The sequence below is a fragment of the Xenopus tropicalis genome, chromosome 6, assembly GCF_000004195.4.
Source record: "Xenopus tropicalis strain Nigerian chromosome 6, UCB_Xtro_10.0, whole genome shotgun sequence".
NCBI lineage: Eukaryota > Metazoa > Chordata > Amphibia > Anura > Pipidae > Xenopus > Xenopus tropicalis.
The window spans coordinates 112470792-112689761 of NC_030682.2; the positions used below are offsets into that span (position 1 = coordinate 112470792).

The window sequence follows — 218970 nt, forward strand, 5'->3', positions numbered from 1 at the left end:
CAACAGTATACTTGCCTCCACCATTGGCCTATTTGCACCCCATCAGCCTAAGCGTACTCGGGTTCAAAACCCATGCCCGTGGCTGAATGTGCACACCAAATTCTTACGCTCCTGTACGAGGTCTGCGGGACGTATGTGGAGGAAATCCCATACGCAAGCAGACTTTATCCATTATAAATTCCTATTGGCCTGCCTCAATTCTGCCCTGTCGAAGGCTAAACAGGAATACTATAACACCCTCATAAACCACAATAAATCCAACCCGCGACGCCTGTTTTCTATTTTCAATACCCTTCTGCGTCCCTCACAGACTCCATTACCTCACCTTATGCTCTCTCCCCAGGACTTTGCTGAGTTCTTCATGAACAAAGTGGAGTCCATCCGCAATCAGATTCCTCCCTCTACTAATACAAACCAGCTCCTCCTTCCTCAGCCCCCTGCTGTATGTCTTAACTCTTTTGGTCCCGTAACTGTCTCAGAGGTCTCCCACCTTCTTTTGTCTGTTCCCCTCACCACTTGCTCTCTTGACCCTATGCCTTCCTCTCTGCTCAAACACTGCATTCCTGAACTTACTCCAGCTCTTACTCACATCTTTAACTCTTCTCTGACCTCTGGAAGCTTCCCCTCTTCCTTCAAACAGGCCTGTGTCAAGCCCATCCTAAAAAAGGCCACGCTGGACCAGTCCTGTCTCACTTCTACCGCTTGCCTCCAAAATCTTAGAGCGTATTGTCTTCTCCCGTATTACTAACTTTCTCAATGACCATTATTTATTAGACCCTCTGCAATCTGGTTTTCGGCCTGCGCACTCTACTGAGACAGCGTTGTGCAGAGTTACAAAACGATCTTCAGGTTGCCAAAGCCAAAGGTCACTTTTCCATACTAATCCTCCTAGATCTATCGGCTGCGTTTGATACGGTTGACCACTCCCTCCTGATGCAAATTTCTGCATTCGATTGGTCTCCGCAGTCAGGCTGCATCCTGGATCTCTTCTTATCTCTCTAACCGTTCATTCACTGTCTCCTATGCTAATAAAACCTCATCTCCAGTTTCTCTTAATGTTGGGGGTACCTCAAGGCTCTGTACTTGGGCCGTTGTTGTTCTCCCTCTACATGCTGTCTTTGGGAGATCTTATCCATTCATTTGGCTTCAAATACCATCTGTATGCTGATGATATCCAAATTTATCTGTCGACCCCTTCATTAACAGCTGAAACTGAGACTCAAATCTCTAACTGCCTCCTGGCTATCTCTAACTGGACGAACCAACGCCACCTCAAACTCAACCTAACAAAAACTGAACTAATGATCTATCCGCCTAGGCCTGGTCCTACCCCCCCCCTTTTCTATCTCTATTGATGGCACCCTCATCAACCCCGTCGATTCGGCATGTTGTTTGGGGGTGATCTTTGACTCCAGTCTCTCCTTTTCTAACCACATTAACACCACTGTCACTTTTTCTTACGCAATATTGCCAAAATCCATCCCTTTCTTTCTACTGTAACAGCTAAGCTGCTCATGCATGCTCTCATCCTGTCACGACTGGACTACTGTAACCTGCTATTAACCGGCCTCCCTAACTCCCATCTTTCCCCCCTACAGTCTATATAAAACTCTGCTGCCAGAATTCTCCTCCTCTCATCCAGGAGAGTTCAGGCCCTTCCCCTGCTAAAGGCCTTATCGTGGCTTCCTATCAAACAAAGAATATCTTACAAACTTCTTCTCCTAACCTTCAAAGCCCTCCATTCCTCTGCTCCTCACTACATCTCGTCCCTTGTGTCTCCGTATGTTCCCGGCCGACTCCTTTGTTCCTCGCAGAGCAATCGTTTGGTGGCGCCCCCCGCTACTACTGCGGTTTCCCGCCTTAAACCTTTCTGTCTGGCTGCCCCCTACATTTGGAATGCCCTCCCTGATTTCCTCCGGAGAGAATCCTCCCCCAGTCTTTTTAAAACTAAGGTTAAAGACTACCTTTTGGAGCATTCACCCAGCACCTGATCTGGGAACTGGCACTTATATTGAAGTGTCACCCACTGTGACCTACAACACTTATATTTGCCTATTTGTGTCTGTTAGTTACCCTCCCATATAGATTGTAAGCTCTACGGGGCAGGGACCTCCTTCCTCTTGTGTCCTCGACTCTAAACTTATTGCTGCTGTATTTATCTGTATTTATTATTATACTTTGTATTTATCTATTATCTTATTAACACCCTGTTTGTATTAATGTATTCTACTGTACAGCGCTGCGTACATAAGTAGCGCTTTATAAATAAAGATATACATACATACATACTATACACCCCCAGGGCACACCAGTACCAAATACATACCATTTTATGGAGGTTTCCGACAAACAAAAACACACACAAGGCAACACACTCAAAATTAGCTTTTTTTTTTAAATCAAAACACTGTTGGGTTAAAGTCTGTTTTAAAAGCTTATCACATTGTTATATTGCTAATGAATTATGCTTCAGTTTATAATATTGATTTGTGTTTTCCAGACATCTAAATGTTAATGGTGTACCTTTAAGTAATGCTCATACACTGGGGAGTGGTCTAGCCACAAGGCATTAAGATTTTAGAGGCTACTAGGGAATTAGTGTTTTGTAAGCAGATAGTTTTATTGTGTGTTTTGTGTTGATTAGAAATAAGCCTTTGGTTGTATATTTAAATTCCAGCTGAACATCAGTCAAAACTTGTTCAGAAATGCATTGTGCAAGTGAGTATATTGGTGGGGGAATGATCTCCCAAGATACATAATACAAAAATCAACCGCTGCTGCTATTGGACCGTGCCCATGGGTTTCAACCAAATACAGTAAATAATTAACAATTTTATTTTAGGGAGCTGTTAGAATATAACTCTGGCATATGCTTCTAACACCCTAAGTTAATAAAAAATCTACCCCTCATATCAAAATATGTATACAGTATGTATAATAGGTGTTTTAGGCCCTTCTAGTTCATCTTTACACACACAATTGTGTGTCCTGAAGACGGCTAAGCCGAAACTTGAATTAAACACCCCCCCCTCCTTTTTTTTTTTTGCTTCATACAAGTCCTGTAAGTGCGGTTTTGTTTGTGCTTATCAATTAAGTTTTATATGTGTGTGTGTGTGTGTGTGTGTGTACCATTGCTTAAACAGAGCAAATAAAAGGAAAATAAGGCTGATGAAGTCACACATTTTAAATCATTCCAAGTGCCCAAGTTAATTCCTGTTTTTAAAGTAGCCAGCTTTATCATAAATTTGAACTCCCAGATATTTTTCTTTCCTTCAGGTGGCCATACACGGGCAGATTTATACTATTTGGTCCATTCAGTCTGAGTGGGAAGTTTATCTGCCTGTGTATGTGTATGGGGATGCCTGATATCTGTATGAAAATAGGCCAGGTGTTGATAGGACGGGTTTAAAAATTATTGATCGGCTTATTGATGTGGTCCTTCTCTGACGGCCTGTACCCGATGTTGTGATCCGACTGTTTGTCTCTCGGGTGGATCTATATATGTATGCCAAGCTTAAGTGTCCTCTTTCTCTTACACCTGTGGGACACTTTGCTGCACAGCATCGTGTATACAACATTGGATGTGGCAGAGGTGAAGGTACTTGGACATTTGTACTGGTATATGTTCATAAGATGAACCACCATGTCCCACATCTCTCTTCCTCTCAGGGAATTGTGCCAGTTGTAACAAACAGAGAACTTCTGCCAACTATTTTTTCTCATTTTGTGCACTGTCTGCAGGAGAGGAATGTTAGTTCAGGGAAAATGTCAGGCAACTGTCACATTTATGCCACACCTGTTTTGATTTTGTTTGACTTTTTTATACTTTATAAAAATAAGTTATATAGTGCTTTTCTTCCAATGTGAACTCAAAGCATTGTAGAATTTATAAAAAACAAAATAAAAAGTGTAGGGAATAAGTAAGTCTTTTAAATAACTTGACTCTTGCTGGTGAAGATTTATATGTAACTACTGGCTAACACGGTAGAATACTTATTTTGGAACTGTCCCCAAGACATTGAAAGCTTGTAAAATTTAGTAATGTTAAAATAAAACTAGCCATGCATGGGAAAAAAGCAAACCCCATGAGTTAGTAGCTTGTATAAGTACATGTAACAGCAATAAGTTCAAGTGCTGACATTTGGTTTGACCAGATTTTTTTGAGTAGGAAAAGAAGAGACATGGGGTCTTCACCTTTTTAATATTATCCATTGGTGTAAAATCATGCTATAGGCCAGTGATCCCCAACCAGTGGCTCAGGAGTGACATGTTGCTCTCTAACCCCTTGGATGTTGCTCCCGGTGGCCTCAAAGCAGGGGCTTATTTTTAAATTCTTGGCTTGAAAGAAAGTTTTGTTTGCATAAAAACCAGGTGTACTGAGAGATTTCTGTAGGTTGCCAGTCCACCTAGGGGCTACCAAATAGCCAATAATGGTTCTTATTTGGTACCCCCAGAAACATGTTTCATGCTTGTGCTGCTCCCAAAGTCTTTTCACATTTAAATGTGGCTCACAGGTAAAAAAAAAAGGTTGGGGATCCCAGCTACAGAGGGATTACTTTTATATGTCTTCAAAATGGCTTTTTATTTGATACAACAGCAGTAAGGCTATACGTTTTGTTGCATTAAAATTAGTTTCAAGTGAATGCTTTTTCTTGAGAGAACAAACTTCAGTGTATGCAGATTCCCCCGTACAGCCCTCCTTACATGGATGGATTCTCAGGCTAGCCTTGGTTACTGCTACCATGGCCTTTATTTGTTCTGGGTTCTCACCCTTGGTTTGCTCAGAATGCACAGGGCCTGTATCAAATAAACACTCTTCAAGTGGTCACTGGTAAGTGAATTTTCCCAATAGTTACTTCACATGAGAATAGCATGTTCTTAAAGGAACAGTAACACCAAAAAATAAAAGTGTATAAAAGTAATTACAATATAATGTACTGTTGCCCTGCATTGCTACAAGTGGTGTGTTTGCCTCAGAAAGACTACTATAGTTTATATAAATAAGCTGCTGTGTAGCCATGGGGGCAGCCATTCAAAGGAGAAAAGGCACAGGTTACTTAGCAGATAACCAATAAATCCCCAATATATGGGGCTTATCTACTAGTTATCTGCTATGTAACCTGTGCCTTTTCTCCTTTTTTCCAGCTTGACTGGCTGCCCCCATGGCTACACAGCAGCTTATTTATAAAGTAGCTTTTCTTTAGCAAAAACACCATTTTTTTGCAGAGCAACAGTACATTATATTTTAATTACTTTAAAACACTTTAATTTTTTGATGTTACTGTTCCTTTAACTATAGGACTTGCCGATGAGTAGATGATTGTTAGCAACATGCTGGTATCTACAAGGACAGGTCTAAACAAAGTTGTACTTTATTTTTTTGCTTGAACTAACATAAAAAGCACAAATTTCTGTAATGTACAGTAAATCTAAATATCATTTTATATAAACAGAAATGCAGGGGATTTTGAAAAAAATAAAACTTGTTCAACAATTATTTTTTTTATGAGTTTCGCGAATCTTTTGAAAGATTTGCAAATTTTATGGTGAAGCAAAACTGGGACAGATTCGCTCATCATTAACGGTCATTTAAATTTCACACGTTTCTCGAATTTTTCTGCTCGAAAAAATTGTGATTTTCGAACAATATACTCAATATTTTCGTTCGTACCAACATTATTGTGACATTTAATAAATGCTAGAATGATTGTTTTATTAAAAAAAATACCAAGTTGCGTTTATACAAGTTTCAAGGCCAGAAAAATTCTAGTTTTAGTAAATCTGCCCCTTAATGTGTTAAGGAATATCTTATTTCTTGCAATTTTGCAAACAGTCTTTATTTTTTTAATTTTTTTTAATTTGTCTTCCTGTCCAACATCTTTCTGGCTATCAAATCGGGGTCACTGACCCTGGCAGCTAATCTGTGAGGCTACAATTTTACTATTGGTTCTTTTTATTCCATATCTTTCTATTTAGTCCCCCTCCTATTTATGTTTCAGTGTCTTATTCAAACCACTGCCTAGTTGCTAAGGTAAACAAGACCCTAGTAACCAGATAGCTGCTGAAATTCCAAATTGGAGAGCTGCTGAACAAAAAGCAATACGTAACTGAAAAACCACAATTAATACAAAATGAAAACTGCTCTGGTGGTGTCTACTTTAACTTGGGGTCTAAGGGCACTGCCTTAAGAAGTAATGGTGAATCCTTTATCAGCAGGGGTGCTATAGCACTTATCAATAGGGGGAAGATTTACTAATAACAGCTGTCTCTATATGGAGAGAAACAAAATTCATGTACATCTGGAACTAGCTGATTCTGAAATGATTGATACAATGGATAGAGCTTGAGGATCCTTTCAGGGTTCGGGGGAGCTGAGTGAAGGGCCCAGATGGGGCCCGTTTAGTAATCCCTACGTTCCTCTCAGCATGCTGCTGTACAGCGGTACATATGCAACTACAGTGCATCGGTTTTATTTCCTTTTGTTCAGTCTATTCTGCAATCTGCAAAAAGCGGCCCATTACCTTTCCTGGGATCTTTTTTTTTCATTTGAGTCCATACTATTAAAGGTAACCGCAATGACTGGTTAATATGGACATTTTTTTCTATGAGCTTTTAGACCTTATACTAAAACCTGCTGCCTTTTATAGTTGCTACTAAACAGTCAGAAACTGTTATTAAGGAGGTTACTCATCCTGAATATGAGGCTTTATTTAATGCTTTAAGGTTTGCAAAGTATCAATAAATTCTAACAAGATTCTCTTCAACTATTCGGATACAGCGTTCAAGTCAATTTATCTCATTAATATTTTACTTGTGGGAAAGCTTAAAAGCATTCAGTTTAATTAAGACGTATTCTCATGCCATAGATGGACTGGAAAGCCCCCAGGAGAGAACAGAACGTATGAAGGACAAATCTATGCAGTGAAATATGATTTCCTCTCTCAGATATGTTCTTATAGAAAGGTAAGTTCTGTTACCTGCAGTCCAACTCCTGGCAGATCTCGCTGTGTAGAGCAAGACAAAGGGGCACATTTACTAACCCACGAACGGCCCGAATGCGTCCGATTGCGTTTTTTTCGTAATGATCGGTATTTTGCGATTTTTCGGAAAATTGTTGCGCCTTTTTCGTAGCCATTCCGAAAGTTGCGCAAAATGTTGCGATTTTTCCGTAGCGTTAAAACTTGCGCGAAAAGTCGCGCCTTTTTCGCAGCTTACGCGCCGAGTACGAAACATTTGGATTTATTCAAGCTTCAGTATGGGGACTTTTCTTGGGCCAGGTTGGAGCTGCAGGGTGCCATTGAGTCCTATGGGAGGCTTCCAAAATCATGCTAAGTCTGAAAGTTTCGCCCGCCGCTTAAGAGCGCTCAATACGAAAAAGTCGCGACAAGATACGAGCGAATCGTAATGGCTACGAAAAACTCTTGTTTTTTCGCGCAAGTCATAATGGCTACGAAAAACTCGAGTTTTTTTCGCGCAAATCGTATTGGTAACGAAAAAGTCGCGTCAATTTCCGAAAAGACGTAAAGGCGCCGAAAAAATCGCAAAAAATACGAAAAAGTCGCAAAATGTTCGTTTTCCAATCGGAATTTTTCCGATTCGGATTTGTGGGTTAATAAATGTGCCCCAAAGGCTCACACCCGTTTATTTAGCTTAGCAGCTGCTGTTTCAAGGTAAATAGCCTTGTGTTGTACATGGGAAGGTTGCCAGGTGTGGCCTAATGCTCAGACAGGAAGCAGCTGCCACGCCAAGGCCAGTCCTAACTGCCTGTTAGCAGCCGTTCCCTTTGGAGAAGCACCAGCAAACATAAGTGTTCCTTGTATGTTTAAATCCTGGAATGTATACAAATTGTCAGAAAAACTTGCTCATTAGTGTACGCTCTTACTGTGAAATAGTCATTTAAGAAAATATTCCTGTAATGTATACATTTTATATGAAGGCACTCAACTGACTTTATTGCAACAATTATATCATAATAATAAAAAACTGCAAAAACTAGTGCACAAGGCTGAAGCTATACTGAAGAAATGCCTTTTTTTAAAAAAAAAATATTGCGTTCTAAAAATATTGAGAACTAAAGCCTAACTACAGAAGTAGGACAGAAAATGTTGTATGTTATGTTTTGGGCTTCTGTACCAGCCCCAGGCACCCACAGCCCTTTAGCAGGGAAGATCTGTGCCCCCAAAGATGCCCCAGTAGCTCCCCATCTTATTTTCTGCTGATTCACATGCTCTGTGCTGCTGTCACTCACTGAGCTTAGGGAGATTTATTACTGTATGGCAGCTCTAACACTAGTCCAATTAGCATCAGAAACTAATAATCAGCCCTGTAGCATCAGTTTATATGACGGACAAACCTCATTTTCTGCTTGATAATTTGTGACGACCCCTAAGCTTAGCTTCTCTACAGCTGCTCAGAGCCCACTGAGTCCTGGATCATTGCTGCTATTGAGATGCTGTAACTTTAGGCTGGTGCAGTACGGTATATAAAGTATGTCATTTTTAGCCATATTCATTTTTAGCATTTAATTCTCCTTTTAGTGCCAACATATTCAGCAACCCAGTACAATAGGACACCATCAAATATACAAATTACATATCTTAAGAATAGATTTAAAACTATATATAGGTTCAGAATACATAGCTATATCTTAAGTGGCCCTTGCATTCCCCTACTTTTTCTCCTCCATCCACAAAAACATAAAAATTTATGAATGGCTTTATGTTTTATTGATTAATGTGTCAGAAAGGTTGGAAGAGTTAATGCAGCTCACTCATGATTCATATTAATGTTATTTTTTACTATATAAAGCAGTTGCTGCTGAGTACAGGTATTGGATCTATTATCCAGAATGCTTGGGACCTGAGATTTTCTGAATAAGGGATCTTTCCATAATTAGGATCACCCATCTGCTAAAAATTAAATAAACCCAAAAGGATTGTTTTGCCTCCAATTAGGATTAATTATATCTTAGTTGGGATCAAGTTCAAAGTACTTTTTGATTATTATAGAGAAGAAGGAAATCATTTTTAAAAATTAGAATTATTTGCTTAAAAATAAATATGTATATAGGAGATAAACTCCCCATAATTTGGAGCTTTCTGGATAAAGGAAACCCAGATAACAAATCCCATATCTCTTTTATAATCATTGGATTGAAAGTTTAGATGTATGTATCTCCGTGTACCTACAGACTGGATTAGATGGAGTGAGAGGTGCATGGAATTGCTCTGTGTATAAAGTCATTCAAATTAATTCATACTCTATACAGACTGGGAAGCACAAAGGCAGGGTTGGACTGGGCCAGAGGGACCCCGTGAAAAAACCTGATGTGCCCCAGCCTCTGTCTGACCCAAAACCAATCACTGCCTTCCTCCCTTGATCAAGGCAAAAGTAGGTATACTGGCATCAGGGGTCCCTATGGCCTCACACACTCCAGTCCGACCCTTCACAAAGGAATATCTATACTCTAGCAGATCATTCTTGATCAAAACGGACCAAGCTAAAATCCAAATATCAGAAAGCATTATTTTGTAAGATGGATTCATATTTGATAAATAAATACCGGTATGTTTGTATCAAAAGACTGGGCGATAGGTTTAAGGGCAAGGCTACAATATACTGATTTATATTATGGTTTGATCTCTCTTTGCTTTATTATTGCTATTGTTTGTAAACATTTTTTCAGTGTTAATTACCAGTGTGTTAGTATGTACATGCAAAGCTCCCTAATAAATCACTGGGTTGCATTATTTGTAGTATTTCCACCAAAGGAATAAACATCTAGGAGAGGAAAACATGTTAACAAACCAAATCTTCTGACCAGAGTACTGTAATTGTACCCCTGAAACCTTCTCTTTATAATTCACCTTTCAGCCCTTTCTTTTCTTTCTGCGTGTCAGTTGGGAGTTCATATGAGCTGGCTGCGCTCTGTCAGTCTGACAATGTATTGGCCCTGTCATAATCGTGAGCAGAGGATCCTTTTCAAAGTAAAGTGTTCCGGATGAGCAGAAATATTTCACTGGCCTTTATGGTAGAAAACATCAGATAATTAATCTCTTCCTTTTTAAATGAATATTACATGAAGCAAATGGCATTAAAGTGAATAAGGCCATAGGTTTTGGTGGGGTGATGTAATATGAAGGTCTGCTTTAATGCCAGTAGAGCGCACACAAATACTGCGGAATGCATTTTTCCAGTGATAGTATAATAAATTAACTTTCATCTTTAACAGGGAAATTTTCCCAACAAACGAATAATCTCCAATTCCTGCATCACATCTGCATCTTTATGTGCTTTTTCTTATCTCTTTGGCATTAAAGGGGTTTCCCTAGCCTGAATTTAGGAACAGTGGGAGAGACCAGGGCAGTCTCTTAACTTTTATACATATTCTGTTTTTTGATCTTTTTCATTTTGCTTCTCCCTATTGAAGCCAACACTATAATCTTTTTCATGCTGCTTAATACTTTGCTGTGATACCTCTACTCCCCCATGCTCTCCCTTTATTGCCTCATCTTTCCTCACCTTTCCTCACCTTTAATGTATCTCTATTTTAATATCTAATTTTTCTTGGCCATACCATTATTTCTTTATTTCCCTACCAACCCATGTTTTTTCATAGGAGCTTTAGTATCTGGCCCTTTATAGACTTTATAGAACTCCTCACCATCAGCACCTGGAATGAAACAGGCTGATAACTTACTACAAGTTTAAACAATTATAGTACAGGTATGGGACCCATTATCCAGAGTGCTTGGGACCTGGGGTTTTCCGGATAAGGGAGCTTTCCATTTGGGACCTTTTCCATTTTTTAAATTTGGATCTCCATACATTTAACTCTACTAAAAATTATTTAAACATCAAATAAACCACCAATATGGATTCATAGTTACAGAGAAAAAGGAAATCATTTTTACAATTTGTAATTATTTGATTTGATTAAAATGGAGTCTGTGGGAGATGACCTTCCTGTAATTTGGGGCTTTCTGGTTAATGGGTTTCAGGATAATGGATCCCATACCTGTATAGTGGAATTTTTTTGTTGAATGCATATTTGGGGCTTTGTTACTTCATTCCTTCCCAGCAAGTAGCTGCTATGGTGAGATTATTTGCAGAAACATGGCTCTCATGTTTGCTATGTGGGGGCAGCTGCTGTTAGTATATTTTTCATAGTGGAACTTCTTAAGATGAATCCCTTTGAACCCATTAGGTGGAGGAACTTCACATATAAGTTGCAGGTTTTCCTGTCTCAGTAACTTATATGGCTGAGGATTCCTAGATTTGCAGCAGGTATTCACCCTGGGTGTTTTGATGTGGAGTTCTGTATGTTATATAAGCTTTTTCATTCAAAACCTTACTAGCACAAGTGGAGATAATATTCCATTATTTTTTCCCAGCGCAACATGCAGTTCTCAACTTGTACCACAAGGTGGTGCAAAGAATTTCCAGAGACCATCATTTGATATATTAATTTGCTGTGAATTTCTTTACATTCACTTTTCAACACACAGAACATATGAATCAAATACAAGAAAATTATTTTTATGAGCTGTAACTGTCCATCTTTTGGCCCTTCAGCTGTTCATAAACTGCAACTCCCCGCTTCAGGAAAAACAGAGGGGCGTGTGTCATATTAACCTTATTATATTTATTGCCCTCTGTTCTTCCTATGTGTGCAGCTGATGGTTTGCAGGGTCCCAGATATATACCGTATATACCTTCTTAAAGATAGCTCTGAAAGGGCTGCCTCCTCCTGCTTTTAGCCTCTGATCCACAAAAAATTCACCCTGAACTATCTATTCTCCCTTTGACATCACTGCATAAATGGCAACCATATTGCCCTGGTAAAGTGGATGCCAAACCTATAAGTACCAGTGGGCTGGGGTGGATTGTACAAGTGGAGGATTTTAGAAGAATAAAAGTTTATCTCTTCTTTAGCTTCTCAGTAACACTGACCAGGCCCTCCCAATGTCATAGATATGCATCAGATTTATCATTTCAAAATCTGGCGGAATACCAAACCAAATCCAAACCAATTTTTGTATGATCAATTTTAAAATAAAAATAAAATTGCATCATTTGAAAATAATACTTCTCAACTTCAGTTGCATGGCTTTTTAGGTGTATTTTAGGGTTAGAGGGGATGTAAAGTCATTTTAGTGCATGTACAGATGCTTAGCAATAAATTAAACAACTTTGCAGTATATGTAATGAAAACTTTTGTACAGGTATGGGGGATCCCTTCCCGGAAACCTGTCATCCAGAAAGTTCCGAATTACAGAAAGTCTATCTCCCATAGACTCCATTATAAGCAAATCATTTTAATTTTATAAAATTATTTCTTTTTTCTCTGTAATAATAAAACAGTACCTTGTACTTGATCCCAACTAAGATATAATTAATCCTTATTGGAAGCAAAACAAGCATATTGGGTTTATTTAATGTTTAATTTTTTTGCAGACTTAAGGTATGGAGATCCAAATTACGGAAAGATCCCTTATGCGGAAAACCCCAGTTCCCGAGCATTTTGGATAACGGATCCTATACCTGTACCTGCTTTGAGATACAGGCAATCGTTTCTGCAGCTTTCTCTCCTCTCCCTTGATCGTGATGCCCATTTTAGCAGTGGCTGGTTGTCCATCTGGTTGTCCGGCTCTTTTATGGGGTGCCCCTTCCATGCCTAACTGCTGATAAACATACTGATAGGGGTCACATATATACATAGTTGTTATGCATTTTGGTAGAAATAATATAAATGCGAACTACCTACTGAATGGTAGTGTGTTGGGGGTTTCCTTAATGGAGAAGGATCTAGGGGTTTTTGTAGATCACAAGTTGTCTAATTCCAGGCAGTGTCATTCTGTGGCTACTAAAGCAAATAAAGTGCTGTCTTGTATAAAAAAGGGCATTGACTCAAGGGATGAGAACATAATTTTGCCCCTTTATAGGTCCCTGGTAAGGCCTCGCCTTGAGTATGCAGTGCAGTTTTGGGCTCCAGTCCTTAAGAAGGATATTAATGAGCTGGAGAGTGTGCAGAGACGTGCAACTAAACTGGTAAAGGGGATGGAAGATTTAAGCTATGAGGTGAGACTGTCGAGGTTGGGGTTGTTTTCCCTGGAAAAGAGGCGCTTGCGAGGGGACATGATTACTCTGTACAAGTACATTAGAGGGGATTATAGGCAGATGGGGGGGGGGGTCTTTTTCCCATAAAAACAATCAACGCACCAGAGGCCCCCCCTTTAGATTAGAGGAACAGAGCTTCCATTTGAAGCAGCGTAGGGGGGTTCCTCATGGTGAGGTTGGGTAATGCCCTTCCTAGTGATGTGGTAATGGCAGATTCTGTTAATGCCTTTAAGAGGGGCCTGGATGAGTTCTTAATCAATCAGAATATCCAAGGCTATTGTGATACTAATATCTACAGTTAGTATTAGTGGTTGTATTTATAGTTTATGTATGTGAGTGTATAGATTGGTAGGTGTGGGTTAGGTGTGCTGGGTTTACTTGGATGGGTTGAACTTGATGGACTCTTTTTTCAACCCTATGTAACTATGTAACTATGATTGAGGGCGATTGAGATCAAGAGAAAGGAGAGAAAGCTACACAAATGATTGTTTGTATCTTAAAGCAGGTACAAAAGTTTTCATTACATATATTTCAAATTTGTTAAATTTAGTGCTAAGAATCTATATAGCACTTTTAAAGGGGTTGTTTACCTTTTAACTTTTAGTATGATGTAGACAATGATATTTTGAATTTGCAAACAAATAAAAAAAAATGTTTATATTATTTGCGGTGTTAAAGTTATTTAGCTTTCTGTTTCAGCATCTTTTTGCTAGGGTCTTGTTTGTGGTTTGAATTAGAGGGGGCCTGAATGTAAGGATATGGATTAAAAAGATGGAAAAATGTAGACAAGAAAGGCAAATAACTAAAAACAAAAACTAATGAAGACCAACTGCAAAGTTGCTAGGAATAGGACATTCTGTGACATATTAAAACTTATATAGAAGTTGATCCACCCCTTTAAGGTTTGGTTTGGCTGAACCCTAACCGCTGGGATTTCTTACTAATAGAGATGCGCCAATTCCAGGATTTGGTTATTGCCATAGGGGGAAAGAATTCAGTATTCTGCAGCCAGAAGGGTTTTGTTGGAGATGTAGGAAAAGTGTTGCAGGCTGAAGCTGCATTGTCAGCATACTGAGCATGGAGCGCGTGGGAGAGCGTTTCCTCGTGTCACTGGATGGAGTGGGAAAGCTGCTCACATATCATTCTGAGCTTGTGATGTTTCATTTGGTAGGGGGTTCCCCCGGTGCCCTGCCGGCCCAGTCCTACCCTGAGAGAATGAAAATATCCTTCAGAATAACCTGCTAGAAATAATTGCGGATTTCACTCTGAGTGTGTGGGAATATGTGGTGAGTATCAGGTGAGTGAATGACTGATATTATCAGTATTAATACCCACTGTAATACTCAAACTGCTGTAACTTGCCTTTCATTGTGCATCTAGGGTTGCCACCTGGTTGGTATTTGGCAGGCTCAGCCAGTAAATCACCAGCTAGGGCTGGCACTGGTATTAGAAATTCACCAGTAATGTATTTACTGATAAATTTGTAATGGCCTATAAATCCCTCCCTTCTCTGATTCTCTCTGCTGCTGATCACCCTTTATAACTATGGGCCCCTCTGCTCTGTCTATAACCCCATCCAGTCTGCCCATTTGCCATCTCCGTCCACCTTTTCCCCCCGCCCAGCCTTCTCCTTTCCCCACCTTTTACATCATAGCTCCACTCCCTACCTGAAGGTCGGCATTAGTTACATAAAAAAGGCGGCAACCCTACCCACATCTCCTTATTTGGCTACACACCCACTATCTTCTACAGAGTTAACCTTATACATTCATTGGTGGTTTGTCCATTATTGTAGTTTAAAATAACATTTCAAAAGGAGTTGAAGTGAAGTGAAGTGAAGTGTGCATGATTTTGGAAGCCTCCCATAGGAATCAATGGCACTCTGCAGCTCCAACCTGGCCCAAGGAAAGTCTCCCATAGGGCTCAATGGCACTCTGCAGCTCCAACCTGGCCCAAGGAAAGTCTCCCATAGGGCTCAATGGCACTCTGCAGCTCCAACCTGGCCCAAGGAAAGTCTCCCATAGGGCTCAATGGCACTCTGCAGCTCCAACCTGGCCCAAGGAAAGTCTCCCATAGGGCTCAATGGCACTCTGCAGCTCCAACCCAAGGAAAGTCTCCCATAGGGCTCAATGGCACTCTGCAGCTCCAACCTGGCCCAAGGAAAGTCTCCCATAGGGCTCAATGGCACTCTGCAGCTCCAACCCGGCCCAAGGAAAGTCTCCCATAGGGCCTCAATGGCACTCTGCAGCTCCAACCCGGCCCAAGGAAAGTCTCCCATAGGGCTCATGGCACTCTGCAGCTCCAACCCGGCCCAAGGAAAGTCTCCATAGGGACTCAATGGCACTCTGCAGCTCCAACCCGGCCCAAGGAAAGTCTCCCATAGGGCTCAATGGCACTCTGCAGCTCCAACCCGGCCCAAGGAAAGTCTCCCATAGGGCTCAATGGCACTCTGCAGCTCCAACCCGGCCCAAGGAAAGTCTCCCATAGGGCTCAATGGCACTCTGCAGCTCCAACCCGGCCCAAGGAAAGTCTCCCATAGGGCTCAATGGCACTCTGCAGCTCCAACCCGGCCCAAGGAAAGTCTCCCATAGGGCTCAATGGCACTCTGCAGCTCCAACCCGGCCCAAGGAAAGTCTCCCATAGGGCTCAATGGCACTCTGCAGCTCCAAACCCCGGCCCAAGGAAAGTCTCCCATAGGGACTCAATGGCACTCTGCAGCTCCAACCCGGCCCAAGGAAAGTCTCCCATAGGGCTCAATGGCACTCTGCAGCTCCAACCTGGCCCAAGGAAAGTCTCCCATAGGACTCAATGGCACTCTGCAGCTCCAACCCGGCCCAAGGAAAGTCTCCCATAGGGCTCAATGGCACTCTGCAGCTCCAACCCGGCCCAAGGAAAGTCTCCCATAGGACTCAATGGCACTCTGCAGCTCCAACCCGGCCCAAGGAAAGTCTCCCATAGGGCCTCAATGGCACTCTGCAGCTCCAACCCGGCCCAAGGAAAGTCTCCCATAGGGCTCAATGGCACTCTGCAGCTCCAACCCGGCCCAAGGAAAGTCTCCCATAGGACTCAATGCACTCTGCAGCTCCAACCCGGCCCAAGAAAGTCTCCCATAGGGCTCAATGGCACTCTGCAGCTCCAACCCGGCCCAAGGAAAGTCTCCCATAGGGCTCAATGGCACTCTGCAGCCCCAACTCGGCCAAGGAAAGTCTCCCATAGGACTCAATGGCACTCTGCAGCTCCAACCCGGCCCAAGGAAAGTCTCCCATAGGGCTCAATGGCACTCTGCAGCTCCAACCCGGCCCAAGGAAAGTCTCCCATAGGACTCAATGGCACTCTGCAGCTCCAACCCGGCCCAAGAAAAGTCTCCCATAGGGCTCAATGGCACTCTGCAGCTCCAACCTGGCCCAAGGAAAGTCTCCCATAGGACTCAATGGCACTCTGCAGCTCCAACCCGGCCCAAGGAAAGTCTCCCATAGGACTCAATGGCACTCTGCAGCTCCAACCCGGCCCAAGGAAAGTCTCCCATAGGGCTCAATGGCACTCTGCAGCTCCAACCCGGCCCAAGGAAAGTCTCCCATAGGGCTCAATGGCACTCTGCAGCTCCAACCCGGCCAAGGAAAGTCTCCCATAGGACTCAATGGCACTCTGCAGCTCCAACCCGGCCCAAGGAAAGTCTCCCATAGGGCTCAATGGCACTCTGCAGCCCCAACTCGGCCAAGGAAAGTCTCCCATAGGACTCAATGGCACTCTGCAGCTCCAACCCGGCCCAAGGAAAGTCTCCCATAGGGCTCAATGGCACTCTGCAGCTCCAACCTGGCCCAAGGAAAGTCTCCCATAGGGCTCAATGGCACTCTGCAGCTCCAACCTGGCCCAAGGAAAGTCTCCCATAGGGCTCAATGGCACTCTGCAGCTCCAACCTGGCCCAAGGAAAGTCACGATAGCAAAGCTTGAATGAATCCGAAAGTTTTGTACTCGTTGCAACAAATACGATTTTGTCACACAAATTGTCGCAAAGTACGGAAAAGACGTGCAAATTAACGAAAATATTGTAGAAAATACGCACAGTTCTAAAAGTTTGAAAAAATAAAAAATTTTAGTATTCGGACTCAATCGTACATTGATGAATGGGCCCCTAAGAGTTACCTTAAAGGTAATTCAGGGGCGGCATGCCTCCCAGCTGCATCTACATTGGTTCTGGAGCACTACGGGAATTAGCACATTAGCGCATGCACACACATGGAGGGGAGGGGGTGACATCAGAGACAGAGGCCCAGGGGCCCCCAATATGCAAATCTGGGCCTGTGTAAGTACAGTGAGCTGGGTGCATTTTAAAGTGCAATTGGCATGTTTTTTTTTCCCCTACAGTGTACAGTTTTTTTTCACAGAATTCCAGCCTTGATGCAATGTCAGTACCGACGCTCCCTATACGCAGAGTACGCACTCTGCGTAGGGCACCCAGACAGTACCGTACACAGAGTGCGCACTCTGCGCAACAACATACTAAGTCTTCGCCAGCGCCTCCTTCTCTCTTATGCCGCGGCAACAGGCCCTTTTATAAGGTTGCGCCCGTGCGTATGACGTCACACGTCAGCGACGAGGCGCAACCTTATAGTAGTGCCTGTTGCTGCGGCATAAGAGAGAAGGAGGCGCAGACGATAACTGGTCTGTTGGGGGTACATTCTGTGGGGCAATTGGGGGCACTGTGCGGGCTGGCTACTGTCTATGGGGGGTACTGTGTATGAGGCAATTGGGGGCACTGTTTATGGGGGCAATTGGGGGTACTTTGTATGGGGGCACTGTGTGTGGGGGCTACTGTCTATGGGGGGTACTGTGTATGAGGCAATTGGGGGCACTTTGTGTGGGGGCTACTGTCTATGGTGGGTACTGTTTATGGGGGCAATTGGGGGTACTTTCTATGGGGGCAATTGGGGGTACTTTCTATGGGGGCAATTGGGGGTACTTTCTACGGGGGCAATTGGGGGTATTTTCTATGGGGGCAATTGGGGGCACTGTGAATGGGGGCTACTGTCTATGCGGGGTACTGTGTATGAGGCAATTGGGGGCACTGTGTGTGGGGGCTACTGTCTATGGAGGGGTACTGTATATGGGGGCAATTGGGGGTACTTTCTATGGGGGCACTCTGTGTGGGGTCTACTGTCTATGGGGGGTACTGTGTATGAGGCAATTGGGGGCACTTTGTGTGGGGGCTACTGTCTATGGGGGTACTGTTTATGGGGGCAATTGGTTCTATTTTGGCCCCTATAGTAGGTGTTTTTTTTTTTATTATTTCATTTTTTTTACATCCGTAATATTTGGGGGAGGGGGCACCAAAGTAAATTTCTGCTTAGGGCACCCATTTGGCCAGCAGCGGCCCTGTGCAATGTGATCATTGATCAATGTGATTTGCAATTGTGCCAAAAAGCATTACCCCCTTGTGACCGCATTGTGGGGGGAAAAGGCAATTAGCCAGAATAACACAACTGCAGGTGCATTTCATTGCTAATTAGATACAGTTGCGCACAAGTCCACCAGACAACAGTTCCGCTTTTCAAGTGACCTGCCCGGTGTGCAAGTGGCGCGTGCCCAATGCTTTAGGTTCAGGTATATATATATATATATATATATATATGTAGCCCAATCTGTTATCTGTGCTGCTACTAGCTGTGCTGTTGGCGCTAACAGGAGCCCTGAGCCCCCACTTACCAGGGGGAACAGGTGTTACGGAACTTAGTGGCATGCCTCCACCCAGGGTAGGGATAGGTGTAACTATAACTCCCCTCCCTGGGAACTTGATACTGTACTTCTTTCTTAGGGACTCCCAGCTCTCCCGGTACCTTGCCTTTGGGGTAACTGCTTACCGGCAGGGGATCCTCTCAGCATGAAGAGACAGCACTCTGGTATTATGATGAACCAGATGACTGAGTTTATTGCAGACAGACAGACAGGCAGGCAGGCAGGCTTCACAGGAGTACATTAGTAAGTCAGGTGACACTCAATTCCCTTTGGGTATCCCCTCTCCTGAGGGCTACTTGCGGTACTCCCTGCCCTTCCTTGGGAGTTCCCCCTGGTACTGATGCCAGGAGACCCTCTCTAGGGCTCCCCCGGTGCTCCCGCCAGGCAGACACTCCCCTGAGGCCTCACCCCGGTACTCACGCCTGAGCACCCACCAGTTTGGGATCCTCCTGACTTTAACACTGGTTTCCCTGACTCCAGCTAAGAGTGCTGGGGGATCTTAATACCTCTATCTCATGTAGGGGCGATGTCTGCCCATTAACTAACCTGTCTCCCACTCCTAGAGTGGTCTAACACTTTTACAGATCTACTATCTACCACAGGCACGTTGTAAGCCTCTGTCCAGAGGGAGGTCCTGGGCTGGAAAACCTCACAGCACATGGCTGCATCCCTTTTTATAACTTTACACACCACCCTGTGGCTGTAACCCGAATTGCAGGGATACTCCCTGTTAACTAATGACATCCCAGACCATATCAAGTGTCCCATTAGCCAGTACCACCCTGGGGCCTGTCCTAGGGGTGTCCATCCTATGAGGCCCATTTTGTCAAACCCCTACATATATATAGGTGCCCATTCATGCTGGGGGCAAAGGGAACCCTGGAACTTCCACCTGGTCAAGTGATAGCGCCAGGGATCCCCTGCATCCCCGCTGAACAGAAGGCAGGAGTCGCTCATGACTGTGGGGGAAATTGACAGTAAAAAATGAAAACGAGAAAAAAAAGTTAATGTATCTTGCAAAAGTGCTTAGAAGAGTACTGTGAGCAATGTAACATTACTTGGTTTTGAGGGTTGACATTTCCTTTAAAATGAGATCTAGTTTTCTTCAGCAGGAAATGTAATAAAGTATTAAAGGACAAACAGGACAAAATAAATGTGGTGTTAGCATTGTTTTATTATCTGGCAGTGTGAATATCTGCATCCTCGGATGTTTGTGATAATCTGCTCCCTGTCCCGTAGAGCTTACAATCTAATCCTGCACCAATCCTGAGTCACATGCCTTCTGCAGTTGGCTTATGCTATAAAGTTTAGCAAAAAGAAGGAAACAGCCTGGATATATAGTCAGCCAGATGATAAATCTTCAATTCCTGGACCAGTAATAAAAACACAGGGACCAGATGCAGAGACAGGCCAAGCTGTCCAGACACCCGGGGCAACCCAGCTGCCAACCTTACCCTCCCCGGAGTGCACAATGAGGACAAGAGAGCTCTGACTAGGGATAAGCAGATAAAGGACATGCCCAGCGCCCCTCCAACCACCATTGTGCCCTAGGCAAATGCCTCCTCTGCCTTCCCCTAGCTCCGGCCCTGACCCAGTGCCATCATTAACAGTACATAGGTTTTTGCTAAAAAGCCCTTTTTCACCATAATTACTTTTTTTGTGCTTTTACCTGAGCCATGAAATGAATGGGAGAAACCAAGTTATTTTTTAGTCAATGTCAAGATGGCAGGTACGCTCTGTTCTACTAGGTTCTGTTCTTCATTGTACACTGGAGAGCAACGCAGGTAGGGAAACACTTTATGTACAGGAGCTCTCATGCACATCATTGAAGAAAAGGCTATTTATTATTATTTATAAAGTAAATCAGTAATGCCATTAATCTTCTATGCACTAGATTTATCAAAGCTGCTTGACAGTTAGTGGCTATGCTGCAATAGTAAATGAGCAGGTAACCTAACTCTTTGTGTCCCCTACACTTTTCTGTGGGGGGAGACAAAGTCAATAGAATCTTTTCAATTAAATATTCCTTTCCTAGATTTAGCCTGTAAATGACAAGTAGGTGCTGAGTCTGAGAAATACTTTGTAGGAAATGAATTGTTGGAAATGTTCCTATATGGGGTTGCATTATAGGTAACAGTCCTGTTATCCATGGGGGTTCAATAGTGCAATAATTAGGCAGCTATTAATACATTACCCCATTACTATAATAGAGGTATATGGTGTAGTAAATTTCACCTATAGAGATGTATAAAATCAGCAGAACAAACTATACCTAATTATACAGATGGCAGCAGAACTTGCCAGTGGAGTTTTCAGTCAGCAGGAATCACACCATTTCCAAGCATGAAAAAACAATTTAATCCCCATTGGCAGTTTTACACTGTGCAAACGCAGTAAAAGATTAAATATATGGCACCCTTGAAAGAAAAATACACAAGTATATCTCAATAAGTCTCTACTGGAGACATATTCTATATCTAATATACAAAATATAGGGGCTGGCCACGCACTGGAATATAGCTTAATATAATTAATGAACATAAATACAGCATCTCCCAGCTATGAAAATGTCAATATCTAATATAATTTTAAAATAAAAAAAGTATAATCTGAGTCCTTTATGTAGCTATCACAGCTGGAAGTTTTATGGTGCCCACTGTATGGGTACAAACCTGTCAACCCTCATGTATCTGGCCCTCACCCTAACCCTAAAAGCTCTATTCCATCTCAATACTTTGTGGTGGTTAAATAAAAGCCAAATAACAGCGTAGGGTTAGGGTGGATAATGGAGGAGGGCTGACCATGAAGAAGTACAGAATCTTGTTAACTAATGGAGAATAGAGGGGCAAAATATGATCTGTGCAGAAGGCTTGTGAGATGCCCCAGTAAAACATGCATGTAAGACAAAGAAATCTGCAGAAGATGTAATTATGGGTATATTGTTATTAAGGGAACTTTAGACACTTTTTGAGGGGAGAACTTCAACAGGGGGCAACCGCCCGCCCCCCCCCCCCCCTTGTATCTAAAACTGACAAATATCAAACACACTCAAACTCTATTGAGTGTATACTTACCGCCATATGTAATAAAAGGCACTAAGTTTGCCCTTGTGCAGTAACTCATTTGCTTTTAATAGGTGAGCAGTAACTGGTACTTGCTGATTGGTTGCTATGGGTTATGGGTCAGCGCCATCTGTCCTGCCTTGCTGCTGAATTGTGTGCAAGTACGTCAGTTGTCACTGGGGAGCCTATAGACACCCCCGCCCGGAACGTGCTTGTAATTCCAAGGTTCCTACTGTGGGTTGTGTCAGTAGGTAGAATCACACAAGAATCTCACACTAAAGCCATTTGCAAATGCACGTGTGCAGTCAATTTCATTTTCATGCTTTGGGTGCTGCAATTGCACCTTGCAAAATTAAAGCGTGGCCACAAGTAATCTAGAATTCAATGGAAAATGCTGAATTATATGTGTGTTTCTGTGTCCAAATATTGCACTTGCAGACTGCACTGGCAGATATAGAAACATTATCCACAGTTACAACATACAACAATAATATTTGTCATTGTGTCCTAACTATATTTGTACTTTTTTCATGTAAAAGACACTTTAGAAACATATTGCCCTATCAAGGTGTCATTATCCAGAAACCCATTATCCAAAAAGCTCTAAATTACAGGAAGTCCATCTCCCATGGACTCCTTTTAAAATCAAACAATTCCACATATTAGAAATGATTCCCTTTTTCTCTGTAATAATAAAACAGTACCTGTACTTGATCCCAACTAAGATATAATTACCCCTTATTGGGGGCAGAACAGCCCTATTGGGTTTATTTAATGGTTAAATGATTCCCTTTTCTCTGTAATAATAAAACAGTACCTGTACTTGATCCCAACTAAGATATAATTACCCCTTATTGGGGGCAGAACAGCCCTATTGGGTTTATTTAATGGTTAAATGATTCCCTTTTCTCTGTAATAATAAAACAGTACCTGTACTTGATCCCAACTAAGATATAATTCATTCTTACTGGAGACAAAACAATCTTACTCAGTTAATTAAATGTTTACATGATCTTTTTAGTAGACCTAAAGTATAGAGATCCATATTATGATAAGACCCATTATACAGAAACCCTAGGTCTCAAACAATCTGCATACCAGGTCCTATACCTGCGCTGCTTTCTCTGATAGAATAAATGTAAAGCCTTATTTAAAAGAAATCAAGGTAATCAAGAGTTTTTCTTGTGTTCAACCCAGAGATTGATAAGGAACATGATTGCTTTTATTGATCCCATAATGAATGAATGTACATTAACTTGCATTCCTGCTCCTGAATATATGTTGAGCCTTTCTCAAATCATTGAGGTTGGGAAAATACCTTAATCTTACTCTTGTTCTTAGAAGTTACCATAAGAGCTGCTTATTTAGCACAGAAGAAAAATATGTATTGTAGCAAAATATGAACCTTCATAAAGGATTGTGTAATTTGTTTGTGCCATAAATACATGCTGTTTGTATTATTATTGATATATTCTGCGGTGCTTTACAGAGAATTTTTGTCATTTCCATCCGTATCATGAAACTCTGGACTCCAGTGCTGCAAGACAGCAACCATTGCACCGCCCACATAGATTTATCTAACAAACCCAAACCTTCTACTGGAACAGTAACACTAACAAATGAAAGTGTTTTAATGTATTTCAAATACAGCGTACTGTTGCCCTGCCCTGGTAAAAGTTGTGTGTTTGCTTTAGAAATCCTAATATAGTTTATATAAACATAGCTGATGTGTAGCCATGGGGCAGGCATTCAAAACTGTTATGGGGATACATGGCACAGGATGCATAGCAGATAACAGATAAGCTCTGTAAAACGCCATTGTATTTTACAGAGCTTATCCATTATCTGCTATGTAACCGGTGGCTTTTCTCCTTTTTTCAGCTTTAATAGCTACCCCTTTGGCTACATAGCAGTTTATTTATATAAACTATAGAAGTCTTTCTGAAGCAAATGCACCAGTTTTACCAGTGCAGGGGAACAGCATTTCTTGCATTAAATCAAAATCCATAATAGGTGGGTATAAGCCATTTATGGCAATACAGGCTGCTTGGTATGCAATAGATTCTTCCACGGCTGATTTATTATACATTTTATATCTTTTTTTTTTTTTTTTTTACGCTACTTGTGTAAATTGCAGCAAAAAAATTGCAACCGCAGTTTTTCTCAACTGTTATTTCTAAGGGAAATTGTAACAAATAAAAATTTAAAATTGCACCACATAAACTCTGGCTTGATGGAGAAGTTTTAGAAGCCCAAGGGGAAAAAACTTGATTAAAAAAGAAAAAGTAAACAGTCAAAAAGTGACCTATAAAAAAGGTCTACTGGTTTTGCAGTGATGCACATGAATTATGTCAAAACACAAAATGAAAAATCAGTAAATCAGCTCCTTAGTGTCAGTTAAAGACTTATATGGGGATATATATTTATTCACATGTGGATAAGATTTTTTTAATCGATAATAATGAGCAATTTGTTCATGTGCATTGTTAGGCCAAGCCATTTGGTCAAAGTCCAATACCCAATGTAGCCAAGTCTAGAGTCTTATTGTATTTGTGAAGGATTTCCAACAGTTCAGCACGATCTCCTGTAATTTATTGTGTGAAATTCAGCCCCATGTCACTATGGTTCAGCTCTAAAAACGCTTTTAACTCTTCTTCTGAACCTGTCCAAATCAGAATAAGGTCAGTACTGCATGTAAATAGCATGGCCAATAGGTCTTATATAATCCTAAACATTGATTAGTAACGAGCTGTTTATGACAGGAATAGGGGTCTGTGTATAAGGTAATCTATTTTTCTGTGCATATTATAGAGTAAATAATGCACGATAGATGAGGAAATTAGACTTTTCACATAACTTGTCAGCTGTCAACTCTGCAGTGGTTATAAGGTTTATATTTGTGCATATGTAGATATATGTGCTTGTGTATATATAGATAGGGCAGGCTTTCAGCTCAACACAGTGCAGTGCAACGTGATGCATCTCTTATCTATTGGAGGTGATGATTATGCTCCAGAATGTGTTCTCTATATTGCACCATTCTTCCAAATGTCTCTTATACAGTTTCTCATTACATTCTACTCGTAGAAAGTGCTGAAAGTGTATCATTATTTCTCTATTACTTCATTGTTGTTAGTCAGAAAAATTGAACACTTATGATAAAAAAACTGATTTAAAGTATTGGGAAAAAAAAGAACATATCAATATATGTCAGAATCCCAGTTGCACACTCAGCAGCCACTGGGTCTGCTCTATTTTGTTGTGCACAAAATCAAACCATTGTTTGGAAGAAGGGACAATAAGGGATTTGGCTGTGTGTGTATTCACAGACCAGTGGATCTCAGTCTCTATTTCACCCAGATTTTATATGATGATTATTGGATTGGGATGTATTACCTACACCTACACAACTAAATATTTTTGGAATTGCTCTCTGAAAAAAGAATTCTTTGAATTACCTAAACTTTCCTGTATCTGTAAATTACCTGGGCTGTCCAACTGGTGACCCGGGGGACAAATGTGGCCCTCCAAGGTTAGACTTTTTACTCCAAATGTTTTCCTAAAATCCTTCATTCTATTTTTGCAAATCTAATATTGTATTCCATTATTTTCCCTTTCTTACCAGTGTGTGACTATTATAATTCTCCATGAACAGCCCTAATCTTCTGTTTGTAATCCTCCCCAGGCATTCTGTCGCAGCAAGGGGGTCTATTCACTTAAGGTGGATCAAGTATGAAATGAATTAATAGAAGTGCTTCAGTCACTAATTTCCTTTACATATCATTAGTGTTTGTGCTTCTCAAACAAGAAGTATTCTGTAGTTGGTCATTTTACATTATCACATAATGAACTTAATAATCACAGATTATATACAAAAAAAAACCCCAGAAAGAAGCATGACTTTTTCTGCTTTGCATCTGTAACACTTGTTTGGCTAGGATATGGCAAAACCCAGGCTAGTGATAGGTATAGAGCATGTGTTACATGCGACCTTAATACACAGGAGTGGGCCCCCGCTATATGGGAGGTATTAATGGAGCTGAGGGTGTAGTTGAACTACAACTAGGTAGAGCTTGTGTGGTGCAGATGGAATAATGGACGCCAGAAAGGTTCTTGCTCATGAACTATAGTACAATTTATTTGGACGAAGGCACAACTTGATAGTGCAGCAGGGTATACTCACAGACACAGCAGTATAGACTACTCTCACCACTTCTAGAGGGTGCTATAAGTAAACCTGTCTGTGCTGGCTAGTTCTCATTCACGGGGCCCTGTCCCCGACTTATAAACTGGCAGTTCTCTTTACTGAGACCGTGTGTCTCAGGCCCGATGACATGCAGCCTGAGAGAACAGCAGCCAAAGAGGAAGACACTTCCTTGTACCAGACACTATATAGTCTGCACAAGGGGAGTGGTCAACCTGGCTAAACCTATAGGGGGTAGCCTAATACTGAAATCTGAGTGTAGAGGGCTCTGCCCTATTACAACACAGATAACATAAAGATAGGGGATAACACCATAGGGAGCTTAACCCTATGGGTCCCTACACATCCATTCACAAATCTTCATTGGTTGTACCTTCAGGTTATTCATTAGCATGTTTTGATTTGTGGCCCGTGGTTAAACCTCAGTTACTCCCCGAAATGCCTTCCCACCAGCAAGTGAAAGTGAATCGCTGGTGGGAAGACATATGCAACGCTTCATTTTATGAAGTCGCCCAAAGTTTACTGCAAAGGAGACTTTCCCTGGGCCTTAAGATGGCCATGTAGGGGCAGATTTAGTCAGGCAGTATGGTCTTTTAATTATACTGCCCAACCAGCTTGCCATTTATGTCCAACTCGAGAGATGTTTTCATCAGCCAAAGTACCACATTTGGGGGTGCTGCCACAGACGAAGTGAAGAGGGACCCTACCTGCTCCTCACTTTCTTTGGTTGTCATTCTTTTGAGCCATCAGCCCAAAAAAATAGGATAGAATGTGGCCATCCATGTGTGTGGCTAACTCTAGAATACCAATATTGTAAAAAGAACATATGCTTATAGTTATATAGTGAATTAGCAATGAGCAAATTTTTTGCCAGGCATGGATTTGCAGCAAAATTACACTTTTGTTTTGCGAAACTAATGTGAAATTTCACAGCGGAAATTCACAATTGCATCCAAAAAGGGCACGCGTCAAAAACAGTAAAAAAAAAGTTGCGCAACTCCCACGTTTCGCAATTTTTGCCATTTGCTTATTTTTCTGTAGTTTCACAAATTTTTTCGCTGAAGAGAAAGTGAATAAAAAAATAAAAGGATATTGTAAGACACCAAGGACTTCCGTGACATATACAGGACTCTGAGGCGACTTCTAATATCCTTATATTTAATAACGGGGGTACATTATTTATGATAATACACAAGTTTCATTGAGTCATGTGACAAATGACATCACTAAACACCAATTATAACTAATGACACCACTAAGCACTGTTTATAAGGCTATCATTTACAGAGTATTCATGGCTGCTGTGTATTATACACCTTATTTTGACCTTATTTTTAACAACCAAGCAGGTGTCATATTTTTTCCCCTCTCAAAAAACTTTTTCTCACACGTTTTTTTTTTTTACACATAAATCAATTTATTTATCCAAACAAACCAGAGGAAATGTCAGCCCTCAATCTTTGAGTTTCATTTAAATTTGTGAACATTGGTCCACAACGTAAAGATGTTTTGTGTAATAATGTACAATATATTAAAAATATTCATAATTCAATAGCTTTTTCACATTATATTTCACAAACAGTATCACAAAAGTTTCTTTTTTTTAAGTAAGCAACAGTAACCCTAGAAACACTCAAAGGAAAAGCATAGCAATGCCCACAGTTACATTAAAAAGTGCACATTACCTAGTCACAATCACAGTCAGTCTATAGAAAACAGGTATGTTTATGTACAAAATATCACTGATGCCTTAAACTCATTGTCAAAAACCCAATTACATTTTTACATGAAATAAGGCAAATTCAGGAATGCACAAGGGACATGATATTCAACAAAAGCTAAACAACTAAACATATTATACTTGTGCCATGAACAAAAAAAGTACTTCTCTACTGCAAAAGTGATAATGATCAGTGCACAAAAATAAACACCATTATTATTATGTGTCGTTACTAATGGAAATAAAGAGCGGTTGGAGTTTATGATCAATATACAGTTTTTGTACAACTTTCTGTCTGGTGGGCGTGTCCAGTTCACACACTTTTTTTTTTTTTTGTGAAATTTGCTTTATTTAACCCTTCCTACAACCAGCATAGGTAGTGAAGGGTTCAGCTAACCAATCTGATGGAGAAAGGGTTAATCACCCCTTGGTACCTAAGTGGTTAAAGCCACAGTAGTAAAATAAAAAATAAATTAGAAATAAATAAGTAAAATCGCACCAGAGTGCAAATTATCAGATTGTCACTTGCAGCCTCTTAAATATCATCAGTCTCCAACCACACAGAGAAGGATTTGCATGGAACAGCAGCAGGGTTAATGATAGAGCTCAGCCAAACCATAGTTACCCGCCTGGGTTCTGTCATAGAGAGGGGTACGAGCTACGGGTGTATCCCAAGAATGGCTAATGTAATACAGTGAGGGGATATCCTGCTAAAGGGGCAGCTCCATGACGCTGGAAGAAATACATGACCTTAAAGTTTATGATTTCCATCAACTGAAGAATCTGTCATGTTGGCTTTAGGGCGAGAAAGAGAATGCATTTGACCCTTATCCCTGCTTGTTTAAAAAAGGTATAAATTATATTGTGCGATTATTATTGTATTGGGGTGTTTGCCCCTTGGTCATCTCACCAACAACCTTCAGGTGTTAAGGTAAGGCTGGAAGTGGTAGATCAACCATAACATTTCTAAAGCAAAAATTGTGACATCCTAGCTGGCTTTACTTGATCTACCCAGTTCACTCCTAGTATTCACCCTAACTCCAACTTCTTCCCTGTGAGTCTTGTTTCTTTTCAGTATTATGATTTAGGACCGCCTTGTGAAAGTGGGACATTGGGGAGGTATAGATTAAAGAGATGAAGGGATGCAGGTTGGTCTCGCAGAGATTCGTTTCCCTTAGGAGCTACGTCTACCTGCAGATGGAGCACATATTATTTTCTCACCTTTTATTCCAAGAAGGGGGAAGCAGAAGGCAAAGTGAAGTCTAGTCACTCATTGCCTGGGGACCCTCCTCTCTAGATCTGGTCCGAGGCCTGTCTGCTACATAACCTTAATAGCAGCGCTAATAAATATATATATATATATTATGTGGTGCACTGGACATATTAAACTAAACTACAAAATAAATGTTGTGGACATTAGATCCTGCAAGCAGAAGTGCTTTGCACAATCACCATAATATAAAGGGGAAATATATCAGTACATTTGAGGCTGCTATCACAGCGCTAAACACTTGCCTACTAGCCAACAAAACCAACAGTGTAACTGCACTACAAGACATTGGCAAGTGTGTTTCAATGTTGTTGGACAGCCAAACTCTCCATTATCTCATCCCATTTTTAAAATATATATATGGTGAATACCAAGTTATTCCAACACATAACCTAGTGCCTACAGCCCTACTCCCAGCACTGAAAGGACAAAGGAACAATTGGAAAGAAAAGGAACTTTTTCATATAGCTTGCCTGGAGCGTTCCTAGCACTAAGGATTTAATTAAATAAGCCTGCAACTAAAACAGTAGCTAACAATTTGCCTGGGGTTCAAGAAAAGGGGGATTCAAAAATATTTCATCAGCGACCTTTAGGGAATGTGGAAAGATCATCGAAATATAAATAAAATGTCTGCATGAAAAAAGTACCATATAAAAAATCCTATTATTTAAAAAATATGCAATCCTTCATTGAAATTTCTAGCATGAGTGTATCTTGGCATTGTCCTGCCGTACCATGGAGCTTTCCTTGCAGAGAGTCAGTGGCACATTCCACTAATATTGCACTTGGAAATTGAACTAAATGACCATCTCAGTGTTCTCCATCTGCTTCATTGGTTTGCATGACTTAATGAGCAACAGCCACATATGCAATATTTAAACTGACACACCGAGAACAAAAAGCTGGACACATCAAAGACCCCCATAATGTCAAAGGTCTTAAGTGCACCCGCAGCACCTTTACATCACTTCATGGATCAAAAACAGTGTGGCATTATGGTAATTAACTCCTCTACACATCAGTGCTGTAACAAGATGGGCCCACTCTGGCACATGAGAATGTCATTTGTGGATTCCCAGGGCTAAACCAGACCAGGGAAGAGGTTGTATGATTCAGTTCTGCTGTAAAATGAGGTTTTCCAGTTCATCTGCTGAACGCAACAAAAATGCTGCAGATTCTCGGTAACCTGCAACCAGCTGTCTCACTGCGTTAATTTCAGTAGGGTTTAGCTGGGTTCTGTTGCTTGTGTTGCTGGGGCTTGTAGAGCTGGTTGCTAGTGGCCTCTTCATGCTCAGATCAGTGGGACCTGCAAAAGACAAAGAATCAGGATTTAGCCATCATTAATTCAATGTCTCCACTCTCAGACAACACAAACAACTGAGGTCATCTATATTCTGTCCGCTACATTGGAAGGTTTAGCTATTACCTTCTAACCACAAGTACTTTTCATAGCAAATATGTTTAGTAATAAAAAGTGTATATATCTATGTGCAACTATATAGGCCCAAAATGACTGCCTGGTTGCTAGAAACTGACAGAGACCCATTCTAACTAAAGACTGATACTGCCTGCCGACTTGTCCACTCTTGGCACATGCATAGGTTCTAATAATAGCACTACCAGCTAATATATCCATGGAGTTTGGCAGATTATTGATTGAGCTGAATGGAAAACTGTTGGACAAGGACTGATTTAGGCCATGGGGATGGTCATCTCCAGATAGGTCTGTTTGGCCCATAAGGATGAAGGAGTGGCCCTGAAGCATAGCCTGAATGATATGATACACCAACCAAAGTGAATGAGAATGTAATAATTTGCTATACCCAGGGGCATAAATGTGGATTATGTTTGTATATCGGTTTGATACCCACAGGCAGTAAATGAAGGGCTGGAGTAGGAATAAAAAGAAAAAGAGACAGACAGATCACTAATAAGACTACAGGAATAAGAGGAGTATTTATTGGCTGTATCTCTCTTGTCTTGTATCCCAGGCAAGAGAGATCTACAGCAAATGAACTGCAGCACAAAGGATGTGATGGGTATTTGTTTAGTTATTGATGTTACACAAAAGTCAATTGCAATACTGTGGTGGGCAAAATAAAAGGGTACCTTAAGCCCTGAAAGGTTGTATACAATGTATAAAGTATTAAGTATTCTGAGTCTTTGGCATAAGAGCAAATCTGCACCACATTATATCCGCAGTACATAAACTTGAAAGCATACCCAGGTCAAAAGAATACGTTGGGTTTTGCTGAAGACCACATTGCATAAACATGCTGTACACTAAAAAGCATACATTTAGCTGTGTGAATAGCAAATATCCACATAGAGCCTAATGTCCCTTGCATTTGCAGGATAAGGATTTGTTATTAGCACAGGTACGCCAACACCCGCTCTGGCCACGTACAAAAGTGTTAAGATGTTCTATACTAAGGATCTGGAAGCTGTGAGTAGCTGTGGGGCTATACTACTTGTTTTGCATGGCTGCTGTATGAATGAAAGCAAGCAGCAGTTCTGTAGCTTATGCCATGGCTTTAGCTATAAAAACAGCTCATTTCCTCCTCAGGATTCATTACATTAAATTTAGAATTCTGTGACAGAATTGCCACTTTCAAATAAGACAGTAATATACACCATTCACATCTGTGAATCAGAATATTTTGCCATATCTACATTTATGCAAAAGCAATGCGCTGTTTGCTCATCGTCTGTACTTTCTGGGCATGTTTGTATAATTAACCAGAAACAAAGACTGTACCTAATTAATGTTCATAACGCTTTGTGGCAGTGCTTAATCATTTTGTGCTACCCTTCTACACCATTCCAGTCTCTTCTATTTTGATTCCACCTCAAATTGTATTAGAAACATCTTCCAGCGGGAATAAGAGCTGTGATTATGATAACTCCCTAGAATGAGTCACAGAGACCTTACTTTTAATCCCCAAACAATAGATCATCATTTTACTGTAATTTGGGAGTGGATTATCCTTTGTTGTAGCCTTAAGAGCCTCTTGAAGCAAAGTTTTTTCCTCCATGTATATAATAAAGCGCAGTTTCCCCGAACGGCGTGTGAGTTTGTTTCTCTAACACAACAACACCGTGCCTACAGGCTGGAGAGACAGGTCTAAAAATCTCCACTTATACTCTACAATCAGTTAAAGAGAATTATTGGCATGTTGTATTCTTACTGGCCAGGGGGTACAATGATTATGCATGATGTCTGGAGTTATACATATTAGATCCTGTTTATAAATAATAATGTGAATCTTTACAAAGATTAACCCTGTCCCCTGAAGTCACACTCACCAAAACATCACCCAGCATACCCTGATGTCATCCTTCCACCTCCAATGTAATTGGTCCTGTCCCCTGCCCTGGCCCCAAAGTTCAAAAAGGTGCCAACCTTATTTAAAAAGCTTCTGTGTCCGAGGGCTAGCTGTGCTGGCAAGTACAAGGCTGCTCTGTCCTTGTTGCCTGCTATACGTTAGGTGGTAAGTACAGAGCTCCTTCGCCTGCAGCCATTGGTGCTTCCTAACTTATTGCCAAATGCAGGCACCACAGTATTGATGGGGTGCAGACAGGTCTTTTTACTCCATTTTGGAGGGCTGAGACCTGCGTCATTTCAGAAACCTGCAGGGCAGGGTGCAAGTGTACTACCAGGCAGTGGTTTGAATGAGAGACTGGAATATATAAGGGGGAATAAATAAAAATATAAGGAATACAAAGTAATAATGCTAATAAAATTGTAGCCTGACAAAGCAATAGGTTTGGGCTTCCAGGTCAGTGACCCACATTTGAATGATGAATGAATATTGTAACTTAATATTATTAACCAAGTAATAGTTGAAAACAGGTAATTCAATGTCCTTGACATTAATGGGGTTTTTTTATTCGGCAAGTGCACATTATATACACACACAGCCTCCATTTCTTTAGAAATCATAAAATTAAACCTTTGTATCAAACTGCTTGCATTCTACTGGTTCTCAAAGGCCTCTGTATAAAAACACCTTATTTATACACTGTATTTAGTATTTGTTTTCTGTTGCATGTCAATGGTCTTTCTAAAGCCCAGGGGGCTCATTTACTGTAGGGTATTGCCAAAAATTGCCACATGTTTTAACCCTAGCAGCATTATTTCACAGCATTCCACTTGACATTTCAGTCCTCATACAAAAATTGCCCCCTGTTTTATGAAATGGCACAAGTTGCAGCAGAGGTGCTGGGGAGGTAACAGGTAACAAAGGTTGTTGGGGTACCTGTTGGCATTATTGGCTCAGCACTGAGACATCTACTAAACACTATTCCCACCCTTGGTTTATTTTGGGAACATAGCTGAACTTTACATCTGATACTCTACAGATGATTTGCATTCATAACGCCATGGAGTGGACGGCCATCTTTCATTTTTATGCAGGTATTCAGCTATTGAGGAGGCAGAGCAGGACAAGCAGCTTTGGTACAAAAAAAAGGTAGGAAAATAGAAGCTGAAAAGTTTACAGCATCCTATTTTGTGGGTGAGTTAATGCTTTCCATATTCTACAGTGATCTTATTAGCATCTGCCTTTTGCTCATTTTCTAAAATTATCCTCCTGGCATGTCTAGGATTAATGCGCTCATAATCCATTTCTGCAGGAATCTTACTATGTCTGGGGTTAATATGCTAATAAGCCATTTTCTGCAATGATCTTGCTGGCATTTGTGGGGTTAATGTGTTCATAATAAATTTTATGCAGTTATCTTACTGGCATGTATGGGTTAATGTGCTCAATATCTATTTCTGCAGTGATCTTACTGGTATGTCTAGGGTTAATGTGCTAATAAACCATTTTCTGTCAGTGATCTTACTTGTAATTGTATTGTTAACTGGTGTGTTTTACTATAAATGTATAACAGAAAAAAACACTATGCTTATTGTGTTAAAGGAACAGTAACACCAAAAAAATAAACATGTTTTAAAGTAATTAAAATATACAGTAAGTTCTGTTGCCCTGCTCTGGTAACATTGGTGTTTTTGCCTCAGAAACTATACGATACTTTATATAAATACCCTGCTATTTAGCCAGGGGGCAGCCATTCAAATGAGAAAAGGCACAGGTTACTAAGCAGATAACAGATAACTCCTGTAGAATACAATGGTATTTTATCTGTTACCTGCTATGTAACCTGTGCCTTTTTTAATTTTTTCCAGCTTCAATGGTTGCCCCCAGGGCTACACAGACGCTTATTTATATAAACTATAGTAGGGTTTTTAAAGCAAAAACACAACTTTTACCAGTGCAGGGCAACAGTACTAATTACTTTGATTAATTTTCATGTCTTGGTTTTACTGTTCCTTTAATGTGGAGCAAGTCAGACCATATATATATATATATATATCACTGGCAACTTAACAGTTAACCTGTTAGGAATTCTTCCTGTACTATCACTCTGCAAGCCCCAATTTGTGCACTGAAGGGATATAATGATTAAACATCTACAATGAAGATGGTCTAGATCTAGAAATTCATAGGAATTATTATACTGATTAGATAAACAGTTTAGATACCAACAAAACTAACTTTTTGAGTTCTTCAAAAAAGGACTTGCCCCCCTTCAATGAGTGACGGTAACTTCTCACCCGGTCCCCCCTAACAAGAGTGCATGTTTTCTGGGCAGCCACATAGCAGAACCGGTGAATAAGCTGATAAAGAAGACTTTCTAGCAGATATTGTTTATTAATCAGTGCTGCTGGGGGTAGTTTATAGATTTGTGGTTGAACAACAGCTGAAATTAAAGGTAGATTCATTTCTTGAACCTAAAAATGCTGCTTTCAAACCCAAATCATATAAACCGAGCTTCAAAGAAAACAAGTCACAGTTGAACTCACCACTGTTAGAGGTATCAGATAGATTTAGAAGCCCTCCCCCTAGCCCTCTGTAAGTATGGTAACTGTAGGTACCATTCCCATTGATGTATAACACGTCTTGTGTGCTTGAAACAGCGGATGTTGAATAAGTGACCTGTGCTGTGTCTTGTTTATGGGATTTGTCAGCCGGGGGAGTTTCATCCTGAAAAAAGAAAAACATATTATTATTAAGGTGACCACTATTAACTCATAGTAACCAATCAGATGTCTGTTTCCAAACAGGTGACCAATATATAACCTAGTCATTGGCAGGTTTTTAGACCAGTAGTGACATACATAATAACATGTTCTAGCTTTTACAAATTCAGTTGAAAAACATACCAAAATATATACAGTTATGGGACCTGTTATACTAAATGCTTGGGACCAGGGTTTTATTGATAAGGAGTCTTTCCGCAATTTGGATCTCAATACCGTGTCTACTAATAAATAATTTAAACATTAAATAAACCCAATAGGATTGTTTTGCCTCCAATAAGGATTAATTATATCTTAGTTGGGATCAAGTACAAAGTACAGTTTTATTATTAAAGTGAAAAAAGAAAATAATTTTCAAAAATGATTATTATTTGCTTATAATTGAGTTTAGGGAGATGGGCTTCCTGTAATGCAGAACCTTCTGGATAACATGTTTCTGGTAACGGATCCCATATCTTATCTGTATACTGGATTCTGAACACTGAATTTGCTGTTTGCTGAAGAGGAAGTTATTAGGCGCCACATAGTAGGTAGCTGGGCTACAAAGTTTTGTTTCTGGTGTTTAAAAATGATAAAAGAAGGGAAATGGACCTTATACAGAGAATGTAAAAAAATAGTTGTGATTTGTCTTCTTTAAATGCTAAGTACCATCAGGATTCCCTTTTTTAGCAACAGTTCAGTAACCATAATATCTGCCTTGATTTATAACCCCGGAAGGCAATGGGAAAAGACAGGACCTGTTTACAGAATGCTTGTCCAGATATGTGTGAAGCAACACTTACTACAGATCCCAAGAGGCCAAGCCTGGCTTGCTGAGCTATAAATCAAGGAGCTCCAAGACCTGTCAGGATGTTGCTGAGATGGGAACTTAGGTGCAAGCTCACTGTTTTACTTAACAATAGCAGAATCTGCAATACATTTTGCCTTTTCATGATACGTCCCCTATTGGAGAAGCCACTGTTTTTATTAAGATAAGATGCAGAATACTATCCAGCACTAGATATCATGTTGCATGGTGCTTGCTTCCCTAGATGTCTGGCTCAGCATCAGTCCAAATCAATGTTGTGCAATAAGGGGCCACACACTAAAGGCACAAAAAAGTGCTTAACCCATTTATTAACAGCCACAGAAAGTGACACAAAGTCAAGGTTTCAGGGGACATCATACAGGTGTGGGAACTATATCTAAACAACCTATTATGCAGGAAGAGGAATACCATCTCCCATGGAGTCAAACACAATTCTTGTTTTTTTGAATTATCTCTGTATTAATAATATTTAAATATTTTTCAGTACAGTAAAAGAGGGATCCAGTTTATGGAAACAACCCAGGTGCCAAATGGTTACAAAACCAGTGTTTTTCCTTATGGAACTGCCTGTGAAACTGTGGCAGGGTCTCTGCCTGCCCCTGGTAGGCTTTTCTTGTATGTTCTACCCAACTAATAACAACCTGATAGGGAAATAAAAGGTCAACTAATTTTAAGTTCAGTTTCAAATAACTGCATGCATGCCAGTTTGCACATTCTATAGTAACATTGTATCCCCTCTTATATGCCTTCAGCTTCCATTCTGTATAGTTATAATACAGGACCTTTCCATGCCCCAGTTCTAAAACCCAGATAAGATCGTTGGCTAATGCATTTGTAACCAATCATCATATGCTTATTATCTTTACATATGAGTGAGGCGGGATGTACTTGTTCCCTAGTTACGCCAGCTGTCATGCATTGCTCTTTGGTTGGCTGTGTTCAGCGCTCAAGGTTTAATCAGCCGGACCTCTCATTTGTTAACAAGATCATGTTTGGATTGTTTTCCTGAGCAGCATCCTCTCGTTACCAGGTAACCAAGCAAGTAAGTAGTGCTCCAGTCTCGCCTCAGGTAAATCATTAGCATAATTTACAAATCTACATGTATTCACCGTATTTGTAAAATGATATCTGAGTGCCATAACAGCGACTTCTATTAGGTAGCAGCGTGGGGGCACTTTATTAGCATCACAACGTGTAACATTAGGAAAGTGCTTTTATTTGCAACTAGTGGAAATCTGCGCATCAAACTGTTCTGGGCAGATGGCTGCTATGACAACTGTCCGGAGGCAAATGTCAGGTCAGCTTGCAGCGTATGCATCCAGGCAATAATTGCTTTGTCAGAGACCTAATAGCTGTCTTCATCTTCCCCTAGAGTCCTACAGAGCTAAAAGCAATACTTCTTGCAGTTCTTAATGATGAGAATTATTTACTCCACTTGTTTAAAACTGTGTTCATTTCTTGTGTATATTTTTAGAATTATTCCTAGACACCTTCAACTTTTTTTTTTTATTCTCAGTTCATTTTTATTGGAGATTTCGTTTTAATACTGTATATAGATCGTGCAGATCTGTAACTTATTATACCACTTTAATTTATAGTACATTTCTTGGCAGATTTCCTTGTTATGGCATCTTTTTTTATTCAGTAGGTGTGCCTGGAAATGTGCCTGGAAATAAAAAGCATCAGCACAAAAAAGTGTATTTTCTCTATGGGACATTTCTTGTTCAGGTTAACCACCTTGTTTCTAAAGCTATGTACTGTATAAGGACAATTTAGAATTAAAATTATAGGGTTTACTATTATGTTAATACTGCATTACTAAACCTAAAAAACCCACATGGATTATTTATTGTTTTGTACTTAAAGGAACAGTAACATCAAAAAATAAAGTGTTTTAAAGTAATTAAAATACAATGTGCGGTTGCTCTGCAAAAAAATGGTGTTTTTGCTACAGAAAAGCTACTATATAAATAAGCTGCTGTGTAGCCATGGGGGCAGCCATTCAAGGTGGAAAAAAGGAAAAAAGGCACAGGTTACATAGCAGATAACTAGTAGATAAGCCCCATATAATGGGGGTTTATCTGTTATCTGCTAAGTAACCTGTGCCTTTTCTCCTTTGAATGGCTGCCCCCATGGCTACACAGCAGCTTACTTATATAAACTATAGTAGTCTTTCTGAGGCAAACACACCAGTTGTACCAGTGCAGGGCAACATTACATAATATTGTTATTACTTTTATACACTTTCATTTTTTGGTGTTACTGTTCCTTTAAGATGGCCATACACGTATGGTGGATTGACAAGGCGACCAATATCGCAAAAGACTTGGATATCAGATGTCTCGTCAATCGGGTGGGACAGAATATTTAAATCCAGCATGCGTTTAGGGCTGAATCATCAGACAGGGGTAGAATTCCTTCCTCCATATATGACGATTCAGCCCTAAATATTAGTGGAGGGTAGGAGCAATCTTAACTGTAACATGTATGTATGTATGGTCACCTTTACACACTCCTAACCTTACTCTCTGTCAGGGAACCTAACCAATCTTTGGTTTTCTAGCTCATCAAACAAAATGAATTTGATCAGTAATCACTCAACAGTAATAGTAACAGTAAATGGCAAATTCAATGGGTTTCTGTAAACCATCTCTAGGGGGTAGGTCTTTTGAGACTCCCAGTGGAGGAAGGGTACTGGGAAAAGAGACCATCCTGTCTCACTCAAACTGGGAAGTTACTGTGACATTACTCCTATCCTCGTTTGGAATCCAGAGCCGAAGCAATGGTTGGGCCACTAACTAAACTGATTCCAAACTCTGAAACCTGTCAGATCTGGAGTGAAGAAATGGCATTGCTGGTTTCCACAGAAACTCTGCTCTAGCTGCCTGCTCCTATTTATTTCTCCTAACCTCCTCTTCTGAGTTTAGCTTAATTGTTAAGCTGCAAATCCAAGCAGGACTTTGGTGTTGGCGCTGCGGTACTTTTGTGCCAGTGCCAGAGATTCTATTGTGGGCAGCAGTAAGGGGTTAAACTGTGCATCAGTTCTGTTTCAGTCATATAGCTTTTATCCAATATACTGAATTGGATAAATATATAACTTGTGTATGCACCTTACAAAAAGTTCAACATATTTTGGACAAATGTCAAGCATCAGCCCTGATGATTTCGATGGACTGCATATTGTCAGTCTAGTTGGTCAGATAACACTCCCATCCTTATTTTCCTGTTGCTTTGGCTCATTCCCAATATTGCAATTCATTCTGTTCGAAATAGGCTTCATTCATCATAGACCATAAAGGATAAGCACGCTAAGGGCTTGGTGGTCCTCTATGGTGAGCACTGCATACCGTAGATGTAAGTTTGCTTTATACTGTACATATATTTAAATATCTTTAATATTCCTGGCATTTTTTTCCAACATGTCAAAACTAACTGACAACTGACAGTATAGACTGTATTTACAAATATACATTTCTTCCTAATGATTCCCAAAGGTGTAGTATAAGGCATTACCTGTCTATCCAGTCTCATCCTCTTGGCAGCATTCCTGCTCTCACTCTCACAGGCTGAGGCCAAGATAGTTTCTGCTACAGCCGAGGTAAGGTGTGAGGGGATAGGCCGTGACTAGAAAAGAAATATACACATATTAGCCATAATTAATTGATTGATTAAAAAAATAGGGTATTGTGGATCAGTGAGGAGTTTTATGAGCACACACTGAAATGCCATGTCAAATGCACATATACACATAAACCAAAAAAGGGAAATGGATACTGCAAGGATGATAAATGAGGACTAGTAAAGGTTAATCGCCCAGCAGATACATGAAAATCACATGTGGCATTTCCTCACATTTCTCTCTTTTATCTGCCGTACTAGAATAAATAATAATGAGCTTATTGTTCTTGATCCAGAAGCATTGTGGTTACTGAGATTTTGCTAAGAGCCCCAAGAACCTTAGCTAGCTATATCCACAAATATCCTATTCTGGTGATAGAGTCTTTCCAGCCTCTGTAACAAACCCAAAAGATAAAATATACAATTGAACGCTATGGCCTTTGTTGTAACAGACCCTACATTAGAAAGAAGGTAGTTGGTCCACAAGTGTCACTCCATCTTTAAAATGACATGGCAGCAGCTAGTAGGATGAGTAATACACACATTTGTGTTCTTTCAAACATTAAAAAACAACTTTTCTAATTCATGGGCTATATCATATACAGTATGATTTACCGTTGAGTGCCATAGTGTGCCTAAAACCTTTAGGGTAATGTAATAAAAGGTGCAAAGTTACCACCAATAAGCAGGTAGCATTTTTTGGTTACTATATTTACTAGATAAAATATTACACCTTAAGTATATACACTGTCTTCTTACTACAACCTCCTCTGGTATTTATTCATTTGCCAGCTCCAGTCCCTGTGTAATTTGCTTAGCTTGGAGGAGAATCCAATGAATTCATTTTAAAGAAAAAAAAATGTTGCCTCCAGTTGTCCACAGCTTCAAAGTCACATTAGGGCTCAGATTTGGTTCTGCTGAACAAACAGAATTCGGTCAAATGTGAATACATTAAGCGATATATTATATAGTTCTCTCCTGCACAGGTGAAAGTTTTTCCTTTGAAGGGTAATTCCTGTCTCTTATTGACATTAATGGAAACCACCAGCCATCGCTTGGGCCTCCTCTTTCTGGAGGATTCAGTATTCGGGGGTAACCAAAACTGATGCTATAAACTATTATTGTATTAGCAGTTTCCATTGAGTATTGATTGATGTGTTTAAGTTAGCACAAAGCATCATCATTATTTCTTTTTGCACTTTTGCCCAATTTTTCAATATACCATTAAGCAAATATAAGGAAGAAAGCTGCACACAGCCTCCTGGGGGACACTGACTGAACCTGCAACCAGTATTGAGCATGTATAGAGGAAAAACATAATTGCAAGGCTTTTGTAAATAAAAGTGTCAAAGATTTATTCAAAAGTTTTTTTTACTTAATTTTTCAAGAATGCTACTAGGTAAAGGTCTGGCCCAGAATCCATCTTTGCACAAAAGCCTATCCCATCAACTAGCAATGTGTATACATGGGATCCCATACTCATTTCTTCTGTCCCATCTCTGCATAAAACAAAGGCATCAATCTGAAGCTGTGACATTTCAGTATGAAGTATATGTTACATGTTATGGCTACCGGCAAATAAAAATCTATATAATAAGCACAAAACCATTCAAAGGAAGTTGCAATTTTCCAGGGAGTGAAGAAACCAAGAGAAAGTATCCAGCGGCTGGCCCAGCAGCAGTTCTTTGCTTAGCGGCACATGAAAGAGGAATCACGATAGTGTCTAACAGCAGCAAAGATGCGCGCTACTAATTTACTTTGTGACTCTGTAGTGTTACAGACAAAGTACCAGGCATCTATATGAGTCACTGACTGTGAGGTGCAGAACACCCAGGAAGCCGCTATATTATGCATCTTATTGCTAACTGAAGGGGATCGGAAAGGAATTGTGTCTTCAACCTTCAGATTGGCTTAAAATTCTTATGACCTCAACAGTTTTTGTTCTCTTCAAATGACTTATTGATGACTTACAGAATTCATGCCTCCCGTAAACCCCGAGTCTCATTTGCCATTTTCCTTTAGTTGAAACATTTTTTACTTCTTTCCAGGCTAGGTACATAGCTTCCAGCGCTCTTCCTTCAGCCCATTATTTTTTTTTATACTTTTTCTTCCAGAACCTTTCACTCTTTTAAATGAGTCAGAGTCAACTGCTTTTCATCTGCTCTCCACTTCATGTCTCCCCAATTGTTCCATTGTACTAATTCCCTATCACTCCATTAACTCTGCCCTCGCTCCCATCCACATTCAAGAGGTTCCTTGTGCTCTCCCAGCTTCCATCAAATTTTAATGAGAGCTATCATTATATTTGTTATACTCCTGTTTTCTGTTTAAACACAGGTTAAAATAAAATGACTTAAAAATGTTCTTCATTTGTTTATTTAACAGAGCGATTTTATCTACTGTTACCAGGGTTCTTAAGAACAAAAGCATATCAAAAGGCAAAGCTGGCATGTAGGCAGCCGTTCTTTAAGCGGCAGTCTGGTAAAGTTGCAGTATTTTATTAGGATGAGTGATCTATTTATTCATTTGATAGTCATGTATATAATAAATACATTGCTCTGCTAAACAATAGAAAAGGGCATATTTAGCAAAGGGGGATAAGAATCTTTGATAACTTTAATGTAAAAATGTACCCCTAAAGCTGGTGAAGATCTTCTCATTGGTGACCTTGCCAAACAAGCAGATCTTTCCCTCAAGATGCCCACCTAAAATGAGGGTGATATTGGCCTAATCTGATAATTTGGCTTTAGGGTTAAATGATTGGATTACAATATCTGGAATATGAGCAGTCAGAGTGAGGATCACATCAGTGAGCCAATACGGAAACCAAACCTACCCGATTGAGATCTGGAAAATTTTAAGCCAGATTTTGGACAGGTTGGCTCGTCGGAGGGCCCCATACACGAGCAGATAAGCTGCTGAATCAGTCTGAAGGGCCCAAATCAGCATCTTAAATCTGCCCATGTATGGCCACCTTAACTTGCCTTTTAAGGAGATTAATCAATCGGAAAAAAACAGAAAAATGAGAATAAAACAATTCCGCAAGAAAAACCTGGCAAGCTTCTATAGAAATGAAAGGGAGGTGTATTTTAAACATTAAAGCTATTTTATTTTTTAGTTTTTTTTAAACAGTCATATTTTTAAGAATGAATGGAACAATGCATAAATATACTAATCATCAAGAAAAAAAAGTACAACATCATTCTTTTTCATGGTCAAATTTAGAATGAAACCTTCAGCATGAAAATTAACAAATCTGCCTCCTCTTATTCTCCCTTCACAGAGTCTCTCTGAAAACCATGTGAGCTGATATATGTCAGGTACACGCTACAGGCCATGCTCCCTTATGCGCACCCCATTGTTTCCTCTGAAAGTCCAGCTGATCTCTGGTAAAGATTTTTAGTCAAATCAAACTCACACAAGGACATTAATAGCAAGGAATAGGTTCCTGTCACCCAAACATAACTGAAATAGATTTAATAATGGTCACATTCTGACCACATTGAATTGTATTTTCTTCTGTTCTCTTACTTGCCGGTCCAGGATTGCTGAAAAAGCATATTCTCATGGGGTCAGACAGTTCCACGTTGATAAAAAAAAAAGGAATATTGTACAGTAAGGGGTTAAAAGACTCATGGCATAAATAATATATAACCAGGGGACAGAGATAGGATTGATCTGAATGAACACAGAAGGGATCTGCATCCCTTTCACTTTCAGATGTTCCAATGCCTCAGAAACTTTTAGAGAAAAGGCATCAGCAGATGAGCCCATCAGCCACCACTGACTGCCATCTGATGAGTTCACAGAGCAAAGTGACCCAAATTCCCTCTTATTAAAAAAATGTTTTCTGAAGGTTTTATCCTGTGCTCTTTGGCCATTTGACTATGTATACACTCCGCTAATAGTAATTACGCCAAATGCCCTCTGAACAGGCTGTATCTGCACCAACAGTACAAAGTGAAGGCATATGTTAGTCCAACTGCCTGACAATATTATTTCATGTACAGCATCCCTCCACCTAGAGTGTATGTGCTCTGAAAGATGGGGAATCAGTATCAGCAGGAGAATCAGAATTAGTCGTTTCTTTATTATGTTTCTATTAAAGAAATCTTGTTGCTTTTGACAGAATTGATCTGACTTTAGATTATCACACATGGCCCAAAAGACTTCATTTGTGGGACAGATCTGGCCAAAGATTTCTGCCTCTTTACTCTATACTAAAGCCTAAACGTCAACGAACACTACACTTCTAACAGTCACTTTTACAAAGAAGCATAAACACCTCTCATTTATCTCTCCCTCACGTTAATACACGGGCATCTATTTATCTTACCCATCCACCATCTACTTTCCTATTAAAGCCAAATGTTTTCTTTACTCCCTTAATTTTCCTTGCATCTGTCTAACCAACTCACCCCATCCACCTACAATCTACTCACTCCCTTTGGTCATTTTATATTTATTTGCACCAGAATCAAGTAATGTGTCCAGCTTTATCGACAGGAAACTGTACCCCAAAATATCATGTAATTTACTGCATTTTATTCCTATACACAGGAGCCTGGTCGGCAGAAAAGTAATAATACTAAGAGATAACACCAACGCGAATGACTGCCAAGAAACAAACAAAGATCCTATCCCTTTGCCAAGTATTTATTGTTTTCTCTCACTCAGCTGCTGCTGTTAGTATTGCGTTGGATTATCTTTTCACAACTCAGTTGTTTATCTATGTAGCATTAACTCTGTACAAAAACATTGCATTTTGTGCTATATATATATATATATGGTTGCAACTGCTCATTGTATATTTGATTTATATGCTTCCAAGGATATTCTATGGAGCTCTGCAATACAGCGGAGAGCACCAATGTTCTTGGCCAGTGTCCTCTTATGAATGGCATACATGATTTTTTTACCCTAAAATTATGTTTTTTAGAAAGCTGATGGATAAAAAAAGCAAACAAGGCAATAAATATGAGCCCCAAGTGTTCATACGCTACACACTTGTGATTAGATCGTTTTTAAATTCTTTAAGACAATAGATTTTTGCATTCTGCAGACATTGTAGAGCACATGAATCTTCTGAAAATTAAAGCTGAATAGAACATACCAATCTATATTCAAACCAACAGTAATCCAAGGTTCTCTACAAAAAAACATTTTCACCAAAATTCTAGATAAAGCATTTCAGACTTGGGATCCTCCAGCGATTGTGAACCATCAGTTTCCATCATCCTTACCCAAGCAACAGACTGCCGGGGAAACAGGGACATGTGGCTCACAACAATTGCAGGGCCAAATATGACTTTTATTTTCCAGACTATGAAACCATAATTTGGTGCTGAGGCATTTTCTTCTTTTAGCAATACCCAATATGCCTATACACATGATAACCTACTAATGAAACTCTGTTACTCTATATATTCTGCTGAGAGTAGGGGGAATTTCAGGGATGATGAGAGGATAAAAAAATGTTTTGACCTGACAATAATTTGAAATAAAAAAAATACACTAAGATGAAAACAAAATAGTGCCATGGAGTTACATATAGGGGTTTTTGATGGGCTTGGTTTTAAGTTAAAACTCACCATCTCAAAACCACTTCTTTTCATCCGCCTGCAGGACTTGAGGTAAGTGCGTATACGTTTTCTGGCACGTTCTTGATATTCAGGGAATTGACGCCTGCATGAGTCAATGATAGCCTGGATCTTTTCTTTGGGCTGCTTAGATATAGGGACCATTCGGTCCAAGTTTTCATCTACAAACAGCCTGACAAACATCTGTTGGCAAGAGGGAGACAGAGGAGAAGGGATTGGAGGGCTGCTCTCTTTCTAACTTTGATTACTGACTGGAAAAGCACTTTTCCTTGGAAGAAGGTTAGACGGTTTGCAGATTAAGGCATGTTCCTCTTCTAGATAAATTTCCTGCTCAGGGTTATTTGATAGGACATGCCAGAAGGCAAATGGTTTATGTTGATTTCATTCTAATGACATCTACCAGAATTAATCATAACAGAAATAAATTCAGGCCCTTGGCTTAGATAAATCAAAGAATGGTTTGCTTAACATGCACATAAACAGGAAACAATATATTGTGTTTAATTGTGTAAACAGTAACAAGAAACACTTTCTACACAGTGGCTACCACATACAACGCAACAGCACAACTCGTTGTATAGGCTGAGTGTTCTTGGCCATGTCTAGACCTTTTTTTCAGACATTACAAGCCTATTATTAAAAATGGACATGTCTGGTCACAATCACCCTTCTATATGTTTTATTGTTGTAGGTTACTAAGTATAACCATTAGCCAATAGTAAAGAGGGAATACGCAGTAACAAAAAGACAAAACAAAAAAAAAAAAAAAAACAGTTGTGTGATTGTTTTAGTTTGCAGGTTGACAAGGCTTATTAAGTGCTTCAGATATCAAAGATCTGTTTAATTATAACAAATTTTACATCAATTGATATTAAAAGAACAAAACAAATACATAAATAGTACCCAAAAAAGGTACAACAATACATGCAATGAACCCAACCTAACCATGCTCTACATCAACCACATTATCAAAGCAGAACACCATATGATCCTTGTAAACCTCACGTGATAATGTTCTCTAGAGCAAACCAATGCACAAAGAAAGGAAAATCCAATAGCAACAATACCCTTTACACAAATTCCATGAGGACAGCATGCAGGGCATGATTTACTAACACTGGTGCTAAAGTGCACCTATGCAGTTACTAAAGAAAGGCTATACTTTATGTGGTTATAGACTGTAGAGTATAGGGATGAAATATATTGTTTGTTAGTTACATTTTCAAGATGCATTAAAAGGTGTCATTGTCAATGTTTGACAACCATTTATTTTTATATATAGGGGATTAAGAAACTTAAAAAAAAAACTGCAAACAACTAATGTGTTTTTGTGTTGTTTTATAGTGTCTCACTAGTAAGTTACAATACACATGAACAATAAAAGAACTTACATTAAAAGCTTTAAGGCGTTCTGCTTCTACTCCGTCTGATTCAGCTGCCTTTTCAGCATCTTCATGGTCATCATGGTCATCTTCATCTTCATCTCCCCGGGTCATGGAGAGATCTTCCCCACAGCCCCCTACACTTTCATTCTTCCCAGAATCATAGCTGGAGTAGCTGTGTGCTGGAGACTGGGAAAAAATAGGTGCATTAGCTTGGTTATTATTTCTGTATTCACTTGTTACATTCTGCAGAAATTTGGTAGGAGGAAATCTATAAATTGAATTAAGATTTGTTGTTGTGGCAAATAAGACCTATTTTGCCACATGTATAACACACCAAGCTAAATACAGGGCCATTGCAGACTAGTGCTTCATTCTAATACTAAGCATATCTTCATCTACTATACTATACAGGGCAATGCGAGTGTATTTGTTTTGGCCTCCTGAAAAAAGTATGTCCCTGTATCAGGACTGACCGGCTACAAGTAGATGGGCTGGAGACCATGGGCTGGATAATGCCAGTAACTGGGGCCATAAGCAGTTTCCTAAAGTGGCAAGTAATAGTAGCCACTCATGGTTGTCGCAGTTGCCCCCTAGCTATTGTTGAATTACAAATTGTTGGAATGTTTGGAATCCAACAACAGAGGGATGCTGACTGGACATGTGTGTAGTATATACTGACCTGGGGCCCCAGCCAGTCTGCACAGTGAGGGCCCATCTTTTTTTTTTTAATTTGGTCCTTGCTCAGTAAAGCTACACAAACAAATTCTCTACACGAGTCTAATACTATTTATGGATGGTAACATTAAAATAATTGTTCTTAAGGGAATGTGCTTTATACAGTTCCTTGCCCATGACTGATATAAGGAACTTTATTTTGAAATAGCAATTAAGTACAAATTACACATAATAATCCCAGGAGATAAATAAAAGAAGATTGAGAAAATACTAACATATTCATTTCTGTAGTCTTATTTCTTTAATATGTTATAAAGAAATAATGGAATGGCTGAAAATATCAAAATATGACTTGAGAATGACACAGTCATATGGCTAGAGGCGTGATTGGCCAGTTTTAAATGATTTTTAGCTTAATCACAGGAAATTGCCTTCTTTTCCATTTTTCCATGAAGCCAGATCACTGTGACTAATGTGTTTTACATCCGTAGGTGAAGGGAAAAGCATATTCGAGAGATATGTTACCTGCGGCCAGGACCCTTAAGGTATCTATCTTTTGATTAAACCTCACAAGGTGCAGTCTCTCCACCGGGGCAGTTTTCTCCTGCCATTAGATATTATCTGGCCCCTGCACTTCCCTATATACAGTAGGTTGCTTACAGCTGGGACTTGGAAAATTCTAGGGAGAAGTCCCCTAGGGGTCAACCTTAACTAATCATAGCCTTAACTATAGATATTGAAATGACATTTAATTTACATCCTGTAGTGTACTAGTTTAATTTTAACCAGGCTCCAGGGATGTCCTGAAAGCCAGTGATAATGGCTGTTCCTACTGTTCAATGTTTAGTAATATCTGGGATAGACTTTACAAGTATATAAGGGTGTGTTCACTTTTGGAGGAATAAAGTTGGTTGTGGAAGGGTATTTGATGGGCAGGAAGTAGAAGGGGGTGGCCATTCTGGCAGTGTGAGAGATAGGGGATGGGGTTTATCATGAGGGGGAGCTAAGGTATGGAGACCAGACCTAATCAGTAGCTGGCAGTCAGGTGAACTGCTTGAAGTCCCTGTGATATTGTTGAAGTGCTGAGCAAACAGATTTGGTTAAGAATGTGCTTGTGGTATAACCTTTTTACTTTTACAAGCATATGTAGGTTCTATATAAAGAATGAAAACAATGGGAAATTTTATAAAGAATATAGAGATTTTAGGGATGGATTCAGTAGATGTGTCGGTGAAGTCCTTTACGCTAAGAGCACCGTGGTTTAGTGTATAGAACAGATCCCATGTAGCAGAGGGTAAAAATCAATACCAATCGGAAGAACAAGACACATCTTTAGTTTGTCCACTGTAGTATATTCCAGAATAAAAGAAATGATTGCACTTCTGTATATAGATTTTTGTGAAAAAAAATATTGCTGCTGATTCTCCAGTCATTCTACATTTACTGAAACATTGCCATTAAAGTGCATCATATATCAAGTGCAGCAAAGAAAAAGAAATGAATTAGGCTGAATCAGCGCCAGGCAAACTCCTGGTTAGAGCAAAAATAACTCCCCACAAAGCCAACTCGGCACTAAACTAAACAGGTCTTTTGTTCAATTACATTACGTAATAATAGCCTGCAAGAACTCGCCTATTTTGAATTTTCATATTGCGTAGCTGAGCTTTTTAGCCTCCCATAAGGCCATATGTGTCTCGGAATGTACGGTATGCCAGTCGCACAGTAAGGCAGGTTGTGCTGGGCCGGAGCACTGGGATGGAACAGTTTATTATATGCAATTGATTTCTTTGCATCAATGTTCTCTTGTGGCCAGAATATAAAATTTGGTACTTCAATTTGTTATATAGAAAGGGGAGTTTAAGTACAGACCATTTATCTCCACTACTTTTAAATCCTTTCCTTTCATACTGCCAGTGCGCTGTTAATGCCTTTGCATGTTCCAAAACCTATTCCCCTGATAGCCAGGAACCAAACACAGCCGAGCTGATTTACTACCATTGAGCCAATTTGCTCCTGTGCAGTAACTCATAGCAACCAATCAGCAATAAGCTTTCATCAGCCTGTTCAGTTGAAGTTATAAAAGGCAAATATCTGTTGATGTAGATTTTATGGCTGAAGCACATTTTCTTGACTTTCAGGCTATAAGCACATATACACTGGCAATGCTTAGACAACTTTCTCTTCTCAAAGAACCAAGACAGGAGACACATTATGTGACCAAACAGTAACATGACTGAGAAGTTCAGGCCAGCACAACTACACAGAAATAGCTGAAAGAATTTTGTAAGTTATACCTCTGTACAAGGCAAATACTGGTGATTGTATAAAAATTCTATGTATCCTAAAGAAGGCCAGGGATAATAAAAGATCACTGGTATATAAAACTGCTGCCAGTCACGAGTATAAAATAGACCAGATATTGTAAAGCTAATGGCAAGCATTCATTTTGGGTTGAAAACGGCAACACTGGCTGTTACTTTCAGGTGGTTCCCATAAAGTAAGTTGGGGATTAAACTTTAGTCAGCTACAACTTTGCAGTTGTCCATTATAGAGATTAAAGCACAAGGACATGCATTTCCAGATAAAAAGTCAAAACCAGAGATGGTCTCAGGATGGTCTTAGCAATATTTTGGAACAATGATTATGCCTCCTATTCAAGGACTGGTTGGGATGCTGGGAGTTGTATATTATAAATATCTGGAGGGTGGCAGGCTGCCCAAGACTGCCATCTGCTTATATAGTTTGTGATATCCTCTGCCATTATTTGTTACACTGGACCATGTACAATGAGAACTCTAATCTGAATGTACATTGTCCCTTTGTTCTATATAGTCCCACATTGTAGTGAATCCCTCACCAAAGCCCCGAGTCACAAATCCAATGGCACACAATAGATTTATGTCTAGTCCAGACAGTTAATAATTGCCTTTTAATAACAACAATAAAATCACAGTACTGAACAGAACGACGACACAGCTGCAAATACGCTATTAGTAGAAACCCCTCAATCCATTAAACTGGAAAATCATTTTTATTTTTGATTCTGGAAAGTAAAGTGCCTTCTTATCAAACAGCTTTTTAGGCAATTAATCAGGTTAGTGAAATCTTCTGGAGCCGGAGGGGGCACGTTCAAGCTGTGGGGATTATAATGATGTTTGTGCAATCTTAACTCTCTGAATGGGTACTTGAATTTATGGGCATCTTAAATGAGCTAATGAGATATATTTATATGAGCTGTCTGAGGAGATATATCAGCACGCTGTGAAATGTTATTGAGGACATAGGACTATCTGTGATGCTTATTTTCCATTCAGTGGGTCACTTTATTCTTACCTTTTCATTAGAGTTCTTATTGGTTTTATTGTTTTACACTAATAGATCGGGGCTCTGATTTATCACATTGCAAGGATCATCTTTTTCTATTCCCAGAATAATTAAAATAGCTTTCACTCCCGCTACAAATGATTGTGTTATACAGCAGAAGCCTAAACGCCTGGTATTAATTCTGAAAGTTTTATAATTGATTGTGCTAAAATGTACATTAGGAACTATTAATTAAACACAATTATAGCTTGAAATACATGCATTTACTTGTTTTCCTGAATGAACAAATGTTTTCTTTTCTTTCACCTGTTTATTAGATTTACTCAGTCCACATATCATGTTAATTTTATTGCGTATTTTTGCACATGGATGCTTCATTACAAATAATGAGTATATTTGCAATAATGAACCCCCTGCTGCTCTATATGATAAGGATATAAGAAGTCACCCATCTGGGTTGGCAAAGGATTGTATGTTTTTGGTCCACATTTCATGGCCAAATTGCAATGCTTTGTATCAGCCTACAAGGATTTTTATTGCCTATATTAATCATGTCCTATTTGTGGAACCCAGTTTTCTCATCACCTGTAAAACATATTGTGAAAAGGTATGAGTGTTAGAATAAACATACCTTTCTAGAGCAAAATAGAGATTACAGTTAAAAATATTAAAAGGATCTTGTAGCAACAGCATAGGTAAAGGTCTAGTTGCATCCTACCTCCTACCAAGGGAGGTATCAGAAACTATTTTCTACAATAGTAAATAGTAAATTATATAAAGTAGATTCTATCCTCAGCTATCTGCCCCATTCACTTATATGGAATTTGTGTGACATCAACACTATATTACAGAGGTCCCCAACCTTTTTTGCAGCCATGTGTCATTTTCTGACCCACAACCCCTCTATCTGTACCATCCATAAGATGCCCACTGGTCAATGTCTCCTGTGTGTGTACCATCCATAAGATGCCTACTGGCCCATGTCTTCTGGCTGCCTGCCAGCGCACATCACCTGTATCTGTACCATCCATATATTGCCAATTAGCCTATAGCTCCTGTATCTATACAATCCATGTGTTCCCCGTTAGCCCATGTCTCCTGTATGTGTAACACTGATGTGCTGCCTGCTGGCCCCTGTTTATGTATTAGGTATATTCTCCCTATGCCAGAAACAGGCTCTAATATATCACCTAGTTCCTGAATGAGGCAGTCATATTCTGTGTCAACCATAATTCTATTTTTTATGCAATCAATCAATTGTATCCCTCTGGGCCACTCATGCTGACAGTGCTGTCTGGCTGTCTGCTTGATGAACCAATCAATAAAGTGTCTGTCTCAACTTTTCAAGACTCTCTCTCTCTAGTTTTATATATATATATATATATATAATATATATATATATATAATATATATATATATATATATATATATATACATATACACACACACACATATATATATATATATATATATATATATATATAATCCTTAGTCTTCAGTGTAAGCATTTCTGATGATTGCAATGATTATGTAGCTTGAACGTCTGGTGTATTCAAGGCTGACATACTTGGAAATGTCTGTGCAAGTGTGATTAAGACATGATGCTTTCAATATACATGCACTGAAGAACTGTCAGAAGCAAATATCTGCCACAATGTCCAATTTAATTCAGTCATCTTTGGTTAGGATTCTTAAAGTTAAGCAAAACATTATTGATTATAATGGAAGAATTATCCCAGCTGTACAAACATTCATGGAGTGTTTATATTTACAGTATAATAATGTTTTCGCTTTGTCTTGTCTTGTTTCTAAAAGATGCCCTCTAAAATAACACACACTAGACATTACTGTAGCCAAAATATAGAGGAAAAATCTTCTAACTTGTTCCAAATCCCAGCAATTGCTGTCAATGTATGAGCTGCAAATCTAGCAAGTATATCACATGGAAGGATACAGCAGTAATCAATAGAAAACTCCCTATGACAAATCCTATTTGGATTAGTGTCTTGCAGGCTGCATTTGTTATACAATACCTTTTAGGAAAGGGAAAGTTAGCCTTATCTATTCTGATATTGCACAACATCCCTCTGCCAACTTAGTACCCTGTGGTTCTGAAGGTGCCTAAATATTGGTAATGTGGCTTCTATTTTTATTGGAATGACAATATTAGGGTCAGCTCGAGTATTACACTTCTATGGCATATGCTAGTTCATTGCATTGCCCGCAAGTCCCTCAAGTTAAAATAGCTAAAAAATAAGAAAATTCCAGATGGGTGACCTACTGAATCTACTGGTCACTGCTCATATGCAATTACTATAAATTGCATATACAGTTCCTACTCCTCTTTACACAGGCACAGAAATAACACAGGCATCACCTTTGATACAATGACAACAAAATTACAATTGTTTTCATACAATTCCCAGCATTTGTGGAGGTGTAAAGTAAAATGACCTTGCCCTTGGCATATTATAATGTGTGTGGGCTCTGTTATACAGAATCTCACTATTTTGTGTGATATTATGACATCTTTACATATGTGTGTTTTGTTTGGATTGTAATATATGCAACTGCTTTTCAACTTGTATTGTTGAAAATACATATATAACAAAATAAACCCAGATTATCTTAACCCTTGGCTGCTATTATGCCATTATCTTTCCCTGACTAGTAGAGCACTAGCATATAAAGGGTCAGTCATGGCTAATAGACTTTAACAGGGACAATTTGTAATTCTCAATGTAATAATGTTCAAAAAAATGACATTGCAAAGTCTAAATGTTCATCGCTCAGTTCACAAAACCTTTACATGCAGGTAAAATTGTTTGCCCTGTGCTTTATTACATTCCCCCATTAGTGTTTAATTGAAGTAGGAAAGTGTAAAGTAACATACCACAGACCCAATGGCTTCTGGTAACACTAAAATTCAAAGGAACTGCATGGTTTTGTATAAAGCACATTAACTCCCAAAGAGGCAACAACAAATGTAGTGTGGTGCCCAATACTAGTTTCTCTATTGGCAATCTAGCCGCTTTATAATGTGTTGATGTTTCATCCACTGGAGTGGATCCCCAAAATCCAATGTGTAAAATGTGGTTGCTTGCACCTTACCTTGTTTCCATTTTCCCTTGCTTCTCTGTCCATTTTGAGGTCTCCTATGAGGAGGTTTTTGTATGGGTGCTTCCCATTGCTACTATGATCATCTATCCGGTATTCTGGATTTAGCTGGCTTGAGACAGGACAGTCACTCAGATTCAGGGGCTGCTCCTCCTGTTCAGAAATGGCATTTCCATTGGTAGTGATCACCTCCATCATCTCCCGGTTGTGAGTTGCTCCTGTAGAGTTGGAAGCTTGTCCCACTGTTTCATTGCAGGTGTAGCTCTCAGCAGCTGAATCGTCTGCAAAGAAAGATTCATATTAATGCAATTCTTTTACACAAAACATTTACACAAGTAAGTGTTTTTGCTCACTGACCCTCACAGTCAGCAGATACCTTAGTGTTAGAAATGCACAACATTTCTAGCATTGCTTAAGGGAACTGTTATTGGTTTCAATAAAAAACCTCATGACTACATATCTATGGGTAGGGGCGTACCAAATCCAGATTAACTTGATTTTACGTGGTTATACTGCATTGGGTATCTTACAATGACACACTGTTTGCTTTTTGCTCATGTATATTGATAATTTAAGACAGCTAAGCTTAGATCTATTTGGCCTAATCTTTTGTACAGATTGGGTATTTCACTGAATATAGAAAAGAAGGCTTTGGTGCATCTCTTATTAGTATCAGACAATCTGCAGACAATATCTGAGATTTACACTAATACCTGGTGGGGGTGTGGGTATGGCTTATAAAATGCTGCACTAGGTTCTTTTTACTATAAAGGTCAACCAACATGTCTGTAGTATTCCTCACAGAAAAAAAAGAGAAAAAAAAGTTTTTAACCATTAGGAGGGAGGGGTGCAATGAGACTGTTACCACAAAATTCATACAGAAACAAGAGCTCCTTTGCACTCACCCATTATCAATATATACCCTCCCTTTTAAACAAAACAGATATTGTTTGTCCATATATTGCAATACATTCAAGCTGGCCAACTACGTCAACGTCATCCCCAGTCTGGCCAGTCCTGCACTTACTTATCTGATTCATTAAGAATTCTACTGCTTCATTATACATTTTACAAGGGGACAGAGTTTTATCTCAAGGTTAAAACCCCCAAATGGTTGCCTAGATTTTACAAGCCTTGACTAGAGTCATTCCCCTCTAAATGACTGCCAGGACTTCTGTTTAAATATAGACTTTAACAAGCATTAATGAGGTTTGCTGAATGTAATCCAAAACAAACAAAAGAATTCTGGGAGTGAATTCCAAACTCTTAAAAAAAACCCATTTACATGGGTTTATCCTATAGGCTACAGCTCACCCACTGGGTTTAAAGCAGAAGCCAGGATAATAGCTGAACAGATTCCCAACTACAGACCGGTTTCGCCTTTTTGAGGCTCATCAGTGTAGTGCAGGGTTTTCTGATCCACTTAGGTAGAGTCACCATGTGGTTCTACAAACAAATAAATAAGGTTGAGGAGACTGTCTCACACAGACAAAAGCAAACAAAAGGAATTCTGGGAATGAATTCCAAACTCTTAAAAAAATCCCATTTACATGGGTTTATCCTATAGGCTACAGCTCACCCACTGGGTTTGAAGCTGAAGACAGGATTCTGAATGTAATCTAGAAATTCAAATTTGTATATAACATTAAGCATGTATAAACAAATACATTTTATGTTATGTGTTATGTGTTAAATTGTTAGTTCTATGGAATAAGGACTGCTTTCCATCTGTGTCTCTTAACACATGGCATTTAATTTCTGTATACTTATACTTATTTATTTTATTTATTATAATGCTGGACCTCCCAGTGTGCATTTTTATACGCTGTAAACTTGTACAGCGCTGTGTATCCTAGTAGTAGCCCTTTATAAAGCTATATATATTATTATATATATTACCTACAGATAGTATTGCTGACACTAGGCCACTATATACGGCTTTAGTGTTTCACATATTTAGTATTTTATTAAATGAAATATTTAGAGTGCCTGGAGAATGTTTTTTTGTCTCCATCAGCTTCATTAGCTTCATAATAATGAATCCTGTTAATTTTACAGTGGGATTTAAATACACTTATTAGGGTTCCCCTTGTTATTGCTGGCTCCATACTCAGTGTCATCATATGTCTGCTCCCCAACATGCACCTCTCTGTGATCCTTATTAAGCCCCCCTGCTGTTAGACCTGCAGTCACAGTATTTTTACATTTATATGATTATGATTAAAATTACATCACAACCAAATAAAGAATAGCTGTGTAATTTGCAAATAAATAGCTGAGAGTTTTGGAGAAACTAATATAATTGCATTATTATTCTATGTTCTCTCGTGTAAGAGAAGGCATCCTGATAGAAGCCAAATAACAGTTACACTTGTTAGCCAGAACCACACAAGGTTTGCTGCCATAATGAGAACTAGAGATGGCATTAATGCAAGCTAGAGAACACACTATTTGGCCATAACAGAAATGTGTTAATCCAGGGGGATATAATATGAAATTAGGGATTGTTTTTATTGTGTCAGACTTGGAGGGGAGGCACCTAGGTGTCCTTTTTACACCTATTCCATAATTTGCACGTAATTCAAACACATCAGCTAGGGAATACTGTTGGCAGCATAATAGAATGGGGCTTTGTCCTGTCACTATCCTGTGGCAGGGCTGCCTTGTGACACCAACACAGTGATTGGCACTCAACACAGTAGATATTCAGGATATCCCTGCGCACTCAGGTAATTTAACAGCAGAGGGTTCTGAGATCAATGGTACTGTGAGATCAATTTTACTAATAACATTCAACAATGGACAGGCAATGTTTTGCTTTGGGATGTGTAATTAGATGTGCAATGTCACTTGTAGAGACTGTAGTTATGTCAACCTTTGCTTTAATACCTTACAGGGGGTTGGCTTATTGGGCGCCCTATACAGGCTAATAACTAAAAGCAATGCTGTTGCAGATGTAATAGTTTTCTAACATCGTTTAACAATTTTTTCATAGTCTTTACACTTTTAGCAAGTTACAGTAATTTTTCCCTGACAGTATAAAATAGATGTCTAATAGTAATTTAAAATATTGAACTGCAACAATTAAGGTTTCCCTTACTGTTTAGCCCCATAAAAACCTCAAATTCCATAAACACACTTAATCATGAGTTAATTTCCAGATGGCACATTTAGATATGTTATACAGTGCTATGGAAACTAGAATTCTTTCTCAGAATAAAACACCTCATTGCGAAATCCCTAGCACAAAAAAAAGTATTTATTAATATTCTAATGATTTATCTACTGCATTTCATCTACAGTGTTTACATAAAAGGCATCTACATTACTGTAAATCCATGTATAAAACAATACAGACATTTATTTTGTACATAGCTGGATAGTTTTCTTTAGTCTTTCACTACAGCTTTATACTTTCTGGGTATATATACTGTTTACGCAGTGACAAACCGGGATGTTTTAAATGCCCTAATTGCACTAAGCGCAGATATATGACACCAGGGGAGACTTTTTTACATCCACAGACTGGTAAATGACTCTCCATTAGGCACCATAATACTTGTACTACCACACGTGATTTATTTGATAACCTGTCCGTGTGGCCTGTCTTATGTAGGCAAGAGTGATCAGACTTTGAGGTTATGGATGGATGGCCATCGCTCAGCTATCAGTACCGCCTTTAGAGATGGAGTGACAAATAAACCAGTGGCAAAACATTTTTTGGAATGTGGGAATAGGTTACCCACTTTCCCCTACATTGCGATTGACCATGTTCCACCCATTAGGTGGGGGGGGGGCGATAAATCTCAGCTTCTCGTACAAAGGGAGGTGTTTTGGATAAAAACTCTTAATTTGGATTAAATGAGTATATGCTTCCTCAGTCAGTGATATTGGTTATGAGATACCTTCAGGTTTATTTATTTCTGTATAGATTACTATGTAGTACGCTCTATGCTCTGCTACCATTTTGCTTTTTCCTATTTTTTCATTAATGGATTGAGTAGTTTGGTGTTCTCTATGTTTTGTTTTATTATGTTTTCTCCTGGGTGCAGGGTTCTTTCTGTTGTTTGAACCTGTCACATGACTAGGTGGAAACTTGCTATTGGGTGTGGGTCTGTGCTTTTAACTATTTATAGCTTTATTGGTTTTAATGTAGATATGGTCTTGATAAAGGTCTTAGAAGGAGACCGAAACGTCGACCTGATCATGTATTGTTTAAATTAAATTAAGTTAATAAATTTCCGGTGTGCACCAGTCTACCTATGAACGTGTATTCTAATGCTTAAGTGGTAGCACCTGGGTCTATTTGCTATATGCTAAGGAGTGCAGAATTCATTTGGATTTATATATATATATATATATATATATATATATATATATATATATATATATAAAATATATATGGGGATGGGCTTGCTGGGGCAGTACCCTAGAAATCAACCTGATCAGGATGGATTCGGTGACATGGCTTTTCATACTGAGTCATCAGAAAACACTGTATTTGAGTGCAGGGCCAGAACTAGGGGTATGCACGGTAGGCAAGTGCCTGGGGCTCAATTCCAGTGGGGAGTGGAGAGGATTTTCACAGTTCATACCATTTAGAGCATTGGTGATGGTGGGAATGGCACTGAACTATGGGGGGTTTCATGCTTGGAAATAAATCACGGGTGGTGTCAAACAAGCAGACTGTAGGGCTGAGGTTTGCTTCAGGTACTCTTGAGAACCTGTTTGTCTTTTTTCTCCACTATTGTATTATGGTAAACTAAAATACCACAGTTTAGTTCAAATGACAATATGTTATGCCTTCAAAAATAAGGAGATCTGAAATCTATTTTTTTAACTTAATAGATAGGGTCATTTTACAAACACATTTGTCCAGTTTATATTACAGTGTGTGTGTGATTCTTCTGGTCTCCATCTATCACTAACTCTTCCAGTTTTGGGAAAATGGTGTGGTGGGACCACAGGGAAGGGGAAATTGTCACTCTTGCCTTGGGTGTCAAAGCTCCTTGGAATGTCAACAGCAGTCGTTCCCATACTGTGGGACCTGAAGCAGTGGCAGGGGGGCTTAGCCTGAAGGCCACCTAAGGTGAGATTTGGGGAGAATGCTTATTTGTACCCCTAGATTCAAGTAAAAGTACAGCTTGAATGTCAGTTAGAGTAAGATTTGTCATGAACACCTATTTTATAAAACACTTTATAGAACATTTATTTAATTAATATGGATATTCATGTACCTCTTTCTGTATTACTATTTTCCTATACCTTGTTATGGGCTATGGGGGGCCTTGACCAAAGGATGGACCTCCAAGGAAAGCTTGAACTGATAATTCCAACAACTACTGATGTAGAAAGATAAAGAGTAAAGGCATAGAGAAAGACACATAAAGATGGCAGAGAGAGTCTGCAAATCTGCTGCTGTGATGAAAAACCTGGATATCCTAGACCTCCTCTTCCCTGTGTCTTCCAGCAGAGACTGATATCACAAATAGTTACTGTGAGCAGTTGAAGAGCAGGGGGTTTAACTAAATCAGATCACAGTTGTTTGGCTTTGATAGATTAGGTAAGCTTGACAGAGATAAGATAATGTGGAATAGCCAGGCCTTGAGGCCATTTTGAGAGAGTAATAAATTCCTTTTTTTAAAAGGAATCCTCATGGAAAATATACATTATACAAATTTGCATAAAAATATCAAAAAGTGTTTTTCTTTGCATTATTGGAACAAGATAATCTACCCTTTTAAGTCAACTTCCGCAATTTCGGGGAAATCGTGGCGCCGCGTGGGATGGTATTTCGGGGAGATTAGTCACCCGCGACAAGGGAAATTTTTCGTGAGCGACTAGTCTCCCCGTGTGCCACAGACCTAAACCTGCAAGGGGGGGCACAAACACTTTGCTTTATTAGGTCACTGTTCAAATAAGCCAAAATATCTATATGGGAATTCTAATACGTAAGTTAACATATGAGAAGAAATTAAAAAAGATATTTGCTCATCTCTGTTGCCTATTTAGAGAAGAGTAGTTTGCCAAAGGCCCAGATAGTTGTAACTGGTGTTTAGCAGAACCTTATGTTTACTTAGTGCTGCATTCCAAAATGTTAGTACATTTTGAGGTGGCCCAAAGGTGTTGACACATGAGATAACTGTCATGTAATACAATATTTAACAGAATTATTAGTCAGAAGGTATTTGATTGGCCATGCAGATGGATGAATAAATATGCCAAACATGTGGCAAGAGAAAGCCAGAAATTAAAGGTCCAGCAATGTCTTCACTAAGTGGGCTGAGACTGGTTTCTACATTTAATGGAGGCTGTAAACCCAAATTTCAAATTTTGCATACTGAAAAAGAAAAATAATTCTAAGCAACTTTCTAATAGGAGCAATATTTCATTGTGTATAGTTATTTGTACATGTAATTGCTATGTAAAGCAGTCTCTGTTTATTCAAATGCTTTTCTCTGCACTGCTGGTCCTGACTACGTGTATCATTGCCACAATGACAGCTGTAGTCAGCTCCCCTTCATGTCCGTGATTGACAGATGTGCAAAAAAGAAGAATCACAGTAGTGTGTGGAATTGGGAAATTTTAACTTGGGCCCTTTGGGCCCAGCAAGGACCCATATTCCTTTGCAGCCACCCTCCTGCTTGCAACTTTGCCATCCGATCCATATAATCACAGGTGCAAGGGGGGAAGAAAGTTGTGGTAATAAAACTGCATGGCTGTATATTAATCAGTTCAGTCTGCAGAATGCATTGAAATTAAGTTCTTACTAGTTGTGCAGGATGTGGATTCAAACCCCCATATGTAATAAAAAGCACTAAGTTTGCCCAGGAGCAGTAACCCATAGCAACTCATAAGATGTTTGTTTTTAAACAGATGACCAGTAAATGCTGTCTGCTGATTAGTTGCTATGGGTTACTGCACCTGGGCAAACTTAGTTCCTTTTATTACATAACCGCCAATATGTGGCTGGTATTAAAGCGGTGAGGTGGCAACCCTAAGCACCACATATACTGTATAAATTAAAATGCGAAGGGCCACCGACATACAGAAAATACCCATGGGGAAGCAGCCTAAAATGTGATTATAGGAATTAAATACTTATACCAGTTTTTAAAAACCTGAAACATTTCCATGGGGACTAATTCCCGGAGCAGTCTATTAAGTATTGGAAAACTGGGGACTATTGTTGGCTGTCTGAACTACAACTCCCAGGTCACTTTGGCAGCCTTTAGTTGGTGATTGATACTGCTTTGGTTTAAGAGCTGGGGGCTATGGGCTGTAAAGCCCTGGATAAATTAGTTTGGCCTTTTTTGTGGGCAGGATTCAGGCCTCCTGACGTATCAAGTGACAGCAAATACTCTAATTCACAGAAAGGGCATAATCCAAAAAAATGCAGGCAGTCACCAGTGCTGGCACTGATATACTGATGATTTATATACAAAAGATCAGATCAGCAAAGAAGAAAGCAGGCCAAAGCCAGCAGCGGATTAGCACTGGTTTACAGCTAAAAATAGAAGAGCAAGTGCCTCGCCATCAGCTCCCGAGTCTGCACTTCTAGGAAGCGGGCTCATTAGATGCTGTCGAAGGCATTTTCCTGGGAGCTACAGTACCAACATAGAAATGGCTCCTGCCGTATTAAGATATAACAAGCAACTGTAAGAGAGAAAGAAAACAGAAAGATACATTTCTGACAACTCCAAATATCTGCTGTATCCACTAAATGTGCTATCAATGCATGACAAACAGCGATGAAAATGCTACTGCTGACGGTGTGAATCTCAGGCTGCACACAGATATATATATACAAGGCACAGAGCTGGGGCTCCCCAAGCACAATGTACAAGGATAGAGAGAACTACTCAGCATTGCACAGTAGGTGGCGCTGCAGCCTTCAAACTGCCAATGTCTCCAGGGATGCTGCAGGGCCAGCCAGAGTGGGGCAAACCTTCTCTCTCCTCTCCTATCTCTCTTATTGCTTCTCCTTTGTGAACCTGGAATCATTTCTAATGAATTCTATGTATTTCTGCCTTGCTATAATACACATTTAGCTTCACTTCCCTACCTATAAAGAACATCAACTTCTTCTTTACCCAAACTAATGGAGAAATTACAGTGACAGAATTATTATTTCTTATAGAAGGATGACGCTCTTCTATCATTGGTACTTAGCTACTGACCAGTGATATGTCTAAATTTGTTACACTGCCTTTGATTTAATGAGAGATTGATTATATTTTACTAGTAGGGCCACATTTCCAATACTCCAGCTTCCACTTGCCACCAACCTCACCCTAAAACCTTTTAAAGTGTCATAAATAGCCATTTCATACATCAGCAGAGACCAAAAGTGAATCAAAGCAGCATTATTACTACAAGTATTATTACTACAAGTATTACTACTAAAACACATTATAAATAAAGTGGGGACTGGCCCCCCTCGGGTCCACTCTTATAACAGTATAGATAGTGCTAAATGTTATAGGAGTTTTATTGGCCTGTATAGCTGTATATCTATTTGCATAAGGCATTGTTACTGGGAAAACATACCACAATACAGTAACTCATAGAAAGTAATTGGATTAATTAAAGTAGAATGTTGAATACCTCATTTGTTGCTACAGGTAACTTACACTGAGGCAGTAAGCTCCAAAATGTGCACATTTTCTCAGTTTTGTCCAACCAAGTGGTGGGCCAGTTGAGTCTATTTGGATCTGTCCAGACCCTTCAGCCAGACCCTTCAGCATATTACAAGTCGCCTGAAGTTTCCTGGCTTGGCAACTATAATTAAGCACCATATAGCTCCCTATTTTATCTTTTACCCCTGGCATGCAAAGGTACTGTGAGCTGTAGTTTATGAAGAGCTGGAGGGCTGCATGATGGTTCTATTCCTTTCTAAGGTAATTCCCAAGCCCCCCTGTGTGCCGGCTCCCATGAGCACCTAGATGCAGCTGGCAGTGGCCACATTTTCTCCCTAGCAGATGGGTCAGTGTGTAGCATTTGCCCATGAATATATCTCTTGATGGTTTGATGACCTAGTTGGCAAATGTGTGCCTGCTGGCCTGGGACATCTAGAATAGCCTGTACTGTACCTGAACTGTAAGTGACACTCTGAATTCCACTCTGGGACTCAAACAGCAGTGACCGTGCGTGACCAGTTCTGTCAGTGCAGATGTGCCATCCCTCGGGCAAGAGCCAACCTTTCTCTCTCAGTGCACCCAGGGATTAGCCTGACTTCCCGAAATTCTTTCCTCTGCACAGTAAGAGCTAATCTTTCGTGTATGAAGCAGGGGAGGGTGTTGCCATGGCAACTCAGCACATTCTAGCAAAGGGGGTTTCTTCCATGAGCCAAAGAAGCACGAACTCATCTTTCCACTCAGCGCTGCAGGCTCCTTCCTTCAGGATTCCTATTCTTCAGCCCTGTCCCAGATGCACTGCAAGGTTCATAATGCATGTATCCTGCTACGGGTTCAGCATTACTTATCAGCACTTGGAAAGGATGAAATCTCATTTATCTGATGAAAGGTTTCATTTGGGATGCTGCTCTTTATTCTGCTCTTTCCAGACCAAAATAATAGCAGTCCATGAGGGAGACCCTGTACATCCCCTGAAGGTGCATTTGGAGCCGCACTATACAGCTCCTTGTCAGCCCCCGAGGGTGGGGGGTGGAATGATACTGACAAGCACAAATCTCAGCAGACACATTTATTTTCTGCTGCCCTGAAATTAGAGAGGAACCACAAGGAAATGAGGGAAATACTGATCATGTCAACTGAGCTGAGGGCTATAACACAGCATCTCTATCTGCCTGTATCGCTCACTATTATTCTCCTTTATTTACCCAAAGCTAAGCCATCCCACAGTCGTATGCAAAAGGGATCAGTACAGACTCACCAGAACAGGGTCCTGCTGGGATGGGGGGGGAATGGTTTAAACAAGGGAATCAAACAGGATTTTGTGGTGCTTTAAGCAATAAATATTAATTCATCAGTAGAGCACACTGAAGGAATTCAACTATAAACATGGAATTTCTGAGGCCCCATTGACTCATTAACAACCACTGTAGCTGTAACACCCACTGAAAACCCTAGGACCTAGGTGCATTTCAAACGGCTGATTATCCAATGCACCAAATGTTTGGGGGCCAGAATATCTAGATAATAAAAATCCCTTGGTGGGTCACATTCAGCCTGCTTGCCTCTACAAACCTATACCACATACAGCATGTGTTGTCTAAATGTATAAATATTTAACCCCTTTGGCTCATATTGGACCTACAGTTTACATCTAGTAAAAGTGATACCATCATCAAAATAACTCATAACAATTACTAATATTGCATTAGTTCTTTCTGAAACATTTCTAGCCACTTTATACACTTGGATGAAGATTATTTCCTGGTACAGGTATGGGACCTGTTATCCAGAATGCTCAGGACCTTGGGTTTTCCGGATAAGGGATCTTTCCATAATTTGGATCTCTATAACTTAGTCTGCTAAAAATAATTTAAATATTGAATAGACCCAATAGGCTTGTTTTGCCTCCAATAAGGATTAATTATATCTTAGTTGGAATCAAGTACAAGGTTCTGTTTTATTATTACAGAGAAAAAGGAAATCATTTTTAAAAATTAGAATTATTTGCTTATAATGGAGTCTATGGGAGATGGCATTTCCGTAATTCTGAACTTTCTGGATAACGGGTTTCCGGATAAGGGGTACTTTTTTTTATTTATTTATTCATTAGATTAAACAAATACAATTAACACTGAAAAACAAGCAAATCCCTGACGGGATTAATAAAGTACAAGATAAGAGTATGATAGTAAATTGAACATTTCAGAACAATTTTTCAGTTGGCAATAGTTAAAAAAATAATAATGGAAAAACATAGAATAGAATAGAATTCTACAATTGACTAAGATTTATACTACATATAGTCTTTCTTCTTATTACAATTACAAAGGCTAGTGAAGGTTCAAAGGCAATCATGGAACTATGGTAGGTAAAGTATTGAGTCCAAATAAGATCTATCTTTGAGAGAAAGGGTAGTTATGAACAATTTCCATTTAGACAAGTATCTTGTATGATTTTTCGTATTACCAAATTTGAAAGCTATGGCTTCATTTGTACAGAGAACTTGTAGTTCCAAAATAACATCTGCTATAACAGGGGGATTCGGATCTTTCCATTTCTTAAAGATACTCCTTTTTGCTGCTGCTAAAATAAGATTTAAATAATTTATGGAATAGGAAATATTCCCGAATTTAGGTTGAAATAGATGAGACAATTGCGTTGGGTCTTCTGAGAAATTTAATAGAGTGGATTTTGGAGTCAGATTATATTTAGAGTCTAATCTGGATTTTAGATGAATCTCAATGTCTTTACAAAAACTTTTTATATGGGGACAATCCTTGAAACCTTACTGTACTCTCTTTATAACAAATACAGCTTTACTACAGGGATACCAAAAATACTCAGCATCAGAGCAAGACACATGGAAGGATTCATTAGCTCAAACCTTGTTTACAATTACAGCACTGCTGACTGGAGATGCCTGTGACTGATTTATTTGATGCAGAGGGAAAGTACATTCATTCACATTATATATAAAACAGACATATTATTTGTTGATTTACATTAAGTCTTTGTATTGATTTCCATTCAATAAGTGTTGTAAAAGTGAGAAGAACTGAGGTTAGTGCACTGCTTCTTCTATGGGTACTAAATTCAGCCACATCCCTCTGCACTCATTGGGTTGTAAGGGCAATAACACACAAGGACTGTGCCCTCTTAGCTAAAACTGACCATGCCAAGTGAAAGACTGGTTTTATACAATTTACAGAAAACAAATGCTGCCTCCTGCATACAGTGCATTACTGCAGCCAGGAGAATCATTTCCTAATGTCCTTAAAGGAAAACTATACCCCCAGAGTGAATACTTAATCAACAGGTAGTTCTGGCCAAACTGGAATATATATATCAATAAATATTGCCCTTTTACATTCTTTCCCTTGAGCCACCATTTAGTGATGGGCTGTGTGCTCCCTCAGAGATCACAATGACCAGAAATAATGCAGCTCTAACTGTAACAGGAAGTAGTGTGGGAGTAAAAGGCAGAACTCTGTCCATTAATTGGCTGATGGGGCCTAGCATGTATGTGTGCCTTGGCGTGTTTGTGTGCACTGTGAATCCTATGATCCCAGGGGGCGGCCCTTAATTCTTAACATGGCAATTTTCTATTTAGGAGTATCCAATAGCACATACTACTAAAAAAATGTATAGTTTTATGAAAATGGTTTATATAGATGAAGCAGGGTTTTACATATGAGCTTGTTTATGCAATATATTTTTTACTTAAATTGTTTGGGGGGTATAGTTTTCCTTTAAACTCTGCTCTCTAAGGACAGGAACAAGATTGACGGCTTTAGTCAAAGTGGCTATATTTACAAGATATATCTTGGCATTATGCCAGCAAGCACAGGCACGGGACCTGTTATCCAGAAACCCGTTATCCAGAAGCTCCTAATTATGGGAAGGCCATCTCCTATAGATTCTTTTTAAATCAGATAATTAAATTTTATTTTTAAAAAAAATATCTGTAATAATAAACAGTACCTTGTACTTTTCACACAAAATTCTATGTTTCCCCAGAGTAAACATAGCCTGTAGGTGCTGGCTACATGCCCCCAAAGCATTCTTAAAGATGCAACATCTTCTTAGGAAGGGTATGTAGAGGAAAACCAAGTGAAATAAATACTATGACACATACTTTCCAACATTCTCAGATGGAAATTCAGAATATTGTCTAGTTATCCCCAAGTTTTCCTAAAACTATCCTAAACTCTGTCCGCTTTTAGGTATGTCCCACCCCTCTGCAGGTCTACAGATTTATTCTGTCCTGAAAACTGTAAACTGAATGAATGGAGGATCTTCCCAGGTGTCCCATTTTCTGGGGACTGACCCAAATTTCAGTGGGATAGACTTTGGGGCAGATTGGGCAAGTGCAAAGGGCATGGTTTGGTGGATCTGGGTGACCAAAATAAAAAAACATGAATACCAAACAGATTTTTCTCCTAGAAGGTTTGATAGATGAGGGAACCTTTTCTATGAGACACAGTAAGTAGTTCCATCGCCACAAAGAAGCACAAATGCAGGATTCGCACAGGCATTACTCAATTTGGCAAAAATGCATATATAATTTAAATATTACATGATTATCACCATGGGAAATAGAAGGGATATTATTCTACATGTTTATCAATTACGTTCATTTGAGCAGGTGCAAATAAGAGAACACACAGACACATTGGGGCTCATTTATCAACACTGGGCAAATTTGTCCTTGGGCAGTAACCCATAGCAAACAATTTTTTAGACTTAATTCTACTATATACTGTATATCATGACCTGGATGAATGAGAATCTTCATAGACAAATATCACAATGTGATTGGTTGCCATGAGTTACTGCCCACAGGCAAAATTTGCCCAGTGTTGATAAATGATCCCCAATTGTGTTATCCTGGTCAGTGGCAAGTATAAAATACAGGGGTTGCCTCGAACCTCAAACGCATTAATAAGTGCAGAGGGTGCATACTAGGTACCAGCACTTTATGTAGGTATTTTTGCACAAGCACAGTGAGTTTGCATTGTTGTGCATAGCAACTAAATAATACCCTAAGGGGCCCATTCATTAAAGCACGACTGACCACGAATTCTTATTTTTTCTAATTGTTAGAACTTTTCGTATTGACCACGATAATATTGTTAAAATTGAGCCTTATGGGAGGCTTTCCTTGGGCCGGGTTGGAGCTGCAGAGTGCCATTGAGCCCTATGGGAGACTTTCCTTGGGCCGGGTTGGAGCTGCAGAGTGCCATTGAGCCCTATGGGAGACTTTCCTTGGGCCGGGTTGGAGCTGCAGAGTGCCATTGAGCCCTATGGGAGACTTTCCTTGGGCCGGGTTGGAGCTGCAGAGTGCCATTGAGCCTTATGGGAGACTTTCCTTGGGCCGGGTTGGAGCTGCAGAGTGCCATTGAGCCTTATGGGAGACTTTCCTTGGGCCGGGTTGGAGCTGCAGAGTGCCATTGAGCCCTATGGGAGACTTTCCTTGGGCTGGGTTGGAGCTGCAGAGTGCCATTGAGCGCTATGGGAGACTTTCCTTGGGCTGGGTTTGGAGCTGCAGAGTGCCATTGAGCCCTATGGGTGACTTTCCTTGGGACGGGTTGGAGCTGCAGAGTGCCATTGAGCCCTATGGGAGACTTTCCTTGGGCCGGGTTGGAGCTGCAGAGTGCCATTGAGCCCTATGGGAGACTTTCCTTGGGACGGGTTGGAGCTGCAGAGTGCCATTGAGCCCTATGGGAGACTTTCCTTGGGCCGGGTTGGAGCTACAGAGTGCCATTGAGCCCTATGGGAGACTTTCCTTGGGCTGGGTTGGAGCTACAGAGTGCCATTGAGCCCTATGGGAGACTTTCCTTGGGCTGGGTTGGAGCTGCAGAGTGCCATTGAGCGCTATGGGAGACTTTCCTTGGGCCAGGTTGGAGCTGCAGAGTGCCATTGAGCCCTATGGGAGACTTTCCTTGGGCCAGGTTGGAGCTGCAGAGTGCCATTGAGCCCTATGGGAGACTTTCCTTGGGCCGGGTTGGAGCTGCAGAGTGCCATTGAGCCCTATGGGAGACTTTCCTTGGGCCAGGTTGGAGCTGCAGAGTGCCATTGAGCCCTATGGGAGACTTTCCTTGGGCCGGGTTGGAGCTACAGAGTGCCATTGAGCCCTATGGGAGACTTTCCTTGGGCTGGGTTGGAGCTGCAGAGTGCCATTGAGCGCTATGGGACACTTTCCTTGGGCCAGGTTGGAGCTGCAGAGTGCCATTGAGCCCTATGGGAGACTTACCTTGGGCCGGGTTGGAGCTGCAGAGTGCCATTGAGCCCTATGGGAGACTTTCCTTGGGCCAGGTTGGAGCTGCAGAGTGCCATTGAGCCCTATGGGAGGCTTTCCTTGGGCCGGGTTGGAGCTGCAGAGTGCCATTGAGTCCTATGGGAGACTTCCAAAATCATGCATTGAAGTTTCAAAGCCAGAAAGGTTTTCACGCTGTTTACGATCGCTCGGATATGAAAATCTCATGACTTTCAGGTTGCAACCACAATATTTTCATATGACCAAGAAAAGAATTTTCGCACATCAGATATTATCGTGGTTACTCAGAATTTTTCTCAATCGTGCTTTTAGTTGGCAAAAATTTGTGCTTTAATGAATTGACCCCTAAGTCTCTCTTTAGAATCAGTTCAAGTCCCTGCTTGCAATCAGTTGATACACAAAAAGCCCCAGTGCAAAATTCCATTTGCTTCTTTGTGTCTATCAAGGATTAGACAGTGGGCACAAAAATATAATTCTGCCATGTTAAGTTTATAGTGCATTACTTGGTCAGGCATACAGTGTGTATAATCACCTGCTTTTATAAAGCTGTGTAATGATTTTATGTACAGCATAAAAAAGATTTTTTTACACCTTGTTATACACTACACCTGATTTTGTCCATTTGACTTCACGCTAATACCAATTCTGTAATGTAAAATAATGGTGTATGCCAGCCTTAGACTGGCATGAAAAAATACACACTTATACAAATGGTCTCATTGTAATGAATTATTTCTGCGATCATAATGCATGGCATTCATTTACAAATAAGGATAGCAACAATTTATTTTACACCAGCTTTTTTTATTATAAATATGCCCCTGTGCGTACAACTTACTTTCTCTGCACAAACACTGGCTATGAATGGTAGCCTCTATTATTCATGTGCCATTCTGAAATAGAAAAGATTTACAGAAACAAGACCTCTAGTGGCGACTGCAGAAGGAACTATTTTTATAACTTGCTGTTTCCAAAATGAACCATTCTTGTAACACGAGAAACCTAAATAAGAGTAAATCAGTTTCTAATAAAATGCTATGAGTAAGACCAATGAAATCCTGCAAGATGTACTGGTGTGGCGCCATTGGCCTAAATGTCACTTTGTACCTTTGTGTTCCTTTCATTTGGTCCCACACACACAAAATCACACACACACAAACACACACACAAACACACACACACCCACACACACACACACAAACACACACACCCACAAACACACACAAACACACACACACAAACACACACACACACAAACACACACACACACACACACAAACACACACACACAAACACACACACAAACACACAAACACACACACAAACACACACACACAAACACACACACAAACACACACACACACACACACACAAACACACACACACAAACACACAAACACACACACACACACAAACACACACACACAAACACACACACAAACACACACACACACACACACAAACACACACACACAAACACACACACACACACACACAAACACACACACAAACACACACACACAAACACACACACACAAACATACACACAAACACACACACACAAACACACACACAAACACACACACAAACACACACAAACACACACACAAACACACACACACAAACACACACACACACAACCACACACACACAAACACACACACACATACGCCATGTATAATGGGCACGGGATAGCAAACAGTGCATATGTCAACACATGGCAATTTTTCCCCTTTGTTCCAAAGGCACCTGCTGTAGGGATTCCCAGAGCTAATTGTAAAGTGTGTATTACTGTAAGCAGGAGAATGGTTTTCCTTCTAGTTAAGCAACCTTGGGCTTTCCTATTAATCCTCTGGTTCTTGGTTATTTATGTTATTGTTTCACTAGAGATTTTATCTTTCCTCTGCTAAAAACTTACTGTTACTGTAATAGAAACTTCAGTCATTAGAACTGCAATGTGATTGGAATCATACATCATTTACTATTCATCTCATCTTCTTACTAACTAAGTGTACTGAAAACTCCTCTCCTGTCATTAAACCCAACTACTGTGTAGCTAATTAAAAACAATTTAGAGGCATTGACATGCCATTTTATGTAAGAAGTTATGTCTGAACTTAACAAAAACATAATTTCTAATTATCTGCTTGTTTTCTCTTATTTACAAGGTGCCTGAGAGTTCGCAGTATCACTGTAGAATTAATTACTGGCTGCTCAGCAGTGAAAATGAGGGATGGAATCTTCATAAGCTAAGGCTAAACCTTTGTGTGGAGGCCTCATAATAGATGTTTCCTCTGCCTTTTATTGAATAATAAACAATTTGCATGATTTGCTTTTTATTTTTTCTTAAAAAAGACGTGTATCTTCTGCACTCAAGTTCTGCTCTGATGAGTTCTTGGTCACTTATTGAGATACTTGTGATTCTGCCAGTTGCTCAGTGACAGATTTTGAAACAAAAAAGTTATAAAGAGCTGCTTTTTGGATACAACTGCTAGAACCAAGAATTGGGCCAGTTTGTGAAGGAAACATCTTGATAGAAACATTGTATGCATTGCTCATATTCTTTTTGCTTATAAAAGGCAACTTAACTTATTGCAACTGTATTTATCTTGTATCTATCTGTATTTATTGTTGTACTTTGTATTTATCTATTATTATCTTAATAATCCCGTTTGTATTAATGTATTCTACTGTACAGCACTGCGTACATAAGTAGCGCTTTATAAATAAAGATATACATACATACATACCTATCACCCCACTTTATATTTTCCCCACTGCAAGTGCCGTCTAACAGAACCCACTTAGGTTGGAGGAAAAATTATATTTTTTTCAAGAAATCCCCTTTACAAGCTGGAGGTTGAGGAAACAATTGTGATATGATAGGTGCCCTTTTAATTACTTTTGCTTTTAATTTGTATTGCTTTTTCGCTTACATAATCAAAGGGACAAAAGAGATTATTCCAGACCCCAGGGGTACAAGTGCAAGAGCACTAAGTGGTGCAAAAACATACTCCTTAGTGCTCATTCTAAGAGCATTTGTGCCCCCATGTGGACTGCGCTCTGCCAAGACACATTCTGTTGCTCCCTACTGTATGATGTGCAAAATAGGAGCGGGTAGGGGATGGTTAAGGATAGGCCTGTGTGCCTCCCCTGTTACCCCTCTTGGTTCCTGCGCTAATTCAGTCAGTGCTGGATCCAGTGGCCGGCGCCTGAACACAGTGTGCATAGTGCATACTGTGTTCAGCTGTGCAAATGAAGCCTGATATCTTCCCAAAATGCTCCTTTTAAAAACATTTGTATTTTATTTTTGTGCACTTCTAATTAGTGCTAAGCATTTTCTCTTATTAAATATATACATTTTTAATGACGTTACTTGTTATAAAATTGCTGTGGAGTTGTTTCCTTTGCCTTGCTAAACTTTCCTGTCTCAATGAATCTGCTAATGGCTTAAAATCCAGCTGTGATCTAAACAGACAGATCTTTAATCATTTGAGGTTTCAACTAGCTGTTCTAAAAGCAGCAAAAGCCAAACCAATGATTATTGAGCAAGGGAATGTAACTACTTCATGGCAATGCCATAGGCAAGTGCAAAAGGCACTATAAAGTTACAAAATTTAAGTCTGAAAATACATGTATATATTAAAATGTGCATTGTTTGTTTCATGATAGTGTTCTTGTAATACAAACAAAGGAACAAAGACAGAGTTCAGTCTAAGATGAGGAAAGCAGCCGTACAGTTATAGGATCCCTTACAAGGAAACCTGTTATCCAGAAAGTTCCGAATTATGGAAAGGCCATCTCCCATAGACTCCATTATAAGCAAATAATTCTAATGTTTAAAAATGATTTCCTTTTTCCCTGTAATACTAAACCAGTACCCTGTACTTGATCCCAACTAAGATATAATGATCCTTATTGGAAGCAAAACAATCCTATTGGGTTTATTCAATATTTAAATGATTTTTAGCAGACTTAAGTTATGGAGACTCAAATTACGGAAAGATTCCTTATCCGGAAAACCCCAGGTCCTGAGCATTATGGATAATAGGTCCCATACCTGTACTACAATACAATTTTGGCTTCAAAAATGTTGGTGTAAAAGAGTATCAAATACCAGACAAGGAAAGACTAGGTCAAACAAATGACAGTTGAAAGGGACCAAGTATATTTGCTTCTGGACTCTATCCACACTAAGAAATGAGCATAGAAAGCTTATATAAAATCTAATACAAATACAGGGCCTTACAGTTTATCATTTTACTAAATAACAAATCCAAAATGATTTTCCAGATGTTACATGTTTAGATAAAAAAAATCAATTTTGAGTTTTATTGCTTTGAAATAAAGGTATAACAGAGAATTAAATGTCCATGGAGGATTTTTTTTGTTCAGTAAAATGAGAAAACTAGCCAAGGGTCAGAATACTTTTGTCTCCAAAATATCAGTTTGAATAAGAGGGACAAAGGCCATGCTTTCATCTACTATGGTTATGCCCAGTTACCCTGAATATGTCGCAGGTACTCAACAAATCCCACAAACGTGCAAATTAAAAGAAATGGCAAACTTTATTTTTAGCAAACATAAGAGACTTTTGATTGGTTGAGTGCCTGCTACACAGATCCATGGTATGAGCCTTCTCCTGTAGGTCTGGGGCATGTGCACTCGGTTCCCACGTAGTATTTCATGAGCATAGCCATTCCTGGCTCTACACAAAACGTGTATTTCTGTTTGTCATATGCCCAGTTACGCTCTGATCTGACCCAACTCCTCGCCCCCTTTCAAATAAAAGCATCCCTATTTGGTCCACAAATTAGGACAGTCCTGGGACAAATTGGAAGTATGACACAGAACAAAGGAAATGTAAAATGAGTCCTAATAGAATTCATGATTAAATGACAAAGTGTTTTAATAGTACCCTTGCAGAGTCCCACAGAGACTCCAGGGGTACTATTAAAGGGGCTCCAGGGCTTCTGAAGGGACCCTGTGTATGAATCCCCTTTTTACTTTTGTGGTTATCAAAAATATTCTACAAAGCACCACTTGCAATTCAGCCTTCCCTGTAGCCAATGAATTTGCCCTGACACTGCTGATTTGGAGCCATGTATTATGCCACTAAATTGTTAAATTGTCAGGTTAAAATTGCCCTGAAAATACAAGAAATTAGATTGGTATGTTTTTCTTTTTTTCCACCCAAAGTACAAAGATGCAAAGATGAGTCTCACAGGGAAATTGTGTGGTTTTAAATGTGTCATTTTCAAAGATGTGCTGCGCTTTCTCTTAGGCCTACATAATGCTGTTCTTGTGATGGTAGGAAAACCAGGAGAGAGAGAGAGAGAGTGGCTAATTTATTTAATGCAATCTACTGTAATGGCCATGCTTCCAAAGCAATGTCTGTCTGAATCTCTCCATTATCAGTAAGTAACTGTATATCATATAGATTGTAAGCTCTAAGGGGCAGGGACCTCCATCCTCTTGTGTCTTTGACTCTTAACTTATTGCAACTGTATCTTGTATTTATTTGTATTTATTTTATACTTTGTAGTTACCTATTATTATCTTAATAACCCCCTGTTTGTATTAATGTATTCTACTGTACAGCGCTGCGTACATAAGTAGCACTTTATAAATAAAGATATACATACATACATATCAGGGGTCCCCAACCTTTCTTACTCGTGAGCCAGAGACAAATGTAAAAAAACATGGGGACTAACACAACCATCATTGGAGGTGCCAAATAAGGGCAATTGGCTATTAGGCAGCCTCTATGCACACTATCAGCTTTATTTGGTAGGAGCAAGAAAAACATGCTGTGACATCTTACTGCTGGACTGCCAGTCACTGCCAGGCTCATTTACTATGTGCAGGGTAGGGTGCAAAGGATAATCCACCATGGTTTTTGTACTTTTTGCCTGCATTGCTGTCAGTGGGAATTTAATGTACAAATTTCTCCTGATTCTGATTCAGAAATGATGGATTTGGTGCATCTTGGTAGCACAGTCCAGAAGGAATTTATGATATGATACCTTTTCAGTTCCCACACAGCATTTCTTGCACTGATATTTCATTCTGTTAAATTTGGACTTCTGTGAACATTACAGGGAACCTGTTAGATATAGGCTTAGGGAGTGCTTGAGATAAAGATCTCTCCATTACTTGTTATTGTTCAGCCACAAACAGATCTGACATGACCCTACAGACCCAGTACTTATGTCCCTGCCAACTTGTATTTTTATTTTATTGCTCCTCTCAGAGGGACGAAGAGATTTCTTCTATTTTAATGTAATAAACCAAAAATTGGGTTATGGAACTAGAGCTTCTATACTATACTAGCAAAGCAAGCTACTGATTTCCACTAGCGCGTTTACAGATATGTAATGATTTTTTCATTTTCGTTATGATACTTCCTTTCTGCTGTGTTTCTTACCATGTGGCACTTATTATTTGTAACTGTGCTCATGTATATTTATTTATTGAAATATTTTCCCCCATCTGTACTATTATTGTATAGTACAATGGATAGTGGTGCTACAAATAGCACAGTATAACTAAAGATAGGCATACATATATTAAAGCAAAAATGTCAACTCATCATTATGTTGGGCTCCTTGTGGAAGTTGTACAGGGCTCTCAATATGGCTTCATGTAGCAAGAACTGGTTTCTGCAGGTAGTATGTAATTTTCAGTTCTTGGATATATGCATGGAAAGCACCTTTAAAAGCCATTCTCCTTTTATCTTTTGTTAACTGTAGTGATGAGAGAAATTTCTTGCGAGGTATGGATTTGCAAACATTTCTGCATTTCGTCACTGCCAAAACGTTTCGAAAAACCACCCATAGACTCCAAAATGGGACAGATTCGCTCATCCCTAATAGTAGGGAATAGCTTTCTACCTGCACAAGAAATTCCCTCTCAGGGTAGCTGTGTTCATATGGTAGGAGCTGCAGTGTTTCTTTTCAAAAGTAAATAGATTGCAAACTTGCCCACAGGCACAGATTATTGGGAAGTCACTCTAATTTATCTCCCCTTACCTGGTTACACACAGTAACAGCCCAGTTACAGTCCCTGTAATTTGTACCCACATTTTTTACCCAGCCCCCTGCAATTCAGACATCAGTGCAGCAGTGAGCAGGGGTAATTTACCCAGGTTGCGAGTGAAAGTTGGGGCCTTTCCTCTGGCATGATACTGGAGTGCATTACCATGGGTGTAATGAGTATGGTCTGGGTGTCGGTCAGGGTGTGGCCAAGAGACATTCAGACTGTATAATTTGTCTAGGTGAATACTCTAGATTAGAATGAGCAGTTTGGTGAAACCACTTACAGCAATGCTGCAAACATCCAGATGCATATCTGTGTGAACCAGCAATTTACTAAAGCCTAAAACAACTTTTCTTGGCAGTGATTAGTGACAGACATTCATTTCCAGTCTCAGCCTGTATTTATGCAGGACGGGTATGAAGGCTCATAAAATTAATTTCTCTCTGATAACACATTATTCACATCACAGCATTATTATGACTATAATGTGATTCATTTTCTTATTTTTAGTTTTGATTTTAGACAATACACAGATCCAAGCCACCCTACTGGATACGTAAATGAATTGTAAAATTGCATTTGTAAATCAAGCATATAATTAATTCGGCTTGAAAATTGTTTAGTGTTTTGTCAATGATTGATATGTTTCCTTTTACACAAAACAGCAAAAATGCCCATTTAGCTTTGGGTGTTTTGTTACAGATTTTATTTCCAGATAATATGATTACAAGGCACTTACTAGTATAGCATGCTTCCTAAGCATCTGCATACTTGAGATAACTGACATTTATTGTAGTAACGAGAGCCTTTTTTAAATAAAAATTCGAAAGAAATGGGGAATTATCAGTTGATGGAGTATAAATAAAGGCAGGCACAAATAAGGGTCCATCTGTATTGCTATTGAATCTCTTTGTGCACTGCTTGTCCAGGAGAAGAGATGAAGCTGAACTTATGATTGGTTGGCCATGCGTTCTCAATATAGGCGAAAATACGAAGTGATTAATTAAAAGCATATTTTAAAATGGCAAATCATCCATATTTAATAAAAATATAAAGGGTCACTTACATTTATATTTTACTTATATTACTTATACTTTGACAACGTATGAATACTCACCTGCGAACAGCTCAAGTTCTCAAATTTGAGAACAATATACATAAATGATAAAAATGGCATCTTCTGTGTGCGCTAACAGCAGTCACATGGAAACGGTTTGGAATTGGTCTAAATGAAATCTCTATTCCTTAGCTGAAATGTATACACGGGTATTTGCCTTTCCTAAGCACAGTAAGTACCAGCTTGCTTTATATTTGCTTTTAGAAATGTACTGAAAGGCAATGAAATGAAAATAAATGTAACCTTCAATTTAAAAAAGCCAATGTATGTTGCCTATTATAGTGGGTGGATTTAATTATTCGCATTTGGACGGCCTTAAAATTTGCAGGAGCGCAAAACATGCTTCATGATTAGCATGAAATTAAAATGCCTCTAGCACGCACATCACATGGTCGAGGCTCTTCAATGTCCGCTTTGACTTCAGAGACTGTTTGACAAGCAACATTTTAAATGTGTGCGGTTGCATTTGCTCATGGTATTATATTTTGCCAAAACAAAGAAGCCTCAATTGCTAATGGAGTTAATGGAACTAATATGTAATAAATGACCTGAAAGGGTACTTTCACCCAAATGCTGGGAAGATATAAAATGAATATTTTAGTGTGAGAAATGAACCAAAATGTAAATGTGTAGAAAAGTGTTTCAATAGAGGACATCTTAAAAAAAAATGCTTTGATTGGTTTAATGAACATGGTAGGAACAGGAAAATGAATTTGCCCACCCCTGCCTTAGCTTGTTGCTCAGGGTGTGATAGAATAGCACAAAGAAGACACTATATATGCATATAAAATTGCCTCACACATTAGCAGCAATCTGTGTAACAATAGCCAGTTGTATTTACTGGGGACAAAGCATAATGAAATGCAGTGAGGCATCGCGTCAGTGTAGAAATGTATATAAAGTACTTGCCATCTTGTTGGCCTTGGAGATTCTGAGGGCTTTGCATTCTTTCCTCTAGGTTGGAGCTGAGGTCGGAGTTCACAGCTGACATCCTTGTAGAGTCACTCATGTCAAATTCATCACTTTCTATAGAGCTTTCGTCCTGCATACAGAGATCACAAGCTGATATACTGGGGCACACAAATAGGAGACTTTGGCATTAAGACAAAGATTTATCTAAAGATGGCTGTGCATTCTCCAGGGAACAGCAGACTGAAACAGAGCCTGACTAGGCAACATTATTAAAGCTTTTGTTTTTACTTCAGTACTTCATATTGTATCTGTTTTACTGAAACACATAATTACCCTGGTGAAAAACAGTCTACCATATCCAAGGCTACTTATTATGTTTAGGCTTATTGTAGACTCTATGAATAGTCATTTGTATGCAGCACCATTCATATAGTATATATCCCATAATGCTTGACAAATCTTAAAACCTATTAGGATGACAAATATTATTTATTTGTAATAATATCAACTGTACAATCTAACCTGTACACCCTTTGTCATCCATGTTGGTTGCTGCTAGGTACCCCTCATTGCTCCACGTTCCATATAATTATGCCATTGGCATTTTATCTGTTGATTTTTTGAAGTTTATATATTGTTGTTTTAATGTATGCTTGCTACATGGTTTGGAGATCTCAGTTTTGAATCTGGACATCTAGGAAGGTGTCTTTTGGCACTGTAAAGACTGGTGTGCATTCAGGTTCATTATAGCAGAGTCTGTAGTATACATAAGCACACTGAAGATGCAAGCCGTGAAAAAATTGTATTTTATTTGCCCAAGTACATATAAACAAGCAAAGAGCAACGTTTCGGGACCCAAATAAAATACAATTTTTTCACAGCTTGCATCTTCAGTGTGCTACTGGATTTTTTTGCTGTTGGATATTGACCCCCATGCAAGGTGAGGTTCTTCCAGTATTTGCACCTGATACCCGTTTGGGTAAGTTAACAGAGGGTTGAGCTCCCCAATACTGCTATTGCTGTAGTATACATAAGGGCACATTTACTTTGTATATACAGTGGTGTATGCACACATTTCCCCATAGTGGGTTGTGCGAATAATCCCATTTATTAATGGTACTTAAGTAATGGTACTTCTGTATAGTTTTGCTTGGTGTGGCTTAGTGTTTTCTGCCTCCTGTTCCAAATCAAGTGCAGTTGTACCTATTGAAGCAGGAGAACCCTGTAGCTACTGCCATGTCTAAACCAAGTAGCGCAGTTGTGCCAAAAGAATAGGGCACAGGTATATCAAATGCTGGAAATGACACCAACCCAAGACGTGCTTGCACTAATCTTAACACATCAACCACAATTGCATTCCGTGATGATGATGCAACTGTGGGAAGAAATTATGCATTGTAGGCAAAAACCATGGCAACTGCAACAGAAAATTTTTGCAACTTTGCGCACCACCGTGCCATAAGTAAATGGACCCTATAGGGTGCGGGAACTGCAGGCTTAAGGGAGAGATATATGAACAACCCAGGCATAGCATTAGTGTCCACAGTACAAAGTAGGTACCTATTCATGTAGTAGGTATATATGGAGCAAAAGTATGCATTATAGGCCAGCAGCATGCCAGCTATATGTGGCCATTATATATCAGTGACAAATATGCGAGGATCTTTACTGCCACCCTCCACCACCACCACCCCAGCACTAATAGACATCAGACTTTTTACTTAAATGACTTCCCATGTTTTGATTACTTCATATACTAAAAGGCTTCAGTATAGTCAGAATCCAGCTATAGTTCTTTTGTGGTGTAATTTTAAACACAATACATACAATAGAACTTTCAAATAGTCTAAATAACCAATTCACCATAATGAACAAAAGCTTTCATATCATTTAATATAAAATACATTAGAAATTGTACACATCTCCCATGTGAATTCCAAAATGGCATTTTATTCTGTATATTCTCATTGAAAATTGTTATTTCGTTTATAACTGTCAGTTGTCACTGTTACCATGTTGTTGAGACAGATGTCGGCCACCTTTCCCACACCAAGAGATTACAGTAGGTACAGGGCCAGGCATTTAAATATTCCATTGCTCATGGTCTGAATAGGAATTGTCAGCATGTATTACAATGAAAAACTCTGGCTTGGCAGACATATTCCCGATAGTAAACGAAGCTGTTTACATTTAAAAAAAATGAGTTTTCAAAAACCGATTTCAATATTCATATGTTAAATCATCTGTTTGTAAATGTTATGCTTGTATTTAACATACATGCCAATTAACCAAATCTCTGTTAGGTATGTAGGAAGATTAAGCAGCCGTGCCTTAATCTAAATACCTTGAACAAAATAAATCTAGAAATCATTCAGCATGTGTACAGTAAGGCTACACTGGCACAAACAAGAGTGGGGCCGGCTAATGATCTGCAAGAGATGGCTTCTCTGTAGTGATTCTGCACTGGCACATTTATTGTTATTAGTTCTGATAGATGACTTGTGTTGAGCAAGTCTCTCCTTTTAGGAAACTCTTTGTCATGCTGATACACACTGGCATCTTGACATCCCAGACATCATGGTGTGATTCCTTTTCATTCATTGCTTCACTAGATGAACTCACAGCCAATACAGCAGGTGCACTGCCTTTTATGCTCTTAGAGGGATCAAGGAAAATGCCTGTCTAAAGGTATTCTCCAATTCCACGCAACTGATTCCTTCTGTGGACTTGCAGTGAAACTACAGGCATGGTTCCCATCCATATTTGCTGCCAAGTTTCATGATATATTTTATACATATATAATATTGTCATTGTGTGATAAGGCAGTGTAAAGTCTCCTCTTTCTCTTTTTTTAATATTGTTGGAATTCCATGCTTCTAAAAATGTGCTTTTAGCAGTAGGTAGGGATTTAGAAAATGCCAAAAACCTCTCCAGTATTTAAATGGTTTGTTTACCTTTACATTAACTTGTATGATGTAGAGAGTGCTATTCTGAGAAAATTTGCAATTGGTCTTAGTTTTTCATGATTTTCAGCTTTTAAATTACTTTTCACTTTAGCTTTTTGTTCAGCAGCTCTCCAGTTTGGAATTCCAGCAACTATCTGGTTGCTAGGCTCCAATTTAACTTAGCAACCAGGCAGTGCTTTGAAAAAGAGAAAGAAATATGAATAGAGGAGGGCCTTAATAGAAATATAAGTAAAAAAAAGTAAAAAAAAATTGTAAGCCCACAAAGGAATATTTTTTGGCTGCTGGGGTCAGTGACCCATATTTAAAGCTGAAAAGTGTCAGAAGAGGATGGCAAATAATTCAAAAACTATAAAAAATTGTAAAAAATTAAGACCAATTGAAAAGTTGCCAAGAATAGACTATTCTATAACATACTAAAAGTTAACCTAAAGGTGAACTACAATTTAACAGAGGTGATAGTTACATAGGGTTGAGTCCATCAAGTTCAACACATGTTCATATTGCCATTGCTTGTAAGTGATCCATTACTTTTCACTGTGCAATAAAATGCAGATACAATTCACAATGTTTTTAGGCCTTAGCCAAAGCTTACATTGCACTGAGCCTACCTTTACTTGCCTCTCTGAACTTAAAAAGATAGGGACAAGATGTGATCTTAAGCACCAAATGCCCACATTTTACCTGACATGTTTAGAATGTGTAAAAGCTGGAATTCTATACTGAAATGAAAAGACAGAAGGATGCAGTCCCTGGTTGGGCCCAAATTAATTTGGTTTCAATGTAAGTCGTCTATATTATATAATCAATCAGTGAAATATTTATTTGTGGTTTTGGCCATCACGCGCTCATCACGTGCATGCAGTGTGTTACCTCGTCTTGTTGAGAATTCAAAAGCTGGAGTTTCATGTGCTTCATATAGGCCATAGTGATTGGCATGTTATAGTCTATCATACTTGTCACCAATGTGGGGGGTTTTCCATTATCTGTGAGGAAAAAGATATAATAATGAGATGGTACCATAAAGAATAAACACCAATTTCTGTTTCATTGTTTTTACATTTTGTTTTCTATTTTTTCTCTTCCCTTTTATAAGGGACACATATTGCAAAATGCTAAATAAGAAAGCAGAATGTATAAACTACTGTGTATGCCAGACATGCTGTAGCCTATTAGTTTCAATGGCTGCTTAGGGTACAGTAGGTCTGGGTCACTGGCACCAGTCTGACTCCTGGTATTTGAGAATAATTCATTGTAGTACAGTATTGCACATTCAGATACAGATAGGTCCAAGCACAGAACAAAGAGTATTAATAAACATATTCACAAACAACAAAACATAACTTGTGCATACAAATGCTCCAGATTGCTACACCTTCCTTATATACAAACCCCTCTGATTTCCCCTGACTACAGTTCACCCCATGCAGTGTCCCTGTTGACAAACATGTAAAAATGCATCATCTGAAATTTTAATATTGTACTCAGACCGCTCCCTAAGGCTATTTTACCAGCTTGCATTCCATTATAATTAGTGTGACAGGCACATGTATGTCTGTTTTACAGGTATTATTATTATTAACATTTATTTATAAAGCGCCAACATATTCCGCAGCGCTGAGTATTTACCCTTTGTACCTGTCTAATGTTAAGGGAATAATTTAGAATTATATTCATGTCACAGGGCCTTCTCTAGCTGCTACAGCTGCTATACAGTGGTGTCTAAACCTGCATGCACGTTGTCCCTATAAAAGAGATATTGTTCCATTCTTGTTCCCCAATGCCACCCCAAACACTAATGTAAATCTTAGTCTTGTGTTATATCTTGTGTTACAGTCTCTTCAAAATAGGATAGATGATGAACTGAACTACTTCATGAGCTTACATTTTCCCTATAAATGCTTGTTAAATGTCTAACAAGCTGCAATGCTCCTTTTCTGTACGTCTGTTTTCTTTGTGGGTGGGCAGCGAGGCAAATGCTAATTCTCTTTCAGAGCAGCAATAAGTATCAGAAGTGCCACCCACTCGCTGAGACTGCAGCAATATGTGTGTGACCAATGACCAACTAATCAAATACAACAACACTAACGAATCAGATTCTTATGGGAGTGAAAAGCTAAAAGTTTAATTGATAGGGCTAAGAACTGAATACATAATATAAATTACCTATTTTTTTGTTGGCAACTACAACATATATGATAGGGTTAAAAAGTATGGTAGTAAATGATAATCTTTTCCCTTTAAGCATAGTGCTATTTGCTGGATTAAATAACTAAAATTGGCCAAGGCAGGGTCCCGATTTAATGAAAATGCTTGAAACATCAGGATGCAATACGAATGTAATGTATTCCCACTATGGTATAATCACTTGTGAACCCCATCCAGCTCAGTGAAAAGGAATATGACATTTTCAGGATAATGTAAGGTCATGTGGGTCTCGTGGACACTGCACGCACCTTTATGCTCGCCTCCATCTGGGTTTAAGTGCATTCTCTTCTGACACTCTGAGCAGCTCATTAGAAACCTTGTCACTGCTTCCCTGGGTAGAAAGGCATATGTCTCCGAAATCTAAAACAAATAAAGAGTAAGCAGACAGTGTGAGTTTGACATCCAGAGCAGAATCATTATTCTTTGAAAGCGATGTGACCTACCACAATCTTTCAAAGAAATATAAGCCTGCACTTTATAGCTAAATATTGCAGTTTTATTCTGAAATGTAAGTCACTAGATATGTGGGAGCAGCTGGGAACTTAAATAAATTTGCATGTTGAGTTTCTAGAACCTTTCTGAACCCAAAGTCAAGGCCAGAACTTAGATTTTCACAGGGTATTTGGTAGCCACAAACCAGTCCAATGATGCTCCAATGATGCTCTATGGACTTCAATAATATGGTTTCATATAAGTACCCACCCCAGCCCTACCTGCCTCCTAATGTGACAAAAACCTGGCCATGTGTCATATCCTGCACAATCTCTGCAGCTGCAATGACTAACAATAATTCTTGCCATTTTGTTACAGTTTTTTCCAAGGTGTGCCATTGCCCTATTACAGGCCCTGGCATTTTAAGTACACAGAGGCCCCCCACAGGCCCCCTAAATAGAGACTGCCTATGGTATCTTACAGCAGCCCCTCTGGTATTTGCCAAAATCCCCATATTGCCAGTCTGGGCCTGCACTATTATAACTATTTGCACTTGATAACTAGTTTATGTACTTTAGGGGCAAAGTAGCTCTTTTGTCTAGTAACCAATAGCAACCAATAAGATTACTACTTGCAGCAAACACTGTACCTTCTAATAAATTGTCTCATTTATGAAATATCTTAGGTTCTTTTAGAGTATGGGATATAGAGTCTATGTAAGTTAAGATTAATATTCAATTTCTTCAGCTTTATTTCATTTTGTTATCTTATTACGATTATAGTTGTACGGCAGGAATAACTGGGAAAGCCTCTAGTTCTACTCTCTCTCTTTCTCTCACTTCTGGAATAACTCCCCAAATCCTTCAGCTCCAACTTCTAAGAGTACGTACGGTGCATTTCCATTGGAGGCCAACAATGTCATCTACTTTTAGAGAAAGGGATATTGTCAAGATTTTCTATTCGTTAACACTGCATAAGGCACCGTAGGGGGCACATTGAGCAGAAGGGACCGAATCCCATTCTCTGTGCATGAGCAGTGTTTTATGGTGATAGTCCTTCTCCAGAATAATTTAGTGAGAGCTCTCACATGTACATGTTAGCTTCATTTAGCTGAAATACAAGGTCTCAATTAGCTGGTGGAACCTCCCTTTTCCACAAAAGTAATGACACAGTTAAAATAGACAGAGAGAGAGAGAGAGAGATTAACAAATAATATGCTCTGCTTTACTTTAAATCAGATACTACAATCAGTTACTGCAAATCAGATGCATGTAAATTGCACCTCCCCCCCCCCCCCCCCCAGGAGTTTTGGGAGTTGTACAAAATCTGTACATGTATGGTGCTGTGTGGGTTTGGGGTGCAGTATCACTTATTTTGAGGGAATAGTAACATTTCAATATATGTTCTTATACCAGTTGTTCACTTTAGTATGATGTAGACAATGATATTCTGCAACAATTTGCAATTTGCAACCAGCCAGTAGTTTAAATGAGAGACTGGAATACAAATAGGAGAGGGTCTGAACAGAAAGATAAGCAATAAAAAGTTACAACAGCTGCTGAAAATAGGATATTCTATACAACATATTAAAAGTTAACTTGAAGGTGAACCACCTCTTTAATTACCAGTACATGTACAAACAGAGGACAATAAAGGCCGTTAGTGCAGTGGTGTACACGGCATGGTGCACTTATGACAGGCATTTAAATAAAAAGCTTTCGGCACACAAGCCACCTTCTGAACTTTCAGCATAAACTATAAAAATAAATAGGACCGACTGCAAATTCAGTCACTGAATGTCAGAACAGCAGTGTATCGGCAGACGTCAGTCTTATAGTTCAAAAGACTGCAAACTTTTTGTCCTGTCAGCTTTACCTTGAGCCTGGATACGATGTTACAAACCAGCATATTAACAGCCTTTCAACAGAATATTTATATAAGCACCTACATCTTATATGCAGAACTCCAGAGGTGCCAGGGCCTGGGACCATTTGCCCAATATCAGAGATAATGCTTTGGAAAATCTACCTGATGAAGGTGACAATGACATATTGTTATTTTGTTACCATTATTAGGGATGTGCATCCTGTGATCATATATTGGGGGGGGGGCTGGGAGATGAACTAAAGGGCCTCAAGATTTACAGATGAGCTACGTGCATGTACAAATGTGATATGTGCATCTTGTTTACATTGGGGAAAGGTTGTGGCTGTATGCCATATATACTAATTCCGGCCATATATACTAATTCTGGCTCTTCCATCTGTATGCAGAGTGTTTCATCTGAACTCAGAATCCCAGCCTTCTTGAACAACTTAAAATGTAAGATGTAGAAGGAGGCTGTCTGATAATATTCATTCAATAGACCAGGGCTGTCAAACTTGTATGCTTTTAGTTGCTGTTGAATTACAACTATCTTTTAACAGTCTTCAGATGAAACTAGTGCTATGAATATACAGTAATTACTATTTGGCTTTAAATCCCTGCCCAGGAGTGAAGGAAATATGAAGTAAATCACCCATGCATGCACATATCAGTTACTTTACCTTTAGGGATTTAATCTTATCACTCATAATATGTGACTGGGCTAGTAATTATTTGTGTTGCATTGCTAACATATTTCTATGTAAACAGAAGGGTGAACTGTGTTATCTGTGAGCAATAATAACAGACTTGTTGATTTGGTCCAAAGGGGATGACATATTGAGGCAGATTTATCAAAATGTGAGATTAGAACTCACCACAGAAAAATGAATCCACTTATTTATCAGTGAATCTATAATTCACTATAAATACACTTGTAAAAATGCCATAGGAATAAATAGAAAATGGGTAATTTTTCTGTGGTGAGCTCTAATCTCACATTTTGATAAATCTGCCTGATAGATTTATGTTTAATTGCCTCCACTGCACCATATCATCTTTTCGGTCTGCCTCTTGGTCCCCAGTCTCTTCAATTAAGTCACCAAAGTAAAAAACACCCTCTGCATGTGCCTACATACAGTACCCTGGCTTGTAGATCCACTACTAGAACACAATACTCACATCACAATAAAATATTAAGATCCCTTTCCCTAATGTTAAGTAACAATTCAACAGCTCTGCCACTGTATTATACACAGAAACACCTAGGGGCCCATTTACTTACTCACGAACCGGCCGAATGCGTCCGATTGCGTTTTTTTCGTAATGATCAGTATTTGGCGATTTTTTCGGAAAATTATCGCGCCTTTTTCGTAGCCATTCCGAAAGTTGCGCAAAATGTTGCGATTTTTTCGTAGCGTCCGGATTCATTCAAGCTTCAGTATGGTGACTTTTCTTGGGCCAGGTTGGAGCTGCAGAGTGCCATTGAGCCCTATGGGAGACTTTCCTTGGGCCAGGTTGGAGCTGCAGAGTGCCATTGAGCCCTATGGGAGACTTTCCTTGGGCCAGGTTGGAGCTGCAGAGTGCCATTGAGCCCTATGGGAGACTTTCCTTGGGCCGGGTTGGAGCTGCAGAGTGCCATTGAGCCCTATGGGAGACTTTCCTTGGGCCAGGTTGGAGCTGCAGGGTGCCATTGAGTCCTATGGGAGGCTTCCAAAATCTTGCTAAGTCTGAAAGTTTCGGCCGCCGCTTACAAGCGCTCAATACGAAAAAGTTGCGACAAGATACGAGCGAATCGTAATGGCTACGAAAAACTCGCGTTTTTTCGCGAAAATCGTATTGGTAATGAAAAAGTCGCAACAATTTCCGAAAAGTCGTAAAGGCGCCAAAAAAAAGACGCAACATGTTCGTTTTCCAATCGGAATTTTTCCAATTCGGATTCGAATTCGTGTCTTAGTAAATCAGCCCCTTAGTGTCGCTCAATGTCCTATCATCTACTTTATTTTACCTTATTTACTTTCATTTACCTTAATATTATAACAATAAAATGCTAACTTTGTGAATGAAAGGGGTTATGTGAGTCCTAATATTATTATGCTCATAAAAAACACATTTCTGACAGTTGCCTCATTCATGCTACTATTTTTTAAAATGATTTCTGTTCTACATATTACTGCTTTATATGAAAGGAAATATTGTAACAGGCTAGTCCATTTAGTCTGTGCAGCTGGAGACCTGGGTGCCAGATGTGTCCCTCCCAGGGAAGTTAACAGCTCTTAGCCTGCACAAACGTTCCCTTGACTTTTTTGAAATACATATTAATTTTAATAAGCTACAGACCACAAACGTGAGAGTATATCAGATATCTGGCCTGCTATAGGTGAGAAGTAGAACAGCTCTGCATTATGGCATATATCCAGAGCTGTCTTAATGGGGCCCCATCAGGGTCAACCTGCCTGGATCATGCAGAAGCATTATGAACAGAAAGCCTGGGCATAATACTAGGAATATTAGGTGCAATAGTACTGCAGCCCCTATATTAGCAAGAGGGATAATATACTCTTGAAAGGGGTTGAGAATATGAGACAACAGAGGGCTGATTCACTAAAGTGTGTTAATTTTTATTGCGCGCTTTTTTGCGTTAAAATTGATGTGAAAATTAATGCGCGATTTGCTACAGTATTACCACATGCGTTAAGTCGCATATCGCATGCGTTAAATTTTGCGGTACCGCATGCGTTAATTTGCGCTCCGAAATAACACTAACGCATGATTGACAAACACTTAGAAGCACTAAATATCGCATTTGTCTGTGCGAAAACTAACACCTGAAACACCTGAACACCTGAAAATAGTCTTTGCGACTAAAATAACGCAAGCAGCATCACACGTAAATTAACGCAAGTATGCTTTTAGTGAATCGTGCGTTAAGACACGAAAAATTAGACGCGATACATATTTTAACTCATTTTAACGCACTTTAGTGAATCAGCCCTCAGGTGTGATAGGGCAAGATGGTGACAGCACAATAGCTGCAATACATCACTAAGGGTAAGTTCTAATTAAAGAAAAAACAGCAATATTTAGAAAAGGAATAAGACAATCCTTCATGCTGTATAACAAATGTCATGTTAAAACTTTCCTTCCCAACTGCTGCTAAACCTCTTCATTTCTTGAAATGGGCTTCATGCTGTGATAAAGGTAATGTATCTCTCCAAATGCAAATGAATGTTGATAGTCAATTTGTTTAATTTTAGGCTGCTATGCCGGCATCCCTGATACCAAGCTTTAGCAATTGTGTACATGGCAACAAATGAGAAAATATGGTAATACTATACACCCTCCACCTAACAAATGCATATTTTGAATATTTAAGGCTTTGAAATCACAGAACTGAGACGGAAGTTGCCAGTAATGACAGAGGCGAAGCACGGGTGCTTTCATTGTTGATGGTATTTGGAAGTGGGAAGAGTACAAAGGAATCACAGTGGCAGCGCCCCAGAAAATGTGCATATGAATATGTAATATCTTTGTTGTCCTGAGCTATTAATTACTATTTTATAATCTTGCTTTAGTTAGAATACTTTACACATAGTCATTTTCTCTTGAATATTTCTTACACGTTCTGAATTAATGCCATTTAAGACTACACTACCGCGTAACAGAGAGGCCCTTGGGTATGTGAGGTAAAACCAGGAACTGAAACCAATTATCCCCAAAACTGTGACCTACAAATCCCAGAATGCCCTAACATCAGTTTTTCTCACTGAAATACCTTAATACCCTATTTGCAAGTAACAATCAAATAGTGAGACAGTGATAATACTGTTTTTCAAATCTAAATATTATGCAGCCTTCTCCAAATGCTCTATACTTTCAACGAGGAGAATATTAATATTATTAGTAACACTCAAACTGAAGGCTTTCGAGCATCTGTACACTTATTTTCCAGCATTTAGTCTGTATTATAGCTTTTGTTAAGCAGTAGCACTGACAAATGACCCACAGTGCCTGTGTGCGACATTGCATTATACGTTGAACTGCTATATCAATTAGAGAGACATGAACCTTGCTCTTTGTTAGGAACAGAAAGGCCACCATGTCTCCATGACAATACTCAGCCAATCATAGCAGGCCGCCTCTGTACAATCTGAACATCTAACGTAGTAGGAATAGAACAGGACTGGATTGCATGGAGGATGCTATCATATTCTTCTTCATAGGGAATCAGCTGGATAGACTGAAGTATTGCAGGACCTTGGACAGCAGCAAACACCTTGGTAACAAGTTCCTGGCTGGTTACAGGCTCCAGGCTGAGTTAGTGCTCAAAGAGCTGAATATTTCCCTGAAAGCACAGATTTTAGTCTATCTTGTGCAGATTTTTTGCTCCTCTGTAGGACTAATTATTATCCCATTCCATATAGCAGTTGTAGTGATTTTACACTCATTCCCTAGAGTATAATAGTGCCTTATATGATGCTGTGAATAACAAATCTAACACATGATGGACTGATACCACCAAATGGGAACCCCCATCTGCTGAAAGAAGTGGTAAATGTGCTTTCACCCTTCAATGGTGCTGGTCCATTACATCTCACAACAATCTTTTCTTCAATCAGATATTGTTTTATTTATTGTGCACTGGTATATTTATATATATATATATGCAGCACTGAGGGAGGCAAATGCTTTGTGATTCTGTTTGTCTCCATAGTTACTAGCCATGTGTCATGGCATTACAGCATCCAGGTGACTAGAAATTCAGGGGAAACCACTTGGTTCTAAATGCTTCTGGTCAGAACCGCCTATAGCTATATGAGGCCCGACTGCTAGGTCAATGACCCTGTTCACAGTGTGAACAGAAGCATAAATCAAGGCTGTCAAAATATTCTATTATTATTGTAATTATATAGCTACCCACACATATAAAAGTATGGTGCAGTCTCTGGATCTGTGTGGCTACGTCATAAAGAAGCAGCAACTTCCATTCTAATGTCCTAGAGATGCGCACACATCTATGGGCAATACAATGAAGCCATTTATTCAGATATAGCCATGTGCTGCACATAGTCATCATGCCTTTAATGAAAGGACAACCCCTAAACCATTATGCAACAAGTTGTAATGTCTAAAAAAATCCCTTCATTTCACAGCCCATAGATGTGTGTGTGCATCCCTGGGATTTCAAAATGCATGATTAAAATATCCTTCCCTGTTAGCAATATAAATGAAACATGGGCAACTGGAGGTTCTTCAGAGGCTGTTAAACCTAAACTCCCACCATTCCACAAAGGGATATAAGACAATTTCTGCTATAACTAGCAGCTTCTAGCATTAAGACATTGAAAAAGTTCTGCTGAGCTCATGTGTTTCTGTGTGACTCAAGGGTTAACTACGCACTGCTTTTCACCTCTGAGAATTCTATTACTTGAGTTTTGTTCATATCACTCTTAGCCCCCAGGATGGACAGAATTGTTTTTACCGAGTGCTAGCACTTGGTAAAGTAAAAACCGTTAGCCCCTAGAGCCAGGGGGAAATGGATCAACCTGAGAGAACATTCAGAGTGCTCTGTGCTGGAAGCTGCTATTTGACTGAAACAGAGGTAGAGACAATCAATAGCAATGATATTCTATAGAGTATAATTTTGAAAGTGAAAAAGCTTCAGCTCTTGCTATTAATAAGCCAAAGGCAGGCTATTCAACCTACTGAGATGAATGCAACAAGGGTGGTTCCTTGTATCTGGATTCTGTTACATTTGCAAATTGCAATAAAAGCACACAGATATCTCACTGACAAATCTGAAATGCCTCATATCTCATGGTGCAACAAGGCAAGCTCACATTCCAGTGAAGGTGCAAAAGTGAAGGTGCACATTCTAGTGAACAGCTCATATTTAACTGGTGTAGTTGGCTTCAAGGTAGGGCAAATTTGCCCAAACTCCCATCAACACTGGAATGTGTGATGCTGTGAGTGGGCCACAAGATGGGCATCCAAAGGTTGTGTAATTTTCCTGCAGAATTTCTGGTTATCCAGGAATACCCTCTTCCTTAATCCGGCCTGTGATCAACGACCAAAAAAGTTCTTCTGGTTAAAATGTAGCAGATAATAGTGCATTATAAGTAGCCATGCCAAACTAGATGTAAGAACACTCCCGTAAAATCCCACATCTCCACTGACGTAAATAAAGTGCCATAACAATTCTCTCCCCAATATTTTTTTAACCTGCTAAATTCTGGAGCTGACTAATATCCATAGTACACAGATATTGATCGAGCTCAGCGGGGCACATACATATCAATAACTGTAATTGTATGGCCAGCTTAACACATTACAAATAATCATATATCTAGATGGTTAGAAGTTTGACAACATAATTCTGCCTAGTTTCTAACACTGCAATAGGTTGAACATTGCTTTCTGAATGTGCTGCTCAAATGAAAAAGTGCTCATAAATGGGAAGTGACCTCAGTTACATTAATGCCAAAACTGGAAAAAACCTAAATTGTGATAAAATAAAGGTGTAAGGCAGCAATTAGGGCTTCACAGTAACGTTTCATGGGCATGTGCCAAATACTCAAGGAACAAGACCACCCAGAACTGCCACTTGGAGGAGCCAGAACCCTGTATGTAATGTCTGAATTAGGAGGCAGAAGTGAAGGTATTTGTGAGGTGTGTTGTGTGCACTGCCAACTCTGCCCACCTGCAGCATTTGGTACCTAACCTACAAAATATTAAGAGGACAGCCATAGCCATACAGACTTAGCAAGCTGCTCCAATAGCCCAGGTTTCTATTTTTAATCCTAGATATTATAGACTAACACTGAGATCCTACTAATTTAAGTCTAGTTTAGTTACAGGTCCTGATTCATTTTTCTTTCACATTTGCTGCCATGCTAACACCAGTAGTATTTGCAAATGCAGAAGGAAAATAAATAGACTCATCCTTCTGTAGAAGTGCTATCTATTTCCTAGCATGCTAAACCAGATAATTACTTTTCCTTAGTATGTATGTAAATTACAGAATAGAAATTCCTGCAAACTGAGTTGTATTCATAAGAAATATTAAGTATATCACATTTGCATTTCATAGATTGTTCCAATTATAATTTTACATTTACAGGCTGGTTTATTATTGCAGCATTATATAGAGGCGTTTTTATACTGGACAGTGAAATAAGTAAAATGAACCACTGGAGTCTTTAATTATCATCTACAGTATACATACAGGCTAATGTTTCCAAGAAATCAAAGGTTAAAGGAGCTAGTCAGAGCTGCAGTAATATTGAGGCTTGATTAGCTCTTGTGGACATCCTGACAAGATGCATGGAACATCCTGTGAACTGGACTCCAGTGGGATATACTGGCAATATTATCACTGCTGTCTTTTTCTTGAGAAGATTATAACCCCACAGGCACTTATAGACATACAAATAATGGGCTCTGTTTAAACAAAGTAGGTCATTGTTAGATCTCCGATCCCTTTAATGAGAGCAGCTTAGTGCTTTCTATGTTAGCAATAAAGCGCACTATTTCTGTTGAAATTCAAAACTGTAAAATTATTTTGATCATTTGTGTATTGCAGTGTTTTTAAACTGTGGGTCTAACCTCTACGTGAGCCTGGAGCCACCATGGGTGTGAGGGCCCAGCCTAAAGTAAAAGTGGGTGAAGGCACATTTTGTTCCTTGGAAGCCTGAAGGTCATTTCGGATAAGCACTTATTAGCTGTGGTAGTGGACACAGCACTGTTTTTTATATATTTATAACTTTGGTATGACCTAAGGTTGGGCTCAGACCAAATTTTGGACCTTAAAACTAAGAAACCACTGGATAAGAGCATAAGAAAGTGGATGTGGCCATTAACACTTCATTAAAATGTACTCTGACTGCCACATTGGTTAATAATTATGTAAAATAAATTAATTTGGTAATACATTATGTTCATTGTATAAGAAATTGTAAACTTTAAAGTTTAAAGGAACAGTAACACCAAAAAATGAAAGTGTTTTAAAGTAATGGAAATATAATGTACCGTGGGCCTGCACTGGTAAAACTGGGGTATTTGCTTCAGGAACACTACTATAGTTTATATAAATAAGCTGCTGTGTAGCCATGGGGGCAGCCATTCAAGCTGGAAAAAAGGAGAAAAGGCACAGGTTACATAGCAGATTACAGATAAGACACCATTGTATTCTACAGGGTTTATCTGTTATCTGCTATATAACCTGTGCCTTTTCTTCCTTTGAATGGCTGCCCCCATGGCTACACACCAGGGTTTATATAAACTCTAGTAATGTTTCTGAAGCAAACACAAAACTTTTACCAGTGCAGGGCAGCAGTACATTATAGTTTAATTTCTTTAAAATAAATACATTTTTTGGTGTTACTGCTCCTTTAACTAAGGTGTCTGAAATTGGCACCATGTCAGGGAGTGTAGGTAAACAAGTAAAGAGGAGCAGCAGCTTATCTTCATTTCCTGACTGTCATCTCTGGCTGTTGCTGCTGTCAGCTTCACACATGGTGCTTCTAATTTACATTGGCCATGCTTATGGGCAGATGGGGCAATAAACCCTGGTTGGACTATCAGTAGTTGAAACAAACATGTACCAAACATGTAATTGAAAATGATTGGTTCCTTAAGTAGGATAAGATCAAGACAAAACAATACTGTGTGGGACCCTAGGCCAAACTGAGTGACTGGATCTGTAGTAACACAAAATTACATTTGTACACAATATTCCTAAAATGATTAGAAAAACAACAATTTAGCAATTACATCAAAAAGAAATAATAACCCATGGGCAAGACTTTAACCAGATACAAAAGAGACTATTGTAATTGCATACACATTTTTACTGCACAGAATTCATTGGTACAGAATGCTGACTAGCAAGAGAGAAGTGTTATTTTTCATAATAAAATCCCATGAAATGGCACCCAGAGTCCACCTGTAGACTTTGTAGTGCCTGTTTACCTTCTCTGAGCCATTAATTATTGAAGCTGGTTTTCTCCTCCCTCCCGCACACAGAACATGAGAACAAGTATTAGACGTGAGCTGAGGAAATCCCCTGGTTCAGGTAGTGTTTCAGTGGGTTGCTCAGTGCTACTGGCAGATGTCCAAGCCTATTGTAATTATTTCCACTGAGGATTCGCCTGGCTAAAATAACAGCACCTTTTTTTTTATAAGCAACAGGTTTACCAACAAACTGAAATGGTCTTCACTGATCATTCAAAGCTGCTGTCATCTGACAATTCTGAGGAAGTCATTTATGATAATGGATAAATTGCAGCAGAATCAATCACTTACTGTAATTGTATATGTACAGGGGAGTGCAGGACCAAATAAGAATTTATTTTGTTAAGCATGCTGGCAGTTATTATTCTTCAGCTAAAGGGATGTATATGTGGTGTTTTACCTGATTTTAAACCCTAGATAAAGGGATACATAGGTAAAATATAGCAGCTATATTATCACATATCCCAGGCTATCCTCCCTAGTCAAAACATAAAATGAGTTTAATTATTGGCTAAACTGTGGGGCTGATAGCAGGTGTGGTACTTCTGAGCACCACAAACTGCCATCTGTGATTTCATCTGATTGCAAAACACCTAAAGCCCTCTAGAATATATATATATATCTGACCAAAAAAAGTCTGAAAATTTACTGAAGGTTTTTCTTATAGAGAATGGAAGTCACAGAAGGCAGTGTGTAGCACTTTTTAGCATTTCAACAGTGTGCCACTATGGGTGTTGATTGATACATATGGTTTTTTGGCCTAAAGAGAACATTTACACATGTATATTCTATCAAAAGAGTCATTGCCAAAATGGCTCTCATAACGCGCTATATTGGCAAAGAATTTGCTTTTATTTCTTTTTTTTCATTTAGCAATGGAATAGCCTGCTTTTCATTGCCCCAGTAATTCTAGTCCAAGGTAATGGACATAGGAACAGAGCTACATACCTCCCAACATTTTAAAAATGCAAAAAGGCACAAAAATAAATGTCTGAATATTGTTTGAATAAGCCCATTTTTGCAACCACACCCCCTAAATAACCACTCCCATTTTACAAACTTTGGCAGGTTATGGCAGGGTTTTGGGATCTTGTTTTCTGAGTTATTACAGTTTTGCAAATGAAGGTAAAATTGTCCTTTAAGCTTTAAGCGACCTGTATATCTTATTAGATACAATTGTATTTAAGTGCAGGTGTTAAATATTCTGGGCTCTGCCAGAAGCTACTTAAAGGACAAGGAAAGGCTAAAGGTGGCCATACACGAGCAGATCCGCTCGCTTGGCGATGTCGCCAAGCGAGCGGATCTTCCCCCGATATCCCCACCTACGGGTGGGCGATATCGGGGACCATTTAGGTAAAAAAAATAATAATCCGATCGTTTGGCCCTGGGGCCAAACGATCGGATTATGTGGGCGGCAATGGGGCAGTCGGATCGGGGACCGCATCAACGAGCCGATGCGGTCCCCTATCCGACCAGATTTTCTAACCTGGCCGATCGAGATCTGGCCAATTTCAGGCCAGATATCGGTTGGCCAGGCCGCTCTGCTCTCCCCATACACGGGCCGATTAGCTGCCGAATCGGTCCAAGGGACCGATATCGGCAGCTATAGTCGGCCCGTGTATGGCCACCTTAAGTCACTTGAGGGTGCCAAAATGTTAGGCACCCCCAAGTGACTTTAATTGCTTACCCCGTACCCCGGGCTGGTGCCCCTGTTAGGAGAGAACAGCACCAGCCCGGGGTACCTGGAGCGCTTCCTCCTTTCGTATTCGCGCTGCCGGCAAATTCCCCGGACAATCGCATGCGCAGTAGAGTGAAAAGCCAACTTTATAATTTAAGTTCCACTATTCACCCTACTGCGCATGCGCGCGCGAGCGAAGGTGGAAAGAGGAAGCGCTGCAGGTACCCCGGGCTGGTGCGGTTTTCTCCAAACAGGGGCACCAGCCCAGGGTACAAGGTAAGCGATTTAAGTCACTTGGGGTGCCTAGCATTTTGGCACCCCCAAGTGCCTTAACCTTTCCTTCTCCTTTAAAGGAGAAAGAAAGGTAAAAACTATGTAAGCTTTATCAGAAAGGTCTATGTAAATACAGCCATAAAGCTGGGCATACACGCACCAATAATATCGTACGAAATCTATGTTCAGGGCTGAATCTGCAGAAGGAGGTAGAAATCCTATTGTTTCTACCTCCATATCTGACGATTCAGCCCTGAACGTCAGTGGAGGGTTGGACCGATAGGCGACCGATGGTCGCACGAAAGATCAAAAATCGCCACGTGTGTGGCCAGCTTTAGCACTCACAGAAACGCTGCACTGAGTTCCGTGTCAAAAGATTTCTTGTGTCTGTAATTCATGTGCCACAGACACGCAGCTTTCTGCTGTCTCCTCTCTCCTGCTCCCCCCTCCCTTAAAAATGCTAAGAACTCACTCCCCTCCCTTAGGAATGTTGATCTGATCCAATCAGCAGGAAGCTGACTCATAGTCTTACTAACTGAGCATGTACACTTGGTTTCGGTGCAGGAGTGAGGCATTATGGGAACTTTCTTTACACAGCTCAGCATTTTTTCTTCCTGTTTGGCTTCTGATCATCTGAACAGGAGAAATATGGGGAGACTTAAGGGCACTATTGAGAGAACTGAAGGTATGCCTGCAGCTTGAGATTAACTCTTTACTAGCCTTTCCTTCTCCTTTAACTAATTTAATTTGAGTAACTTTGTATCTTTATTGGCATTCAGTGCAGAAGATCAAAGGGAAATGAGAGACTTTTCAATAAGAATCTGGGACTGCGGGCTGAGCTGTTAAGATCGGGCCTGTCCTGCAGTTGGGAGGTATGGCACTGCTACGTGCATAAGTAGCGCAATGTGAATAAATATATACATACATGGGAAAACATTACATTTCTGCTATTCCACCATAGTTCTAAGAGTACCTAGGGTAGCAAATAAGTGTTTACCTAAATACTTACTATTAATGACCCTCTGGCTGATCTTTCAGGAAAAGTTAAAAAAAAAGCCCCCTTACCATAAACTAACTTGCCTTTAGATGTGCCTAAAGGTGCCAGACCCACAGTTCTAGACTAAAGGTGCCTACATGGTGCCAAATCTATTACAACTCTGGTTGATATCTGATCATGTTTCATTCAGATATCAATCAGACAAGATGTTTAATCCAGTTGGCCAAGCATGAATCCCACTTTGCTAAGTGATCTTGTCACTGGCAAATGTTTAGCCACGTGGTCAGATCTTCCTGGGCATGGGCAGCTCTATAGTACTTATGCTTTATATTGGAAAGTCTGCATAGCCATAGAACTAAGCTGTGACAGTATTGTATGTAATAGCAAAGCCATACATTAATGATGATGTAAAAAGGTGGATGTGAAGCAGTTCTTGGTTGCTCAATTACATTAAAGCTGAATACCATAAATACTCTCTTACTAATTGTTGAAGTTTCCCCATAAACAATCACTTTTGCAAAGCAATTCTGTTTGAAAATATCATTGCTGTAGCCAATATTTATTCTAATATAGCGTTGGTTCCCCGACTGTTATATAACACATTCTAAAGTGTAGGGAGATTAACTGACTCTCCGAAGGTCACCAGGAATAAGACCCAAACCTCCCTCAGTCCAATGATCAATGCATCACTAATGTTTAGCAGTTTATTAAGGAAACACTTTGAAATATGCAACAAGATTCACCCTCAAAGAGCTTTAATAAAAGCAAAGATCTTAAGCCCAGTAAATTGGAATCATTTTATTTACGTTTTTTTATTTGTTGAACTACACTTTTTAATTAAAATGCTATTTCTAATTCTCATAAATATGCAGCATTTCTTAGGTGTTATCATAATAGCAACCCATTAGCAAGAAGCATTTACTGGTCCACTGTTTGAAAGAAAACGTCTGATTGGCTGTGGTGTGTTATTAAAGCTGGACTAAACCTCCTATTACATTACCCCCCGTTATCTGGTCTTAGTTATCATCATATTCCCTACGAATAAACAGAAGTCAGCTAACATGTTAACATGTGCTAGGAACGTGCTGGGAATGCACATCTGAGAATGTCTTTGTACTCACAGCCTTGTAAGTCCTCTTTTGGCCGGCATGTTTTCTGATCTGTTCCCCGTTGGGCCCTGTTTCCACATGCATGGAGTAGATAATGTCAAAGAAGTCTTCTACCACCGCCACTCTTCTTAAAGACAGCTTCTCTTCAATGCCAACCCCATCCTAAGGCAAAAAAGATAAAAAAAAAGCTTGGTAAGCAGATATATTCTGATATCCTAACACCTTCACATAAATCTGATTACACTGGAAAAATATTGTTGAGATTTGAATGCTGGCACCAAAGGGCTTCATACTGCTGCAAGTTAAGCCTAGGAGAAGATATATTCATGAATTTTCTGTATGCAAGTGGATGAGTAACAGGGTTCTGCTCTTACTGTTTTTTATGTCACTGATGTGTTGTAATGTTCGTTTATGCATGCATTTATTTTATTTTGCTTTTTGTGCAATTTTATGTCTTAGTCTGTCAGCGCATTGGCAAACAGAAACAGCTGAATCTGCTGCACATCGACTGCTTGTTTCTGGAGATATATATGGGCCAAGAGGGGATAATATAATCTAGGTACTGCTGCTTTCTCTTAGAGGTGCTACAAACAAACACTGACAAAGAACATTGATCTGAGCATATTAAGGCGTATACACCAAGCAGTGAAATGAGAAAAGTTTAACTTTCGGCTAAAAGTTTTTTTCCTAATGCAATATTGTATCCCAATGGGCAGCAATGCAGGCACACTTGCCAGTCAGTTGCATCTATGGACCCAAGCTGCTAAAGAAACCCTCCATGTTATTGGCAGGTCCAGTAACTTCCAGAGTTCCCTTGCATTCATGTGTTGAATTTCACAGCAGGTAATAAGCCTAATAATGTATATTCATTGCATGAATCCAGAGTAGGACATTTTACCATGCCTAAATATATTATCTGACATTAGATAACTCAACTTGAATATCAGGCATTGGATAAGGTCAGCGCTGCTATTGGTGTTCTTCTCAAAACTTGCCCATAACAGTCTCTGTCATTGCTTCTATCGCTTAAATTTTAAATGCTTTAAGTGCTTTCTAAACCATTTATAATGAGCAATGAATATCCTGTAAAATATATCCTTATAATTGGTACTTTGTTGTCTATTATAAATAAATAGTAACACAGTAACATAATAAGTTAGGTCGAAATAATACATACGTCCATCAAGTTCAACCATAATGCCTATACATAATCTGCCTAACTACTAGTTGATCCAGAGGAAGGCAAAAAATAAATAAATAAATTAGTGTGTAGTCATGTAATCTGTGTCCCCCAACTTGCTAAAAATATGAGGATATTAAAAATAATGCTGCCTATGCTATATGGGCAATATTTGTACAAGTGCGATCTTTAAAACAGGGCATTTCTACTTACGATCCGCCCAGCTATTGAGCTAAGAATTCCTGTGATTTGCCATTTAAAAAAACCTGAGTGGCCATACATGCTTTAAGACATTTAGGGGCTGATTTACTAAGACACGAATTCGAATCCGAATTGGAAAAATTCCGATTGGAAAACGAACATTTTGCGACTTTTTCGTATTTTTAGCGATTTTTTCGGCGTCTTTACGACTTTTCGGAAATTATCGCGACTTTTTCGTTACCAATACGATTTGCGCGAAAAAACGTGAGTTTTTCGTAGCAATTACGACTTGCGCGAAAAAACGCGAGTTTTTCGTAGCCATTACGAAAGTTGCGCAAAATCTGGCAATTTTTTCGTAGCGTTAAAACTTGCGCGAAAAGTCGCGCCTTTTTCGTAGCGTTAAAACTTAAAAGGCGCAACGTTTTGCACAAGTTTTAACTCTACGAAAAAATCGCGACTTTTTGCGCAAGTTTTAACGCTACGAAAAAATCGCCAGATTTTGCGCAACTTTCGGAATGGCTACCAAAAACTCGCGTTTTTTCGCAAAAATCGTATTGCTAACGAAAAAGTCGCGATAATTTCCGAAAAAATCGCAAAATACTGATCATTACGAAAAAACCGCAATCGGACGCATTCGGCCCGTTCGTGGGTTAGTAAATGTGCCCCTAAGTAATGTCCAGTATAAAGAGCATTGGTCCCGCCACTTAGTCCCATAGCTGAGGAGACCTTTCCCACCACACACTCTATTCCCACTTCTTGTTGTATGAAGCAACAAATGTAAGGACATTATTGCAACCCAGGACAAACCCTGAAAAATAAGAGCAGTCCAGAAGAACCCAAGACAGTAGGGAGTTATCTAGTAATCTATGTTTATGATCAAATGTTTAATTGGTTAATGAAACACAAGCGAATGTGGTCATTGGGACGGGATTATTGCTCCATCAACCCCCTGCTTGAAGTGCATGTTATAGTTGGTATATTTGCAGGTGCTGTAGTTCCTGGAAGGTTAAATGCATTTAAAATAAACATCTGTGATGGCAAACTGTACATAATCTATTTAACAATAATGATTTTCCCAACAGTGTTATTAGATCATTTCCCTTCCTTTCCTTGGAGTCTAGATACTATTATATTTAGTACATGTATGACCTTTTAATTGTAGTTTGCTCTGGATATTTTGGTATACAGAGATACAATAAAAAAATAATAGCAGAACATATATTTTTAGTAACAGTTTAGTTGTATCAATACTAGTCCTCTAAAATCTGAAATCTTGTATGATAAATATTTTTTCCACCAGTATTAACTCCAATGACATTCACAGTATGGCCTGCCTATATTACTTTATTGTTATCTAATGTGTTATCTAACATTTTGTATCTGTATAATAATTGGTATCCTATTATGTAGGTGGTATCTTTCACTTTGCCATAGTTCTGGCTGCAGTACCCTAATTTTGTTGGACAAAGAGCCTGATTTGCGGAAGTGGAACTGATAGAAACAAGAACATTAAATTAGCCTCCCAAATACCTAAAGAAGCACAAATTTTTGGCAAATTTTGCATATTGAGAAGAGATCTCATTCAGTGGTCAGTTGAGGTTGGTACTAATTGGTGAGTTGGTACCAATACTGACTGGTTAAATGGGAGAGCTGGAGGTACTGGCGTTGGAGCGGAAATATGATGTGATTGGAGTCGCTGAAACTTGGTTGAATGAGTCTCATGACTGGGCAGTTAATATTGGGGGGTATACATTGTTTCGGAGGGACAGGGGCAATAGAAAAGGAGGAGGAGTGTGTCTGTTCATTAAGCAGGAATTAAAAGCAAATATTAGGGAGGAAGTGATGGGGTTAACAGAGGGAGCTGAATCCTTATGGGTTGAGCTTCTCACAGATAGTAAGGAATCTACCAAACTAATTGTAGGGGTATGCTATAGAACCCCTAATGTAAGCGAAGAGGAGGAGGCTCAGCTCCTGTTGCAAATAGAAAAGGCTGCTAGTTTGGGGCAAGTGATAATAATGGGGGATTTTAATTACCCTGATATTGACTGAGGCAATAGTACTGCCAGGACAGTAACTGGGAACAAGTTTATAAACTTGCTGCATGACAACTTTATGTCACAGGTTGTTGAGGAGCCAACCAGGAACCATGCTATACTAGATCTAGTGATCTCTAATGACCCAGAACGTATAGCAAATGTGCAAGTGGTTGAACCCCTGGGTAATAGTGACCATAATGTTATTTCATTTAATGTTTGGTGCAGGAAACAAATTTACACGGGGGCAACAAAGACACTGAATTTTAGGAAGGCAAATTTTAGCTCCTTAAGGGCAGCGCTTCAGGGCATAGATTGGGGCATTATGTTTTCTGATAAAAACACAGAGCAGAAATGGTTGTCATTTAAAATGATATTAAATCATTACTGTTCTCAATTTATTCCATTAATAAGAAAAAGTAGAAGTGTTAAGAATCACCCTATGTGGCTTAACTCTGAGGTAAAGAAGTTAATAGGGAGAAAAAGAAAAGCTTTTAAGAAATATAAGTCAGAGGGGACAGTAGCTGCGTTTAATGATTATAAACACTATAACAAGTGTTGTAAAACAGCAATCCGGAAGGCAAAGATAGAAAATGAGGAGCGCATCGCGGCCGAGGCCAAGACTAACCCCAAAAAGTTTTTTAAGTATATTAATAGTAAAAAGATGCAGGTTGAGGGTGTGGCCCCATTGAGTTATAATAACAATATGGTTACAGCGGATACAGAAAAGGCAGATGTGCTTAACCAGTTCTTTTGTTCTGTGTATACAGTAGAGGAGCCAGTGGGCCAAGTCTCACCCAATAGCTTCACTGTTGCCTCAGCTCCAACTACACAGTGGTTGGCACAGGATATGGTGCTTAAAGGGTTACACACGATAAATGTAAACAAGGCACCTGGGCCAGATGGAATACACCCTCGGGTACTGAGAGAGCTAGGGGCAGAATTGCAGTGGCCCTTGTTCCTGATATTCTCAGACTCTCTTTCATCAGGTATGGTACCTAGGGATTGGAAGAAGGCGAATGTCATTCCCATATTTAAAAAGGGAGTAAGATCTCAGCCTGGCAATTATAGGCCTGTAAGTTTGACATCCGTGGTGGGCAAGTTATTTGAAGGCTTGTTAAGGGATCACATTCAAAATTATGTACTGGAGAATGGCATTATAAGCAGTAATCAGCATGGCTTCATGAAGGACAGGTCATGTCAGACCAATTTAATTGCTTTTTATGATGAGGTAAGTAAGAAGCTGGACAGTGGGGATGCAGTAGATATCATCTATTTGGATTTTGCCAAAGCATTTGATACCGTTCCCCACAAACGACTGCTTTCTAAGCTAAGGTCTATTGGTCTTAGTGAAGCCGTTTGCACATGGATAGAAAACTGGCTACAGGATCGGGTACAGAGGGTGGTTGTTAATGGCACATTCTCTACTTGGAGTAAGGTTCTCAGTGGGTCCCTCAGGGTTCTGTACTGGGTCCACTTTTGTTTAATTTGTTCATAAATGACTTAGGGGAGGGTATTATGAGTAATGTATCAGTGTTTGCAGATGACACAAAACTCTGCAGACCAGTCAATTCTATCCAGGATGTGGCATCCCTGCAGCAGGATCTTGACCAACTGGCAATCTGGGCAGCTAAGTGGCAGATGAGATTTAATGTAGATAAATGTAAGGTCATGCACCTGGGATGTAAAAATATGCAAGCCCCGTATACCCTTAATGGGACTGCACTAGGCAAATCCATAATGGAGAAGGACCTTGGAGTCCTTGTAGATAATAAACTTGGCTGTAGCAAGCAATGCCAGGCAGCAGCTGCAAGGGCAAACAAGGTTTTGAGCTGTATTAAAAGGGGTATAGATTCACGGGAGGAGGGGGTTATTCTTCCCCTTTACAGAGCGCTGGTAAGGCCCCATCTAGAATATGCTGTTCAGTTTTGGTCTCCAGTGCTCAAACGGGACATTATTGAGTTAGAGAGGGTCCAGAGAAGGGCAACTAAGCTGGTAAAGGGTATGGAAAGTCTCAGTTATGAAGAAAGACTGGCCAAGTTGGGTCTGTTTACACTGGAGAAGAGGCGCTTAAGAGGTGACATGATAACTATGTATAAATATATAAAGGGATCATATAATAACCTTTCTAATGTTTTATTTACCAGTAGGTCCTTCCAACGGACACGAGGGCACCCACTCCGTTTAGAAGAAGGGAGGTTCCATTTAAACATTCGGAAAGGATTTTTTACAGTGAGAGCTGTGAAGTTGTGGAATTCCCTCCCCGAATCAGTTGTACTGGCTGATACATTATATAACTTTAAGAAGGGGCTGGATGGATTCTTAGCAAGTGAGGGAATACAGGGTTATGGGAGATAGCTCTTAGTACAAGTGAGGGAATACAGGGTTATGGGAGATAGATCTTAGTACAAGTGAGGGAATACAGGGTTATGGGAGATAGCTCTTAGTACAAGTGAGGGAATACAGGGGTAGGGGGGGATAGCTCTCAGTACAAGTGAGGGAATACAGGGGTATGGGAGATAGCTCTCAGTACAAGTGAGGGAATACAGGGGTAGGGGAGATAGCTCTCAGTACAAGTGAGGGAATACAGGGGTAGGGGAGATAGCTCTCAGTACAAGTGAGGGAATACAGGGGTAGGGGAGATAGCTCTCAGTACAAGTGAGGGAATACAGGGGTAGGGGAGATAGCTCTCAGTACAAGTGAGGGAATACAGGGGTAGGGGGGGATAGCTCTCAGTACAAGTGAGGGAATACAGGGTTATGGGAGATAGCTCTCAGTACAAGTGAGGGAATACAGGGTTATGGGAGATAGCTCTCAGTACAAGTGAGGGAATACAGGGTTATGGGAGATAGCTCTTAGTACAAGTTGATCCAGGGACTGGTCCGATTGCCATCTTGGAGTCAGAAAGGAATTTTCTCCCCTCTGTGGCAAATTAGAGAGGCTTCAGATGGGGTTTTTTGCCTTCCTCTGGATCAACTAGTAGTTAGGCAGGATATATATAGGCATTATGGTTGAACTTGATGGACGTATGTCTTTTTTCAACCCAACTTACTATGTTACTATGTTACTATGAATACTGCAAGTCCTGTATAGGTATTGGACCTGTTATTAGGAATGTTTGGGAACTTGGGTTTTCCGGATACAGCATACCTCCCAACTGTCCCGATTTTCGTGGGACAGTCCCTCTTTTGACAGCTCAACCCACAGTCCTGAGTTCTTGCTGAAAAGTCCCTCATTTCCCTTTGATCTCCTGCACTGAAGCTAAAAAAGATACAAATTTAATTAAAGTAGCTTTTTGTAGAGAGCCCAGAAATCTTAACCAGCGTCACCTGCACTTAGAAACATTGTTCCCTCTTTCCGTTTTCAAAATGTTGGGAGGTATGATACAGGGTCAAAGAAGGATTTATTATATCTTAGTTGGGATAAAGTACAAGGTACAAGATTTTCATTTTTCTTTGGGAGATGGCCTTCCCGTAATTTGGAGCTTTCTAATGGGTTTCAGGATAACAAATCCCTTGTCTGTACTACTGGTTTAATATTTCCTACTGGTATCAAGTGTAATGTAAAACAAGGCAAAAGATCCAATTGAGAGGGGTGCCCAGAGTATGACCCCACAGGAGTGAGCAGAGATATGTGCTGTCTCATCCAGTCTCAACCCATCTGTTACATGGAACCCAGGTCTGGGATTCTTCCCTACTGTTCAAACTGAAGAGGTGATTTCTGAAAAGACAAGGCCTCCGAACGTAAGGTAATAAGTGAGCATGAAGCCAATATTCCTGTGACTTTTCACAGACAAAAGTGATTTTGGTTAATTAAAAAAGGTCTTAAGAGGTTAAAAGTCTAGGGAGGATGAATGTTTAGAGTACTGTGCCATTTCCTACCTAGAGATTGTAGATTTGCCTAATTTTGATCTATTGCCTTTAGCAATGGGAATGGGAGAAAAGTCACTCTATAAAAGTTTCCCGAAAAAAAGTTTCCCATGAGTTCCAAGAGTTTAAGTTATTCTGGAGGGATGTTCAAAAAAATGATCTCTAACTTATGTTGGTTGATCCTATATCCTGTCAGCCATCTTGTCAGTAAGTGGATAAGGATCATATTGTACAGTGAAGGGGACCCACAATGAAAACTGATGAATGTTATATACTAAGTATAGAGGCTCACAGTTAGTTTTGGATCTTTGTCTATTGAGCTGCAGGATCAAGCATTTTTTATTTGCCCCATACTTATCAATTGAAGAACACAAAGTAAGCCCTAAAAATCCTATACATGTGAACAAAGCTGTGGAGTTCTCTTTCAGTGAACTGTAGGTAATCTGTTCAACCAGTGAGAAATATGCCCATTGATCAACCCAATGTTTTGCCTGCCTGATAGTGACACCCTTCTAAGCATTTATAATATTTAACTTGTGCATTATTAGCATGCAAAACTAAAAACTCTACCTTTGGTGATAAATTATCAAGCATAATGACTGTTTAGTTAATTTACTGATATCACTGGAAATGTCTAAATAGCCAATCTTGCCCAATTACAGCTCCTGAGTAAACGCCAGCAGCCCTTGTGTGGAGAAGAACCTCTATAAACAATGTGCTTCATGGCCTAATGCAGCTGCTTGAGCTAAAATTTAGAGAGAGTCAGTCCAGTTCAGCAAGTCACACAAACAATCAGTGCCGGCTTATTGGTTACTTTCCGTCTCAGCATGTCGCTCTGAAAGCTCTCACTCTGCATGCATGCCCCTCCATAACACAGTGAAAATTACGTCCATCTATGCGTCGTTTTTATCCCGCCATCCCTTTCTTTTATTGGTCCCGCAGGTCAAAGTGAGCCTGCTGTGACTGGTTCTCGAATAAATACAACTTGATACTGGATAAGTAAAGGACTGAGTGTGCATTATGATTCCCAAGTCACATTTCTTACTGTGCAAGAAAGGCCTGGGAATACTGTTTCTCGTTTACCATTCCCTGTACTCATTTGTGAGTATATAATAGGAAAGATCACTTTACCCATCATTTGTTTTAGAGCAGGAGTGTCTGCAGCCTTCAGTTCTCTGCAGACATCTTTGCTCTTATCTGTAGTTTGCAGTAGCTGGAGAACTAAGGGCCTGACAGTCCTGTAAAGAGCTGCATTTAATATTTGAAACACATTATCTTATTCATGTGATGTACTGGAATGGGGACTAAGTAAGAGAAGCATGTGGGCAAACAATGCAAATGGTATAGAATCGTGCATAACAATGGCTAGCCTTATTAATTGCATGTTACACACTGTGACTGTGACTAGGCATGAGATTAAAAGTGATGCATGTTTAATTAGTGATCAGTTAAGATGTATAAACATGGCAGCTTAGGGTACATGCACAAGGGTGCCATGCAGTGCATTTTTTACACCTTCCACCGCATAGCAATGCAAATATTGGCTAATCTCAGCCTGACCTGTGGGTCCAGGGAGGCAGATATCAATAGCGAACGCACAAAACATTAAACTTAAACATTTTTTTTCTGCATTCGGCATTGATGTCTTATGGGTACAGACCTACAGGTCAGAATTAAATTATTGCACATTTGTATTTGGTAGAATGCATAAAAGTCTAGCGAATGGCAAGAACAGCTGATAATAATAATGGGTACATACCATTATAAACCAGCGCGGTCTGGATCAGCTTGTTTGATATGTTTCAATCCAAAATAATTATTCTTTAACACACCATTTAATAATGGTTAATTAATGCTTTCATAGGGTGTATTCACTCTACATGCTTCTTCCAAGCCAAGCAGCATCCAGTTATAGGCTTGGAAGTGACCTGGGGACTGAATGTCTTTAAATCAATGCAAATGCATTTCAGTAGAAACGTGTCGCATGGCACTGTTAGCTTTTGGAGGGCACATACAGTATTATATTAGGGGCCAAGATCAGTCCCCAAACCTTTCAAATTGCACCTGCACTATACTTTTTATGAGAACAGCATATTTCCTAAAGGACCTCTGTTCCTGATGACCGGTTCTACTTACTTGCACCACTTCTGGGGATTATGAAAATCATTTTGAAGAATATCATGCTCTGAACAGCCTGGTATGCACAGTACTATCTATAAGTCATTCAAACAGAAAACCACAGAACAAGCACTCAAACTGATGGGCAGGGAACCTACTTAAATTCTTTGCTTGCCACTGGAAGCAGCACACATACATTGTAATATTCATACAATGCGCACATTGTGACTGAGGAGAAGAAAATGGTGCATTCTCATGAAATTAGGATATTTTTGGCATGCTAGGGTTTTATTTTGATAAAGATAGAGTTTGTTGAATAAATGATCCCTGACACATGTCCAAGTGTGTTGTTACCTCAAATACCTTTTAGCTATTATTAATACAGCTAAATTGTAAGAAGATACATTCAGATCTAATCAATGAAAACTTTATTTTACTGATTATTTAGCTGCAGGTATAAACACTGTGCTAAATGCAAGGCTTGCACGTTCATTGAAAGTAGAGTGTGTATTCACAGAGGTCAGAGAAATCTGCAAGGAATGGAATAGGAATCAGATGTTCACTGGGCTGGATGGGGACGATGTGCAAGTGGGAGATGCCTAGAATGGTGAAAACAAATTGTAGTGGAAAAGGTTAATTCTAAAACACATCAGAAATGCACAGAACTCAAGGTATGATTCCTTCAATGTTTAATAATTTTTCTTTTAGTAAGTAGTTACAATGAGTGCATAGATGTGCATGTGATACCAACTAATTTTAAAAATTATACCATGCAAGCTCAGAACTTCATTCTTTTGAGGTCCAATTTATATTAAAATAGATATTAGAAAAGTTGCTTCAGAATCAAACTGGGGTGATAAATAGATCACTTGAAGGGCTGCATTTGACAGCCTACCTCCAGTTAAACTCCCAGTTGTAAATGAGTTCAGGAGGCTAATATTTTATGATTTGCTGTTTTTTCAGTAGCATATTTCTAGAAAAATGGTTACATCAATCCAAAGGTGTTAATAAACCAAAAGCATTTGACTTGGCAACAATATACAATATTATACAGCATAGCACAGGTGATAGAAGGATGCATAGTTTTATTATTTTTATAGAATTAAACATTGTGCCTCATACAGAGCCTCTGAGCATTCCTTAATCTGGGAATGACCAATAAACATATGGAACATGGAGTTTGGTCTCAAAGAACAGCATTTTCCCTTTAAACTAAAGCACCAATTTCTATGGGTTTTTCCTCCTTATAGAGCCCTGTGCCGTCTCGCTACTCCATGGTTCTTATACTACAGTTGTGGTACGAGTTTGAGTCCTGTTATCCAGAATGGTTGGGACCTGGGGTTTTCCAGATAAGGGATCTTTCTGTAATTTGGATCTCCAAAACTTAAGTCTGCTAAAAATCATTTAAATATTGAACAAACCCACTAGAATTGTTTTGCCTCCAATAAGGACTAATTATATCTTAGTTGGGATCAAGTACAAGGTACTGTTTTATTATTATAGAGAAAGAGGAAATCATTTTTTAAAAATTAGAATTATTTGCTTATAATGGAGTCTATGGGAGATGGCCTTTCCGTAATTTGGAACTTTCTGGATAATGGGTTTCCGGATAAGGGATCCCATACCTGTACTAACAAAGCAGACTCCAAAAATCCAGTTGATTTAGACCACACCCCTGATACAGCCAGGACTTATTTTTGGTAGTTTCAATAAGATCTTTATGGATCTTTCTAGAAAAACAGTGAAACATCACTACTAAAATAAGGACTGATCCAAATTCATTAGATACTAGAAAAAAAGTCATTAGGAGGCAAAAGAGTAACCAAAAGTCATTAGGAGGCAAATAAGAAGGCAAAACACTTCTTGCTCCAGACTGTCACATTTTGATCCATCCTACTACATGCAGCTCCTATCATCTTGGCCCCAATAAATGAGAAGGACAAAGAAAAGCTATAAAAAAGGAAATTGAACCTCTGCTCAGCACTTATAAACTATAAACACCTGTGAGCCTAGAGCACTTGAGCAGCACATGTGCACACCTGACAAATAATACATTTAAGCTTGCCATAGACGTGCTGATATTATTATATGAAACAAAATTTCAAGTGATTTTTCAGACCCAGGGTTGGTTTCTGAATAATCTTCCTGACAATTTTACATCATGATGATTGGTCATTTGGTTACAACATTTATGCTGGATAGCAATGATATCTTTGCATGTATTGTCTATCAGATAATATCCATGGGTGACCTATGACGTATAAACAAAATGCTCACACCCACAGAGAAACTTTTTGTAGGTTTGTCAATGCTTTCACACTTTAAAAGCCATTGCTTACTCCAACAAAAACGCTTTCTCTGCTTCTTTTCCTGATGTGCTGTTGCCAGTATTATTGCAAGTGCTGCTCTGTGTTCGGCAATTATATATACATTTTATACAGAAAACAAAATCTGCTTTTAAAATAGAAACTGACAAAGCTTTGTGTACGTGATCAATCATAGCATGTTCATTCGGATACACATACTATAAGTTTAAGCAAGATCACCATGATAAGGGCAGCGTCAATTCTGTGGCCCTCTCAAACAACCCCTCACCCTTCTGCTTACCTCTTTTGCTCCTACCAAAGACACTCACACAACCTTTTTGGATAGAAAAGGCCAGAGCCCATTTTTTTTTTTTTGCAACAGTATCAAATTAGTTTAACAATAACATATTAATGTCATTAAATAACATAACATAACAATAAGCCGCTGAAGGCTGCTTTGTGGAAGCTGTATCTGCCCCCACCGTAATCAGTTCCCTGAGGTTAGAAACCCCCTTTCTCTAGCCAACACAGCCCCATTTACCCCCAACCTATGACTGTAATCCCTATCCTCAGGCCTAACCTTCCGCCCGGATCACCTTTATTTATGTACACACCCGCTGTGACTATGTTAATAAGGAACGGAGGGTGGGAGCTGTTAGAATCAAAATGGCTCCTTTTTTCTGCACTCCTCCCCGTTTGTTCTGTTCATTCTTCATCTCATCCAATCCCCTTCTGGACTACATTTCCCGTAATGCCTGACACCCAAAACTCTTATCCCCGGGCCCTTTTCCTAACTTTATTATGGCCCTCTGCCCTAACTCCTGCCTCGTTCTATTACGGGGCCCCTTTCCCCACGATGAAAGTTTCCATACATCACTACTATTTCCATTTGTTGTCTATTGGGCAGAAACTTTTTCGAGTTTAATCCTATAATTTAAATCTGAACATTAGTTTTAGATTTTTGCATTAAATTGTACGGATATACCTGTACAACCGTTCATCATACGATGACTAAAATCTGAGCTGTATGGCCAGCTTTAGATATACACTGGGTCAAATCATTTTTTCCTAGTGGTTCTCTTAACTTTAGTCCTAGGGGGTTACAATTCCTTTCCTTCCTGCATCAGTTCACTAAACGGAAATTACAACTTATAGTTCCTCAACAAATAATTTCCGCTGTTTGGATTACCTGAACATACAAATATTTGCACTGTGCCATTAAAAGCTAGCCTGAATATTGTGACTGCCGCCTTTCTTGAAACAGCTGGAATGACTGGTTAAATCTGTCTGTGAAAAAAACGGATGTGTAAATAATAATGATAACAGCACTGGTAATTACAGCTGTAATGATCGTGATAAATTATGAGCACTTCATAACTTGTCAAACTGCAATAAATCAAAAGAACCGAGCCAATGACTCTGAAGCCTACAGATGGTGGAGCCCATAAAATGAAAAAATATATCACCCAATTCCAATGGGTTACAAGGAATTTGGATTTAAAGGAAAAATGTCAATGCGTATAAATCTCGAGTCACTGTGTATAGTATTCTAGATATTTTACATTTGTCACTTTTTTGCATTATTGTAGATGTGTCATTTAAGGCGTTTGTGTTATTTAAATATACTGAACAACACTGCCTGATAATGCTAAAACTCTTGAGCCTCACTGTCAGTGGATCTTTATGGAAAACGCCCAGCCAACCAACTGTTTATATAATACTATACTGTCCCAGTCACAAAGAAAAAATGGTAACACAAATAGGTAACACAAATCTAAAATGGTACTGGGGTGATAAAATAAATCTGTATTAAATACAGAATGCTGTCTTTAGGGATTAATAGATGAAATAATGAATCCATAAATCCAGTTACCTAGCCACAGTGCTTCCATGATGCATATACTGACCCATTTGAGATTGCAGCTCTACAATCAATAGATAAATTATTGCTCATGAGAATACTGAGGAATGTTTGATAGGCCTGTTATAAGCGGTATGTAAGACACTCTGGCAGGCCCAGACTGGTAATCTGTGGATTTTGGCAAATGCCAGAGGGGCTGCTGTAGGGTGCCACAGACAGTTACTATTTATTGGGTCAGTGGTGGGGGCCAGTTTGAGCCTCTTTGTAATTGAAATGCCAGGATATATATATATATATATATATATATATATATAATATTCATAATTATGCTACAAATCCAGTGATGGCATATAATATGCATATCCATAATGTTGGCCACATGTAGCCTATTGGCCATATTTGCAGGCAAACTGAAGGCCTGCACTTCTTAAGTTTGACCAAAAACAGGGAAGATATCTAATGGGCAGGTCTGAACATCCTGTCGAGCCATGGCCACACCGATCCTCTTACGATGGGTGTCTATAGGCCACTATTATGATGTGATTGGTGGCCCAAGGGTTTAATGAACAGATAAGCCCAATTTGTCTTAGCATGTACCTAGCCAAATACGGCTAAGCTCTACTAGACTGGTGTATGACCAGTTTATGGCATGGCTGTTGGGTAGTTTCTTCCACAAAATGCTCCAGATGAAAAATCACCCAAAATCTAATTCGGTATTATATGATTTTGAAGTATTACTGTCAAGAACACAGTCAGTATGTAGACTTTCTGTAAAGATGAATTGTAAATTTTCCTCAGTTTTAATGCATTCTATAAACCCTGTGGTCTCTTTGTTTTGGTCTCTATTTACCTCAAATGACTTTCAGTATTTGAAATTTCCATAACACTAGTAACGCATACCAGTGAGTTTAGACACATTTAACTATATAATGTAAGGTCAGGCAAAGGCAAACACCTGCTTCCTTCAGCCCTGGTTCTAAAAAATCAATTCATAACACCCAAACCACCCATAATCCCATAATAACCAATACTGTAAAATTACAGCAGATAAGAGTAAACAGTCTTTTTAGTATATACTAAAGGAACGCTGAGCTAAAGAAAGTTCATTCAGCGTTATATTATGGTGTAATAACTTGATTGCAGCTCCCTTAATTGATCCACTCTGCCAGATCCTCCAAGTAAAGTCAAAAATTTTAGGAAAGCACAGAAAACAAACCACTGGTGCAAAATGCATATGTGCCAATTTTATTGCTTTATTCTATTAAAACTGTGAGTGCTCAATTCTTTTTCATGCAAACCTGTGTAGGTGTAAGGTGATCTAAATATCACACATTGGCTGAATCATGTACTAACCAGATGCATATATAGCCAGGCCAAACATCAATTACTCATCAGAGACTTTCTGTGTATCCTATGTGAATACCCACTGAAAACAAAGTGTGCCAAAATAGTGTAATAATATTTTAATAAGAAATAAATAGGAACCCAAACAGGATACTCACAAATGCTTGTATGAATCTCTGTTTGTGAGTACGCCATTAGACTCTTCAGCGTTTATGCTGAACATGGCAGAGCTTTATTGTTACAAAATTAAACTGTTCTATCCCAAAACTCTGAAAAGAAAAATAAAACAGTTCAGTAGATTCAGCCTGAGCAGATGATTAAAAAAAAGGACTTGCAAAACTATCCTCTTAAACGGCGTAAGGCTTTACTAAGTGTAGAACGATCAGGTGAAAATATTGCAAGGATCAACTGACTTACTAAAGCTGGCACTACTGAGCCACGGCACATAGTCACTCAATGCAATAAGTCACCTTTCTTTATTTCTCTCGGAACAGATACTGAAGGTTTCTATAGTTATTCACTAGAAAAATCTTTATATCCAGAATCTATTTTTCCTGTATACAGTATGTATATTTATGGACTAGAGATCAGTGAAAATAAAACAGTTCTGACAGCTGTAAAATCACTATCATGCAGGTCTCTGTCTCTGGCAGGCAGGATGTCATATTGCAGGTCTATATTTTCTTGTAAAATACTAAACTTTATCACTTTCCTTTGTCATGCTAGGTATATTTCCCTCTTTTCCATGCCACAGTAAATATAAGCCATATATTGAAAGTAATATAGCTTTTAACTTATGGCTGTTCAGCTGCTGCTGCTGAAATACCAGTGCTTTATACAATGTTTCTTGGTGTGAGTAGAGTGTCCCTCTCAGATCCACAGACTGGACACAATACTGGCATCTAGGGGGTAATTGCTGTCACATATACTTGTGCTTCCTATAAGCAGGGAGATAACATGTGGTGTTCTAGCTGCTCTAAAGTGCAAACATTTCCCCAAAACTTTACATTGTTTCCAGAACTGTTCCAATATTTAACCAGAGCAGCAAATAAGCTCATTTCATCCTCATTTACTTTAAGGCTGGTCTTCCCTATGTACTGCCTTAATGCCATATGTCATGGTATAAATGAGGCCATACCTGCAACCTTATGGTCAGGCCTACTGTGAAACCACTGCTACATTTTCTACACTATCCTCACAGTCATTCTTATCAAACAGAACATGTCTTCTGCAGATGCCTTCCATTATCAAGTCCATGGGCAGATCCAAAGTGACAAGGGCCATACCACTCAGTTTTACTGATGAAGATGCATGTTTATCAAATATTTAGCCAGGCTATGCAAATATTTTATATTGGTATAAACCTCATAGTTATATCAGCTTTCACATAAAATAGTTTATTTAACGATTAAAAAAGGGAGAAATTAACAAGAGAACGCAACATTAGCATATCTAGTGGGTGGTGCGGGGGATGTGGCGAGGGCACCTTGGGGGGGTGCAGGGCCCTACACTCACCAGTCCGACCCTGGCTGGTGGGACACTGGAAAAAAACTCGGCTGGCCCTGCCTGGCCAGAACCGATCCCTGCTGGGCACTCCGGGGCCCGCAGGTCATACTCTCTGATGCGCCTAAGTATGCAGGTCGGGTGAGCGGTGGGGGGGGGGGGGGGTGGCTCCTCACCCCTTGGTGGGGTGAGGTGCCCCTGCGGTGGAATCCCAGGTGGGCCCTGCACCCCCCAGTTCCTGAGCAAAGTAACATCACTACAGCTCTGTTTTCCTTCTGAACCTATCGCTCTTCTATTTCTCACACCATACAGTTAGGGCAGATTTACCAATAATCATAGTTTTTGTTTGCATGATTTTTGTCGATTTGTGCTAAAAAAGACCCACAAATTTTTAATTGAAAAAACCCCACAATTTCTTTTGCCATATATTAAACGTCAAAACAGCAGAAAACGCAAATATAAAAATACACCATCTAAAAGCTGACAAGGTCATGTAGAAATCAATGGGAGCTGTCCTAGGCAAATAGTAACAATCTTTACTTAATTTGTGAACACAAACATTTTTAAGACATACAAATTTGAGGTTTTCATGTTCTTTTCATTTTCATTCTGCATTTTAATTTGTTCATGCATGTATATTTGGATCTTTTAATAAATGACTAGACATTCTTGGTTTTAGTGGAAATGAGTTTATTTGTGGTTTCAAGAAACTCTAGAACCACTAAAATCAGAATGTTGATAATTGGGCCTCCCACAGAAACTGACCAGCACGTGGCACAGTTGTTTAACTAAAGCCAATATATTGCCAGTTAATAAAAAGTTAAATATCTCTGAAACTAAAGAAAAAATAATGTAAAATGCGAAAGTGCCTGAGCATTTTTTTTACATATACTTTTCCTTAAAAAAACCCCAAAAACATGCTACTGAGAGTTGCATTTCTCTTGATGAATAATAATACCACAGTTTAGCCAGCTTGGTAGGAAGTTTTAACTTATAACAACAACATTTTTGTAGGCTAAAAAAAATCTTAGAAAAAAAAGGAAAGGTTTTTAGTCAGCACTAAATGTTGATAAAATACGAAGCCTTTAGAATACAGTACCAGACATTTCCACTAGATGGGTTTCTCCTAAATGCAGATATATGAATCTCTTGTGTATGAGAAACAGTGTCTGTCTTATGATTTAACAACTGCTGTACCTAGAGAGAAAAGATAAATTCAAACTCCCTGATCAGGAAGAACAGCAGTGAGAAGTGCAGAGACAAATGTTTACATTGACATCATCCCCTTTAAAAGGCCTAAATAACAGAAGCACTGCTCAGGTACATATATTGCATGTCTACCTTTACATAGGGCACCTTTGTACTATTAATCAGGGCCATTTAAACCTCAAACCTCTGCCTCAGCATCAAAATGGCCCCATGAGAGAAACTGTAGATAGAAAGTACCAGGACCTACAGTATTATATTTTCTAGACATTAGATATTTTCAGTATCCAGGGACATATGGTCTAATGGTGGGGATTTGGAGAGATGTAAATTCGACATCCCCAAAGTTGGCCATACACGTACCGATGTTATCATACAAAACGAGGTTTCCTATGGTATTTGGTCGGTATATGGTGGATTGACGAGATGACCGATATCACAAAAGGATATTGGTCACCTCATCGATCGGGTGGGACAAAAGACCAATGGTCGCAGGAAAGATTGTAATTGTAACATGTGTGGCATGTAGGTTTGTATTTTCCAACAATGGGTGTCACAGCCTTCCTTCCTTGTCAGAAGTATGGGGTTGATGTGAGATTAGAGCTCATCACAAAAACATTCACCCACTTTCTATTTGTTCCTATGGGATTTTTAGAAACATATATATAAAAATTTACCAGGGGCCCATTTAATAACGTTTGTTTGTTTTAATGAATTTTGTTTTCTAGCGCAAAAAAAACCATGGATTTTACTAATTAGACAAAAAAAACTAAACAAAAATTGTGATTTATTAAGCCAAAAATCTAAAAGCAATCTTTATGTGTGGTCTTAGGGGGTTTTGGGGTTTTTTTGTTTGCAAGTGCACAACAAGTCTTACAAAACCCCCAAAAATTGAGGTTTTCGTGTTTTCGCTTTTCGGTTTTGTTACGCATTTTGGTTTGTTTGTGCTTTCTTAATTCAGATATTTTAATAAATTACGAGACATTCGTGGTGGAAATTAGTTTATAAAAAAATCGAAAACCACTAAAATCGGAATGTTGATAAATGTGTCTCCACCTTTTACCCATTCATAAATTAGCTCCTCAAAATCCCATAGGATTAAAAAGTGGGTGAGTTTTTCTGCAGTGAGCTCTAACCTCCACTTTGATAAATCTGCCCCTATCACTCCCCTCCCCCCTCCAAAATGCAGCATTTTCTATCAAAAGTCCACCCACATCAAGACACTTTAAGGGAATTATTATCATAGCGTAAAACTCACCACAGTCCTCCAGAGTGAAATTCTGCCACTCTCTGTTCTTTTCTATGGGATTTGTAGGGACCTATAAATCAAATAGTGAAAGTGTGCCAAACAAATCCCACAGAAATAAAAAGTGATTGGTGGAATTTTGCTCAAGAGGAATGTGGGAAGATTACATTTCACTATGATAAATAAACCCAAATATCATGGAAGTTTCATCCACCTCATTATGGATTTTACCCATTGGGCAGGGTGTCCCCTTACACTCCCTCCCACTGGGTACAACTATGACAGACCTATCTTGGCTGGAGGAGATTGGCTTTTGCTAAATTGTTTAAAAAGTCATAACCAGGAGTTTATTTGTGTTCAATAGCAATTACATTTATGGAAAAACTTTTAAAGCACTAAACATTTTTAATAAATTCATATTGGAAAGTTGCATGGAATTATTATGTTTTCTTTTATTAGGCAAAAAATTATTTTTGAGGTTGACTTGTCCTTAATGCCTTATCAATATGTCCAGTTCATGAGAGACAGAACAGAGAGGCTAATAATGCAGAAGCTGTGGACACTAAATGCAATACATGGTTGTTTACTGCAATAATAATAAAAGTTTTCTTTAATGAAGGGCCAACCCCATTAAGCAGAGATTGACACTTTTGACAAAATCCTGTATCTTTCATTTTTTTCTCTAAATCCTTTATCATCCCGCTTCCCTTCGTCTCCCAGGCAAATACAGCTGGAAAGGTGGTGCGCTGTGAGTTATAATGACAAATGTTAGGAACTCTTCTGACACATTTCAAAATAAATGATTGCAGTACAAAGCAAGGGTACTATACAGTACAAAGAAATCGGCAGAGAGTGATGTGATGATAATTAGAATCTTCCTTTAAATATGGACTCTATTCTGGGTCCAAACGAATCAGTCACCTTGTCAATCATGCCGGTTACACGCTACACTAGACTGAACAATTTACGGTTTGGTGTCACACACTGAGACATTTTTTTTCTGGCAACCAGCAGGTCAAATGAATATTAGTATGAAGCCACATCAATAAAAGAGAATGGCTCATACTCCAACCAGTCAAGGGAAAGGGGTTTAAATAAAGTAAAAATAATGCCCTATACATCAACTGAGAGATACTCAGTACTGAGTACTGAGTGATAAATAATGACAAATGCTGAGCTGCTATATAAATAATTAATTTTTGTCTAAAAAATGGAGAAGCGTGGCAAGTAAATATGGATTTGGAGTATCAAACTGTGCAGTTTTGCATGCAATCATACTTGAAATATATGAATTATGTACATATAGTATTGTTGCTATTATCTGAAATAGGTGTGCCTTGGACCTCTAGTCTCAAACAGGACCCCTAAGTCCAGTATGAGAATAGTAGTCCTAAATTGTTGACCTGAAAAGGAGGGCTTCAAAGACAAAGAGACTGAAAATCAATGGGGGTGTTCCTCTTAAAAAATGCACCAATCCTCAATGAAAAATACACCATCCTAGGGTGTAATCCAGTGTCGAGGCTATGTGTTACTGCGCCCCGCCCCCTGGTCATTGCCCCTTGCTTGGAACACCTTCATTGTTTCTCCCCCCACCTGTGCTTTGGTGGAACCGGACTTACTGAAGATCCAAAGCCAGGGGTAGGCAAACAGAATAGGTACGTGCCTCCCCCACCACTGTGCCCTAGGCACGTGCCACTCCTAGTTCTGACCCTTTATATTCCTATAGTGGATACACTATCATGTTCAGATGCATCACAATGAACATGGCAGCACTGCACTGACAGGAATATTCCAGTGTAGGGTGTTTGGCAAATAAGCATCCTGCCCTTTTAATTTTCACTTTCCTTTGATTGAAAGTGGGTACAAATTGTGGCAGTGGAAAAAGTGGGTAAAGAAATGACTCTGCTACCAAAGCTTGTATTATCCAGTACACTTCACCAGTACTACCTTTCAACTGCAACAACACTTTTGACTAACTAATTGCACTGAAATAGCATGCCCCTTCTTATTAATCAGCATGGAAAATCTCAAAACAAACCCGTATTATCAAAAAATATATATAAGTATTAGTATTATAATCTGGAATGCTTGGGACCTAGGGTTTACCAGATAAGGGGTCTTTTTGTAATGAGGATCACCATACCATGCAGTTTAGAATAAAATACACAATACTGTTTTTTATTACAGGTATCGGACCCCTTATCCAGAAGCCCATTATTCAGAAAGTTCAGAATTACGGAAAGCCCATCTCCCATAGACTCCATTTTAATCAAATAATTCACATTTTTAAAAATGGTTTCCTTTTTCTCTTTAATAATAAAACCGTACCTTGTACTTGATCCCAACTAAGATATAATTAATATATTGGAGCCAAAACAATCCTAGTTGGTTAAACTACTGTTTAAATAATTATTTTAGCAAACTTAAGGTAGGAGATCGGTATTATGGAAACACCCCTTATATGGAAAACTCCAGGTCCCAAGCATTCTGGATAAGGAGTCCCATACCTGTACAGAGAAAAAAAAATCAGTAAGAAAAAAATTAAAATAATTTGCCTACTATAAGCATTTCCATATTTTGGAGCTTTCTGGATAAAGTTGCAACACCCTTTAAAATACCCACTGAGAATGTGCCAGGGAGAGTAAAGTGCCCCAGTTGCAGCGCATTCTTGCACCCCAGATAAATGGTTCCTCCCCTCACTGGGTGCAGAGGTTTGTTTTGCAGCGTTGGATCCCAGCGCCCACAAATCTCTGTTCTTTGTGTTTCTCTCTGTAAGTTCTTTTTCGCACCATCTTATTGATCTTCCAGCAGCAGCAGCTGTTATCTGCCTCAGCAGCAGTTTTCTATATGAGGAGATGCAATAGCAATTATGAACAGCACCATCAATAGCGACTAGAAAACAATATGTGCCTGTAAAGCTCCATCTATGAGCTCCCGGATAAATAAAAACAATATATTACAAATATTGGAATACGTGCTACGCTGAGTGCTTTTTGTCTATGAAAGAATTCTGTATTCCCGGGGTGCCAGTGAGATTAGAAAATAGCAAACTAATAAAAGTCGTTCAGCTGAATTCCCACTTTATAAGTCCGTAGCTATCATTTGTTCATAGTCAGGCGCGTTTCCATATGCTTTTATATGCTGCATTTCAGGTAACATAATAGGTTACTGAGAAAAATTAGAGGCAATGTGAGCTGTAAAAAATATCATGCGGTGTCCACCCAGCAGATTCAGTACAATCTAATATCTGGAAATGCAATATTCTGTAATAAGGGAAACAAATATTTGATTTCACTGAACATTTTGTTGCAAGAACAGTTTCTTTGGGCTCCCAAGACGTGCCGCTCCGTGACTAAGTTCTAAGTCCCAGGGGAAGCCAATTTTTCAGTCTTGTCTTATAAAAAGATACAAATTCCTAACGGGTTATTTGATTCTAATTAACAAGTCATTTGGGGGCTTGAAACATAATTGGAGTCCAGAGATGCTTATACTGTGCACTATTCCTTATCCAAGAACAGACGTTTTGGTTTGTGATCAGACCACATGAATGTCTGCACTAAGCCATAATGTTACAAAATCAATTCCTGCATTCAGCCTATTATTAAAGTCATATTTGGAGTACAGAACCACTTTCCACAGAACCACAGAACCACTTTTGAAAGGGTTCATATTTTCTAATCAGTAAAAGAACTATATGTTAATTGGATCCATACCAAAATCATTTTTAGACCACCCCCAACCTCACAATAATTGGAGTTTTGCACACATACCCTGGAATGGCATTTCAGTCAGTAACACCTGGTGGCATCCTCTCTATAATAATAAAACAGTACCTTGTAGTTGATGGTAACTTAGCTTCATGAATCCATATTGGTGGCAAAACAATCCTATTGGGTTTATTTATATGTTATTATGTTATTTATTTATTTATATGTTTAAATGTTTTCTTTTCTAGCAGACTTAAGCTCCAGAGATCCTAATTACTGAAAGTTCCCTTATCTAGAAACCCCCAGTTTCTAAGGATTCTTGATAAAAGAGCCCACACCTGTATCATTTCATGGTGCCATATTAGAAATATAACTTGTATTGTGGAATCATGGTACATTGTTATACTGTGTAAGGTTTAAAACGAACTTTAGTCTTTCTCTTAAGGCATGTCAGTAGGAACCTGGAAATACTGAAAAGAAACACAACTGTATGATGTTAAAATATCCCCTGAAAGAGTTTACATAACCTGCCAAATTTTGTAAACTGGGAGTGGTATTTAGGGGGTGTGGTTGCAAAAATGAACATGGTGAAAACTTTTAGGCGCAGCATTTCTTTTTGTCCTTCTTTATATTTCTCAAATAGGAGGTATGCATACCCTCAAACAAAGCAGCCAATTTAGCCCAATGAACGCCTGTAAACTGTAAACTTCCTATTTAGAATGACAATTATGTAACACCAGAAACTCAAATGTCCCCATTCTAATTAATGGTAAAGGAAAATTAAATTGCTCTAACTTAAAAGGGTTTGTTTGTTCTGTAGTGACTGATAATAACACATTGGATTAGGGTTTATTTTAGTCAGTCAAGGGCCCTAGTAGTAACTGGTAGTGATCAATATAAAGAGCAATAAACTAAAGTTGCAACTTTAGACTCTTCATTTAGATCTAACTATATATCAAGTCATTGATTATCTTAAAAGAATGCTTATGAATGCCAATGTATAAAACTGTGTGTCTAATCTTTTTCACATTCACTTAAAACATTACTGCTTTATTATTCTCATCTTTCTAAACAACATTTCTGATTGAAAGAGTCTATCATGATATCACATAGGCCTCACAGTAATACTGGATCCATCCAAGCCCTTGTCTGTGTTGTAATGCTTACTGAAATCTCTTAAGACAGGTAATGGAACAGCTGAATGTTGCATTTAATAATGACAAGTGGCTAGCAGGATGAATTGCTGATTATTATTTATAATGGGCATAAATGGAATGGAAGATTTAAAGTGATGGGCACACAAATAATATACTATTTTAACATCTGCAAAGAGATGGCTTAGTTTCATAGCTATACAAAGCTTTTTGATGTTATCTTGTAGAGACATTACACTTAACTGATTCTGCAGATGTAAACATTACTTACTATTCATAACAGCTTCTAAGCTAGCTATGCTATAATGCCTGTAGATTAGACAGTGGGCTTTGGCATGTGTGCCCCAAAACGGCGATGCCACACTGGATCCAAATGGTTATCCTTAAGAAAAGTTATGACAGCAGCTGGTAGATGCTACATAATCTGATTAATGCACATTGATGCACCTTTTCCTGTCTCTCTTAGACCTACCCTGTGGTCTGTATATCTGATTACAGATATTTTAGACAGTTTATATTACTCACTGCAGTAACCAATTACTATTGAGTATTCCAAGGACACCTCTAGTCTAGTATGTCTCCTCAATGAGATGCATGGAAATTGTTTACCAGTGTATCTAGGTATCATAAGGAAATCCATGCAGCCAACTGCGAAGGGAACTAACCCCAAGAACTGTTGGATACTACACTGCAGTAGCAATAAATTACATTCATGTTACAAAAAAAAACTACAGCCACTACTTCTAATGCAGTTAATAGAAACTACAGATGCAGTCCCTAACAGACTGAGAAGTGTGAATGCTAACAATCTGCAGGTATCACAGATACTTTGGAGTCTATTGTAATTTAAGAGACAGCAGTTGTTTTTTTTGTTGTGGCTGTCGTTTGATTAGAAACGTATTTCTTTCCCAGGATTCCTGCTTTTTTCATCCAAAGAATGTCTTTTCACGTCAAGTATGCCCATATGGAGTCACTTACCTGTTTCCCTTTAGGTAGATCTGAAATCCATTCAGTGTATGACAAGCCCCAGTAAGGGTGACACAGATCGCTAGCCTGTAGCTTTATTACGGTATCTTCTTGCATTTTATTTGTTGAACTGCGCTGGGTTGCAGGAGGTGATGGCTTACTGAACTGCTTTGTTTTTTGTACATATATATATATATATATATATATATATATATATATATATATTCTATATATTTCTATATAGCCACTTGAGGGTTAAATGATTAAAGTATGCCTATCACTCCAGCTTTATCTATTTATAAAACTTCATCTTCAACAGAAATGTTTAATTTATCTTATAATACACAAGTTTCAAAGTCATATGATAAGTGACATATGAGACATATTAACGGATATAGTTTACATGTATTTCATGGACCTTGTGTGTAATAAAAACATAAACATACCACAAAAATGACTAAATCTAGAAAAAAAAACACAAACATACCAAACCTGGCTACATCATACTGAAAATTACATATGGTGTAAGCTTCTATTGAGACGTAAAATAAAATCCATAGGTATCATGAAAAAGAGGATGCAGTGAAGACATGAAGAAGAGAGGCAACCTTCATCACACCACCATTTATAACCTATGTGTTTGATGTGAATTCAAAGGTTTTGTGTGTAATAATCTAAAACTGCATGTTCAGCAGAAATGAATCCCAAGCAGATTCTAGTGATTATAGTGAATATTTCATTGGAGTTTAATATGCTCATGTCCTGCTGAACAGTGTATGAAAATGTCTCTTAAATATAAAGAAAAGGGTACAATATTACAGAGAAGGTAAAACAGCAATAGATTTGCATATGTAAGGGGTTTTTATCCTTTACACAAGGGTCTCAGCAATGGGGCTGCAAGAGGGAAAAAATATTCTGTACAGCTTCCTACAGAACCTATAAATACAGCCTGCAAGTATGGTGTGCGGGGGAGACTGGGGGACAAGAGACCATTACAACAAACAAAAGGCAAAATGAAAATGAATATCTGCAATGAATACAGAGGCTATGTTTTCCAAGGCTGGTGTTTTCAAATGGTTCCTTCTACCAGCAATAGCATAAGGAATAATACCATAAATATTGACAGGGAAAAAACTCTCTGCAAGCCATCAGACTAACAAAGCAATGGATTTTAATGGATTACCAATGCAAAAAGGCATCAAAACATCAAAAACTAAAATTAGGAAACCTGTACAGGTGACTTATGTTGAAATGGACCCCTGCAGGCAAATCATGTCCCTGTCTCTGTCTTAACAAATATCCCACACACCAGAAAGCATGACAAAATATCCTTCTACCCACAATCCCATGAGGTCGGGGTATTCTGCTATCATTGGGATTAAAGGTATGAGACCTATTATCCAGAATGCTTGGGACCTGGGGCTTTCTGGATTCATTATATTTTAGTTAGGACCAAGTACAAGCTACTATTTTAAATAAATAATAAATGTGAATTTTTAAAATGTTGAATGATTTGATTAAAGGGGGCGTAAACCTGAAACAATGAAAGAAAATTTAATTCTAAGCAACGTTCGAATCTAGAGTAGATTCCAAACTATCAGTGGTAGTGATGAGCGAATCTGTCCCATTTCGCTTCGCCATAAAATTAGCAAAACGGCAAGAAAATTTGCAAAACGCATTTGTTGCGCTTTTTTTTTGTCGTCTGTGTCTTTTTTATCGCTCGCGTCTTTTTTTGGCCCCCATGCTTTTTTTACGCGTCCATGCCCAATTTGCCACAACCGCACCCAATTTGACGCGACCACGCCCTTTTTAATGTGACCGTGCCCAATTTGACGCGCGACAAAAAAAATTACGTACAGCGAATTTTCACAGAAATTTTGCAAAACAATTTACCAATGCCGAAATGCGGAAATTCGCTGTGAATCCATGCCTGGCAAAAAAATTCTCTCATCGCTAATAAGTGGTTTTAAAATAAGTTATAAAGTTCCAAAAACTTTTAAATCATTGAACTTGTGCAATTTATGTTTAAAGTTTCTTACTATTACAATTTTTGTAATACTAAGGGTCTATATCTCCTACAAATCAGGTCAGGTAAAAATCTTTACTAATGTGTTGGTGGTACACTGGACCTAGCTACTCATAAAAGGCCCACAACCGACAGTTTATGGCAATTTTAATTCATTTCCAGGGCCAGACTGGCACTGTGAATTCTAGCAAATGCAATAGGGAATGCTGTAAGATTCCATGAACAGTCACTATTTAGTGGGCTGGCAGGGGTACAGTTTTGGCCAGTAAACTTGAAATGCCAGGGTCTACTTTGAATCCCAGTCCCAGCCTGTTCATTTCCACAGTCTGTTTAGTGAAACACTCTTCCAAAAATGGACACATGCAGCACCATAGCAGGGAGAATTGCATAAGAATGTAAAATGTGCAATGTTTATAAAACCATAGTTGTTTAAATCTTGAAAAAAATGGTGACTTTTGTGCTTGCACAGGGAAGTGTAATAAAAAGATTAAAGCGCTCATTTATTAATCCAGGTACTAAATGGTACCAGTATAGTTACCATTAGCAACTGATGAGCTATTAAGCTTGATCACTTTTCTTCAAGTTGAAAGAGGAGATCTAATTTGGTTGCTGTGGGTAACTACCACCTATGTTAGTAAATGAGCCCCTAAATAAAATAGATATCACAAATAGAAGAAGTTTGAAAATGACCACTCACATGAGTTACAAATTGGTATATTTTCTCTTGACTATTAGAATCTAAAAAATGACTGGGTTATGCAATGACATAAGTAGGGTTTTCCACTCTGCATAGTAACATAGGTTCCTTGCTTATATTATACAACCTTAATTAAAGGGGGGTGTTAGCCTTTCCATTTAGTATGTTACAGGTGGATAGAGTCTAAGACACTTTTTAGTTGATTTAAATATCTGACTTGCAGGATGAGATCTTTTGATGCGAGGACAGCAACAAAACCTCCCACATAGTTCTGCCCTTAGTGTAAGAGGAAATGTGGGCACACATATTTTGTATTCCTTTAGAGTATCAAGCAAGGGCATTTTACTGTCTAGATTAAACAAGTGAACCCAGTGTAGTAGCACAGGAGGGTTTGTACCAATATGTACAGTGCTGGCTGCTCTCCAGATAAAGTAATTTAGGGTGAGGCTAGGGCAATATGCTGCAGATGGCTAACAGATGTATTGTGTTATACAAGCAGGTCTGCACTGGGGAATACAACCTGCATCTACACTACGTTCAGTTATTATTCTTATTCTCTCCGATATTCTGTCACATTCATTCTAATGTAATTACAGCAAAGACAGGTTTCTCCTTTAGCGATTATTCATAAATAACTGATGTAGTCTAAGTTATGGGATCCCTTATCTGGAAACCCTTTATCCAGAAAGCTCTGAATTTTAACACTTAGACCTTAATCTTGAATAGATCTGTATATTTTATGAACATTTAATAATTAATAATATTAATTAATAATATTACCGGTATGTATTATTTCACTGTACAGCAATGCGTGCACAAGTAGCACTATATAAATAATATACATACATTCATACAAAGCCATCAGCTTCAAAATGTGTCATACTTGTTTGATGCAAAGGTTACTGTCGCCCTGAGCCTGATTGTATACTTTTGTACTTCCATTCCCATTTATATGGCCATGAGTGTGCTCCGTTAGCAATGGTTAGTGCCGTGCTTCTTGAATATGTGGGAGTGCCAGTCCTTAGATTACGTATGTATGGAAACAGTGGAGACTGGTATGGGATCATGAGCGCAAAGAGCACGTATGAAGGCAGTTGGGGGTTGGGGGAGATATCTGTATTGTCCCAGGGTTGCTGTAGCCTTGTATAGAGGTCTATGAAATCCACAATGAAGTATTTGCTACCAGCCTTTGTTGCCCTTTGAAGATGTTATAACCAAATGATAGCAAATCTGTTAAGTCCTTTTGCAATTTTTTCTTGGTGATCTAAAAATTGTTTTTACAAAGAAATTAACAGTGAAATCCCTTTATGAAATATTTTAGACTGTTCCTTTTATTACTGTAAATGCGATTTGTTAGTTAAGCAGATGCCTGGACAAATCTACAGCAAAAAACCCTAAATAGGATTCTTGTCCTACAAACAAGAAACCCTTGTCCTGCTAGTTCTGTCTCTATCCAAGCATGCTGTATTGACTCTGCCTCCATCTGTCACAGCCTAAGCCCTCACACAATGTGACTGGAAGCCACGTATGACAGGGCAGCTGGGGGCAGCTCACATGGGGCGGCATTCACCCAGCAGGGGTCACATAGTGCTGCACAGGGAGAGCGTGGTTACCCATTCAGCCACTTCCTGCACATTACTAAACCCCTGCGTTGTTCTGCAGCCATGTCTTTACAGAAAGGGTGGCATTAAAGCAGACAATCCTCATGGTAAAGGGGATAATATGGTCTCCTAATTAAGTGGCCTTGCAGAATACTAGCCAATAACGTTACTATCTGGGTGTAGGGTTGCAACTTGGATAGTATTTTACTTACCTAGCTGGTAAAAATTATGCTGGATTCCTAATGTTATTAATAGGGAAAAAACATATAAATATACAAAGGCTGGTAGTTTAGTAAGTGGCAACCCTATCTTGATGTTTTCCTTAATGATGTCCATAAATATTTGTTAATCAGTTACCCTTTAATATTGTAGACCAGGGCAACAGTGCCTCTATCTAAACTCCAAAGCTAGCTGTGCATTGTAGAGCCCCATGCTAGAGCTAGCAACTATACATGCAGAGCAGGGAGAGAGTTTGCCAGCAGATAAGCCACTTTGATGTCACCACTAATGTCGCTACTGCAACATACCATAGTACCAAACAGCATCTGTCTGTATATGCAGTTCTGACTAAAGACAAAATGTGGTTTAGCTGACATACTATGCATCTGTCAGCAGCACAGGGGAACCCTTCAGGGCAGGTTTGGAAATTCATGCAAAGTCAAGCAGGACAGTTATTCTGTAGTCATTTAACCCCTGCACCCATAGTGGGACAGAAAGTAATAACTGCAACTGGACCATCTCACAATATACAAGGGGGTGGGGAGTATATGTCATATTCCCTTGTTAATATGCTAAAACAAATTTAACTACAATTTCTTTACAATTACTGGTATAATAATACCACGTACCACATATCCCACTGTATACATGTAATATTTGTAGAAACATGCCAGCTGAAGTGGATTAAAATGATTATTATGAGTGTACTCAAAACTAATAATTCTGATATTTATCCCAAACTAAATAAAAAACAGTACTTGGGATTTTTTGTGGTAGCAGCAGAGGGCGCTATTCACAAAATAAATCTAAAAAACCTAGAGATAAAAAGCAGATTACATGGTCCAAGCACACTGTTGTGTTTCCATAAGTCTGCATGCTTGCCACTCATGGGTAGGAGTTTCCCTAACGAAACCCACCATTATACTATTGAAAAATAATGTGCCAGGTATGTTAGGCCAAGCAGATTTTATAGTGGAGCACACAACCCATAGATTTAAAATGAAAAAGCATCCTTTGAAAGAAAAGTGTTTGTGAACCCATTAGTCCTGTACAAATACTTAAAATAAGAGCACCTCTTAGCCAGCTGCCTGCTCCATCATTTAGCAGACTGCATTATTGTGGCACCAATAGCATGACAATAGAGACAGCGGACCCAGTGACTTCTTGTGGGCTCAGGAGTATAGAGGGCCTTGTGTGGGCTTAGGCTCATGTGTAAATTCACACAATGTAATCCCAAGGGACATGATAAAGGGGATGTAGACCTTTAAGATAAAGGAAAATGTAATTCTAAGCAACTTATATATATAAGATCACTAAACACTTTCAATGTTTTTAAAGTTATTTGTAAATGTAATTAAACTTGGAAGCAGTAACTATCTCTTTCCATTCTTTGGTTCTGTAATGCAGGGAACAGAAAGGCAAAGACAGGTGCTACTTTCAGTAGCAATTGCAAATAACTGAGTACTTTAACCCCAAATCACTTTTATTTAACCTTTTGTGTACTGTGGGTGAGATTTATTTTCAGAGTTTGTGTTTATATAACGTGGTGCACAGGAAGGGAGAGAAGGCAAATGGTGCAAGGCTCAGACAGGGTCAAAATCTGTTAAAATCTTTAGTCTGCATATGGGATTATTTTAACATACATTCACCCTACAGTCTGTCAGCAAAGTAAGAACATACAAACAGATAATGTATAGCAAATTCCTCCCTCCCCTCTTTACAGGAAAATTATGAAAAGGAGTGCAATATATAGGGCAATAACTGGGAAGGTAAATGTGAGTAAATCCTCTCAATGCAAATGATGAGTCTATGGGGTGTCTAGAAGTTGAAAATAAAACCACTTTTTATTTCTATAATTTTAGTGAAACTGAACTATAGATAGACAGACAGATAGACAGACAGACAGATAGAAGTATTTTCTACTAGTGTTCATTATAACAAGCAACAAACGTGGTTAATCTTACAATGTAACCCTATTCAAAGACTCTAATAACATAGTGCCCTCTAGTGGTAATATTAACATTATAACTAATAGCATGTAGCTATTGGTAATAGCATTGTAAATATGACTTAAACATTCAATTACTTGTGTATATATAGCTTATATAAAATCCACTTAATACTACCATATATAACACACAATAAAGGATACAGTATATCCAGATATATATATAACATATATTGATAAAGGTCCCAAGAGGGACTGAAACGTTGAAATGTTGGACTGCACGGTGAATAAAGAGAAGATATTGATGTGACCTGGTGTGCTGGTCCTTCTTATAGGTATTTACATGTTTTGACCTGATTTAGAGTGCAGACACACAATTTGACTTTATAATATATATATATATATATATAGAAAACAACCAATCAGATGTTAGCTGCAAATGCTCTTATCCAGTTTTAAGCTAAGGGTTACAAAACCAGGGCCACCAATCTCCATGTCTCCATGTCTGTTCATAACAGAGAGACATGTAGTAAATTAATGAGAAAAGGTAAGGTGCAAAATATGGTGCAAACAGTTTTGGACCATTTTTCACAAGATCAACAATATATAAATATATATATATATATATAACAAATTATTTATAACAAATATTTTATATCATGCGATTATTTATGATATGCGATTATTGCACTATGTTGTAGATTTTATAGAATCACTTAGGTCATGATATAATGAGAGATATATATATTTTTTTGAATGGATATACACATGCACAGATAATGGCCACACATGGACTATTCAAATTTGTGCACGAGTAACCACATTGGTTAATTGCATAATGGTCAGAGAATGGGGATTGGGCACTTATTTTCACATGCTAGAGTATAATGGTATTTAGATGTGATGTGATGCACTATTGTTTTTTATCCTTGAGAAAGGTCCTAATGAGGACCGAAACGTTGGTTTCAACAATATATTTACAATAAAAAAAATTTTGATAAAACATTGAAGGGTGTGCTGGCCACAGATGATTATTTTCTATACATACATAATTTTGGCTAGCACCCCGCAGAATATTGAGCCTTGGAGTGCGGACACAATTTGGATTGATATATATATATATATATATATATATAAAATAAATAAAATATATTTTTATATTTTTATATTTTTTTGCCTTTATTACAGTATCCCTTTAGGCCAAAGCCACTAGATATACAAGGAGACAACCCCAAAGGGCTGTGAACTAGTATATTAATAGAACCTAATATATTATATAATGGATGTTTAAAAAGAAAAGCCCCCGTCAACATTAATACTATTCGTGATATGTGATAGCAGTGCCTAATGTATGCAGTACACTTGTAGGGTTACCACTAATTAGATGAATTAATAAGAAAAGTGTTCACCGATCGAACAGCACAACCACAGAATGTTCACTCAATCACTGTTGGTTCCGCTTTGATCTTCCTTATCACCTGACTTTGGAATTTGTCTCTCAAAAATATTATTTCACTATTAACAGTGGGAGTTGTAATGACTTTTATTTAATAACCAAAAACTATTTACGTAAATGTTGCAGCTTATTCTAATTTAAAAAAAAAAACAAACTCCTGTGACATAACAAGCGCCTAATAATGGTGGAAAAAAGCAAAGCAATGCTGAGCAGGGCACCAGATGTCACAGCACAAAGGGCTTCAGCTAAATTGTGTGCACTGGGGGGGGGGTCAGTGCACCTGCCACAAATCCCATTCTGAAATATGAATGTGGAATGTGTCCTTGTTAACCCATTTGGCCCAGTGAGACCTGTAATGCTTTGTCATGAACATCCTTGTGCCAAGTTTCTCATGGCACTGGGAAGCATAAATTGCCCTAATTTAAAAGATTCTCCACCTTATCCATAAGGGTGAAGACACACAGAGCTACTAGAAGCAGCTACTTGTCGTGGCTACTAAAATAGACAATGCTGATCATTTACTGATAATTGTCTCTATGTGTGTTTTAGCAGAGGCAATTCTCAGTATTGTCTATGGAAAGGTATTTTCTGGAGTTTAGTAGCCATGAAAAAATAGCTGCTACTAGTAGCTCAGTGTGGCTTTACCCTAAATGAAACAGAGAGCAGAGGACTGTAAGTTTCTTACAGAGCAATAATCCTCATCATATTGTCACTTCTGAATTTTTCTGAGTGTGTTATCCTTTACCATGCACCTTACCCATGTGGTACTATCGAATACACTTGCTGATGCTAGGCAGCATCATGTGGCTGCCTTATAGGTATTGTGGTTGTCACTTGAACAAAATGATACTCACCTGGAGAGTTACAATGATATATGGTGCTAATATTATTAATAGGGAAGAAAGAGAACTGATATAGGAAATTTTCTGGAATTCTGAAAACAGTTGAAAGCTAGAAAGTGTAATCTAACTCCAGCCAAAGAGAGCCAGATGTTTACCTTCACTGCTCTGTATCAATTAAACTGATGTGTGGGTAAGGCACTTTGTAGGAAAAGATGGAACAGCACTATTTCATTCAGGTCAGAGGTTTCTTAAACCAGGGAACCCTGTTAAAGACATACATTTGGGATGGAATTACCAAGTACGTGGTCTGTAGATTACAGGCCTGAACTGTCAATCTATGGTTTCTGGCAAATGCCAAAGGGCAGAGTTGGAACTATTGGTAGGCAGAAGAGGCACGTGCATAGGGCGCAGTGGGGAGGGGGGGTGAAGTTGTGATATGTATCTCTTCTGCACCCCTAGTCCAGTCCCTTGTCCCCCCACTGGTGCTCCTCAATTAGCTGCTCCATCCCACCCCTTCCATAGTTGTCAGCACGTCTAGTGCGAGTACCCATGCACACACTAGCGCAGGGCTGGGCAAGGATGCTGGTAGGGTGGCCTAGGGCACACAGCCTGCTGGCCCGGCTCTGCCAGAGGGGCTGCTATAAGATGCCATTGACAGTCATTGTTCAGCGGGCTGGTGGAGTTGGACCGCCGTGCATTTGAAATGCCAGGGCCGATTTTGAATTACAGTCTGGACCAAGTGGAGTGTATCATATGACAATGATTCTGCTGTACATGAACCCCCAACTATTCCACACCAACAAGGTGCTTGGGTTACACATTATGTATTACCAACAAAGTCACTTGTGACGGATGTTTATATTTGAATAGCACCACCACTAGGCAGTTTGAAACTGTTCACAGTGTTAATCTGCAGTGCAAAAAGCTGCAGGATAAAAATAAGGCAAAGTTTTCCTTCTTATTGAGCTTATTTATCAGGCAGGATGCAGCAGCTGCTGTGGGCTGGGTCGTGTCACTTATTTTAGTCACCAAGTGAATAGGAGAGAGCAGTTCTCAGGTTGCCCGTACAGGTGCCGCACAGACAGGCCGTCTCCATGGGAACGCATGGGGCCTGAATGCACCAAGGACGGGAGTGTGGGAGGAGAACCTTGCATAGCCTCCCTCATCCCTTTCTCTCTCCCACCCCCCCCCCCCCCCTCACTGTGAGCATCCAACCCTAGAATCCACCAATCGATAGCAGCTCCTGGGGTGGGCCTGGGACATTAGGATTAAGCAGGCTTTTTATTTAAGCTACCAGCTGGGATGCAGTGATAAAAGAAAACAGACCCACATAACTAGAGGGTTACTTCCTGTTAGTTAATGTCACTGTCCCCTTTTAGAAGATAAATATAAAATCTTTGTGGCCTAATGAGTATCATTAGGAATGCAGCAGGAAGCAGGCACGGGGAGTGTCTTGCACTTGCTCTGGCCGCTTTGGTGCCGGCCTAGGAGTGGGGATTTTTTTCTATTTTTTTTCCTCTCTCATCTCCCTGCTGACGCCTTCTCCTGTCCTGGAGGTATTTCAGTGTTGCCATAGAAACCTGGGCAGGCAGTGCTCCCTCCTTCTGCTCCCTCTCTAGTGCCCTGCGTGCCAGGCCGGGCCTAGAATCCGTGACTGCAGAGGATGTAAAGAAACTGTGACAGTCCTTCTGTCCTACACGAAGCCTCCTGTAAGCCCATCACATGTGAAAAGAAGCCTGCACATTAGAAAGAGCCTAACAACTTATAAAAGTAACCTGGGACATTGTGTTAAGAAGATAGGAAAGCCTTCTCATCTATATCTGCAAATGGCAGTGCAATGTGAGACCTCTGTACAATGAACAAAAACAAAAGGAAGAGACTGGATCCCATGAAGCCAGTCACAAGAGGTGTGCCCTGTAAAACAAATCCTCCCATACTCTTCAACTCACAGATTGGAGAAGCCTGAAAGGCAAATCAGACATGACAGGACTTTGCTGTCTATTAGAGAATTCCTCTTCGGCACCCTTCTGCTCTTTGAGGGATAATTATAAGATAACAAGCCCATGGAACAGGTTTAAAGAAGACTAAACAAAGGGCTTTAGAATCTGCCAGGAATGGAGTTAAAGAAGAAGGGCCACTGAAAATCTAATAAAGCTGTGTGTTGGGGAAAAAATTACAACCAGGGATCAGCTTTATTTAACTCCCACAATATCTGTTTGCAGATATAGAAACTTTGCTCATATCCCCTACAAAAAAAAAATATATTTTTAAATATAAGTGGAAGTTGCACATGTTTGCAGTCTGATAAGAAACTGTCCCATCTGTCTAAAAATGGCAAGCAGAACAAGAGTGCAGTGTGGGCAGCAGAGGGAAGCAGCTGAGCAGATATATACAACAGTACTGGGAAGCTGGAGGCCAGATCCGAGAGTAGGGCCTGACTCCCAGCCTTGCAGCGCTGTACCACAGAAACCCCATCAGAGCTTAATCTCTGGAGCCTCAGGAATAAAGAAGCAGAGTAATTAAAAAGGATTGCTGCACTGCCATAACATTCTGTGCCATTCATTGCTAAGTGCCTCCTAGATAAATGAAATGAATGATGTCTCATAAGATGACTGGAAAATATAACACAGTCCAGGGATGTCTAAGAGGGAAATCAATGGGCCCAGAAAATATCCTCAGGAAAGGTAAACCTGATTTTCAACTGCACCATAACTGTTAGTTCTCTTTCACTATTTACATCAAGGGCATGTAATGTTTAGCCCTCCAGCTTTTGTGGGATATAACTCTCAGAACCCCCACCTCGGCAAATGAAGGCTCAGGCTTCTTGTTCTACCCTCATGGGGCTCCGTTTTTTATCCACTGCATTGGGTCCACCTCATCAGGTTTTTTAATTAATTTTTAGCTTAATATCCCGCACTATGTCGGAGTGAGAGGCATGGTGATGTTTTTAAATGGGTGGATTTTAATGATTAATAATAAAGTTATATTTTTAGGCCAGCAAGAACTTTTGTTAAATAGTGGGGCACCATGTGAACTGGTCCTCTGGGAATAACATGGGAGTCAAGTTCTGTGCCTTCCAGTTGGTTATCTGTTTAACGCATTGCATAACACAAAATCCATTTTGTAGAGCCAAAAAGGTATATTGTATTTTCTCAATACATATACAACCTATAATAAGAGGTTACAAAATCATTTTTGACAATGCAAAAACGGTTTTGCAATTAGAAATTGTCTTTAATAAATACACAATATATTCTCTGAGCACATGATTTTATAGTCACAAAATACATTCTTTTAGCACAAAAGTTATGAATCTTGTGAATACAATGATAATTTTGTAATCACAATGATAATGAAATAAAAATTACAAAATGGTATCTTTATATTTTGCAAAATATTTCTGTTCAGGGAATTCATTTTATATTAACAACTTGTAACTACAAATGTATTTTGAGTTATTATCGAGTTAACTAGAGTTGTGCACAATACATGTACAAATATATGTGTATGCCTTTCAAAAACTGAAATTAAAATTGAGCCTAGAAAAAAATCAAATACATCTCTATGTGCTCCTTTAAACTTGAATGAATCACCTATTTGCCAGTTGTGTGTGCTCTGATGCATATGGAGATCCTCACTGGCTTGTGTACCATGTGTGCCTGCATTGTTACCCACAGGGTAACACAGGGGAATTCACAAATATTGTTCACTCTGGTAATTTTAGGGCCAAGCCGAGCCAAGCCTCAACTTCCTGCCCGCAGCTTTAGAAGCTGGGTCAGTTACCTGGGGGTTCTTGCACTATTTCTGGACAGCGGCCCTATTAAATTGTGTCCACCCCTAATGGCCACAGATGCAAGTTGGCCCCCCCTTTCAATGACGCTCAAACTTGTACCTGGTCTATCAAATGAATGCATTCATGATTACTGTGCAAATGGATACAGTTAAATGCTGGATAAGTACAGTACATTGCACTGTGGGAAAACATATTGTGAATTGCTGATATTTTGAACTTTGCATACAGTACCAGCTCAGTAAATGAACCCTACTTTATTTAGTGACAGCAACAAATATTGATATCACTACATGCATAATAAATGTATTTTGCCAAAAAAGTTTTGAATTAATTTTGTGTGGCCAAATTTCATATTGTATACAAAATTATTTTTGTGTCCAAGGAGGTTTTGCTAAAACTCTGATTTATTTGTTCAAAGAATTCATATTGTATAGACAATTCATTTTGTTAACTAAACTGTTTAGTGCTATGGGGACAAAATTCATTTTGTGGCTACAAAAATAACATTATTTACAAATTAAAATGCCTTCTTATGCATTTTTCCATGTGTACTACCTGCAGTGATTTATTTTACTGGCAACAGAAAGGAATTTAAGGACGTTCTGCTGCCTCCACAAGATGCCATGTCAGTCATCATTGCCCTAAACCAAGCAACAGATAACGGACTCTATCCCTTTGCTGGAAATCTGGTAGTTGTAATTATACAAAATATGTAGTTTCAAAGACTTACTATCCTTGCTATATGTATCATTACTAGCATCGCTGTCCAGTAGCTATTTTTTAAAGAAACTTTCTGAAGAGAAGAACCCTCTTTTACTAAACAGTAGTTATAGTTTTAAAACCAGAGGCAAAAATATATTAAATATTTCCTTTTTCATCTTTCGAGCTTGCCATGTAAAGGTTAATGTCAGCCATAACAGACTGCCCTTAAGCTTTGTAGAGGGACATTGCAAAGGCAAGATGCTCTGTAAATGTCTGAAATGAGAAGGCAGATCCATTGGAATCATGGGTATCTGCTGTATGAGTACACCTTCTGCTTTTGGCACAGCCTGTGAAGATTATTGCATCAATAACATCAATAGGTTAGATTGTACTATAGGTATAATTCTTATACTGAAGCTGTTAGTTTATATACATTACAGCTGTTGTTTTTGTTTTGTGGCTGCCCGAAAAGTGCTGCAGTGGAGTCTTTCAATTATAAGCAATGCTTCAATTGGTCAGATACGTAAGCAAGCATGTACCCAGCATTTTATTCTTTGCCACATTTTGTTTATAAGCAGTCCTCTAATATTTAGGAATACTGTAACTGGTAATATAGGTGCCCTGCAAAGTTCCCTCTAAGCTGTGCGCTCGTACAAGCAAACACACATATTTCGAGACCAGTGCACGCAAGAAACTGTGGTGAGCACCAAAAATTTTGCATCAAAACACATAATTTTGTATCTGGGCACACCAGTTTTTCAACAGCATGCATATGGTTTAAAAAGGGCGCACAAAATTAGAGGAAACATTGGTGGGCTGTAAGCAGCATTTTGTCCTTTGGCACGATGCACTGCTGAGTAGTTCTTCTTTAGTATGAAATAACGCAGTTGTTGAGACAGACAAGCAGGTACGGCACGAGGAAATGTTGATAAGAGAATAGTCCCTAAAATACTTTTTTGTGCGTATGGTGCTACCCTACGGTAAAAAATTACCAGTCAGATAGATTAGCAGGTCCTTGTAGATGGGAGGGGAGGTTTTGTCAACAAAAAAGTAGTTGTTCACTTCCTCCCAGATGAAAGCATGGTCTCTGAAAAGTGTTGGTTGAAGGGGGTAAACTTTTATGAATTAAAAGTCCTCATGGACAAGAGTATGGTCCTCAAGACATTTTTTTGCTTTCAGTCAAGCAAAGTCTAATATATGAAGAACAAAGCCACAAACAAAAAGCCATAAACGTGGAAACGTTCATCTTTATACAGCTCATTAAAAACACAATGCAATGAGTTTAGTGCAAAATTCAGATGTAAATCGTAATGTCTTTTTACCCAAAATAGATAATTTTTTACAAGGACTCTAGCAACTTGTACTCAATGCACCAATATGGTCAAAGTACCACCTATTTTAGCAAATGCAGATAAAATGTGAAATACTTTCCCCTTTCTGTTTAAATTGGACAGCATCAGCAATCAGTTCACTTAGGGGGACATTTATTAATGCATGAACGCTCCAAGCGTATTTTGCACGACAATTTCGTACCTTGCACGAAAATTTCGTACCTTGCAACAAAATTTGTGCGACAAAATCGTATTGTCGCGCCGAGTATGAAAGTTTCGGATTCATTCAAGCTTCTTTATCATGACTATCCTTGGGCCAGGTTGGAGCTGCAGAGTGCCATTGAGCCCTATGGGAGGCTTTCCTTGGGCCAGGTTGGAGCGGCAGAGTGCCATTGAGCCTATGGGAGTCTTTCCTTGGGCCAGGTTGGAGCTGCATGAGTGCCATTTGAGCCCTATGGGAGACTTTCCTTGGGCCAGGTTGGAGCTGCAGAGTGCCATTGAGCCCTATGGGAGACTTTCCTTGGGCCAGGTTGGAGCTGCAGAGTGCCATTGAGCCCTATGGGAGACTTTCCTTGGGCCAGGTTGGAGCTGCAGAGTGCCATTGAGCCCTATGGGAGGCTTTCCTTGGGCCGGGTTGGAGCTGCAGAGTGCCATTGAGCCCTATGGGAGACTTTCCTTGGGCCAGGTTGGAGCTGCAGAGTGCCATTGATTCCTACCGGAGGCTTCCAAAATCATGCACAGAGGGTTCAAAGTCGGAAAGGTTTTCCTGCTGTTTACAATCATTCAGTACGAAAATTTCGGATTGCCAATACGATATTATCGTGACTAATACGATTTTTTCGGAAGCATTTTCGTGATATTTGCGATCTTCAGAAATGATTGTATCCAATCCGAATTTTTCCCATTTGGGATTCATACTCGTGATATGATGAATGTAGCCCTTAGTGTGAGTTTTGTCTTCTCCCGGTTTAGGGAGTCCTAAATTTACCATCTGGTCCAAGATGACAGTATTTCAAGGATTTGCCTGCATCAGTCTGAGCTCTTGAATGTAATTCATCAGTCTGGGCTGAAGAGGCACACAAGCTGCAAAGGAGCATGTATGGATGCAATTACCTTTAACAATAGTGTGTAATCTTTTTTTTGTGAACTGTGAACACACCTGAAATGGTCCCAAGGTGGCCACATAATACACTTTTTAAATAAAGAGAAGTACTGAATATTTCTCAGACCTGAGGCCTTTAGTAGTTACTTACCTAGAGTGCAATCAACCCCATCAGTGCTGTTATGCGGTAAAGCAGCACAACAGCAGCAAAATGTTATTTGGATCCATATACCTAGACATGTGAGAAATAAGATCTATGTTGTGCACATAACTTAGGATTCCACTTGGTCTATTTATACACTTATAACCCCACAGACAGAGCCCTATTTACACTATCCATGTAAGACTGAAGGCCCATGGAGCGAGTTAGTTGCCTGCGATAGATCTCTGCCTTTCCACCAGCAACAACAAAAGTCACCAGTGGAAATGCCTACCATCGCTTTGGCTTTTTAACTTAGCACGACTTCAGAAAGCCGAAGCAATGCCTAGGGAAAGGCATTTCTGACCAGTTAGTTGCCTGCAGTAGCAAAGATCTATTACAGGCTACTTACTCCATGTGCCATCAGCTTTAACAGTGGTGTTAACTATAGAGGGAGCAAGTGGGCCCTCAGAGAGAACGATAAAAGGCCCAGTAAGAACCTCCTCCCCCCACTCAAGCATGTGTCCTGCGATTCCCCATTGCCAGGCTTGGATTGGGATTCAAAATAGGCCCTTGAATTTCAATTACGCAAAGGCCCAAACTGCCCCCCACCAGCCCAATAAATAGTGACTGTCTAGGCATCTTATAGCAGCCCCTCTGGCATTTGCCAGAATCTACAGATTGCCAGTCCGGGCCTGCCCTCCCACTTCCCCACTTTTAAACCTATCACTGGTGCACTGGGAGGGGCAGGTGCACAAGGGTTGGGGGCTGGATGCGAAGTTATGCCCCTGAGTATTAATCTTAAAAGTGCACTTCCACTGATTTTTCTTTAATCCCTTGTTCCATTGTGCTTTCACAGTCCCATTCTTAAACAGGACCATTCTGCCACAAAATGCAGCCTTGTCTCCTTCTCAGATCTCTCCTTTTCAGACCCCACTGTACTCCGCTTCACTACTGCACTCCTCAACACATTGAAAAATGTTCCTGTTAAAAAAAAATGGGAATTTTGTGGTAACAGGGTAACTGCTACATGAAACATGGTTCTCACCTTGCTTATGGCAGAACCTCCTCTGTCCCAGACACCATGATCCATGTTCCTTGGATTTTAATTTTTGTGAAGCAATGTGCAAATACTTTGCACAGTTACAGAGAAGCATAGCTTCTGTTACCTGCCTTGAATGTACAATGCATTTGCAGCCACACTGAATATTCAGAGCAGTGACTCTCTGCTATTTCAGAACTGGTAAAGATTTCTCTGCAGAAATTACACTCTAATGCTTTGCTAGAAAAACAGCCAGAGAGAAACCCTGGCCATATTATACATATTCCATTGCACCCTGCATGGTGCAGCTTTGACCACTCCGTGCCTGAAGTGAATGGTACATGACTGGTATTCAAATTAGGCCCTGGCATTTAAAGTACACAGAGGTCTAAACAGCCCTCCCCAACCCACTAAATAGTGACTGTCTATGGCATCTTACAGCAGCCCCTTTGGCATTTGCCAGCATCCAAAGATCGCCAGTCCGGGCCTGGTGTTTATCCAATTCATTTTAAGGAATTTTTAGACACTGTGCGTGATGTACATACAGCATACTTTCATATTTACCAATACAGGTAACCAAAACAGTGCCATAATGGCTTCAATTAATTGAACCTTTTTAAGAAAAACATAACAAACGTGTCCATAAACTTGCAGCACTTTTGCCTTTTGCACAGGCCCCATAAAGACCAGTCAAACAGAACATGCTTAGTCAGATTAATACATCCAGGCACACAGATAGCTTTCAGAGTTATCAATAGCCAGTTCCTGGTGGCTGAGGCTTCCTAGCACCAGATGTCAGTTGTGAAGAAGGGAGGGGGAATTAGTGCAGGGTTGGGGGAAGGATACAGAAGGCAGCACAAATAACTGGAATCTAATTTAACACATTCAGTATCAGAGAGACCAAATAACCCCTTGGCAGAATTTGGTTTATGTTGGGAAAAATTGGCTGTTTTATTCCCCTTGATTACAGCACCCCCTGGGGGAGGATGATATAGCAGAACTGTTTGAGTGAGTAGAAATTCAGACAAAGAGTACTATATAACTAACTGAGATCATTGCTGTATGTGGAACCCGTGGACAAAAGAAGATATTGCATATAGTACCATTAAGCCCTTACAAGCCACAAATCATTCCAGTGGACTGGCATTATGGGTTTCATTATTGTATGTGTATTTAGCATGAATTCTTACATTGCATCACATTTAAAGGGGCCTACAAAATGATGGAAGATGTTGCATTGTTTTGCGAAAAAGCAGTCAGTGAAATTTACTAGATCATCTTAGTTCCTAACAATGGGGGTCTATTTTTGTTCCACCCATCCTTCAGCAATACTGCCTGGTGCCACAGTAATACTCCAACATTTTCCTCCTCTTGTTACTCCCAGAGGAAGCTTCTGGGTGAATGAAAGAGTGATGTGAGATAGTGGCATCTAGGAATTAATTGTATAAGCAAGGCCAAGTTAATAACACATCCAGCAGAACAGATTTTTATTCTATAATAATTAATAATCTTGGCAAGTGGTGAGTTGTATGTACAATATATCTGTTATAAAGAAAGGCTACGATTTATATTTGGGGGTTTTCCAAATATTTCACATCTACGCTCCTAGTACCCTCCTAGCCAGCATTACATCTGCATTTGCTAGTCTCTATCTAAAGGTCCCTAATCCCTGCTGAATTACTGCTAACTGCTGCTCGGGGACTGACATCTTCTTCTCTGGAACACATCTGGCATTAGGAGCTCCTTCCTCTTGCCCTACATATCTGCAGATATCTGATTTTAGGCTGGGTGATTCCGTATATAGTAGTGCACCCTGAAATGCACATTGTTTCCTCCTAGGATCCTAGAATAGCACAGGCAGGACATCTTGCCCTGGGTAACCAAGAGGAATTTTTGATTGACGCATCTCAGAATTCTATGACAGGGATGGGACCCTTACACCATTCAAGACTAATATCTTAATATAGGATGCTGTTCACACAGGACCTATAGCATACATCATCACCTTTATATTGTTGCCTCTCCTATGACTGCCTAAGGGCCTTGAAACCTAATGATATTCGCTGTAGCACTGACACCTGCCTCTGGCAATACATAGGATGAGCAGCACAATTTGTGACACAAATTCAGTACCATATGTGCATAAGGTTTTGTTTTGCCGTGCTGGAAATAAAAGTTTTCTCAGCTGTAAATACAATGAAAGAAAAATGTTTTTCTTTAATTCTTTGTTAAACAAAAAAATGAAAGTTTGTGTCATAATAAATGCTATCAGGATAAAGACATACAGTTAAACACAGACATACAGTTACAGTAAAATATCAAATGCTTGAAAAAATGCAAAGGTCCATTTACATGTAGTGCAGCCTTGCTAAAATGGGTATAAGATTGTGACTGTACTGATGCTACTCATTAACTGGGTATAAAAGTCATTATCATAGAGGGGTGTCAATTTATTAGGCACCCCTATTTTTTATAATGCCTGACCTGAGACCCCAGGTGGAGCATTGCAAGCATCTGCAGCACATGCAACTTGGTGCTCACCCCAAATAACATGCATGCCATTACTCATAGCAACCAATTATTATTGCTTCCATATTCAAACTTGCTGATTAACTGCTTATGGTAACTGCAACACTTATGTTAGTAAATTTGCCATTATGTATCATGCCTGGAAACAATTTTTATATATTCATTCAATAATTCAGTAATATCAAGTAATTATCAGTTATATTTTTTTTTATTATTACTAATTTCTTTATTTGGCTTCTTTTCTTTATTAACAACGTATAGTGACCATAGATCTGTCTTTTGCAAATCCCTGGTTATTCATATAGGTCTGCCAACCAGATTGTTGTGTTCCTTTCCTGCTCCAAAGTCTCGTTCTGTGTTTTACAATTCTGTATATGATTCTAGACTTTGCAGCTGCTGTGTTTATTGCAGCTGATAAGGAGAGAGATGGGACAGCAGATACAGAATTCACACAATGGATCTCTCTGTATGGTTACTTCTCTGGCCCCCAGAACAATTGATTTGGTAGATCTCTGAGGCAATAGCAATAAGGGTAATCAATCAGAGTGAAAAACCAGCTGACCACTCACTCGATTTGGTACAAGAATGAGCTATCCATCAGTACAGAGCTGCACAAGATTTCATATCTACCTAGTGATCTGACTGTTGGCAACTACACTACTATCTGAGTGGATATCCAGGGACATGGATGTGTGTGTGTGTGTGTATGTATGTGAAAAGTGGCCAGTTTAGATAAACAGAATAATAACTTCCTTAGCTGCACTAGAGAATATCAATATCTCCTGCTCCACCTGCCATGTCCCCTTCATTGAAGGGTCCTATCATTGAGGGGTTCTGCCAAAGGGAGGAATATGGGGAGCTTTAAAGATGATCCTGCCATGCTCCTCAGGTGATCAAAACAAGGGTGTTGTGTCTTTTATATTACCTAAAGCTTCACATGGTATTAATCTCACATCAACTGGTTGTTATCCTTGTTTTTGCCATATCTTGAAAAACATATATAGAGCAATAATGAATCATTAGGAACCAAAATTCAAGTTTTTCAATTTTTCACATTTCTTCACATTGTTTTCTTCCACCTAACGTACTTCAGAATCATCTTCTCAGGCGGACAAGCATAATTAAAGGCTTGCATAGACTGACCAAGTATAGAAAACAGATAATCCTCCTTATTTTAGTCAGGTAATTTGAGAAATGAGCTTCAGAGACCCAAGACAGCAGGAGACCAGGAAATAAAAAAGCAGTAAAACATACCATCTGTGCCAGCAGAGTTTTGTATTTTTTTCAGAGGGGGACACTTCCTGGATGGCGAATAGCTGCAGGCTGCTCATTTCTGCTTTTCTTATCATCTATCGCTATATATTCTCCTGGTTATTGCATTGGTAAATCATACGATATTGTAAAATATAGGTAAAAAATGATTACATAAAGCTCTGTTGAAGCACCCTGAGCCAGAGGAATGGCGGCATATAACCCCAGAGTGACATTTTGCCCGCTCCTGCTCTGTGCTGCATTACCATCTCTATCATTGGTTGAGGAAGGCCTGGGAGAATAATTACACAAGAGGGGGATGCATGAATGCCGTTGGGGACAGGATAATGAGGCCTAACCACAAACGATAGAGAGAAGGGACTGATAAATTATTCCAAATAAAAAAACTATTTAAAATGCTGTACTGTAAGTAGATAATCCTCCCCCCCCACCCCCGGTCTGTTGATAATGCCTCATTCTCTCCCTCAATCCCATAGCCATGTTACAAGGGTAGAGAAACAACAGGACTGTGTGTTTAATAGAACATGCTATTTGGTAGCATAATACAACAAAAATAATCACATACATAAAGTGTTAGTTGTTATATTTAGTTGTTATATTTAGTATAGATAATGTTGCTCACCAACCCCTTGGATGTTGCTCTCAGTTATTTTTGAATTCCAGACTAAGTGGCAAGTTTTGGTTGAATAAAAACAAGATTTACTACCAAATAAAGCTTCCTGTAAGCTGATAGGGTACATAGAGACTCCCTAATAGCCAATAGCCCTTATTTGGCACCTCCATGAACTTTTATGATGCTTGTGTTGGTCTCCAATACTTTTTACATTTGACTGTGGCTCATGAGTAGTGATGGGCGAAAAGTTTCGCCAGGCATGGATTCACGGCGAATTTCCGCGTTTCGCCATTGGCGGATTGTTTCGCGAAACGGATGAAAAATTTCGCCGCGGAAAAATTTGCCGCACGTCCAAAAATTGTCGCCGGCGTCAAAAAAGAATAGTCGCGGCGACAAAATTATAGCCGCGGGCGACGAAACAATAGCGCGCGACAAAATAATAGGCGCGGGCGACGAAACAAGAGCCGCGCGACGAAACAAGAGCCACGCGACGAAACAAGAGCCGCGCGCCAAAACAAGAGCCGCGGGCGGCGAAACAATAGCTGCGGGCGACGAAATAATAGCCGCGCGACAAAACAAGAGCCGCGGGCGACGAAACAAGAGCCGCACGACGAAACAAGAGCCACACGACGAAACAAGAGCCGCGGGCGACGAAACAAGAGCCGCGAGCGACGAAACAATAGCCGCGTGACAAAACAATAGCCGCGGGAGACGAAACAATAGCCGCGCGACAAAATAATAGCCGCGGGCGACAATTTTTTTTGTCGCACGAACAGATTCGCTCATCACTACTCATGAGTAAGAAAGGTTGGGGATCTGCCTGACAGGACGGAATGGTAGCAATGGAACATATGGTACCTACACACATAAAGGGATAGGAGCACTGGATGGGTCAGCAAATTGGAGCACTCGCACATATAGAACTTACAGACAGCAAGGCAAGGGGCCACTTGCACATATGGCAATTACATACAGAATGGGATGGTTACTCCAGAGATTACACACCCACAGACAGGTGTGGATAGTAGCCTTGCCACAAACAGCACCTGCAGAAAGGGATGAGAGCACTGGCAGATAAAATAATAAATAAATAGTAGCACAGGCACACATGGCACTTATTTAGCAAGGAATCAGCCATAGTTTGGTGGTGCTGGTGATTGAACATGATTTATATGAGAAGGCAAAAGAATACAAAGTGCCGAACATAAAATTACACACAAAAAGGAAAATGAAAGTTCATGATGGGCATCCACTGAATCCTCTGACAGGCATATTTATTAAGATGTCTGCCTTCTTGTATTGCCTTGGACCCAAACTTTTATAATTCCAGAAAATTATTCAAACCCAATAATCAAGCAAAAATATAACCCCCTTGCCACTATTTTAGAGTGAAGATTATATACGCTTATACAATATCAATATTAATTAATAATAACAGAGTATCATCTCTTTTAATTGTAAAGTGTAAATACTGGTCTTGCTTCCCAGACTCTCCTGGTTAAGATTCACATTAGGACACAATATTGGTATACAGGCCAGTGCCTTTGTAATGTCCCAGAAAGTGACAGATGGGAAGAAGAAAACATCTCAGCTAATCTGATAAATGGCCCTGAGGGACAGAGAACACCTAGAATTCCACACAACCACATGTAACCCAGTCATCAGGCTCTGTCCCAGCAAAATAACTACTGAGGCAGAGTAAATGATGTTTTTTTCATTATGATATTTTAAATACAAGTAACTCCCAACTGCAAAAAGAAAATAATAATAATCCTCTCTATGGCTTTATACACACTGCATACACTATAGTTTCACAGAGAATTGTAGTTCTGTTTCAACTGGAGTAACAAAAAATGCCTATACCTGACAAATTCTACTGTCATCCCACTCATTCCTTTTTAACATAAACATAGATCAAATTTTCCTTTATATTTTCCAGATGGTTTATCAGTTCCTATATTGTTTCCAACACAAGCAAATTGAGCAAAACCTCAACGGGATCCATTATCCAGCAACCTTTCATCCAGAAACTTCTGCATTATGGGATATCTATATCCCATAGACTCCATTATAAGCAAATAATTTAACATTTTAAAAATGATTTCCCTTTTCTGTGTTATAATAAAACAGTAGCATGTACTTGATCCCAACTAAGATATAATTAATCCTTATTAGTAACAAAACAATCCTACTGGGTTTAAATAATGTTTACATGATTTTTAGTAAACATAAGGCAATGTAGAAAGATCCCTTATCCAGAAAACCCTAGGTCCCAAGCATTCTAGATAACAGGTCCCATACAGTACCTCACAGAGCCATTGCACTGTGTGTTTTATAAGGTTTTATTTATAATGCTTGCAGATACAGTCAAATTTTGTCTAAGCCATTGTTCTATTTCTTGGTTCTATAATGTCTCCTCAAAAATCCCGCTTGTATGTCACCTGTAATTCTGACATGAAACACAGGGGAGCAGCCTAAAAGCCTTGGCCTGATGAAAGTGGAGATACAGTCAGTTGAATATGACAAAGATGAGCCATAGCAGCAAAAAGCACATCCTTATACTCACAGCTTATCCCAAGAGATACCATAAAACTATGTCTAGCCATAGTCAAGTTTTCATGAAATAGCATAGGCATAGCATAGGCATTCTGAATTTTGTGGGTGAGGTAGGGCTGTAGAAAGAGGTCAACCTTTTACCTGCCCTTAATCTACTAAAAAATTGTTGTGCCAGTTCAAATCCACCTGACCCACAGATCCTGCGAGATACAGGCCACACCACTACTGCATTGCCTCCAGCCCAGAGTGAATGAGCAAAGTGTTTCTTTCCTCATCACCACTGGGCTAGGTTGGCTGAGAGATTTTTGTAAAATAAAAAATAATGCCAGCCATCCAATACACATTCTTAATTTTAAATACCAAGAAATATTTTATTGTTTGTGTTATTTTTTTGTTAAATTTGTAGCCTACCCTAATGTGTTGTATCGGTGTACTGTCTCTTTGCTGCAGAAAAGTGACCCTTTGCCTTAAAAAGTAAAGATATATAAGTAATTTCGGAATGATTCAAACAATAATGGTCATGCATTCCACTGCAGAATTCACAGCCAGGGTCGGACTGGCCCACCCGGACACTGGGAAAAATCCTATTGGGCTCAGGTGTGGAACGCAAGGCCATCTTTATTTTTTCCCCCAGTGGTATAGTAAGTAAGTATCGGAGCCAGAGCAGGAAGTGCTGGTTGGGTGGTGGTCCCTTAGTATCCAGTGGGTCCCACGTACCCAAGTCTGACTCTGCTGGGGAGTAACAAAGTTAGAAAGCTTTTGTTAGCAGAAAACTGCACTGTGCTGGGGTTCTTAAAGCGAGCACCAAAGAGTGATCCTCTTCCTGTGTCTTCCTTCTTTACATGAGTGTGCATTCGCACTAGAGTAAAAAGTCAAATTTTAACAAAATAGCCAACTATTTCACTTTACTGTGCACGCTTAGGCCCATGGAAGAAAAAAAATAGCAGGAAGAAGAGGATTGTTTTGGTGCTCTATGTATAGGCGACTTATGAAATATCAGACTAGGAAGTCCAGAAGGATTTCCAGAACTCACTGTTTTCTCTGTTTATCTAGAATTTAATGATTGTCAATGAACTGACACATTTATGAAAGCAGATTTATGTGTTATTTCAGCAGATGTGCTTGACTGCTTTAAGCAGCTGAATACCATTCTGCTATATGGGGGTGTTAAAGCTCAGCAGCAGCACTGGATGCAAAAAACTGTCTAAATCCTTAAAAACTGCTGCAGTTTGCCAGTGGGAATTAAGAAAACATATTGTTAGATATAATATGCTAAATATTTTGTTTTACTGAGCTGTAACCATAAACTAATTGGCCCCATCCTAAAAAAAGGACATTAAATAAAAAACATGTTTTGAAAAAGAATCATGGGATTACAGTATCCCTTTAATAATATTACTCATATAAATTATTCTCTGCCATATTATATCAAACATGCTATTTTTCTTTTTAAAATATTAGTAAGTATTTATACGTACACATAGAAAAACTGCTTCATGTGAGGAAAAACTAGTTCTCAAAGTTGCACAGATTCTCTATTTGAGGAAAAAAAGTTTTTGTTTTGTAATAAATTCTACTCCAGATGGCTGTGGGTGAGTTGGACCCAACAGGCCCTTTGTGTTCATTACAAATGTATGGTAGTCTGGACTTCTATGACCATTTGCAAGTTTGGATTCATAATCAGAGACTGATAGCTGTCTGCCGCAACAGCTCCATCTGCTTTGTCACCACAATAACATAACCTCCTCTAGATTTAACCAGTGAAACAGCACAGCACTTGCCTTTCAAGTTCACATTATGATCAATGTATATTTGGGTTTCATGTTTTATCTTAGATTATGTGTATGTTTTAATTTAAATTCAATTTCTTTGCTGGTTGAATTGGCTATCTTGTTGCTAAGGTATTTAAATATAGCTACCAGCCAGTGTTTCTAATGTGATGGAGAATAAAAAGAAGGTATAAATAAAAGGAAATCAATTACAAATTAAAAATAGCCTTATGATCAACATGTTTTTTGAAAGACTGGGTCAGGGACACTAGCAATAGCAGATAAGTTCCAGAAAGTTTTTTTGCAGGGCTTGGAGGGGGGCAGAATGGCCCAGGCTAATCCCAACACAGAAGCCTATAGGTCAGGTTTACTGGTGGGGGGGGGGGGGGTTACAACTGGAGACTGAGTTGGTGCCCTATTAGTTTAGCTTAACCACCATTTTTGTAGGTTAGATGAAAATAAAGGTTCCTGCCTTCACAAGACATATGGGGTGGATTAATATTATTAATGACAACATATTCCGCAGTGCTGTACAATAAATGGGCGTATATATTAAACATACAAGAAAACATACAAAACCAACCAATAACCAATAAAAAGTGCTGACTGTCTTAACGACGAATGGGTTAAGACACAAGAGGGCTCATTTACATCCGCAGGTGCAGTGGGCAACTTGCATTTTCCCCACAATCGCAGCAGGGTCGGAACTAGGGGTAGGCAGAAGAGGCACCTGCCTAGGGTGCAATGGTGGGGGGCGGTCCAAGCAAGCTGGGTTGCCGAGGGCACCAATAGAATTGCCAATCTGTGTCCACAATGACACAAATTCTGGGACCAAAACACTGCTTTGTCGGGAAAAACATGGCAATTGCTCTCAGAATTGCAATTTGCTCACTGCACTTGCGGATGTAAATGAGACCTAAGGTGTGGGGATTTTAACCAGAGCTAAGGGCAAACTTGAGCACATGCAGTAGTACCTATTAATGGCAGGAGCAACTTATGTCTGGTGCTGTGCGTTGTGCAAAAAAAAAAAATATTTTTGCATTTTTCACATTGCCCACTGTCTTCCTCCCAGTAAATGAGTGTTTTACTTATGTGTTTTACTTATAAATTTAATTTTATAGAGGGAGACCAATAAAAGTCCTGTCATTTCGGGCTACAGAAATGTAAGATGATACTTGATGGTACCACAGCGTGATATGCCCATGTAGATGAGCCCAAAAAGTGAAAGGTACCCGAGTTATTTAAGGTGATTTCTGTGTAGTACCTGGGTGGGTATTAATTGTTGTCACTTTGGGGGTAATGATGCAGAAACAAGCAGCAAGGAGGAATGCACTGCTAATTTATGCTTTATTAAAACAGGTTCTTTGTAAACAGACATTGATTTGGCACAGACGGCACTGTACAGGTCTTCTGTGCAGCCTACAGCCACTTGTAGGTCAGAAAATGGACCCAGGCGACTGTCAGGCTGCAGAAAGCCAACCTCAGCCAAATCCCTCTTGTATGACCAGACATGTCAAGAATGAAATTGGAGACTGTATAAAGCACATTAACATAATAGAAACCAAGACACTTTTTTCTTGCAGTAAACAGCAAAACCTTCCTTTAGGGTAGCTGTGGCAAAAGAGGCTTCAAATATAAAAGTACTAAACTAGAAAACATATCTGCCCCTGTGCCAAAAATTGAAACACTGACTTTCTTTTTTCCACCAACATAAAAGCTGCAACAACAAGCCCCACATGCATGCAGGTAATGTGGGCAGGCAGTCAAGAAAAGCTCCCATGATGCCGTACAGTGACTGCACCACCAAGTATCAAGGTGCAGCCAATGCTTTTGTGATTTAGGGGCTGGGGTTGGGTCATTTGGGGGTGTAGTCAAGCTAATTAGGAGTAATGCAGGACAAGGGAATTACCATGTGGATCATGTACATTTGGTAAGTCTAATGTTATTGGCTAATACCAGTAAAGTATAATACTACTGGCCCTAGCCTCAGCCAATATTTTAGTGGCTAGGCAATCCTAATTTCATAGTGACTTTTCAGCATTCATTATAAATAGGGAATTTTAATGGCTCTTCTACAAAGCTGGCATATATTTGGCACACGTTATCATCATAAATACATTGCAGGATAGTGGGGATGGGGTCAAACTGAGCAAGAGAAATATGTTTTAATTAACCATAAGTAATGCTAAAGCGGCCCCTTTACAGAAGAGAACCAACTGACCATATAAACCTACTTCTAATCCTCATGAGAAGCAGTCATGCTGTCCTCATTTTGGATGTCTTGACTCTACATTCGCAAGTTGTCAGTCTTCACTAGCCTTCATCATGCTGGCAAAGGCCTTGCTTAGTAATCCAAATAACTTTTACAAATATAAATAAGTGCAATTCTCAGTGTATGCTCCTCACTTCAGATACCTCGTGTCCCAGGTCAAATAAAGTTCAATAAAGTTCAACTAAATTTATCCCACAGTAAGTGCACAGAAGGGGAAGGGAAACGGAAAGGTCGTGGAATTAACCTAAAGTTGCTAAAGTTGGAAATTTACCTATGTGAAGTGGTTCCTAACACTGCCTGAAATTAAGAGGTGGGAAAGCAGAGAGTCGTGAGCTACAAGCGAACCAATTGGATGCCATATAAACCCAAGGGGGTCTGTAAGTAGATTGGCAATCAGAAAGGGACATCACAATTGGGCACAAAAGGGTGATATAAGTAAAAGTCATCACTGGTGTTAAAAAGCACATGAGAGTGCACATTGTGAAGTAATAACAGTATTACACTATATATATATTTTTTTTTTTTCCTTTCTTCTTTTCCTCATAAGCCCTCATCGCTAAGTCTAAAGCAGAAGAAGGCACTTTGGAGTAATTTATTGAACTTAGTAATCCAAATACTTGTCCTGTACTTTATAAACCCAGAAGCCTCTAAATCAGCAGTAAAACATTTTGGCCAGGCCCACTTTTGTAGGTTCAAGCTTTGGACAGGGAAGCCTTGGCTCATAAAATGAGTACAGAATATGAATATCATATCATTCAGTTATAGTCTCACCATTACTGACCTTCAAGTTGGGTTACCAGGGGTATATAGAAGAGAAAATTCCATTGTACCCAATTCTCACCCAAACTTCCTTTCAGTCTTGTCCCTCCCCCCTTCCACTATCCCAATTCCCCAAGTTTGGGAACCACTGCTTTAAACCATGTTCAGAACCTGATTAAACATCAGATGCATTTAACATAACAAGTAAAACATATGACATGCTAAATTTGTGTATGAAAATGTCATAAATTATGGAAGAGTATTAATGCATATGAATTTATTTAAGTGATATTCACTTAGTCCTGCAGTTAATAAAATGTGCAAGTCCTGTATTCAGAATCTGCCCAGCAGCAATCATAATAAATGTCCACAGAGGTAAAACACTGTACTCCAGAGGATTTGAATTCAAGGGGACATCCTCTAATTTACTGTCTTCTGTCTAACATTAAACTGTTTGTTGTTGGGATGTGAACGTCGGGATGGGTTCAGAGCTTCCAAGAGATTCAGATGCAAAGAACATGTCCAAAGCAATGCAGCGCTCTTATCTGCTAATTCTGTCACCGTAGCAACATAAAGCATGACAGCGGATAATTTAATTGCGTGCTTCTGATATGTGTCAACTACACATACTGTATAGTGCAAAGACTGGATTTATACCTACTGCAGGCGGCTCAGTTGAGCCAATAATGGCATTCCACTCAAGGACCTTTTCCTTTAGAGCTATATCTGTTCTGTATCAGCTTCTCTTTATTACTATGGTAGCTGATAACTGTATATAAGTGCAAAGGAATCAGACAACTTTTTTTTCCCCCCTTAAAGAGAAGCTCAAAGCTTTGATTAGAGAGAAATCTTAATATATCATTTGATGAAACCTAAAAATGGTGTAGCCTTTATTGAAGAATTTTGCTGAGATAGCTTTTCAAGTCCTGCCATATCACCCCACAGAGAATTACCACACCTTTTTGCATTAAAATGCATGCTGTCATCTGTGCCTAATGTTCTGTGGGGCATAAAAAGTTACCCCCATCTGTAGTCTAGGGTCATAAGATGCTTCAGCAGGACCCTTTGGGGTGATGTAAGCTAAAACTATTGTGTGACAACTGTTCACTTCATACAATTTGTATTTTCAGTCTATATTTCCCACTGTCTCAACAACAATAAAAGCCAGAAGCACTGCTATTTGGCATTCCTGCTCAAAATATTCCCCAAAGGAAACCATTGTTGTTTTCTGGGGCCCACCTTTTGGTCTTACTCTCCTTTTTTTGTCTTTACCCTAAATAAACAAAAAATGGTTCTGTATATAACAATCCTTGGAATAAATGTATTGTAGAGTAATTTCTTCTGTTGGATAATGAACAAACTTGTAGCATTAATGGGGACCTCAATATGAGACCAAGTTGGAGAAGTAAATGTTTACTTGCATTTCGGTTGTGTGACATGTTAAAGCAAATCTAGGTCACACTGAATCACGGTGAAGGAGCTAATGAGGGCAAAGAAGATCTACCGTAGACGTACATTCAAACCTTCCTGAAGAGTCCTGTAAATTAGGACAGTCTCCTGGATGAACGGATGCAGTTCTCCAGTGGGGCCTGGGGCCAGCTTCCTTATTAGCTCGTGCTACACACATCATAAATTAAACCCCACCACCTGCGTAGTATAGTTATAAAGAGCTCCTACTGGCACGTCGTTCTCAGCCTTAACTTCCAAGTGTCTGTTATCTCTTCCAGAATGCTGAAAGGAGCCAAACTCCCAATGTTCTTACGTACAAGTAGGTGATTGACATTGGATTTCTGTGTGTAGTAATGGCAGGGAGTGAGAGAGATGGTGTTACTTTGATCTTTTGCCAATCATATTAAAAAGGATTTATCCATTGCCAGCACAAAGAGACCAAGGACAATAGGCAACTCTAGTACTTTGGCTTTTGTGACAATAGATCCAGGAACATTTTGACCAACTGAGTCAGCCAAGGGGATGCTGAAAGTTACAGTCCTGCAACAGCTGGAGGGCAGAAACTGCCTAAGGTTGGCCTAAGATATTGCAGGGATGAGATGGGCATGCTATTCTAATGAACAGTCTATAAAAACGTCTCTTAGGCTTCTTGAAAATGAAAAAAATTCAATTGCAACTTCTTCTAAACAAAAGAACTTTGTCCATACAGTTGCTGAATTCCATCAATCTTTTATGTAGGCAACAATGGTGCCAAAATATCTGGGTAGAAAATAATTTTAATTCCCTGAGTTATTTCTAGTATTCGAACACAGCATGCAAATAAAGCGACGGCACATTGAGATGAAAATAAGTACTATCCATGACACAGCACCAAAGTTCCTGCGTGACCCAGCTTGGGGAGCTAAAATGTGACTTCTAAGGTAAAACTCTAGAACACTGAATACACTAGATATACAGTAAATGAGATTTCAAGTCACTGAATTAAATACATGAATCATTCATGAAATAGATGGTAAAAAAAGTTAATTGCGGTAATTTGCATAGTGTGATTGGCATTATTAGAATGAATGGTTTGTGAATTCTTACACAACTGTACTTCAGTGTCTGGCGTTTCTGTTTTTGGCTTGCATGATATAAGATGTTACTCAAATCGTGGGGAGAGCATAAAGTAGAAACTAGAAGCCAGTATTTTGGGAGGGCACTGACCAAGGGAATCTCATCAAACAAGAGCTTAAGGCCACAGGCATAAAAGGTACTATGTGCATCTGCTGGGCCTGCTCTGGGTAGAAAGAGACCAGCAAGGGGAATTGCAAAAGGGCAGCTAAGCAAAGGTCAGGAGAAAGCTTATCATGATCATAATAGGCTGTGATGTGATTCACATCACAATAAACCAATGGTTTGTCAAGAAACATGACTGATATGCAACCTAATTTCTGCTATTTGCCATTTAGTGAATAATATGCAGTAACTGGAACAAGGGATGGAACAGAAAAAATAAGGAAAAACTAAGCAATACATTGAATATCTGAGAACATTTCAGTTTATAAGCACATTCTGTACTAGCAGTAATTGCATCTCTATAAAACATACTTTTTTAAGTCAATTAATATAACATTTTGATTCAGCTGATATGTGTCAAAATCCTCTTCACACAAGGTTCATGCACTATGTATGTGTAATTTGCAGCCGTCACAACTTGGGGAAATGTATCTGTGGAGGCTAATTAAATTAATTGCACACAAGTTGAGTCCGAACACCCTGTATTTTGGATACAACTGGCATTTTGGAGCAACCCAACGTACTATGAATGCTGGATAAGAGAAAAGTGCCTGCTGATGCAACTAACCTTTGGGTCTACTCCTTCAGCTCTGTAAAGTAAATGTTACAGTAAAGCATCTTAGAAGAATGTTTGCCTCTCTGCACAATATCTGTTGAAAAGATATGAACATTTTTCTGTGCATTTTAAGAGCTGGAACATATTGTGCCCATTTTGAAAATGCTGATTTATTTTTGAAGTCTAGACCTATGAGATTACATAAACATTATCAGCTGTTTCTCTTAAGCAATGTCAATGCTTATTATTTGGGAACTATATCATTACAAAGGACAGTAATGGCCAGCAATAAGAAAAGGCAATGACAACTGAAGAACAATCGCTTGTTAGTACAAAGGCTGAATGACCATGTTCATTGGTCTAAATACCAGAGGTCCAATATACTGTCCAATAAAAAAAAAAAAAAATTGCTTCTGCCAGGAGGCACATAACCCCTAATATTATAAGTTATTATAACATACAAGGGCCAATCTGATCAGTAATTTTAGTAGGGTGAAAACTGCCTTGGCCTCTGGGGACAGGACTATACTCAAAACCAGACAGTTGGTAAAGCAAGATAAAGTGTATGTGTATAATAATTTTTTGTTGACTTTTTTAAAAACTGAAAAAATTCAAGAGAACTATACCCCCTGAATGAATACTTAACCAACAGATAGTTTATATCATGTTAAGTGTCCTATTAAAGAATCTTGCCAAACTGGAAAATATATACCAATAAATATTGCCCTCTTACATCCCTTAATCCACTATTTAGTGATGGGCTGTGTGCTCCCCAGAGATCACATGAGCAGAAATAATGCAGCTCTAACTGTAACAGGAAGAAGTGTGGAAACAAAAAACAGAACTCTGTCTACTAATTGGCTGATGTGATGTCATATACAGTATGTGTGCCTTGGTTTGTTTGTGTGCACTGTGAATTTATGATCCCAGGAGGCGGCCCTTAATGCTTAAAATGGCTTTTTTTTTATTTAGAATTACCTTATGGCACATACTACTAAAAAAAGTACATTTCTATAAATATGCTTAATTTAGATGTAGTCGGGTTTTACATATAAGTTGTGTTATCAGATGCCGCCCCCTCTCTCCCCCTCCTCGCTTAACTTTAGAACTTAGCATTGGAGTGGGTTCAGAGGGGGCCGCATCACTAGAGAACATCGCAGAGCTGAATTTTTGTTTTAAAAAAATGCAAATTTGGCTCTTAAAGTTACCAGAGACAACTTTTTGCCACCCCTGGCTACTGGCCGCTCGCTGCCGCCTGAGGCAAGGTTCTTAGCGCTGTGCTTTAAGCAATATATTTTTATAGAGACATTACATTTTTCGGGGGTATAGTTTTCCTTTAAACTGTAGGATATCTAAATCTCACAAAAGTTCTCACATCAGATCTTATTTTAATCTGCACTTGGTGCAAATGTCCTACAGTTTTGAGTAGTTGGCACTTATTCAGCCTCATATGTAATCACTACATTGCATGTATAGGTTACTCTGGAATACTGGGCCACAGGAGTTGGAAACTCCTACTCTCTCTCTGATACCATTTAGTATGCAATGGATTTGTAAAAGTTGTTACCTTTTGTAACATAGTTACAATATACAGGTCCTTTTCAAAAAATTAGCATATTGTGATAAAGTTCATTATTTTCTGTAATGTACTGATAAACATTAGACTTTCATATATTTTAGATTCATTACACACAACTGAAGTAGTTCAAGCCTTTTCTTGTTTTAATATTGATGATTGTGGCATACAGCTCATGAAAACCCAAAATTCCTATCTCAAAAAATTAGCATATTTCATCCGCCCAATAAAAGAAAAGTGTTTTTAATACAAAAAAAGTCAACCTTCAAATAATTATGTTCACTTATGCACTCAATACTTGGTCGGGAATCCTTTTGCAGAAATGACTGCTTCAATGTGGCGTGGCATGGAGGCAATCAGCCTGTGGCACTGCTCAGGTGTTATGGAGGCCCAGGATGCTTCGATAGCGGCCTTAAGCTCATCCAGAGTGTTGGGTCTTGTGTCTCTCAACTTTCTCTTCACAATATCCCACAGATTCTCTATGGGGTTCAGGTCAGGAGAGTTGGCAGGCCAATTGAGCACAGTAATACCATGGTAAGTAAACCATTTACCAGTGGTTTTGGCACTGTGAGCAGGTGCCAGGTCGTGCTGAAAAATGAAATCTTCATCTCCATAAAGCTTTTCAGCAGATGGAAGCATGAAGTACTCCAAAATCTCCTGATAGCTAGCTGCATTGACCCTGCCCTTGATAAAACACAGTGGACCAACACCAGCAGCTGACATGGCACCCCAGACCATCACTGACTGTGGGTACTTGACACTGGACTTCAGGCATTTTGGCATTTCCCTCTCCCCAGTCTTCCTCCAGACTCTGGCACCTTGATTTCCGAATGACATACTTTGGACCACTGAGCAACAGTCCCTGTGCTGCTTCTCTGTAGCCCAGGTCAGGCGCTTCTGCCGCTGTTTCTGGTTCAAAAGTGGCTTGACCTGGGGAATGCAGCACCTGTAGCCCATTTCCTGCACGCGCCTGTACACGGTGGCTCTGGATGTTTCTACTCCAGACTCAGTCCACTGCTTCCGCAGGTCCCCCAAGGTCAGGAATCGGTCCTTCTCCACAATCTTCCTCAGGGCCCAGTCACCTCTTCTCATTGTGCAGCGTTTTCTGCCACACTTTTTCCTTCCCACAGACTTCCCACTGAGGTGCCTTGATACAGCACTCTGGGAACAGCCTATTTGTTCAGAAATTTCTTTTTGTGTCTTACCCTCTTGCTTGAGGGTGTCAATGATGGCCTTCTGGACAGCAGTCAGGTCGGCAGTCTTACCCATGATTGCGGTTTTGAGTAATGAACCAGGCTGGGAGTTTTTAAAAGCCTCAGGAATCTTTTGCAGGTTTTTAGAGTTAATTTGTTGATTCAGATGATTAGGTTAATAGCTCGTTTAGAGAACCTTTTCATGATATGCTAATTTTTTGAGATAGGAATTTTGGGTTTTCATGAGCTGTATGCCACAATCATCAATATTAAAACAAGAAAAGGCTTGAACTACTTCAGTTGTGTGTAATGAATCTAAAATATATGAAAGTCTAATGTTTATCAGTACATTACAGAAAATAATGAACTTTATCACAATATGCTAATTTTTTGAAAAGGACCTGTATTCTTCTGCACTTTCTCTTTTCTTGCTACAGATATCTGTATATGGTTTAGGGATAAGAAATCCCTAACAGTTTGACTTCCACAGTGCCACCTTTTTTGTATGCTTGGTCCTCCTCTTCCCTGTAACACTCTATCACATAAGCTGGTGAAAAGCCTGATAAAGAAGTGTTAAGGGAAAATAGACCTTATTTCTGGCCAGTATAATGTACCTTTAGAATGTACTGGGAAATCAAACACTAACATGTAGGGAAGGAGTCATAGTTAAAGCTGTGTGTGGCTTTCCCCAAGCCAGTTTATCAGTGCTGACAGGCACATTATCTACAGCTCTTTTTGTTTTGTCTGTACAATGCCTTACACAGACTCTAATAATTTCTGTGTCCATGAATCAATTTTGCTCAAAGATCATATTCGAGTGCAGCATATGCAGTAACATGCACTTCAGTCTGTGCCACATCTCCACAAATATGTGTCACTGCAACTATTTACATCCATTAGCTGTGCAGCCAAACAGTGCTGGACAAACACGCCAGGCATTGAGCTGTGGTAGTTCATTCTGGTTTGTTTTTAAAAGGAAGCAAATATGCACTGGATAAGAAACACAACTGGTTATGATTCTTGAGCCATTTATTAAAGGGGAACTCCAGCTTCCAAAGCTTTTCAAAAAGCTCAAGTTGTGTTTATGTAGAGATCCCCCTTTAAGCCTCTATTACCCATTTAGCTCTATCCCATCTGAATAGCACCAGGCACTACAGCACAGTTGGACCTATATTTTATGCCAGCCATACAGGGGCTGGGTGCACACAATGCACAGATGTATCTTACCCTGCTGTCCCAACCCATGCACACAGCTAATGGCAATAATGGGAATTTGCTTACCAAGGCAGGACACACGTGGATGAAACTTCAAACGGTACCACTTCAGTTAATCAGTCCCTTTGGTATTTTTATGATATTCATTTTATTAACTGGAAGACACCAATACAGAGGTTTTCCTTGTTTTTGTTTGTAATGCATTATAATGCAGCGAGGAAATAGGTTAATATATATCACCGCAGTTGATAAGGGTTTCTCTTCCCTAAAATTTTTTTTGCATAATGAAAGAAAAAGTTATTTTAATTAACTTTCCACAGCTATTGAAAATATAATTGTGATTAAATGGAGTCCCTGGTTGTTTATATTCCCTACACTCCGGGCTCTGACTCCTGAAACAATGTTGCAAGCCAACTGATTAAAAGACAGAGAGTATCACTGACTCCTGTTATAGGATAAACAAATAAAAACCCTCATATTTTGTAGGCAATTCTGAGCATTATATGGTGCTGGTTTCACATGAATGACCCCGTGAATGAGGACTAGTTATACAGTTACACTCCGTAGAGCACTTTCTAGGAAAGTAAGGTAGTTAGAGAAAAGGAAGCAAGAGCAGTTTCTGGCTCCAACCAGGAGGTTAGCTGGAAGTACACTTCCATATAGGCACTGTTGACTTAGCATAGGGCCACGGTTCAGATGCAGGATACAGGCTAGTATCTAAACCCTGATCCATAGTTGGCTGTAGGACTCCTTAGGGCTCTGGCACACAATGGAGATTAGTCGCCCGCAACAAATTTCCCTTGTTGCGGGCGACTAATCTCCTGGATATGACATCTCACCGGCAAAAATGTAAATCGCCAGTGGGATGGCATACGCGGGGGCGCAATCGCCAAAGTTGCCTCTTGAGGCAATTTCCACAATTTCTGGGATCTCTGCCAAAAGCTACTTATCTAAAAAAGTTTGAGAAACTTATATCTTGTATAATTGTATCTTTTTTCGGCAATTTCCGCAAATCACAGCACCACGTATGCCATCCCACCGGCGATTTACATTCTAGCTGGTGGGATGGCATTGCGGGGAGATTAGTCGCCCACAACAACACAGATTTGTTGCGACGCGGCAAATCTCACCATGTGTCACGGCCCTAAAGGTTTTATGTAAAAGTAAATAAACACAAAGAATCTAGATGCCAATTTTTCATTCAGTAGTGCCTTGTGGAAGGTGAACAAGCGAAGATCTGAGAGCACGTTGTGTGCATTGCAGACATTATAAATACAAACACGTGCCGTCTGATGGGTGATTTTTGCTTTAGTAAAATATTTCCATTCGCTTTAGTTCCACACTGTGCTCACACTCGTCCATGAATGTTAGTGTTTGATCAAATATTCCTTCTGTTTTACTACAATCACATTTCATGCTGTTAAACAGCATATATTGTTTATGGGCATTTTCTTCTGAGTGAGCATAAGTGTAGAAAATAAGGGTTATAGAATGTAATTTGAACAGCAACGGGCTCATTTAATAAAGTCTAGGCTCAAGTGCAGGAGTGCTAAATCATGGCCCTTCCAGCCTCACACACAAAGCACTAGCTCATGCCCTTACAGAATTGTATTCTCTGCACCTTGCACCAGTTTAAGAATCCTGGCTTGCATGTTCTCAATGACACAGAAGCAAGGAATGGCGCCAGGGGACACCCAAGTGTCACCCACCTCCTGCCTCTTCTCAAAGCAGTACAGATAAACACAGGCAGAAGCGCATACAGACATGAAACCCTTTGCACTCCATGGGTACAAGTGATGCTTTGGCACCTATTTTGTGCTCCTTGCCAATACCACATAAAGCAGCATACTGCTGCTGGGGCTTTTCTTTTAGCCTAAACATGTGTCTAAAGGATGTTGTGTGATGTTATCAGTGAGGCTGCCAGATGATGCCATTCTAAATCCAATATCATTTCAATACTGTCCTGCATTGACCACATTGGTTCATTGGTTGATTCAATGGGTCTGTAGGCCCCTCAGTATGATGTGATTGTTGGCTCCAGGCCAACATTCCGATAAGCCCAGTTTGGCTCAGGGTGTAGGAGGCCATATCAGGCCCAGATGTTCTAGTGTAAGGTCTGCTTAACTAGGCAGAGTTAGGCTGAAAATGATGGCTGGCAATGTTACTTATGAGCTTATGTATTAAAGGGCACTAAGTTTGCCCAGGAAAAGTAACCCATAGCAACAATAAGCAGGTAGAATTTACTGGTCACCTGTTTAAAAGCAAACATCTTATTGGTTGCTATGGGTTACCGTTCCTGAGCAAACTTAGGGGCACATTTACAAATGCACGAACGCTCGGAGCGTTCATTTGAACGATCTGAGCGTATTTGCGCCAAATTTTTCACCGCTTGCGCGACTTTGTCGACTCCCGCACAACATTTTCGTACACCCGCACGACTTTTTGTGTACGCTTGCGCAAAAAAATCGGAAAGGTTTTTCCGTTGTTTACAATTGTCCGATACGAAAGTTTTGTGACTTTCGTATCGCCAATACGATATTATCGTGACTAATACGATTTTTTCATAAGCATTTTCATGATATTTGCGATTTTCAGAAATTTTTGTATCCAAACAGAATTTATCCCGTCCGGGATTCGAAGTCATTTGATAAATCTGCCCCTAAGTGTCTTTGTTACATATGGGGGATGGAGCCTTAACCTCTGAGGGCTGCTGTAGATTTTGGAACAGCACACTAATGCATGAGATACATCATCTTAAGCCCAATCACATGCCCAGCAATAGTTGTCCTTTAAAAATTATAAATATCTGAACTCTAACAAAATTCAGTAATAGGAATAAACAACAAGCCCCAGACCAATTAAATTAAGTCTGTTTTTGTCCAACATACAAAAAAAACAGGGGGTAGGGAAGATAAGTTGTGAACTTACACATCCTTTATTTATGTGCAATTCTCCAGGCACTACATGTAGGAAACCTTGTATTTACTATGGGATTAAGCCAATTGTTAAAGAGATACTGACACCAGAAATTAAACCTTTTTCACATCTATCATAACATTGTCTTTGCATGCTATTTATAATTTTGCTGTAAAAGTATTTGCCTGAAGCTTTTACATTCCCTATCAGATCCCCCATGTCCCTCTATGAGGGGGCTGCCATATTTGTGCAGCAGTAGGCCGTTAGCATTAGAAGCTCTAACTGTCAGGCTGAGAAGGGACAGTCAGGTTGGCAAAACAGTCAGGTTTAGGGACTTCAAGTAACAATTACTTACAAAAGCAAAACTGTCAGTGAAAAATGATCAACAAGACCTATAGGTAACTTTTAATGTACATTAATATTTTGAAGAGTAGTTTTTTAGTGTCAGTATCACTTTAAGTAGAGTTGTTCCTTGCACCAGACCTTGCACCTCAGGCACCAAATTAGGTACAAATTGGCACATTATCCTACAACTGAGGAGCCCACACAGAAGCAAATCAACAGTGTACAGTGATACACTAGGGTTGCAAGGGGATGCAATTGCACTGGGGCCTGCCCCTTGGGGGGGTCCATTAGGAGGCCTGCAGCAGTGAGTAGAGCCCCCCAGTAAGTTCTCCGCATAGGACCTATAGTGCAGTGGTTAACCCCAGCACACATTTTGCCATTGCCACACACTGATTGTGTATGGCATTTTAATGGGAGCAGTTTCCCTAGTGTGGCATCTAAATGAAAGCTCTCTAAAACGACCTTTGTTTAAAGTAACACATTCCAGCAATCCTGTTGCTAATAGTATGAAGAACTCTTACTGATGCTGAAGGTGAAATCATTTTTCCTGTAATCTTTATGGATGACCTTTTGTTCTTTGTATTTTCATGTGAGCAAAGATTCCCAGGGACTACTTTGCACTGGCCTTGAATATATTTGTATATAGTTCTCATCTCCCCTTATAACTGCCTCTTTTCCAATCAGACCAAATGTTATCAGCCATTCTTCCCAACTATAATTCACTTAGTGTTCTCTCCCCAGTTCCATTATACCTTTTTTCGCTGCACCAGAAATATTATTGCATATTTAAAAGGTGAATTCACTAAAATGATGTTAAATCTTGTCAACAGCACTTGAAAAAATATAATCACAGGAATATCAGCTAACAGGCTTTCTAAATGCTGCATTACATGGATGCCAATGTGTCCCTAGCAACCAGAGACAGAACAAAAAGGCAATTAAAAAAATAAAATCAAACATAGTGACCAGCATCAAATTTTACTTACAGTTCATTACAGCCCCATTAGCCCCATTAAATTGTATTTATTGTTAGTGGATGTCTTATAGATGTCAAAATTCTGCTATAAAATATTCTATACATTTAAAAGTATTGCAGTATTGTATCTCTTTCCATTGATCCTTAAAGTCTCTCCACTTTTATTTAATTCTGGCATTACATTTCAATGTTAGTGTATAGTTAATATATGAAAACCTTGAGTCTAAACAATAAAAGGAATCTGAGATTAGTGGTCTTGTCTTCTTTAAACTATTCCTCTTTAAAGAATAAACTAAATAAAATGGCCAAAAGTATGTGGCCAGCTGCCTGTCCAATATCTCATCTCTGAACCAAAGGTATTTCCACTTGATGTCAAAACATTGCTGGTGGAATTTGCTTTTATTCCTACATAAGAGATTGGTTACTAATGTTGGGGATCAGGCCTGGCTCACTTCAGTGTCCTTATTTATCCCACAGGTGGGTTCAAATGGGCTTTGCTCAGCAAAGCAATTCCGTACCTTGCTTTTTACATAGGGGTATAATGGTACTGAAACAGGAAAGGACCTATCTCATACTGTTGCCCCAAAGTAGAAGCAGGGGATTGCCAAGAATATCATTGGATTATGTAGTTTCACCTGTGTGAAGGGTGTGGCTTTAATAGCCTATTCCAGTAATCTGAAGGAGTGTCTGGATACCTCTGGCCATATAGAAACACTGCCATATGGCAGAAAGCATCATGAAACATACTTACCCACATAAGCAAATAAATATAATATTAAACGTAAAGCTAATAAACCACTGATTTTAGGCAAAAAAGAGTTAAATGTTAGTTGCATATATAGTCTAATTTGTACTGTTATAAACAACCTGTACATAATTCATTACTTTTCATAAATGTATGGTGTCGGCAAGCACTGAACTAACAGCTTCAGTGACAATCTCAAGGTCATTAATGAACAAATGAAGAAGTGGTCCAAGGGCAGAACCTTGACATACTCCACTTACAGTGCTGGCCAAAGCAGAAAATGTTCCATTAATCATTAGATTATTTTCTTTCTATCCAGTTTTCTCTCCAAGTGCAAAGAATTGCCCAAGACCACTGTTCCTTAATTTACACAGAGGTCAATTGTATGTTGCAGGTAATAGGATTAGAACTGGGGCTGGGCCTCATTTATTAATACAGGTGCAAAAACACTAGTATGATAGCATTGTAGTAATATCATGAACATTGTGCTTTGCCCGAATTGCCTTGCACTTAATTCCATTGCACTGGTTGTGACTATTAAAATACTGTGTTAAAATCAAAAGTAGCCAAACTGAGTAATAATAGAAGAAAAACCAACTCCACTGACTAATAGAGTATAAATGACTGCAGTGTAAATCAGTTTCAACAACAGTTAATATACCTTGAAATTTTAGAAGTTACTTATTATAAAATAAATACGTATTGCAATTCATGAAAAAAAAACTTGAATTTCATAGAATGATTATTGTCACATTGTGACTGCCCCTAGTGTTTATATAGGATAACTGTTACAGCTGTGACTATGTAGCAGGGATATGGGAATTTGAAGCAGCAGAAGATTGTAGTCAGATGGTCTTGGTACCACAACTAGCGGCTGAATAGGAGATCATTTAGTGACTGACATAAGTTAAAGGGCATTAGGGACCACTTAACAGGTCACTTAGATAAGAGTATTGAGGTTGAAGGCTCCAGGTGAAGGTGACATTGTAGAAAAACTCTGATATGATTATTAATATCCTTTATATTTTTTTTTATTTCAATAAATTTTTATTGATTCAAGTAAGCAGAAAAGGTACAGGCTACCATATAGTTATTGTGATATCTACAGAAAAGGTTTCCTTAATATAACATAGCATTTTTGGTAAGTATCAATGTTAACAACCAAAAGCGTAGTATGTAGTCTGTATATATATGTTAGGGGACTGGAGATTATCCTTAAAGGGGCACTCCACAGCGCATTATTTGTTTATATATGTATCACGCAGGCTAATAGTGCCTTATTAAGATGATAAGATGAGTAATAGATCATAAATCGTTAACAAAAATAGTATTAACTATAAACAACATACAGGACATATGTCTTGATTTACATTTAGAAAAAGTCCAGGGACTTTAGCCTTTGTTGCTGATCTATGTTGGTTGTCCTATATCCTTCATATTTTTAATAAAGTTTGCATTGCTCTTGTGCTTTCATCTGGGGCCTAGGTATAGGACCCACTTAGAAAATGCAGTCAATGCTCTATCCCTCATGAGCGGCAAAAGATTGACATACATTTGTTTCGCTGAAAAAAACCATCACTGATTTTAATGCATTAGGCACAAGAAAAAACACCCCTTGACTTTTTGCATTTGGCATGAGAACTCAGTAATTAACATTGACTGACTCCAACCTATTTGATGTGAGAAAAAATTTGGTGAAAAATGCCCATAGACTTTATTACATTTGGTGAAATTTCAGCCTAATTTTTTTGGCAAAGCTTCACTATACCCTACACAAAAAGGTCCTCCAATAAGAAGTCATTGCTACATAAGCTACCACTAAAGATCATAACAGATGAACTCCAAAACCTCTCACACATGCGCGTGCAAGATTCTAGCTGAGTATCTGACCCAGATACATCATGACACTGTGCATTTCCCAAAGTAACTTTATGGGGCTATTAGGTCATTGCTGGGTCATTGACTTTAGGCAATTTCTGAGTCCAGGGGCCAATGCTGATCATAAACAAGTGACCTCTAATATTCATTTTGTAGCTCGTTTTTTAGTTCATTGTGAGTCCTCTGAGTGTTCAGGGTAGAACGTGGGGGCCAAGAGTTCACTAGAAAAAGACTTAGACTGCATGCCCATTCTCCAAACTAATTTTTCACTTCCCCCAGTCTCTTCCCTTTACATTCTCATGTGTCCTTCCCTCTATTTCTCCTCTTTGTTCTCTTACAGAAATAAAGAATGGAAATGGTATAGGCATACAAAGTCTAATGGATGGTGAGCAGGAGGGCCCACAGACATCGGTACCAACAGGGAGATTTCCTGGCACCCTAATTGGCCAGTCTGCCACTGAATGTACTATGTAACCTGTTGTAAATGATAATGATGATGGAAGCTAATCACAATCATAACGAGCTATGAAGAATGCTACCCCTTGCCTTTACAGCCCAACAAAGCTAGCAGATCAGCAGGAACCACCAAGTGCTTTTGCATGGATGATTCTGATTGGAAAAGCCTCCTGCAAAGGGAACCTCTGTGCAAATAGCCCTGGAACTATTCTAGAAATTTTCAGGGGATGACAGCAGGAAAGAGGTTATTAAAAACCTCTTTTTGAGAAAAGAATACAATAGATTGCAAAATTGCTTCCCTTCTCTTTAAGCACTTCAATACTTACACATTCAAGAGGACTGAAAAATGTATACTATACATAGTAAAGTGGTACATTTTATTAATCTGCCTTCCCTCAGGATCAGGGCAGTTTGTTTTACAATAAAATGTATGTATTTATTTACTTGCAATGCTCTCTTGTCAGTGGCAGTTTGTAGATTGTGGGAGCGCTAGTTAAGGAACCTAAAGTGCCACGGCTAGGCAGTTACTGTGTATCACTGTTGGAATACTAGCTATGTTACTATTAAAAAGCAATTTTCTTTGGCTGATACTGGAAAGCTCCTGTTAATGGACAGAGACATTATTCTATACTTACAAGAAGCCTCACACTGGGAAGGAAGCTAATTAATTGCTCTGTACTGGATTCTGTATTTCTTTGAGGTTTGGCTATATACTGTCCTCCTCTTTCCAGGCATTTGGAGAGCAGCGATGTGTTTGTTTCATTTTTCAGGTGGTCAAACAGTGAACCGTCCAAACCACAAATGGACAAGCATTGTTGCCTGGTGCAAGTTCTACATACAATAGGAGAGAAAGGAACAGAGGATGGTGCCCTGCAGCTTGCAAGATATCTCTTCAGTGAGGTTTGTGTTGTGCATCCTCCCTTGTTCCGGTGCTCTCCCCCAGTCGCTATCAGTCTTTCTTTCTTTCATTAGAATCAAGTAGTTAATTAGCCCCAGCCTGTCCTCTTCCCCCCTCTCTTTCCCTTGAACACAGCAGTAATGATGTCTAATTACCAGAAGCAGTGGATTGCAGAACCATCAGGAAAATCTCTCCAGTTAAAAGCAAAGACGATCAGCAAACCAAGAAACCACACAAAGAATAAATGTGCAATGTGCTTGTTTGTAATGTTGCATTGTCATTGGCATGACCCGAGGCACCATCTGAACTTATCTCCCTTATCTTTTGCTTTGACCATGCATTTTTGTTTGCTCAGGAACACATAAATGATAGATCCACACTTAAGAAACCAAAATGAATGCCCTCTTTAGTAAATACTGGATTCTGCAAAACTGTTCAGTTAATATCGTGGTCTTTATAGCTGAACAGCGGTTGTATGGGCTGATGTGACTTTGCCCTGCAATATGGCTGCTTTGTGGCTTCTGTTACTAAGTGATGAAGGATGCAGGGAATTCAGAGGGTTGCAGATCCCGGCTCTTGTTTTTGCTCTATACTGTAGATCTCAATCCACTGAGGGTTCCAGTAAAGACAATAGTACAGGCTACTGCAGGGCTTCCTAGGTTGCTAAGCAACCACCATGCATGCCGATGCCTGACAGGCCTAAACCCTGAACATTGGTACCTGGCAAACCCCACTCTCCTTATGCAGGTCATAGCAATTATCCACCCTATGTAAAACATCATGTGAAATGCTTTACATGTGGCAAAAAATTATTTCCTCCTGGAAATTTGTCATAAGAAACAGGGGATGGAATGATACCTATGCCAGACTATTAATAGGAATAGGTCAAAGCACACCAATAAAGTGACATAATTAAAGGATATGCCTAATGACAAATTATGTCATTCTGACAGGAGTGATAGAACTGAGCAGAGAGGCATCACAAGAAGCTTCTTGCATCAGTAAGTGGGAGGAATGGACCAGACAGTAGTGGGATGCTCCTGTTGCAAATTCACAACATAAGCAGTGTAAAAACGCAGTGCAATGCTGCTTCTTCCATTCTGTGTATGCACTTATTTTCACAGTAGTGGTTTAACTGCCAAATACCAGGGGTGGCCTGATCACAGCATCTTCTGTATTGTAGTCCATAGTCCCTTCTGCCAGTTTAATTTTCGCTGTCCACTCCTTATGAGCAAGTGAAGTAGAGGGGTGTAAGGGGAAGAGGGAAGCCCTTGAATTTTTAATTGCAATGGGAGCCCGGGTCCTTACTAGATATGCTACTGTTTCCCCAGCTCCTTAGTGTGTCTCACAAACCCTCCCCTCCCACCCATGCATATAGCTGGGTATAAGCAGGAGAGCATGTGGAAGCATGCAGATCAGAATGAGGCAGAACATGTGTGTTTAGAACAGTTCTATATTGTAAAATGCACAGCTGCCTTAATGCAACCCCTTCTTGCATAGGACTGACCCACATGGAATGCAGCGTATCTCAACTAACACACACAGGAACAATATGACTCATACAATTCTCTTTTTTCCTTTCCCAATGAATCATAAATTCAAATTTTTTTGTATCTAAAACAAATATTGGATCCATTTTTTATCCTCCACTAGAAGACCCAGGGGTCTCAATTAACTGACTCATTCATGTTTTTCTGGAGGAAAATGGCAGTGTCAGTTTGCAAACATTAGCATTCTTTCTTAAAAATAACCCCTTGCCCCCTGCCCATGTCAGACTCAGAAACATTTTTTTCTGGCTGCCACAATAATTGTGCTGTCCTCTTACTGGGCTGGGGGCAAAGTTTTAACAGGCTGAAGAACTAAAACTCCTGCATGGAGGCTTTTGTTTTACACAATTTACGCTAACCATACACTGCAGGATCTGTGAGGCCATCGACTGAGTGGATCTTTGGCCCAAGACCAAAAATTAGATCATAACAGGGTGCACTGAGAGAAGACCGCATCAATTTTCCAATGATGTCCTCGCCTCAGGGAGTTAAAACCTGCCCAATAGGAATCTAACTGATCCCCAGTCATATATTTGGGCAGGCTGCCATTTTGCCCCACAGACAGGCCTATACACTGCTGTATAAATCTGGGGTCAGTGGCTGATTTGATAGCTAACGATACAAATTTTAAGTATCATCAGTAAACACAGAGTCAGTAATAACAACCTGGAGGTTATTTTATGAATAAACAAAAAAGCAATAGACCATGGACAGACCCCTAAGGTACTCCACTAAAAGAAGTTCAACAGAAGCTTGGGGGTGCAGCTTGAGTATAGATATATATAGAGGAAGAGTACCACACACGCAAGGACAAAATATTTATTGAAAAAAATCCAACGTTTCGACAGTGTTGAATCTTTTGTGTGTGTGTGTGTGCGTGTGTGTGTGTGTGTGTGTGCTACTCTTCCTCTATTTTCATTTTTGACCTGCACTTAAAGCAGTTGCTTTTGAGAAGGTTTTGCTTTTGTGTTCCTGTTTATCCACTATATATATATGTATTTAAAATGAAATTGTACAAATGTTATACAGTATAATATATTCAAGGGGCCATGGCAAGCACTCTCTGACTTCCTATAAAACCAGCCCTGACCCCAAACCCTTCTCTAAAACTATATATAGAGTGCATTCCTGCCCATGGCTTCTGTATAGAAACGTTGGCTCTGTTTTTTCCCAGATCAGAATCCTGGCTCTGTAATATGTGTGAGTCTCTATAGACCATTTTAATTACTATGAGAGAAATTGACAGGCTGGGATCTCTGTGTGCCTGATCAGAGAAATCAGTTCTTTCCTGTGATACCAATGCACCAAAGCCTGTAGAGATCACCCTTCTACTTTAATAACATGTGATGATTTCACAGATCTGATCACTAAATAAATTTGGAAAATTAATTGCCTTATAATCCCTTTCTATAGACAAAATTTGTGAATGCACAGGGCAGGAATTTCAGAGTTTCATACTGATCTTGTGCTCATTCACAAAACAGGTTCCTGTGCCAGATTAGCAAATGAATGACTGTGTGGGTCTCTATAGGAACCCCCTATGTTTCTATGAAGGAACCAAACACATTATTACAGCTGTGATTTTGATTACAACTTTAACACTGGCAGATCACAGTATTGTTCAGTCTTATGCTGTAATCACAGCCTGTCAGTTCCCTCACAGTAATGCAGTGAGTTTTATACAGACCAGCTCCTGCACAAAGTGTCAGCATATCCTCCACCAACCTGGACAAACTGACTGACCCAGGTATTTGCACCCAGGATAATATAATAATCATTAAAGGTATTGCTTTTAAAGTTTTATTGTTTCATCCTGTGGTGAATGCTGGGATGAAGCCATGAATTTTTTTTTTTTTTTTAAAGTTTCCAGTATAAATTTGGGCATTAATCTCTTAGGTACACCCTCCTGATTACTGCTAACAGTGTATATAAAGAATCCTAATTCCAACAACCACAGCAAACATATCAGCATCCACCCACACCTTCCTTATTTATTGTCTCCCACAGGTTATTGCGTTACAGACTTCCTCTTTATTCAAAATGTGTTATGCGGTAACCAGGGTCACACTGGCCTGCCTGAGCACCAGAGGATTCCCTGCTATACCAGGCCCTAGTTAGCCTCTAGTTAGCCTCAACCTTAGACAATTCCCAACAGCCCTTTTTTATTTCCAATATAAACCTATATAAAACACAAGAGCCATGTAAATTATATCTTTATAAATGGTGCTTAGTGATGTCATCAGTTATAATCATTGCTTAGTGATGTCATCAGTTATAATTGTTGCTTAGTGATGCCATTTCTGCCACATGACTCACTAGAACGTGTGTATTATAAAAAAATAATGCATCCCCAGTAAAATATGAGGATATTAAAAGTCACATCCAGTGATGGATTTGTCTTCCGTGTGCCCCTAGGCCACCCCCATTTTATCGCCCCAAACCGCCTCCCCCGCGCGTGCGGATGCGCAAAATTTAACGTCCCATATGGAACAGTGGGGAAAGGTCCCCATTGCTCCGTATGGGAGCCAAATTTAAAAATTTTGTTGCGGCGGGGCAGCATGCCACCCCTAATTTTGGGCCACCCTAGGCGCGGGCCTTTGTGGCCTTGCCACAAATACGGGCCTGGTCACATCAGAGGTTCATGACCTGTATAAAATATGGTGATGGAACTCCTCTGTAACTTATAATATCCTTATATTTTATAAAAGGGGGTACATTGTTCACTATATGACCTCTACATAATTTTGTACTGTCTCTAACTAATTGCTGTGACAGATGGGCCAGTGTGTCAGGTCTCCGATGGGCCCTAAAAATCTTAGTTTGACACCAAGTACCCAGGTGCCACAAACTGTTAGGTGCCCACTGACTGCTTAATATACAAATATAGTAATTGACTCCTACTATTAAAGTACAGAGGTAGCCAAGGCCTGATTATGCACCAAGTGGACAAAATGTTAATTTGCAGAGAATATATAGCAGCAACCAATTTACACCCCAACATGTAGTTGGGAAACTATACCATGTCTATTTGGTGGTAACTGTGGAAGGCACTTTTAGCAGGACAGTATACAGGGGTCTTACTGAAGAATTGGAGGGACTATAAAATTCAACTTCCAACTAAATACCTTCCCAATATATACAGTAACTGATGAATCTATGGGAGAATGTATCAAATGTGCTGCATTCTAACCCTTCAAAAATGCATTGGTATAAAAAGTGCTGTCGTTAAAAACCTTAAATAGATGGCCTCACTCTTTAATCTCCCAGGGGGTCTGAAATATTTCTCTTCTAGTGGAGTTCAGGATCAGGTTGTTTATTTTAATCATCATCCTTTTGTACAATGCCCAAGGTAAATGATGTGTTTCGTTAAAAATAACATTTTGCATGTACAAACATTTACTTCTTTGGTTCCCTAGATAGACAGTACAACTGGGCCAAAATACAAAACATTGCACTAGAGGAATTGTGGGCATTTGTGTATGAGCTATAAAATAATATTGGGCATCCCAAGCCAAAAGATAGAAGATTGAAAGGTCCTATGAAAGACTGTGCAGCTCCTACTAACTCCTGTATTCACCCACAGTCTGTATTTACATCTATCACATGTACACTTAACCTCATCTCTGGGGCCATTAATGTCTGTGTCAACCCAAATAAAAATAAGACTCACCGGAAGGACTACAATGTCATCACGGGGACTGAGCACTCAGTTACAGGAAAAGGAATTTTGTCCGAGCAGCCCTTCAGCTTCTTTTAAAGTTCCGGAAACCTGTTACTTCATTTTAAAAGACAAGAAACTTACCCCCCCCCCCCACACTTTTTAAAAAAGGTCCCTTCTGTACAGGTCCCGCTTTCTCCACCCAAACTGAAAACTGATCTGGTCCTGGCTTACAGTGTACATGTTCCAGTGTTGCGTGTAGATGCGAAATGGTCAGACATGGCAGCTGCCAAGCCTATTGTGCTGCTTTGCATTCTATGGACAGGTACAGGTGAAGATTGACATCTTTGGAGGAGTACTTCATGTGGTTGCAAAAGGAGGGAGGAGGGGGACTTGTACATGGGGAGCACTATTTCAAAAGCAGCAGGGGGTTTCCTTGTCATTTAAAGAAGACACCAATATACCTTCTGGCAGTGTGGGTTAAAAAGTAGCTAAGCATATGTTTTATTGTCCTAACTGAATGATGCATTTTTGTCTGTGGTAAGCAAAACCAACTCTTGTTTTCCTATGACTGCCACACTCTAAGACAAGTACAATTTGGTTAATAGAAAAACAATGTAGGAATATGGTGGCGACAGATGTTGCTAAGGCCCATTACTGCAGTTTTTAGAGCAATAAAAGGTGGAGCATGGTTTACCTGTTACCAGAAGTAAAAAAAAATCCTGGTTGCCATAGGCCTAGGGGTTACTATTAGCCTTTATTTGTGAGGTTTCAACAATAATAGTGCTTTGTAAACATTTCAGTCTGTTGAGCTTACAAGATTATAAAGACAGATTCCTACCAGAGGCACACACACCAATAGTGCCTACTACATGGTTTATAATTGTGATGGCCAACTGAAGGCACCTCAGTTCTGATGAGGTCCCTAAATTCTAAAACAAGGGTATCCTCATATCTAAAAGATGCCTTATCAAAGCCAGACAAACATGCTACACTATACCATTTGTAATGTGCTCAGCACCACTGTACCATTATGCACACAGGAGGGCACTATTTCACAAGATTCTATAAAATGCATTATTTCTCACCGCGACAGCAGCATGGCAGCTCCCACTTCAAAAACATTAAAAAAAAACAAACATGAAAATAAACAATGCTTGTTTCACCATGTTGAAAAGTTAAGGGATATATTTTAAGAAACATCTGTTGTGAAAAAATGGAGGCATTTTGCTGATGACAAATAGACAGATTATCAATTAATAGCAACAAGCAATGTGGATGTAAAGCAAGATATTCACAAGAAGGGGACTATTGACAACCCTCACTCCTCACTGTCCCACTCGCACTCTGAATTCGAACTGTAACTGTTTAGATGTCTCCTCCGCTGCGAGACTCCCATGTGTTTAATCTGAAAATCTACATAATCTGCTTTGATACTGTGAGACCCTGAGCGATTTTGGGCGGTTAGGGTTATAAAGCTCTTTAGAGAATTGGCAAGTGATCACAAATACATATGCTTCTGGGTTAGACAGATGCACTGTTATCAGATTCACACTTTGCTGGATTCCTTTTTTGACTATTTGATCAGAAGGTAAAGCAATACATTTCATCATCACAACTATATAATGTTTGCAGTTTACAGAGAAAAAAAAAACATTGCTATACAGATATATGGTGGCCCATGTTATCTCAATTTTACCGACCCATCTGGCACACAAGTCCCACAATGTATCGCCAAGTAATCCCTGCTCTTAGCAACAAGCAGCAAATGTAGAGCTCAGGCAGTATCTCTGGTCCTGGCCAAGTGTAGGGCTAGGGGTGAATGAACTGTTCCAAGAGACCCAATCACTCCAAAACAGTACAAAGACCTGTGATTGACCCATGGCTATGTAAGTAAAGGAAATGACCCCTATGGAAGCCTTAATTTTATTCTTTTTCTAGTTTTCTATTTCTTTTTTCTCTATCCAGTCCCTCTACTATTTATCTTCCATTCTAACTACTACCTAGTTGCTCGGGCAATTACATCCTAGCAACCAGACAGCAGTTTGAATTCTGACAGTTGCAGAACAAACTTAAATAAATAAAAAAACAATACAGAAAATAAAAATGCAAACTGCCTTTGCATTCTGGTATTCTAAGCAGAACTTTTTTTATATTCACATCTATAAAGGGTGATTAGGTAAAAGAGCTGGCCAGCACCAGAGTATGACAATGTAGTCCCCAACGTTCTGCTTTTTAAAAGATTCCGTTCTAAGAAGCACCTTTGCCTTCACACCTGCTACTAGAAACTCCCTTGGCTTGTACCATCTGTTAAATCCCCAGAATGAAGATTTGAAGGTTTTGTAAATGCTGCCAAAATGAAAGCTAATATGCTGTTAGATGCTATGGTTGCCCAATAGTAAGATGCCATGTCACGCATTAAGAAGTCTCAGCTTCCAGTTGGTTGATATCAAGATGCTTGGCTCCAGCAAGGGAAGCACCACTAGCACAGGTCAGAACATATTATTAACTGCAAAATCAGTGATCACTCACCTGTAGTCACTGTCCTACATAAATTCATTCATAGGACTTAAAGGAATTACTAAATAATGTATCTTCCCGTAACTGGTAAAATAACAATTCAAGTAAAATGAAGGTGGTTGCTCTGGGTGCAAATGCACAGGCTTATTATGATGTTCTGCAGAAAAGGGTAGTAAATAGCAACTAAATATCATTAACCATTATTGTTACTTTGTAGTTTTATTTAATTAGAAGCAGACCCTAAATGCTAAATATTTAATATAATATAAGTGTGTAGAGCCCCCAAAAAGATGAAAAATAATGAAAGAGACAAGATTCAGTTATTCTGTATGGAAGATGTGTCTGCAGCCTACGTACAGGGGACTGGGAGCTCCTCGGGATAAGGAAAGGCTCCCTGTGTGTCCCCTTTGTGTTCAGAGCTATCTGTGCTACACTAGGGTGCTGCCACCAGCAATGGTGCATTTACAGCAAAAGGTAAGGACCATCCAATCTATAGAGTCCTATAGCTGACATGTAAAACTTGTAGCCCTCCAGCTGACATACAGTAAATATATTCAAACACCAACCATGGAAGCTGGAGGATACTGGGAAATGTAGTGCATAGCAGCTTCAGGTCCTGCAACAGCAAGCAATAAATGTATGTTGGCTGAAGAGGCCGAATTGTGCAGGTTCTAATGTGCAACTATTAAGAGACATCTATAGGGAGTCAGTTATATAAAGTCATTGGGCTTGATAATAAAAAATGAGCCTCTGTTGAAGTGAAGCCAAATAACTGCTGATTAAGTGACAGGTTACAGACAAAGCAGATCTGACACAGAGTGTAATGATAGAATGTACTTGCAGCCCCCAGCTCCCCCTCCCACAAGAGCTGGCCAGGTAAGGCTGAGGAGCAGAGGAGTAGGCAGGTCCCCGCTACTAAGTAACAGCAGTGTTGCTCACAGTCCCATCACTAATGGGTCACCTCCCCACAGCACACGCAGATTCCCCCACCCCCCCCTGCACACACAGCTCCGGTCTGCATCAGTCCCACCACCCCCGCCTGTGCCTGCTCCCATCCTGGGGATATACCCCCCCCCCCCCAACACACACACTAAAAACAGAAAATACAGGGGCACAGCCCGTTACCAGGGAACTGGGCTATAGGGATCAGGACAGGCAGAGAGGGATGGGAAGCAAATGCTGGAGCCTCCCCAAATACCAAGACAGCATATACATATGTGACCCGCAGCTCCATCCCTTGGCTGGTTACCTATTATAATTGGTGTAGCAGATGGTGGTGCTAAAATCAGCATCCCATCCCATGTACCATTCAATGCAGTCTGTACCACAATGGCCAGCAGTGCCACAGGGCAGTATCTGCACACTGTGAAAACAAAGAGAGGTGCAGTGTGGCACAAAGCTTGGGCCGGACTCCTGTGCCAGTCACTGGGGGGGGCAATAGGGACATGCTATGGGCACCACTATGTCCCCCCTCTCCCCTGCCAGCTACAGACAGACAAATGAAAAGAGCACTGACCGTAGTCTTGACAGGGACGAAAAGCACTTGCTGGTCCCCGACGTTCAGCTCGTCCGCATCCCCCAGCTGGAAGCCCTTAGATTTCACCCAGAATTTGAATTTAGCGTTATCCGTGGAGCTGGACTCGGAGCCATTGAGCAACTGCACGATCCGCTCATATTTCTTACGGGTCACTGTCTTGGTCTTGCCGGAATCCCCATAAGTCCTGAGGCACCAGTCCTGGAACTGCCGGTACATGTCCCGATCGCTCTCCATGCTCCCGGCCAGACCCCCCCAAGCGCCCGGCTCCTTCCCCAGCGCACTTGGCACCTGTTCGCCCTGCGCTCACCCACTGGGCGCCGCGTCTGGCAGGTGTCCCGGAACCGGGGGGCTAATCGATCAGATACCGTCCCCCTCCGATAGGAATATGTGCCCAATGGCTGGCTGGGTGGGTGAGGGTGTGTGGGGGAGGGAGAGAGAAGTCTCAGATGTTTTTGTTGTCCTTCTACGTGCTCCGTCTCCCTTGCGCTGAGCAGCAGGCAGGGCTATCCCAATGGCCCGGGAGCCGCTATCCCCCCAGGGGCCGGTGGTGCTTGTGCTGCCTTGGCGCTGCCACAGCCCCGGATTTAGCAGCATATGGTACATACACCCCTAGGTGGCCGTGCTGCTGCCGCTTTATCCCGAATGGGGCAGGTAGAAGGGAGGCAGCCTATCCCAACGCGGGGGGCAGCAGGCTCTCCCGGCCCCTGGTGCTGAATGATAATTGCGGCCCCTTGTGTAGCCCCTGTGTTCCTGGCAGGCTGGCTGCAATCCCACCTTGCAAACTTCAGAGCTTGGATTTCCCAGGATGGCAAGTTTTGCAGGGCAGTCCTAAGGGCTCTCACTTGTTTCACTTCACCCCCAGTCCAATGCCTTATTGGAGAGTAAGAAGCTTGAGAATAGGATATAAGTGCTGGAAGGAACGGTCTGACGGTGACAATGGAGACAATGCAAGGCTGAATCCCGGGAGGATTAGGTGGCTGCTAGGGAGCGCATAGCCCAGACAGGACAGTCAGGAAATAGCACATCCGCTGCTCACTGCTCATCCCTCTCCCCCCCCCAGAGAAGTGCCCGGGTGATGCCTACAGAGCCATCTGCCTCCCTTCGCCCCTCTCAGGGCAGTGTTGGTTGGTCCCTTAGCAGCACGCAGCTCCTGCCCCCATATCCTGCTCACAAAGTAGCTGCAGCCCGTTCCCTCGGTTAGAAGCAGACAGCAATTATTCTTGCAGATGCCAAAATGCCTCGAATAGGCAGTCGCCCTGTTATACCCCCAGCTGCTGCCACACTCGCATCGCACTCACAGTCCGGCCCAGCAGCCTCTGGGATCAACTGCACTAGGGACAAGCGCCCAATCGCCTTTTTCTACCCTTCCCGGCCGTGCTGTTCCTTTATCCTGCCCCAGAGGCAAATGAAGTAATGACTAGCGCCCGTTACCCTCCGCACAGTGTGCCTATCCCACGGCTGGCAAAATGGCTCAGCTTGCTGTTTCCAGGCTCTGGTCGCTGCTTTATTGGATGGTTTCACGGCGGCTGGAGCCGGCCCGGGACTGACAGCCCAGACTCCTTGTCTATTTAAATGGCTGCTTGCCTCTTTATAGGTTTCCTGCTGCCACCTACTGGTGAAAGGTGTCATAGCCAGCACAGTATCGTCGCTTCTTTTATTTTGTACCCTTTTAAAAGGAACTTTTGAGCACCCAGTTATATCTCATTCTGGTCACAGCAAATATATGATAGAAATTCCGATTTGTAGATTGCTCCGTAATAGTTTTAAATCCAATTAAAATTGTCAGCACAATGTCTTGAACGTTTTTGGTAGATTTGATCCTTGGGTTATCTCAGTATCCAGATTTGGGATAATAGAGTTTTAGTAAATCTGCCCCATAGGGATTGTTATTTATAAACGCTGGACAAACTTGCACATGGGCAGTAATTCATTGCAACCAATCAGATGATTGCTTTCAGTGTTCAACCTGCAGCTGGGTGGAAAAATCTAACCACTGATTGGTTGCTGTGGGTTACTGCCCAGGTGCAAATTTGCCCAGTGTTTATAAATGAGCCCTAATTTTTTTTAAGGACATGATTTATTGTGTAGACAGAACACTGGCTCCTTGCGCCCTTATTTTTATCCATTATGGTGGGAACTGCCTGCTTTAATGGACAGATATTCTCCACAGACAGCTATATAGCAAATATCCAGTAATAAAACAGTTTCTTTTGTACCCCAGGTAATTGGTGTAATGACTATTGGCTCCTTGTGCTACAATCTTTGTGTACAAATTGAACCTTAACCCGCACACCCTTAGCTCTCCAAAAAAACTCACCGCTCGGTGCACAATGCCCAGGGGGATCGGCACCCCCTCCACAGACTCCAAACAAATAGCAGTGGCACTCAAGAGCTTCAAGCGGGACTAGCCCTTAAAGTTCTTTATTGCAGAAAAACATGCAACGTTTCGAGGCAAAAACCGCCCCTTTGTCAAGCATGCTTGACAAAGGGGCGGTTTTTGCCTCGAAACGTTGCATGTTTTTCTGCAATAAAGAACTTTAAGGGCTAGTCCCGCTTGAAGCTCTTGAGTGCCACTGCTATTTGTCTACAATCTTTGTGCCCATGCAACATTATTTTCATTTTTACATACAAAGTGTTTTCTGCAGTGAGTTTCACTAAAGCTGGCCATACACGTGGCGATCTGACGATGTTTCGTGCGACCATCGGTCGCACGAAACATCGTCAGATGTGCCACACACCATTCAGGACTGAATCGGCAGGTAAGGACGTAGAAACAATAGGATTTCTACCTCCTTCTGCCGATTCAGCGCTGAAGGGAGATTTTGGTCAGGCGCCTTCTATGGCGCCCAATCAAAATTTTCAAACTGGTCCGATCGGTGAGTCGGCCGATATCAGCAGCTTCCTGTGATATCAGTCGACTCGCCGACATACCATACACGCACCGAATATCGTACTAAACGAGGTTTCGTACGATATTATCGGTGCGTGTATGGCCACCTTAAGTCTGGCTCTGCCAGGTTTACTATGTTTTTAAAGGTCACAGTTTAAAAAGTCTGAGAACCCCGCTATGAATACATATATATTATGTTACTAGAGCTTCCCTTGCTTTTGTATGTAATTCTTTACATTCTGCACCCAGGAAACTTTAAAAACGTAGCAGTATAGATTATTCTGCCTAGTGAGATTTATTTTCTGCATATTTATGTTGATTCATATAAGTGGGTGCAGTCATAATTACACTTGCAAGGTAACTTTAGCCACAGGCTTTAACAAAAAATGCCAGCTTGTAATCAGATTTACCAAGCCATAACTTTCATGCACCACAACTGCTCAGTTCAGATTGATTTTGATTTGAATGCAGCATTTTCCCCCACATTTGCAGTAAATTTGCAGACTTAACAGTGAGTTGCGCTTGGTGCAGTTGTGTCTGATGTCAAATTGTATGCAATTTTGCTGAAAAATTATTATCCCCAGCTTTTGGTGCCAAATTGCTGTCTGTGCCCAAGTGGACGCTGTGGGAACCCTGGAGGCTGCGATAGTTCCTCTGCATCAACAGGTGCTCTTTCATGCAATTTATCCAAACAGACTGGTAGGGTACAATATTGCTTGGTGCCAACGCAGGAAAGCGCAGGGAATATGTTTGGACAAAAGTACATTTAATAAGTGATGTCGATTTGCACAACTGTGTCCAATGTTATGGTTAACTTTGTTTGGTTGGAGTTGAAAATGAGCCCTAAGGTCTCACATATAAGACTGTCCTTATTTTTCTAAAACCCACAAACTGATATCTAAAACCATAACTGGTTATAAGGGAAGTTCACCCATATTTTAACTTTTATCAGATCACAGATAAACCTATTTGATTTCAACATTTCAGTTGGTCGTTATTATTTCTAGTTGTCGTCTTATTTAAATTATTAGGCTTCCTATTCTGGCTCTTTCCAAAATAGAAAATTCTGTGTGGTTGTTGGATTCATTGACCCCAGCCCCCACAAAACAGAATGAGGTTGAGGATTTAGCATAGCTGTTGTTCTTATTTCATTATCGCATTTTTCCCTTTAAATTACCAGTACTATAAATGTTCCACACTGATTTTGCCAGGGTTATTAACCCCTAACAACTAGTTTAATAATTTACATTCTATGCCTAAGAGTTGCAGACTAGAAAATGTAAGTAATTCCAAAACCAAATGCGGACCAATTGCAAATTGTCCTGAATTCCTCAGTCTACACCAGTGCTGTCCTTCTGTGGTGCAGAGGGCTGGAATTTCTCTAGCATACATAGTGGAGGGCCGCTAATGGAAGTCAGTTTTGACCACTACCCTTTTTTAAACCACACCTTTTTAAGATCATGTCCACGTTAATGGTGGTAGCGCAGCAAAAACCCAAATGTTTGGTGCTCACTGTGGTGATATCAACCCCCATTTATACGTGAAAGAATTATATTATGTCATATTAAGATGTACCCTTAAATCCATATGCCTGCTCCTGCCCTGTGGATAGCACAGTAACCCCCAGCACATACTTACAGCACACCTTAGGGACCATTTAATGGCTATATCCAACTGCTAACAAACTCCCAGAACACACCCCTGCCCTGCTTGCACTATGGTGCCTGTGTGTGCCATACTCTGCCTGCCCTACCCCACCTGTGTGTGCCATACTCTGCCTGCCCTTAACTGCCTGTGTGTGCCATGCTCTGTCTGCATTATGTTGCCTGTGTGTGCCATACACAGAGACAGCATAGGGCAGGCAGTGCATACAGGGGGATTACAGCCTGAATCTGAGGTGTGAGCAATGCAGGGGGCCAGTTAATCTCAGTACTGATACCATTTAAAACTTACACAAAGGTAAGCCATCAAAGCAACCAGACAGGTGGGGGCCACATAGATGGCAGTCGTGGGCTGCACGGGCGGCAGTTGGAAGCACTGGTCTACACTACTGCTGAGCTGCAAGCTGGAGTGATATCACCCCCCTCCTAGCAGCCAATCAGCAGGACAATGGGAAGGTAGCAAGATCCCAGTAGATATCAGAATAGCACTCAATAGTAAGAAATCCAAGTCCAGCTTGGGACTCCTCCAGTTACATGGGAGTAGGAGAAACAATAGGTTACCTGAATGCAGTTCTAATGTGTAGCGCTGGCTCCTTCTGAAAGCTCAGACTCAGACACAATGCACTGAGATAGCGCCTACACACCAATATTACAACTAAAAAAAATACATTTCATGGTTCAAGAATAAAATTTTAAATGGCAGAGTGAATTACTTACTATGTAAACTGTCATTTAGAAATAAAAAGTACCACATAAAAATCATGACAGAATCTTGTGTAGCAACAAAACAAATGAAGGTGACAAAATGCAAACATGGATTCAGTGTACATTGTCGTCTGTGTAGATTATAGGGAGTCCAGATCAGATTACATATCCCTGATATTTTCCTTCCTAAAACTAATTAAGTTAATGAAGTCATTCATGTCCCAGGCAACATTCAGCTTTTCTGACTTTTTCTAGTGCAGCAAGGATCAATACAATTTACATGTGGTGCACACTGTAAGGGTAAGTGGTATCATAATGAAGTGTATGCTAGAAGAAGTACCAATACAAAAATACAAATGGCTTGTTTTTTGGAATTGTGCTCCCAAGATTGCAGGTAATACAGTAACCAGTTTTGTATAAAGAACCACTTTTAAAATCTGTTATTAATAATTTGAAATGTTGTGTGTAAGAAACAAGGAAGCTGTGGCCCACCCTGAATTCCCTCCCCACCCACAGTTTTGGAAGATAATGCGGGGAGCCAAGGAGGTAAGAAAACTTTTGCACAGTGGTAACCCCCCTGGCCTACCAAAATTATCCTCCATGGGTGCTGCTGGGAACTGGGTGTTTAAAGCAATATATCTGTGTTGCCAATTACACAGGGGGATCTGGAAAAGCTTGCGATATGGGCATATATGTGGCAGATCTAGCACACCATTTAGAACTCTAGCAAGATTAGAGATTGCATTTTTAAAAATATTCTTTCTAGACAAAACATTTACAGCACATTGTAAAAAAAAGCATGTAGACACAACAGGGTTAACAGGAAGTTTTGCGTAAAAGAACTTGGCAATGCCAAGAGCATGAATAGCTTTAGCATTAACCCATATATTTTCTCAAGATGACCACCATTCATTTTTAGACCTGTAAGAGTCCATGATATCTTGAACCTTGAATTCTTGGCATCCATCTCAAAACAGGAGCAAGAAGAAGATCACTATAAGAAGAGAAGGCATGGTGTAAGATGTCAAGGTGTAGAGGAAGAGACAACTTAAGAGACAGAATTCATTTTTTTGCTAAAATCTTGTAGGGTTTAGTTTGAGGCCCTAAACTGAAAGGTAAAGGGGAATGCAGGAGAACCCTCAGCCAACCGAGGAGATCATGTAACTAAGAAAGGACATATAGTGATGAGAAGGAGCATGTTTTTCCATAATTCCAACATCATTGTGTCAGTAGAGCTGTGGTTGGTAAAACTGCACCCCATGTGTTAAAAGGCACATAATTGCTCTTCACCACAAATCGCACATAGTAGCACTAATACTCTTGTGCTGGGATGTCATCATTTTCTGCATCAAAAATACATCATTGTGTCCTTTATGAGCAAGTATACCGCACCTATTGATGCAGCATGGGATTCATATGAACAGAGTTGGGGGCTCATTGGCACTTCACAACAGGCAGGGCTAGCAGCTTTAGACACAAGTATTTTTAATGAAAAGCTCTAATTCATACTGCAAAATACTGCACAGAAATGATAAAGGATAAAGGGGAAGCATTAGACTGCTCCAAAGCAGATCATTTGTCTTTATAAGAGACAAAGTGAAATCTATAAAAGAAAAGTGCCCAGCAGGCTTAGTGAAGTTTTGCTGACAATATATATTTGAGATTTTTAAGATCCATAATAGTTCAGTTAAAAAGTGTTGCCACTCCCCAAGGGCAAGCCTGATGGTCAGCAGCTCTCTGTTTCCATATCATAATTTTTCACAGCTGAAAAAAAAAATTCTGGAGAAATAATTGGAAGTATAAAGGTAGCCTTGGAAACCTGTAACAAAAATCTGAAATGTTTTAACAAACAGGTAAAATAACTATAACATCATTTTAGACTTTTATAGAATCTTGCCAGCTTTTAATTTTAATTTACTATTTAAGGTTTCAGAAACTATTCATGCAAGTATTTGCATTCACATTTTTCCTGAACTGAGGTAAAAATACAAACTCAATTTTTGATAAATCAGCCCCCTGGTGTAAAATTATTATTTATTACTAAGTTGTTTATCTAGACCAGTCATTTTAATCCTCTGGAGTTGGCTAATTGCTGTCATAGAGTGGAGTGGATTTTTAATTGTTTAGTGGAGACCAAGAAAGGGAATGCAGGAAGACCCTTCTACCAACCTTTATTTATTATTGTAAAGACTTGAATTGTCTTAATACCTACTGGAGCCAGCCAGCCAACAGAGGAGATCATGTAACTAAGAAAGTGCATACGGTGATGAGAAGGAGTATGTTTTTACATATGGGTTCTCTTTCAAGCACTGAAGTTTAATATGACATATATGCTCCTAGATATCATGTAGAATGGCTATTACAAAACAGAGGACAAAATCCCAAAGGATATGATTAATATGATTTTGAAAGACAGCAGGAACATTGAAGAGGTCAAAGTACATGACAGTATAATAATCATCAGCATAGGAATATTGAAGGTAGTTTTCCATTCATCACTCTGACAAACATGGATATGAAAGTTCCCCCTTATGTTAAGTTAGTAAACTTATAGAAGATCTTATCCACTTAAAACAGTGTGGAATAAGGGGAAGGGAGTAATAGTTCTTAGCTGTAAATTTTTTAAAAGCCGCAGTACTCTCTACAGGGCCTTAAACTTCAATCCTTCTTTTGCAATATAAAAATCCAGCAACAAAAGACTGACTTACAAGTTATCGAGCCCTTAGCAAGATTTTCCAGCATATATTGTTTCACAATCTTAGTTTTCAGATCTAGAAATGGTTCTTTTTCGTTGAGTACAGTTCTGGAAAGTAGTTCAATAGCATTATAGCACCATCTTTTAAATCAAAGACATCAGCAATATCCCAGTTGCATTTGGGTAAAAGTATTCTTTCTTCAATAATACCCTATTTAACCTTAATTGTGGACTCCCCTAATCCCCCCCCAGGGTGGCCGTAGCCTCAGTGTGGGAACCATTGCTCTGCTTAGGGCAGAAATTAATAAGCAACTGACTAATGGGTACAAGACTAATTGTTCGATATATAGAATCATTCATCATTAACACTAAGACTGCTGTCTTGGAAATATGGTTGTAGGCCAAAGGATTAGTCAGCAGACTGCCTATATATCAAAAACTCCAGCCAGGAACCAGTCAGAAATATCATTCTTTGCAGCTATTGTTCATTATCATTTGCTTGAGCCAAAACCTTGCAGACGCCCCTTACTCACAAACCGCAACTTGAAACACTGAAGAGATAGTTTTAATAAAAATGTGGGGAAAGTGAGTAGTATGTTGGACAGTGGCCTTGCTCTAGAAAACTTCTAAATCTCTTACTCTAATCTATAAATGACACCGTACAGGATTCTGTTAAATTGTAGAAATGGGTCTAGACCTTTTTAGATAAAAATCAAAATACAAGTCTATGGCTAATAATACAAGCTGCTGATCCTATAACTTAGACTATATGCCATTTTGTAAAGTAAAATTGCTGTTTTAAAGGAAAACTATACCCCCAGAATGAATACTTAACCAACAGATAATTTATATTATGTTAAGTGGCCTAGTAAAGAATCTCGCCAAACTGGAATATACTGTATATATATCAGTAAATATTGCCCTTTTACATCCTTTCCCTTGATCCACCATTTAGTGATGGGCTGTGTGCTCCCTCAGAGATCACATGACCAGAAATAATGCAGCTCTAACTGTAACAGGAGAAAGTGTGGGAATTATAGACAGAACTCTGTCCATTAATTGGCTGATGTGGCCTAGCAGTATGTGTGCCTTGGCTTGTTTGTGTGCACTGTGAATCCTATGATCCCAGGGGGCGGCCCTTAATTCTTAAAATGGCAACTTTCTATTTAGGATTACCCAATAGCACAAACTACTAAAAAAGTATATTTTCATGAAGATGGTTTATTTAGATGAAGCAGGGTTTTACATATGAGCTTGTTTATGCAATATGTTTTTATAGAGACCTACATTGTTTGGGGGTATAGTTTTCCTTTAACAGTCAAAGCAAGCTGCACCCTGATTTAGAGTTGCATGGTATTTTCTGGGCTTCATTTTGACCTCCTTCAGAAGAAATTATCAAATGTTTTGTTGATGAACCTTTCTCCAAACCAATAAAAATTGAACAAAAGTTTACATATGAATTGCCTTTTTTAATAGCTGTATTGCCATGTTATACAATCAATCAGTGCAGGTAGGGGATCTGTTATCCAGAATGCTCAGGACCTGGGATCTTCTGAATAAAGAATCTTACCATAGTTTGGTTCACTATGCTTTAAGTCTACTAAAAATCATTTGGTATTGTATTATTATTACTACAGAGAAATAAGGAATCATTTCTAAAAACCAGGATCATTTGTTTAACATGGAAACTATGGGAGATAACTATGAGGTTTATTTAATGTTGAAATTATTTTTAGTGGACATTACGTATGGTGATCCAAATTATGGTAAGATCTCTTATCTGGAAAACATCAGATCCCAGACATTCCAAGTATAGATCCTATAAACGTACTAACACAGGTCACAATCATATATATTTTATACTCTAGAGTTAACTCTTTAAACTCATTTTCTTTCTATAATGCATTAGTATTTTTCGTTTTTAAAGAAACAGTAACACCAAAAATGAAGATATTTTACAGTATTTAAATATAATGTAATGCTTCCCTGCACTGGTAAAAGTTGTGCATTTGCTTCAGAAACCCTAGTATATTTTATATAAATAATCTCCTGTGTAGCCACGGGGGCAGCCATTCAAATCAGAAAAAAGGAGAAAAGGCACAGGTTAGATGCAGATAACAGATAAGCCATGTAGAATACAATGATGTGGTATTTGTTATCTTCTATGTAACCTGTGCCTTTTCTCCTTTATTCCAATTTGAATGGCTGCCCCCATGGCTACATTACAGCTTTGTTACATAGCAGCTTTGTGTGAAACATCTCTAATGTTTCACACTACCCAGAGCATTTTTTACATGGGGTACACACACAAGAAGGCCAGTATACACTGACCCAGGCTGCTTGGGATTGGTCTCGGGAGGCCAACAATAAATTACGTCAAAGATGTAGGTGTCCTATTTAGGGATGTGTGGCAGTGCAAATGAACTATTCACCCACCCGGAAAGCACAATAACCATACGCCCTCAGGGGGATCCAGCAGAATGTGTGTGTGTACAGAGGAGGCAGCAGTGTGCCAGAGACCAGCATATCCAGGTGGTTAATTCAAGGAAAAGTTACCATGGCGACCCTTCAGGGCTGAACCTTTAAAAAAAACAGCAGATCAGCTGACATCATTAGCTTAGGACCTAATTATTGCTTATTGGAGCAGCATATGAGGCAAGGGGACAGCTGCCAGTGAGGACATTGTTTTTTTGTACTATGTCAGCTGTGTTACCATGGGACAGGCCAAACAAATCTCCACAGGAGATATCTTAGGCTAATGTCAGACCAGGGTTATGGCGTATATTTTCGGCAAGCTGAAAAACGCTTGCCGAAAATACGGCCATATGCTTTCTAGCTGTGCCTGCACCCAAATGAATGGAATACACTCAGGTGCAGGCACATGTAGCCTAAATACACATAAAAACGCAAGACATTTTCTCACATTTTTATGCTGATATCAGCTACATGTGCCTGCACCCGAGCGTATTCCATTCATTCAGGCACAGCTAGGAGGCATATGGCGGTATTTTCAGCAAGCGTTTTTCAGCTTGCCGAAAATATACGCCATATGCCTGGTCTGACATTAGCCTTACAGGACCTCAGCACAATAACTGCCAGCTAACCATTACAGTGCTTCCAAAACCTCTAGCATAGCATTTGGATCCTCTAATAAAAACTGCCAGCCACTCTTGCCATATGATCTGACAAGAGGTGATCTCATCTTGAAAAAGTCAATAAAGTTGCCATGATACCAAGATTACTTAGTCACAGCTTTCTTGATAAAGGCCGTGTATCTGTATGATTTCCTGACACTTCAGCAAGGCACAGGCAGAATAAGATGGGAAAGCTGTCATATGAAGAGCTCAGGCTCAAACAACATTTGGATTTCCAAATACTTACCCACTCCCTTTGTGCATAAATATTCTATTGTAAATGTTTTATCAAAAACTGTCATCATTTTGAATTGTATTTGGTGCCATCCCAGGAACCAATATACTTTTTTATACTTGCAAATCCTTCTTTTGTTTTGGTGCCAACACCCCTTAATGAGCACAGATAAAAGCGGGTAACGGCCTGACCTTTGGTGGGCCATAGTCAAAGGAAGGCAAAATTGCCAACCTGAGGATGACACTTCTACAGAGTAACATAGAGTTGGTATTATGTAAACCTTTACCCCAGTAAGTAATGAACTCTGTTTTTTTATGTGTTATTTTGGGCAGATCACAGTTTCCTGAACAGTGCTGAATTTTTTTGGAAAATGGTGTGCACCATCCATATAGGTGCCATGGTAGATATTCATGTGCCACAGTAGATATACAATATTCAGGATCATTAGCAGCAGTTGTACACAGAATGGTTCTTTCATTACAGTGCTCACCCTTGGTTTGCAACCAAAACCATTTTAGGACAACTTTGTAGTGGCTTTCCAAGGCAAGCATAAGATTATGTACTTGAATCTTTGTGGATTACTCATGTAATGTATTAACCAACTGACACTCTGGAGAAGCCAAAAGTGATTCTATAGTGCTTCTACAGTACCTAAACTTAGTATCTAACCCCTCAGACATCACTATGTGTGGCTTTCCACTCCAGAGCCTCCTGCATCAAGTGGTTCCAGGAGAAAGATTCTGATTTACCTCATACTTTTGATAACACTAAATGGGTTAACTGACATCAGTTAGCTGTTATAGCACTCTACCCTTCTAATCCAGGAAGGGTAAGTACACTCATACCTGTCATAGAGGCACATACATACATCAAGATGGATATCCACTGCATCTGTAGAGGCAAGTCTAATTTGCATTACAACCCTTAAGGTGGCCATACACGCACCGATAGTATCGTACGAAACCTCGTTTCGTACGATATTCGGTGCGTGTATGGTATGTCGGCGAGTCGACCGATATCGCAGGAAGCTGCTGATATCGGCCGACTCGCCGATCGGACCAGTTGGAAAATTTTGATTGGGCGCCATAGAAGGCGCCTGATCAAAATCTCCCTTCAGAGCTGAATCGGCAGAAGGAGGTAGAAATCCTATTGTTTCTACCTCCTTACCTGCCAATTCAGCCCTGAATGGTGTGTGGCACATCTGACGATGTCATCGTCAGATCGCCACGTGTATGGCCAGCTTAAGTCTCTCTTAGGTAATGTTTTAGCTTAGCAACAGCTAGGGAGCCACAACCTGCAGATTCCTGGACTCATAGAAAGGCCTGTAATGAAGTGTCATGTAAGACATGCACAAAACACATCGTAGGAAACAGTGTCTGTGTGCTGCACTAACCCTAGCTGTACCAGCAATATAGAACAGAAAATAGATTGTGTGCATTGCATCAAACTTAGACTTACCCCTGCCAGCAACAGTATAGGAAATGTATTCTTTGCATTAACTTTGGACATGCCCCTGCAATGTAACTGATAAAAGCATTGCTTCTGTTTGTTACTTTTATGCGTAGTGTTGCTTCCTACAGCGACAAGCCACATGCAACAAAATTCCCTCAGCCAAAATGTAGGATTTAAAGCCCACCACCTCCCATTTTTCCATGGTGAAGTGCATATGGGGTGCAAGATTTGCTATGTAGCCTGCTTTCCAAAACAGCCCAGTGCTTGTATTTTAAATCCAGGACATGGGGGGGAAGAATTTTATATGGACAGATTTGGGGAAAATGTACAGAATATAAATATTGTACAGTCTTATGCCAGCCATACATGCTTATACATTGCCCATTTAGGAAGGTTATCCAATGAGCCATGCTTTTCAAAACTAGATTAATTTAAATTTGTAGTTAGTTAGAGTGGGCAGATGTCTAAGATAATGGGCAGAACACTACTTCCCACTTTCAGCTCTCTAACCTCTTAGTTAGTCAATGACTTTGGAGGGGGGGGCACATGGGACATAACTGTTCAGTTAGTTTGTGAGCATGCAGGCAGGGTCGCCTTGCCGGCGCTACCCCAGCCCGACCGCTCCTCCCCTGACGCGTTAAATGTACGCACTCAGGGGAGGACATCGGGTGGGGGGCCCTGTGAGGGTAGGGGGGGTTAGGGGATGCACCCAGCGGGGGCACCTGCAGGGACCCTGGGGCAGGAGCCCCGGTGGGCCCTTCACCCCCCAGTTCGACCCTGCATGCAGGTCAGATTCAAATGCAAACTAACTGAACAGTTCTGATTGGTTACTGACTGCAAACAGCTTAGAGTGCTGTAAAGGAGGAAGCGTTCTGGCCATTATGTTAGACACCTTCGCACTCCAGCCTGTAAAGATTACATTTTTGCCTATCTAACTATATTGAAAACATTTTAACATAATGTCTTATATATATTGATAATGGGTGGGTGCAGAAGATCTCTTGTCTGCTTGCCTAGTAGAAAACCTGTAAAACACCTATAACAGGGATTGCAAAAAGTTCAGAACCGCACAATTTCCTCATACACGATGGCACCAAATTGTTTGCTGGAAATGCTTACTGAAATTATTTCTAGAGTTCTATCTGTTCTGTATACATTGGCAGGTGTAAGTTTTTTCCTGTTTTTTATATAATTCCTCTGGCTATAATTAATTTAGACTAATAGAAACCATAGATTTTACACATACTTAAAAGATCAAGCATTATTACAAAATGTAAAATAAAATGATTTCAGATTCCAGTTGCATCTTTATTGCAGGTTACACTTTACAATGATTTCTTCCTACCAGAGGGACCTTTTACATTGTATGTACTAAAATCCATTTTCCGTCAAATGTGGCTGCTTAGACATTTAATGGATTTGTAAGATCCTTTTTATATTTGCTCCTTTGAAAGAAGGTATTGTTTGACATAATACCAACAATATGTTTCACAGATTTAAAGGCCCAGTAAAAAAGATGATTTTACACTCCAGTGATTACCATATTCTAAGTGCTCCCTGCATTTCCAAATACTGGGATAATATCACCATTAGTCTGTTAAAGCCAACAAAAGCAGTTTGTTTTCACATTTGGGATCAATGCTGTTCAGCCTTCAGATTAGCTTGTGCTACTGAGCCTGCTTTATATCCATTTACATTTGGTAATTAGCCCATTTGCTAAAGATTTAACTTTTTTGTTGTGATATTACAACAAAGAAAAGCAGTTTGTTCATAGATTGAGTGGACCTCAGATGGCACCACTTTCAGCTCAGTATATGTTTATATTTTTATTTTGATGATTACTTTTAGATTTAGGGCTATTCACACACAGATTTTGTGTCCCTTGTGCACAGCCTGCCAACCAACCTTGCAGAAGGCAAAAGCGGAGGAAATAAAAATTGCAGCATAATCAAACACTAGGCACCACTGGAGCTTTCTCTGGGCTTCACCGTAATACAGCCAGAGAGAAGGAGCAGTATACTGTAATTAGTGGCTATTTCAAGGCAGGCAGAAACAGGGCTCTCTTCTGGAAACTGTTGTGGACAAGTTATTAAATGCTGCTTTTATCAAAGCCAACCTGTTACAGGAATATTATTGATATGTAAGAACACATTTTAGCCCAGCAATACAGAATTTTAAGGCCTTTAAAGGAACAGTTCAGTGTATAAATGCAACTGGGTAAAATAGATAGACTGTGCAAAATAAAAAATGTTTTCAATATAGTTAGTTAGGCAAAAATGTAATCTATAAAGGCTGGAGTGGGAAGGTGTCTAACATAATAGCCAGCAACACCTACTTCCTCCTTTACAACTCTCTAAGCAGTCAGTAACCAATCAGAACTGTTTACTTAGTTTGCTTTTGAATCTGACCTGCGTGCGCACAAACTAACTGAACAGCTATGTCTCATGTGGCCCCCTCAAGTCACTGACTAACTAAGAGGCTAGAGAGCTGAAAGCCCATTATGTTAGACATCTGCCCACTCCAGCATTTATAGATTATATTTTTGCCTAACTAACTATATTGAAAACTTTTTTTTTATTTTGTGCAGTCTGTTTGTTTTACCCAGTTTCATTTTTATACTGAACTGTTCCTTTAAGGATGCTCTGTAGCTGGTGGTTCATTCCTTCTGTGCTGGAATGAAGACAATGACAAATCACAAGAAGTAAACAATGTACCTGTGATCTCCAAGGACAGTAATTTTGTTTTGTAAGCAGTTTAAAAAATGAAAGTGATGATTATAGAAATCTAGACTACGCTAAGGGGCATATTTATTATACTGTGTAAAAAATGTTGAGAAAATTTGCAGTGTAAAAAGCAGCATAATTTTCTATGCGTTTTTTCTTCCGCGGGAACATACGTGAAATAACGGTGTAAAATCTGGCGTTCAGACGGCGATTTTCTTCGTTTATTTTACACAGCTTTTTACTTCGTTTTTTCAGTGAATTCGTTTTACACAGCATAATAAATATGCCCTGGCTGTTGGTTTAAGCAATTCCAGGTTGGAGGCTGTGAAAACATAGAGGGAAATAATCAATTACAGGGTTGCTAATATGGCTACAACATACTAATTTATACCTTTGCCGAAAACTCATGTGTATCCTTGTTTTAAAATCAGGCTTCTTTAACTGAGGTCCAAAAAAGAATTTATAACTAGATGGCAAATGGCGCTTGCTTTCTCAAGTAATTTTAGGACAATGGTTTCCTCTGTGCCCTTTGAGTACCTGAAGCAACGGCTGGGGGGGGGGGGATTCAGTATTTGCTCAAATCAAAAATATGATGGATAAGGTGCATCACTACTGAAATATGGTATGTGCATCTCAATAAAGATGTCAGCTTTTGTGCATGTATCAACACAGAACCACTTCTTCCATTTAGCCTACCTATGACCATGTAAAGTAATGAAAAACAGTTTCCTAATGTATAAAATCAGTCATGCAGTGTCTGTACTTGATGTTTGTGGACTGCAAAAACTTTGCCGATGATCCCTCACCCCTAATGAAAAAAAACAAGAAGAGCCAATGTGGCAACCCCATGCCCAGCAGTGGCCTCACATAGCACTCCTACATATGCCCTTACATTTTCTAGCCAAAAGATCTTACAACTTTGAATAGTGAAAGGAGATCTGTACTGCATAATAATAAAACTAATTCTACCCAGTGGGGATAATGATGTGTTCTTCCATCTATCAAGCTTCCTTGTTCCCATACAGAAATAGGGAATGGCATAAAAAAGGCTAACTAGTTAGAAGCAAGAGGGCCCACCAGGAGTTTTTCTGGTATCCCGGTGGGCCAGTCCAACAATGGTTAAATTATGTGAAAAAATAAGGATAAGGCTAGGGAAAGATTGTTATAGTCTTGGATTGTGAGTACAGTCTGTGTAAAAAAAACAACACACCAGAATGAATTTCCCTGAAGTTTATATTTTTACTGCCTGCGCAGCCGAGAGTTCATTGAGAGCAGTTTCTGGATGGCAGCGGCACCTCTTTCAGGGTACTTTGGTTACCATGGAGACGTTACTCATCCTGGGCACCTGAAGGACTGCATGAGTGAAATCAGCTTTCCTATTTAACCCCTTTGCTGTTGTTTCTATAGATACAATATTTTTCTCATTAAGAGAGCTACTGTAAGTAACATGAGATACGCCTTGCATTCCCAGCATGCAATGCTTCAGCTATCTGCAAAGTACAAAAAAAACAGACGCACACTATGATATTTTGGCACATTTGCACATGATACTACGGTGCCCCATACTTACAGCCATCCCGTCTGGCGCTAGGTGCCGAGTGCAGTCACAATCTGGATGCCAGTGCTTTGTGACTACTTTTCTTTGATGGAATTTCCATAGGTCCAAACTTTTTAGCTGAAGTTTTATAAATAGGTCAAATTACATTAATCCACAAAATCTGCAAACTGTATGAGCCCCAAATTTCCTGGATTCCCTTCTGTTTCACATAGCTCTGGACATAGACCTAAATATACCCAGTTTTATAACGCTTTAAAGGAATACTGTCATGGGAAAACATGTTTTTTTCAAAACACATGGGTTAATAGAGCTTTTCCAGCAGAATCCTGCATTGTTTTTCAAACCAATATTACAACTAAACAAAAATCCATTTGTTGGTTCAAGTATAAAATTATAAATGGCAGAGTGAATTATTTACTATGTAAACAGTGTAATCTAGAAATAAAATGTACACCATAAAAATTATGACAGAATGCCTTAAAGTCTGCCCTGCTTTGGAGATGTATACTTTCTTATCTTGATGCATATATCATTCTGTCAAAAGCTAGGCCACATATGGCATTTTAATAGCTAGTTTTAAGGTTATTTGTTGTAGAATATTGTATATCTCATTCAGGTGAATGGATAGCACCATAAACCACCATTACCACTCAAATAGTTTGCTTTTTTAAATGATGTTCATGAGTACATGGACACCCATTAAAATATTGGGAAGCAGTCCATGGAAGGTTGTGTAGGGTTTGCCCTACAGCCCTACAGACTACTATAGTTTATATAAGTAAGCTGCTGTGTAGCCATGGGGGCAGCCATTCAAAGGAGAAAAGGCACAGGTTACTTAGCAGATAACAGATAAACCCCCATTATATGGGGCTTATCTACTAGTTATCTGCTATGTAACCTGTGCCTTTTCTCCTTTTACAAGCTTGAATGGCTGCCCCCATGGCTACACAGCAGCATATTAATATAAACTATAGTAGTCTTTCTGAGGCAAACAAACCAGTTGTAGCAATGCAGGGTAACAGTACATTATATTGTAATTACTTTTATACACTTTCATTTTTTGGTGTTACTGTTCCTTTAAAATTTTAGCCAAAAAGCCTAACTGCTGCTGTTTTGTGGGTGAAAAGAAGTGGTAATGATTTGCTAATACCTACCTGTGCAAGAACAAAATTGATTATAACATTTTCATAATTTCAGTAAAAATCATTCCAAAAGTAAGAACTATGATCCCAGAGCAGTGTGTATCAACAGCTGTGTGTAGAGTCCTGCACAGATCCAATTCTTGGGGTGGACAGGAGCAAAAAAACAAGGAAAAAAGGTTTAAAGGAGTGAAATTTGCAATATATGAGACCTGTACCTGACCCGCAGACCTGCCAACCCATACCCACATCTGCAAGTTCTACCTGTGGAATATTGTATCATTTATAACATCTGCCTTTGATTAAACTTTGGGATTAAGCTCAACAGGGCCAAATATAAAAAAATGTATCAACTAATGTATCAAAGGGTCATTGAACTCCCCCACCCCCACCCCTACAGAATTGCTTCAGGGAGGAATGAGAAGGTGAATAATTACATTTTTAACTTCTATATTAGAAAAAAATACAATTAAGAATAGATAGCTTATGAATAAACCCTTTAACAAATTAGGTGCAATTTAGAGCTACAGTGGCTTGCAAAAGTATTCGGCCCCCTTGAACTTTTCCACATTTTGTCACATTACAGCCACAAACATGAATCAATTTTATTGGAATTCCACGTGAAAGACCAATACAAAGTGGTGTACACGTGAGAAGTGGGATGAAAATCATACATGATTCCAAACATTTTTTACAAATAAATAACTGCAAAGTGGGGTGTGCGTAATTATTCAGCCCCCTGAGTCAATACTTTGTAGAACCCCCTTTTGCTGCAATTACAGCTGCCAGTCTTTTAGGGTATGTCTCTACCAGCTTTGCACATCTAGAGACTGAAATCCTTGCCCATTCTTCTTTGCAAAACAGCTCCAGCTCAGTCAGATTAGATGGACAGCGTTTGTGAACAGCAGTTTTCAGATCTTGCCACAGATTCTCGATTGGATTTAGATCTGGACTGTGACTGGGCCATTCTAACACATGGATATGTTTTGTTTTAAACCATTCCATTGTTGCCCTGGCTTTATGTTTAGGGTCTTTGTCCTGCTGGAAGGTGAACCTCCGCCCCAGTCTCAATTCTTTTGCAGACTCCAAGAGGTTTTCTTCCAAGATTGCCCTGTATTTGGCTCCATCCATCTTCCCATCAACTCTGACCAGCTTCCCTGTCCCTGCTGAAGAGAAGCACCCCCAGAGCATGATGCTGCCACCACCATATTTGACAGTGGGGATGGTGTGTTCAGAGTGATGTGCAGTGTTAGTTCTCCCCCACACATAGCGTTTTGCATTTTGGCCAAAAAGTTCCATTTTGGTCTCATCTGACCAGAGCACCTTCTTCCCCATGTTTGCTGTGTCCCCCACATGGCTTGTGGCAAACTGCAAACGGGACTTCTTATGGTTTTCTGTTAACAATGGCTTTCTTCTTGCCACTCTTCCATAAAGGCCAACTTTGTGCAGTGCACGACTAATAGTTGTCCTATGGACAGATTCCCCCACCTGAGCTGTAGATCTCTGTAGCTCCCCCAGAGTCACCATGGGCCTCTTAGCTGCATTTCTGATCAGCGCTCTCCTTGTTCGGCCTGTGAGTTTAGGTGGACGGTCTTGTCTTGGTAGGTTTACAGTTGTGCCATACTCCTTCCATTTCTGAATGATCGCTTGAACAGTGCTCCGTGGGATGTTCAAGGCTTTGGAAATCTTTTTGTAGCCTAAGCCTGCTTTAAATTTCTCAATAGCTTTATCCCTGACCTGTCTGGTGTGTTCTTTGGACTTCATGGTGTTGTTGCTCCCAATATTCACTTAGACAACCCCTGAGGCCGTCACAGAGCAGCTGTATTTGTACTGACATTAGATTACACACAGGTGCACTCTATTTTGTCATTAGCACTCATCAGGCAATGTCTATGGGCAACTGACTGCACTCAGACCAAAGGGGGCTGAATAATTACGCACACCCCACTTTGCAGTTATTTATTTGTAAAAAATGTTTGGAGTCATGTATGATTTTCGTTCCACTTCTCACGTGTACACCACTTTGTATTGGTCTTTCATGTGGAATTCCAATAAAATTGATTCATGTTTGTGGCTGTAATGTGACAAAATATGGAAAAGTTCAAGGGGCCGAATACTTTTGCAAGCCACTGTAATGTTTTCACAGTTAAAAAAGGCATTGGCACCCAATTCTGAGGCACCTATTGACACAACTCACAGTTGGAACCCTGGAATTACTGCCACATCTGGGATTCCCTAGCATCAATAGACATACTTGGTGCAGCTATGCAGAAGTGCAAGAAGTGTCACACAAGTGGGCACAAGAACCTTGTATGGACATAACCCTGCGCCCATTTTAGTGCGCCCACACTCACAGTTGTAAATGATCCGTAATATTCTTTGTTTATATAGGGCCAACATGTAATGCAATACTTAACAGAAATTGTTTATCATTCACGTCAGTCCATACATCAGTGGAGTTAATAATCTAAGGTCCATTTTACATTCGCTCACACACACACACGTACGTACATTTTGCACCAGAATACCCAGAAAAAAACAGAATACCGAGTGGAAACCCACACAGCACATGGAGAACACACAATCCCCTTGCAGATAGTGCCGGGTTGAACTCGGGACCACAGAGCTGTAAGGCAGTGTTGCCAGTCACTAAGTTGCCCTCACATTGTATTCAGGCACAAATACAACCTTTTTTGTAATAGGTACATTATTTTATCCCCTACCAGAATACCATTATTTTAAAAAAATCTTTGCTTTGTCTTTCCATTGGTCTCCACATTGACATTTACTTCAACTAGGCAGCTTTTCTATTTTTATTCCCAAAGTCTTAGCAAAGTCAATGCCAGGTTTCCAGGTCAGCTTTTGTTGTTTTTGGTCTGTGTCTTGAATTATGCAGGCACCAGTGTATTGAATTCCTTTTGGGTGTAATTTAACTACTGCTAGGCTTTTATGGTCATCTTAAGAGTCTCCTGCTGAGCAGCTGTAATCCAACAGAGAACATGTTTCTTGCTGGGCCCTGGTAGCACCTTGCAATTCTTAAAAAGTTCAGCTCTGTAAATAAGTGTATAATAATAAATAAATAAGCTCAACTGTACCACATATTTGTTATCTTAATTATGTTGGGTTCAAAATGGATTTATCAGTAAACTGATACTATTCCTCTTTTCCCATTCAACTCAGAGACCTTCTTTTAAGGATTGTGTTAAGCTCCTAAACCCAAGCAATCTGTTTCACAACTGTTACCATTGTGTCATCTGCTCTGGCAGACTCGTGTCCTCAAATAATACAAGCTTCAGGCCTCTCTCTTTTCTGCTATCCATATCCAGCCACGGTTACTTCATCCCAGAGTAGAAACCCATTCTCTTGTTTTTCATTGGAGCCCCTTGTACTTAATGCACACTCAGAGACATCAAAGTGAGATATTGCCTGGCCTAATGTTTACCAAAATCTTGACAGTGCTGGAAAGGAATGGTATGCATGAACCATACTTTCACATACATCTGGCCCAACACAAGGTAGAATTGTGTACCGTGAAAGTTCACTGTCCTGCTATCTGGTTGTTATGAGTTAACAAACCTAGTACAAATGTACCCCTTTATAAAATTACTGTAAACTTTTCTTGGTACACTCCAGTAGAATAGGATCATACTTGCTTAAAACTGGTGCTTGTACCTGTGGCAGTCTGGTAAGCCTGGAACCTCTGTAGAATTTGGGAGAAATTGAGAAACTGGGATTTTACAGCACCTCTACCTAGTGGGCACTGAGTGATACACCTCACGGGATTTTACTAGGAAATAAAATACACAGAAATAGGCAACAATAGTGAGCTTTTTATGGACAGAAAGAAAAAAATACAATGGACAATAAAAAAATTCAATAATCCTGCAATGGAGACAGTGGGGTGCTCTCAGAAACAGACACCCTGGAATATACAGGCAGCTCCAGGCCTCACCTCCTGACCACGGCCAGCATGGGAAGATGCAAATTGCTTTCTGCTTTCCTAACAGTCTCTCTATATCTCTGGTAGAGTGTTGCAGCGGAGGCTATGTTATAGCCTCTGCTAGCCCACCTTGTAGATTGGGCCCCAAACCCAGTCTTTCTGAGGGTTCTCCTTTTTTCCCAGATGTACCCTGGGGCTCTGAGCCAACTGTATTGCTCCCATGCCTGTAACCAAGCTAGGTAATGTCACAAGACAGGATGAGGCAGCTAAAACATAGTAGCTTTTTGACCTTAAAGAATAAGGGCAGGAAAAGTAGTTTTATCTGCTTCATCACCCAATAAGACTGGAGCATAAAATCTATCAAGAACAACTGTTTTTTTACTTTTTCCATTGAAGTCCCCTTTGAAATCCAGTGTATGCTCAGAGGCCCCCTTGGCTTATAACAAATATATAAAAACCTTTGGCTACATTTTAAAGAGTATCTTGATCATAACTAGGGCTGCCACCTGACCAGTATTTTACAGGTCTAGCTAGTAGAAATAATGGCTGAGGAGGTTTCATCTTCATATTCAGAAAGGGGGTTTTTTTACAGTGAGAGCTGTGAAGTTGTGAAATTCTCTCTCGTACTGGCTGACACATTAGATAGCTTCATAATGGCACTGGATGGCTTTTTAGCAAGTGAGAAAATAAAGGGTTAATAAAAATAGCTCTTAGTACAAGCTGATCCAAGGACTGGTCTGATCTTGGAGACACAAAGGATTTTTTCCCCTTCTGAGGCAAATTGGAGAGTCTTCAGAATGATTTTTTTGGCTAGAAAGTTAGGCAGGTTTAACGTAGACATAAAAGGTTGAACTTGATGTTACTATGTTACTGTGTGAAGAAAGTTAAAAATATATAAAGATATCCATTGGTTGGATGAAGCAGAAACTGACCCTAGACCTAAATTTATATGTATATTCAAAATTCTTGACATTTTGTTTATATAACTTTTGCTTTTTCTTTACTTCTTGTGTTATCCTTTTACCTTTACTTTCCCTTTTCTTTCCTCCTGTACCTTCTTTACTCCCTTTACTTTTTACTTTAGCAATCTACAGAATTGCAAAAATTTGTCTAATTTGTTAAAACATACAATTAAAGAGTTAAAAAAAAAATATATATATATATAAGCAAAAAGAGTACCACACACGTAGGGACTTTATGAAAAAACAAAAAAGGTTTATTGAAAGAGATCCAACGTTTCGAGCACCAAACTGTGCTCTTCCTCAGGGACAGAGCACAGTTTGGTGCTCGAAACGTCGGATCTCTTTCAATAAACCTTTTTTGTTTTTTCATAAAGTCCCTACGTGTGCGGTACTCTTTTTGCTTATTGGAATTTTGTTTGACCAGCACCGAGGGCATTTGTTTGCCTGAAGGGTGTGCTCCTCTCTGTTTTTGTATATATATATATATATATATACAGTGGTGTGAAAAACTATTTCCCTGATTTCTTATTCTTTTGCATGTTTGTCACACTTAAATGTTTCTGCTCATCAAACACATTTAACTATTAGTCAAAGATAACATAATTGAACACAAAATGCAGTTTTTAAATGAAGGTTTACGTTATTAAGGGAGAAAAAAAACTCCAAATCTACATGGCCCTGTGTGAAAAAGTGATTGCCCCCCTTGTTAAAAAATAACTTAACTGTGGTTTATCAATTTCAATTTTCAATTTCAATATCAATTTCTGTAGTCACCCCCAGGCCTGATTACTGCCACACCTGTTTCAATCAAGAAATCACTTAAATAGGAGCTACCTGACACAGAGAAGTAGCCCAAAAGCACCTCAAAAGCTACACATCATGCCAAGATCCAAAGAAATTCAGGAACAAATGAGAACAAAAGTAATTGAGATCTATCAGTCTGGTAAAGGTTATAAAGCCATTTCTAAAGCTTTGGGACTCCAGCGAACCACAGTGAGAGCCATTATCCACAAATGGCAAAAACATGGAACAGTGGTGAACCTTCCCAGGAGTGGCCGGCCGACCAAAATTACCCCAAGAGCGCAGAGACAACTCATCCGAGAGGCCACAAAAGACCCCAGGACAACATCTAAAGAACTGCAGGCCTCACTTGCCTCAATTAAGGTCAGTGTTCACGACTCCACCATAAGAAAGAGACTGGGCAAAAACGGCCTGCATGGCAGATTTCCAAGGCGCAAACCACTTTTAAGCAAAAAGAACATTATGGCTCGTCTCAATTTTGCTAAAAAACATCTCAATGATTGCCAAGACTTTTGGGAAAATACCTTGTGGACCGACGAGACAAAAGTTGAACTTTTTGGAAGGTGCGTGTCCCGTTACATCTGGCGTAAAAGTAACACAGCATTTCAGAAAAAGAACATCATACCAACAGTAAAATATTGTGGTGGTAGTGTGATGGTCTGGGGTTGTTTTGCTGCTTCAGGACCTGGAAGGCTTGCTGTGATAGATGGAACCATGAATTCTACTGTCTACCAAAAAAATCCTGAAGGAGAATGTCCGGCCATCTGTTCGTCAACTCAAGCTGAAGCGATCTTGGGTGCTGCAGCAGGACAATGACCCAAAACACACCAGCAAATCCACCTCTGAATGGCTGAAGAAAAACAAAATGAAGACTTTGGAGTGGCCTAGTCAAAGTCCTGACCTGAATCCTATTGAGATGTTGTGGCATGACCTTAAAAAGGCGGTTCATGCTAGAAAACCCTCAAATAAAGCTGAATTACAACAATTCTGCAAAGATGAGTGGGCCAAAATTCCTCCAGAGCGCTGTAAAAGACTCGTTGCAAGTTATCGCAAACGCTTGATTGCAGTTATTGCTGCTAAGGGTGGCCCAACCAGTTATTAGGTTCAGGGGGCAATTACTTTTTCACACAGGGCCATGTAGGTTTGGATTTTTTTTTCTCCCTAAATAATAAAAACCCTCATTTAAAAACTGCATTTTGTGTTTACTTGTGTTATCTTTGACTAATAGTTAAATGTGTTTGATGATCAGAAACATTTTGTGTGACAAACATGCAAAAGAATAAGAAATCAGGAAGGGGGCAAATAGTTTTCACACCACTGTATATATATATATATATATATATATATATATATATATATATATATATAGAAAGGCCAGTAAATATTGGTGGTGAGCCATGACATAACACAAATTCCCAAAAAATCAAACTTTTATTAGTCGTCAGTTCTATGCTTCCAGGAATATGTATAATTGCAAAATGGCCTCAAAACGCACCTAACCTGGCCTTTATGCGTGAGCACAGGTCAACTCTTTGGACATTACTAATATAATATATACTAATATAGCATCCTTCTTTTGCCCCTTCATTTACAAGCTCTCAAACTGTAAATATGTGCACATGCTGACCAAAATCTATTATAAATGATGCACAATGCTTTTTTTCTGCTGTAGTTACGGATGTAGCCCTAAACTACCTCAAATTCCAGGGCTCCAACAGATGCCTGTGTCATTATATGCAGTGCACTTGCACCTAAAGATTAAAATGCAGACATAATTCTGTTGCTGAGCGGCAGAAATTACATCACAACACCACATAATTTTTAATGCAACTATGTCTAATTAGTATGTTAGTATGTCATATGGTCTGTGGAGCTCTTTCATTCAATCTAGCTACAGCAATGCATGCATAGCTATCATAGCCACAATGCTTATATGTATTCTCACTTCTGCTCTGCTTGCCTGGCTTTTGTGAGCATTCTCTGGCAGGAACCTTGACATGTTTAGATTTATAGCAGTATATAACCTTAGCGTACTGAATTACTCCATCTAGTGGTCAACATGTATACGCAACTGTAGATCAGCAAACACAAGCACAGTAAACAATAAATGCATTTTAGAAAATTATTACAATAATCAGTAATGTAACTATTTAATATTCTGTAAGTCTTCAGCTGAATCACTGTAGATTAATAGCAGATCATCCCCATCTCAGCATGGATATTCCCAAAGTCCTCTATATCTTCTACATGGGTTCTGTTCTATAACATAAAAACATCTGCAAGCCATAGAACCAATTCACAAAAGGTTGATAAATCGAGCACTATTTATAGCATACGTTAAAAATTTTATCACTTTTTATTTTTTGCGACTTAACGCTCAATTTACTAAAAGGACACTTGTCATAATTAAGAAGTGATGTCTTTTGCGTTATTTAACTTGCGATGAGCGGTTTTCTTACGTTATTTCCCACTGCGTGCAATATATTTACGATATTACATGCGTAACCATTACCTTCTGAAAACTACTTTTCTGAAAATAACCATTTCCCTGAAAACTGGAGGCTGCATCACTCTAGGGCCAACACATACTTGAAAAAATCCCACTGCAAACTCCATGTTGTGTTGCCAAAAGCTCACGCAATGTTGTTTAAGTACCGCCTCCCCCAAGTAGGTGTTAATATTCGCACAGATTAAAGCACTATGGGCCCGATTCACTAAAGTCCGAAATAAGGAGTGCTATTTATAGCATGCATTAAAAATCTTATCACTTCTTATTTTTCGCTCGATTCACTAAAAGGACACTTGTCATAATTAAGAAGCGATGTTCTTGGCGTTATTTATCTTGCGACAACATATTTTCAAGCAACGTGCTGCGTAATATGTTGTGCGCTGCGTAATATATTGCTTGAAAATATGTCGTCGCAAGATAAATAACGCCAAGAACATCGCTTCTTAATTATGACAAGTGTCCTTTTAGTGAATCGAGCGAAAAATAAGAAGTAATAAGATTTTTAACGCATGCTATAAATAGCACTCCTTATTTCGGACTTTAGTGAATCGGGCCCTATTTTGCACGTTTAACACTTCATATGTGTTTGTGAATCATGCATTCATCAAATGACTTTGATGAATCGGTACTTATTTATCGCATGCTTTTTAATGCAAAAAAGCATGCGATAAGCGTTATCGACCTTTAGTGAATCGGCCCCTATGTGTTTCAGTGGTCTGTATCTCGTAACCTTTGGATAACTACATCATATTTTTACAGCTTTACAAAATGTATTTAGATTTCTATAAAATGTTAATATATTAAAAAAAACATTTTTAAAGCTCAAACAAGTTCATGGATTCTTTTAATCTCTATTTATATAGTGTTGACATATTACAAATTTTTAGCGAATACAAATACAAGCATACAAACAAATAGTACTGGTCAATTGCATCAGAAGACAATGAAACCTTTATTTCATAGTGTTGGAGTGTGAGAGAAAAGTGGAGAACCCAGAATAAATACATGCAAACAAGACAAATTGCCAGGTGTTGGTAACTGCTGTGCTGCAACTTTGCACTGATGTTAGATGTTAGAAAATCAGCCCTACACACCCCATGCAGATAGTATCCTGATCAGAAATGCTGAAATGCTAATCATTACCCTGCCATGCTGCCCAGACTGATATCCTAGAACCCTGTGAGCTCTAGCATAAAGGTCACATATCATTTAGGACTACAAGTGCAGCATGCAAAGTGCAATTCTGAATGCAACTCACCATGTTTTTTCATCCATGATGCAGCATGCAGCATTACGTGCAAGAAGCATGTTTGGACACCAGTATCTTTAATGAACAGAATCAATTATCATTCAGGGGCAACTACATTTTCTTTCTCTCCAAGAAAATGTAGTTGACCCTGAATGATATTACAGGTTCTATATATAAAGAGTCGTTTAAGACGTGTGCTAGCATTTAAATGGACATAAATGTGCTGATTGATGTTGTTCATTAAAGATACTTTGGGTTATGTTTTCTAAAACTGAACATCAGCACAAAAGCCTAAATCAGTATACGCAAGTCCAAGCATTAGCTGCAGTGGTGTAACTTTTCTTCCCATAGTTGTTCTTACAGGAATATCAAGAATGATGCCCAAGAAGCAGACACACATGATAACATACATGAGATACCTACATTCTGGCCTGCTACCAGGCCCAGATTTGTGGCGAGGCCACAAAGGCCCGGGCCTAGGGCGGCACAAATTTAGGGGCAACATGCCACCCAAGCCGCACTGAAATTTTGCTCACATACGGGCAATGGGGACCTCTCCCCACTCTCCATTTGTGAGTTTAAATGGAAGCGCAATGCGCATGCGTGCCTGTGGGGGGGGGGGCTCAGGGCACCCCCAAAGCGCTACGTGCTACAGATCAGGCACAAATTGCACTTTGCATTTTTTTTATTTTAGTGAGTCATAAATAAATACCTAAAGAAACTGGCTTCAGAGTGAGTGAGTTGGGTGAGCGTCATAGGGGCCCCACATTGTAGATTCCACTCAGGCAGGGAACTGATGTGAATGATGTTAAGCACTGCATAACATGTAAACATAAAGTACAGGCATGGGATCTATTATAAAGAAACCTGTAATCCAGAAAGCTCATAATTACAGAAAGACCATCTCCCACAGACTTCATTTTAATCAAATAATTCACATTTTAAAAATTATTTACTTTTTCTCTGTTATTATAAAAGAGTACTTTGTACTTGATCCAAAGTGAGATACAATTAATCCTTATTGCACCCAAAACAATCCCATTCGGTTTATTTAATGTTTAAATTATTTTTAATGATTATTTTTAAAGTATGCTGATCCAAAGTATGGAAAAACCCCTTATTTGTATGTGGCCTAGAGTAACTCTAATATATAGAACCTGTAATACCATTCAACTGCATTTTCTTGGGGAGAATAGTGTCAGATGCTGCACTCACATTTGACTTGCCAGCGCTACATACCATTATCTATCCAGGGGCAGCAGCTGAAGCTATTTTCTTTCTGCACTGGATAATGCACTCTGACATTATCATCCTTTTATAACAAATATGCCTTTATCCTTCTAAATATATACACAGAGCCTGAAACCTGCATATTTGTACAGGCCATTTAAAATCAAGTAAGGTAATGGCATTCTGGCCACAACATATTCAGTTCCCCCACCATTAAATTAAACTACTGTACATAGTGGAAATATACACATTTTCCACTGTAATTTTTCCCTGTTTTGGCACAATTATTTCTATTTCTCTTCTCCTTGGCTCTTGGCTACAGTTTAAGAATTTTGCATTTGACATAAATGTGTTAAATGGCATTGACAATGTCCCCTTTTTATTGCTCTTTGGAGAAAGGTTGATGTCTTCTGATCTTTAGCAAATCTAACTTTTATCCAGGTGCTAATTACAAACCTATAAACTTATTGACTTAGGCTTTGCTCAGCATCCAACCTATTTGAAAAGGTCATGGATCTTCAGGTAAAAACTAGACCCACCATAGCCAGGCCTCACATGTTCCTTATATCTGTATCATAGGCCCTCACCATAGACATACAGTTCTCATTATCCACTCTGAAGCCTCTTTCCCTGAAATATTCACTTATTAGAATCTGTTCCTTTCCAATGGCAATGATTTCTTTTATACCAAGTAGTCACAAAGGTTAGAGAGAGAGAAAGCTCACAGCGGCAAAGTACTGCATGAAAAAAGACAAAAGTGTTTTGCTCCTAATGGAGCTTACAATATAACCAGAATACCTAGAGGAAACCCCCACTGTGGTATTTGGATTTCCTCAAGGTGCTCTGGTTTTCTCCCAAAATGGTAGGTTTGGGTCAATAAAACGTTTATTGTGATTGCCTTTCATTTTAGTTAGTTTTAGCCTATAATTAATAAAAGCAAAAAAGTATTAAAACAAGTTAAAAAAAAAAAATCCAATAAACTGAAATGGATTTTTTGAATAATTATTAATCACGGGTAGATTTTATGATTTATATGTAGGTTAACACACTCAGTTGTGAGTCCAGCATGAATATTATCAGCTCTAACTGACTCATTCCAGGATGTAAAGTATTTGCAATATGAAAGCAAATGTTAAAAGTAGATGAGGAATGCAATGAAAAGTATTTATATAAAAGATTTATGTAATATATACAACAACAACATGAGTACATGAAATGGGCATGGCAATAACCCCTTAAGAAGCTTTTGGAGATAATCTGCTCCAAACCATTGTCATTTATCTAGAAGGAAATGGAAAGAATGCTGGGCGGACATGTTTGATCAGTTTGACAACTGAAGCCTCTGCAGAAATGTCATTTTTAGAGACTTTAGCTAAGGGATTCTTTGTTGTTGTTTTTCACTGCATGCTCCACCAAGTAATACAACATAGAACCACTTCATACATACTGCTGGTAAATGTATTTACAAGTAAAAGCAGAATTTGTTTATCCATTCCTGTTCTCTGGTTCTTAGTCCTACAGGTAAGTTGGTTTCTGCTACACTGTTTTAAGAGTCAGGGCCAGAAGCAATTACAATTATGAAAACTTTAGTTTTTGTAGGCAACTGGGGATGCACTAAATCTGGGATTTGATACAGGTTCAGTTTAATCCCACCACCAGGCAGAATCAGAATTTTTAGTGGTCAACTGGACCAAATCCATGACTGCCTTAAATGTGCCCAACACTCATCACTTGCTTCTTATACAACCATAGAGGGGATATATTGAACAACAACAGCAATAAAAAGCAAGGTATGTCCATGAGTACACCAATGGGTACACCAATAACTGCTGTGTGTTATTATTCATAGGAGACAAAAGTAGGGAAAGAATAGTGTCACCATCAGTAACAACTCAATTAATGGATCCCCTCCTGTGGAAGCCTCTCATGCATGAAAAATAGCCAGAGTTCCTTTCTAGAGGTGGGTGTTGCTAGGGAGTTCTAACCCCATACTGCTTCTCCTCGGTGGAGCAAAATACTACTCTTTTAAGCTGTCCTGTCTATCTCCCAGTCTCCTAGAAGTGTTTTCTACCACTGACTTTATCTTATTCACATATCCCTGTCTGATTCCCGAGTTCACTAAGGAACTGCTCACACTACCCCTCGACCAATTGAGAAACGTCCCTTCATTAGGGAATAGTTTACAGCTTAACTCTTTGAGCCCTCTACAATAGAATTTTCAGGACAGAACACGTATCTTACTAATATTTGATTATTAAACAATAGTATAGTTGATATTAATGGGCATGTTAATGAAAACCGATGCAGTTTGTAAACCAAGTATTAAATATACATTGAGAGGGAAAAAGGGGAATATGACTTCTATCATTTATCAGCTTCATGCTGCATTTGAACAATAGTTATAGATTCGATTTATGCAAAAAAACATGACCCCCAGGTTCCATTACCCAGCTAGTGAATTAATAACAGCAATTTATGAATCTTGTATTCGGTGGTTATTTATGAATCATTCATACACTTATCCAGAAGCCCTGTTGTTTCTGTCCGTAAATGCCAGATCACGTTAAGTGTTGGATAACAAGGCCATTTGTTATTTTCTTTATTTTCCATAAAATATGTCATATTATGTAAATGATATCATGCGATATGGCTCACAAAGGATGCAATTGATCTACCTGTAAATATGTATTTATTAGTATTCTGTATTTTATACAATTAAATCATTTTTATATAAATCATATTGCATAATTATAATAATCATTCACAGAAAATATATATTTATAGCAGGTTTCAATTAAAGTAGTTGTTTCGCTTATAACTGACTTTTTGTAGGATGTGGAGAGTGATATTCTAAGACTATTTGCAATTGGTTTTCATTTTTTATAACTTGTGGCTTTTAGATGATTTAGCTTTTTGTTCATAAGCTATCAAGCTTGGAATTTCAGCAGCTACCTGGTTCCTAGGGTTCAAATTACCCCAGTAACCAGGCAGTGTTTTGAAAGGGACTGAAAAGTGAATAGGAGAAGGTCTGAATATAAAGATAAGTAATAAAAAGTAAGACTACTGTGACAATAAAATTGTAGCTTTAAAGAGCAATTGTTTTTGGCTACTGGGGTCAGTGACCTCCATTTAAAAATTGGAAAGAGTCAGAAGAAGATGGCAAATAATTCCAAAACAATAAAAACTATATAAAAGCTAATTTGAAGGTGAACTACCCCTTTAAGGAGTTATAAGATCCATATAATTTCCAGTATTTATGGTTTTTACAGGAAAAAACCTATGCCAACATCACTTTATGCTATATCTCTGTACAGGTTTTGGGAAAGCATAAGGAGATGCCCCTTTCTGCCTTATTTTTTATCCACTGCAAAGTACAGAGTGCTGCTAGACCCACGAACAAGTGCTTTTCAAATAAGCACTAAGGGTTAGGGTGGTTTTGCACCCTTTAGTGCCCTTGCACTTTCATCTGTGGTGTCTTTCAATTACCCGTATAGTAAAATTGGCAAGATCTGTGTGGTAACTAAGATACTGAAGGGTCCACCCTAAACTTTGGGCCTAAGGGATTTTTTATGAAACGGCACATCACTTGGTACCCTAGTGAGCCCTTATACTTCTTGGGCCCCCAGTAGTTGTAGGATCTACTTCCTCTGTAGTTACTCCCCTTGCTGTAATACTGATTTGGGGATTGAGAATGAACAGCTAAGGAGGTGGCTGAAGGTTAAAAAGAGATGAGAGGGCTATTGCAAAGTGTTGGGAGGAGATTATAGAAGAGGGTAAGAAATGGAGAAATGAAATGTACAATAAAGAGCAATGAAGGGTGACAACACAAAAAGGAGAACAGTAAATAGGATCACTGGAAAAGTAAATAGGATCACTGGAAAACAGGAGGGGGGGAAAGGGTATGCACAATAGGTTTCTGATTGGAGGAGAAGGTTTATTATTCTTACAGGGATTTGCTGCTTTGGTAGTTTTCTTGAACATCCCCCCGGAAAGACCTGAAGAAACATCTACATCAAAAAGGATGGTCTAGAAGGGGTTGTGTAAGGTTTTATAACTATTGAGTTTAAAGTGTTTTTTTAACACAAGGATTTTGGTCACTCTGGCATCTGACTTCTATGTGGTGCACAGTACAGTTGCCTGGCTCACACACCCCAAAGGCCAGCCTCACTACGTAGTGAAAACACAGTAATTGTATTACCATCCAACCAAAATTCTTGGACTAAGTAGGGAAGTCAAAAGGATCTTTTCATGGGAGTATGAGGGATTTGGGTGTATGTATAACTTCATTTATATAGTGCTACTAGAACAAGAAGTCTGTACAACTGATAGTTTAGAAAAGTACAAACAGGGAGGACAAATAAAGCAATGTATCGGCTGGAGTTTTGTGCTGTCATTTTAGAAGCTGACTACCTAAGGAGTCATTTTGGTAAATATATAAGAAGGAATATATCGTGTTATACAGTTTATATTTTAAAGGCAGACATATACAGTGTACAAGATTTCCCATTAAGAGGTCTCCAGAACAAATTGTTGAAGGACATGTGCCAAGCCTGAGACAATAAGGTGCTGGTACCATACTGTATGTGAGCTGTGGTCATCCTACAGCTAGAGCAGTGTAAAAAGCAAACTATACATTCTAAGACATTCCCCTTTTTGGGATGTGGGGCAGATATTTAGTTGGCATTTTGGCAGTCTCCTGATTTTTGTACCTTAATCAGATTTATTTGTTTAATGGGACCCTGCTCTTGGCATCCTGCTCTTGAGGGATAACCACTTTTTGCTTTACATCACCTTGAAATGGCACTGCCAAAGTACCACTTTGCACACTGACTTTTTCTGTGCCAAAGCATAGTAGCATATTAATGCTATTTAATGTTCAGCCATCCTTTAGATTACAGGCACACATACTAGTTGCAAATTCATTTCACAATCACTTATAATAAACGTGACCAAAAAATATTCCCAGTCCTCACCGTGAATTCTTTATTCTATTGCAGAACAGAAAAATAGCTTGTGGATTTTTTTGCCTATCCAGACAAAATCATTCATCATAGTCTTTAATGTCGTTGATTGCAGTGAATTCTCCCAAAGTAAAACCATTCTGGCATGTCTTTGATGACATGTTTGATGAATGAGACCCATAATATCTATAAAAATTGATTGAAGAATAGTTGTGAAGTTGCTTGCGCATGCATTATGATCTTGCACGGTGCAGGGAAATCAGGCACAGTTGGTAGAGCCTACACTAGTATTGAGACACATTAGGTATAAAATCACATTTACAGATGAAGACCTAATATTTAACCAGGAAATCTGGGGACATATTTTGGGAAGTAGGGTGGTAAATGTGACCTACCCATATTAAATATAGCCTACCTTCTGGCATTGTAATAATAAAAAAATACACTGAAAATGTTATAGAGTTATCCTTGAGACTTCCTATAACTGTAATGCTGTTGAACATATTGGAAAAGGCCAAATATAATCATACACAGCCTAATGCTGTTAGCCTTATACTGTCACATGACGTGCACACCAACCTTGACAGCTAGCTGAACACAACTTTATTGATTGTCTTCACAAAATGGTTAATTCTTGGGAGATCTTTACCTGGGAAATGGAGAGAGCTTTTTCCTGATAATGTTCTTAAGAAACAGATACCTTTCCTTATAACAATTTCATATCTGTTAATTTTAAACACTAGCTGTTTCTCTGTTTATTATCATGTGAGCAACATCTTTTCTTTTGTGATTTCTCTAATGGGTATCATTTCGACCAAATACATAAAAAGGTCCATTTTGAAAGGATCACTCATTATTTTTCCTTCCGTCAAAGGCAGCCTTGAAAGATGAATTGAGTTTAAGCTCATTCAGCATAGGTTTATAGGTTTTTGTATTCTTTTTGTATTCTGGTTTCTTTTTTATATCCCTGATTCTGTTCCCTATGCTTTCTTGTGCTATTATTCCCTTGGATGTGTATTTCTTTATTTATATGAATAAAGTAGCTCAGAAGCTTCCTATAAACAAGGCCAAATGATAATACTGGGGTATTTTTCTTTTTAAGTTATGAAAAAAAAACCAAAAAAAAACTTTAGACAAATATTCATAGATAAATAACCCTATGTTAATAATTATTATATTATGAAATCACTATTGGTTGGCCATTAAATAGGGGTTCATAAACTAGAATATTTATGAGATAGTTTTGTTCTGGTTTTCCCAGGCCACATCAAATTTGGGATGGATATAAAAATCAGTAAAGTACTACAATCATCCATAAACTAGTGGGTGGCTCCCTATGATGTTTAGGTTGGGTCTTTATGATTTTTAATACAGTGCTTCCCACAGCAGAGAGCAGTCATTTAGATTGTAAGCTCTTATGAGTGGGACCCGTTGATCCTATTTTTTTATAGTTAGAAATTAATGTAAAGTGCTGCATAACATGCTGGTGCACACTATATAATTATAATTTTAATAAGGTAAATAATGGATTTTAAATCAATTTGTGGGTTGCCCTATTAGAAACCACTGCTTTATTAGGTGGGGTTCATAATACAAACATCATTTTAACCAAGCCCTTCTTTAGGGCACCCACACACTTTTTTTAATAGTGGTAATGATGGCAGGTAATGATCTCAGCTTTGATCTACATCAAAGGTTGGAACAAAAACTATTATTTGTATTTAGTGCATTTTCACTTCCTGTTTTTGATGCCCTCTTTACAGTCCCAGACTGGCAATCTGGGGATTCTGGCAAATGCCAGGGGGGCTGCTGTAAGATGCCTCAGACAGTCACTCTTTAGTGGGCTGGTGGGGGGCTGATTGGGCCACTGAGTACTTAATATGCCAGGGCCTATATTCAATCCCAGTCCTGGCCTGCCTCTTACAGTAAATTTACATTTCGCTCTGTGCACTTATTTGTTTTGAGCAATAATAATTAAATGTGTAAGTGTACCAAATAGAAGCTATATGTATTAAATACTTTTTGCTTTATTTTCTATTGATTAAAATGCAGCTTACATAAACAGTCATAATATTTTATTTCTAGCTTAATTTAAAGCATTTCTATATTATATAGGGAAAAAGAAGAGACCACATTTTCACTGAAAAGCACTACCTTTACCTCAATGACTAGAGTACTCCTCCTTTCAGAGATACTCTTATGTGCATGAATTTGCAGCTTTACACAGTACTAGATATCATAACATCACCTTAGGCTAATGAATTATTTAATGGACTGCTAAGCTGTCAATCTAGTCAGCCTCTTAAGCTTCCTTGGTCTCTTAAATGTACAGTATAAGTGTTCCAAAGACTAATGAGTGAGCGTGACACTCCTGTGCTGCTCTGATCTTTGTGCAGAAATCTGCTCTATTCTTGGAGCCATTCATAAAACAATAACCACTGGAGGTAGTAACACAACAGTGTAAGACTGAAAACAAAATCACACAGATGATTACAATAAAATGTGTTAATACTAACATGTCCATATATAGAGGTACACTTAATTTCGAGATGCCACATTGCGTTACTGCATTTATTTACTGCATTTTTCTGTGGCATAAGGTGTGCTAAGCATCCATTTAAACTGAATAACATGGTAGGAGATATGAGCGAAATAGCTAGATGAAGTTTGTGACATCTACAGAAGTTGCCTTGTTATTCTATAATATTTTATTGTTGAGCTTAATATAATGAATGTACAGGACAGAGATGTTTTAGGGAAAACAACCCCAGACCAGTAGTAAAGTGTATATACAATAAAACAATACATAGGCATTGCTGCACAAATGTTACAAACAACAAGTTAACATTTAGGCCACAGAGGAACAGCAGGTAGATCACACTTTATTAAGACATTTGGTGATGCTTTACCATGTTCCTTCATCTCATAACTGGTCATTTTGGGTGGTACTGTGGCAACATTGCAGAGCTGGAGCTGTATGAAGTCTGTGTCGGTATGAGCTAGGTCAATGCTGTTCAACTTGTTCCAGGTAATAGATATATGTGGGGGCAGGATCGGATTACACCACCACTGGGGGAAAAATCTAGTGTTCCTTTGGACCCCACCAGCCTAGGCACATTGATGGGCGTGTTGGGGTGGATTGCCATCGAGTGGTAAAATAGTAGTGTAGACATAAGGTGTGTGGAGGGTCTTTTAACTGAGGTCTTCTTGTGGGCCCCAGGTATGCCAGTTCAACACTGTTTTGGGCCGATAACAGTACAATAATGACATCATACCAAGTTGTCAGTGGTGTCCTTGGACAAGCTAAGGGGAATATACAAATCTGCTGCCCAGGTTTTAACTAGGGATGCACCGAATCCAAAATTTCCAAATTCGGCCGAACCCTGGATCCTTCGTAAAAGATTCAGGTGCATAACAAATAGTATCCAAAACCAAGGGATAGGTTAACGTGCACTGAAAAATTTTTGAATTTAGTTTCAGATTTCAGATTCGTGGAGCGTGGATTCGGCCGAATCCTGCTGAAAAAGGCTGAATCTTGGCCGAATCCCAAACTGAATCCTGGATTCGGTGCATCCCTAGTTTTAATCACTGCAATTTCTGTATCTGCTCCCAAATAATAGTTAAAAATTTTTTTTTTTTTTTTAACACTTAGAGGCACATTTACTAATCCACGAACGTCCGAAAAGCTTCCGAATGCGTTTTTTTCGTAATGATCGGTACTTTGCGACTTTTTCGCGAATTGTCGCGACTTTTTCGAGCTCTCAATACGAAAGTTGCGACAATTCGCGAAAGTCGTAATGGCTATGAAAAAGTTGCGACAATTCTCGAAAGTTATAATGGCAATGAAAAAGTCGTGACAATTCTCGAAAGTCAAATGGCAATGGAAAATTTGCGACAATTCTCGAAATTTGTAATGGCTATGAAAAAGTCGCGACAATTCGCACAAGTCGTACCGGTTACGAAAAAGTTGCGACAATTTATGGGAAAGTCGTAACGGCGATGAAAAAAACGCAAAAAATACGAAAATGTCGCAAAATGTTCGTTTTCCAATCCGAATTTTTCTCATTCGGATTCGGATTCAGGGATTAGTAAATCAGCCCCTTAGTATGCCATAGCCATCATGTAGGGTTAGGTTCACTGGGTGAGTGCCTTTACACAGCCCCAGAAAAAAAACATGGATTATTTTTAATATATAATTGGACTTTTATGATCTGAAGCCAAAGGTAAGTCCTGGTACAATTATGTCAAGACAAAAGGGTTAATTCACTAAAGGTCGATATTTCGTGCGCTATTTATAGCATGCGTTAAAAATTTTAGCGCGTCAAATTTTTCGCGTCTTAAGGCACTATTCACTAAAAGTATATTTGCGTTAATTTAGATGCAATGCTGTTTGCGTTATTTAAGTCGCAAAGACTATTTCCGTGCGGTATTCGACGCAACGTGTGCTAATTAACACAGCACGCTACTTGTCACACGCTAATTAACACACGTGCGCTACTTATCGCACGTATGCCATATTAGCCATACACACCATTACGTTTGTAAAACTACTTTTTTTAAAATGACCGTTTCCCTGCAAACTGGAGGCTGCATCACTCTAGGGCCAACACAGACTTGAATAAATCCCACTGCAAACTCCATATTTTGTAGCCAAAAGCTCATTTACTGTACTTTTCTATAATTAAATGCCTTAAGTCTTGTACATCATATAACTAATTGGCATTGGCATTATGCTGGTGAACTTAAAAAAAGGAAAGAAAAGAAAAACACAGAATAGCTTATAATAAATGGAAAATGGAGCAATTCAAGAATTGAGAAAGATCCAGCTATATCAAGGTGCCATTCTGATGATTTAGTGTATATGAATATAGCTCTGACACTCACCACTAGTCAGAACTTCAATTCTTTTGGTGCAGCAGTTGTGCTCCATCTATATGCAGATATTTCTATTCCTCAAGATATTTCTGTTGAATGGATGTAAGACTCTGTGCAGATCTTTGGGCAGATTTCCAAACCACACATTACGCTTGTTGGCATTGTGTGCTCCTATTTCATAAAGGGCTCATAGCAGTCTGTATTCATTTACAATGCTGATGTTCACAAATTCATCTCAGAAATACGAACAGCTTAAAATAATACAAAATACATTCATATATACATACACATACATAACTAAAATTTATGTATGTCATTATTGCTGTACGACTAATTTTTAGCACTAAAATATATATTGCTTTGAGGATTACTGGAGCCCTATACATTTTTCATGGTGCCATGCTCTGGCAGCCAAGTTATAAATACAGTGCACATGATTAATGCATTTAATGGCTAAATGTAGAGAAATACTATCATTTTAGTGAATTTAGGTATTATAGATCCCCAAGTTTATCAAAACATAACATTTTTACTTATATTTTAGTTTGCCATTTTAGTGCTGAGAAGGCTCACCCCCTTTAGTCCGTGATACATTTATAAACCACTTTATATATCCATTTGTTTCCTATGAAAATAGTTCTAATAGTGCTACTTAGTAGCAGCTACTTGTCAGGCTACTAAACTCCAGAAAATAATCTGCCATAGACAATACTGAGAATTAACCCTACTAAAAAACATGTAGATACAATTATCAGTAAATGATCTGCATTGTCTGTTTCTGTAGCCGTGACAAGCAGCTGCTACTAGTAGCTCCGTGTGTCTTCTCCCTTAGGTGATAGGTAGCTACAGTAGCATAAGTATTATAAATATTTAGGGATGAACTGAATTCAGAATTCGGTTCAGGATTCGGCTTTTTCAGCCGTATTCAGACTCGCCAAATCCATACTTCTGGCCGAACTGAATCTAAATCCTTAAAATCATGTGACTTTTTGTCACAAAAACCCAGAAGTTGAAAAATTTTCGCTGCGAGCAGTTGTCATTATCCCTTCCTCATACTAATTTTCATATGCAAATTTGGATTCGGATTTGGTTTGGTATTCACCCAAATCTTTCACAAATGATTCTGGGTTCGCCCGGATCCTAAAAAAGTGAATTCGGTGCATTCCTATTATTATTACATACATTCAGATTGCTTTTGTTCTAGTCGGTTGTCCAACTGGAGGCCCATGGGCTGGATGTGTTCCTTCAAGTATTTTTACAGCCCCCTGCCTGCCTTAGGGCTTCATAGACTACTGTGTTTGATATACTTTTGCTTACATTAGGAGAAATATTACATAGAGTGGATCCCCCACTCTATGAGGGTGTGGCACTATGCACAGTGAGGATGGGGGTGCAGGATGCAGGCACTTTGATACTAAAAGGATTGAGAACCTGGGCTTCCTGACCGCTGTAAGAGAGAAAGGGATTAGAAGGGATAACCTTTCTTAACTAAAATAATACAAATGTATCAGATTTGGCCTGGGAACTGCCATTTTTCCTCAAAGCAAATCTGTTCTTGCTACAGTGTGAGACTCCAGCTTTGGCACTATACCCAAATTTTGTTTAAAAGAACGGCGCTTTTGCCAGAATAAAAACTGATACATCTGTATTACTTCACTCTGAAAGGGAAGTCAAGGCATGTAAATAGAATTCAACTCTATTCACCAAACTTTTAGTATGATGCAGACATATTCTGAGACAATCTGCAATTGGTATTCATTTTTTAACTTTTTGTGGTTTTTTAATCTTTTTTTATTTTGATTTGTTCAATAGTTCTCCAGTTTAGAATTTTCACCACCTAAGGGTGGGCGATATCAGGAGAATCCAGGGTAATTCGATCGTTTGGCCCTGGGGGACTGGTCCGATTGCCATCTTGGAGTCAGGAAGGATTTTTTTCCCCTCTGCAGCAAATTTGAGAGGCTTCAGATGGGTTTTTTTGCCTTCCTCTGGATCAACTAGCAGTTAGGCAGGTTATATATATATTGAACGTGATGGACGTACGTCTTTTTTCAACCTAACTTACTATGTTACTATGTTACTATGTGTTTAGTAATTAAAGTCCCAGCTGCTTCATGTAACATTGAGTTTAGAAGCAACTGTATAATTTTTCTGATATTAAACATATTATTATAGTTATTTCTTTATGTTAGCATTTATGTTTCAGTGAGAATACTGCCACAAAGTGTATTCCTGGGACCCCATATGCATTTATGTATCAGGTGTTGCCTGATCAAGTGGCAATCCTCAGCACAAAGACCCTGCAGTGTGTGTAAATGTGGTTTCAGACACTTGCCTGTTTGACAAAGTACACCAGTAGTGATGGGCAAAATGTTTCGACAGGCATGGATTCATGGCGAATTTCTGCATTTCGCCATTGGCGGATTGTTTTGCGAAACGGATGAAAAAATTTGCCGCGGACAAATTCGCAGAGCGTCAAAAAAATAGCCGCGCAACAAAAGAATAGCCGCGGGCGACAAAAGAACAGCTGCGGGCGACAAAAGAATAGCCATGTGACAAAAGAATAGCCGTGGGCAACAAAAGAATAGCCGTGGGCGACAAAAAATAGTTGCAGGTGAAATTTTTTTTGACGTGCAACATTTTCGCCGTTTCGGCGAAGAAAAAACGGGACAGATTCACTCATCACTATACACCAGTACCCTACAATGTTGCACAGATGTGCAATTAAACTGGTTAAAAAGATTGAGGATTTAAACTAAAAGGGGTTTAACTATGTTTAAGCATGTGAACTGCTAGCCTCGGAGGCTCTGTTTGAAATAAAACATGCTCTCTATGATTTCACAACTTGCCCCCAAGCCAGAAATGTAAAAACGGGCACCTACTTTGAGGCTACTGGGAGCAACATCAAAGGGGATAAGAGCAATATGGTGCTCATGAGCCACTGTTTGGGGAACACTAAATTAGAGCAACTGAACTTTAATTTGAAGCAGCATAGGTGGGGCAGCACAGTGAGGGCGGTAAGATTGGGGAATGCCCTTCCCAGTGATGTTGTGATGGCAGATTCTGTTAATGCCTATAAGAGGGGCTTGTATGATTTCTTGAACAAGCATAGTATCCAAGGCTATTGTGATACTATAATCTACCACTAGTATAGATATTGGTATGTATAGATATATATGTGAGTGTATAGATAGGCTGGTTTAAGTTTGTGTTTATATGTGCACTGGGGTTTATTTTAAGTAGTGGAAATCAATGGACTTTCATCTTCTTTCAACCCAAATAAAGTACTGTATGTTCCGGCTAACACCACGCCATTAGGTCTATAATTACCCAGTCCAGAATTTTTTTAAAAACATATTCCTTGTCATTATAATGCTAATGTCACACATTAGAGAACACAACAATGCTCTCAGAACCAATCACATCATCAGAAAGTACTGAAGAAATGGTACATGACTGCCAGTGTTCAAAGATACTGGAATTTTATCCAAAAACGCAAACATTTTTTAGGCCAAAATCTCAGAATAGATTGGCCATTTTCTCTGCTGGCTCTCGTGTGTGCAACAAACACCCCAAAATACCTTTTCATTGAATATCATAGTAATCATCATGTCCCTGCCAGCCTTTCTCGGTCTCGGAAAATATATTTTTGGGTGTTTTGTTGACCAACAAGAGGTGATTCAGCTTGGGAGGTACAAATGTCATTACTTTAAGGGCAACGACAAATGGGGACCCCCACAGACAACAAAGCACCACCTTGGGCGGTTTAGGGTCCAAAAACACCCCTGTTCCTCTATAGTTACATCACTGGGAAGTGTCTAACAACATTACACCTCCCAATGATTTTACCCTTTCTTCTCCTTTAACGGTAACATGAAATAAGGCCTGAT

The 218970-nt window shown here is 39.4% G+C and overlaps 1 protein-coding gene across 3 annotated transcripts; it reads right to left on the bottom strand.

Moving 5' to 3' along the window:
- Positions 1-27524: 27524 nt before the first annotated feature.
- nol4 (nucleolar protein 4) lies at positions 27525-177918 on the bottom strand. Of its 3 annotated transcripts, none has more exons than XM_031903923.1 (11): positions 176344-177918; positions 98272-98421; positions 83144-83255; positions 81561-81673; positions 77722-77854; positions 53736-54022; positions 46632-46811; positions 45232-45423; positions 39536-39646; positions 35050-35158; positions 27525-30414 (listed from the first exon to the last, which is right to left on the bottom strand). In XM_031903923.1, the coding sequence occupies exons 1-11, from the start codon at positions 176596-176598 to the stop codon at positions 30221-30223; spliced, it is 1836 nt and encodes a 611-aa protein (XP_031759783.1). In that variant the 5' UTR covers positions 176599-177918; the 3' UTR covers positions 27525-30220. The 3 variants fall into 3 exon arrangements, with proteins under 3 accessions (XP_031759783.1, XP_031759782.1, XP_031759784.1); XM_031903922.1 differs by having other exon boundaries at positions 34978-35158; XM_031903924.1 differs by lacking the exon at positions 45232-45423 and having other exon boundaries at positions 34978-35158.
- Between the last annotated feature and the right edge of the window lie 41052 nt (positions 177919-218970).

What these genes read in the sequence shown, in the direction of transcription:
- nol4 (XM_031903922.1), bottom strand. Translation starts at nt 176,598, where the DNA reads ATGGAGAGCGATCGGGACATGTACCGGCAGTTCCAGGACTGGTGCCTC. An exon ending in AAAGAAGTGGTTTTGAGATG is followed by an intron (nt 39,647 to 45,231) that starts GTGAGTTTTAAC and finishes TTTCTTTTCTAG; the next exon opens with TCACGGCCTATCCCCTCACA. An exon ending in GGATGAGACTGGATAGACAG is followed by an intron (nt 35,159 to 39,535) that starts GTAATGCCTTAT and finishes TTCTTTTTTCAG; the next exon opens with GATGAAACTCCCCCGGCTGA.